Below are 257871 nucleotides of genomic sequence, written 5' to 3' on the forward strand. Positions count from 1 at the left end.
TGGCGACTAGGGGATTTTCACAGTAACTTCTTGCAGTGTTAATGTAAGCCTACTTGTGACACTGATAAATAAATAAAATCTGTGGTGGGAAGCATAAATTCCAATTTAATGTGGTTAAAGTCATTATGAAGGGAGTATTTTTAGATTAGTTGCTGCACTGACTCCTTGCTGAGGTGAGACACCAGCAAGTACCTGTCAGACACCTTCTGGTTGAAGTAACTATTAATAATGTATAGGCCTTCACAATGAGAGTCACTTGTCAACTCAATGCAGAGAGCATCACAATGGAGCCAAAATCCATCCTTACTCCAAATCCACACATTTTCACTGTGGCAAGGGTTATTGGTAAAATGACCTGCACGCAGATGGTTCAGCAATCTCACCACTCCAGCTTGGGACGCGGTGTCAATGGTGGTAGCGCCAATGCTGCACAGAAGAGATCGGCATTCCAGTGCAGAAAGAGGATGAATTATTTCATTCCCGCTGCCAGGAAAAGCCAACCATCTCATCATTCTAAACTCTCACACTCACAAGGCCATCACATATTTACTAGCAGCTCACTCACACACATGCACACATCTCCATCTGGCTTCCTTTCCTCTGGAGGCTACCTCCTCAGCCCTCATCAGCTGGCGGTCACTTGCACAGATCAACATGTGCCACCCACACACACACCCTGGGATACCACTACCCACCCCCACCCCACCTCCCCTCCTTCCCCAGTACAGTCCTCTCTCTGCAGCTTCTCCCCTTTCCCCAATATACTCTGCTGCCGCTGAAAAGCCACCCCCACCTTACCATTGGTCTGCTGAGCTGCACTAGAAGTGATGAGGTGCTGCCTAAGAAGCCTGACACTGATGACTGTAAGTTCAGTCCAAAGTAAGATGGACAAACTAACCTTGAAGTCTCAAGCAAAGTGCAGGTCACGGCACCGATGTACCATTGTGAAACACGTCAGTGTGATGAGCACATGATCCAATGTTGGGGGGATGATTCCGGCAAGCAGGGCTTAGAATGAGATGCTGATGTATTGAAATTAGCTTCCTGACATGTGAAGGGGGCAAACGCAGCCTGTTATTGACAGGTGGAGCGGACAATCGCAAACTGGTTTCATCGCAAAACCAATTTTTGATCTCCTTGCCATATGTTCTGCTCACGCTGCCAAACATGTCCACCGCAAATGGGAATAGAAAGTTTCACCCTTTGAGTCATGTAAGAAGTCTTTACCATTAGGTATGTAATGGCTGATTTTTGCTGAAGGCACTATAGAATCATAGAAACCCTACAGTGCAGGAGGCCATTCAGCCCATCGTGCCTGCACCGACAACAATCCCACCCAGTCCCTAGCCCCTTAACCCCATGTATTTACCCCACTAATTGCCCTAACCTACACATCTTAGGACACTAACGGGCAATGTAGCATCGCCAATCTACCTAATCTGCACATCTTTTGGACTGTGGGAGGAAACCGAAGCACCCGGAGGAAACCCACCCAGACCCGGGGAGGATGTGCAAACTCCACACAGTCACTCAAGGCCGGAATTAAACCTGGTCTCGGGTGCTGTGATGTGCAAGTATTGTGTTGGGGTGTCTCAGTTGTACTTCTGCTTTTCAGCTGTTTTGTAAGATTGTTAAAAAACAACATGGTGTGCCTCATTAATATTGGAAATAATATTGCATAGAATCCACCAGATGATACTTTCATTTCCTTGGCAACCAGTGTTTGCAATATTATTTGGTTTAATAATGATTTTCTTTTGCTCAGTGAGGTGAGGGCTGTTTAGTGCAAGTCGAACACTTGACTCACATTTTCCCCCTAACATTAGCATCAACATATTAGTATTGACTCATTAATGTTAGGAAAACAAAGGTAGTTTTAAGGGACTTGTATTTCTAATGTGTACTAGTTCAAATAAGGTATAGTTTTAAGTGTGTTTAATGTTTCTGTGGAAAGGTTCCTGCTGGACAAAGGCGTTTGTATTGTCGGAGTTGGTTCAGTTCCAACTTTGTGTAGGTGTGAGAGGTTTGGTTAAGTTCCAACTATGATTTAATTGTGCTTAGAGAGGGCTACAGTGTGAAGAGTAAATAGAAGTAGCAATCATTGCTTAGCAAGTTTTTTTAAAATCATTTTTTTATGGGATAGCATTATGAGTGGTTGGTGCTGGATCAAGACTGCTGAAATATATAGCTGTTGGAGAGCACAGTCTTTCAACCTTGGCTGGATTCAAGCTTGACAAGGATGAGACTGTTAAATTATTGTACATCCTGTCCCTTTATGCAAATGCTATTCAGGTTTCTTCTTTTTCTCTCCTTACAGTATCAATTCACACAGGGGGAAGTTTTCACCAGTGCCATTTTCATGTTAACTTGCCCCCAGTGACCACTCGTCATGTGCAAGCCAATATTGTGAGAGTTAGCTGTTTATTCAAGCTTTGCGAGCATTGTGGATACCATTCCTGCCTTGATTCAACAATTCAAACACGAGGCTTTTTCTGCAGGATTCATTAGAATTCTGGTGGAAGCCACTGACTCGTGATTTGTAATGGAGACTTGATTGTTTTTTAAATCCCCAACATATCTAGTTAAGCGTCACAAATATTGTTTGTTTGCTCACTAAGCCAGCAGGAAGCTCAATTTTACCCATTTTGTTTTATCTCCAAGACTATACAAAACAGGTGAAGGTAGACTGACAGCAACCTATTCACTCAACTTCATTTTAAGCTGCTTTTGAAATGTCTTTCCTCTGCTTTATAGGATGACAGTCAGAAGGTTTCACGTGTCAGTCAGAATTACTTATAAAATTTCATCAATCCTTCCAGATACAAAAATGTCATCAAAGCAGGGTGGATATGGAATAATATCTTCAAATCAAGTTTTAGAAAAGTCTGACTAAAACTTACCCAACAAATAATCTGAATCCTAACTGACATGTTTTATGACTAATAAATATGCAACATAATCCCCCGAATCTTCGATTACCATGGAACGTACAGATGGATATACACTAGCTGTTCAGTACAGCTACAACACTGGCATCCACTTGGCAATGTGGAAAATTTCCCAGGTACACAAGAAGCAGAATAAATCCAACCTGCCCAATTACTCTCGATCATCAGTAAAGTGATGGAAGAGTTCATCAACAGTGTTATCAAGCGGCACTTGCTCAGCAATAACCTGCTCACTGATGCTCAGTTTGGGTTCTGCCGGGGCCACTCAGCTTTGGTTTCAACATGGACTAAAGAGCTGAACTCCAGAGGTGAGGTGAGAGCGACTGCCTCGACATTATGGCAGCATTGAACCGAGTATGGCATCAAGGAGCCCAAGCAAAACTTAAGTCAATGGAATCAGAGGGAAAACTCTCCGCTGGTTGGCGTCGTGCCTAGTGCAAAGGAAGGTGCTTGTTGGAGATCAGTCAACTCAATTCCAAGACAGGAGTTCCTCAGGGTAGGCCCAACCATCTCCAACTGCTTCATCAATGACCTTTCTACTATCATAAGATCAGAAGTGGGGATGATTTCTGACGATTGCACAATGTTCAGTACCATTCATGACTCCTCATATATTGAAGCAATCCATGTCCAAATCAGCAGGGCCTGGACAATGTTCAGGCTTGGGCTGACAAGTGGCAAGCAACATTCATACCACCCAAGTGTCAGGCAATGACCATCTCCAACAAGAGAGAACCTAACCATTTCCCCTTGACATTCAATGGCATTACCATCACTGAATCCTATACTATCAATATGCTGGGGATTCTCATGGACCAGAAACCGAACTGGATTAGTCATTGTAAGATGTAGCAAATCCATTATATGGATGAACTCCATAGGATACATGTACATTATATTAAACCTGATACAACATGGCCAATTTCAAGTGGAAAAACGGACATTTTAAAGACAGTATTATTGTAAAGGTTATATTCAAGCAAAATGGCTGCAAACCAGACATCGGAATATACAACACCACCAGACCATCCAAGGAGTGAACAAAGGGGGCCATGAGTCATGGCAAAGCTATCTGACAAGGTTATACAGAAGGGTGTTGTTAGCCCTGACCAACTACAGGAGAGACAATGGAAATGGTAACGAGTTTTATCCCGGCTATATAGAATAATGCTTCCACTAATGGGAAAACATTTAGCAGTTCCAGGAAACCACCTTGGGACACTGAGCAGCCCATTAGATACCTCCTAAAACAGTTTGTGCTGTTTGTCATTGAAACTTGTCTATATCAGTTCCATCCTGTAAGCACTTTGCACCTCATTGTTTTGAAACTGACCGATAGGAGGAGTCAGCCAATTTAATTAAAGGAACTGCCTTTTAAAAAATATTGAACTCTGGCCAAGAAACACACGGTAAGAAGTCTCACAACACCAGGTTAAAGTCCAACAGGTTTATTTGGTAGCAAATACCATTAGCTTTCGGAGCACTGCTCCTTCGTCAGATGGAGTGGAAATGTGCTCTCAAACAGTGCAAACAGACAATATCAAGTTGCAGAATACTGATTAGAATGCGAATCCTACAGCCAGCCAGGTCTTAAAGGTACAGATAATGTGGGTTCAAGAGTCGATCAACAGTTCCGACGCGCCACAGCGAAAAACCGCACCGACCTCCTCAGAAGACAAACACGGGACACGGTGGACAGAGTACCCTTCGTCGTCCAGTACTTCCCCGGAGTGGAGAAGCTACGGCATCTCCTCCGGAGCCTTCAACATGTCATTGATGAAGACGAACATCTCGCCAAGGCCATCCCCACACCTCCACTTCTTGCCTTCAAACAACCGCACAATCTCAAACAGACCATTGTCCGCAGCAAACTACCCAGCCTTCAGGAGAACAGTGACCACGACACCACACAACCCTGCCACAGCAACCTCTGCAAGCCGTGCCGGATCATCGACACGGATGCCATCATCTCACGTGAGAACACCATCTACCAGGTACACGGTACCTACTCTTGCAACTCGGCCAACATTGTCTACCTGATACGCTGCAGGAAAGGATGACCCGAGGCATGGTACATTGGGGAAACCATGCAGACACTACGACAACGGATGAATGAACACCGCTCGACAATCACCAGGCAAGACTGTTCTCTTCCTGTGGGGGAGCACTTCAGCAGTCACGGGCATTCAGCCTTGGATCTTCAGGTAAGCGTTCTCCAAGGCGGCCTTCACGACACACGACAGCGCAGAGTCGCTGAGCAGAAACTGATAGCCAAGTTCCGCACACATGAGGACAGCCTAAACCGGGATGTTGGAGTTATGTCACATTATCAGTAACCCCCACAGCTTGCCTCCTGGGCTTGTAGAATCTCACTAGCTGTTCTGTCTGGAGACAATACACATTTCTTTAACCTGTGTTTAATGTTCCCTCCACCCACATTGTCTGTACCTTTAAGACCTGGCTGGCTGTAGGATTCGCATTCTAATCAGTATTCTGCAACTTGATATTGTCTATTTGCACTGTTTGAGAGCACATTTCCACTCCATCTGACGAAGGAGCAGTGCTCCGAAAGCTTATGGTATTTGCTACCAAATAAATCTGTTGGACTTTAACCTGGTGTTGTGAGACTTCTTACCGTGTTCACCCCAGTCCAACGCCGGCATCTCCACATCAAGAAACACAGACAGAGAGGAGAGGTGGTTGACATTTCAGCAGTTAACTCGGAAAGGAGTTCTGTGAAGAACAATGCAGGAGAGTTGTGTGACGTCGGAAAGGAGTGAATTCAGGTGTCCACGCAGACAACTACTTTGTGGCAGAGAAAGAACAAGGAAGATCCAGCAGCAAGGACCTTTTGTTTTTAAAATGATCCGAGGAGTGGTGAGTATATTCCTTCAGCCTTCAGAAATCCCCAATTAGGTAAAGGTTGAGGGGGGGTCTAGAATTCTTCTTGTTTTTGTGTAAATCATGTAATGCTAAGAATTTACATTGTGCCGTTAGAGTTTCCTTTCCATAGCATAGTATTGTAGTGTCTGTGTTTTATTGACTGAGTTTGGTTGGAGTTATTCTTGAATAAATTATTTTTAAATTAACTTTGACTAATTTCTCTCTCTCACTCTCATTGTTCATCTTGGTGAGTCACTAAAAAGCCAGAACATATTTCCGGGGTACAGAACCGTAAAGGGACCAAGCACTTTGAAACTGCTCACTCAAGGGGGTCTACTGGTCAGGAATAAACAGTGGTCCCTCTCTCTTTCTTGTGAAGCTGTCCCAGTGTGGTACTTCTGGGTTGTATTTGACTACCTACAAGAAAGAGACACACGGTCGTAAGTGGCAGCCAGGGTAACTCGTGTGGCATAAGGGTGAGCTCACTGCTCAGGAATAAACAATGAATCTTTCTCCTTTTCTCTTGCAAAGCTGTCCCAGTGTGACACTTCCGGGTTGTGGTTTGAACACCTGCAGGAGAGACACCCCCACAGTTATCAGTGGCATCCGAGACCCGTCTGTCAGGAGAGTAAAAGGACCTTTACATCATATAAATACTATGGCTATAAGAGCAGGTCAGAGGATAGGAATCCTGTGGCAAGTAACTCAGCTCCTGATTCCCAAAAACCTGTCCACCATTTACAAGGCTCTAGTAATGAATGTAATGGAATATTCTCCACTTGCCTGGAATGAGTGCAGCTCCAACAACACTCAAGAGGCTTGACACCATTCAGCACAAAGCAGCTCAGTTGATTGACTGCCCATGTACACATATTCACTCCTTCCAACATTGACACTAAGTAGCAGAGGTGTGTACCATCTCCAAGATGCACTGCTGTCCTTAGACAGCATCTTCCAAAACCATGACTGCTACCATCGAAAAAGGACAAGGTCAGCAGATACATGGGTACACCACCATCTGGAAGTTCCCCCCAAGCCACACACCATCCTAACTTGGAAATATATCGCCATTCCTTCACTGTCACTGAGTCAAAATCCTGGAACTCCCTCCCTAACAGCACTCCGGAGGAGATGCCGTAGCTTCTCCGCTCTGGGGAAGTACTGGACGACGAAGGGTACTCTGTCCACCGTGTCCCGTGTTTGCCTTCTGAGGAGGTCAGTGTGGTTTTTCACTGTGGCGCGTCGGAACTGTCGATCGATGAGTCGAGCGCCATATCTTGTTCTTATGAGGGCATCTTTCAGCGTCTGGAGGTGTCTGTTGCGATCCTCCTCATCTGAGCAGATCCTGTGTATACGGAGGGCTTGTCCGTAGGGGATGGCTTCTTTAACGTGTTTAGGGTGGAAGCTGGAGAAGTGGAGCATCGTGAGGTTATCCGTGGGCTTGCGGTACAGTGAGGTGCTGAGGTGACCGTCCTTAATGGAAATGCGTGTGTCCAAGAATGCAATCGATTCTGGAGAGTAGTCCATGGTGAGTCTGATGGCTCCTCCATAGCCTTCAACATGTCATTGATGAAGACGAGCATCTCACCAAGGCCATCCCCACACCCCCACTTCTTGCCTTCAAAACAACCGCACAACCTCAAACAGACCACTGTCTGCAGCAAACTACCCAGCCTTCAGGAGTACAGTGACCACGACACCACACAACCCTGCCACAGCAACCTCTGCAAGACGTGCCAGATCATCGACACAGATGCCATCATCTCATGTGAGAACACCATCCACCAGGTACAAGGTACCTACTCTTGCAACTCGGCCAACATTGTTTACCTGATACGCTGCAGGAAAGGATGTCCCGAGGCATGGTACACTGGGGAAACCATGCAGACGCTACGACAACGGATGAATGAACACCGCTCGACAATCACTAGGCAAGACTATTCTCTCGCTGTTGGGAAGCGCTTCAGCGGTCACGGGCGTTCGGCCTCTGATCTTCGTGTAAGCGTTCTCCAAGGCGGCCTTAACAACACACGACAGCGTAGAGTCGCTGGGCAGAAACTGATAGCCAAGTTCCGCACACATGAGCTCGGCCTCAACCGGGATCTTGGGTTCATGTCACACTATCTGTAACCCCCACAGCTTGTCTGGACTTGCAGAATCTCACTGGCTGTCATGTCTGGAGACAATACACATCTCTTTAACCTGTGCTTAATACTCCCTCCATTCACATTGTTTGTACCTTTAAGGCTTGATTATCTGTAAAGATTGCATTCCAATCATTATTCTGTAAATTGAGTTTGTGTTTCTGTATGCCCTGTTTTTGTGAGCATTTCTCCACTCCACCTGACGAAGGGGCAGCGCTCCGAAAGATCATGGCATTTGCTACCAAATAAACCTGTTGGACTTTAACCTGGTGTTGTTAAACTTCTTACTGTGTTTACCCCAGTCCAACGCCGGCATCTCCACATCGTGGTTCAAGAAGGCAGCTCACCACCACCTTCTCAAGTGTAATTAGAGATGGGCAATCAATGCTGGTCTAATCAACAATGCTCACATCTTATGAATAAATTAAAAAGAAACATAAACTCACTGAGGCTTCTACCAATGGGCAGGAAGGGATCAGGCAAGTGTATTTTTGCTGTGCTGTTAAAGTCTTTTGCCAAATCCAAACCAGATGGATACAAAGAGACAGGGAGTAGAATCATGAATTTCTTTGCTGCTGATGAAAGTTTACCAAATGCCCCAGCAGCCTCAATGATAATTGTCTTCATGAGGTAGAAAAGTGTGGAGCTGCGATCTTACAACCTCGTCCCATCTGACTTTCAACAAGGCAAGGTGGTAAAATCAGGCAGGAGACAAAAAATCCAGAAATGCACCTGGTTTTTCCTCCCCCGATCGTACCGGCCCTATTTTGTCGGTGAAATCGGCTTCACAAAAGGGGTGGCCATTGGGGTGGAGGAAACTCTGCATAAGGTGTGGCGATCGGGGTGGGAGGGAGGGAAGGGAACACTGCCGGGGTGGCGATCAGCAGGGGAGATGTCCCGAATTCCGTGGGGCAGATGGGGGGGGGGGGGGGGGGTGGCAGGAGATCTCCCACTACACTAGGATATTGGGATTCCTGCGCAATGGCACCCCTAGAACTCAGCAGCTGGCTTCCCTGCTGGTGAGAATTGCATCCTGGCACTTTTATTGCACTCAGTGCCATAAGATTGCATTTTCAAACTCTCCCAGAAAACGAGTCTGAAACTCCCCCATTTTCTCGGTCGCTCAGCACTTAGAATTTTTTCGTAAGGTTGCCCCGCTAAGACTGTTCGGTTTAAATTAGAGAATTCTTCTGTCAAAAAAACATCGAAACACACAATCCTACTGTACAGAAGGAAGCCATTCGGCCCATCAAGTCTGCACCAGCTCTCTGAAAGAGCATCTTACACAGGCCAACTACCCTATCCCCATAACCCGGCGTATTTACCATGGCTAACCCACCCAACCTACACACCATTGGACACTGTCTTGTCCAAAATCAGATAAATGTCCTGACTCATACTCACAGTTCAATCGAGCAAACACATACCCAGTGAAAGATAACATTATATTTTAAAAATGACTATTCTTACCTGGGACCAACCTTTCCACAATAGGGGCTCAGTTAGGCAGTCTCAGGTATTTGATTAAGATATACTGACCCTTCTAAAAAAGAGTTTTGCAAGTCATTGGAAAAAATAGGAGTTAGAAGGGACCACCGCATCCATCACAGCTAAGACGGCAGAACTATTAATGAACCATCTATCGGTCTATCCATTGTGCCATCCACCATACTTTCAGCACAATAAAAGTTTCACCTGCATTATTATTTAAACGGGTTTGGAACAGGACTAAATATAAATTCACACTTAGTTCAGACCCAAGTAAGGAGCGTCAGTAATGGTGTCCTTCTTTCAGTCTTTATTTCCCTTTCCTAATTCCTTTTAGCAATCGGTAGTTTTGTTTTTTAGATGGCATTGCATCCCGGATTCCCTTTGTCCCTCCCTGTTGTTAGAAATCTGGCTCTCCCTCCCTTCTACCTTGCTCTTTTTTTTGTCCCCCACAATAGGTTTTGTTTCATGGCTCCTCCATGAGTCTTTGTTCTGTTTCTCTCCGTCCTCTCCTGACTGCACAGTCCTCTTGCGTTTGTCGATCGCTGAGCTCTTCCACTCTCTCATTTTCACAGCCCACATTTCCACCCACTCCTTGACGTCAAGCGCCTTCCAGCCCCATTCTCCTCCAGCGCTGCTGTGTAATTGGATTCCTTATCCAAGCAGCTTCTGGGCGGATCCCAATCATTCAAACCATTTCCACTCCACAGCCTATAAGCCAGAGTGCCTGTGTGTGTGTGTGTTTTCCCAGCCCGGCTCAACAGCTGCTCAAATGAAGTGAGAGAGAAGCTGAGAGCTGTAGAGAGGGTGTGAGTACTTACCTCCCCCCCTCCCCCCCCATACACACACACACCTGGCTGTGACCTCGGCCAAAGCCAGCCCTCCCTCCCTCACCTGGACAGCAGACCATCACTTACTGCACAGAGAGAGAGAGAGACACTGGTGCTTAGTATCTTCCAACTCCTACGATCTTCCTTTCTCCAGCTACGCGCACACCATGGACGCACTGAAGGGTCAAGGCTCAAAGGCGGAATCCTCAGTTTAGGATTAGAAGCAAAGAGACCAAGCTGTAACCTGATTACAAACCAAGAAGCATTGTTTAAACAATTGAAAGCGAACCTCCAGCAAAAATGAACTACCTTCCCATCCGCTTGATCGCATTGTTATTGGGTGAGTTCTTTTTTTTTGTTTAAACATTAGTAACTCTCCGGCTCAGTATGAATTGTATTCCTAATAAGCGGCAGTGGCGCTGACATCAAAAAGTGCATTTCTAACAGGTTTTCGGTTCAACTGTAATTTCTGGATCGTAAATTTAAAATGCTCACTGTTACCCAAGCTGATGTACTTGTGGCATTATATACAAGCTCTGGATTGCACAAATCCTTTTCTTCAGACAATCTCGCACATGCAGTCTCTGGTGGAAATGTATTTCAGAAGTGCAAAGAGAAAATCAGCGATGCTCCAAATGTCAGTTCAGAGTTGTTTTGACCAGTATAAAGTCACATTTTTATTTGGAACTGGTAAGAACGATGAAACCCATTAACAGACCTTTACTCTCTTTGACCAACATCGCCTTTTTTTTCAGTTGGTTTAATGGCACCCTAGCAGAAGCTGGTGAGGTTCCGGATCAATCGGAAAGCCCCTGTTTGCTTACATGATCGATCCGGATTGACTTCTGATCGTTTTGATCAATCTCGAGTTGGAATTGGCCACATGCCCTGTGCAGTAGAAGAGAACTGAATTGTCATCACCATTCTGATGGTTTTAAATTTCTCGGTGCTAATGTACAACTTGTGATGATGGTGCCACAGGCATATGGTTATTTGAATATCACTCCACATATAAAATTAGAATTGAGGGAACACAGTAATTCCAGCCAGTCGCATTTAGCCATTTTACATATGTTGATCTGAATTTAATTTGCCAATTTTGAATTGTGTACAGCTTATATATGTTGTTAGAAATGAAATTGCTTCTGTGCCATGTTTTGCTATTGGTTTCAGTCTGAAGTCAAGAGCAGCCAGCACTCCCATGCTCAAATTCAATATGTGAGAACATTAACATGAGTTGCGTTTCAAGGTGCAACATTTCTGGAAGAGTAAACTGCATTAATTCAGAATGTTAATTTCAAACATTTCCACGTTTCATCTCAAAGTGAGAAACTTCTGTTGGGGACTGGGACACTTTTTTTCTCTAGTTTGGCACCCAGTAGTTACATCAAGAATCCCTAAGTCGGGTATATCATGCACTGGCTGGTGGCAGAGCGGCACAGTGGTTAGTGCTGCTGCCTCAAAATGCCAGGGATCCGGGTTCAATTCCGACCTCGTGTGACTGACGGTGTGGAGTTTGCACGTTTTCACCATGTCTGCATGGGCTTCCTCCGGGTGTTCCAGTTTCTCCCCACAGTCAAAAGATATGCGTGTTAGGTTGACTGGTCATGCTAAATTGCCCCTCAGTGTCGGGGGGGGGGGGGGATTAGCAGGGTAAATATGTGGGATTATGGGGATAGGGCCTGGTGGGATTGTTGTCAGTGCAGACTCGATGGGCTGAATGGCCTCTTCCTGCACTGTAGGGAGTCTATGATTCTTTGGACATAAAGTGAAGTAAACTTCCTTCCAAACCATATGTCTTCATACCAAATTTTAGATAAACAAAGCCTACTTCAGCAATATGAATTTTCATGTCTCGCAGCACTCGCAACGCTGAATTGAATTATTAATTGGTACGTACATACTAAAGAAGGACCGCAGCAGGATGTAAAACCTGTACAATCTAGTCAAGGCACACCCCTGTACACCCTATTGTCATTCATTCCATCTCCAGGAAGGGGCAACAAAAGGAAAACAAATCTGTGATTGACTGAGTAAAAACTTTTTCGAATTCCTTAAATCAGTTCCTGGAGATCAATACTAGCTCATGTACATCATAATAACAATTAACTAATAATATTCACCCCATTACTGGAAATCGACTCTCTCAGTAACGTGTGAAATACCCAGTTAAAGAACTCTAACGACTCCCTATTGCATTTTGTATCTGTCTTCACAGTAGAAAACACAAAAAATTCATCCTAAGAATAGGGGCGGCACGTGGCACAGTGGTTAGCACTGCTGTCTCACAGCCATGATGTGGAGATGCCGGCGTTGGACTGGGCTGGGCACAGTAAGAAGTCTCACAAAACCAGGGTTAAAGTCCACCAGGTTTATTTGATAGCACAAGCTTTCAGAGTGTTACTCCTTCTTCAGATGAGTGATGAGTTGTGCCTCAAAGCGCCAGGGACCTGGGTTCAATTCTGGCCTCGGGTGACTGTCTGTGTGGAATTTGCATGTTCTCCCCATGTCTGCGTGGGTTTTCTCCGGGTGCCCCGGTTTCCTCCTACAGTCCAAAGATGTGCAGGTTAAGTTGATTGGCCACACTAAATTGCCCCTTAGTGTCAAGAAGATTAGAAGGGTAAATATATGGGGTTACGGGAATAGGACCTGGGTGGGATTGTTGTTGGTGCAGCCTCAATGGACCCAATGGTCTCCTACTGCACTGTAGATTCTATGATTCTGTAATAGTAGAAAAGTCGATCACAAAAGGAAAAGAGGGATTTAAAACAATCACAATCAAGTACTAGGAAAACAAATGGGTCCAAGGGCTGACAAGTCCTCTGTACCTAATGGCTTTGAAAAAGTGGCTGCAGAGATAGTGGGTGCATTTGGTTATAACCTTCCAAACGGAAAAGGTCCTAGTAGAAAGCTACAAGTACAACATCACCATTCACGGAAGGAGGGGACAGGAAGCAGCAACTACCAGCCAGTTACTCTTAAACCTGTCATTAAGAAAATACTAGAATCCATTGTTAAGGAGTTAAGCAGGGCATTTAGAAAATCATAACACAATCAGACAGAGGCAACATGGTTTTGTGAGAGGGAAATTGTGTTGACGAACTTATTAGAGTTATTTGAGGATGTAACATGCAGGACGGATAAAGGGGAACCAGTAAATGTAGTGTATTTGGATTAGAAATCATAGAAACCCTACAGTACAGAAAGAGACCATTTGGCCCATCGAGTTTGCACCGACCACAATCCCACCCAGGCCTACCCCCATATCCCTGAATATTTTACCCACTAATCCCTCTAACCTACACATCTCAGGACACTAAGGGGCAATTTAGCATGGCCAATCAACCTAACCCGCACATCTTTGGAATGTGGGAGGAAACCGGAGCACCCAGCAGAAACCCACGCAGACACGAGGAAAATGTGCAAACTCCACACAGACAGTGACCTAAGCCGGGAATCGAACCCAGGTCCCTGGAGCTGTGAAGCACTGTGCTACCATGCTGCCCAAAAGGCATTTGATATGGTGACACATAAAAGGTTACTGTACAAGGTAAGAGCTTTTGGTGTTTGGGGGGGGGGGGGGGGGGGGGGGGTGATTTTCTTTAGTGTGGATAGATGATTGTCTTATTAACAGGAAACAATGAGTCGGTATAAATGTGTCATTTTCAGTTGCAATGCCGGGAGATCAGCACCAGGGCCACTAGAATTCTGGCGGGTGGGGGGCGCGGACCAACTGCAGGATTCTCCAGCCACGCTCGCCTGAATACCAGAGATTCCCGCCCAACCTCAGTGCACTTTTACATGGTCCACCCCACCCCCTGCCAGAATTCCAGTGGCGGGCGGAATGGGAGAATTCCGGCCCATGTAAATGTCCATTGAGGTAGAGTGGGAATCTCCAGTTTTCAGGCGAGCGCGGCCAGAGAATCCCACTTGCTGTGTCATTAAATATATTCAACGTTGAGCTGGACTGATTTTTGATTGGCAAGGGAGTTAAGGGGGACACAACAGGAAGGTGGTTAAGGTCTCAGTCAGATCAGGCACGATCTTACCAAATGGCACAGCAGGTTCGATGGGCCAAATGGCCTACTCTTGCTTCAATTTCTTATGTTTTTATGCATGTTACTGCATTCCATTCCAGAGAGTGATGACGATGCTGATCATTTATCTTTGAGTGTGCAAGGCACGTTCTTCTATTTCACCTTAAGTAACCTGTCTACCTGGACTGTAACCCTCTGCACCTTCATTTTAAAGATCTCTTCCATATCCTTTCCAATTTCGTCAAACTATGGGTGGAATTTTCCATTCTCTGCACAAGGCGCTGGCTGAGGCGAAAAAACTGGGGTGCAGCTCGCCGGTTGCACGGCTGACTTTTCTCTCCAGATATTCCAGCACGCTGTGTAGAAAAGATCTGCAGGCATGGCCCATGTCATCATGCTGGCGGGTCAGCGCTGGAAAAAGCCGGCAGCTGGGAATTCCAAGATTTGGAAAAAAAGAGAGCTCCGATCTCTGTTAAGCAACACCGCCTCCCCCCATAGACACAACACAGGGAACCACCCCCATCACCAGAGGGGTCTCCTGGCACTTGTCCCCAGGGGACAATGCCAATGTACTGCCCAGGCATGTGCCTCTACCCCTGGAGGGGCTATACTTATTTACCTGTGTGCCCTCGGCCGGTTCCCTTCGCCCGGTTACCATTTTTGAAAAGCAGTTGTAAATCTCGCTGACATGATGTGATATCGACGAGGGAGGAATTCCTAATGTGGTGGGATGATATGGTGGGGAAGCCCACTAATTGTATTTAACAGTACTGAAATGAGGTACCCGACCTTCTTGAGTGGGAACTTCATTGCATCACCAGCAAGGGTGGGGAGAATCGGAAAACAAGATCTCATCAGTGAAATTCTCCTTTTCTGCATTGCGTGGTATTTTCCACCCACATCGCCATTTGCACTCATGGTGAATATCGGTGCAAAATTTCAGTCAGATAGAAATTTGCCGCACTATTTTGCGGCATGGTGGCACAGTGGTTAGTACTGCTGCCTCACAGCGCCAGGGATCCAGGTTCAATTCTGGTCTCGGGTCACTGTCTGTGTGGAGTTTGCACATCCTTCCCGTGTCTGCGTGGGTTTCCTCCCACTGTCCAAAGATGTGCAGGTTAGGTTGATTTGACATGCTAAATTAGTGTCGGGGGAACTAGCAGGGTAAATATGTAGGGTTACAAGGATAGGGCCTGGGTAGGATTGTTGTCGGTGGGCTGAATGGCCTCCTTCTGCACTCCTGTTGGCAGGAGTTTTTTTCCTAGTCACTGGAAGGATATAATTTTGATCTTTCTGAGTCTAGTGCTCCCTCAGCACAGACAGGCTGGTTGTGGCCTTTCCAATGTATTATCTGAATGATTCCACAGATTTGCCTCCAAAAGCCTCTGCAGCAGTATCCTGTCCTTGTAGATATCAAAAAACTGAAGATAATAAATAATCACACAAAGAAGAGTTCTTGACGTGTAGGGATTCTATCACAGCATAAGTAACCCTAATTCTTGGAGCTCCATTTTTGTTTCAACTAAGTACTTGAAAGGTATGTAGCATTCTGGTCATCTATCTCTGCATCTCCTCCCTCTTGGGTTTCATATCCTTCACCATGTGCAAAGGCCAAAACTGAACACATTGCTTTATAACAGAGCCTTGTATAGCCCAAGTATGGCACCAAAATAAAAGCAAAATATCACACAGCTGATGAATAGTCACACAGACTCCAAATATTAACTCGTGTTTCTCTCTCCAGAGATATCACCAGACCTGCAGAGTTCTTCCAGCATTTTCTGTTTTTATCCAAATATGGTACTCTTTGTTTTGTATGCTGTGGTCCTTACAATACAATCTAAATCCTATTTGCTTTTCCAATGCCCACCTCACACTACCTGCACAGTTTATTGAGTGTTTATCATGCAAACCATTTTTATCCAGCAGTGGAAGGAAGCAGTCAGCAGTTCAGAGGTCTAGAAATTCATTTCGGACTGTGGTGTAAAACAGGTAGTAAATGGGTTGACTAGCCAGTGTATGCGATGTTCGATACTCGGTTCAATTGACTGTATGTCGATCCACCACCACCTGAGAGAAATTCCTATCCTAAGGACATTCAAAGCTGAACACGAAAATGAACTGAGAGCAACATTTATAAACGAAAGTAGTCAGAACTGTCTCTTTTAGTACAGCTGATGTCACGTATGCCAGTTGAATATGCACAATGTCATATTTAACGTTCCGTTATAAAATCTGCCAGTACAAGGGCAAAATGTGCATTTTGAATGAATACACCATGCTCAGTTTGCTAAGCTCGGAGTGCACTCCTGTGCAGAGTGACTGGCCCTCTGTATGTGTGCATTTGTTTTCCCAGTAATTGCTACCTTGTGGAAATCAGATTATTTAATTCTTTACACACTACAGATTTCTAGTGGTCTTGTGGTGGGTTGCCTGTCAATCTATGCCTGTATTTAGGAGAAGGGCTGTTGGCAGGAGTTTTTTTCCTAGTCACTGGAAGGATATAATTTTGATCTTTCTGAGTCTAGTTTTCCCTCAGCACAGACAGGCTGGTTGTGGCCTTTCCATTGTATTATCTGAATGATTCTACAGACTTGCCTCCAAAAGCCTCTGCAGCAGTATCCTGTCCTTGTAGATATCAAAAAACTGAAGATAATAAATAATCACACAAAGAAGAGTTCTTGACGTGTCTATTCTTCGTGTGGCACGGTGGCACAGTGGTTAGCATTGCTGCATCACAGCACCAGGGGCCTGGGTTCGCTTCCCGGCTTGGGTCACTGTCTATGTGGAGTTTGCACATTCTCTCTGTGTCTGCGTGGGTTTCCTCTGCGTGCTCCGGATTCCTCCCACAGTCCAAAGATGTGCGGCTTAGGTGGATTGGCCATGCTAAATTGACCCTTAGTATCAGGGGGACTAGCTAGGGTAAATGCATGGGGTTATAGGGATAGGGCCTGGGTGGGATTGTGGTCGGTGCAGACTTGAAGGGCCGAATGGCCTCTTTCTGCACTGTATGAGTCTATGATTTTGTGTTTTTTAAAATTCAAATGTGAGACCTATACTAAAGACTTCAGAACATCTTTCACATCCCCTAGGATTGTCCAAAATGCTTCACAGCCAGCGGCACAGTGGCACTGCTCCCTCACAGAGCCAGGGACCCAAGTTTGATTCCCATCTTGGGTCGCTGTCTGTGCAGAGTCTGCATGCTCTCCCCGTGCCTGTGTGGGTTTCCTCCGGTTTCCTCCCAAAGCCTGAAAGACATGCTGGTTAGGTGCATTGGCCATGCTAAATTCTCCCTCAGTGTACCCGAGCAGGTGCTGGAGTGTAGGGATTAGGGGATTTTCACAGTTACTTCGTTGCAGTGTTAATGTAAGCTGACTTGTGACACTAATAAACTTTTTTCTTGATGTACATTTGAAGTATACTCACTTGTTATGCAGCATATTTGAAAATTTACATATTTTTATGTTTACAGGTGAAAACTTAATGAACATTACAAAGGAGTTTATTGGTTAAAATTCGATAAATGATGATAAATCTGGGAGCCCGTGCTTGTGTGACACTGATATACGGCCTCCATTTAAAGCTATAGAAATTCTTGCCGCCACTTGACTTGAGCTATATAACATTTGTAAACAACTTCATGCAGTATTATTCCGTGAACAAATCAACAGCTTAGACTTTCCTTCACTCCTCTTCTTTGCTATGTTATTGTGCTCAAGAGAGGGAAATTAGGGAATTCTGTCGCCTCCGCTCATACTTCTGGGATTTTCCAGCAGAAGTGATATTTACATGGATGCAAATAAATCTGATGTTACTGAATAAAATAAATGTTTTTCATTGTGCCTGAGCAATTGTTCCATTCCAGGATTCAAAGTTGCTAAGGAGACAGATAATTTAAAAATCCTAAGCCGAGCAACGCATTGCACTTTTAAAATATTCTTTCACGGGATGTGAGCATGGCTGGTGAGGGGACATCTGTTGCTCATCCCTAATTGTCCTTGAGAAGGCGGTGCTGAGCTGCCTTCTTGAGCCGCTGCACTCCATCTGGTGTCAGTACTAATACGCTAAATTGAAAATATTTTAAAACTTGTCCACCTTCTTCAGTCACCTAGAGGTAGCTGTCGATAGAAATAGCCAAGACCTGTGATTGTAACGTCGTTGTCTTCCCCCACTCCCAGGCTGATGGCTAGAAATCAGCCAGAAATCACACCACAACTCCACCCAACAGTACTTCAATTGACTGCACAGGATAATCCACCCAGGTCAGCAGCGGGGGCCACAGGGGAGTGCAAAGTTCACCCTGTACTATTTCTGGCCAAACTATTCCCAGGGAGCAAGCCCAGCAGGTTGAGTAAATTATTTTTCTAATGCATTCCTGACAACAGTGAAAAGAAATGGCTCTTCAGATTAACTTTTACTTTTATTTGTATGGAAGATCTCCTGCAGAAAGAGTGAGAACCCTTCACCCTCCCCTTGCAGTTGGAAGACTTGAATAAAATCTTTGATCCATGTTTAAGACAGGTGTCATAGAAATCATAGAAACCCTACAGTACAGAAAGAGGCCATTCGGCCCATCGAGTCTGCACCGACCACAATCCCACCCAGGCCCTACCCCCATATCCCTACATATTTTACCCACTAATCCTTCTAACCTATGCATCTCAGGACACTAAGGGGCAATTTTTAACATGGCCAATCAACCTAACCCGCACATCTTTGGACTGTGGGAGGAAACCGGAGCACCCGGAGGAAACCCACGCAGACACGAGGAGAATGTGCAAACTCCACACAGACAGTGACCCAAGCCGGGAATCGAACCCAGGTCCCTGGAGCTGTGAAGCAGCAGTGCTAACCACTGTGCTACCGTGCCGCCCTACAACACTACAACTTTGTAATTTTTACCCTCTCAGTGACTGAAGTAGCCCTAGTTCCCAACAGGAAGACATTCTGATATCCGGGGCGATCTTACCATCGTGCTCCGCCGACCGATGGGTGGGGCGGGCCTGTAAGATCGCATGAGAGCCAAGAAATCAGGTTTATGCCCGATTTCCCGCCTCTCGCAATCTTACTGGATATCCGGCGAAGTCAGCCTCACACCCATATCCGGTGCGAGGCTGAATAAATTGTTCATATTTAATTTGCATATCTTTGTCATGTGTTTAGCAAGCCCGGGACTCAGTCGTCCGGGCTCACTTGCCTGCGTGGCCTCGCCAGACGAAAATCATGGCTGGTCCCCAGCAATAGGGGTCAGTCGTGATAGCCTCGCCGGTAGAACTGGAGGCCATTGAGCCCCTCCTCCCAGGAGGTGGAGGGCAAGAGGGGGTTGCCCCTTTGTGCAATGCCAGCCTGGCACCCTGGCACTGCTCAATGGGCACTGAGCATTGCCAAGGGGGTGGGAGCTGAGGGGCGGGGCCTACTGGGGGCGAGGCCAGACCTGGGTGGCCAGTTGGTGGGGGAGGGGGGGTGACCCACTGCCACTTTGCATTCGGGATCGGTGGGGCAGGGAAGGGGGTGGGGGTGGGTAGGGCTGGCAGTGGGGGAGGGGATAGGTCTAGAGACCTGAACTTGCGCAATTGCGCCCGCTGCTGCTCTCAGCCAGCGTTTGGGCAATTTCAGCCTCAGCCACTACAGGTGAGAAACCATTTTAAAGGATTTTTTTGGTCGAAGCAGATAAGATAGCAGATTTGGACTCACCTAAAAAGTGGAACAGAACTCTCCCATTTTCATGCTCGTCCTGAATTTAGAATTTTCTTCCTAAGACCCCCGCCCACCCTGTGTATTTTGGGAAACGAGCACATCTGTCACAATAGCTCATTTGAATGCAGGAAATTTGATCTTAAGTTGCAATGTGACTGTTCCACACACTCTACAAAAGCCATGGATGTAGATGAAAGGCTGCACAAAAATAAGAATTGGCAAAAGGAAAATGGGAGACTGGATACTTAAGGATGGGAGTGGGTGGCACTGCAGAACGGAGACCGGGAGGCAAACTAGTTCTGAAGAGTCAACAACACCGAGTCAACCCAGAGTGAACTGTGTCGATGGCAATGAATGGCTGATATGACCAATTCCCCAGATTGTCAACTCGCAGACGGTGGTTTTAAGTTAAAATAAAAGCAAAACATTACAGTTGCAATCTGAAATAAGGAAACAGAAAACGTTGGTAATACCAGCAGGTCAGGCAGCATCTGTGGAGGGAGAAAGAGAGTTAACATAGATGAACTTTCATCACTTTCATCATGACTTTAGATTCCTCTCTTATGTGCATATGTGACACAATGCAAAGTATTAGATCTGGATTTTTGGATTGCAATCCCACATTCTCACTGTAGGTTGATCTGACAGATGTTAAATTCCGATGTAAATAAAACATTTCTCTGTTAATTTTTAGAATGCAAAAGAAAAGATAAAACCATCATGACATTTCACAAAGATGTGAGATGGGTTTTTAGTTGCCAACTATTCCTGGAACAGGGTGTGATGTACTGCCTTGCAAAGTGTTGTGATTAGATTTCTCTGCGCAATCTTGCTATAGGTACTGTGCAACCAGCATTAACCAGATAAGAGTCTGCTAGTGTTTCATCTACTTTGCTCTTGCTTTTTGCCAAATAAGGAAGCCAGTAAGAAATTAATATTATCTAACCAGCCGGCCAACAGCAGTCCACCTAAAGCATGATGAACACCAATGGGCTAGAACTGTGATATGTTGTTGCGTTTCAGTAGGCCAACATGAATTTATTTATTTCTCAGAGCACCTATATTGGTGGTTCGTTGAATCCGATTGTCAATGTGTGCTTGTTTATGGATAATTATGTGGTGTTGATTCATGCCAATGAGCATCAGGGGTGATATTGGGTCAACTATTTCATAGAGAATCTTTATGACCAGCAGGGTCAGGAGACTTGCATTGTATCATTCTAACCTAGACTGAATTTGAACTCTAGGTTGTGCCAGTTATCTGCATTTTTGTTGCATGGGTAGCATATGAAAAAGTTACAGAAGCTAACTACTGGCAGATTACTGGAGAACTGTCCATTGCTGAATCCCCAAGAGATCAGGTGGTATGATTGTCATGATGGGGAAACTTATCAGTGATCGCCACCATTATTCCTCTGGAACTGACAGCACATTCTGGCGTCCGCAGTTGTGCAATTAAATGTAGAATCCTGCAGCTGCGGGCAATGATTCTAAGCTACACCATAGAATGCATTGAAGTCCCATTGACTGAAATCAAGTAGAAATCATTGAAATGACTTAAACTTGCATTTTTATGCTATAAGTCACCATGTAAAAACCCTTCATGGAGTTATAGCTGGTTGGATGTGGTGTGGCTGGTATTTTAACAACATACTTGCTGTACAACAACCTCACTGTCCTGGAAAAACTAATGATATATTTGTGCATTGTTAAATTTCTTCACCATGACAAGTTAACATTTTTGCATATTATTAATGTTTATTTATCATACTTCAGCTTGCACTTTGATCCTATGTGTATGTTCCAGTCATTTAACTGGCTTTCTATAAAATTTAAATTAAAAGTGGAAAATTCAGTCCATTTTACCCCCCGGTTTGCCATCTCTGGGGAGGCAATGGCCAAGTGGTATTATTGCTAGACTGTTAATCCAGAAACTCAGCTAATGTACTGGGGACCTGGGTTCAAATCCCACCACATCAGATGGTGAAATTTGAATTCAATAGAAAATATCTGGAATGAAGAATATACTGATGACCATGAAACCATTGTCGATTGTCGTAAAAACCCATCTGTTTCACTAATGTCCATTAGGGAAGAAATCTGCCATCTTTACCTGGTCTACATGTGACTTCAGAGCTACAGCAATGTGGTTGACTCTCCAAGGCAATTAGGGATGGACAATAAATGCTGGGCAGCTAACGACACCCAAGTCCCCTGAATTAGTAAAAAAATACTTCAGTATGTTTGGTTGCTTATCCTACTTGATGACATTGCTGTTGTTGTTTGCTTGGTGATCCACTTGAATTGGTACCAGATGCAAGATGACATCAGCAAAATAAAAACCTATCCCACAGGGATTGTTAAATCTTTGGGAGCAGTTTTTTAAAAAATGTGGTTAGTGGTTAGAACCATCACTTCACTGCTGAACACAACATGGGGTCTATCTGAGGTAGCCTCTTTAACTTTCCCTCAGTGGTTCTACTTTAGTGAGCCTGGGTTAAAGTGCTGAGCCTCCATGTAAGCAAATAAATAGAGTTGGTACGATAGCTTTTCAAGGTGAGTAGTAAGGAGCTACTCCAGGGGAGACGGTGGTACACTACTAATATCCCTGGACTAGTGATCCACAGGTTAATGTTTTGGGGACACCAGTGGCAGCTGTTGGAGCTTAAATTCAATTAATTAATAAATCTGGAATTTAAAGCTAGTCTCAGTAACGGTGACCTAACAGTCATCGATTTGTCGTAAGAACCCATCTGGGTCACGAAGATCTTTCAGGAAAGGAAATTGGGCTTATATGTGACTCCAGGCCCACTGCAATGTGGTTGGCTCCTAATTACATTCTAAAATGGCCCCACAAGCTGCTTCAGTTGTGCCAAGGGGCTACAGAAAAGTCAATGGACTGCATTGGTTCAAGAAGGCAACTCACCACCACCTTCTCGAGTGCAATTCAAAATGGAAAATAAATGTTGGCCTAGCCAATGACCCCACCTCCCATGAAAGAATTTTTAAAAACACTGTTTGGGAAGGGAATAACGTACAGCCTGCTAGTTCTGCTGAATTTGCTTTATAGTTCTATAGTGATGGTACTGTTGGTAAGGATAAGACCAGGCAAGGGTGTGTTTGTCTCTATCCTGATATATTAAGAAGTCTCAGAAATCAGGTTAAAGTCCAATAGGTCCAAAAGCTGGTGATTCCAAATAAACCTGTTAGACTTTAACCTGGTGTTGTGAGACTTCTTACTGTGCCCACCCCAGTCTAACGCCGGCATCTCCACATCATGGCTATCCTGATATGGTCTTGCCCCCTTTGAAGTTGATCAGCTGCCACTTTGATCTTAGCAGCATCAACTTAACAAACACTTTGTACAGCGTGTACTGACAGGAAAGAGGTGCATTTGACAGATATTTCAGCATAAATAAGAAGAGCTGTCAGATTTTGGGATCAGGATGACATTTTAATGATTGTATCGTTCTTTGCTGCAGATGTCTCCTGTTAGTCATTGTCAACCCTTTCTGCGGCTGCTGCCACTTGTCCTGCAGACTGCTGGTCACTGCTTAACTTGCACAGACTACTGTCAATTAGTTTTATAAGAAACCCAGTTAGATTTAATTTTCTTGTACTTTTTAATGTTTCGTCCTGCCTGCAAAGCCTTGTTACAAGTACTGTTTGGTATTGCTATCAGATAGGTGGTAGCATAGTGGTATTGTCACTGGACTGATAGCGCAGTGACACAGGAGGCTCTGTGAACCTGGGTTCGAATCCCACCCACAGCAGAATTGAAAGGCCAATGATGACCATGAAACCGTTATCAATTGTTGTAAAAAAAAAACCCCATCTGATTCACTAATGTTCTTCTGCCATCTGGTCTGGGCTATATGCGAGCAATGTGGTTGACTCCTAAATGTCTTCTGAAATCCACGAAGGACAATAAATGCTGGCCAAGCAATGCCCACATCGAATGAATAATAAAAATAAATTGCTGCTATCATGCCCTCTTTGTAGGGGACCAGTCACCATTTATAAAAACTCTATATTATCACATGCCTGTTCTGTGTGTGTGTGTGCGACCAATCATTGTTTTTCCTGCACCATATGCTCTACCATATGCTGATCTGTGTATCTGGATTAGTCACCGTGTTTTTGTACCATATTCTTTATGGGCTGTTTGCTCGTCTTAGCTTTAAAAAAAGTCAGCATGAGTACAAAGTGGCGAAGCCAAATTTGTTCTAGTGCTGCTTGTTTTCTAATGGAACCAGGAAAAAGAAAATACACCCATAGGCGGTATAACAGGAGGAGGCAGCCAGCAGCAACTATAGGAAGAACAGATGGCTCATAATATTAATTCTCGTAGGTGTTGTGAGTACAAAAACATTTGCAAAGTTGTTCTCTGCTATTTATATGTGTTTTGAAATACAATGCAAGAGTTACTTAGAGACTCCCAGTCCTCCAGGGAGACCACCAGAAAGAGAGATAGTCAGGAGACGTCTTGTTTGATGCAGAGTATTGAGATGCAGTCCCACTTGAACTCCTGACGGAAATATGGAGGGCTGGTTTAGTCACTGGTCATGGGGTGTCAATCCAGCCATAATCTTACGGCAGACTGTGAGTGGAAACTTGTGCCCTCTCCTGTGGCACATTTGGTGGCAGGAGGGCATTTAACCAGGAGGAAGGGTGGCAGGTACGCACTCGGTCACTTTCTCGCCTCCATCACAATTAAGTCTGGTGTAGGAAAGCCTGTGGTGGCCAGACCTCTGCCCCATGGGATCCTTGAAGCAGCTGGCCTTTCTGAAAAGAGGCGGGGAGGCCCTGTGTCTCTTACAGGCTCTCTCGCCAGCAACCAAGATCCCCCTCCCTCGCCTCTGTAAGATTCCTAGGGGTCCAGCCACATTTTTTCAATGTTATAGGAAGTGACCCACTAAATAGTAGGTAGTTAATTTCATCAAGCCCACTACAACGTGCTTAGAAAATCATAGTATATTCAGTCAACATGGTTTTACAAAGAGAAATCATGGATGACAATTTTATTACATATGTTTTGAGGATGTAACAAGTAGGATAGATAAAGGGGAACTAATAGGTGTAGTATATCTGGATTTCCAAAAAGTATTCAATAAGGTGCCATACAAAAGGTTAATATGCAAAATAAGGGCTCATTGGAATTGAGGGTAATATATTAGCATGGATTGCTAATGGACAGGAGGCAGAGTGAGCATTTCAAGTTGGCCGACTGTGAATGATAGAGTGCTGCAAGGATCAATGCTGGGGCTTCAGCTAGTTACAATCAGTATCAATGACTTAGATGACGAGATGAAGAGACAAAGAGTATGTGTATACATTTGCTGATGATACAAAGTTAAGTGAAAAGATAAGCTGTGGGAGAGACAGCCATAGGGTCCAACAAGATATAGACAGGTTAAGATGGCATATATTGTGTGCAAGTTATTCACTTTGATTATAAGAATAGGAAAGCAGAATGTTTTTAAAGGTGAGAAATTTGTAAATGTTGATTTTCGAGAGACTTTGGTGTGCTGATACAAGGAATACAAAGTTAGCATGCAGGTACAGCAAGCAATTAGGAATGCAAATGATGTTGGGCTTTATTGCACGAGTGTTGGGAGTACTGGGATAAAAAAAATCTTTATTTGATCATACTGGGCTTTGGAGAGATCACATGTGGATCATTATGTGCATTTTGTGTTCTTTATTTATGGAAGGCTAGAGTTGCCTTGGAATCAATTCAGCGGAAATTCACTGAATTGGCATGAGGGGGTTGTCCCATGATGAGAAACGGAGTAAATTGGTCATATATTCTCTAGAGCGTAGAAACATAAGAGATGATCTCATTGAAACGTAAAGGAATTTGAAAGGGCTTTAGAGGATGAATACTACGAGATTATTTCCTCTGGTTGGGAATCTAAAACACGGAGGCACAATCTCAGGATGAGAGGTCAATCTTCAAATGAGGATAAATGACCTCACTCAATGTGATGTGAATCTTCGGAATTCTCTATTCCTGAGTGTTGTTGATGTTCCAAAGTTGAATACATTTAAAACTGGGATAGACAGAGTTCGGGTCTCCCAGGGAATTAAATGATGTAGGGAGCAGGTAGGAAAGTGAGTTCAATCTCAAGGTCAGCACGATTGTATTCATATAATCTCTACAGTACAGCAGATGGTCATTCGGCCCATTGATTTGATTTATTATTGTCACCTGTGTTAACATACAGTGAAAAGTATTGTTTCTTGTACACTATACAGACAAAGCATACCGTTCATAGAGGAAAGGGGAGAGTGCAGAATGTAGTGTTACAGTCATAGCTAGGGTGTAGAGAAAGATCAACTTAATGCAAGGTAGGTCCATTCAAAAGCCTGATGGCATCAGGGAAGAAGCTGTTCTTGAGTCGATCGGTACATGACCTCAGACTTTTGTATCTTTTTCCCAACGGAAGAAGGAAGAAGAGAGCATGTCCGGGCTGCATGGGGTCCTTGATTATGCTGGCTGCTTTTCCGAGGCATCGAGAAGTGTAGACAGTGTAAACCCTTTGTAATTTCTTGCGGTCTTGGACAAGCAGGAGCCATCACAAGCTGTGATACAACCAGAAGGAATGCTTTCTATGGTGCATCTGTAAAAGTTGGTGAGAGTTGTAGTGGACGTGCCACATTTTCTTAGCATCCTGAGAAAGTAGAAGCTTGGTGGCCTTCCTTAATTATAGCATCGGCGTGGAGGGACCAGGACAGGTTGTTGGTGATCTGGACACCTAGAAACTTGAAGCTCTTGATCATTTCCACTTCATCACTGTCCATGTAGACAGGGACATGTCCTCCACTACGCTTCCTGATGTTGATAACTGTCTCCTTCGTTTTACTGACATTGAGGGAGAGATTATTATTGTCGCACCAGTTCACCAGATTCTCTATCTCTTTCCTGTACTCTGTCTCATCATTGTTTGAGATCTGACCCACTACAGTGGTGTCATCAGCAAACTTGAAAATTGGGTTGGAGGGGAATTTGGCCACACAGTCAAAGGTGTATAAGGAGTATAGTGAAGGGCTGAGGACAGAGTCTGGTGGGGCACCGGTGTTGAGGATAATCATGGAGGAGGTGTTGTTGCCTATCCTTACTGATGCGGTCTGTGGGTTAGGAAGTCTAGGATCCAGTCGCAGAGGGATGAGCTGAGTTCTAAGCCACGGAGTTCGGAAATGAATTTTGTAGGAATACGGTGTTGAAAGCTGAGCTGTAGTCAATAAATAGGAGTCCGCACTGACTCTCTGACAGAGCATCTTAGCCAGGCCCTATCCCTGGAACTTAACATATTTACCCCGCTAATCCCCCTAACCTACACATATTGCAACACTAAGGCTAATTTACTACGGCCAGTCCTCCTAACCTGCATACTTTTGGACTGTGAGAGGAAACCAGAGCACCCACAGGAGACATGGAGTGAACGTGCAAACTCCACAGTCGCCCAAGTCTGGAATCGGACCCGGGTCCCTGGCACTGTGAGGCAGCGGTGCTGACCACTGAAAGGTATTGAATAGCGGAGCAGACTGGCCCATGTAGTCGTATGCTCCTATTTTCTTGTGTTCCTATCAGAGTTGCAGTATCTCAAATGGAAGAGGACAATGAAGATCACAAGTTGTCAAATTATGTTTGCTGTTTGACTTGTTCTTTGAATGGGAGCAATCACTTTTTTGCTATATATGTTATCGTAGTTTGTCTTGTGTGTCTTGGCTAATCAACGGTTTGCTTATTCTATTTATACCAGTCACTGCTTTCCTTGTACATTATACCATCAAGACGTCCCCTCTGTCTGTGGAACAGTCATTGCTGTTTCCTGTACATAATGCAGTTAGGATTTATGTGAAGGAGTCACTGCTTGTGTAGCACTCAAATGATTTACTCTATCCAGATTCTGTTTTTAATTGAAAGCAAATGAATAAACACAAAGTTTAACTGAATTTACTCTGTCAGGAACAAAGGTGACCTCTTATGTTGCCTGTAAACACAATAGTAGCAAAACTAGACTTGCAAAGCTTTGATGAATGAACAAAAGAATTCTTAAGGCTCGCCTTATCTCCTTTGTTTTCATTGAAAACAAACCCAATCACATTGCAATATTCTTTCAGACAGGGCGTTTGTTTTATTGCTTGTGGTTGTTTACATAAAAGCTTGCTCTCACTTGACAACAGAACTTGATCTTGCCCAGCACTGAATGCAGGTGAATTTTGGAGCCCCAGGGGCCTTGGCGCTCACTGCCTTCAATTTTACTTTTCGGATTTTGGAACATAACAAGACAAGGTGTTGCACGAGTGGAGCTAAAAATCAGAACATCCATGTAGAAGGAAGCTTTTTTTTTAATTGGGGAAAGTGAGGAGATCACGCTCCACAGTGCAGGATCTCACAGATGTTGTTAAAGGGAGAGGAAGATCATGCGCATTGAGAAGCAGTGCCCAAGCAACAGCAAGTTTTAGTAGGAGGTTGGGAAGACTGAGGGAAATAAGACCCAGGCAGGGGTGATTGGTTTAGGATAGAAACCAATATAATGAGCCCTGTTCACAGCTCAGTGAGATAGGCAGGTGGAAGAAGAATACAAAGCACTATTTGTGGTTTAGGATAAGAAGGTTCATAAACGTATTGACCACAATGAAGTAGCATTTACGATACAATTAAAAGTGGAGAGAGAGAGAGGTGGGGAGAATGGCAGGGAAATGCTACGAGAGCTTTATTTATCAAATAAACTTCTGTGTTTATCCTGTCCAGGAAAATGAGAGCAGTGTTAGCATGGCAAATTATCTTTTGGGTTACCTTGTTGCAGGCTGGAATCAAACCCAGGTACCTGGTACTCTGAGGCAACAGTGCTAACCACTGTGCCACTGTGTAGGCAAGGCAGGCCCCAAGAACTGTTTCACTGAAAATCTGTGCTTTTATGAAGCTCACTTTTAACAGTCGGAGGTGACTATGATAAGTCTCAAGGGAGACTAGAATGTAGTCTGCAAATCCAGGAGAGTTACAATCTTCTCAAGGGCAATTAAGAATGGGCAATAAATGCTGGCCGAGCCAGCAACATCCATATCTAAAGAATAAATTTTAAGAAGTACATCTTTGCCTGGGCAATCACAGAGCTTAATCAGAATATTTCTGTGTACCATGAGGATTAGAGAGGTTTTTAAGAATACAGGTTGCAATGAAGACCCCATTGATTTGAATTTCATCAAATCCTGTCACAATGTAAGAAATCAAACTGTTACAGTGGTGCATTTAGGCACAGAATTTTATAGTTGATGATTTCATTGGAACGTGTCCATCTAACATAGTTTCCACCCATGAGTGATTAATCTGGTGTTACACTTTCTCAAAATCTCTGTGTAATAATCTGACCAAGACCAGTCTCCCGTCACCAATCACCCTTTATTTACAGTGAATTCAGGATGCCGCTTGGCAGCTACAGAGTGCAGGTCAGTCCCGAGTCTTTCGACGGCCGGCCTGAGTGGAGCTAGCTGGTCCCTCGTGGACTTCATAATCAGGCCCGGGGATTACCAGGCCCGGGGATTACCAGGCCCGGGGATTACCAGGCCTCCTCCTGAGATGGTCCAGGTGTTTCCTGACAATTTTGTCCTGCACTTGGACCTGATAAGACAAAGGCTCCATTTTCTCCTTTTCTTTCTGGGATCCCGGAGATCCGACTGAGGCTATCCCCGAAGTTTCTCACATGGACGGGGTGACAGGTTTTAATGTTTTTTCTGTCTTAGCAGAATCATAGTTCTTCTTCTGGTCCTCTTGCTGGACTCCAGCCATCTCACTTTGTTTGGGAACAGTAAGCTTAATTGTATCTGAAGCCTCTGTCACATTAACAATTCCGCTGGGGTGATTCCTGTCACTGTGTGGGGGGGTTTGTCCTGTAGTCAAATAAAAATTGTGGCAGTTTGGTCTCAATGGACTCTGCAAGTTGCTTTTTCATGCTGAGCTTAAAGGCCTGCACTGCTCGTTCAGCCAACCCATTCGATGATGGGTGTTAGGGTGCTGTCCTATTGTGTTTGATTCCATTGGAAAACATGAAGGTCTGAAACTTGCTGCCTATAAAGGCAGTGCCATTGTCAGAGACCAGGGCTTCAGGTATCCTGTGCGTGCAATGATTTTGTTGTAGTTGTTCACTGGTAATGTGGGAAGTAGTGAAGCTCAAGCTTGTATCTCCAACTATTTGGAGTGCGCATCAACTATAATTAAGAACATGGGGCTCAAAAAAGGCCCGGAGAAGTCCACATGCACTCACACCCAGGACCTACCAGGACACTCCCATGGATGTACAGAGGCTGAGGGGGGGGGGTCTTTGATTCTCTAGGCACAACTCACACTGTCTGACCAAGTCAATAATGTCTGCATCAAGGCCGGGCCATCATACGTAGCTTCCGGCTAGCATTCTATCTATGAAATCTGAGGACGTGTATGGTGTAACTCCATGAGTATCAGATGTCAGCCTGGGAGAGGGACAACAATGTGGGAACCCCAGAGGATAACACTGAGCTCATCTTTCTTTGTCCAGTAATGTTTCATTTAATCTCCGGGCTATCCTCTGAATCCCCCATATAGTATTGTATGATTTAATTTAAATAGGACTGAGTCCTTTTGCGTCCAGGCCTTGATTTATCTTGCAGGCACTGGCAAAGTGTCCAAAAAAATTCAATCCCTTCCACAGCTGGCAATGAAGCCAGGCTTATGGGCAATGGCAGACGATTCAGTGTGTCGGCGTGAACTATCCGGGTCCTGGGGCGATACTCTAGGAGGTATTCGTAAGCTGCCAGTAACAAGTCCCAATGCTGTATCTGGGCAGAGGCAATGTGAGGGGATATTGTCTTGTCTTCTTTAAAAAGTCCCAGCGATGGTTTATAATCAGTTACTATGATGAAGTATTTACTGTAGACGTACTGATGGAATTTTTCAACACCAGAGGCAACTACCAATCCCTGTTTCTCGATCTGGGAAAACCTCCGCTCAACATCCGAGAGGGTCCGAGGCGCATACGCAATAGGCTTCTCTGTTCCGTCTCTCTCGCAATGTGCCAGTACCGCTCCCAACCCTGTAGTGGGAGGCATCACATGTCAAGATCAGGTTCTTTTTTGGGGTCAATATGGCCAGTAAATTAGAGGGCAAAAGTTGTTGAAAAGTTCCAGCTGTGATCAAGGCATCAGTTGCTACCTGAGGTAGCACTTGGAGGATGTCCTCCATCACCTGTTGAAAAATGAAACATACAAACAAGACCCCAAAGAGCAGGTGAGTGTACTCATAGAGGTCTTTGTGCATATTAATTGTTACGTACTTTCGGGAAGGCTGGTCCAATTTAGGTTGGAATTGCACATGGCTCATGTCCAACTTTGAAAACATTTGGCCCCCAGTTAACCTGGTGTGTAGGTCTTCAATCTGGGGCATGGGGTGTCTATCAAGTTTAGAAACCCTGTTGACAATATGCTTACAAGGCGGAGTTTTACCAGTCCACCCCGCCCATCGGTGGGCGGAGCGAGCTGGTAAAATTGTGTGAGAGCCAAGAAATCAGGATCACGCCCGATTTCTCGGCTCTTGCGATCTCACGAGCGCAGGATTTCTGGCACGCTCAGCCTCTCACTGGAAATGGGCAAGAGGCTGAATAGATTATTTAATTATATTTTAATGAGGTTTACATGGCATTAGTGAGCCTGTCACTGAATTGTCCAGGCACGCTTGCCTTTATGGCCTCTCCAGGAGAGGTTCTCTCTGGTGAGGGAAAGCACCTGCTCCCCAAGAACAGGGATCAGTCATATTGCCCTCGCTGGTAGAAGCGGAGGCCCTTGAGGCCCTCCCCCGGGGAAGTGAGGGATGGGCAATGCCAGCCTGGCACCTTGGCACTGCCAGCCTGGCACCTCTAATGCCCACCTTGCACTTTGGCTCTGCCCACCGGGTGGGGCCAATGAGGATAGGCCTATGGGGGCAATGCTTTGGGCTGCCCTTTCAGGCCCCACCCCAAATCAGGGAGGGGGAGCCCGCTGCCACTCTGCAGGTACAATCGGTATGAGGGAGGGGGTGTCCGCTGCGCACTCCACCTGCGATCAGTGGGGGTGAGGGGGTTGCGATCAGTCGAGGCAGTGGGGGCTGCATTTCCAGGTGGTGTGGGGCTCACGATCGGTTGCGGGTCCACGCGATTTGGTGGGGGGGGTGCTGTGTTCATGCTGCCTGCAGCAGCAGGGGCCTGGCAGCACTCTCTCTGTCAGACCTCTGCTGTTGGAATTGCGCATGTGCAGAATCAGAGATCTGGGTGGCCCAAATTCACAGTGCTCTGACAATTTTCGCAACCTGGTCAGAAATTCAGTGACAGATTCTCCAGGTGTTCATCCTGCCATGTTAAAGCAGTATTGCTGGAGTATAATGGAAGGATTTGGAACACGTTAGCCTTTAACCACGTCTGCCAATTCATTAAAGGTCTTGGAGTCAGGGGTCTAGGTAGGTCAGACTTTTTCTTACACTGAGGGTCAGGACCCTGCATGTTGTCAACAGGATCACTTTCTGCTTCTCGTCTGCTCAATATTGTTCGCCCGAAAAAAGTAATGCGTGCACTCTGCGTATTGGGCCCTGGCTTATATGCTTGCATCGTAAGCTTCAAGTTTCTCGAAAGAGGCATTTTTCTTACTGAGGATTACTTATCTTGACAGTAAAGATGGTCCGGAGGGAAGATAAAAACTTGCTTTACACCTTGTTGCCAGTCTTCAGTCACCAGTCACCCTATATTTACAGAGCATTCAGGATGCCATTTGACGGCTACAGAGGTCTTTCAACTGCTGGCCTGAGTGGAACCAGCTGATTTGAAACCCCCCTGCTGCTCCTTCCCTATAGGATGAACCTCCACTCGCCTAATAGGGAAGCTCATACTCTACGCGGTCCATGAGGAAATCTATTGGCAGTTCCTGGGGGCCATCATAACACTCTGGTAACCCCGGTTAACAAGTCATTGGATGGGATTCTCCAGTCTCCTCCGTGGCGGGACTTTTTGCAAGCGAGAGCGGAAAATTTGGAGTTTCAGCCAAAGCTCCATTAACTGTCGGTGGCAGAGGAAAATCCCAGCCGCAAATGAGGATGGAAGATTCCAGCCATAGTTTCAGCATTTTGGTAAAGCAAATATTGATGTTTGGAATATTTAATGCAGCCTTTATTTATTTAGGGTGTGTTTTGAGTGACAAAACCAGCTTCACAGATAATCCTAAGATAACAAACATTGCTTCTATATTTAGCAAACACATTTGTTTAGTGAATGAAGCAAGAATTACTTGTAGATAGTCACAAATCCAATGTCCATACTTGTACTTGCAGCATATCACAATGAAGAGGATCTATACTTAGATCAAACTCATATGCCATTTGTTATTGTTATGTAAGTGGGTGAGGTTTTACAGCCACTCCTGTTGGCAGGGTCTTCCAGTCCTGCAGAAGTTGATGGCCTTTTTAATGCCTCACCATAGTTTCCGGCCTCACCCGGACTCCTTCCGGACTCATAGAATTCTGTCCATGAGCTCATATTCTCCCTCTACCATCAATGTGGAAGATGCCGGCGTTGGACTGAGGTGGGCTCATCAAGTGAGCAGCGCTCCAAAAGCTCCTGATTCCAAATAAACCTGTTGGACTTTAACCTGGTGTTGTGAGACTTCTTACTGTGCCCTCTACCCTCATCAGTGAAGACGACACATCAAATCTGAAGAATTTTGGATTGGTTTAGTTCCAATATATATTTGAGTTGTAGCATTTGCACTGAGGCAGAAAGGACATGGTGTATTTATAAGTTGACAAAGCGATTCTGTATTATATTTCATTGCAAATTATGTTTCGATTATTTGCTTGCTCATATTTGTGAAATGAAATCTTGTTCTGAATCAATCTCTCTGGCACCAGTCCAATTGCTTTATATTTCACATAGATTAGAGATATATTATGCAAAAAGAAAGGGGCGGCACGGTGGGACAGTGGTTATCACTGCTGCCTCACAGCGCCAGGGACCCCGGTTCCATTCCCGGCTTGGGTCACTCACTGTCTGTATGGAGTTTGCACGTTCTCCCCATGTCTGCGTGGGTTTCCTCCGGGTGCTCTGGTTTCCTCCCACAGTCCGAAAGGCGTGCTGGTTAGGTGCATTGGCCGTGCTAAATTCTCCCTCAGTGTACCCGAACAGGAGCCGGAGTGGGGGATTTTCACAGTAAACTTCATTACAGTGTTAATGTAAGCCGACTTGTGACTAATAAATAAACTTTAACTATCTAACAGGCTCCTTCATAAAGTCAGCATGTTGAACATCGAGCTCATGTGAAAATCAAAGTGGGGGGTGACAAGTATAATGCACAAAGCAGCTGAAACATCTCGAGGAAAGGTTTGTAACTTGGCCTTGCATTGTTGCCATTGCAGTTGTCTCTGCCGATGACTCAACAGCTGCACCAGCAGCAACTGGATAGAATTCCGCACTGAGATGTAATACAATGTCAGTGCTGTAACCCTGATTAAATTAAGTACTATACGTTTTCCTTATTGGATCATTTATCTTCTTAAATCAAACCGTCCCCTTGTATTTAATTGCTTTCTTGGTTTAACTCCCCTGATGTGCCAAGACCTTTTGCTTTATGCTGGAAACAAACATTTGAGATCGTCACCAGCCAGCTTACTGCATCTTGTTTATGAAGGGCCCTGTTGTGAGCTAGGGAAGACCAGGTAAATCCAATATCTCTGACATATTTAAGCAGCAGGAATCTCGGAACTGGGAATATATATCCAATTGGTTCAAATCCCATATTTGATGTATTATAAATGATCTTGCTGCCCACAGTGCAAGAAAGGAACCATTAAAGCCGAGTTTCCCCTTTACAAGACTGAATTTGCCATGTTGTTCAGCTTAGTGAGCAGCCCTGGTTTTAATCTCAAACATGGAGGCAGACAATCAGCGTAGCTCACTGCATTTCTTAACTGTTTGACTGTCATCTGCACAGTGAGATCCTGAGCGGAAGTGTCAGCGTGCATGTTTGTTTGGAAGCTTACAGAAGCAGAGCGCTGCATTTGAAGGGGAGTCAGCTGGAAGCCAGCTTGCCCTGTGCCTGTCTGCCCCACGGCATCTCCACATCCTGTCTGCCCCACAGCCATAATACACAGCGGGTGGCATTAATTGGCTATCAGTGGGACTTCTGCCCCTCACTGGGCAGCTGTCGGTCAATCCGATTGGCCAGGGGAATGTAGCCATCCTGAAGTGCCAAGAGCTCAGTAGCTGGTACTGCCAGGACAGCAGTCAGTCCCAAGAAGAAGGTCCGATGGATTCTGGAGTGAGGGAAGTCTGGACTGGGAGGGTGTGGTTAACTTGGAGGGTTGGAGGGGGTCACGATAGCGAAAGGGGTTGTGGGTTTTGGAGCATAGCCAGGTAGGAAGGAAGGGGGTTGCTATCTTTTTGGAGATGCCCCAATGTGCAAGTGCCCCCCTCACGGAAGATGGTACCCCCACCCCCTACTTCCTTCTGGCCCTTTAAAAAATGTTTTCAAAATAATGGTGGGTTCACCATATTATGGCATGGGCAGCCATATCAGGGTCACCTGGACCCAAGATGGCAGCCATCATGGTCCTTCATGGGGCAGTGGTTAGCACTGCTGCCTCACAGCGGGTTCGATTCGCAGCTTGGGTCACTGTCTGTGTGGAGTTTGCACGTTCTCCCCGTGTCTGCGTGGGTTTCCTCCGGGTGCTCCGGTTTCCTCCCACATTCTGAAAGACGTGCTGGTTAGGTGCATTGACCCAAACAGGTGCCGGAGTGTGGCGACTAAGGAAATTTCACAGTAACTTCATTGCAGTGTTAATGTAAGCCTTACTTGTAACTAATAAATAAACTTTATCTAAACTTCTGAGCAGCTGCGAGTTAAACTTCTGGCATCGGCCTCTTTCTGCCACATCTTCTCACTGGCGGCAGCAGTATTGCCTGCCAGTTTCCTGCCCCCTGGAGTGGGAGAAGGATCTCCTTCCTCCTGCTCATCGCCTGGACCAGGCCCTCCAATGCTGCGATAGGGAACCTAGGAATTATCTCAGGATGTCATGCAGCCAATTTGCGTTTTACAAAGCTCCCTACTGCCTCCAGTCAGACCACAGCTTCTCTTTAAGAATAGCTGGCTGCAGCTTTGACAAATGATAATGAGTTCCCAGGACGGATTTCACATAGTCCCAGTGCACACATGATTAGGCAAGTCAGCGTGTGATCCCACCTCCTACCCGCCTACTTCCGATTGCAATTCTAGGCCCTACTGCATTTAAATTACCTATAACAGTCTGGCAAATCAAGTCACTACAGATGTGGCACTGGTAAATAGGATCCAATTTCAAAATTTAAAATACAATTTGCATACATTCAAACCCCTTAGATGGAAACCTTTCCTCTAAACAGTTGGAAATCTTACAGTTCGTGTGCAATTTGCTTCTGTGTTTAACAATCCCACATTTCAAAGCAATTTATTGTGTGAAGTGCTTTGAGATATTTCAACATAACATGACACTGTAAAAATGCAAGTTGTTATTATAATTTCAGCTTCTGCATAATTGGGGTTTAGTTGAATAAAATTATTTTAAAGGAATAATGACTGGATGTTCTTTGAATTGGAGATGAGCAAACTTTCTGGTTCATTTTTTGAGAAATTGCAAAATAAATTTTTTTGTGTGTACAGTCATGATTAGTTATATTTTGATCTTGGAAAGACATTTGATACACATTGGGAATGGGGAATCTTTGGACGGAATTATTCCAGCCTCGCTCTACCCGAAACCAGAAAATCCCGCCCGAGGTCTGATGCGCATCAATTGGATACGAGGCACAAAGCTTCGGTAAAAGAAGGCTTTTATTAACTAACAATGGAACTAACAGAACTTTAACACACTATCCCAGACTGAAGAGGTCCCGCCCGAGCAGGGGGTCTTATACCTCTCCCAGGAGGCGGAGCCCGACTGGGATGTGCCACAACAGTAACAACCACAGGTGTATCAATCCCACCCTAGCCCAACAACAACATTAGAACAATCCCACAGTGGGAACCAACGATGGTTCACCACAAGGTCAAAAGACCTTTCCATGGTCTGCCTCTCGCCCGCTCCGATTCCCATGGCGGGTGGGATGTGGTATAAATTTTGTGATAGTTTGATATTTGTCATTTTTGCATTTGTCCTGATGAGCGCAAGATGAAAAGCTTCGGCAATATGCCTCTGTTTGCAGCAAGATTCAGGTTCTGTATTAACCGTTTATAGGGGCATGATCTCCAGTGTCTTAGTCAATATTATTTCTCAGTCAACTTCACGAAAACAAATCATCTGATAATTATCTTATTGTTTGAAGGACCTTGCTGTGAACAAATTGGCTGCTGCATTTTCTACGTTGGCTCTACACTTCAAAAGTATGCTAATTGGTTGTAAAGCATTTTGCGATATTCTGAAGCAGTGAAACGTAGGAATGTAGGAATTAGGAGCAGTAGTCGGCAAATTTAGCCCTTCGAGCCTGCTCCACTACTCAATCAGATCATGGCTGACCTCTCCCTGGTCTCAAGTCCACCTCCCCACTTGTTCCCCATATCCCCCTTTATCCCTTTTTTTAAATTAGAAATATATCTATCTCCTTCTTGAAGCCATTCAAGGATTCAGATTCCACTGCTCTATGGGGCAGTGAATTCCACAAATTCACCACCCTCTGCGAGAAGTCATTTTTCCTCATCTCAGTTTTAAATCTACCGCCTCTCAACCTATACTTGTGACCTCTTGTTCTAGATTGCCCCATAAGAGGTAACATTTGGTCTACATTTACTTTATCAATCCCTTTTAAAATTTTATATACCTCGATCAGATCCCCACTCATTCTTCTAAATTCCAGTGAGAATAAGCCCAAACTGTTTAATCTCTCCTCATATGTCAACCCTTTCATCCCCTGAATTAATCTGGTAAGTTTCCTCTGAACTGCCTCCAATGCCACCACATCTTTCCTCAAATAAGGATACTAAAATTGGACACAATACTCCAGATGTGGTCTCACCAACACCCTCTACAATTGCAACAACACTTCTCTACTTGTATACTCCAATCCCTTTACAATAAATGCCAACATCCCATTTGTCTTTTTTATTACATGCTGCCCCTACATACCGACTTTTGGCAAGTTTATTCTTTTTTTACCTCATTATTTTTGGCCTGTGCCACTCAGTTTCACACAAAGCCACACTAATCCTCTTTTCAGTCAAGGTTCATGACCTCATCTGTACCTGAGGTTGTCTCATACTGAATGGTACTGCTGCAAAATAGTCCTGGTTAACATGTTACTGAATAAGTCATTGCTGTTATGCATTCACATAGCATGTGTGACTATTGCACCACGTGTGTTCCTGTAGTCAGGCACTTATTAATTGAAACAGTAGTATTAGGTATAACCAACAGATTACAAAGTTTTATAAAAGTATAAAGCATCCGTGCAACTTAATAATTGACTACCCATTCATCAGGGAAGTAAATCTGCCTTTGTGCAGAAATGGGGCTAATAATGTCCTGGGAGGCAGGTTGGGGAGGATTTGGGAAGGTCCTCCATCTAAATCCTCTGGCATGCCTGGAGTATACTAGGAAGCTGCACATTCCTGGCCCTGAATTGTTCTATTAATCACTGAAAATCAATGGATGCACAATAAGTTTAAGTTTATTTATTAGTGTCACGAGTAGGCTTACATTAACACTGCAATGAAGTTACCGTGAAAATCCCCCAGTCGCCACACTCCGGCGCCTGTTCGGATACAATAAGGGAGAGTTTAGCATGGCCAATGCACCTAACCAGCTCGTCTTTTGGACTATGGGAGGAAACCAGAGCACCTGGAGGAAACCCACGCAGACACGGGGAGAATGTGCAAACTCGCACAGACAGTGACCCAAGCCAGGAATCGAACCTGGGTCCTTGGCGCTATGAGGCAGCAGTGCTAACCACCGTGCCGCCCCACCGGGATTACCAAAGTAGATAGTTTCCCCCTATTGTTCCAAGGTTTACCTTATTACTCTTTGTGACAGGTCATTGCTGTTGTGGGAAGAATTGATATGCTTCATTATTTCAGAAGGGTGGTGATACTAGCAGCACAGTCTTCACCTAAAGTAATGCATTAGGAAGTCATTTTTTAGAAATGAATTTACAGTCTCCAAAGTGGAGCTGAAAGGGCAATTAAAGAGCTACTGAAATAATTGGCCACGCAGTGTTGTTAATTGAATGAAGGGCATGTGAAATCTTCATCTTGCACTCTCTTGAACTGAAAATAGCCTGTGGCATAGATCTCTAGAGGATATTTGAAATCGTATAGCATTAGGGTAAGCCATTGGTAGGCATGCTGCAAACAACTTAAGTTAATTGGTCACTTCATAGAAGCTGTAAACTGGCATGGCATGAAAGCATATTGAATTACTTGAAAATTTGCTGGTTCCCAAATCAGTAGATAAGACTAATGATAACCTGATCAGGGCAACAAAGAGCATGTATATTGGCTCTCCTGGTAGTTTATCTGAGCTCACCGAACTTCAAAACAAGGGAATTGTACCATGGAGCTTTCTATTTGATGGCTATACCACAGTAATTGGGTTTATGAAAGAAATTGTACGAATCTATAAATATAAACAAGAATTTGGATTTCTATAGAGTTAAAGAGTCCAAGTAACCTTTAAATACGGCAGAACCCTGTCCTGATGAAGCTTCCAAGTACAGAACCACAGTTTATCCTCTGCAACAAGTTGAATTAACAAGTAAAAAAATGAGTAACACGGCAAAAGAGTTTAATAAATGCAAAGCTATACAAAAAGCAAGGACAGATGATGAGTACTTCTCAGCATCTAAGATTATTCAGGGGCCAAGGATTCCATAAATTGAGTTTTTTTTTAGCACTAAAATTACTGCTGCCACCATTCTCTGGATTGAATAAAATACGAAGGTGGCAGCATCAATAAAATCATGTGATTTATGGGAAACAGAGGGGGAGGTACTTCTTTGGAAATGAAGAGATTTTCACACACTACGTGCTGATGTACCATTAACTAAGATGCAGCACAATCCAAGATTGAGGTCCTATTATGAGGAGTATATATTTATATCTTCATTCTAGCATTAGTCAATGTGGAAAGCCATGCAGTTCAGTAGGCATGGTCTGATAAGAATTGGAGACATAAAGGGGAACATTTCAGCCTTGCCTTTCTTGAAGCAGTCAGGTAATGTCAGTGTTGAATCTGGGGCTAGACTGTAACTGTATTCCTGGCCCAATACCTGCCACGCCTACATCTATGACACTTTTTCAAACCCCCTGCCACTAACGCAAACTTCACATCTCTGGCCCTAACCATCTTTGTTTCTCTCTGAGCATACAGTCCTCCACCCCTCATCCAGGACAACCTCCACTACTTCTTTGAACAGCAACCCAGCCAATCTCCACCCAGCCGCACCTCCTTCACTTGGCTGAACCTTTTCTCACTTTGAGGAACTTTTCTGATAAAAGGTGTTGCTCAGGGAGCCTGCATAGTCCTTGAAATGCCTGCTTTCATTGGATATGTTGAACACTCAATGTTCCAGTCCAACTCAGGTTCTACTCCTGACCTTTCTTTTTCATTACAGTGTATTAGAACTTCTCACACTCTGATTTAGAGAAGGGAAATTTGGCATCAAATTTCAATCCCTTCTTTCCCTGTTATGTGGTCCATGATTTTCCCTTTTCTTTCTGGACTCTCCCTCTCGATTTGATTTGATTTGATTTGATTTATTATTGTCACATGTATTAGTACACAGTGAAAGGTATTGTTTCTTGCGCACTATACAGACAAAACATACCATTCATAGAGAAGGAAAGGAGAGAGTGCAGAATGTAGTGTTACAGTCATAGCTAGGGTGTAGAGAAAGATCAACTTAATGCGAGGTAGGTCCATTCAAAAGTCTGATGGCAGCAGGGAAGAAGCTGTTTTTGAGTCGGTTGGTATGTGATCGCAGACTTTTGTATCTTTTCCAAAAGGAAGAAGGTGGAAGAGAGTATGTCCAGGTACGTCTGAGTAATGTCTCTCTCCATCTCTGTCTCTTTCTCTCACATCAGGGGATGGACTTTCCACTTTCCACTCACATTCATATCAAGCTACTGCCTCACACATCTACCTGTGTTACATTTCTTCCTCCCACTCTACTTCCTCCAGAGGCCCGATTTTACCATCGTGTTGTGCCCGTTTTTGGGCGTGAAAACTTGGTAAAGTTGGGCGTGAGACGAGTAACGCAATCTGCGCCCTCCTCTGCATCGGTTCCCCCTTTACCAAGGCCCGAAAATGGCCACGATCGGGACCGCGCCCAAAACAGGCGTGACGGCCATTCAAATGCATTTGCATACATTTAAATTGACTTAATGGGCTGCACGTTCAACTTTACCGGCACTTCCCCCATTACCACTTTTGCGCATCCAGAATCGGCACGAAACAGACATGCTCCATATAAGTCCAATTCAGGCGCTTCAGGGTTAGTGAGGAGCTAAGTGCCGTGCGTCCGACGGCTGGCTCTGTGCTTGAGATTGGTTGGGGGGGGTTGGGAGATGAGTCCAACTTGAGATCGGTGGCTTGGGGGGTGGTGGGGGGCTGGAGATAGGTGGGTCCGACGGCTCTCTGCTTGAGATTGGTTGGGGGTGCGGGAAGGTGGGTCCATTGCCACTCTGCCTGAAATCAGTGGGGGGCAAGGGGGGTCCGCTCTGCTGCTGCTCTGCCTGTGATCAATGGGGGGGGGGGAAGGGGGTTCCACTGCCACCCTGCCTGTGATCAATGGGGGGGAAGTGGGGTCCGCTGCCACTCTGCCTGAGATCAGTGGGGACAAAGGGGGAGGGGCCCACGATCACTCTGGGTAATGGGGGGGTGGGGGGATAAGGGGGTCAGTAATGTTGTGGGGGTGGGGCAAAGACTGTGGGGGCCCGAGGGTGGTAATATTCGGCCCTGGAGGGATGTGGCAGGGGAGCAGCATTCTATCATTTTTTTCCTGCACATGCGCAATTGGAAGCACCGATCGGAGCTGCAGGATTTTGGGTGCGTTAAGCCCCGCCCACAGACTTGTGCAGCACGATTCTGACTCGCTGATATTTTTGCAGGCAGAGTGCGTCAGTTGGTATGTGAACGCAGGGGTGCTTCAGAACGGGTCAAAAAGTCAGATCTGAAACACTCCCAGTTTCAAGTCTGCCCAGCACTTAGAGTCAAAATGGTAAAATAGGGCCCTAGGAATTTATTCCCTTCTACCAGACTCTCTATCTCCATTGCTTTTGCTCTGATGAAACAGAGCTTTAAAGATGTCCTCCTTTCTCCTCAGAGAAGGGTTAACTCACTGATGCAGACAGCACTGCGATTGAGTTTGTCCCATTTCCTGTACGTCTATCTCACACCTTTCCCTACACCAGTGGATTTGGTTTATTTAGACTTTCAGAAGGCTTTTGACAAGGTCTCACATAACAGTCTACTATGTAAAGTTAAAGCACATGGGATTGCAGGGAATGCCTTGAGATGGATAGAAAGCTGGGAAGCAGATAGGAAGCAAAGAGTTGGAATAAATGGGTCTTTTTCTGATTGGCAATCAGAGACTAGTGGCATTCAACAGGTATTTGTGCTCGGGCCCCAACTGTTCACATTAATGATTTGGAAGAGGGAACGGAATGTATTATTTCCAAATTTGCAGATGATACAAAGTTGGGTGGGAGAGTGAGCTGTGAGGAGAATGCAGAAATGCTTCAGCGTGATTTGGACAGGCTGAGTGTTGTGCACGTGCATGGCAGATGCAGTATAATGTGGATCAATGTGAGGTTATCCACTTTGGTAGCAATAATAGGAAGATGGATTATTACTTGAATGGGTGTAAATTGAGAGAAGTGGATACTTAGCGAGGCCTTGGTGTCCCCATGCATCCGTTGCTGAAAGTCAGCACACAGGTACAGCAGGCAATAAAGAAGGCAACTGGTATGTTGGCCTTCATAGTGAGAGGATTTGAGTATAGGGATAGGGATGTTTTACTACAATTGTATAGGGCATTGGTGAGATCACACCTCGAGTATTGTTTGCAGTTTTGGTGTCCTTATCTGAGGAAGGATGTCCTTGCTATAGAGGGAGTACAGCAAAGGTTTACCAGGCTGTTTCCTAGGATGGCAGGTTTGTCATATGAGGAGAAACTAAGTCAGTTAGGATTATATTCACTGGAGTTTAGAAGAGTGAGAGGGGATCTCATAGAAACTTAAAATTCTAACCTGATTAGACAGGGTAAATTCAGAAAGAATGTTCCTGATGGTGGGGAAGTCCAGAACTAGGGGTCATAGTTTGAGTAAGGGGTAAACCTTTTAGAACTGAAGTGAGGAGAAATTTCTTCAACCAGTGGGTGGTGATTGTGTGGAATTCACTGCCACAGAAATTAGTTGAGGCCAAATCATTGTCTGATTTCAAAAAAGAAATTAGATATAGCTTTTGGGGCTACAGGGATCATGGGATATGGGGGGGGAAGGCGGGATCAGGATATTGAATTCGATGATCAGCCATGATCAAAATGAATGGCAGAGCAGGCTCTAAGAGCTGAAAGGCCTACTCCTGCTTCTGGTCCTTATGTTTCTATGGCCAGATTATTATTGTTCAGATCCTCACTCCAACTGCCTTCCCGTCCGATTGTTCAGCTTTCACCATCTCTGTGCCTCCAATGTGATCCAACCATGGAACACATTTCATCTTCATCTTTCCAGTTTCTGAAGCGTTGTCCTCTCCAATACGTTCTAGTTAACTCTTTCATTGACCTTTCACTGCCACTTTTCTACACCTGTACAGGAGATGCAACGAATAGAAACTCATAACAAAGGCAGAAAACTGCAGGGAATACTCAGCAGGGTCCCCGGAGAGAAAAACAGTGGTAATGTTTTCAGTACAATGTGATTTCTTCGTTACAAGTTTAGGGGTTCTGATAAGAGTCATATTCGGCTTAGAACATGAACTCTGTTTCTCTCCCACAATTCCTGCCAGATCTGCTGAGCACTTCCTGAACTTTCTGTTTTCATTTTAAATATTTGGTATCTTCAGTGTTTTGTTTGTGTCCAAACATTCAGTATTCACCACATTACTTACTGTCCCGAACCTTACACATTCCTTTGATTGAGAAAGCAATTTAGTTGTTTCTCTTCCAGCCTATTTATACTATATTAATTGCTCATTATGCAGTCGCCTCTACATTAAGACACTGATGCGCGATTAAATCACTCGGGAGGCTGGATCGTACCCGGGAAATAAAGGCTTTTATTAGTAACAAGAATGGAGCACACTATATAACAATACAATCCCAGACTAAAGGGTCACCAGGCAGTGCAGTGACCTTTATACTCCTACAGGTAGGCGGAGCCAACCGGAGTGTACCACAGAACAATACCAACAGGTAGAACACCCCAACCCTAATCCCAACAGTAACATATGTACAAGTACCCATAGTGCTAACCATCTATGGTTCAGTACCCATAGTGGTAACCATCTGTGGTTCACCACAGACACCTAAACACAGATTAGGTGTGCTAAAAACCTACAGTTCAAGAAGTGCTGTCAATCGGAACGGGTTCTGCCAGAATTTTGAGAATGGGGATAGGAGCAGCTTGCTGTGCTGAATGATTAGCAAGATGGTCTGCATCCTTCATGATGACCAGTTTTTTTTTGTCGATCAGGCTACTGAACTATTGGCATCTGCTCTTGTTATTTCCAGCTTTTCATGATCCCTATCCGTCTATCTCCCACTTCTCCATCCCCCTGCTTTGTATGTCTCATTTACAGATAGATAGATTTGAAGAATTATTTGGGTTACATTCGCTTATCATTTTTCAGCTGCTCCTGCTGGAAGTTTCAAGGGCACAAACATGATTGGGTTCTGCTCCCATGGTCAAACAGACTGCTAACTTACACAGTTCCAGTTCCCATGTGAATTGTTGGATTGGGTACTAAAGGATTGGTGACCTTCACAGTGTGATTTAGCTCCTTCAGGGAGAGGGGGTGAAAATTGCAGAAATGGAATTAAAATAAAGAGCAAATCAGTTACTCCATATCAGCATCACCCTATTTATTTTAAGACCTGACCTGAAAGCTGCCAAGTTAGTTGACTTTGGTAACTGACTCATTTTGTACATTGATGTGAATCACAAAGAACTGAAATGATCCAATATCAGTTGAACACAAGAATTAGAAACAGGAGTCGGCCACCAGGCCCTCAAGTCTGTCCTGCCATTCAATACGATCATGGCTGATCTATGCTAGCATCAACTCCTTTTCTGTGCCATTTCCCCACAGCCCTCTATTTCTTGATCTATCAAAAGTTATCCATCTCCATTCTAAATACTTCTGATGATCCAGCTTCCACTACCCTTTGGGGCAGAGAATTCCAGAGATTCACCACCCTGTACGAGAGGAAGTTTCTACGCACCTCAGTTTTAAATGACTGGCCCTTTATCTTGAAGATATGTCAGCTTGTTCAGGATTCTCCGACTGGTGAAAACATCTCACGATCTACCCTCTCAAGCCCTCTCAGGATCTTGTATGTTTGAATAAGGTCACCCCTTACTCTTCTAAACTCCAAGGAATACAGACCCAGGAATTAGCCTGGTGAATCTCCTTTGGACTGCCTCCAATGTTATTATATCCTTTTTAAGGTAACGGGACCAAAACTGCACACAGTATCCCAGGTGAGGCCTCACAACACGCTGTACAATTGCAACAAAACCTCCCTATTTTTAAACTCCAACCCCTTTGCAATAATGCCAAAATGCCATTTGTCTTCTTAACCATTTGTTGGAACTGCTTGCTAGCTTTTTGTGATTCATGCACGAGAACACCTAGATCCCTCTGTACTTCACTCACCTGCAGTGTCTCTCCATTTAGACAATAATCTGCCTTTTGATTCCTCTTACATGACCTCACACTTCTTCCCCACATTAAACTCCATTTGCCAGGTTTTTGCCCAGTCACACAATCTACCCATATCCTATTGTAAAATGACAATATTCTCCTCGCGATATGCTCTTCCACCTCTCTTCATATCATTGGCAAATTTGGAAGCCTTACATTCTGTTCCTTCCTCCAGGTTATTAATGTAAATAGTGAACAAATGTGGGCCAAGAACTGATCCCTGATGTTCTTCACTAGATACAATTTTCCACTCTGAAAAAGACCATTTATTCCAACTCTCTATTTTCTATCTGACAGCCAGTTTTCAGTTCATTGTTAACACACTTACTCCAATTCAATTTTACTTTATGTACCAGCCTCTTATGCGGTACGGTGGCACAGTGGTTAACAGTGCTGCCTCACAGCGCAGGAACCCGGGTTCGATTCCCGGCTTGGGTGACTGTCTGTGTGGAGTTTGCACATTCTCCCTGTGTCTGCATGGGTTTCCTCCGGGTGCTCCGGTTTCCTCCCACAGTGATGTGCGGGTTAGGTAGATTGGCCATGCTAGATTGCCCCTTAGTGTCGGGGGGACTAGCTAAGGTAAATTCATGGGGTTATGGGGATGGGGCCTGGTGGGATTGTGGCTGCTGCAGCCTCGATGGGCCGAATGTCCTCCTTCTGCACTGTGAGATTCTATGAAATTTCTATGAAAACTTGTCAAATGCCTTTTGGAAATCTAAATCCACTACATCTACAGGTTCCCCTCGATCTATTCTTCTTGTTACATCCTCAAAGAATTTGATCAATTTTGTCAAACATGATTTACCTTTTCATAAAACCATGTTGACTAGGTTTGATTATATTCAGCTTTCCTAAATGATTAGCTATTCCTTCTTTGATTATTGACTCCAGCACCTTGCCAATAATAGATGATAAATTAACTGGCCTATAGTTCCCTGCTGTCTGCCTTTCTCCCTCTTTGGAAAAGGGCATCACATTGGCTGTTTTCCAATCTTATGGTACCCTCCTGGAATTCAGCGAGTTACAAAAAATTTCAACCAATGGTCCACTGCAGCCACTCCCAATAAAACCCTAGCGTGTAGTTCATCGAATCCTGGCAACTTGTCTGCCTTTAGCCCCTTGAGTTTCTCTAATATCTATCCCATATGATTGCGCTTTTTGTATTTTTTACCATGTCATTTGAAATCAACCCATGTGATAACTTAGGGATATGTGTAATGTCTTCCATGGTGAAGACTGATACAAAAGATTTATTTAGCATATCTGCCATTTCTTTGTTTGCTGTTATCAATTCACCCGCCTCATTCATTAGAGGTTCCACAGTTACCTTAGCTGCCCTCTTCCTATTTATATATACATAGAAACTCTTAGCTATTTGTTTTATGCAGTGTGCAAGTTTCCTCTCAAAATTAATTTTCTCCCTTCTTATGAGTTGCTGCTGGATCCTAAAAACTTCCCAAGCCTCTGGTCTATCACTATCCCTTGCCACTTAGTATATCCTGCTTTTTAATTTAATATTATCCTTGATATCTTGTAGATATAGATTTTGCCTCTTTCTCATGGAATTCCTCTTTTTGATTGGGATAAAGCCCTACTGAGAATTTTAGACCAGCTGTTTGAATATCTGCCACTGCTCTGACCTGTATCTTAGCTTGTTTGCCCAGTTCACCTTAAACAACTCCTCCCTCATACCATTATAATTGCCCTCAAACTGTATCTAGAATTCTATCACATTGTGGTCACTACCCCCTGGGGGATCCTTAACCACAAGATCTCTTATTAATCCTTCTTCATTACACAAAATCAAATCTAGAATAACCTGTTCCTGGGTAGGTCCCACAACGTACTGCTCTTAAAAAGCTATCTCTGATGCACTCCACAAATTTTTCTTCTAGGCTACCCATGCTGGTTTGGTTTGCCCAATTAATCTACAGATTAAAATCTCCCATGATAATTGTAGTTCCCTTCAAACATACCCTTGGTATTTCCCATTTCTGCTCTGACTTCTTGAGAGGTCACATTTTGGGGGTCTATAGACTACACCCACCCCTTGTCTTCCTTCCGCTATTTTCATGATTTCAACCCAAACTGATTCTACATCACTATCCATTGCCTTCGTATCATGACTCAGCACTGCTCCAAATCCTTCCTTGATTAACAATGCTACGCCACCTCCTTTCCCCTTTGTTCCCCAATGTTTTTTTGGAACATTGTATACCTTGGAATGTTGAGCACCCAGACTTGGTCACCCTGCAACCATATTTCTGTAATAACTAACACATCATTATCATATGCTGCAATCATCTATCTTGTTGCAAATGATTTGTGCATTCAGAAAAAGTACATTTAGCTTTGTGTTGCACATTTTTGTTTACGTTCCCCACCCTGGCCTGTCACACAATGACAGTCAAGTGTCCCCTTACTATCCTGTACCACCGCTCCCTCATATACCCCTAATTTTTTAAACCCTCCATTCTTGGAACCCTCCCCCACTCCTAGCTAGGACTCTTGTATGAGTTCTTATTGTAATATAGTGTTCATATGATCTATCTCTACCTGTAGTTATCTGTTGATATTCAGACTGATCACTAACCTGCACTCCCACATTTAACTTTGACTTCCCAATTTCCAAGCAACTGAACTCTCACCCCCACTCTAATTTAAAGCCCTCTCTATTTCCCTGGTTACATGGTCCACAAGAACACTGGTCCCAGCATGGTTCAGATGTAGGCCGTCCCAGTGTTACAGCCCCCCTTTCCCCAGTACTGATGACAATGTCCCAAAGTAAAATCTTTTGAGATTGTTCACTTTCTGGTTTTCAATTTCAGTTGGCTATGAATGAGTTCACTAATAACCATGATCTTATTGAATCACAAGGGAAGCTCGAGGGGCTGAGTGGCCTACTCCTGCTCCTAATTCATATGTTCGTTATGTAGTTGGACTGCTGAAACCTTTACACTGATATTGTGATAACTGATTGAGGTAGAATACCCATGACCAGCCCTAAGGTGCTCATTCCCAATTGCCCTTTATATTCAGGTTAAAAATGTGGACCTTAGGACTAGAAATGGCTGCAAAAAAAAGGAATTTGATGTGAAACTGGTGAGAATTGCAGGAAATGTAATGATTACATGGGCTACTTTTGAAGACAAATGTAAGCACAAGTTACTTTAATGCCTTAAAGCATAACAGCACATTTAAATGAGTTTTCTGACTGTTTTGGTTTAAGCTAAAATTAATCGAAGAGCATGACACTCACCCAATGACTGCCTGCTTTACAAGTGGGTCATTTGATGATTTGTGTGGTTGCTTTACAGACATGAATCTGTCGGATTTATAAAGAACTAGATTGTGGGAAAGGAGATTACGCACTGTCCAAATTTCAATGATGTAAATTGAATGATGCAGAAAACCTTTTGTCTGTTATCCATACTGATAATTATCTAAAGTACCCATGACATTTTGAACACTGTAATGTGGTGTACACTGTGAACTGTCATGTCAGGATGTTGGCTCTGCTGTGGTGCAAGAGATGTGATGAGAGCGGAACTGGACAATATTAAGGTTACTTTTCTTCCCGTTTTCTTGAGAGACAACACCATTTTTTTTTTGCATTATGCTTCTGTCTAGTTTAGCAGCAGAGAACTAGCAGAGTCAAAGCAAACAAAATCAGAGTATTTCTGGAAGTGGCTGTATTGGGTTTTGGTTTCATCAGTCAAGTGTTAAGTGATTGTCTTGTTCAACTGCTATAGCCTGGTACAGGTTAGACCTGAATGACTAAAGGGAGGGTCTAACTGGAAGTGTGTTGTTTGAATGCAGATTTCAATGCAAACAAATAATTGCATGCAAATAAAATCTGAAGGGGGAGAAAGAGGATTAAAAGGGAAGCAGCGGGGGTGGGGGTCACAAAAATTCTGAAGGCTTCTGGAAAGTTTGAGAAGCTATCTCAGCCCATTAACATACATTATAGAACATAGAACATTACAGCGCAGTACAGGCCCTTCGGCCCTCGATGTTGCGCCGACCAGTGGTACCAATCTAAAGCCCCTCTAATCTACACTATTCCAATATCATCCATATGTTTATCCAATAACCACTTGAACGCTCTCAACGTTGACGAGTCCACCACTGCTGCAGGCAGGGCATTCCACGCCCTTACTACTCTCTGAGTAAAGAACCTACCTCTAACATCTGTCCTATATCTCTCACCCCTCATTATGGGGAGGCAATGGCCTGGTGGCATCATCACAAGACTATTAATCCAGAAACCCAGGTTCAAAACCCGCCGCGGCAGGTGGTGGAATTGGAATTCAATAAAAAATGCCTGGTATTAAGAATCTACTGACGACCATAGAACTATTGTCGATTGTCTGAAAAACCCATCTAGTTCACTAATGTCCTTTAGGGAAGGAAATCTGCCATCCTTACCTGGCCTGGCCTACATGTGACTCCAGAGCCATAGCAATATGGTTGATTGTCAACTGCCCTCGGGCAACTAGGGATTGGCAATAAATGCTGGCAGTCCAGCGACGCCCATGTCCTATGAATGAATTTTTAAAATTACAACAGTGACTATACTTCAACAAAGCTACAAAAGGTCGTGAATGTAGGCCAATCTAAGATGCAAACCAGCCTCCCATCCATTGACTCTGTCTACACATCCTGAGGCCTCGGCAAAGCAGCCAGCATAATTAAGGACCACACGCACCCCAGACATTCTCTCATCCACCTTCTTCCATCAGGAAATAGATACAAAAGTCTGAGGTCACGTACTAACCAACTCAAGAACAGCTTCTTCCCTGCTGCCATCAGACTTTTGAATGGATCTACCTTGCTATAACTTGATCTTTCTCTACACCCTAGCTATGACTGTAACTCTGCACTCTCTCTTTCCTTCGCTATGAACGTGTGCTTTGTCTGTATAGCGCACAAGAAACAATACTTTTCACTGAATACTAATACATGTGACAATAATAAGTCAAATCAAATCAAAACAACAACTTTCATTTATTCAGTGCTTTTAATGTAGTATAATATTCCAAGACACGTCGTAAGGTTGCTATTGAGGAAAATTAAAAATGACATGTATTTAATTTACTGTAAAGTGCTTTGGAACATCCTGTGGTTATAAAAGGAGATTTATAAATGCAGCTCTTTCTTCTTAATTGTTTGTTAAGGGAAGATGATTAAATAAAAATGGTGGCAAGTGACGGAGTAGCCCTGTATCTAACCCACTGTTAAATGCTTCTGAAGTGGAGGTGGTGCTGCATGTTGTGGTTGTGAGAATAGTGGCCTTCTGTGGAACTCCATGGGTGGGATTTCATGGCCTCGTTCATCCCGAAACCGTAAAATCCCTCCCAAGGTCAATGGACCTACCCATGGTCTGCCCCTTGTCCGTTCTGATCCCCGTGGCGGGCAGGACAGTAAAATTCCGGCTCATAACACTGTTCCCATGGATTGACATTTGCAGTGTGTTTGCATTGATGTGGAGTGAAGTTTTAGGTCACGGCTGACTGCTACTATCACTGGACATGCCAGTGCAGTGATCCCAGCAGCAGATGGCACAGACCTGCTTTTGGCTTTCTGCTGTCCGAATGCTGAGAGGTAGGTTGCCTGCATTCAGTGGCAGCTATGTATGCCAGTATTTTCAGATGTTGATGCCATCCTGGCAGGTGAAGCTAATCAAGGTAAACTGGGTGTTGATTACTCTGGCAAACCTCTCGTACAATGCCACTGCAAGTGGCATATTTAACTGGCGCCCTCTCGTACGGAAGCATCTAACATTACAGTTATTCTGGAATTCATACATCAATGCTGTTATGATCCCCATAGAGACTGATAACTTTTAAAAAGAGTTGAATTCCCAATGACTGGCATAAAGGAATCACACAAGCTTTCAAGTTTTAAGACTTTTACTGCAACAAAGTATTAAAGTATTAATTGCCTACGAAACAATAGAACAAAATATCCCTTATTAGTTTCTTAGCACACCCAATGTTCCCATGTTATGTTTGTACATATGTGCTACACTCTCAGCAGAAGTGTAGTCTTGTTATTGCAGTACCAAATTCCTCTTGGCATATCCACAGACTCCCTTCTCTCTCTTACACAGCTGCAAGTTGTTTACAGTCCCTTCACAAAATCCTCCAGGTAATCAAGTCAACTTCCAACTGCAAGGCATCTGTTTCTTAGGCTTCCACTTTCTGTAAGATCCATCGCTTAAAATGGGGAATTTATTCTTAGTTGTTTTGTGCTCTTAGAGTTAACAATTACATCAGTTCTCTCTGTTTCTCTCTGTCTCCAAGGTCCCTGAATCTGACTGCCTGAGGGTCTACCCATGGCAAGGCTCTGTCCTTTCTGTTCTGTAAGAAGTCTCACAACACCAGGTTAAAGTCCAACAGGTTTATTTGGTATCACGGGTTTTTGCAGCGCTATTCCTTCATCAGGTGAGACTCACCTGATGAAGGGACAGCGCTCCGAAAGCTGAAAGTTTCCAGAAGGAAACTGGAGTACCCGAAGGAAACCCACGCAGACATGGGGAGAACGTGCAGACTCCGTACAGACAATGACCCAAACTCGGAATCGAACCTGGGTCTCAGGCACTGTGAGGCAGCAATGCTAACCACGGTGCCATTGTGTTGCCCAGTAAAAATGGGATTAACAATGAGAGTGTGCATGGACAAAATTGGCCAAATGGATTCATTTCATCCTCATTGTTCATTAATACCCAGCAACGTGCAAATGTCAGAGGTGCCCAATTCTTGGCCACATTTTATTCCCCTATCTGCCCTGCCTTGTGGATCATGAAGTGATGAACCAGGTGATGATAAGCTGTGTGCTGGTGGCCATTAGGCCCCGAATGTGAGAATGAAATTGGGGTGGGTGTGGGAGAAAGGGCTTTACAATCTGCTCTTTTCCCTCCAGTTTTCCTCAAACACCTATCTTGGTAGGCCTAAGTTAACTGCTGCTTTGGAGAGAGGATTCTCTGCCTTTCATGTGCCCTCACATCTCTTTGGGTACTGCAACACCTCCCTGAGCTTCTTGGACTACATTGGTGAGCTCCGATGTGCTGTTGGTACCAGGAGCCCATGTTGTAATATGATTCCCGACCCAGAAAGATGGACTAGGGTCGTGGCGGAGTCAGACTCGTGGGTACTGATTCTACCCAATTCTCTTAAAGGCTGAAAAAGAAAAATCCAGGTATATACTTCAGGATAATTTGTTCACTGAGGAACAAATTGATGGATAAAATAGCAACACGGATCTAGTGTTGTAATGAAATCAAAGTGCTTCAGAATTCTTGGTACTTCAGAGCCGTTAACTGGTAATTGGATTAATGTTACATTAGCACCTGCACCACATAGGATTTGGTTTTGTTACCACACTATAACTCCAGTTCCACTAAATGAGCTAAAAGTATTGTTAATAGCTGCAGAAATCAACATTGTTATCACTCAGAGGGTTGTAGATTTAATTCCCTAGCGTTGTAATCACAACCTCAGCTGATATTTCAGTGCAGCACTCAAGGATTTTGATGGATGTGATGAATCCAATCCACTACATATGTGACCCTTTGACAAAGGATCATCTGGACTCGAAACATCAGCTCTTTTCTCTCCTTACAGATGCTGCCAGACCTGCTGAGATTTTCCAGCATTTTCTCTTTTGGGCACTACATATGCGTAATTCTTTCATACAAAAGCATTGATATGTACAGTATACACAGGGTCTCGAACTCCTTAACAGAAAGAGCAGCCGTGACTTCCATTTTAATAATGTGATTTGATTTGATTTGTTATTGTCACATGTATTGGTATACAGTGAAAAGTATTGTTCTTTGCGCTATACAGACAAAGCATACCGTACATAGAGAAGGAAACGAGAGAGTGCAGAATTGTGGTGTTACAGTGATAGCTAGAGTGCAGAGAAAGATCGACTTAATGCGAGGTAGGTCCATTCAAAAGTCTGATGGCAGCAGGGAAGAAGCTGTTCTTGAGTCAGTTGGTACGTGTCCCCAGACTTTTGTATCTTTTTCCCAACAGAAGAAGGTGGAAGAAAGAATGTCCGGGGCGCGAGGGGTCCTTGACTATGCTGGCTGCTTTTCCGAGACAGCAGGAAGTGTACACAATATCAGTGGGGCCTGGTTACAATTTAAATGAAAAGAGATATTTATTAACATGATGCTGATTGAATCATGAATTCAAATATGATGAGTTTGGGTTTTCTTCAGCATAAAACACAGCCGTCACACAGTGAGGTGAGCTGTTAGTAAATATTTTGAAAGCTGTCCAATAGTTTCCCTCTTATTGTTTCATACTTGTAATGGTTTTGTCTCCAGATTAGATATATCCGTTGCTAATCAGAACTCCCATGAATTTGTTCTCCGGGGAGCTCCATGCCATTTGGGTTGGCTGCGTGCTTTTTTTTATCTGTCCTCTCCTCTTCGCTAATGAGAGAGCCTAATTATAAATTTGATGTTGGATGGATGTCAGCAATGGTTTACTGTAGAGCAGTGTAAGGGAGATACAGTTCAGAGTCATTTTCAGGCAGCAGCTGTCATACAGCTGTTCGAAGCAATATCAAAGGCTCTTTTATCTGTTTCATTTGGAACTCACACACTTCATTAAACAAGACAACTGCCATGAAACCGCAACCTTTTTTAGTCACAGGATGTGAATGAGGTACCATGACCTGCCTTTTGTTAATAATAAGCGTTGTTTTGAGGGGCCGTCATCCAGCAGACGGGCATGTCTGCCACTGGCGTTGTTGACTGACACCTGCCTTAGTCCCATGGCGATCGAGTCTGTTTATCCTTTTCTTTCCACGATAGTGCAACAATGCATAAAACTAGGCTCTGATGTTCAAAAGTAAGCGAATGCTCAGCATGTTGTGAAGTGTAACATATGACTTTATTACACTGAACAGCTCTTTTACATTTTTAAGTCGGGGCGGCACGGTGGCACAATGGTTAGCACTGTTGCCCCACAGCGCCAGGGACCCGGGTTCGATTCCTGGCTTGGGTCACTGCCTGTGTGGAGTTTGCACATTCTCCCCATGAGATCAAAAAGGAAGAGGTATTGGGGTTCTTGAGAAACATTAAGGTAGACAAGTCCCCAGGGCCTGATGGGATATACCCCAGAATATTGAGAGAGGCAAAGGAGGAAATTGCTGGGGTCTTAAGAGAAATCTTTGTATCCTCACTGGCTACAAGGGAGGTCATGATGTGGAGATGCCGGCGTTGGACTGGGGTAAGCACAGTAAGAAGTTTAATAACACCAGGTTAAAGTGTTCCTTTGTCTCGTCTGCTTGGCAGAGTTTCTGTTCCTTTGTCTCGTCTGCTTGGCAGAGTTTGTGTCACAAAGGTTAACCTGGTGTTGTTAAACTTCTTACAAGGGAGGTCCCAGAGGATTGGAGAATAGTGAATGTTGTTCCTTTGTTTAAGAAGGGTAGCAAGAATAATCCAGGTAATTACAGGCCGGTGAGCCTTACATCATTGGTACGGAAGTTATTGGAGAGGATTCTTCGAGACAGGATTTATTCCCACTTGGAAATGAGTGGACATATTAGTGAGAGGCAACATGGTTTTGTGAAGGGGGGGTCATGTCTCACGAACTTGATCGAGTTTTTCGTGGAATTGACGAAGATGATTGATGAGGGTAGGGCAGTGGATCTTGTCTACATGGACTTCAGTAAGGCCTTTGACAAGGTCCTCATAGCAGACTGGTGCAGAAAGTGAAGTCGCATGGGATCAGAGGTGAGCTGGCAAGGTGGATACAAAACTGGCTCGGTCAAAGAAACAGAGGGTAGCAGTGGAAGGGTGCGTTTCTGAATGGAGGGCTGAGACAAGTGGCGTTCCTTAGGGATCAGTGCTGGGACCTTTGCTGTTTGTAATATATATAAAAGATTTGGAGGAAAATGTAACTGGTTCGATTAGTAAGTTTGCAGACGACACAAAGGTTGGTGGATTTGCGGATAGCGATGAGGGCCATCAGAGGATACAGCAGGATGTAGATTGGTTGGAGACTTGGGCAGAGAGATGGCAGATGGAGTTTAATCCAGACAAATGTGAATAATGCATTTTGGAAGGTCTAATACAGATAGGAAATATACAGTAAATGGCAAAACCCTTAGGAGTATTGATAGGCAAAGGGATCTGGGTGTACAGGTACACAGGTCACTGAAAGTGGCAATGCAGGTGGAGAAGGTAGTCAAGAAGGCATATGGCATGCTTGCCTTCATTGGCTGGGGCATTGAATTTAAAAATTGGCAAGTCATGTTGCAGCTTTATAGAACCTTAGTTAGGCTGCACTTGGAATATAGTGTTCAATTCTGGTCGCCACACTACCAGAAGGATGTGGAGACTTTGGAGAGGGTACAGAAAAGATTTACCAGGATGTTGCCTGGTATGGAGGGCATTTGCTATGAGGAGAGGTTGGAGAAACTTAGTTTGTTCTCACTGGAACGGCGGAGGTTGAGGGGCGACCTGATAGAAGTCTACAAGATTATGAGAGGCATGGACAGAGTGGATAGTCAGAAGCTTTTCCCCATGGTGGAAGAGTCAATTCCTAGGGGGCACAGGTTTAAGGTGCGGGGGGCAAGGTTTAAAGGCGATGTATGAGGTAGATTTTTTACACAGAGAGTAGTTGGTGCCTGGAACTCGTTGCCGGGGGAGGTAGTGGAAGCGGATATGGTAGTGACTTTTAAGGGGCGTCTTGACAAATACATGAATAGGATGGGAATAGACGGACATGGTCCCTGGAAGGGTAGGGGGTTTTAGTTCAGTCGGGCAGCATGGTCGGTGCAGGCTTGGAGGGCCGAAGGACCTGTTCCTGTGCTGTAATTTGTTTTGTTCTTTGTTCTTTGTCGGTGTCGGTTTCCTCCGGGTGGTCTGGTTTCCTCTCACCGTTTAAAGATGTGCGGGTTAGGTTGATTGGCCAAGCTAAATTGACCCTAGTTTCGGGGGTATTACAAGGGTAAATATGTGGGGTTACGGGGATAGGGCGGATTTATTGTCGGTGCAGGTTCGATGAGCCGAATGGTCTCTTTCTCTACTATAGGGATTCAATGATTCTATGAATGGCCTCTGAGCTAAGGTGCTGACAACCCTGCTCTAAATTACCCATTACACTATTTCAAGTGAATATAGGTAACTACCTGACACAGTAGTCAAGCTCCGCTTTTAACTGTGGCTGAGAATTGGGGGGGTGCAGAGGCTGAAGTAGGTGATGATCTCTCCAATTCCCATAGCGTGGGAGATCTGGGCAGCTTGTACTCCCAGCTTCATTTATATGACCTCTTCGTTGACTCTCAGCTGAGGCTGGCAGCCTAGTCCGAGTCAGTGTTACAATCCTCACCTTTGAGTTCTTATTTTCGTTTTGTAACTAAATATTCTGCTGATTCAGATAATACAATCCCAGGGAGGTGCGTACTGCTTTCAGGGTCTTGGGAAGGAGCTTCTTGTGAGGATTATGTCACAGATTGTTCTTATTAAATGTTTCAGTATCAGTATCGGCGTGCGATTGAATAACATGTATTACTTTCTTCCTCCCCTCCACCTGAAATGAGAGCCTATTCTAACCGCAGCAAATGATCAGCAAGGAAGATGTAAGATGAGGCCGGCCTCTGAGATCACCAATTTTTGGGACTGGAGTTCAACAACGTTTGCCAAAGCTATTGGTTTTCCTTACTCCCATGTTGTAATGTGTACATTTTATTTGATTTCTCACTATAACGATATTGATTAAAATCAATTATACCTCCCTGGCGTCTGAGTCAGAAGGCTGTGTGTTTAGCACCACTCTCAAAATCTGGGTTAACACTTGCGTGCAATACCAAGGGAGTTCTTCTCTGTCAAAACCATATAACAGGTTAGAGGAACAGGTTATTCACAGACCTAAGAGTTATAGATCCAGGTTTCAGTTGTGTTTGTCAAAAATGTAAGTTGTGACGAGGAACGTAAAGTGAGAGGATGATATCAGAATGTGGACTCTTTTTGACTGAGTATAAGTCTGTGTAGCCTGACTCTCTCGACCAGTCACCCAGTTTTAAGGATGGAAATGTGGCTCAAAAATGTGGGGAGACCAAAGCATTTGAAGGCGAGGTTTTGTGAAACATGTTTAAAGTATTATAGGAATGAAATCCGGATTTGTAAGGCCGCTGGCAGATCCTCAGCCCTACATTACCTTGGAATAAATGTGGCGGCAGCACCAAGTTTCCATGCTGTCTACCTCTACCAGGTGTGCACATTGGCATTCTCACACCTGACACAAGTTTTAGCACAAAGAATTTAGCTCCCGCAGACGCAGCATGCAAAATATCCACTCCACCAGAGAGTTTAGTTATCGGATTCAACAATGCTGAGTGTGGTTAATGTTTCTCCACAAGGATATTCATCATTGACACAAAGGCCATGTTGGTGACAATTTGTGACACACTCCCCTGTAGAGTTTAAAAGTAGTTGAGGCGTTCCCAATGACAACTTGGCCAGTTGCATGTTAACCTGTAAGGCCGGAGATCACATGATTTGTAGCAGCATCTGCTGTTCACTCTTCATGCCAGTGAGTTGATAAAGAAAATGAGTCAAAAATAATTAACGAAAGATTGACCATATTGGCTGCCTGAAAGAGACCCCATGTGGTTGATGGAAAGAGCAACATGAAGTCTGATAGCATTATAGAGGATTAATGTAGTGACCCATCACTGTCTCGTTGCTTATTCCTATAATTGTCATCTCGTTCTGCTTAGGCTCCTCATTTTGATTGTTTTTTCCCCTTTGAACGACTTTGGAAATTCTTATGCATTGCGCCCTTTTTTTTAAGGACCCATCAAGGAACTTTTTCGCAAGAGCAGAGCTAGTGTTGAGTCCATCCCACTTATATTTTTCTTCAGTGATCCTGAGGCAAGCACTGAAAAGTGAGTTACTGTTCCTTTTTAAAATGTCCCAATGGAGCCAGAAGTTTGTGATTCTCATCCTGCATCCCCCAAAACTCCACAGGAGTCACCTGTATCTGCAGCGCATTCCATCCACCCTCCAGGGACTGAGGGCTACTGCTGGAGAGACAGGTGCCCTGACATTGGTGTCTTTGCTTGGGCAAGCAGTCTGTATGGGAGTGACCAGGGCTAGCAGCTCATGCCGAGTACGCCACTGACTTGAGAGGACCCATTTCCATTGATTCAAGTCCTACTTAGTTCAAGCATGCATTATGTGTACAGTGCCAAGTCTGGGCATGAGAACAACCAACATCAAATTCTACCCCCCCCCCCGCCGAATGTGACTGTGACTAAACCTAATTTTTTGTCCTTCCCCCACCCCTCAGTATTTTCCTTTTCAAGCATAGGTGTGCTTCAGTGCCAAGTAATTCACAAAACCGTGATGCAGCTTTTCTTCGTTGCCATAAGAGAAAATGCTGGAAAATCTCAGCAGGTCTGGCAGCATCTTTAAGGAGAAAAAAGAACTGACGTTTCGAGTCCAGATGACCCTTTGTTAAAGATAAAAGGCATAGAAAGTGGGAGATATTTATACTGCAGGGTGAGGAAATGAAAGATGAGTCAGAAAAATGTGGCTATGATTCATCTTTCATTCCCTCACCCTACAGTATAAATAAATCCCACTTTCTATGCCTTTTAGCTTTGACAAAGGGTCATCTGGACTCGAACCGTCAGCTGTTTTCTCTCCTTACAGATGCTGCCAGACCTGCTGAGATTTCACAGCATTTTCTCTTTTGGTTTCAGATTCCAACATCCGCAGTAATTTGCTTTTATCCTGTTTTTTTCCATTGTTGTCCTTTGGCTTCTGACCTAAGTTGATTTTGGGAGTCCTATTCACAATCCTCTGTCTCAGTATTAATAATTTCCATTTACTATTGTCTGATAAGCCAGCTATGCTTCATGTTGATGTATGTTTTGCTCGTCACACTGAATGTACAGAGCACCATTCAAGCTTGGCCCTTGGAAACACTATTCAAATTCAGGCCTTACATGGTGTTGCTCACTGCAAGCCCGGTTGTATATTGTTTTGCAACTGGACCAGTCAATTCCATTTCCAGTAGAGGTATAGATGGGTGAGTTGCTCAGTATGAATGGGAAAGCTGCTCACCGACGGAAACTCAGCCATAGAAACAGCTGATATGCCTGTGGGGAATGTTCATAGTCTAGACGTTGTCTCTCATGTGACCTCACTGCTCCCAAAGTATTTGGCACAAGAAAGGTCATATCTGATCACCTCCTGATGTCACCTTTCATCTCCTTTCCACATCCCAACCTTCCTTCCCTGTCTACCCTGGAAAATCTCTCTCCAATTCATTTACAAGTGCACTTACAAAATCTGATTCTCACCTTGGGGACCATTTATTCAACCATAAGCCTTGGCCAGTAGGTCATTCCATTGTGGGGGAAAAAACAGCTTTTTTGATGGCTATTCGTGTATCCAGGTTGATAGAGTCATAGGCCAGAATTTTACCATTTTATTTCTAAGTGCCAGGTGGGTATGGAACTGGGAGAGTTTCAGACCTGTTTTTTGGGCACGTTTTCAGGCCCCCATATGCACACTGGCTGCAAAATTCTGAGCAAGTCTGTTGCTTGCTGCAGAAGCTTGTGGGCGGGACTTAATGTGCCCGAACCCTGCAGAGGGAGGTGGTGTGCATGTGCAGGCCTCTGATGCTGCACATGCGTATTAACAGTAGCAGGGGTTCTGACAGACAGAGAGAGAGCTGTCTGTCCCCTGCTAGTGCAGGCAGCCTGAAGCAGCTACACTCCCTGCAATTGCAGGGGCCCGCGGCCTGAGATGCAGCTCCCACTGACCCCCCCCCCCCCCCCCCCCCCCCCCCAGCCACCCAGACCAATCATGGACCACCTCCCTCCCCTCACTGATCGTGGCCCGCTGCCCTACCCCCCAGCGATCGCGGTCCTACTGCCCTCCCCCCATGATCGACATTTAGCTGCCCTCCCCCCACCTATTGCTGCAGTGTGGCAGTGGACCCCCTCTCCTTCCCTCCCTCCCTCCCTCCCTCCCTCCCCCCACTGATCACTGCTGAGTGGCAGCAGGCCCCCTCACCCTCCCTCCCTCCCACCACTGATTACTGCTGAGTGGCAGCAGACCCCCTCTCCTTCCCTCCCCCCACCCATCGCTGTAGAGTGGCAATGAGACCCCTCTCCCTCTCCCCGCCGATCGCTGCTGAGTGACAGCGGGCCCCTTCTCCCCATTAGCCCCGCCCCCACTGGCCCCTCCCCCATTGGCCCCATCCCCTGGCACTTGCCCAGTGGGCATTGCCCACGTGCCAGGTGGCATTGCCAAGGTGGTACTGCCAATCTGGCACTGCCCAAGAGGCACCCTCGCATTGACCTCAGCCTCCCTGGGAGGCCAAAATGGCCTCCGGTTCCACTGGCGAGTACAAGACAATTGCACCCCGTTTATGGGGGGCATGTCTATCCCTCGCTGGTGCGAACCTCTCCTGGCGAGGCCATAAAGGCAGGCGAGCCCTGACGATTGGGCGCCAGGCTCGCTAAACACATTCAAAAGATGATTTGCATTGTATTTAAATTAGTTAATCAGCCTCTCGCCCATTTCCAGCGAGATGCTGGCCATGCTGGAAATCCTGCTCTCATAAAATGGCACTGGTCGTGAAAACCGGCACCAAACGCGCTAAGCGCTTTACACCCCACTTTACGACCGTGTCGTGCCCGAAAACGGTCCTGGTTCAAACATTTACTGGAATACGCTGATTTCAAGGGAGATCTTCTGGTGAAATCAAATTTTGGCTTTAAGATGCCCATCTCAATATTTTTTGTTTCAGATATGTTTCACTGTTTCCTCCCTAAAATAATATTTTCTACTAATATATTTATATTCAGAAAATAATATTTTACTTGATGGGCTGAATGGCCTCCTTCTGCACTGTAGGGTTCTATGATATTCCATGATATAAATTCTGTTTGCCAGTAATTTTCTATTCTATTCATTAGCACGAGCTTTGTATAGTTCCAGCTACTCCTTCATGATCTTGCTCATTACCCCCTACCAGGAGAGTTGTTTTAGCAAAGAGCAATTTTGATGAACTATCTCATTACATAGAAACCCTACAGTGCAGAAGGAGGCTATTCATTCCATCAAGTCTACAGCAACAACAATCCCACCCAGGCCCTATCCCCATTACCCCATGTATTTTCCCTGCTAATCCCCCTGACACAAAGGGGCAATTTAGCGTGGCCAATCCACCTAATTGGCACATCTTTGGGCTGTGGGAGGAAACCGGAACACCTGGAGGAAACACACACAGACACGGGGAGAATGTGCAAAATCCACACAGACAGTGACCCAAGCTGGAATTGAACCCAGGTCCCTGGCGTTGTGTGGCAGCAGTGCTAATCACTGGGCCACTGTGCCGCCCATTATTGAGGACTTGAGGAAAACCCTTTCTACCCAGTGGGTGGTGACGGTCTGGAATGCACTGCTTGGGAGAGTGGTGGAGGCGGGATGCCTCACATCCTTTAAAAAGTACCTGGATGAGCACTTGGCACACCATAACATTCGAAACTATGGGCCAAGTGCTGGCAAGTGGGCAGGTCAGGGCCTTTCATGCATCGGTGTGGACTCGATGGGTCATAGGGCCTCTTCTGCACTGTAGTATTCTGTGATTCAGCGATCATTGATGATGGAGAAAATGTTTAAACCAGTCACCCACTCGGTGAGTAAGTCCAGCTAGTTTAATCGGATATAGTCCCATTTTGCCCTGTGCTGAAATGAGCAGAGGAACATCCTGTTCACCCCCTGCTTATGGATAATGTGCTAATTGATAATTAATAAAGGAACATTCTATCAAATCCCCAAGGCTGCTGGATAAACGATGATGTGCAAACTATGTTGCAATCAATTGCGTTAGAGTGGTTGTGGTTTCTGACTTCAGAAATTTTGTGTACGCAAAGATCTATTTCTGTTGTTGATTTTAAGTGCCGTGCCACACAGCGGGACAAGATCTTCTATTAGAACGTCTGGCTGTTCCATGCGCATCCTTGTCTGCAATCCAAATATTCTGCCTTTGTGCTCATTTCCAACCTAGCAGCAGGCCATTTTCTTGGGCATGCGGTGACTGTGTTGTTAGCGCTGTGAAAGATTAGTTAGTGTCGGTATTGGGGACGGAGGGGGAGTGATTATAGCAACACCGTAAGGCAAATGTTAAAAACATCTCGACAACCCCGATTATTTTAAATAACTTTTTTTTTAAAGAAACAGGCCTCCTGCTGTTAACGTGAAAAGAACAGATTATCTTGTTTAAATTTAGATTAAAGTAGTTAAAAAAAACGCAAAATCACCATTAGTGGAATTCTGAAAGAATAACATTACTGGAAATACACAGCACTCCTGTTACATTTTGCAAGAGAACTTGGCTAATGTTTCAAGACCAGGCAGCTGGGATCCTGGTAGGTGTTGTGCAACATGGACTTTGTTCCTATAAATCAAGAAGATCCCAACAGTGTCCAGTGATTTATTACACGCAAGAACTATTTCGTAAAATAAAAATAGAAGATGCTGGATAAACCTGTCTGGCAGTATCTGTGGAGAGGGAAAGAGAGCTAGTGTTTCGAGTCCATCTGACTTCAGAGCTGAAGACCGATAGAAATGAAATGGGTTTTGTACTGTTGTACTATGGAAGGGAGGGGGGTGGAACAGGTGGAGGGGAACAGGGGGGAGTGCAGAAGAGATAACATTTCAGATCTGTATGACTTCTTCATAGCTGAAGTGAGGTAAAAATGCAAAGTTCTGACGAAGCGCCATCCAGACTTGAAACTTTAGCGCTATTCTCTCTCCACAGATGCTGTTAGACCTGTTGAGATTTTCCAGCATTTTCCCTGTTTGTTTAGAATCATAGAATCCCAACAGTACAGAAGGAGGCCATTTGGCCCAATGAGTCTGCACCGACCACAATTCCACCTACTCCCGTAATCCCACGCATTTACCCTGCTAATCTCCCTGACACTAGGGTCAATTTAGCATAGCCAATCAACCTAACCCGCACATCTTTGTTATTTATTATAGAAATGTGATGGGTTTTGTTTTTACTTAAGAATGTTTCATGGTTTGATTCCTGGGGGTGGATACGATTAGTGAAATTTAGACGCCATAGGTTGACAGAAATGGAGCAGTAGCCTCCTCCCCACCCCCTAGAGGTTGAGTACGGTTGACAGTGATCCTTCACACACAAAGAGGGCACAATGGTGTGTGGTGGTGTGGTAGACAGTGAGGAAGGGTGTCGTAGTTTGCAGGAAGACTTAGACAGGTTGCAAAGTTGGGCCGAGAGGTGGCGGATGGAGTTTAATGCGGAGAAGTGTGAGGTAATTCACTTTGGTAGGAATAACAGATGTGTTGAGTATAGGGCTAACGGGAGGACTTTGAGTAGTGTGGAGGAGCAGAGGGATCTAGGTGTATGTGTGCATAGATCCCTGAAGGTTGGGAATCAAGTAGATAGGGTTGTTAAGAAGGCATATGGTGTCTTGGCGTTTATTGGTAGGGGGATTGAATTTAGGAGTCGTGGCGTTATGTTGCAACTGTACACAACTCTGGTGCGGCCGCACTTGGAGTACTGTGTGCAGTTCTGGTCCCCACATTACAGGAAGGATGTGGAGGCTTTGGAGAGGGTGCAGAGGAGGTTTACCAGGATGTTGCCTGGTATGGAGGGGAGATCCTATGAGGAGAGGCTGAGGGATTTGGGATTGTTTTCGCTGGAAAGGCGGCGGCTAAGAGGGGATCTTATTGAAACATATAAGATGATTAGAGGTTTAGATAGGGTGGATAGTGATAGCCTTTTTCCTCTGATGGAGAAATCCAGCACGAGGGGGCATGGCTTTAAATTGAGGGGGGGTAGTTATAGAACCGATGTCAGGGGTAGGTTCTTTACCCAGAGGGTGGTGAGGGATTGGAATGCCCTGCCAGCATCAGTAGTAAATGCGCCTAGTTTGGGGGCGTTTAAGAGATCCGTAGATAGGTTCATGGACGAAAAGAAATTGGTTTAGGTTGGAGGGTCACAGTTTTTTTTTTTATAACTGGTCGGTGCAACATCGTGGGCCGAAGGGCCTGTTCTGCGCTGTAATGTTCTATGTTCTATGTACAACTGCCTGACTCAGCTGGGCAGTCTGGCCACCCCGGTGATTGACATTTCAAAAGTGAGTGTTGCCTACACAATTGGCAGGAATACAATTGCATCCCTTTCAAAACGAGCAGCATTTCAACCCCTCCATCCATGCCACCTGCTCCACCCTCCATTGCATGTCTGAGCTGTACTTTCCAACTCATGCATTTTTTTCCCCATCATCCCACTTCATTCATCCAGCAATTTTAGCCTTGGGGTCCCACTCACTTACACTTGGTCATGACTCCTTTCCACACCACAGGAGATCAACTGATATTTTATTTAAAAGGTTAAAATTGGGCCTAGGTTGCACCACCCTTTCCCAGTATGAGTTCCTATGGTCCATATATATTATGGGAACTGCCAATGTAAGTCTGTTGTATTGTGATGGGAGGTGATGGCGTTAGTGGTATTATTGCTAGACTCAGCCAATGTTCTGGGGAGCTGGGTTCGAATCCTGCTGTGGGAGATGGTGGAATTTGAATTCAATAAAAATATCTGGAATTAAGAATCTACTGATGACCATGACACCATTGGCGAATGTCGGAAAAACATGTCTGGTTCACTCATATCTTTTGGGGAAGGAAATCTGCCATCCTCTGGACCAAATGCGACTCCAGAGTCACAGCAATGTGGTTGACTCTCAACTGCCCTCTAAACAAGGGTAACTAGGGATGGACAGTAAATGCTGGCCAGCCAGTGATGCCCATGTCCCATGAATGAATGACAAAAATGTACTTTCCCACCAATGGTGATGTTGATAGCAGCTTATTTATTTTTGCATTACCCGGCTCCGCAACCAGGTCTGAGAGAAACACAGATGCACCAACCAATTCATCTCCTTCTGTGGGGAGAGAATAGAGCCATCGTTTCAAGTTAGATGACCTTTCATCAAAGCTCTGATGAAGGGTCATCCAGATTCGAAGCGTTGGCTCAATTCTCTCCCCACAGATGCTGTCAGACCTGCTGAGATTTTCCAGCATTTTCTGTTTTTGTTTCAGATTCCAGCATCCACAGTATTTTGCTTTTATCTCCTCCTTCTGTGTTTCTCAAACTCTCATGAAATTTTTATCTTTTTTTTAACAGTGGTGTGTTTTTGTGATGTGTGGGGTGGTTTTGATGGTGTTGGGGAAAGGAGATGTGTTGATGTCTGGAGCTTAAACTCTTCATCAGAAAGTAGTAAAGGCAGGTTCAGTGCTTTTTTTTCTAAAACCCCTTCTTGTCAGGACTGATTGGACCAGTACATTTTGCCAACACTTTCTGTCTAAAATTCAGATCTGCGGCATTTCAGTTTGTCTGCTTATTCTCTGTCTCTTTTCTCTCCCCTATCCCTTTGCCTTGTTTGTTTGCACCACTCGCAAGTCTTTTAACCCTCCCCTATTTACACATTCTTTTGTCCATGTATATGTGGTCTCAATTCTGATCTTTTTAAATCACCTAACAAGCATCCATTTTTTAAAATACTTTTCCAATTCAATCAAATCAAGTCCAATTTAGAGTCTCAACAAGTTGAGACATTTCCGATCCAGGCTGACAAGACAGGACATGCAAGCCTCTATCCTGTCTTGGGCCTGATCTACATGAGCCAAGCTGATTGGAGGAGGCGCAGGTCTTCCTCCTCCAAGGCTTGATCTCATTTGCATCTCAGCCAAAAGGCTGAGATACCGCTTTTAAAAATTGCTTCATATTAAGCATATGAAGCTTAAATGCAACCCAATGGCCACGACCAAGTGCAGCATCGGCACAACCACACCTGATCTTAGCCAAAAGGCCGAGAAGCATCCATTAAGCAATTTGCAGATAATTCCACTGATGTCATGGATGCAAATATAGATTTCTCTCCCTCTTCTGTCTTTGGCTCCTCCTTCTACTCCAGTTTACTAAATTGGAATAAAATTGGCTGTTTATCTTTCTGTTTTCATATCTGGTGAAAGCTTACACATACAAAAAGCATTAATAACTTATCTTCTCTCTTTCCAGATGCCTTGAAAACAGGGTGTCGTCACTTCTTCCTCAACTATTGCCAGATGTATCTTTTTCCCAGTCTTTTCTATTTTTATTTCAGATTTTCCTCACTTGTTTCTGATTTCTTTCCCCGTATATTTTCTAATTGCAGGATATCGTAATGGTTTGAAACAGTAAAAGTGGAAATAAGATAAATCAGAAGGTGACCAATAAGTGTAAATGTTATAAACCTGTCAGAGGGACAATCAGCCCCAGCTCTGCAATCCTGGGAAAGAAAAATGAGCACATATTGGAAGATAAGTGAGCGAGGGCAGCCTGTCATTGCGACCCAATTGTGTTCTATCCTGGCTTGCATTTGTACCAGGGAGGCGTACGTTAAGTCCAGGCAACTGAAAACAGATGGAGCTCTGGAGGAATACAGAGAGAGTAGGAAAGAACTCAAACGGGGAGTTAGAAGGGCAAAAAGAGGTCATGAGATGTTCTTGGCAGGCAGGATTAAGGAGAATCCTAAGGCATTCTATTCATACGTTAGGAACAAAAGACTTGTCAGGGAGAAAATCGGACCTCTCTGGGACAAAGGAGGGGAATTATGCTTAGAACCCAAGGGAATAGGGGAGATCCTAAATGAATACTTTGCATCGGTATTCACCAAGGAGAGGGGCGTGTTAACCAGGAGTGTCTCGGAGGGAGGTGTTGACCCGTTAGAGAAAATCTCCATTACAAGAGAGGAAGTGTTAGGTTTTTTAGGGAACATTAAAACTGACAAAGCCCCAGGGCCTGATGGCATCTATCCTCGACTGCTCAGGGAGACGAGAGATGAAATTGCTGGGCCTCTGACGGAAATCTTTGTCGCTTCTTTGGACACGGGTGAGGTCCCTGAGAATTGGAGGATAGCGAATGTGGTCCCGTTGTTTAAGAAGGGTAGCAGGGATAACCCAGGAATTTATAGGCCGGTGAGCTTGACGTCCGTGGTAGGGAAGTTGTTGGAGAGGATTCTTAGAGACAGGATGTATGTGCATTTAGAACGGAACAATCTCATTAGTGACAGACAGCATGGTTTTGTAAGAGGGAGGTCGTGCCTTACAAATTTGGTGGAGTTTTTTGAGGAAGTGACAAAAACGGTTGATGAAGGAAGGGCCGTGGATGTCGTCTATATGGATTTCAGTAAGGCATTTGACAAAGTCCCACATGGCAGGTTGGTTAAGAAGGTTAAGGCTCATGGGATACAAGGAGAAGTGGCTAGATGGGTGGAGAACTGGCTTGGCCATAGGAGACAGAGGGTAGTGGTCGAAGGGTCTTTTTCCGGCTGGAGGTCTGTGACCAGTGGTGTTCCGCAGGGCTCTGTACTGGGACCTCTGCTATTTGTGATATATATAAATGATTTGGAAGAAGGTGTAACTGGTGTAATCAGCAAGTTTGCGGATGACACGAAGATGGCTGGAATTGCGGATAGCGAAGAGCATTGTCGGGCAATACAGCAGGATATAGATAGGCTGGAAAATTGGGCAGAGAGGTGGCAGATGGAGTTTAATCCGGATAAATGCGAAGTGATGCATTTTGGAAGAAATAATGTAGGGAGGAGTTATACAATAAATGACAGAGTCATCAGGAGTATAGAAACACAGAGGGACCTAGGTGTGCAAGTCCACAAATCCTTGAAGGTGGCAACACAGGTGGAGAAGGTGGTGAAGAAGGCATATGGTATGCTTGCCTTTATAGGACGGGGTATAGAGCATAAAAGCTGGAGTCTGATGGTGCAGCTGTATAGAACGCTGGTTAGGCCACATTTGGAGTACTGCATCCAGTTCTGGTCGCCGCACTACCAGAAGGACGTGGAGGCATTAGAGAGAGTGCAGAGAAGGTTTACCAGGATGTTGCCTGGTATGGAGGGTCTTAGCTATGAGGAGAGATTGGATAGACTGGGGTTGTTCTCCTTGGAAAGACGGAGAATGAGGGGAGATCTAATAGAGGTGTACAAGATTATGAAGGGTATAGATAGGGTGAACAGTGGGAAGCTTTTTCCCAGGTCGGAGGTGACGATCACGAGGGGTCACGGGCTCAAGCTGAGAGGGGCGAAGTATAACTCAGACATCAGAGGGACGTTTTTTACACAGAGGGTGGTGGGGGCCTGGAATGCGCAGCCAAGTAGGGTGGTGGAGGCAGGCACGCTGACATTGTTTAAGACTTACCTGGATAGTCACATGAGCAGCCTGGGAATGGAGGGATACAAACGATTGGTCTAGTTGGACCAATGAGTGGCACAGGCTTGGAGGGCCGAAGGGCCTGTTTCCTGTGCTGTACTGTTCTTTGTTCTTTGGTAGGAGCTTTATGTTTCTAAGAACCATTCTGATGCGAATCGCCTCAACATACAGAGGACTGCCAAATACCAAAGCTGCAATCATAATGCCACCATTCTGTGGTAGTAATCTATTTCATCCTTGCTAACTGATTGGCACTCGCAAACAATCAGCACCGCCTTTCCCTCTTTGACTTCCTGCAGTAGCCGTTTAATAGCAATTGCCTTGAAAACAGGGTGTCCCCACTTCTTCCTTAACTATTGCCAGACCATACCAGCTACTTCATTAAAGGAGAAAGCGCATACACTTGTGAAGTGTCTTTTGTGACCTTATCATTCCCCAAAGCACCTGGGTGCCAATGAAGTATTCTCCAGGTGTAGTGACTTATTATGTGGGAGAAGTGTTGTGAATAATGTGCGCTTTGCAATAACCCACGTGGCAACCGGAATCAGACAATATAAATGACAGCTGAACAATTAAATCAGAGATCAAACACAGCTAGTCAGAAACAGAAGTGATGATAATTGCAGTTAGCCCATCATGACAGCAGCCAGGTACCAGAGCAATGTGTCTTTAATCTGCTGCAGGTCTTACTGAGTTCCTGACTCTGAATGTGCTTCCTCTGGAGAGTGGGTTTGTGCCCGATACGAAGGCACCATGTGAATCAGGCACATGGTCGCTGCACTCAGATTTGACCCCGGAGCAATTGCGTAGGAATGATCTGACTAGAGCTCACATTAGCCACTCTGTTTGTTGCCTGCTTGGACCCAGGCCAGAAAGGAAAATCAGCCCTATGATGTTCTGAGTGAAGCTTCTGTTTTCTTTTTACAGATAAATGTATCAATGAACAGAAGGCTTCCTTATAAAGCTCCTTGTTTTCAAAAGAATATTTGCACTCAGCCTGCTAACAGTTGTCATTTCTGTAGGGGCAGGCTAACTTCTACAAGTTGGATAATCATAGAATCCCTGCAGTGCAGAAGGAGGCCACTCAGCCCATTGAGTCTGCACCAACAACAATCCCATCCATGCCCTATGCCCGTAACCCCACGTATTTACCCTGCTAGTCCCCCTGACACATAAGGGACAGTTTATCATGGCCAATTAACCTAACCCGCACATCTTTGGACTGTGGGGAAAAAACTGGAGTACCCAGAGGAAACCCACGCAGACACGGGGAGTACTTGCAGATTCCGCACAGTCACCCCAGGCCAGAATTGAACCCGGGTCCCTGGCACTGTGAGGCAACGGTGTTGACCAGCGTGCTATCATGCCTCATACTTTAACACCATCCAGAATGTAAAGTTAAACATAAACGTGTTTCAATACAATGTAGAACTTCCCTTGCGTTGTACTGACAGGTATCAGTAGGATACACTTTTCAGTATCCAAGTTGATTATCATGAACCAGTCTGTGAATGTGGAAAAGTATAGACGTGACATGCTGCGTTCAAGAGCATTCTTTCAGATTCCAACTTCAGTATCTATCACCTCGGCAAAGGCAAGGGTGAGTTTCTCTTGAGAAATGACATCTCCAGCACTTTGTGATATATATAAATGATTTGGAAGAAGGTGTAACTGGTGTTATCAGCAAGTTTGCAGATGACACGAAGATAGCTGGACTTGCGGATAGCGATGAACATTGTCGGACAATACAGCAGGATACAGATAGGCTGGAAAATTGGGCGGAGAAATGGCAGATGGAATTTAATCCAGATAAATGCAAAGTGATGCATTTTGGAAGAACTAATGTAGGGGGGAGTTATACAATAAATGGCAGAGCCATCAAGAGTATAGAAACACAGAGGGACCTAGGTGTGCAAGTCCACAATTCCTTGAAGGTGGCAGCACAGGTGGAGAAGGTGGTGAAGAAGGCATATGGTATGCTTCCCTTTATAGGACGGGGTATAGAGTATAAAAGCTGGAGTCTGATGTTGCAGCTGTATAGAACGCTGATTATGCCACATTTGGAGTACTGCGTCCAGTTCTGGTCGCCGCACTACCAGAAGGACATGGAGGCTTTCGAGAGAGTGCAGAGAAGGTTTACCAGGATGTTGCCTGGTATGGAGGGTCTTAGCTATGAGGAGAGATTGGGTAAACTGGGCTTGTTCTCCCTGGAAAGACAGAGAATGAGGGGAGACCTAATAGAGGTGTACAAAATTATGAAGGGTATAGATAGGGTGAACAGTGGGAAGCTTTTTCCCAGGTCGGAGGTGACGATCACGAGGGGTCACGGGCTCAAGGTGAGAGGGGCGAGGTATAACTCAGATATCAGAGGGACATTTTTTACACAGCGAGTGGTGGGGGCCTGGAATGCGCTGCCAAGTAGGGTGGTGGAGACAGACACGCTGGCATCATTTAAGACTTACCTGGATAGTCACATGAGCAGTCCGGGAATGGAGGGATACAAACGAATGGTCCAGTTGGACCAATGAGCGGCACAGGCTTGGAGGGCCGAAGGGCCTGTTTCCTGTGCTGTACTGTTCTTTGCTCTTTTGTTCAGAGTCAGATTAAAGCTATTCATTCATCCAAAAATACCCGATCACTCCTGTTAACCTGCTGCTGTGCACCACTTGGGACGGGGGGAAGTGTGGGGGGTGGGGGGGGCTTCAGCAAAGTATTTAATTGGTTTCTGGCTCACCAAGTCAGGTTTTGAACTGCGTTGGTCATGTCCCCAAACTCTGCCCATCCCGCTCGAGGCTTTGACTAGGTTCACAGGACGACAGTCAGATGCGCCAGTGCTCCAACTTAATTACTCAATTCACACCAACTTCGAGCAGATGGTCTGATTAAAAATAAAATGTGCAAATGAGCCATCTTAATCTAATGAGCTTTTTTGTATTTCGTCAATCCAAAGCAGCCTCCAGAAGTTTATACAAATGTTATTTTGCTCTCAGTTTTTAAACTTTGTAAACCAGTAAAGTTTGTCAGGAGATGGAGTTGGATCCTTTCAAAGATTCAATTCGTGCCTCTTGCACGTTTTGTATAATATTTTAAAATTTGATTTTTAATTTTTAAATGTTGATTGTTAAGGTCTAATAACTTAAATGATATTATTGTTACAGTGTCTCTAAACATAATGGGTGGGATTTTCTGGCCTCATTTGACCCAAGACTGGAAAATCCCACCCGAGATCAACAGACATTTCCATTGTCCGCCCCTCGCCCGCTCCCATTCTGTGGTGGGCGGGTTGGTAAAATTCTGGCGAATATGCACACATCTTCAGCAGTGTCACTATTCTGTGACTGAATCTCCTGATCTTCACTTCCCTCATTCCAAATGCCTCTTATAAGCTCATCGCATTCTGAGCTGAGATTTTCAGGAATCTCCAAGGGCAGGATTTTCCAGCCCCAAAACCGGAAAATCCCAGCCGAGGTCAATGGACCTTTGCATGGTCCACCCCCTCACCCGCTACAATTCTTGCGATGGACGGGACAGGAAAACACCCCCCCAAGACTTTCAAACAAAGACGTATTCCATGTGCCAAAGAAATATTATTGATGTGAATCATTTGCATCTCCTCTCATGTGTATAATTTTAAAGTAAGATTCCATTACATATCATCATAGTTAACCACCTATGCAGTAAAGGCTAGTCACACACAAACACCGGAATTCTCCAATCTTGTACACCCCACCACCAATGCCAATGAGAACGGATAATTTGGCACTCAGCCAAATCTCTATTCACTGCAGCGGGACTGGAGAATCCCAGCCACGGGCGAGGTTGGAAATTCTGGCCACTGTCTCTCACACATATTTGTTCACTCAGGCTGGGCCTGTTTTGGCCCCTACTTGTGCTCTGGCCACTGGACCGCACCTGCTCTGGGTCATGGTCTCACTGCTTCTCCAGGCCCCACTCCCAATGCGGGCAGCCCTCCTCCTCCTTGAAAAGTTCCCACTGCTTGCTGCAAGTCTATTCACAGGCTGGTTTCTCCCTGAATTTGCTCCTGATCTCAGTGGTTTAGGACTTTGAGCAGTGCATTAGCAGGCATTTTTTTTTAGACCCTGTTCCAAATGTCATTAAGGACACCATTATTTTATAATTATCTAAGGACGATAGGTGTTGGAATATCTTTTTATTTTGAACATCATAATGAACTCTTTGGGCAACTCTCAATCACTGGCGAAACATTCCCAATTATCACAATACTGAGTCATCATCAACATTGCGTTTGTGGGGTTTGATTTCATGATTATAACTGCATCTTTGTTGAAACATTTCTAGCTGTTGCATATAATAGATACAGGAAAATACTGGAAATACTCAGCAGGTCAGGGAGCATTTGTGGAGAGAGAAACAGAATTACTGTTTCAGGTCAGTGATCTTTCATCAGATTCCTGTTCTCCTGCTGACTTTGCCTTTTTATAAAGCGGCTGCATTCTGCACCCACACAGGAGATTGTTAAGTATTGCTGCCTCATAAACCTTCAAATTAATGGCAACTTTGATATCACACAGATTACAGTCATGCTTGGATAGTCAGCAAAGCACATGCTTCCTCTTTGTACTCAAGTCTTACATAATCAGATCATAAGCTTCCAGAACTCTTTGACGGTATTCAATCTAGCTTGGCCAGCAGTGTTCAATGGTCTGACACTTGGCTTCGTAACAGTTTGGGCATGGTACTCACAGCATCCAATTGCCATCTGCGCGATTTTTCTCACTGTGCAAAACCACGCCAGTCTGCTAAGTTATAAAAAGTGCCCATTGTGTTGTTTAGAATATAATTCCAACAGTCTGTATTTTCTGTGCATACTTTGGGATTTACTTTTGAGGGAATCAGGACATATGATGGGCTGGTTGGTGCCCAAAGTAGGAAAATTATACATGTTCTGAGTGAGGAACAAGCTTGTTGGACAAAATGTAGTTTCTCATGTTCTCTTATAGGAAACTCATGAGGTTGTGCCCACATTATACCTGTCAAACTGGTATCTAAGTGTTCAATACAATAAGTGGAAGTGCACCAGCCACCATATTCGTAAAGGCTAAGTATAGGTGTTCCAAGTTAAAGGTAGAAATTAGCCTTTTTGCATACCAGCTGGAGTGTCAATGCCCATTACAGGACCCCTTCCTGAAACTGGATTTCACTGTGTTGAACAGGTATTTTGCATTAGCAAGAATATCTATAGAAATTATATTATTAAACTGGAAAGAGTGCAAAAAATATTTACTAAGATGCTACCGGTATTTGATCGTTTGAGTTATAAGGAGAGGCTGGATAGACTGGGACTTTTTTCCCTGGAGCGTCAGAGGCTGAGGGGTGACCTTATAGAGGGCTATGAAATAATGAGGGGCATAGATCAGCTAGATGGTCAACATCTTTTCCCAAAGGTAGAGGAGTCTAAAATTAGAGGTATTAGGTTTAAGGTGAGAGGGGAGAGATACAAAAGAGTTCAGAGGGGCAATTTTTTCACACAGAGGGTGATGAGTGTCTGGAACGAGCTGCCAGAGATAATAGTAGAGGTGGGTACAATTTTGTCTTTTAAAAAGCATCTCGCCAGTTACATGGGTAAAATGGGTATAGAGTGATATGGGCCAAAAAAGGGCAATGGGACTAGCTTAGTGGTTAAAAACAAAAGGGTGGCATGGACAAGTTGGGCAGAAGGGCCTGTTTCCATGCTGTAAACCTCTTTGACTCTATGACTGTATCATGATAACCATGTCTACATGCAACTTAATCAGAAATCTTTAAACAGATGGCTGCTGCCATTGCAAAAAAGGAATCTGAAAAACAGTAGTCGGAATTCTCCGGCAATTCATGCCCTGCCACCGCTGCTGGCAAGAATAGAGAATTTGGTGCTCAGCCAAATCTCCAACTCATAGCAGCGAGACAGGAGAATCCCGGCTGTGAGCGAGATCGGAGAATCCGGTCCTATTACTTTAGCAACATGTGAAGCGGGGAGGAGCAGGAGTTTGAAGAGCACTGACTGCCTTTTAGTCAGCACTCTCCCAAACACCTCCCACCTCTGACAAAGGACCGCCCACCCAGTAAAAGATACTCTTTTGTGGACCTGAAACTTGCTGGTCTTCCAGTGCAGAGTTATCTATGACCGAGTGTTGTGCGCGGACTGGCACATACCAAGGTCCAGGACTATGTGCTGTGGAATACGCTAAAGCTTGTACCACCATCACAAGGGTACAATAAGGATAAGCTGCTGTCTAAAGCTTTTCAGACGTAGTGCACAGAAGTGCTGGAGACTGGATAAAACCTCTTGGGTTGTATCTTTGACATGTTATGAATCTTGTAAATTTTAAATGCAATAGTAAATATAGTGAGTAACATACAGTTGAACGTTGTGTAATGCCAACTTGAAACAGTCATGTCATGTACCTTTATAAATTTTATGAACAATGCATATTTTTCCAAAATAAAAGATGCTCATGGTATGCCCAAAACCCATTGGTCTTCTGTGTAAACAGTTGTTCACGACTGAGTATTGCAGACTGCATATTCCAAGGACCAGCACTAGGTGCTGAGTATTGCACTAAAGCTTGGCACAGCCATCACAATGGGAAAAGGCCCCAATCCAATATCCGCCTGCCATACTACACTGAGATACAGGAAACTTTGCAAAGCACAGTCATGGGATGTATCTTGTAAATATCATGTGTAATTGCAGTTCTGCTGAGGCACCTCAGGATGCCACATGCTGTATGGAAACAGCTTTATTGCACTTTCAGTGAAGTTCAATTCAAATTGGTATGGTATGTAATTTTATAATTTTTTAATGAATGAAGTAGGTTTTTGGGAAAAAGAATTGTTTTGATTGACCTCATCAGCCATTGCACACCAAAGGACTAGAACCCCTATAAAACACCTCAGATCTCACACACCAGAGAATGTTTGAAATGAAATGTCAGCGCAACTTGCAATTGTAAATGTGATGAAGCACCTCAGAGCGCCATGTATCGCGAGAAATTATCCTGCACTGCACTTTATGTAAAGTCATATTTGAACTGTTTTGTGCTGTGCTTCACAACATTTATGAATAAAATATATTTTAAAAGCAAAAAATATTGTTTAAAGGCATTTTACCAGCAGTTACCTCAGGAAACAGAGCAGGTATCTGTAGTTCACTCGTCCAATTTGAGTGCCTTGGGCCTACCCATTCTGGCACAGGACTCATTTCCTATGCCCATTCACGCTGGTAATATCCATGATATTATCCAATTGTAACTCCATTGTGTTCTCAAGCAAGCCAAAAGAACAGCAAACTTTATTTTTAAAGAGAATTTAACACAGAAAATGTTCCTTAGTGCATAAAGAGGAACAAGAGAACAATGCGATTGACCCAGGGTGGGAACTTCCAGTCCCGCCAGCTGTGGGAATTGTTACAGGTGGAACGGAAAAGTTGACAGACCCGCAAAAGGTTCTTTGACTTTGGGTGGAAGTTTCTGGTCTCATGGTGGGAAAATTCTAGTGAATTAGCTGATGGCATGGTGGCACAATGGTTAGCACTGCTGCCTCACAGTGCCAAGGACCTGGCTTCGATTCTGTGTGGAATCTACACTTTCTCCCCGTGTCTACATGGGTTTCCTCCAGGTGCTCCGGTTTCCTCCCGCAGTCCGAAAGACGTGCTGGTTAGGTGCATTGGCCATGCTAAATTCTCCCTCTGTGTACCTAAACAGGCGCCCAAGTGTGGCAACTAGGGGATTTTCACAGTAACCTATTTGCAGTGTTAACGTAAGCCTACTTTTCACTAATAAATAAACATTTAAAAAAATCTTAGCAGGGGCGGAGGAGTGGGGGGGCGTGGGGGGTGCGCAATGGAAATCCTAGTCGGGGATGGGGCACGGCTCATTTCCAACCTCGTGAAGAATCATGATTGAAGCACTCTTGGTTACAATGCACTACTGTTGTAATGTGCAGGACCGCATCAGGCTCCACTTTGATGTCCATAATCTCTGTTGTCCAAAGAATCTTCACATGTGTGCGACACTGCAGTCCTGTGAATAACTTGGAACTAGATCTCTCCCATTGCATGAAACAAGGGGGAGACAAGTTCAGGAAAAATCAATATCAATTGGAAGGAAACTTTTTGCTAATCGAGAGAGCTCAGTAGGTGAGAACCATTTTGCTCAATATTTTAACTCTTGGGGGGCACAAACCAGGAATATTTAATTCTTGCTGGCTGAGTTATCTGTTTATTTCAACAGTAATTTCAAACAGTGAGCTTGATATGTTTCTCAGATCACTCTGAAAAAAGATTGTTTTGTTCTGTCTTGCTTGTGAAATTGTCGGATGAATCATGATTTCAGTGTTTATTAAAGCAATAACAAGTCAGCAAGGATTGACTCCAGATGCCAATAAATGTTTACATGCAGTGAAAGGATTCTCCATGCATTCTTCGGTATTGTGCTTTGTTATGGTCAAGCAGCAGCTTAGAAAAAGAGGGAATCAACAGAGTGATACATCAGTGAGCTGTATGGAAATATATGGGTTTCTGACAATCTTTTCATTTAAGATTTCTGCATGTAGTTCTTGTAGAATAAAATGTGAATTTGATCACAATTAATTCTTTCATGCAAGCATATATATGTACAAAGAACAAAAATAGGCCATTCGGCCCCTCAAGTCTGTTCTGCCATTTCATAAGATCATAACTGATTTGATATTGATCTCATATCCGAACCTACCTCCCCCCCCCCCCCCCGATAACCTCTCACCCTCTTGTTTGCCAAGAATCTATCTGCCTCTGCCTTATTGGATCAATGTCAAATCAATGATGATCTTATGAAATGGCAGAACAGACTTGAGGGGCCGAATGGCCTATTTTTGTTCTTTGTTCATATATATGCTTGTATGAAAGACTTAATTGTAACCAAATGCACATTTTATTCTACAAGGACTACATGCAGAAATCGTAAATGAAAAAATTGTCAGAAACCCATGTATTTCCATGCCCATGCAGGTCATTCTCCGGTCTCGCTGCTGTTAATGGAGATTTGGCTGAGCATCAAATTCCCCACCCTCGCTGGCAGCGGTAGCAGGGCAAACGAGACCAGAGAATTATAGCCAGAGTCTTTGAATATTTTTAAGGTGGGATTCCAGCTGGAAGGGTCAGTGCAATTCAATTTGTAATGCACCCACACTTGGAAATCCTTTTCGAGCCTGGGGAGATTCTCATTGAATTCTCCCACACTTAGAATTTTTTTTTGGAACGGGGACCTAAAGGTGACCATTAACAACCCAGCACAGTGGTTAGCACTGCTGCCTCACAGCGCCAGGGACCCGGGTTCAATTCTGGCCTCGAGTGACTGTGGGGGGTTTGCACGATCTCCCCATGTCTGCATGGTTTTCCTCCAGGTTTCCTCCTACAGTCCGAAGATGTGCGGGTTAGGTTGATTGGCCATGGTAAATTGCCCCATAGTGTTGGGGGAATAGCAGGGTATATACGTGGAGTTAAGGGGATAGGGCCTGGGTGGGATTGTGGTCAGTGCAGACTTGATGGGCCGAATGGCCCCCTTCTATACTGCAGGGATTCTATGGTTCTATGCCAGCAAGGGCGGCTGGATCTCCAAAAACCCTATATCCCAACCTCCCCATCAATCACAAGCTAAGACCAACCCCTCTCTCCACCTCCTAACAGTGGGCAGTTTCAGGGCTCTACCTAGCCATTTCCCCAAAATCCCGAGACCGTCAATGGCAGAATGTATTTAAATGAGATGTGAACCAGATTATGTCGGGATGCAGGGGTGAGGAGAGTCTTAAAGGTGATGCTCCCCAGCACTAAATATGCTTTGCTGTCACCCCATGATTCTCTGGCCCCACCCATGCTGCCCAGTGCATGAGCACAGATATCTGAGTGCCGGAGAATTGCAGTGCGGATCACGCCGAAGAGACTGGCACGGATCACTCTATTATTCCTCTTTTTGGGAAAATTCCGCCCATTTTCTCCCCCTACAGATGCTGCCGGACCTGCTGAGTTTTTTCAGCGTCCTGCTCATTTTCAGATTCAAGCATCCGCAGTATTTTGCTTATGATATATTTTTGTGACCTCCTTGTGTCCATTCTACAACTTACTTTCCTACCTATCTTTGCGCCATCAGCAAATTTGGCAACCACCCCATCCATCCTTCATCCAAGACAATAATATCAATTGTGAACAGTTGAGGTTCCAGTTAAGGTTTCCTTTTGAAATCCATATACAGAAAATGACCAAAATCTCTGACAAAAATTTAACCTAGAAATGTGAGTGTACATAGTGTGTTCGAACTGACCCTGACTGATTCACATCAGCTCAGTGCCAGACTGTTCGAACTGATTCTGACTGATTCACATCAGTTCGGTGCCAGACTGTTCGAACTGATTCTGACTGATTCACATCAGCTGAACAATTTTTATTTTTCATTTTACTCTGTTTCTATGGGATCTCCACATGGTCCATGTTATCAACAGGGAATCAGTGAGCTCTCAGGAATTGTAAACAACTGGAATTTCAATGTTATGTAAAAGGAATGTTAAATTTATATTCCGAGAATGAGTGTTGAGATGAGTGGTTCTCTTTATTCCTCTAACTTTGTAAGTTTGAGCTGTACTAATGTTATCTTCTAATATTTAAGTATCCAATGTATAAAGTTGTTTCTGTTTACATCTGAACAATTGCAGGGCGATTTCTAGCAGTTATTTCTATCTCATGCACACACGCAGTTTCTGAAATCACTCTTTAATTGCTATCTGTTCATAGTCCCTGTCCTTTGGAAAAATCCAGTCGTGAATTTGATAGTGACTGAGAAAGTGGGCAGTGTCAGACATTTATGATGCTATCAGACATTCCTCCACTAAGCTCCTGCGTTTGCTCAGCGAGTTTGACCAAGAATAGCAGGCCAATTTTCTCCTCATCTGAACTCATTTATGTTGCATTTATACCACATGTTTTCTCATTGGCACGAAGTCTCTGCAGTGTAAATTAGTTTGCAAGGCCCAAATTGCAATTTCCTTCTGCAGAGTCTCAATCTGCTCAGCCCTGACTCTGGATTCAACCTACATTCTTAAATACAATGCCACGGAATTCAGACCGTGGCAGTGTTAACGCATCCGTGGACTTTCTCAACCATGGTTGGTGTTAGGATGTCGCAACTGGGTCTAACACCCCTTGTTTTCAAATGGGAGGTCAGCAATTGCTTATCTGTAGACCCTTCCTGTGAAATGCGTGCATGTGCTTAGGTGTGCATGAGAGAGAAAAGGGTTGGGTTTGGAAAAATGGAACTTGGCTGCAATCGTGCGCACAGTCAAGTGTCTAGCAATATTCGCAGTGAGGGTTCACAGATTAATAATGACTTACTCATGGGTACCAGCAGCCGGTTCCAAAGTACCAGAACTGTCCTCCAGCAAGGTGTAAACATCTTCAGGGAAAGAGAGACGGGAACACTGGCTGGAGGGAAAAAATGTACTCCTCATAACTTTTAAGTCAACTGCTTGTGAGCAGAATCTGTACACTGCCTACAAAATTTGAATGATCTGTATTTGGCATCTACTTTATTTTTTTAAGAAAAAGCCAGTATCAAACTTCATATTTCTATAGGTTGTATTTCTGTAAGGATTTTCCCAATCATCTGCCATAACTTTGAGAAAGGTGCATGTAAACTCCAAAGGAATGAGCATAATTTCTGCCAGAGATTCGGCAGCATCACAAAGTTGATCCTCATTCTATCAGGTACCCTTCCTTCCCTTAGCAAAATAACTGCCGGTCATGTCCCATCACCACTGCCAGAGAAAGCGGAGAATTTGGCACTCAGTCAAATCTCCATTCACAGCAGCAGGACTGGAGAATTCCAGCCACAGACGAGGTCGGAGAATTCTGGCCAACATGTGCCACAATCCGGTTGCCAGGAAGCTCATATCCATGACACACCGTGCAACAGCAGTAATCAACCAATTGAAATTCTGCCTTTTATAACAGCACTTTGTATATTTCTATTAATTTGTCTGTTGTTGGAATAAAATAGTTTTAATTCCTCAATTAGGGATATGGGGGTAGGGCCTGGATGGGATTGTGGTCGGTGCAGACTCGATGGGCCAGATGGCCTCTTTCTGCACTGTAGGGTTTCTATGATTTCTATGAATTATGCCAGCTGACTTCCAGTTATGATCTATCTCGTGTGCTTGTTAAAAATCATAATTCCATCTCTTTACTGGCTTGATAGTAAGTGTACTCTGGCTAAGGCATCAAGCTGTTAAGTGCAAAACATCCCATGTTTTTGGCCTGTGCAGTTAGATGACTTCAGCCAGGACACCGTACAGAGCATGACAGTTTGTGTTATGCCTGTGCGATGAAGAAAAAAATTGAACCAGTATTCTCACTCCTAATTGCTGCATAGTGACTGCTGGAAACCAGGATCTGGCTGTGCGGTAATAGCCCCTCATGGTTGAAAATTGCATGAACACTTGCTACCGCAACTGACATATGAAGAATGCTGCGTTGGATGAGATCTTTGATTGCGGTTGTTGCTAATGGAATCTCTTCCCAATGAGAGTTTGTGCAATCAGGAGAGAAAATTGGGGAAGGCAGAAGTGGGAAGAGGGAGGGAGTGTTCTTCATGTGTAGATCTTTTAAGGAATATCCTAACTTCTAACCCTATACATATATCAATTTATCTTTCAGGCATGTGTGCTGCCCAAAGACATGTCCAGGTACAGGACGGCCCCCTGGTCAGAGCAGAAGGATACCATATAACCATTTGGTGTAATGTGTCCGGATACTCAGGTTCCACACAGCAGAACTTTGAGTGGTCCATCTATCTGCCTTCTGCACCTGAAAGACAAATCCAGATAGTCAGCACGAATGATCCCGACTACCCTTATGCTGTGTATGGAAGCAGAGTACGGAATAAGGAGGTCTACGTTGAGAGGATTGATGGAGACTCAGCGCTGTTACACATTACCAACCTGCAACTGGCAGATACAGGGGAATATGAATGCCACACTCCTAACACAGAGTCAACCTACTGGGGATCCTACAACGCCAAGGGGAATCTGACCGGTAAGTAAGTGTTCCTTGCCTATGCACCGATTGTCTTTGCTAATGTGGATGTTTAGCAGGTAATAACAGAGCAACATCAAATGTGCAACATCCCTTTGAAGAAGCAGCAGGATTTTAATAACATTGTGAGGCTGTAATTATTTTGCAGAAGTTTCAGGTTTATATAGATGCATGTTGCTTATGATGACGATAGTTTAAAATGGTACTTGGTAGACTAGCAACCTTGAAATATAAAGTGACTGTGAATGTTTTCATTCGGTCTATGGTTACAGTTTTCTCGAAGTTCTCATTAATGGAATTTTAACTGAATATTAAAGTAAGTTTCTTTTTATTTACGGTGTCTATAATCAAGCTTCACTAAAATATAAATTATGGGCAGGTCTTCCTTTAAAATTGATCCCAGGTGTCTTGCATTATTTAAAACAGTTGGCTACAGTAGTATTTCACATGCCAAAGCTCTGAATAATGTGTTTCATCTGGGAGCATTTTCACAGGAGAAGGTGTCTCTAATGTGAAAAACATGTCAAAATGCAAGAAAGATGCCACCACTTTCAGTGAAGAAAATGTAATATTCAAAAAATATGCATCAGTATCACACACATGCACATGCGAGAACCCTCCATTTGCGCAATATTAGCAAAGAGTTTAATTTAGTATGAATAATGTTAGATTGCTTCTGGGTTGAATGCATTTCCATTTCCATTCTACGCCAGTTGGTTTCTTTCTAGTTTGAGAGTTTGGTGCTTCACATATTTGGATAATTCTATTCCCTTTATCCCTCGAGTTCAGGTTTCACCCTGGGAGGGAAATCTGGTTTTAGAAATATGGGAAATTTTCAGGCACAGAAGGAAACTATTCAGCCCATTATGGCCATGTCTATCTTGGATCAGGCTTCATAGAATCACAGAAATCCTACAGTGCAGAAGGAGGCCATTCGGCCCATTCAGTCTGCACCAATAACAATCTCACCCAGGCCCTATCCTTGTAATCCCACATATTTACCCCTCCTAATCCCTCCAGACTACTCATCCCGGGACACTAAGGGGCAATTTAGCATGGCCAATGCAGCTAACCCGCACATCTTTGGATTGTGGGAGGAAATCCACACAGACACGGGGAGAACGTGCATACACCACACAGACAGTGACCCAAGCCGAGAATCGAACCCAGGTCCCTGGAGCTGTGAGGCAGCAATGCTAACCACTGTGCCACCGTGCCTCTTCCCTAAGGTACCAAGAACTATGATGCCTAAGCAGCTGCAAATGCCTTTGCAATTCCAGCTGGTATGGTGGAACCAGGGGGAGAACCAAATGAACTGTGACTTTGGGGCCTGCCATTCCAGCAAAACCTCATGATAAAGGAAGAATTTCAGGAGGCCTAGGACTTTATACGCTTGTAGGATTAGTGCAAGCGGACTTATTCCCAACTTTGCTATTCCATCTCCTCGCATGTACACACTAAAACAAGATGGCGATTCCTGTGTGGTCTGCACAGCAAGGCATCACCCATAGATATCTGAATTTTGTATTTGGTATTGGACAATTGGCATAGTACTCTGGTTTATGAGGAACTTTAACATCCATTACAAGTGAATGCTCTGGATTACTAAATCTCTCCTGAGCCACTGTGATGTTCAGCATGATTCGAGAAATGGTGGAGATGTAAAGATCACATCTGGTTGTTCAACAAACCTGTCCAAACAGTTATGATGTCTTGTATATTACCATGTAAACACTTCTCACTCCACCCGAGAGGCATGCAATCCCCTGTGAGAGAGACCACAATGTGGAGATGCCGGCGTTGGACTGGGGTGAACACAGTAAGAGTTTTAACAACACCAGGTTAAAGTCCAACAGGTTTATTTGGTAGCAAATACCATTAGCTTTCGGACCGCTGCTCCTTTGTCAGATGGAGTGGAAATGTGCACTCAAACAGGGCACAGAGACACAAAAATCAAGTTACAGAATACTGATTAGAATGCGAATCCCTACAGCCAGCCAGATCTTAAAGATACAGACAATGTGGGTGAAGGGAGCATTAAGCACAGGTTAAAAAGATGTGTATTGTCTCCAGACAGGACAGCCTGCAAGTCCAGGAGGCAAGCTGTGCGGGTTACTGATAATGTGACATAAATCCAACATCCCGGTTTAGGCCGTCCTCATGTGTGCGGAACTTGGCTATCAGTTTCGGCTCAGCAACTCTGTGCTGTTGTGTGTCGTGAAGGCCGCCTTGGAGAACACTTACCTGAAGATCAGAGGCTGAATGCCCGTGACTGCTGAAGTGCTCCCCCACAGGAAGAGAACAGTCTTGCCTGGTGATTGTCGAGCGGTGTTTATTCATCCGTTGTCATAGCGTCTGCATGGTTTCCCCAATGTACCATGCCTCGGGACATACTTTCCTGCAGCGTATCAGGTAGACAACGTTGGCCGAGTTGCAAGAGTAGGTACCGTGTACCTGGTAGATGGTGTTCTCACGTGAGATGATGGCATCCATGTCGATGATCCAGCACGTCTTGCAGAGGTTGCTGTGGCAGGGTTATGTGGTGTCGTGGTCACTGTTCTCCTGAAGGCTGGGTAGTTTGCTGCGGACAATGGTCTGTTTGAGGTTGCGCGGTTGTTTGAAGGCAAGAAGTGGGGGTGTGGCGATGGCCTTGGCGAGATGTTCGTCTTCATCAATGACATGTTGAAGGCTCCGGAGGAGATGCCGTAGCTTCTCCACTCCGGGGAAGTACTGGACGACGAAGGGTACTCTGTCCACCGTGTCCCGTGTTTGTCTTCTGAGGAGGTCGGTGCGGTTTTTCGCTGTGGTGCGTCGGAACTGCTGATCGATGAGTCGAGCGCCATATCCTGTTCTTATGAGGGCATCTTTCAGCGTCTGGAGGTGTCTGTTGCGATCCTCCTCATCCGAGCAGATCCTGTGTATTTGGAGGGCTTGTCCGTAGGGGATGGCTTCTTTAACATGTTTAGGGTGGAAGCTGGAGAAGTGGAGCATCATGAGGTTATCCGTAGGCTTGCGGTACAGTGAGGTGCTGAGGTGACCGTCCTTAATGGAGACGCGTGTGTCCAAGAATGCAACCGATTCTGGAGAGTAGTCTATGGTGAGTCTGATGGTGGGATGGAACTTGTTGATGTCATCATAGAGTTGTTTCAGTGATTGTTCACCATGAGTCCAAAGGAAGAAAATATCATCGATGTATCTAGTGTATAGCATCGGTTGAAGGTCCTGTGCGGTGAAGAAGTCTTGTTCGAACAAGACTTCTTCACCGCACAGGACCTTCAACCAATGCTATACACTAGATACATCGATGATATTTTCTTCCTTTGGACTCATGGTGAACAATCACTGAAACAACTATATGATGACATCAACAAGTTCCATCCCACCATCAGACTCACCATGGACGACTCTCCGGAATCGGTTGCATTCTTGGACACACGCATCTCCATTAAGGACGGTCACCTCAGCACCTCACTGTACCGCAAGCCCACGGATAACCTCACGATGCTCCACTTCTCCAGCTTCCACCTTAAATACGTTAAAGAAGCCATCCCCTACGGACAAGCCCTCCGAATACACAGGATCTGCTCGGATGAGGAGGATCACAACAGACACCTCCAGACGCTGAAAGATGCCCTCATAAGAACAGGATATGGCGCTCGACTCATCGATCAACAGTTCCGACGCGCCACAGCGAAAAACCGCACCGACCTCCTCAGAAGACAAACACGGGACACGGTGGACAGAGTACCCTTCGTCGTCCAGTACTTCCCCGGAGCGGAGAAGCTACGGCATCTCCTCTGGAGCCTTCAACATGTCATTGATGAAGACGAACATCTCGCCAAGGCCATTCCCACACCCCCACTTCTTGCCTTCAAACAACCGCGCAACCTCAAACAGACCATTGTCCGCAGCAAACTACCCAGCCTTCAGGAGAACAGTGACCACGACACCACATAACCCTGCTACAGCAACCTCTGCAAGACGTGCCGGATCATCGACACGGATGTCATCATCTCACGTGAGAACACCATCTACCAGGTACCTACTCTTGCAACTCGGCCAATGTTGTCTACCTGATACGCTGCAGGAAAGGATGTCCCGAGGCATGGTACACTGGGGAAACCATGCAGACGCTACGACAACGGATGAATGAACACCGCTCGACAATCACCAGGCAAGACTGTTCTCTTCCTGTGGGGGAGCACTTCAGCAGTCACGGGCATTCAGCCTCTGATCTTCAGGTAAGGTTTCTCCAAGGCGGCCTTCACGACACACGACAGCGCAAAGTCGCTGAGCAGAAACTGATAGCCAAGTTCCGCACACAACAAGTGTCACGTGAGGACGGCCTAAACCGGGATGTTGGATTTATGTCACATTATCAGTAACCCCCACAGCTTGCCTCCTGGACTTGCAGGCTGTCCTGTCTGGAGACAATACACATCTCTTTAACCTGTGCTTAATGCTCCCTCCACCCACATTGTCTGTATCTTTAAGATCTGGCTGGTTGTAGGGATTCTCATTCCAATCAGTATTCTGTAACTTGATTTTTGTGTCTCTGTGCCCTGTTTGAGAGCACATTTCCACTCCATCTGACAAAGGAGCAGCGCTCCGAAAGCTAATGGTATTTGCTACCAAATAAACCTGTTGGTCTTTAACCTGGTGTTGTTAAAACTCTTAGAGAGACCATAAGACATAGGAGCAGAATTAGGCCACTCGGACCATTGAGTCTGCTCTGCCATTCAATCATGGCTGATATTTTTCTCATCCCCATTCTCCTGCCTTTTCCCCATAACCCCTGATCCCCTTATTAATCAAGAACCTATCTATCTCTGTCTTAAAGACACTCAATGACCTGGCCTCCACAGCCTTCTAAAGCTAGGTTTTTAAAAATCAGGTGAGTCAAAAGAATAAAATATTGAAGATACCTCTCCACCCCCCCCTCCTTCCCCACTTCGAGCAGATCAAAACTAGTCTGGCAGAGAACTCTGGCCAGATTATCGTGATAAAGTACCTCCTCCCTGTCATTTCCACCCCAGCCATAAACAGACCCACCTCTTGCTGCAAGGAAGTTAGTGAATCAGCATTCACTGCACTAGCTGTTAGCCTGTTTCAGAGGTTATTATTCTCTGAGGAAAGAATCACCTTCTGACATTTAACATAGTTTGAGCCTCACTTAACTTGAAACTGCAATTCTTTTTTGGTCCTTCCTAACCTATTTAGTTGAAACATACTGTCAATGCAAACGCAGTCTAGTTCTTTTATTGTCAAATAACCTTCAATTAGATCACCCCTCAGTCTGTGTCTCTCTCGAGTGTCGAGAAATCAAGCTTTTTCCAGCTTACTTCGGTAGCTAAGATACTTTAAAGTGGGAATTAATCACGTGACCTTCTTCTGCACCTTGTTTACAGCCTTATCATCACTCACCCTTTGAGGAGATCAATGGAGACCTAATCACTAGTATTTTAATGGAAACTTAATTAAAGTCTCACATAAGGATAAAATAGTATGTTTTGCAGCGTACTGTCCTGTAAATATACCATAGCATCCTGTTCTCCCCAGTTATTTCTTCATGGTTGCGTTCAAGAAACTTCAGTGATTTTTAAAATTTGTTTATGGGAATGGGCATCGCTGTCTGGGCAAGCATTTATTGCCCATCCCAGAGGGCATTTTAAGAGTCAACCACATTGCACTGGATCTGGAGTCGCATGCAAGTCAAACCAGGTAAGGATGGCACAGTAGACAATGTCCTTGCACCCAAAAGAACAGCCTCTAATGAAATAATGGAGGTAATTTTCCGACCTCACCGTGCCTGGTGCAGATCTGGAAAATAGTGTGCAGGCCTAAAACACGGCTTTGTGTCCGGTGCCAAACAGTTTGCAATTGTCCCAGTCCCTTTCTAATGGCACAAACCGCAAAATAGCAATTAAACATGCAAAGCCCGTTCGACTCCGGATTCCCCCAGCTCCCAGGATCTTCCAACCTGCAGGCAAGATCAGTGAGAACCACTACCAGTCTCCATTAGCAGAGACCAGGCATGAAGGACATGCTGGGGGGCTCAGAGGCCACTGAAGCCCTCGGGTGGTTGGGGACATGGCTGGGAAGTGCTCACCTGGCACCCTGGCAGTGCCAGTTAAGCACTGTCTATGTGATGATGTGGAGATGCCGGCGTTGGACTGGGGTGAACACAGTAAGAAGTTTAACAACACCAGGTTAAAGTCCAACAGGTTTATTTGGTAGCAAAAGCCACACAAGCTTTCGGAGCTCTAAGCCCCTTCTTCAGGTGAGACTGTAGAAGGGGCTTAGAGCTCCGAAAGCTTGTGTGGCTTTTGCTACCAAATAAACCTGTTGGACTTTAACCTGGTGTTGTTAAACTTCTTACTGTCTATGTGCCCAGGGCTGTGCCAAGGGGGTGGGGCCTGAATCGGGGTGGAGCCTGAGTGGGGGCTATGATGGAGGGGAGGGCTGTGATGTGGGGGGGTGGGGATGTGATTGGGGGGGGGGGGTGTGCAGGGAGGAGTCTGTGCAGAGAAGGGACTATGACAGGAGTCTGTGCAGAGGGGTGTTCCGTTTGGGGGGGGGGTCTGTGTGGGGGTGGGGGAGTGGGCTTTGTGCAAGGGGGATCGTGCAGGGTTGCAGCCTGAAGGGGGACATCCCAGGAGTCATGATGGGGGCATGTGTCCCGGGTCATGAGAGGGAACCCAATGGGGAAAAATGCCGCTTATGAGGGGGGGGTCCCCGATATCTGTGGAGGGACGGAGGAGTTCTTCCAGTGCACTGTGAGATCAGGGTGCCCTTCCAAAGTGGCACCTGACCACTCTGCAGCCAGGTTCACCGGCATGTTTAGCACCCCCAACTCCCCCCAAACTCAGTGCTCTCCCAAAAAATGTCTTGAGTGTGGAACGATTGTGGTCCAAACCGCGCCCAATATCTTTCCTTAAATAAGGAACCAAAACTGCTCTCAGTACTCCAGAAGTAGTCTCACCAGTACCTTGTACAATTGCAGCAAGGCTTCCCTACTCTTATACTCCAACCTTCTTGAAATAACATTCCATTAGCTTTCCTAATTACCTTTGTGCTAGTTTTCTGTGCTGTGTGCACAAGTGCCCCTAAGTCCCTTTGTGTTACAACTTTCTGCACTTTTTCTCCATTTAAATAACACTCTTCTTTTATTCTCCCTTCCAGAATGAACAACTTCACATTTTCCCACATTATACTCCATTTACCAACTTTTTGCCCACTTACTTAACCTATCAATATCTCTTTGTGAACAGTTTGTATCCTTCTCGCAATTTGTCTTTCCAGCTATTTTTGTGTTATCTGCAAATTTGGCTCCAATACATTCGCTTCCTTCCTCCAAGTCATTCATATATATTGTAAACAGTTGTGGTCCCACTGCTGATCCCTGTGGAAGCCACCGGTTACAGGTCACCAACTTACAAAAGAACCCCTTATCTCCACTCGTTTCCTGCCCATTGGTCAATTCTCTATCCATGCCAATATGCGACCTCCAACACCATGGACTCTTATTGACTTAATCTTTTTTGAGGTATTTTGTTGAATGCCTTCTTGAATTCCAAATACATCACATCTACTTGTTCCCCTCTATCCACGCTGGTTGAGTCTTCCTCTAAAAATTCTAATGAATTAATCAGACACAATTTCCCTTTCATGGAGCCATGCTGACTCTGTCATTTGCATTAACTGACCCAAAATTGATATAAGGAAAGTCCAAAGATGTGCAGGTTAGGTGCATTGGCCAAGCTAAATTGCCCCTTAGTTTCTCAGGATGTGTAGGTTAGAGGGATTAGCAGGGCAAATATGTGGGGTTACGGGGATAAGGCCTGGGTGAGATTGTTGTTGGTGCAGACTCGATGGGCCGAATGGCCTCCTTCTGCACTGTAGGGATTCTATGATTCTATGAATGTATAGCACTTCTTTTAAGTTACACTTTGTTTGTGGGCAGATAGCTTATCTTTCTGATTAGAAGTTATTCCCTAGTGTTGTTTCTGATAAAGGGGGGGCTATCCTCCTTTTGTGTTCCAACGGAAATTAAGTGTTTTTAATTGTACAAGCACCAGAAGTCATATTAGTGCTGTGTTTTGACTGGTGCCCGAGGCAGCCTGGCTTTACTTGCAGTGATGTGATATAAATGAAGCAACTCAAACACTTCAAGCAAGAAGGAGATGTTTTTTCCCCCTGTGTATTGCTGTCGGAAAGCACTCCCCGTCAACACCCAATGGTGCCACGGGCTGCAATTTTCTTCTGCTTCCACTCAGCCTCTCATGGAGGCCATTAGTGTGCTCTTGTTTTAAATTGCTAGCCTGGGGAAGATGCGTCACCAGCAAAGTTAAAGACATGGCCCAAAATTAGTCAAGACAGCTCAAAATATCGAATCCTTTCAAAAGGTTGGAGAAATTGAAGTGCAAATTCCACCTAGCATTATACTCAGGTCTAGATGAGAAAAAAGTGCTTGAAACCGGCCCAGATTGAATTAATTATGACTGGGAGTTTCGACTAATTGCCCCCATTTGCAGGGCTTTGAAGATGTTCTTTAAAATGAAGCTGGTTCTTTTGGGTGCAAGAACATTGACTACTGTACAATATAACTGGAAATTGGTACCATATTGTGATTGCAAATTCATTTTCAGTTGTTTAGAATCAAGTTCCTCGTGGGCAGTGGGCTCAACACATTGAAAAAAAAATGGTTTCTTATTTCAACAGTATTAATTTATCAGTGTGCTCAAACACATCAAGGAACGTTTTTCAGTGCAATTCTTTTCTTCTAATATTATGTTCCAAATCACTACTTGATTGCATGGGTTCATGGCAGCTGTACACTCGGGAAGTGGATTAATCAGAAAGGAAAATGGAGGAGGAACAAAAGGACACTTCTCAAAACTGGCGCATTTTTTGCATGTGTCGTTTTCCCATTACCTTTTGATGCACTGAAATGTACTCCACTGTGTAATTGTGATGTATTTCAACGCATTAGCAGAGTCGACATATTGCACAACCACTTCTGTGATATAAGTGGAGAGGGAAGACTAACAGTACAGATTGACGTTGTTGCCTTTTTATAAAGGAGGTCTATAAAACGACAGACTAATCATTTCCTGCAGATTGCACTCGGAGACAGTGGTCTGCTCTCTGTTGTCTGTGCAATCGCACGCGCTGTAGTGATGAGTTTTTTTTTATTAGATTGGTGCCTTGACTGTCAGTAGAAGCCTGTTGTATTGTTCATAAAAGATCATACTCCTCCACCTTTTGCAAGATTAAAATGAAAAATGTAGTCACAGAGAATTCTATCTAATTTTAACAATTTGTCAGCGAAATCTGCCAAACGCTGCCCAAGGCAGGCTACATCCCACACAGTATAACAAGTATCAAATGTTAGCTGTAGAGCATACTTTGTGTTTGTGTAATCACTAACAAGAATCTATGCCAGGGTGTGCAGTGCTAACACTGTAGAATCCTGCCAGCTCTATTATCTGTAATGTGAATCCTACAACCCATTCTATTAGGAACTTATTTTCTCAATTTTCTCCTCGTCTGTCCTATTTGATTCTTACCACAGGTTTAAAGGCAATGGGGGGGTGATTCGCCCAAAATTAATTCTAAGTGCCGAATTCGCGTGAAAACTGGAGTAACTCCCATTGGTTTTTTTTAGCATGAATTGCAGATTGAATCCCTCACACTCTGAGCATTGCAGAGTGAGATTCATGTTGAAAATCAATGGGCAGGGCCTATTCCCGCTGGAGAGGCCGGCAGCATCGCGTTGTGCTGGCCACTGAGCATGTGCCGATCTGTCAGAGCGGAGATTGGTGCAGGCGCAGTAGCCCTGTCAGAGCGGAGATCGGTATATACATAGTAGCCCCGCACTGCCGGCTTCCCGATCGCTGGCCAGCCCCGCTACCCCCCATCGCTGTCCTCTCCGGGCCAGTCCTGATGACTCCCTACACCCCCATCCCCCCCCCACAGTGGGCAGTGCCAAGATGTCCCTTCGCCATTGGAAGTTTGCCCCTTGAGCACTGCCAGGGGGCCAAGCTGGCACTGTTTGGGGGTAACCAACCTCCTGGGGGGGCCTCCATGGTCTCTCTTCGCTCCAGCGGTGTTGGGCGGTCTTTTCCGCGTTAGTGAAGAGTAGTTGTAAACCCCGCTGGAGTGAACCACTCCTGGTGGGGAGAGACGCTAGCGGGCCTGGAGACTTCTGGGCCTGTGAATGAAATTTAAATTAAAATATTTAAATCAGCTCCACACCAATTTCCGGTGCAGAGCTGATTACTCCAAAAAATGCGGAGCAGGTTGACACACGGAGACTGTGGCGCCCAGCGGGGAGCCCACTAAACGGCCTCTTCTGATGTCTCCCAAGCTCAGAGCAGCGGGCTGAGAGAGTCATCCCCAATATGGCAATTCTGCATGAAGTGGAGTGTCAGTAGGCTAGTCAACTGCAGTTGACATCACAACTAAGCTCAGTCTTGTTCTTAGCTAATTCAACATACACAGACTTTTCAGCAGTAGAATTTGCATGGAAATTGGGAGGAAAATTCCCATTTTAAAATGATTCCCCTCCTCACCGTAGACAGGCGAGATCATACCTCTATGCATCGGAACAGGTTCTGATCAACTAACAGTTCACAGCAGAGTTAGAACCCGAGCCCAAAGGCCCTCGATGGCTGGGTGGGTTTTCACTGTGATAAACTGAGTCACAAAGAGCAGGAGAAATGTGTGTTTGATCTCCAGTTTGTGCTGAGCTGGATTTGTTTGATGGGGCAGCAGCCAGTGTGCCTTTGTGACCCTGAGCTATAGAGGAGCCTGGGTACCTGACTGTGCGCTAGTGATACCTGCGGGGGTGCATGTTTATCAATATCATATGAGGACAGAATCAAGCTCAGCTGTGATACCTTCAAATCTAATCGCCTGTTGACTTTCATTATCAAGTATCATCCATGAAGTATAAAAAAGCAACCAACAGTTTTTTAACTGGCCCATAACTGGCCTTATGAAGCGAAGCATTAACAGAGAAGGAAGATCTGAAACTTTCTTGTCTATTTACCCACAGAGGCATCGGATTCATGGCTCCGACAGTAATAACACAATCTTTTCGAATAGTCAAAGTATCTGCCCATCAATCAATGTAAACAGCTCTGTCTGGAAGACCGCATTCCTCTCTTTCCTAGTCCCTCTTTCTCCTTTTTTAACTGTTATGTTGGCCGTTCAAAGGTCATTCCTCCGCCAGTACAACAAACTGCAGGGGCAGCACGTTTAAATCAACATTTCAACCTCTGTATGGCGGCAAACAATTCTGCAAATAAATCTCTGCTTGGTGCTGCAAATTTCTGAATTTTACCATTGGAGCCGACACGGAATTGAAGTCAAATCTTGCCCTTGGGAGTGGAAGCAGAGTACAGCAGGGAAATCCAATCCTTATGACTGGAATTGAAAGCTGGGCTCAGTTTTAATTCAAACCCCATCTGTCCTTAAAGGCAGCAGAGGTCTAACATTTCCAGTTAGATTATTTCAATACCAGCAGTGCTCCATTTAAAATAAATGGGGAATCAGTTCCAATGAAGGAAACACACTGGAGATATTAACTTGTCCCTCTGCCGACTGAGGGCTATGCATTTCCAGGGATTCCTGGTTTTATCTCAGATTTGCAGTTTTTCTTCTTTTTATCTAAAATAATTCAAATCTTGGAATTGTCTCAATTTCAGTGCATCTTCAGCGATAAAACCTGATCATCCTTTTGTTTTTCTTTATCTTCCTATTGATCTTAAAGCAAAGACTTTAGCCTGATTGTGTGAGGGAGCAGTGCGAATATGTACAGTTCAACAGATCTGATCCCTAAAGCACCCTAGATATGGGAATGCAGGAAAAGGAGTAGGCCATTCGGCCCCTCAAACCCCGGGAGCCATTCTGTTAGATCTTGGCCGTTGTGTACTTCAACACCATTTACTTGTCTTTGAACCATCCAGGCGGGACTTTCCAAATGATAACATAATAAGAAATAGGAGCAGGAGTTGGCCATCTAGCCCCTTAAGCCTGCTCCGCCATTCAATAAGATCATGGCTGATCTGATAGGGGGTTCAGTTCCACTTACCCGCCCGCTCCCCATAACCCTTAATTCCCTTAATGGTTAAAAATCTATCTATCTGTGACTTAAACACATTTAACGAGGTAGCCTCTACTGCTTCATTGGGCAGAGAATTCCAAAGATTCACTACCCTCTGGGAGAAGAAGTTCCTCCTCAACTCTGTTCTAAATTGACTCCCCCGTATTTTGAGGCTATGCCCCCTAGTTCTTGTTTCCATTGTAAGTGGAAATAACCTCGCTGCTTCTACCCTGTCTAGCCCCTTCGTTATCTTATATGTCTCTATAAGATCTCCCCTCAACCTTCTAAACTCCAATGAGTACAGGCCCAGTCTACTCAATCTCTCCTCATAAGTTAACCCCCTCATCTCCGGAATCAACCTGGTGAACCTTCTCTGTACCCTCTCCAAAGCTAATATATCCTTTCTTAAATAAGGGGACCAAAATTGTACACAGTACTCTAGGTGCGGCTTCACCAGTACCCTGTACAGTTGCAGCATGACCTCCCTGCTTTTATACTCCATCCCTCTCGTGATAAAGGCCAACATTCCATTTGCCTTCTTGATTACCTGCTGCACCTGCAAACTGAGTTTTTGTGATTCATGCACAAGGACCCCCAGGTCCCTCTGCACAGTAGCATGTTGTAATTTTTCACTGTTTAAATAATAGTCCATTTTACTATTATTCCTTCCAAAGTGGATAACCTCACACTTACCAACGTTATACTCCATCTGCCAGATCCTTGCACACTCACTTAGCCTATCCAAATCTCTCTGCAGACTCTGTGTCCTCCACGCAATTTGCTTTCCCACTCATCTTTGTGTCATCCGCAAACTTTGTTACCCTACACTCGGTCCCCTCCTCCAGATCGTCTGTGTATATGGTAAATAGTTGAGGCCCCAGCACTGATCCCTGCAGCACACCACTAGTCACTGATTGCCAACCGGAAAAGCACCCATTTATTCCGACTCTCTGCTTTCTGTTAGATAGCCAATCCTCAATCCACGCTAACACTTTACCCCTAACTCCGTGTACCTTTATCTTATGCAGCAACCATTTGTGAGGCACCTTATCGAATGCCTTCTGGAAATCTATATATACCACATCCACCGATTCCCCTCTGTCAACCGCACTCGTTATATCCTCAAAAAATTCCAGTAAATTAATCAAACATGACTTTCCCTTCATGAATCCATGCTGCGTCTGCTTGATTGAACCATTCTTTTCAAGGTGTCCTGCTATTTCTTCCTTAATGATAGATTCCAGCATTTTCCCAACTACGGATGTTAAGCTAACCGGCCTGTAGTTCCTGCCTTTTGTCTATCTCCTTTTTTAAACAGTGGCATTACATTAGCTGTTTTCCAATCAGCTGGCACCTCCCCAGAGTCCAGTGAATTTTGATAAATTACAACTAATGCATTTGCTATTACTTCTGCCGTTCCTTTTAGTACCCTGGGATGCATTCCATCCGGACCAGGGGGCATGTCTACCTTTAGTCCCATTAGCCTACCCAGCACTACCTCTTTAGTAATAGTGATCGTTTTGAGGTCCTCACCCCCTACAGTCCCATGACTGTCACTTATTGATAAGCTATTTGTGTCCTCCACTGTGAAGGCCGACACAAAAAACTTGTTTAAGGCCTCGGCCATTTCCTCGTTTCCTATTATTAAATCCCCCTTCTCGTCTCCTAAGGGACCAACATTTACTTTAGCCAGTCTTTTCCGTTTTATATATTTGTAAAAACTTTTACTATCAGTTTTTATATTTTGTGCTAGTTTACATTCATAATCTATCTTTCCTTTCTTTATTGCTTCCTTAGTAGTTCTTTGTTTTTTAAAGCCTTCCCAATCTTCTAGTTCCCCACTAATTTTGGCCATTAGTATGCATTGGTTTTTAATTTGATACTCTCCTTTATTTCCTTAGTTATCCATGGCTGGTTATCCCTTTTCTTACATTCCTTCTTTTTCACTGGAATATATTTTTGCTGAGTACTGAGAAAAATCTCCTTAAAAATCCTCCACTGTTCCTCAACTGTCCCACCAATTAGTCTGTGTTCCCAGTCTACATTAGCCAACTCCGCCCTCATCCTATTGTAATCCCCCTTGTTCAAGCAGAGGACACTGGTTTGGGACCCTACTTTCTCACCCTCCATCTGTATTAGAAATTCAACCATATTGTGATCACTGATTCCAGAGGATCCGTCACAAGGAGATCATTAATTTTACCTATCTCATTACATAGGACCAGATCCAAGATAGCTTGCTCCCTCGTAGGTTCTGTAACATACTGTTCGAGGAAACTATCGCGACAGCATTCTAAGAACTCTTCCTCAAGTCCACCGTGTCCGACTTGAGTTGACCAATCAATATGCAGGTTAAAATCCCCCATGATTATTGCTGTTCCATTTTTACATGCATCTGTTATTTGTTTGTTTATAGCCCGCCCCACCTTGAAGTTATTATTTGGGGGGCTATAGACTACGACCACCAGTGACTTTTTCCCCATAATATTCCTTATCTCCACCCACATTGATTCCACATTTTACTCCTTCGAGCCTATATCGTCTCTCACTACCACCCTGATGTTATCCTTAATTAACAGAGCTACCCCACCTCCTTTTCCTTCCTATCTATCCTTCCGAATTGTCTAATACCCCATGATATTTAGTTCCCAGTCCTGGTCACCCTTCAACCACGTTTCTGTAATGGCCTGCTAGATCATACCCATTTGTTCTGATTTGTGCCGTCAACTCATTCACTTTGTTTCGAATGCTACGTGCATTCAGGTAAAGTGTCTTTATGTTAGTCTTTCTTACCTGGACCCGATTTGTTAGTGCATTCCTTTGTTTGCATGCTCTGTCCCTTCCTGTCACAGACCAGTTATTCTTCCCCAGACCATCTCCTTGCACTGTGTTGACCACCTCCCTTCTCATGCTTGTCACCTTTTTTGCTCTGCCTGAGGTTAGATTCCTGCCACCTTCTATACTCTCTTCTATTATGTGGTCTGGAAACTTTACTAACCTCTCCTGAGCCCTCAGCTCCTTTAACTAGTTGAAAGTCCTCATCATTAACCTGCACTCCTACCCTCTCCTTTACCTTTGATTTTCTAATTCTCCATACGACTGAACCCTCCCCCCCACTATTTAGTTTAAAGCCCTATCTACAGCCCTGGTTATACGATTCGCCAGGGCTCTGGTCCCAGCACGATTCAGATGAAGACCATCCCATCGGAACAGGTCCCCTCTTCCCCAATACTGGTGCCAATGTCCCATGAATTCAAGTAAAATGTTCCTACGTCTGTAAAATAAGTTATTGTAACTGCCGGAGCTGATTTCCTTGGCAAATATTTTGAAACATAGAAACAAAGGAAATAGAAGCAGGAGTAGGACATTTGGCCCTTCAAGCCTGCTCCACCATTCATTTTGATCATGGCTGATCATCAAATTCAATATCCTGACCCCCCCCTCCCCCGCCACATATCCCTTAACCCTTAGTCCCAAGAACTGTATCTAATTTCTTCTTAAAATCAACATATTTCTGAATTTGCCTCAGGGAAATACGAGGTGTATTAATCACCTGAAGTGTTTGCTGGATATCACTGACTGTTAGGGATATGTGGGACTGTGGAAAAGTTCAGAAAAGAGGTCAAAGTTTATCTCCCCAACGTCCATGGTTTCAAATTTAAAACATGCCTCTGGAAAAGCCATTGAGGCGTTATCTCAGCAATGTGAAAACCCCATTTATCTCCAGTTGCTAATTGACTTTGTTCAGACGATTCTATCACGTCTGAAAAACTGCTAATGATGAAATTATAAGGCCAGTGAGCATGCAGCATTTATTTTCTCTGTAGGGTCAGCATGCAGTATTGTAGAGAAGAGGTGGGGAGACTGTTATTGCTGAACAGGATCTATGTTCTTGTAGCACTCTCAATTCTATTATGCACTTTCAAACTCTGGCTGGATGGAAAGTTTCATGACACTATTTCAAGAAGAGCAGGGCACTTTCCTAGTGCCTTGGCCAACAAATTTCTGTAATCAAAATGTTTAATTCGATACTCACTCATTTGATGAACTTACAGGCCATGCAGTTACATCCTCTGGTACCTCACCCAATTAATTGTTTCTTATCGATGACCCTGGGCAGTAAGACTTTGAAATTTACATGGAGGTGGAAGGGTGCATATGAACCCAATAAAAGTCATAGAACCTGGCAAGGCCATGGAGACCTCGCTGATCCTTGCAGCTGTTCTTCATTCATTAAAGATGTACAGATCCCTGCCTCCGGATACTATCACGTGGGTTTGGGGATGCGTACATGGAGAATCCACTTGGCATGTTGGATGGGGAGAGGTAAGGAAGGAATGGAGAGGAAGGTTCAGAGTATGATGTTTGTGAGGGTGGGGGTGCAGAATGTCCAGACACCACTGACTAATGATCAGGACTAGAAAGGACAAAGGCTTTCTTGTCAGGGCTGGAAGAGACCATTCCTGCTTCTCCTGGCTTACAAGAAGTTAAAAATAGGCAATGTTATAAAAATTAACTGGGTCTCTTCTCGTTGGTTCCTCCAGCCATGACTCTGCTGCCAGGCAACAGACAGTGCCAGACCTCCCCTCTGGTAAGCTTAAAATGTATTGAGGATCAGATCTTGACCTTAGAGTCCTAGTAAACCCTATCTACTTTGGTTCAGGGCCTGAATTGGTGCCATAAATAACACGGTGGGTTAGGCTTTGGGGGAGTTGAGGCTTAGGTCATTAATTGGGAGAGACTGTTATTGCTGAACGGGTTCCGATTCTTGTAGCATGCGTAATTCTATTGGGCACTTTTACATTCAGGGTGCATGTAAAGTTTCATGACACTATTTGAAGAAGAGTAGGGCACTTTCCTAGAGCCTAAGCCAACAAGCTTCTTAAATCAAAATGTCCATTTCAATACTCACTCAGTTGATGAACTTCTGCCTGAGAGATCCATTCCTGGTGGCATCACAACCCTTCACACTGCGTCAGCTGAAGCTGTTGGATGGATTGTGTCAGCCTCAACATCAAACTATAACTACTTCGCCACCCAAAAACAATTCTCATTTACTCTTTGTGGGACCTTATTTTGTATAATATTCGTTGCTGTGCTTACATATGTGACAGTGCATCCACTTAGAATCATAGAAACCCTACAGTGCAGAAACAGCCCATTTGGCCCATCGAGTCTGCACCGACCACAATCCCACTCAGGCCCCAGCCCCATATCCCTACACATTTACCCGCTAATCCCACTAATTTACGCATCTCAGGACTCTAAGGGACAATTTTTAGCATGGCCAATCAACCTAACCCGCACATCTTTGGACTGTGGGAGGAAACCGGAACACCCGGAGGAAACCCACGCAGACACGAGGAGAATGTGCAAACTCCACACAGTGACCTAAGCCGGGAATCGAACCCAGGTCCCTGGAGCTGTGAAGCAGCAGTGCTAACCACTGCTACCGTGCCGTCTCAAAAAATTACTCATTGATTGTGACTACATTAATGAAAGTCCCTTCTCTTTTCACATGAGGACATTTGCTTACAAGTTAAAATGTACACCTCCCACCCACCCACACAACACACCCAACACCCCCGACTCTCACACGTGGTAAAAGCACCTGTTTGTGTGGAAATGAATTGTATCAAGTTTCGGTTCTGATCCTTGTCCTGTCTTGAGCTAGCTGATCTCGGTTGATAGGATGTGTACTTAGTCCCAGTGCCCACTTACAATAAGCTATGCTTCTCAATTCGGTGAGCCTGACTTGATAGTGGGCAACAAAGTACAAGGGCATGTACAGGCTAGGATTTAGAGTCATAGAGATATACAGCACCGAGACAGGCCCTTTGGCCCAACTCATCCATGCCAACCAAGTTTCCTAAACTGAACGAGTCCCATTTGCCTGCATTTGGCCCATATCCCTTGAAACCTTTCCTATCCATGTACCTGTCCAAATATCTTTTAAATGTTGTAATTGTTCCCGCCCCTACCACCAGCTCTGGCAGCTCATTCCATATACACACCACCCTCTGTGTGAAAACGTTGCCCTTCAGTTCCCTTTTAAATCTTTCCCCTCTCACCTTAAACCTATGCTCTCTAGTTTTGGACTCCCCTACACTGAGGAAAAGACCTTGGCTCTTCACTTTATCTATGCCCCCCATGATTTTATAAACTTCATCCTCCTGAGCTCCAGAGAAAAAAAGTCCCAGCCTAACCAGCCTGTCCTTATAATTCAAGAACAAAGAAAATTACAGTGCAGGAACAGGCCCCTCGGCCCTCCAAGCCTGCACCGACCATGCTACCTGACTTAACGAAAACCCCCTACCTTTCTGCGGACCATATCCCTCTATTCCCATCCTATTCATGTATTTGTTAAGACGCCCCTTAAAAGTCACTATTATATCTGCTTCCACTACCTCCCCCGGTAACGAGTTCCAGGCACCCACCACTCTCTGTGTAAAAGATCTGCCTCGTACATCTCCTTTAAACCTTGTCCCTCGCACCTTAAACCTGTGCCCCCTAGTAATTGACTCTTCCACCCTGGGAAAAAGCTTCTGACTATCCACTCTGTCTATGCCTCTCATAATCTTGTAGACTTCTATCAGATCACCCCTCAACATCCGTCGCTCCAGAGAGAACAAACCAAGTTTCTCCAACCTCTCCTCATAGCTAATGTCCTCCATACCAGGCAACATCCTGGTAAATCTTTTCTGTACCCTCTCTAAAGCCTCCACATCCTTCTGGTAGTGTGGCGACCAGAATTGAACACTATATTCCAAGTGCGGCCTCACTAAGGTTCTATAAATCTGCAACATGACTTGCCAATTTTTAAACTCAATGCCCCGGCCGATGAAGGCAAGCATGCCGTATGCCTTCTTGGCTACCTTCTCCACCAGCGTTGCCACTTTCAGTGACCTGTGTACCTATACCCCCAGATCGCTTTGCTTATCAATACTCTTAAGGGTTCTACCATTTACGGTATATTTCCTATTTGTATTAGACCTTCCAAAATGCGTTACTCACATTTGTCCGGATTAAACTCCATCTGCCATCTCTCCACCCAAATCTCCAACCGATCTATGTCCTGCTGCATCCTCTGATGGCCCTCATCGCGATCCGCAAATCCACCAACCTTTGTGTCGTCCCCAAATTTACTAATCAAGCCAGTTACATTTTCCTCCAAATCATTTATGTATATTACAAACAGCAAAGGTCCCAGCACTGATCTCTGAGGAACGCCACTTGTCACAGCCATCAATTCAGAAACGCACCTTTCTATTGCTACCCTCTGTCTTCTTTGACCAAGTTGGTTTTGTATCCAGAGCTCACCTCTGATCCCATGCGACTTCACCTTCTGCATTAGTCTGCCATGAGGGTCCTTGTCAAAGGCCTTACTGAAGTCCATGTAGACAACATCCACTGCCCTACCCTCATCAATCATCTTCGTCACTTCCTCAAAAAACTTGATCAAGTTAATGAGACACGACCTCCCCTTCACAAAACCATGTTGCCTCTCATTAATATGTCCACCCATTTTCAAGTGGGAATAAATCCTGTCTCGAAGAATCCTCTCCAATAATTTCCCTATCACTGATGTAATTCAAACCTTTCAGTCCCATTTAGTCAAACAGCCAGCATTCATACTTGATAAGAGAGTGTGACATGCAGGGTAGTAGGTGCAGGTAGATCCTTTACTCCCACATGAAGTTCATGGGGAGGGGGAGCATTACTAGATTAGTGCAGAGAGGAAAGATCTCAGGAACTGGGATAAAGACTTTGTGGTTGCTTATCAACATCACCTCGACAGATACACAGATGGATTGCACATTTTAGAGCCGTATGAAACCGCTGTTTATCTCCACTTGACTAAATTGATTTGAAAATCCACTGAAATTTGTAACCAGCTGGAATGTATACAACAGAATAAAGCCTCTGTAGACACTTTACAATTATTTTGAAATCCTGTTTTTTCTAAGCTTATTAAAGCTGTTTTCAGGTTTGAACTCGAACTAGACATCAGCCCAATGTTGTTTCACAGGATGATCTGAAACCTTTTTAATTTATCAGTTGTTGGGATTGCTAAGTATATAGGTCAAGGAATCAGTGCCATTGTCAGTGTATGCAGAGATTAACAGTAATGTATGAGAATTTGTTTAATATGATCAACCCAGTTGGTAACATTTCCTGTGGTGATTTGTACAATACCTGATGAGGACAGGAAAGACTCTGCTGCCTGAGTGCCAATTCTAATCTCACTGCATGAGATAAAACATTGAAATATAGAGATAAACAGAGTTAATGTTACGAAAGTGAAAATAAATAGTAAAGAGGTATTAGAGGCGCATGTTCTTTGTAGCCTTATCTTCAAACCCCTCCAATTCTACCCCACCACAGGAATTGAAATTGCCTTTATCAAAGACACGTTACATCCAATGTAGACCCTTTCTCCTGATTTTTCTCCAACTTTCTGCAGCCTTTTACTAGGCTGTCAAACCATCCTCCTTTGTTGATTGCACAGTGTTTGGTACCATTTGTAACTCCTCAGATACTGAAACAGTCTGTGCCAGCATGCAGCAAGACCTGCGCAACATTCAGGCTTGGACTGATAATTGGCAAGCAACATCTGTGCTACAAGTGCCAGGCAATGACCATCTCCAACAAGAGAGAATCTAATCATCTCTCCTTCACGTTGAATGACTTCAATTTTGCATGTCGCCCTTTGACATTCAGCAGCATTACAATCACTGAATGCCCCACTAACTGTATCCTGGGGAATTGATCAGATACTTAACTGGACCAGCCACATTAATAGTGTGACTACAAGAGCAGGTCAGAGGCTCGGAATTCTAAAGAGAAAAACTCACATCCTGACCTCCCAAAGCTCTTCCCCCATCTACAAGTCATGATTGTGCTGAAATAGTCCCCACTTTCCAGAATGAGTGCAGCTCTAACAAGGAAACTTGACATCAGCCAGGCCAAAGCAGCCCACTTGATCAGAAACTCCATCCACCATCTTAAATATTCATTCCGTCCATCACTGATGCATTGGCCGCCTTGTCATCTGCCTGTCCTTTTGTCTGCCTCAGACCTGTTATGGCAGGCAGCAACCTGACTCCAGCCCATTCCCGTTGGGTAGCCACGAAAATAGCGTGAGTGATCACTGCCGGCCAGGAGGTGGATTGCAATATCAGGAAACCTTCCTGACTCCCAATTTCCCCTCCCAAGATAAAATTCGGCTCTTGGTTTTTTTAAATTACAAATATGACTTGATTCTTTGCTGGGCTCTTGATGCACATTCTCCAAATTAGTTACTTAATTCATTTACGGAAATCATGCTGTCAAAAGTATTCTCGCGATTGGGTGTTTTGAATGGAACAACCTGAAGGCCAATTTCATTATGATCTACATTCTTTACAGTTGCAGGGTACAATTTAGAATGAGGAGCAATAATGCATTGTGCCGAGTGCAGGTTGTCTCAGTCTGGCAGATCCAGGATCTGGCATTCACACTTGGGAATCATCCAAGATGTGAAGCTTCTGGACTTGAGCCCATCGGAAGCAGCAGTGTAATGTGACTGATGGGGTAAATCAGCAGGAATTCTATCTTGATTTGTTCCATAGCACCCCCTTGTGTCTGTTCACACAGTGATCACAAGGATGCATGATCCTTGCCTTGGTGATAATGCATACTTCAAACATTTGACCATTTGGAAGTGAGCTGGAAGGGCATTCCAATTGCAGCACACACATTGTGTTGTCGCCACTTCCAGGTTCACACAAGTGGATGTAAAAACAGGAGATGATGTAGATGAATGCCTGGCTGGAAAGGTGGTGCAGGGAGTGAGGGGTTTAAATTCCTGGGGCTCTGGGGGAGATGGGCCCTACAAAGGTCGACAGGTCAGGTGGGTGGCACCTAAACAGATTTCCTTGCTGGGCATTTTGTTAGTCCTATTGAGGAGAGGATTTAAGCTAACTTGACCAGGATGTGACCCCAGAGAGGATTACCAATGTGCACAGATTACTGGGAGAGACAGATAGCATTAGAGCAGGAAATCATAAGTTCAGAGTAAGGGAGAATGTGATACACCCTAAATTAAGGCTGGCTCGGTTGTTTCAGAGGGCCACTGAGAGTCAATCACATTGCTGAGGATCTGGAGTCACCTGTAGGCCAGACCAAGCAGATAGCAGATTTCCTTCCCAAAAGAGCATTAGTGAACCAGATGGGTTTTTGCAACAATGGTTATGGAAACCACACCTACCCCCCCTCCCCCTGCCCCAATAGAAACCACTTGGCAGTGCCCGGGCATTGATCCATGGCAATAGGTCATGACCCTCTTCCCTCTTTGGGCTGTACTTACCTGTGCACCCTTAGCAGGGATCATTCGCCAGGTTCCTGTTTCACAAAACCTGTCACAAACCCTGTCAACGTGACGTCATGCCAGCGGTGGAAGGAGAGTTTGCGGGAGATCCCTACACGGGGGATTGATACACTGTATATTGTAATGTATGCTAATGAGGTTCCCGACCTTTCATGTACTTGTAATACAATGGCATGCCGTGAATGCTCATTAGTGTAAAATATTATTTTAACACAGTCTTACCTTCAGTTAACAGTGCATGAGAATCTCATTGACCTGGTTCACATGTGTTCAGAAGTGGCATGCAGCATTCTCGAAATCTGCAGCAGAAGTGGGGGGAGAAGGAGAATAGCAGCTTGCATGGAGCTTTAGGACCGACAAGGGGGAGTCATGCTGAGAAAGGTTGTGAAGTGGGGTCAGGGGCACGGAGGTGAGAATGAGGGATTGGGGGAGGGCAGAGGTTGAGATTGGGGACATAGAGTGAGAAGAGCCTGGCATCCTGGGTGTGGTGGGGTGCGAAAGTCAGCTAACGTGAGAAAATGAGGGATCTCAAAGATGGTGTCAGTGCTGTCCATCTTGGGGTTGGCTGCCAGCGCCCTTTCGGTTCCGGTTACGACTTCAGGAACAACACACCATTAACAAAGTCCTGGCCATGACATTGTGGCTTTAACAGAAACTTGACTGGGTATTAAATATTCCTGGGTACAAGGAGTTCAGGAAAGGGGAGGGGCGGTAGTCTTGATTAAGAACAACCTTGCCCTTCCGGCCGAGAGAGGAGGTCCATTTTGCCATTTAAGATGTGGTACATTTCTCATTGTAGTCTGTAGGCCCCCAACCAGTGGGAAGGATGTAGAGGAACAAATTTGCAAGGAAATTACAGATGGGTGCAAGCATTATATAGTAGATATAATGGTGGATTTTGAATATCCAAATATAGACTGGGTTAGTAGTACTGTGAAGGGCAGTGAGGGATAGGATTTATTAGAGTGTGTTCAGGAAAATTTCCTGCGGCAGTATGTTTTCAGTCCATCGAGAAAGAAGCTTGACTGGGTTCTTGGGAATGAGGTGAACCAAGTGGATCAAGTAAATGTCAGCGGAGGAACATTTGGGGGACAATGATCGTTGCATCATAAGGTTTAGATTGGTTATGGGCAAGGAACAATGCAGAGTACAAACAATCAACTGGGGGAAAGCCAATTTCAAAGGTTAAGAATGGATCTTACCGGATACGTTGGAAACAAAGGACAGCAGGCAAAACCCGAACTGAATAATGAGCTACCTTTAAAGAGACGGTTCAGGTACAATCAAGGTGTATTCCCATGAAGGGGAAAGGTAGGGCAAACAAATCCACAGCCCTCGGATGATGAAAGAGATAGAGATTAAGATGACGCAGAGGAAGTGCGTTTATGATGGAGGTCAGGTGCATAATACAACCGAGAACCAGGCTGGATGTAAAAGGTGATGCGCGATTAAATCACTCGGGAGGCTGGATCGTACCCGGGAAATAAAGGCTTTTATTAGTAACAAGAATGGAGCATACTATATAACAATACAATCCCAGACTAAAGGGTCACCAGGCAGTGCAGTGACCTTTATACTCCTACAGGTAGGCGGAGCCAACCGGAGTGTACCACAGAACAATACCAACAGGTAGACCACCCCAACCCTAACCCCAACAGTGACAACAGTAACATATGTACAAGTACCCATAGTGCTAACCATCTATGGTTCAGTACCCATAGTGGTAACCATCTATGGTTCACCACATTCACCCCTCCTTTAAAAACAAAGGCCAGTGGGGCAAAAAAACAGTACGAACTGTCCATATATTCACAAGTTCAGTCGTATCGGAGGGCCGCACCGTCTCTGCGACCTCCTCAACACTGGCGGTAGCGCCGGTTCTGGTGACCGTGATGACCCTCTCTCCAAGGCGGTGTCCAGTGACTCCTCCAGTTCCTCACGGACAGGTGGACCACGAGGTGGCGACAATCTCCTGGACTCGAGCACGCCCCGAGGTGGCGACAATCTCCTGGACTCAGGCAAGCTGTACATGGGAGTAAGAAGATTAAGTGGTGGTCCCGATACTGCCCGCGCCGTGTCAGGAGGAGAGATAAAGGTCAAGGGGTCCCTAACCAGGGGTGCGGGAGCGACAGGGGTTTCCAAGTCCCCTGCAGGCGCCAGATCTCGAATAGAGACCGTGTCCTCTGGCCCGTCAGGATATGCCACATAGGCATATTGAGGGTTGACGTGGAGGAGATGGACCTGTTCAACCAAAGGGTCGGACTTGCGGGTCCTAACATGCCGCCGCAGGAGGACAGGTCCTGAGTACATCAACCAAGACGGCAGTGAGGTCCCAGAGGAAGACTTCCTAGGGAAGGTAAACATCCGCTCATGTGGGGTAGCGTTGGTTGCCGTACACAGGAGGGACCGGATTGAATGGAGCGCATCAGAAAGTACCTCTAGCCAACGGGAGACTGGAAGACCCTTAGACCTCAACGCCAGTAAGACAGCCTTCCAGACTGTAGCATTTTCTCTTTCAACCTGCCCGTTACCCCTGGGGTTGTAACTCGTAGCTCTACTTGAGGCAATCCCTTTTGAGAGCAGGTATTGCCTCAAGTCGTCACTCATAAACGATGAGCCCCTATCACTGTGGATATAGCTGGGGTAACCAAACAGGGTGAAAAGATCCCGCAATGCTTTGATAACCGTGGCAGTAGTCATGTCTGAACAGGGAATGGCAAAAGGGAATCGGGAGTACTCGTCAATCATGTTGAGGAAGTACACATCCCGATCTGTCGAAGGAAGGGGGCCCTTGAAATCCACACTGTCTTTCAAAAGGGCGAGTGGCCTTAATGAGGTGTGCCCTGTCATTTCGGTAGAAGTGCGGCTTGCATTCAGCACATACTGGCAGCTTCGGGTTATTGACCTGACATCCTCTACTGCGTAGGGTAGATTCCGGGCCTTTACAAAATGGAAGAGCCGAGTGATCCCCGGATGGCAGAGATCATGGCAGAGATCATCAGAGGGCCTATAACCGATCCTCCTGCACCCTGGCACATGTTCCATGCGACAGGGCGTCTGAGGGCTCATTGAGCTTCCCCGGACGGTACATGATATCATAGTTGTAGGTGGAGAGTTCGATTCTCCACCTCAAGATTTTATCATTTTTGATCTTACCCCGTAACGTGTTGTTGAACATGAACGCCACGGACCGCTGGTCCGTGAGCAGGGTGAATCGTTTTACAGCCAAGTAATGGCGCCAATGCCGGACAGCCTCCACAATGGCCTGAGCCTCTTTTTCCACCGCGGAGTGCCGAATTTCAGGGCCTTGGAGGGTGCAAGAGAAAAAGGCGTCGGGCCTGCCCACCTGGTTAAGTGTGGCGGCCAGGGCAAAATCAGATGCATCACTCTCCACCTGAAAGGGGATGGACTCATCGACAGCGTGCATCGTGGCTTTCGCGATGTCAGCTTTTATCCCTTCAAAGGCTAAGCGAGCCTCTGCTGCCAGGGGAAAAGAGGTAGACTTTATGAGCGGACGGGCTTTGTCCGCATAATTGGGAACCCACTGTGCGTAATACGAAAAGAAGCCTAAGCATCTTCTCAGTGCTTTGATGCTAGTGGGTAGGGGAAGTTGAAGGAGGGGACGCATACGGTCTGGATCAGGGCCAAGGACCCCGTTTTCCACCACGTATCCGAGAATTGCTAGGCGGCGCTTGCTAAATACATACTTCTCCCTGTTATAGGTCAGATTCAGGCGAGACGCAGTGCGTAAAAACTTTAGGAGGTTGGCATCGTGGTCCTGCTGGTCATGGCCGCAGATAGTGACGTTGTCCAGGTACGGGAAGGTAGCCCGTAGCCCGTTTTGGTCCACCATTCGGTCCATTGCACGCTGGAAGACCGAGACCCCATTCGTGACGCTAAAGGGGACCCTTAAGAAGTGGTAGAGACGACCATCCGCCTCAAAGGCCATATATTTTCGGTCCTCTGGGCGAATGGGGAGCTGGTGGTAAGCTGACTTCAAGTCAATGGTGGAGAACACCCGGTACTGCGCAATCTGGTTGACCATGTCAGATATGCGTGGGAGAGGATACGCGTCCAGCTGCGTGTATCTATTAATGGTCTGACTATAGTCTATGACCATCCGGGGTTTGTCTCCAGTTTTAACCACCACGACTTGTGCTCTCCATGGGCTAGTGCTAGGTTGAATGATCCCTTCCCTGAGGAGCCGCTGAACCTCAGATCGAATAAAGATCCGATCCTCAGCGCTGTAACGCCTGCTCTTAGTTGCAATGGGCTTGCAGCCTGGCACGAGATTCTCGAATAAAGATGGCGGGGTGATTCTGAGTGTCGAGAGACTGCACGTGGAGCGCGGTGGGCAATTTGGAGGCTGCTGTTCTCCCACTGAAAGTGGAGGGAGTGGCCCATCGTACTGCAGGGTCACACTCCTCAGGTGGACCATAAAGTCTAGTCCCAGGAGTAGCGGAGCACAAAGGTGCGGTAACACGAGGAGCCTGAAGTTCTCATAAACTGTGCCCCGCACCGTTAGGTTGACCACGCAGCTCCCAAGAACGGTAACAGATCGAGACCTCGACGCCATAGAAATTGTCTGTCTGACAGTCTGTACTCGGAGACCGCACCGTTTCACAGTGTCAGGATGAATGAAACTCTCTGTGCTCCCGCTGTCAAACAGACAATGTATTAGGTGTCCATTTACCTCTATGCCCATCATGGACTTGTCGAATCTGTGAGGCTTGGCCTGGTCCAGGATGATTGATGCCACCGTTGGGTCTCGAGTGCAACTGCAGGCAGCTGAGATGGTTGATGATGATGACCCCTGCTGGTCGTCTGCGGTCGGTGCCGACCAAAATGGCTGCACCCATGGATCGCACGTGGTCGGTGGCGCTGAAAGTGGTGGCACCCGCAGGTCGCACGTGTCTTGCGTCGTCGTCGTCAGGAATGGCGGTGCTCATGAATCGCACGTGGTGGAAGACCTCGATGAAGCTGGAGACAAGGTGACAGATTCTGGAGAATCACACGCCGCACTGCGAGGCTTCGAGGGTGGTTTAGCTCTGCACACTTTGGCATAGTGCCCTTTCTTCCCACACACGGAGCAAAATCCCGTTCTGGCTGGACATCGCTGCCGAGGGTGTTTCGCCAATCCACAGAAATAGCACCGCGGGCCTCCTGGAGCTGCCGCCGTCGTCAGGTCCGAGGTTGAAAGCACGATCGCGCAGTTTCTCGGAGCCGCTGGGTAGAGTTGAGTCGGTGGCTGTACTTGCCACGATGTTCCCACGTGGTCGGTGGGGTAAGTTTCCAGACTTCTGGAGGCCGTTTCCATCGTGTCAGCCAATTCCACCGTCTTAGCTAGGTCTAAGTTACCTTGCTCTAGCAGCCGCAGGCGAATATAGGATGAGCCGATTCCCGCCACGAACGCATCTCGAATCAAATCGTTAGTATACTGGGTCGCCGACACTGGCTTGCAATTGCAGGCTCTGGCTAGCTGCTGAAGTTCGCGCAGGTACTGTCCCGTCGTTTCACCAGGCTGCCGCCGTCGAGTGGCTAGAAGGTGTCGAGCATGAATCTCGTTTGGCGGTTTGTTGTACAGTTTCTTAAGTAGTTCGATGGCCCCTTTGTAGTCTTGGGCATCATGGATTGATGAATATACAGTGTCGCTTACCCTTGCGTGGAGGACCCGCAGTCTATCGGCATCATTTTGAATGGCTGTTGAGGCATCGATATAGTCTTGAAAACACTTCAACCAATGGTCGAAAGTGTTCGACGCTCCAGCTGCACGCGGATCTAAGGTAAGCCGATCGGGTTTTAACATTTGCTCCATGGTTTTTTTTTAACCAAAATTGTTACTAATAAAATTGATGCGCGATTAAATCACTCGGGAGGCTGGATCGTACCCGGGAAATAAAGGCTTTTATTAGTAACAAGAATGGAGCATACTATATAACAATACAATCCCAGACTAAAGGGTCACCAGGCAGTGCAGTGACCTTTATACTCCTACAGGTAGGCAGAGCCAACCGGAGTGTACCACAGAACAATACCAACAGGTAGAACACCCCAACCCTAACCCCAACAGTAACAACAGTAACATATGTACAAGTACCCATAGTGCTAACCATCTATGGTTCAGTACCCATAGTGGTAACCATCTATGGTTCAGTACCCATAGTGGTAACCATCTATGGTTCACCACAAAAGGTTTGGAGGGAAAGTGAAAAAGCCAATAAGATGAGACTGGCAGCCAACATAAATTGAAATCCAAGTCATCTCAAGGCATATCGATAGTAAAATGGTGGGAAAGGAGGAATGGGGTCAATTAAAGACCAAAAAGGGAATTGACAAATGGAGGCAGGGGCATAGCTGAGGTATTAAATGAATACTTAGCATCTCTCTTTGCCAAGAAAGAAGCTGCTGCAAAGCTCATGGTGAAAGAGGAGGTAACTCAGCCCCTGGAAGGGTTTAAATGGATAAAGAGGAATAGATAGGCTGTCTGTACTTTGATTGTTGATGAGGCACCAGGACTGGTTGAAATGCATCCAAGGATAATGAGGGAAGTAAGAGTGGAAATTGCCATAATCTTTCAACTTTAGTTCAACTCCAGTGTGGTGCCAAATGACTGGCGAATTGTCGATGTTACATTCTTGTTCAAACAAGGGTTTAAAGATAAGCCCAGCAACTACAGGCCAGTGAGTTTCACTGCCAATCAGTGGGGAAGCTTCTAGAAATGATAATTTGAGATAAAATTAATAACCACATAGATGTATGCAGGTTAATTAAAGAAAGCCAACATGGATTTGTTCATGGCAAATCATGTTGAACAAACTTGCTGGAGTTTTTGATGAGGTAAGAGAGAGGATTGATGAGGGTGATGCTGTTAATGTGATGTACTGGGACTTCCAAAAGGTATTTGATAAGGTCCCACACAACAGATTTTTGAGCAAAGTTATAACTCGTGAGATAAAGAATCAAATAGTGACGTGGACACAGAATTGTTGAGAGACTAGAGTTAGTGGATACTTTTCAGACTGGAGGAAAGTTTGTAGTGAAATTCCAGCGGTCAGAGTTAGGATCCTTGCTCTTCCTGATATATAATAATGACCTAGACCTCGATGTATAGGGTACAATTTCAAAGTTTGTGGATGATATGAAACTTGAAAGCATTGTGAGCTATGAATGTAGAACTTCAAAAGGACATGGACAAATTGATGGAATGGGCAGACAAGTAGCAGATAAAATTTAATGCAGAGAACTGTAAAGTGATTCAGTTTGGTAAGAAGAATAGAGAGATAATACAAAGTAAAGGGTCCGATTCTAAAGGGAGTACAGGAGCAGAGGGATCTGGCTGTTTATGTGCCTAAATTATTGAAGGTAGCAGGACATGTCAAGAGCCCTGTTAGTAAATCACATGGCATCCTCAGCTTTATCAATAGAGGAATAGAGAACAAAAGCAGGGACGTTATCTTAAACTTGTACACAACATTGGTTCAGCCTCAACTGAAGTATTGTGTCTAGTTCTGGATGCCAGACTTTAAGAGAAGTGAAGGTTTTAGAGACAGTACAGAAAAGATTCACAAAATAACCATTCTAGGGATGAGGAACTTCAATTATGAAGATAGAGTGGAAAGGTTGAGACTGTTTGACACTGCTTCCTTGGAGAGGCGAAGATTGAGAGGAGATTATATAGCGGTATTCAAAATCATGGGTGGTCTGGACAGAGTGGATAGGGAAAGAATGTTCCCCTTGATGGAAGGATCAAGAAGATGAGGGTACAGACTTGAGGCAAGTGAAGCAACAGAGACATGAGGAGAAACTTTTTCACACAGCGAGTAATTAAGATCTGGAATACACTGCCTGAGAGTATAGTGGTGGCATGTTCAGTTTTAAAGTTTATTTATTAGTATCACAAGTAGGTTTACATTAACACTGCAATGAAGTTACTGTGAAAATCCCCTAGTCGCCACACTCTGGCGCCTGTTTGGGTGCACTGAGGGAGAATTTAGCATGGGCAATGCACCTAACCAGCACGTCTTTCGGATTGTGGGAGGAAACCGGAGCACCCGGAGGAAACCCATGCAGACATGGAGAGAACGTGCAGACTCTGCACAGACAGTGACCCAAGCTGGGAATCAAACCCGGATCCCTGGCGCTGTGAGGCAGCAGTGCTAACCACCGTACCACCACGTGGGAATTGGATTGTTATCTGGAAAGGAAGAATGTGCAGGGCTACGGGAAGAAGGCCAGGAAGTGGCACTAGGTAATTAGATCCTTCAGAGAGCCAGAGCAGACACGATGGGCCAAATGGCCTCCTTCTGGGCAGTAACCATTGTGCAATTCTGTGACACAGTTTGTGCAGAAATAGCACGATTATGATGAGAGATTTTCTGCATCAGATAGTGTGAATCTATCTCTCCTGGGATCTAACATTGGTTTGTCGAGGGTACAGTATGCCTCCTTTCATCATCATAAGCATTAAAAATACTATCAGTTCTTTGTTAAATGTTGACGTCTTTGGCAAAAATTGTAAATTCTTAGAAAAAATAGAAATTTTAAGTTGAATTACACTTTCGATTAATTAACCTTTTGATTATTAAATCATACCTTCTGATATAAAAATGCCAAAAATTGTGTGTGAATCCACTTTTAAATTATTTGGCTCTCTCACAGGAAATGACTTTCCACAGTTTCATCTCACAGCTCCCCCCCCCCCCCCGCCCCCTCCCCAACACACACTTAAAGCAGTTCCAGTCATCAGCCATGTAATTGACAGTTAATTATTCATCTCTCTTGCTGGTCTGAAGCAAACACTCACACACACACACCCTGGGGCTCATGAAACAGACACAAATCACAACTCCCACAAAGCCAGCTCCCAAGTAAAAGATTCACAATGAGACTAATCCTTAAATTGTGCTGAAAATGTAAAGGTTGGGTAGATTCCTACCCAACCTTCCCCCATTCGAGACACGGCTGTGTGGTTACAGGAGTAAAAATATTTTTTAATAAACCACAGCAAACAATATTTAATTAATGACTGAATTGCCGTCTTCTCAACTGGACTGTTTTCCAAAGGTATTCAAATTTTATGCAGAGATTGTGCTAATCTGCAGCTCAGGGTCTGAAGATTCGTGCCTTATTATTTAACGAGAGGAAGCATTGATTCTACCAGCACAGCGTCCTTTGAAGTAAGACCGCCCCAGTTTACTTCAGAGAAATCGTCCTGTGAGTTCTCAACCATGCAGACTGTTGGAATGCTCAAGGTGGTGATGCTTGAGAATTTGGGACAGGGGTTTCAAAACTCTTGTAAATTTACAACTACCGACAAACCTTGTTGTGAAAGGTTTGATATGCAGGAACAAGCCCAAACAAAGAGCAGGAACGAAAAATACAACACAGGGCCAATTTGCTACATTTATTGCTGGGATAAAAGTAGGCTTTTCCACGTCATAGCCTCAAGTTATACATGTAAGCAGCACAGATGCTTGTTTTCAGTAAAATGTCTTTTCCAGGAAAAGAAAAGCTGAAAGGGATCTGATTGATAAACCGTTTGTCTTTTAGTCCTGCTGTTTTACCAATTTCAAGGAATGTTCTATGACCGAGCTCCAAAGTGGGATTACCAGACATTTGTTTCACAGTCATAATACTTTGGGGAAAGAGAACATCTTTGGCAGGAGGGGCGAAGGGGGGGTTGATTTTATGTAGCCTGTAAGAGTGGGAAATGTGGTGTGCAGGGTGATTTAATTAAGCAGGATGAGATTTCTTGATTTCCCAATGAGGGGGTAAGAAATATAGACAGTGTTGTTTTGGCAGCGCATTGAGCCTCATGCTGGTCTGTGGTGGTCTTGTACTTGAATATTCATTGCATGCAAATATATTACATCAGCAGAAGACATTTTTAAAAAGTTATGCTGTACCTTCAAGATAAAGTCAGTGATCACGAGGACCTCACGGCACGCAGTTGACGCTGGTTTAAAGTTGGGTGTGCGCCACATGGTTTAGTGCAGTTATATGGTCAGCGGCTTTCTTTGTTTATCCTGAGGGTACAAGAGAGGGGAGCAGGAAAATGGCAGCTTGCAATGGGGCTCAGAACTGGCAAGCGTGAGTCAGCAGTGGTGGTGGAGAGGGTGTGGAGTGGGGTTGGGAGCATGGAGGAGTCGAAGAGGGATACAGGAGAGGACAGAGGGTAGAGTCACTGAGGATTGATGTGGGAAGGGCCTGGCATTCTGGATGTGGTGGGGGAAACAATCTGTCTACGTTTAACAAGCGATGAGTGTAAAGTACTGTCAACCTGCGGGTCCATCTCGAGTTATTAGCCTGACAGGGCTTGGAGTTCATGTTTTAATTAACCGATGACAGTGCTTTTGGACAATGTCCTTTACAATGCAGGGAAGGGAGGACCAGCTGATCCTGCAAGTTGGGCCGTGTCCCACAGAGTGCCAAGTGCAACATTGAACACTGACATGAACAGTCAATAAAGAATGAACAAAAACACACAGGATTGGCCTAAATATTCCATTCCTCTGGCTGCCCCGGGAATTGTCACTGGAGGGACGGATAATTTGACGGACCAGCGACAGATCCGCTGACTTTGTTCGGGAATTTCTGGTCTGATAGTGGGCGGGACTGGACAACCCCACCCATTGCTTCTTGCACAATGATGGAAATTTCCCTAACTGCCCTGTAAGCATCAATGTGTGCCAACAATGAGGTGGGCCAATACATTTAGATCTTTGCCTCAGCCAGTCTCAACAAGTAGCAATGGTACACATGTGAAACCAATATAGTATAAAATATTTACGAGTGAAATTTAATTTTGAAAAATCTGTCTCCCCTGCATGCCTCCAGAAGTTTAAATTTTAATTGTACTTGTGTGGAAAGTGGGAAAAATCAATAGAGTTGTTACATCATTCGAATGGCTCGCTGTTGACATAATCCCCCAGCAGCCTCCTGTTTGATTGTTTGGGTATGAAGAGGAAATTCTGGTCATCAAAATTCATTGGAAATCATTGCTTTATAATTCAATAATTTCCTCCACAGTTGAGTCTCTCCTTATCATAACATTCTGGAAAATATCTGTTGTTATTTCCATCGAGGTTATTTCCCTCAAATTTAACCCAAATGTTCTTTCCTTACTGTGGATGTTTGAGGGCCCTAGTCTGGGTATGCAAAGTGCTTCAAACAGCTACTTTTGAAAAGATGAGTGGTTTTATTATGATGACAATATGCCCTGAGTGAGGTAAATCATTCCGTTACCTTCAACAGCTTCCAACTAATGGCTTCAATTAATCTCTCTGAATATCAGGAAAGTGATGCTTTTAAAAAAAATTCATTTATGGAATGTGGGCATCACTGGCCAGGCCAGCATTTATTGCTCATCCCTAACTGTCCTTGAGAAGGTGGTGGTGAGCTGCCTTCTTGAACTGCTGCAGTCCCTGGGGTGTAGGTACATCCACAGTGCTGATAGGGAGTGAGTTCCAGGATTTTGACACAGTGTCAGTGAAGGAACAGCGATTTATTTCCAAGTCAGGATGGTGACTGACTTGGAGGGGAAACTCCAGGTGGTAGTATCCATGTATCTGCTGATCTTGTCCTTCTAGACTAGAGGTCTCCAAACTACGTCCCGCGGGCCACATCCGGCGCGCAGCGGGCCACATCCGGCCCGCAGTTTGGAGACCGCTCCAACATCTTTTGTTAAACAACAGTAATCGTTAGTGCAGATTGTTACTTGTCTCTATCCGTGTTGGTCATTTACGTTAGCTATATGTATCCCAACAAAGTATTCCTGCTCAGTGAGAATCCCGGCATCTTTATGATAAATGTCGTCCAACAGTAATTGTGGGTTGGAATTCAGAACACGGTAAACGTAATTCAGCAGTCTCCAAACTGCAGGCCGGATGTGGCCCGCAGGCCGTAGTTTGGGGACCCCTGTTCTGGATGGTAGTGGCTGTGGGTTTGGAAGGAACCATGGTGAGTTCCTGCAGTACATTATGTAGATGGTATACACACGACTGCCACAGTGGAGGGATTGAATGTTTGTGGAAGGGATAACAGTCAGGTGGGCCGCTTTTTCCTGGATGGTGTCAAGCTTCTCAAGTGTTGTTGGAGCTGCACTCATCCAGGCAAATGGAGAGTATTCCACTACACTCCTGAATTGTCCCTTATGATGGTGAACAGGCTTTGGGAAGTCACGAGTTGAGTTACTCACTATAGGATTCCTAGTCTTTGACCTGCACTTGTCGCCACAGTATTTATATGGCTCATCCAGTTTAGTTTCTGGTCAATGTTAACACCCAGGCTGTTGATAGTGGGGGACTCAGTGATGATAATGCCATTGAATGTCAAGGGGTGATGGTTAGATCCTCTCTTGTTGGAGGTAGTCATTACCGGATATTTGTGTGGCATGAATATTACTTGTCAGCCCAAGCCTGGATATTGTCCATGTCTTGCTGCATTTGTACATGAGTGGCTTCAGTATCTGAGGAGTCTCGAATAATATTGAACATTATGGAATCATCAGCGAACATCTCACAATCTGACCTTATGAAGGAAGGAAGGTCATTGATGGAGCAACGGAAGATGGTTGGGCCTAGGACACCCACCCTGAGGAGCTCCTACAATGATGTCCTAGAACTGAGATGGTTGACCTCCGATCACCACAACCATCTTCCTTTGTGCCCTCCAACCAGCGGAGGGTTCCCCCCTGAATCCCATTGACTCCACTTTTGCTAAGGCTCCTTAATGCCATATTCAGTCAAATGCTGCCTAAATGCCAAGGGAAGCCACTCTCACCTCACTCTGGCATTCTTTTCTTTTGTCCATGTTTAAACCAAGGCTGTAATGAGGCCGGTAGCTGAGTGCCCATGGCAGAACCAAAACTGAGCGTCCACGCGGAAGTTATTGCTGAGTAAATGCCACTTGAAAGCACTGTTGAGGACCCTTTCCATCACTTTACTGGTGATCAAGACTGGACTGATGAGGGGTAATTGACTGGGTTGGATTTGTCCTGCTTCTTATGTACAGGACATACCTGGACAATTTTCCACATTTACTGGGCAGATGCCAGTGTTGTAGCTGCACTAGAATAGTTTTGCTTGGGCGCAGCAAATTCTGGAGCACACATCTTCAGGACTAGTGCTGTCAGGGCCCATTGTCTTTGCAGTATCCATTGCCTTCAGTCATTTCTTGATATCACATGGAGTGAATTGAATTGGTCAAAGAAAAACATCTGTGATGCTAGGAACGTCCAGAGGAGGCTGAGATGGATCATCCAATCAACACTTGTGGCTGAAGATTGTTGCTTCAACCTTATCTTTTGCTCTGATGTGCGGGGCTCCTCTATCGTTGAGGATGGGACTGGAAAACCTTCACGAGCCGATGGAGCCTCCTCCTCCAGTGTTCTTTAATTGGCCATCACCATTCACAACTGGATGTGGCAGGACTGCAGAGGTTAGATTAGACCCGATGGTTGTGGGATCGCTTAGCTCTGTCTATTACTTGCTGCTTATGCTGTTTGGCACACAAGTAATCCTGTGTTGTAGCTTCATTCGGTTGACACCTCATTTTTAGGTATGTCTGGTGCTGCATGTTCTCCTGCACTCTTCATTAAACCAGGGTTGATCCCCTGGCTGGTGGTAATGGTAGAGTGGTGACATGCCAGGCCATGAGGTTACAGATTGTAGTCGAGTACAATCCTGCTGCTGCTGATGGCCCACAGAGCACCATGGAAACCCGGTTTTGAGTTGTTAGATCTGTTCAAAATCTATTCCATTTAGCATGATGGTAGTGCCACACAACACAACAGTACTTCATCTCCACAAGGATTGAGGTGTGGTGGTCACTCCTACCTTATATTCTCATGGACAGATGCATCTGCAACTGACAGGTCAGTGAGGATGAGATCAAGTATGTTTTTCCCTCTTGGATCCTTCACCATTCTCGCAGCTATGTCTTTTCGGACCCGGCCAGCTTGATCTATGGTGGTACTACCGAGCCACTCTTGGTGATGGACATTGAAGACCTCCACTCAGAGTACATTCTGTGTCCTTGCCACTCTCAGTGCTTCCTCCAAGTGGTGTACATCATGAAGGAGTAATGATTCATTAACTGAGAAGGGACGGTATGTGGTTATCAGCAGGAGCTTTTCTTGCCCCTGTTTGACCTGGTGCCACGAGACTTCATGGGGTTCAGGATCAAAGTTCAGAACTCTCAGGCCAACTCCCTCATGACTGCATACCACTGTGCCACCACCTCTGCTGGGTCTGTCCTGCCAATGACATAAAACATATCCAGGAATGGTGATGGTGATGTCTGGGACATTATCTGTTAGGTATGATTCTGTGAGTATGACTATGTCAGACTGTTGCTTGACTAGTGTCAAAAAACAAAGAACAAAGAAAATTACAGAACAGGCCCTTCGGCCCTCCAAGCCTGCACCGACCATGCTGCCCAACTTAACTAAAACCCCCTACCCTTCTGGGGACCATTTCCCTCTATTCCCATCCTATTCATGTACTTGTCAAGACGCCCCTTAAAAGTCATTACCTCCCCTGGCAACGAATTCCAGGCACCCACTACTCTCTGTGTAAAAAATCTGCCTCGTACATCTCCTTTAAACCTTGCCCCTCGCACCTTAAACCTATGCCCCCTAGTAATTGACTCTTCCATCCTGGGAAAAAGCTTCTGACTATCCACTCTGTCCATGCCTCTCATAATCTTGTAGACTTCTATCAGGTCTCCCCTCAACCTCCATCGCTCCAGTGAGAACAAACCAAGTTTCTCCAACCTCTCTTCATAGCTAATGCCCTCCATACCAGGCAACATCTTGGTAAATCTTTTTTGTACCCTCTCCAAAACCTCCACATCCTTCTGGTAGTGTGGCGACCAGAATTGAACACTATATTCCAAGTGCCTGAAACAGTTCTCCCAATTTTGGTACAAGCCCCCAGACGTTGCTAAGGAGGACATTGCAGGATTGACAGGGCTGGGTTTGCCATTGTCATTTCTGGTGCCTAGGTCAATGACGAGTGGTCTGTCCAGCTTGATTCCTTTTTGTTCCATTTGTATTTCTATGTCATTTTATTATCTGTGCATCGCGAGATCTGGCCGCTCGGAGAGATTTGGCAAGTTTGCAATAAGAGCGGTATCCAAGAAAGTTTGCAGGAATATGTGCAAAGTTACCAACAATTAACAATTACACAGACACACATTTTTAAAAATCTTCTACGGAATATATAAATGGAATCTGCAGTGTTGAAAGGGATGTAGAGAGGCTGAGTGTCTCTACTCTACTCATGGATATGCCCAGAGGCCAATATAGTAATCTGTACATGCTCTGAAGCTTTATAACAACACAAGAAATAGACATTGCTACTGGCAAAAGACTCAGGGGCCTTTTTGGTTAAGACATCCAGATATTCGCCAATATAAATTGCACCATTTAGTCTTGGTGTGTGGCCTTGGTCTTGGTTTTCATTGAAGTGAAATAGAAGGCATGTGAAATGTTTTATTGTATATCCTTTACATTGCAAAAAACCTCCAGAAATACAGTTATAAATTTTTTTCCTTTTCGAAATTGGTTGTGTCCCAAGAGAGTACCTTGAACTATATAACATCAGAGTGAAGTAGTGATGATTACAGTATTACACTGGAAACATTGGCACAATTGTAAATTGTATTGGCTTGAAAGCAATCTTCATATAGGGTATCAATATCACAATGTTAAATTAATCTACTGACAAGACTGGTATGACAACTCCAGAGGAGTTAACCCTTTGTCTGAGCTTGTAAGGAATGTTGTGGTAGATAATCCCTTTGGAGAGCAGGATGTCTCTAGTTTCTGCTTACAGTAGTCTGAAAAAAGGACCCTACAGTAAAGGTCCCTACATTTTAAAAAAAGTCTCTTGCACTAATTCAAAGAGCTATCAATTGAAGTATTTGGTTCAGTGCCAATATTTGTCTGATTACACTCCCGGGAAGCACGTTTGGGACCTTTTGCTATGTTAAAAGTTTTGGACGGGATTTTCCACCCCACTTCACAGTGTGTTTCGCGGCAGTGGAGGTGGCCTGCCATTGGCTTGTGAGGGTTTTCCAGTCCCGCTGCTGTCAATGGGGTTTCCCGTTGTTCGGCTCCTTTGCCACCAGGGAACCTGTGGCAAGGGCGGGGGAGGGGGGGGGGGTGGTCACCGTTGACAGGACCGGAAGATCCTGCGGGCTAGAATGGCAGGAAAATCTCACCCACTACATCATTGCAAGCTGTTGTTGTAACATTTATAATCTAGACTGTGTTTATCTATAAATTCATAATTATATTGCAACCCTGTCATTTACTTCATGTAAATAAGATCTTTGGTCAACTTAATACCATGTAATTATTGACACTTAAACGTATAAGTAATTGTAAAAATATATTTACATATATAATTGCATGGATTTATATATAATTACATACATGTCATCTGACTTAATGTTAGCAAAGGCACTGAAAATCCATTAGTATTGATAAAGTTGATTGATAGATCTCCTAACATGTGGATGGGAAGTCTGGCTTGCTTCCACCTATGCTGCTCACCACTATGCAGAATGAAGACAAGCCACTGGAGAAATAAGGCAGAACTTTCATACACTCAGATAAATCAACAAAACTGAAATAACTCCTCAGAGGCCGGTGTCCCTTCACCAGATTCCCTTTGTTTACAATCTTATCTCCACTCCTCAGAGTGCTTCAGGTACAAAGTCAGAATCCAAAGTGTCAAAAGACCTGACACTCTTCAATATATGTACAAATGGGACTCCCTGACTGAGGTAATGATTCCCTGCCCAATCAGAGAGCTCAGAGGCCAACCTCATGAGCCTCATTGAGGTCCTTACAGAAACATTATGATGATTGGATTTTTCTTAGTTACAACAGAGATTCATACATTACGTTGTTGACTAGAATTTACAAGGTACAGCATTGTAGGGAGGTTTCCCTGGCTTGTGAATGGGCCTAGGGATTCACACTTGGGAGCACTGTCACTGTTTGATTACAATTCCACATTTCTGTGCAGAGTCAACACACATTGGAATGTGATTGTGACACCAAGGCTGGAATTCTCCGGTCATGCACGCCCCATCACCACTGCCAGCGAGAATGGAGAATTTGGCACTCAGCCAAATCTCCATTCACTGCAGCAGGGCCGGAGAATCCTAGCTGAGGGTGAGATTGGAGAATTCCGACCCAAAGCTTTATAAGGTAGGCTAGTCAGGTAGGATAAGGTATGTCTTCCTACATGGTGCCAATATTATGTGAGGAATAATGTTAACCATGTTGACTAATTGTTGGCAGTCGGCTAGAAATGTGGGCCAGATTTTTTTAAAATTCAACTGATTTTCCAAGACCAGACTGATTTCCATAATGCATTAAACTGTGTTGACTGCATGGGGATCGGATACGCGTGATGTTACTTCCATGCCTTGCACTGGCTGATACAGAAAGTTTCTTTGATTTAAATCAGCCCCTTTGAAATGGTACACGTTACAAATGGTTCGTGCCATGGGAATTAGAATCAGTTAAATGTTCACTGCATGAGATCGATTTTTACTGGCTGTTCTGATGTGCAACATCTGGCTGTAACTGTGAAGCAGACCAGAGATTCATGGGAATATGAGGGGGTGGGGTAGGGACAGGGCAGGGGGACATTGGTAAATGGGGTGGCAGGAGGGTTTGTACCATTCTAGGCAGGCAGCGTGTTGGCTCTGATTTAGCTTTGTACCTGATGATCTTTTTGACGTTTTGCAGCCTCTTTCAGCCAGGAGTTTTGAACGTGGCCATAAAATACGAGAAGGTTGGAGTTCTCCACCCTACTGTCAAACATTCCTGCATTCCCCTGGGCTCAATTTTAAAAGGCAGAAATGTCACTTTCACAAGTGCTGGCTCACTCCAAGTATTGTTAACATCAGAATGTTAGGTAGTTTCTCTTGCCATTAGACTTAATTAAACTTTTTTTTTTGAGGGGGGTCCTCTGATTAAGTCAGAAAACTTAATGGTTAAATTACTGTTGTGCTGGGACGATATTATTTTAGCTATTTTCCATCTTCACGTTTCTCGTATCACATAGTTGTCAATATAATTAGAGAGATCTGTGACTCCAGCAAGTACAGAAATCAAGTTTAAATTTATCAGCTTGGGTAGATAAGGTTGAGCAAGGTTTCTCCCTTGCCACATATTTTAAAATCCGCCTTGCACTAGAAGTTGGAAGTAAGATATATGAGTTTAATAAAAAAAACAATATAAGAATCTTTCACTTTATTGACAATGAACCATATGAAGCATATCTGGACTTAATCACTAACAGAAAAAAAACTGATTAGTGTTATTAATCTTGCCAAAGACTGCAGTTCTGTGCTGAAATAATTATTTGTATACAGTATGCATTGTTTTTCTATTCCTTTTCTCTTGGTCCCCTGCTATGGGAAAGTGTTACTAACAGTGTCGGGAAATATTGTATGTCTAGTTATTGTATACAGTCCTCCTTCCTCACGAGCCATCATTTAAATTGTGCCAGTAATTCCTAGTTTCTCAGTGTGACATATTGATCTTCAACTAAAGAAAGCAAGAAGAATTTATGGAACTACCCAATTAAAGATTAATGCTGTACTAAACCGTCTAGTAAAAGTCTTTCACTCACACTATGGATATTAGAATAGCTCTTATTTCCAAATAGATTTTTGGAAGGGAATACACATCTGCAAATTCCAAAGTCAGATGGATATTGAAGGAAAAAAATAGAGGGAAAAAGAGAATAGGGCAGATCCAGAGGAAAATTAAGACTATAATGTAATGTCATACTGCACTAAAGGACACTGTGTTGTCTCCTGTAAGTAGATGCAGTTCACTGCCTGTCAGAGGAATCCTGAACCATAAGGGAATCAACACTTGTCCCAAGTCATCGACCAAAGCAAAGCTGCCATTCAAACTGAGATCAGGAGGCATGCTGACTGCATCACTCAAGGGGTCGTGGGAGTGCACAAGCCTCACCATCAGGCCAATCACGGCAATCCACAAGATGACCTAGAGATTTGAATATTGGAGAGTAGCAGCTATACAAAGCCCTGGTTAGAGTACACACCTCTAGTGATATCATGCTACTATCCTTGAAGGCTTTTACAACATTCAACTTCCTTTTTAATGGTTCTACCGCCACCCCCCCACCGCACCCCATCATCTACTTCCAAAGATGTACAACAATTTACAACACATGTTCACATTTAGTTATCATTACATAAGTGGACAGAATTGATGAAGCCACGAGTCTCTAAACTGTAGAGATAATCTGCTCAAATGCCCAGATCTTGTAGTAATAATCTTGTCTGGAGGTTTCTTTGATTGCTCAGAGTGATCCGTGGGATTGTCATTCTTGGATGTTGTTCCTGGTTGCATTTAGTAGGTTACCTTGGATGCAATAGAATCATAGAATCTCTACAGTGCAGAAGGAGGCCATTTGGCCCATCGGGCCTGCACCGACAACAATCCCACCCAAGCCCTATTCCAGTAACCCCATGTATTTACACTACTAGTCCCCTAAGAGACAATTTAGAATGGCCAATCAACCTAACCCGTACATATTTGGAGTGTGGGAGGAAACCAGAGTACACGGAGGAAACTCGCGCAGATACGGGGAGAATGTGCAAACACCACACAGACAATGACCCGAGGCAGGAATTGAACCTGGATCACTGACTCTGTGAGGCAGCAGTGCTAACTGCTGTGCCACCGTGTTTCCTACATGGTGGTTAAGGAGCTGGACTGGATCTGATTTGTTATGCCTCACCATTGTACCTTTGTGTGTAATGACTTCATAGGACCTTGGTTCCAAACAAATCCTTGTCACCTCAGCTGGTTGCTTCATGTCTTCTGTGGAATCCTGGTTGGGAACTTACTGTCCCAACTCTAAACTTGGCAGTTCTGTGCCTAGATCTTTGTCGTGCATGTTGGTCATCTTCTCTCTAGTTTATGAGAGGGTAGAATGGGTAAGAGCACTGGTATGTCAAACATGAGCTCTGTCATGATGGAATTGTTGCAGTTAAAGGTATCGCTCTCAGATGTAATAATGTAATGCATGGGTCTTTCTTGATATTTCTACATTTGAGAATTGGGGAGTGAACCCTGTGAATGTTTGTTCAGCTAGGCTTCTGGATTTAGAGTCATGAGAAGTAGTCTGATTGATATTCCACTTCTTACACACATCCTGAAAGGACGTACCAATAAATCGCAGACCGTTATTTTTGGTGATCTCTCTCGACACATCAAATAAACTGGAACTAGCACCTGTGCATGCCAGTTGTGCTTGATGTATCGTGCAAGTGTTGAATGATGGATTACTTGGTAAAGCAGTCAGCAGCGACGCTGCAGTCAGTGCCGTGGACATGAAAGAGATGTAATTTTGGACCAAGGATGTGGAGGAACGTAATGTGGAATTAGTGATTCTTTGTGCTTTGAGCTCTTGACATGCCTTGCAGTTCTTGACAAGGACTTCAATGACATTGTTCATACCCAGTCACTGTCCCTTTTCTGATCCATGTGAGTGATCCATGTGAGTGATCCATGTGAGTGTGAGTGATGAAGTTGTTGAAGGGCATCAGGTTACAAAGATTCCATTATGATGACCTCCCTGCCTTTAAAAAATAACTCCTTGGGAGATGGCTAGCTTGTCCTAATCAGGTCAAAATGGTCTCATGTGTTTGTGGACGTCCTGAATTGAATCAGGCATTCCTTCAATTTCCACAGTTTTTATGGCATAGAATCTTTTGCTGTTTCTTCTTGTAGCTGCTGGCATTTGCATTGTGCTAAATGTACCAGATCAGTTGATGGACTTGCATTCTCCTGCAAGCATAGTGTTGTAACTCCCTTGAAACTGCCAATTTCAGAGAAACATTCTGGGTATTTTGATCTTAGGTCATGAACTGACATGGAAGGAGTAGCTTTTGAGGTTGATCTGTCTTTCAACATCCGTCTAATTCTATGAATTGTTTCTAGTGTGAGGTCACAATGTGCCGGTAGACCATGATCGCTGGGCCTTTAGTTTCAATGATGTAGAATACTTGTGACACCCAGGAAGATTGATTGTACTTGCACTCCAGGGCTAGGAAACCTGAATATGGAATCAGTGATCCAATGTAAGCTGAAAATGTCACAGTGGGAGCTTTCACCATGGCACTCCATGTCTGTAGACACATACATGTCTTTTAGAATTCATTGAGGTAGTATGTTGACAGTGTAGCCTGATGGGTATTCATAAATACCCCAGCAAAGTCTGACGGTTAAAAGGGCTAACTCTGTATCAGGCTAAGGACAGTGGGAGCAGCAAAGAACAGGATGTGCAGCTATGGCACAAATATGGGAATTGATTGGACAGTGGCTTTTGCTATGCCTTGAAGAGACAGTGTGTGGCATGTTCCTGAGAGAATTACAACCCTCTGACAGAGGCACAACTCTCTGTATTCAAGACCAAAATGACAGTGACTGATTAGTGCCTGTCCTTGGCTATGTGACTAGAAGCATGACCAGTATCAGCAGGATCACTTTAAGAAGGACAGACAAGGAGACATCGACAGCGGTAACCCGAGATCAACCACTGTAGAAGCAAAGCCCCCGAGTCTGAGATTCGGAGATATCAAAGCAAAACCCATCTGCGGGGAATCTGAGCAGTTCACCTCAACATGGGTATGTCTTTAAGTCGTGAGTTTGGATATTTTGTGATGTTTTGATATCTTTTGAATACTACTGTGTAGAACGGAGTAGGTCAAAGGTTAGTTACTTTGTGTGTAACAAAGTCAGTCAGAGGTTAAATACTTTGTGTATGACGAAGTTTGTTGACTGGTGTAATTGTGGTAACGTGGTACAGTACAATAAAGACCATAAGACCATAAGACCATAAGACATAGGAGCGGAAGTAAGGCCATTCGGCCCATCGAGTCCACTCCACCATTCAATCATGGTTGATTTCAACTCCATTTACCCGCTCTCTCCCCATAGCCCTTAATTCCTCGAGAAATCAAGAATTTATCAATTTCTGTCTTGAAGACGCTCAACGTCTCGGCCTCCACAGCCCTCTGTGGCAATGAATTCCACAGACCCACCACTCTCTGGCTGAAGAAATTTCTCCTCATCTCTGTTCTAAAGTGACTCCCTTTTATTCTAAGGCTGTGCCCCCGCGTCCTAGTCTCCCCTGTTAATGGAAACAACTTCCCTACGTCCATCCTATCTAAGCCGTTCATTATCTTGTAAGTTTCTATCAGATCTCCCCTCAACCTCCTAAGCTCCAATGAATATAATCCCACGATCCTCAGACGTTCATCGTATGTCAGGCCTACCATTCCTGGGATCATCCGTGTGAATCTCCGCTGGACCCGCTCCAGTGCCAGTATGTCCTTCCTGAGGTGTGGGGCCCAAAATTGCTCACAGTACTCCAAATGGGGCCTAACCAGTGCTTTATAAAGCCTCAGAAGTACATCCCTGCTTTTGTATTCCAAGCCTCTTGAGATAAATGACAACATTACATTTGCTTTAAAGGAGATTTGTTGCACAAGAATTCAAGAGTTGAGCCTTTGTCCAGTTAACCCGAGTTTGAGAGCAACACACTTGCCCTTGTGTCAATCTTAGCCAATAACAAACAGTTAACAACTTTCTAGTAACATATAATTTGAATCTTGGCAAACAGTTCAGAAGATGAGATGGCATCTACTTTCCACAAGATTAACCATGTGAAACACATGTCCACTGTCCTTTATCTCATTGTGCATATTATTGTCACTTTCTGATTTGTCACTCATCTCGAGTATATATATATCTAACAGGAAACCAGATGGCCATTCTTATTGCTTGAAGGTACCCGTTGTTTACAGTCTGTCTGGATCAGTGGATGGCTCTTTGTAGCTGCATTAGCCATTGCTCTAGTGCACTGCATCTGCCAATGTCCCTTTCTCCTGCATGCTTTGTATTTGCAGAATTCATAGAATCATAGAATCCCTCCAGTGCAGAAGGAGGCCATTTGGTCCATTGAGCCTGCACCGACCACAGTCCCATCCAGGTCCTATCCCTGTAACCCTATTTGCCCTGCTTGTCCCCCTAAGGGCCCGATTTTACCATTGTGTCGTGCCCGTTTTCAAGCGCGAAAACGTGGTAAAGTCAAGCGTGAGGCCATTAACGCGATCTGCGCCCTTGTCTGCGCAGATGGCCACTTTACCGAGGCCCGGGAATGGCCACGATCCGATTTGCACCCAAAACGGGCGCAACGGCGATTTAAATGCATTTGCATGCATTTAAATTGAATTAATGAACTGCCCACCCAACTTTATCAGCATGTCCCCTTTACCATCGCGTTCGCCAATCCGGGATCGTGCCGAAATGGACATGCTAAATAAAAGTCTGTTTTGGGCGCTCCAGCTGCTGAAGAGGTGAGTTCAGTACTTCCAGTGGCTCTCTGACTCAGATTGGTGGTGGGGGGAGGCGGGTCAGATCATTCTCTGGTGAGTGGGGTGAGGGAGGAGGGAGGCCAGATCGTTATCTGGTTGGGGGGGCAGGTCAGATGTATCTCTGGGGGGGGGGGGGGAGGGGAGGGAGGCCAGGTCATTTTCTGGGGGGGAGGGAGGCCAGATTATTCTCTGGGGAATGGGGGGGAGTGAGGCCAGATCGTTCTCTGGGGGAGAGGGGAGGGGGGGGGGAGTGAGGCCAGATCATTCTCTGGGGTTCGTGGGGGGGTGAGGGAGGCGGGTAAGATGTATCTCTGGTGGGGGGGGGGGAACAGGGGGGTCCGCTGCCACTCTGCGGGTGATTGGTGGAGGGGAAGGAGGCAGGGGGTCGCGATCGATCTGAGTAGCTGGGGTGTGAGTGGATAAGGGGGACAGTTATGCCTGTGGGAGCCATCGCTCTTGCTTTTCGCTCCCAGGCCGCTTTTTCCGCTTTCTGCGGCCCAGGAGCGACCTGACACGGGTGTGCTTTTTCAAAATTTTTTCTAACTGCGCATGCACAATTCAGAACCCTGATCATTTCGGGCATGCTAAGCCCCGCCCACAGCGCGATTCAGACCCGTGATTTTTTTTTTTCAAGCTAAGTGCTAATGGGGGCGCCTGAACGCAGATTTTCAAGTCAGATCTGAATTGCGCCGAGATTCAGCACTTAGAATGAAAATGGTAAAATCAGGCCCTAAGGGTCAATTTAGCATGGCCAATCAATCTAATGTGCACATCTTTGGACTGTGGGAGGAAACCAGAGCACCCAGAGGAAACCCACGCAGACACGGGGAGAATGTGCAAACTCCACACAGACAGTGACCCGAGCCGGGAATTGAGCCCGGGTCCCTGGCACTGCGAGGCAGCAATGCTAACCATTGTGCCACCATGCCTCCCCATGCCTCCCATTGACTAAAAGCTGGACGTTTCCTCAGTGCATGCAAAACATTAGACCATTCTCATGTCTTGTTAGGTTTGGGTGTCCTACTGAGTGCACCAACAATTGTGGTCATTCTTCAGACCTGTAAGTTTGGTCGACATGCAAGGATTATTTCATACTTAGCCCATACTTAAGTAGCTCTTCGGTGCTATACGTCTTGGCTTGTTAAGCGGATTTTGCTGCAACCTTTCCATGGGAGTGGATGTGATCGCCAACTCAACAATTCTGCCTGCCGCCTCTGCATTTGGAAAAATCACAGTACCTACCCTTTTCTCTGCAGCAGCTGGAAAAGTAATCTATGGATTCTTTAGGCTGTTGCTCAACTAACATGAATTCTAATCGATGAATACGGAAGTTCAACTTGATATTGAGCCAGTCTTCCAATGTAGTCCGTATCTTTTGGAGATACTTCAACTCTTCTGCTGTTAATCGTAATGTGTTCAGCTTGTATAGGCCCTAATCCTCAATTGCTCGATGAATTTTTATGACTTGCTTGTCTGCTTTAGACAGACCTGAATCAAGAAACCACACCTTTGTACGCTATTTAAACATTTTGAATTCAGATAGCAGGACAGTTGCACCTCATTTCAAAGCGGGGAATTTGTGGACATTCTGACAATATCCCTTTGACCTTCCTTCTCCTGTAATATCTGGGATGAATGTCTCCGAAGCCACTTTCATTTGCTTTTCTGAACGTCTGCCCATTATTATTGCAACCTTCTCCGGCCCTGCTTCTATTACTTTGTTTTTGTTGAACTCTTCCTTGCTTGCAATCAATTCAGCCCAAACCCTGGTCACTCACCTTCCCTGACTGTGCTAATATGGTGCTGGTCATCTCCCCTCCATGCTGCCCACTGACAGGCTATCTGCTGCAATTGAGCCACAATGGATCCATCTGCTTACCAGCTCCCTTTATCTGAGCATTACCCAGCACTGTCTTCAAAGATTTTCTGCCCAGTCACCATGCTGCAATTTCAACACTCTCTGACACCGCAATGTCGTAGCAGTCTGACCAGAATGTTGAGAGGCTTTTCATGCTATGTAGCATGATCTAAGGCTGTTCACCATGCCAGATCTGTACTTAATCTTGTTGCCAGACTGTTTGACCACCACTGAACACGATATTGTGTTGTGATACTGGTATAACATCAGTCACTCAAAAGCATTGTGTAAACATGATATGGATTCATTTATTTGGGGTGGCACAATGGTTAGCGCCAGGGACCCGGGTTCAGTTCCCGCCTCGGGTGATTGTCTGTGTAGAGTTTGCATGCTCTCCCCGGTTTCCTCCGGGTGCTCTGGTTTCCTCCCAAAGTCTAAAGATGTGTGGGTTAGGCTGATTGGCCATGCCAAATTGGCCCTTAATGTCAGGGGGATTAGCAGGGTAAATACATGGAGTTATGGGGATAGTGATTGTTGCCAGTGCAGGCTTGATAGGCCGAATGGCCTCCTTCTGCATTGTTGGGATGCTATGATTCTAGAATAGGCACATGAGAATATTTATGCATAGGTAGAAAGCTTGTAGCAACAGAGATTTGTGTGTGTGTGCTGTGTTCAAAGACAAAAAGTAAAACCAAGACTGGATCACATGACACACTTCCTTTCTAATGATGTCATGTTGTTATTCCTTAAAGGTGTACTGTGTGCAGTTAGAAGTGTAGGAACATAGGACTTCGGAGTAGGAGTCAGCCATTTGGTTCTTCGAGCCTGCTGAACCATTCAATGATGTGATGGCTGATCTGTTTGTGGCCTCAAATCCACTTTGCCACCCATCCCCCATAACCCTTGACTTCCTTGTCTATCAAAAATCTGTCAAGAGAAAAGATAAATTGGCCTTGATATGAGTGCAGTGTAGGTTTACCAGAATGATACATGGACTCCGTAGGTTAAATTGCTTGGGGAAATTACACAAACTTAAGGTAATATTCCTTGGAATTTAGAAGGTTAAGAAGTGATTTGATTGAAATTTCAAGATATTAAGGAAAACAGAGTTTTTTTTTTATTCTTTCAGAACACTTGGCTATCTCTGGCAAGACCAGCATTTATTGCCCATCCATAATTCCTGTTGAGAAGGTGGTGTGGAGTTGCTTCATTGAATCGCTGCAGTCAGTCCCTGTATTGTCGGTACACCCACAGTACTGTTATGGAGGCAATCAGCCGGGGCAGCAATTGGAGGGGGGATGGCAATCATCTGGGGGGCATGATGGGGGGGCGTGGGGAGAGCGATGTTCAGGGGGGTTGTCAGTGGGGGAGGGCGATGTGCGAGGGGTTGAAGGGGTTGAGTGACAGTGCACTATGTACAGACTGTACGCAGTGCACTAGGAGGTCGGGGCGCCTGTGCAAAAGCGCCTCTCAAGCTCAGCTGCCGGCTTCCTGGCGTGACATTGCTCCGCCCACTCCTCCTGCTGTCAAGAATCATATTTGGGCTCTTTTTTTAAGTGCCATATGATTGAGTCTGGGCGCTTGCCGCAAAAATGGGCGCGATTTTCTCCTGTTTTCACGCTCATTCAGTGCTTACAATTGTTTTGGTAAGATCACCCCTTAAACCTTTGATCATGTTTTTGGCATTTTGCCCTAATATATGTCTAATTTTGCTTTATAATGCTGCTATGATGCACCTTGAGGTTTTTTATTATGTTAGAAGTGCGAAATAAATGTAAGTTGATGTTGTAAGTGAGCATGTTAGGCTTCATTGTTCTGTCAATTGCTTTTCTGAAATGACATTGACCAAATAACACAAAATCAGCAGAATAAAGGTCTTAATGTTGTATTCCATATGTTGAAATGTACATTGCTGTTTAAAAAGCTAAGAGTTGACCTTGAGTGTGACATTTTTGTGATTGGATCAATAGCCTAAAATGATGTAATTTTTGGAAGTTGACTGAGAACATGAAAGGTTTTTGTAAAAATGAAATGCTGCTGACAGGTGATGACCTTGCTCAAAGCCAGCAGTGTGCAGCCTTTAGCTGCATATACAATACATTATATAACCACATTGTCCTCAATAGAATAAATGTTTTCCCTAAAGGACCTCTGAGGCCATAAAGTTGTTGAAGTTCTAGAGGCCTTCATGCGGTTTGATTCATTTCTTGAAAGCCATTTGTTTAAAGGATTTTTTTTGCAAAAAATATACTTTTTATTCATATATAGTCTGAAAGACACATTACAAAACATTTCAAACTGTTATAACAGCAAAGTGCAATGATATTCACATTTCCTCCATTGATCAAGATGCATTCAGACGTGCTTCAGTTCAATATTAAAAACATTACAAACATTTCAATATTTTCATTACAGAAGTTAAAATTCTTTGCAAACTATCTACATTGGTTATGTTGCACTCATGAGGTGCTTCAACACAATTACAGTTAGGATTAAGCACACAGTCCAAGGGTTTTTATCCGGTTACTAACCCTTCGGCTGAAAGGCCTTATATTGTGGCCTTTCCCCATTGTGCCTTGCTGGCGGCTGCCTCAAGCTTGAGTGCGTCCCTCAGTACGTAGTCCTGGACCTTGGAATGTGCCAGTCTGCAACACCCGGTTGAGAACAATTCTTCAAACTGGAAGATCAACGGGTTTCGGGAAGACCAAAGAGCGTCTTGATTGGTGATGCTCCAGAGCAGTTGATATTTGTCTCGGTGTGTGACCCTGGGAACAGCCATTGAGCCCAGAGTTCAGAGGTATGGCCTTCCTAAAAGCATTAAGCTCTCCAGTACCAGAGTCCATTCTTAGTGTTGTGAAGGTGTCCATGGCAACTTCCCACCCCAAAATTGTGTTGACTGTTTTATGGACATTGTTATACTGTCCGAATACACAGTATAATTGTGTAAGAATCTGGATACAATTTGCTGAACTCTAGTGAGACTCCCGAGAAAGTGCTTGCTTCTGTTGGGTGAGCAGAATTATTCATGTCATTGTGTGAAATGGGACATTTTGATGAATGATATCATAACTAATGTGTCACAACATGTATATTGCTCCCATTTCATTTGTTTTTCGCTGTGGTTCGCCTTTGCCCAGATACAAAGGCCAGCTCATTGTGGCAACCTTCATCCTACATGAATCTTACGGTATTTACAAGTAAAGCATCAAGGAATTCTGAATTATGATTTTCATTATGCCCCACTGTCTAATATTCTGTTATGTACAATAACAACTCTGATACACAATGTTTATGACTTCTTGATTAAAAGAAAGGTCATGCTCTTCTGTACACCTCTTAAAAAACTTCTACATTGAATCTAACTCAACTTGGATCTTACAGGTCTTTGAGTTTACTTTTTTTAAACTGGCTTCCTTATCCTACCAACAAAATGATAAGTCTGCTTTTTGCGGGGGGCCAGAGAAAGGTAATAATTAGAATACGTTATACGTTATATCAGAGTAAACAAGGGGAATGCCAGTCGGGGAGGCCATGCATGAATATCAGTTTCCCTTAAACCAACCCTGCAACTAAATGGCTATGGGGTTACACTGTGCAGCAACACTAGGTCAGGCAAGAGCATCCTGACAGGCTACACAGCCCCCTGGAGTGTGCACAAGAAACTTATGGGAAATGGAGACCAGCTCTGGTTACAGGCTGCAACTTGCTCACCAGAATCATGGAACTGAGTCTGGTCGGTGAAGATTTTGTCCGACCCAGCCCGTTTCCCATGGGTGTGACAAGGCTGCGAAGCGTAGGATCTGGATCTTTACCTTCAACTTCAGCTCTTCAAATCTTCAACTTCATCAATTAAATATTCTCTGCCTTTTAATTTCCCTCCCACATTCTCCAATGTTCTTCTGCAACTGCTTCTTAGGAGGTTGTGAATGTGATGTGGGTTAACTCTCGAATTATCCACCTTCTCTCTCCCTCTGAGTAAAAGCCTCACCCTCTACGTGTTGCAACTCTCCCAGTGATGAGGTCTGAAGCCACATCCGAGTGCTTCATGTTGCAGCATGTGCGTGCAACAGGGTGATGCTGCATTTGGACACTTGCTGTTACATCTCTTTCCCAACAATGAGTTTTACTCTAGTTATTACCAGCTTGTTCTAATGTGTTGGTGTCTGTTGAGGAAAGTAATCATTCTATTTTATTTAATAATGAATTGAGATCTGTGTAGGTATGGCACATGCCATTGTAAGTTCAGATATTTTCAAAACTCTTTTGATTTGCAGTGGCATTGCTCACGGCCTGTTTGGCCCCGACAGCGCTGTACTTTCTTTCCCTTTAATTCTTCTCTGGTTCGACAGTTTTGTCTTGGAGCGAAAATGTTGTGGGTTCAAGCCTCTCACTTCATGTAGCACTCCCAAAGAACTGTACTAGTCAGAGCTGCAGTTAACTTTAGCTGTGTCGTGAGAAAGAGAGGCGGTTGAATAAGCCGTTGATTTTACACAGCAGCAAATGTTACGTTCCATGGATTTTGGGCAAGGTGTAATTATGAGTGGTCGACCTGACCACGTGGGTTGGGTTCAAATGATCGCTGCTTTCTTTCGTACGAGAGTTTAAATTAAGGCACAGAGTTTAAAACAAGGCACATTCTGCCTGTTCTGGTAGGCGTTTTAAGAAATCCAATGACGTGATTTGAAAAAAAAATTGAGTGGCCTGACTAACGTTCCTCCTTGAACGGATGCCATGGAAACAAGTTAACTAGTCATTCATCTCCCTTTCTTTGGAATTTTGCTATGAGTAAGATGACTTCCTCCTTTTATCTACATAAAAGCAATGACTGCACTTCGAGCCAAGGGCACATCGCAGAGTGAACTTGTTTTTGACAGGGTTTCACAAACCTTTCCAACCACACAACACTTTTGACCTCCCAAGTGTACTGTCGGAACCCATGAGAAACATTCTAATTGTGTTGAAGAGTTAAAGCACAAAAAATGGGTTGTTTTTGTGCGATGAGTACCAACATACGAAAAAGACAAATTTATATATCAAAGTATATTCTATTTCTTATATGTGTCTATTTATTATAATTGAAAAGTTCCCTTATTCAACAAAGTACTTGATGCGTGACAATCAAGCACGAGGTACAAGGCTTCAGCGATTGAAGGCTTTTATTGACAAACAATGGAACTATCTAAACACGAGTACACCAATCCAGACTGGAGGGGTCCCGCCTGAGCAGAGGGTCTTATACCTCTCCCAGGAGGCGGGGCCTGACCGGAATGTGCCATAACAGCATCCACCACAGGTATATTAATCCCACAGTGTAAACACCCTAGCCCAACAACAACATTATAACAACCCCACAGTGTCAACACCCTAACCCAACAGCAACATTGGAATAACCCCACAGTGGTAACCAACGATGGTTCACCACATTCACCCCTCCTTTGAAAACAAAGGCCGGCGGGGTGCGAAAACAGACTACATATATACAAAAATCTACAAGTCCAGACGGTCTGGAGGACCGCACCGTCGCTGTGACCTCCTCAACACCGGTTGTGACACCGGAGCAGGTGCTTGCGGTGGCGTTCTCTCCAAAACAACGTCCGGCTGTCCCCTCGAGGACTCACGGGCCGGTTGACCCTGGTGAAGTGGTGGTGCAGGGGATCCCGGTACCTTCTGTGGTGGCGCCGATCTCCGAGTCTCAGGCAAGCTGTACATGGGAGTATAACTGTTATGCACTGGTCCCGGTGCTGACCGCGCCACGTCCGGGGAAGAAATAAGTGATAGGGGATTCGTGACAGGGGGTATGGGAGCGACAGGAGTTGCTACGTCCCCTGCGGGCGCCAGGTCTCGGATCGAGACTGTGTCCTCTCGCCCGTCAGGATATGCCACATAGGCATACTGAGGGTTGGCGTGGAGGAGGTGGACCGGTTCGACCAAGGGGTCGGACTTGCGGGCCCTTACATGTCGCCGCAGAAGGACGGGTCCTGGGTACGTCAACCAGGCTGGTAAAGATATCCCCGAGGACGACTTCCGAGGGAATGAGAACATCCTCTCGTGGGGAGTAGCATTGGTTGCCGTACACAGGAGGGAGCGAATGGAGTGGAGCGCATTTGGAAGGACCTCCTGCCAATGGGAGACTGGAAGGCCTTTGGACTTCAGCGCCAGTAGGACAGCCTTCCAGACTGTAGCATTCTCTCTCTCCACCTGTCCGTTGCCCCTAGGGTTGTAACTCGTGGTTCTACTAGAGGCAATCCCGTATGAGAGCAGGAATTGCCTCAAGTCGTTACTCATGAACGACGAGCCCCTGTCGCTATGTATATAGCAGGGATACCCGAACAGGGTAAAAAGATCACGGAATGCCTTGATCACCGTGGCAGTCGACGTGTCCGCACAGGGGACAACAAACGGGAACCGGGAGTACTCATCTATGATGTTAAGAAAGTACACGTTCCGGTCTGTTGAGGGAAGGGGGCCCTTAAAATCCACACTCAGCCTCTCGAAGGGGCGAGTGGCCTTGACCAATTGTGCCCGGTCAGGTCGGTAAAAGTGCGGTTTGCATTCCGCGCAAATCCGACAGCTTCTTGTTACTGACCTGACATCCTCCACCGAGTAGGGCAGGTTGCGGGCTTTGATGAAGTGGTAGAGCCGAGTGACCCCTGGATGGCACAGATCATTATGGAGGGCGTTCAAGCGGTCCTCCTGCATGGTAGCGCATGTTCCGCGCGAGAGGGCATCCGAGGGCTCATTGAGTTTCCCTGGACGATACATAATATCGTAATTATAGGTGGAGAGCTCAATTCTCCACCGCAAGATCTTGTCATTCTTGATCTTGCCCCTCTGCGTATTATTGAACATAAACGCCACGGATCGCTGATCCGTGATCAGGGTGAACCGCTTTCCCACCAGGTAATGGCGCCAGTGTCTGACGGCCTCCACAATGGCCTGGGCCTCCTTCTCCACCGCTGAATGCCGAATTTCGGGACCTTGAAGGGTGCAGGAAAAAAACGCGACGGGCCTGCTTGCCTGGTTCAGTGTGGCGGCCAGGGCGAAATCAGATGCATCACTTTCCACCTGAAAAGGGATGGATTCATCCACCGCGTGCATCGTGGCTTTCGCAATGTCGCTTTTCAAAGCCTTGAAGGCCAATTGGGCCTCTGGCGTGAGCGGAAAAGTTGTGGACTTGATGAGCGGACGGGCTTTGTCCGCGTAGTTGGGGACCCACTGCGCATAATAAGAGAAGAAGCCGAGGCATCTCCTTAGTGCTTTTGCGCTAGCGGGCAAGGGAAGTTCAGTAAGGGGGCGCATACGGTCTGGATCAGGGCCAATGACCCCGTTTTCCACCACGTATTCCAGGATAGCTAACCTGCGCGTACGGAATACACACTTCTCCCTGTTATAGGTCAGATTCAGGCGAGACGCAGTGCGCAAAAGGTTCTGGAGGTTTGTGTCATGGTCCTGCTGGTCATGGCCGCAGATGGTGACATTATCCAGGTACGGGAAGGTAGCCCGCAACCCGTTCTGGTCCACCATTCGGTCCATAGCACGCTGGAAGACCGAGACCCCATTGGTGACACCAAATGGAACCCTAAGAAACTGATACAGACGACCATCCGCCTCAAAAGCCGTGTATTGTCGGTCCTCTGGGCGGATGGGGAGTTGGTGGTAGGCGGACTTAAGGTCTATGGTGGAGAACACCCGGTACTGCGCAATCTGATTGACCATATCAGATATGCGCGGGAGAGGATACGCATCCAGCTGCGTATAACGATTAATGGTCTGACTGTAGTCGATGACCATCCGGGGTTTGTTCCCGCTTTTAACCACCACGACCTGTGCTCTCCACGGACTAACGCTGGACTGTATGATCCCTTCTTTGAGGAGCCGCTGAACCTCAGATCTGATGAAGATCCGGTCTTCAGCCCTGTAACGCCTACTTTTAGTAGCGATGGGCTTGCAGCCTGGTACCAGATTCTTAAATAGAGAGGGTGTGGTGATCTTTAGTGTGGAAAGATTGCATGCGGGGCGCTTTGGACGATTTGGAGGCTGCGGCTGATTCCCTACTGCCAGCGAAGGGAGTGGCCCACCGTACTGTAGGATCACACTCTTCATGTGGACCATAAAGTTTAGTCCGAGGAGAATTGGCGCGCAAAGATGCGGCAACACAAGGAGCCTGTATCGCTCGTAAATTGTGCCCTGCACCTCCAGAGTTACCACACAATGTCCTTGGATCGGTACAGACCGGGACCGTGATGCCATAGAAATTGTCTGTTTGGCAGGTAGAACCCGGAGTCCACACCTCTTTGCAGTGTCAGGGTGAATAAAACTCTCGGTGCTCCCACTGTCAAACAGACAATACACAGTACGACCATTTACCTTGATGGTCATCATTGAACAGTCAAGTCTGTGATGCTTAGCCTGGTCCAGGGTGATCGACGCCACCGTTGGCCCTTGGACGTCACTGCAGGCAGCCGAGGTTGATGCTGAGGACCCCTGCTGGTCGCTCCTGGTCGTCGTCGACCAAGATGGCCGCCCCCATGAATCGCACGTGGGTGAGGGCGCCAAGCGTAGCGACTCCTGGTGGTCATCCTCCTCCTCCGCCAGCCACAATGGCGTCGTCCTGGGCTCGCACGTGGTCGGACCTCGTGGGTACTGCAACGCCGATGGAGATTGTCTCCGTTCTGGAGGGTCACAGGCTGCACTGCCGTTCTTGGGCTTCGATCTGCAGACTTTCGCGTAGTGCCCCTTTTTACCGCACTGACTGCAGATCACCGTTTTAGCTGGACACTGTTGCCGTGGATGCTTGGCTCCTCCGCAAAAATAGCACCGCGGGCCGCCTGGGGCTGCCGCCGTCGTCGGGTCGATATGGGAGCGCGAGCCCGTGGGGCGAGGAGGGATTTGTGACTGCTCCTGCCACGTTGTCTCCACGTGGTCTTCTGGATACAGGGCCAAGCTTTTCGACGCCGCCTCCAGCATCTCAGCCATCTCCATCGCTTGGGTCAGGTTGAGATTCCCCTTCTCCAACAGCTTAAGCCGGATGTACGAAGACCCGACCCCTGCTACAAACGCATCTCGGGCGAGGTCGTACATGTACTGCTCAGCCGACACAGCTTTGCAGTCGCAGCCCCTGGCAAGCTGCAAGAGCTCATTGGCGTAGTCCTCCATGGTTTCGCCCGACTGCCGACGTCGTGTAGCGAGGAGGTAACGAGCGTGGATCTCGTTGGGTGGTCTCGTGTATCGCTTTTTCAAGAGCTTGAGGGCCCTCAGGTAAGTGGTGGCCGCACGAATCGCGAGGTAGACAGTGTCGCTTACCCTCGCATGGAGGACCTGGAGTCTGTCGTTATCCGTAGTAACTGCTGCAGAGGCTGCCAGGTAGTCCTCGAAACACTTCAGCCAGTGGTCGAAGGTGTTAGAGGCGCCGACCGCACGTGGGTCAAGCGTCAGACGCTCTGGTTTCAGCATTTGCTCCATACTCTCTTTACTGTCGAGAGTTTCGTGTTTGTCAATAAAATTGATGCGCGACAATCAAGCACGAAGTACAAGGCTTCAGCGATTGAAGGCTTTTATTGACAAACAATGGAACTATTTAAACACGAGTACACCATTCCAGACTGGAGGGGTCCCGCCTGAGCAGAGGGTCTTATACCTCTCCCAGGAGGCGGGGCCCGACCGGGATGTGCCATAACAGCATCCACCACAGGTATATTAATCCCACAGTGTAAACACCCTAGCCCAACAACAACATTATAACAACCCCACAGTGTCAAAACCCTAACCCAACAGCAACATTGGAATAACCCCACAGTGGTAACCAACGATGGTTCACCACAGTACTTAAGTCATTTTCATTGGGAGGAGTGATGCTGTTGCTTTTGTTCACACGTTTGTTCAATATTAGGAGTGCTGCTGGAGAGCTGGGTTCTCATATCAGTCACACACACATTCACTCTCTCTCACACACTATCTCTCAGACACACTCACTATGGGTGATTCTCCCAGCCCGCTGCGCTGCTCAAGCAGCAGACCCGGGACTGAAGTCTCCGAGTCTGCTAGCCTTCCCCGCCCCCTGCCCCCTGCCAGAAGTGGTTCACTCCAGCGGGGTTTACAACAGCTCCCCACGAATGGGGAGCTGGCAACCCGATCCCGCTGGAGTGAAGGGAGGCCATGGAGACCACACGCCCCCCCCTCCCCAGGAGGTCAGGGGTAAGGGGGTGGTGCCCCCTGGGTAATGCCAACCTGCATGGGGAGTCCCACTGTCATTCTGCACTTGGGATCGGTGGCAATAGGGAGGGCAGGGGCTGATCGGGACTGGGCATCAGTGGGGGGTGGGGGGAGGGTTCGGGGAGAGGGGGTGGGGGGTTGGGGGGGAGATCAGGCTAGCCCGGACAGGTCCGGGAACCCAGCAATCGGGAGATGGGGGGGGGGTCGCATGGCCAGTGATGGAGGGTTGCTGTGCTGGCCAGCGATCGAGCTGGCCAGCAACCGGGAAGCCAGCATTGTGGGGCTACTGCACATGCGCCGATCTCAGCACTGACAGATTGGCGTATGTGCACTGGCCCGCTCAGCGCTATGCTGCTGCCCTCTCCAGTGGGAATAGGCCCCTCCCACTGTTGTTCAACATGAATCTCCCTGAGACACTCTGCAGTGCACAGACTGCGAGATTCATTTTGAAAATCCAGCCTACAAAAAACAGCAGGAGATGCTCCAGTTTTAACGCAAATTCGGCACTTAGATATTTTTGGGAGAATCCCGGCCACTCTCTCTCTCTCTCTCTCCCACACACACACACACTCCCTTGCACACACTCTCTCTCTCTCTCTCTCTCATAGAATCATAGAATCCCTACACTGCTGAAAGAGGGCATTCAGCTCATCGAGTCTGCACCGACCACAATCCCATCCAGGCCCTATCGCTGTAACCCCACGTATTTACCCCTGATAGTCTGCCTGACACTTAATGAGCAATTCAACATGGCCAATCCACCTAACCCACACATCTTTGGACTGTGGAAGGAAACCGGAGCATCTGGAGGAAACCCACACAGACACAGGGAGAATGTGCAAACTCCACACAGACAGTGACCCAAGCCAGAAATTGAACCCGGGTCCCTGGCGCTTTGAGGCAGCAGTGCTAACACTGAGACACTGATTATACTTTGTCCAGTCAGAAGCTAGCTTCTCATTGTATTGGCGGTTGATAGGCTCACTAGTCAACGGGGTTTCCTGTTGAATGCACCCCTCAGTGTTAGGAAACCCGCAGCGGAGGTGGGCCGATGGCAGGACTGGAAGATCCTGCCAGTGTGAATAGCCAGGAAGATGTGGCCACAGTGTAAAAGTAACAGGTCTCCCGTTTAAGATGGAGATGAGGAGAACATTTTATTCTGAGAGTCAGGTGGAATTCTCTTCCACAGAGAACAGTGGAGTCAGGATCGCTGTATATTTTTAAGGCTGAGTTAAATAGATCATTGACTAATAAGGGAGCCAAAGGTTGTAATGGGTAGACAGGAAAGCAAGTTTGAGGCCAAAATCAGATCAGCCATGATCTTATCAAATGACAAAATCTGAACTTATCTCAGCAGGGTGTACTGAATTCAGTTCGATTGACAGCTTAAAAGAACATTGAAGACTTTTGAACTGAAGTTTGTTTTTATGAGAGATTAACCACTTGAGATTTCAAAAATTCATGAATTGGAGCCAAGTCTGTATAGTGGGAGCAATATTAGATTTTTAGAAGTTTACTTTTTTTTATCTCCACAAGTAAGTAGTCTCACAACACCAGGTTAAAGTCCAACAGGTTTATTTGGTAGCATGCGCTTTCGGAGCACTGCTCCTTCATCAGCTGAGTGCAGGATTTGTTTCACAAAGCGGGCATATATAGACACAAACACAATTACAAGATAATGGTTGGAATGCGAGTCTTTACAAGTAATCAAGTCTTTACAGGTGCAGACAATGCAAGTGGAAAGAGGGTTAAACACAGGTTAAAGAGGAGTGTATAGTCTCAAGCCAGGACAGTTAGTGAGATTTTGCAAGCCCAGGCCAGTCGTGGGGGTTACAGATAGTGTGACATGAACTCAAGATCCCGGTTGAGGCCGTCCTCATGTGAGCGGAACTTGGCTATCAGTCTCTGCTCAGCGACTCTGCGATTCTACTTACTGTGCCTACCCCAGTACAATGCCAGCATCTCCACATCATCATCTCCACAAGGCTCCTGAGGACTGTCCATGGTGAATATTGGGTGAGTTGGCATGAAAGATTTGAGGATCCATGGGGTGAGGGAATGAGGGCTACAGGGCCTTCAATCTTCTAAAATAACTGGGACCAAATCCTAGGGAAGTGAGGCAGGCCTTCTAACCAGCCTACCTCTGTATCTGCCCGCCACCATATCCTCCTTTGGTTCCAGGGTCAATGGGACTGACTTCATCCTGTCCCTGCCCACTGCAGAATGAAAATGCCACAAAACCAAGGAGGATTTTGAGGTGAGCTACCTGGCTGGTTAGCCAAATTCCTGCCCTAAGACTGAATCTGATCCAGATGGAAATGTCTATTTCTAACTGTCCAGTATGTCAACCAATGACCATGGCTTGAAAGGCATAGAGGGTCTCGGCCGATGACTTTTGGTTTACATTTAGAATACGCAAATAGATCTCTTGGTGCTTTGTTTGTGTGTTTGTTCAGTCAATAGCTGTGCCACACAGGCCAGATCTTGTAGTACATGCAAAGTTTCAGAGTGGTTCTGTATGTGCTGTTAGGAGGACTCCACCTGCAGTGTCCTGTCTGGCATTGATATAAGTGTCGGCATCAATGTTTGAAACTTTAGAAATAAAGGACTTGACTGCAGCTGATTCAAAACCCACCCACTTGCACAATGTGTTTTTAACAGCTAGATTCTCAAAATCTCTTCACTCAAGACACAATACTACCTGACCTTCCTTCTGTCAATGTTGTCTTTCTAGTTCCACCAGTTGTGTCTCCTGCTCAGTTGCATTCGTTCTGCGTACCTCCACACTCCCTCTGGAGTTCTTTAGCTCCCTTGATGTAAACCCTCACTGCGTTTAGATGGTTGGTGCTCAGAAGTGCTGCCAAAGCTGGATGTGTTGGAACTTGCTTGCTCGTTCTCAGCAACATTAAGAAATAAAAAAGAAACAATGAGGCTTAAATGGTTTTGTCGCGAATAAAGTTCACATAGTCATAGAGGTTTACAGCATGGAAACAGGCCCTTCGGCTAAACCTGCCCGTGCCGCCCAGTTTTTACCACTAAGCTAGTCGCAATTGCCCACGTTTGGCCCATATCCCTCTATACCAATCTTACCCAAATGCCATCTAACGTACAATAGTGGGAATTGCCTGAGGCTCTCATGATGTGGTTTGCTGACAGTTAAAGTGGGCCACAATAGGATGAGAATGAAAAGAAGCAGGTTTTTATTCTGAACCCACAGCTGCCACGTCCCCTTTTAATTCCCAGTCTCTGAAACCCAGTATGGGCTCCCTTGTAATGAATTGCTGCACTTTTAGCATATCAAATATGATAGTGCAGGGTTGCCATCTGTTGCAGTTCACTGTAGCATTATGTGTAGACTGCATCTTTAAAAAGAATGGAAAAGGTTCTAATTCTCCTTTATTATTATAATATGCAGTGAAACACAGGTCTTGTAATTTGAAGATAGGTGCACACAAGCAATAGCATTTCATTCAGGTGTTTGCAGAGTGCATGTGATTGAGTTAAAGAGAAATTGTTGGTTATGGTTGGGGCTGTCATGTACTGCTTCACCTCGTGGACATTTATAGGTTATGAAAACGGTTTTTAGAGTGAGGTGGAGAAATCATTGTGAGTGATGGTCATGCATATTACAATACATTCTTGGAAGATCTTAGAGCCTTCTTTTATTTGGTCAATGGACTAAAGCTATCAACCTCAGAAAAGACTTGGTTGACTGGCATGTTGTAGAGTTGATATTCATTGCTTTTCCAATCTCCAACCATTTCTTGAGCGAAACTATCCTGGGAACCTGCAGCACTCAACATCAAAATGTTATTGCCTACCTATGTCTTATTTTATGTAACAGCATTTCTACTTTCCCATTTTATATGACGGGTATAATTGCCATGCTAACCAAATCCCAAAAGGAAACTTGGACATGTTACCATGACGATTTTCAATTCATATTTTACTATGAGAGGATACGTGTGCTGAAGTCAGGAATTGCAAATTCCAATTCCACTTTTGGAGGTTTTAAATAGTAAATGAAAACATTTATTAACAAAAGAAAAGACTATTTAAATTCACGATTACATTTACACAGCTAACATTAACCTTGCAAAATCTATATCCAAAAAGATTTTTACTTGGTTAGACTCACAAGTAAACACCCCTTCAGGCAACAATCCCTATGGATATTTAATCTATACAAATTCCAGTTATATTACCAAAATGCATCCAGTGCTGCCAAAGGGAAGATGCATCACAGAGCTTCTCTCTCTCGCACTCTCTCCCACTCTATGCTAGGGAGAATTCCGAAAGCTTTAGAACAAAACCCTGCTTTCTGGAGACAAAATGCACTCTTGTGAGTGGCTGAAGACTGCTTCATTTCACAGTTCTGACCCAGTACAGAACAGCGTCCAGCATTAAATGGCCATTCCCCTCAACAGAGCTCTGAGTTGTGTTTAAATGTTTTTCATCTTTAAAACCATTGTTCACAACATCTCTCTGAATTTAACTGTCTTCAAAATGTAAAAACCTTTCATATTCTCTACTGCCCCCACTCTTGGGTAAATTTTAAAACTTAATAACCTTCCCCAATTTTACTTATGACCTTTCCTTATGTTGTAAGCTCCGCCTTCTTCCTTTTGAAATTCAACTGCTAAAAATCCAAACTCTCACTTATCTCCTAATGCAAATTTCTACCCTTATTGTGTTTACTTGTAGGACAACCACCTTGGTCCTTTTCACTTCAGAGGTCTGCTTTTCATACTTCGCCCCTTTGATGGTCTCAATTCCGCAGACACTCAAATCCACAGCTTAATTTAGTTATTCACACACACACAGGGCAACACAATATCATCAAAAATATTTAAATAATAATATTTTCGTTTCACCCAACAAAGGACAACAAGGCTCTTTACCCTCCTGAAAATCTGGCCATCTTTCTGTAAGATCATACATTTAACTGAACAGATGAAGTAATGATGGTCCCTATCCCTTTAAGTTGCAGTATACATCTAAATCCTAGAGCTTTGCTATTGCTTGCCCTGAACTGGACGGAATCGCAGAAAAAGGTTTATCTGACGCTGACCATTTCTGAGACTAACTTTGGAAATGATAGCAATGTTGGCACTCATCACCTTGGTCAGATGGACTGTCAGCCCGCTCTCCTTCTAGTTGGGCACAGACCCAATCAGAAAATCCAAGCGGAAAGGCCTGTTACAGAGAAATGTCTCACAGCTCTTTAAACCCTGTTCAATCAACCATGCAGCTTCGAAATTTGGAAAGCAGGCTTGATTTGGGCATTTGCTTCATTTATATTTTTCTTTAGCAAATTACTCAGCTGCGCTTGAAGTTAATGGAATGTCACCCAAGATCACTGCCGGATGTGCGTGACTTTCTGTAACAGTGATTTCTTGGAGAAAGAAATTCAGGATCGCAGCTGTGCATAACTCACTTCATTCCCAACTGCAGTGTTTTCACTGTAGTTCAGCATCAGGATTAACATCAGCAATTGAATACGCTCTCAATTATTTATACAGTCTAATTTGTGAGGCATTCTGGAGTGCTATTTGTGGACAAGGTGTTGATGTTGTACATAGAATATGTATTAAAGAGTTACTGATCATTAATTTGCATTATTAGGTAATTTGTTCTATTTTAATCACTCAACAGTGTTTTATTGAAAACAAGGTTTTGTAGCATTAATGGAGGGGGGAGGGGGGCGAAAAGGAACAAATAAATGGAGGTAATGAACATTAGATAGAATCTAAAATGGACCATTTAATTTACTGCCACTAAATATCTGTCATTTCAAATGCCTTCATATGTGCAACTGCTTCACTTCCTTCTCATCCTGTTATACTCTATTTATTATGATGACTTCAGATTTTGCTTTGAGTAAAACAACAGCTCTAATTTATTCTGTGAAGGCAGTGTTTTTATTTGGATGATTTCTTGAAGACAAATTCTGCCCATGGCTTTCCATGGCTCTTGATGCCACTCCTGAGAAGACCCAGTGCAACCAAGGAGAAACGTAATGAAGCTCACATGAGTACAGGAGTTCCTGGGGTGCAATTCTAGGGATGCTGAAAGAAGGGTTCTCTGGATAACTCACAGGGGTCCCTCAAGTATGCTCCACATGTGATATCACAGATTTTGATAGCCTGTTGCATCTTGCAACACTCTGCAATACAAAAGGACATACAATTTGTCGTGCCGGAGAAGACTGCTGACCCCCATGGAGAATGAATATCAGGCTAAGCAAAAGCAAATGAACCAAAACAACTGGAGAGATGTGACTGCTTTATTCAGGACTCATTCACTGAAGTATAAAAGCACTGCTTATCAACACACACTTACAAAGAGAATCTTTGTGCTGCACAACAAACCTTTATATGAATTCCATTCAAAACTCTTTAAGAATGGGAGTTAGTAAAGTGCTCAAAGTCACTATATTAGTAACTACAAAGTATAACATCATATTTACTATTTCCTTAAGGCAGAAAACAGCATGAATCATTCCCCAAACAAAAGAAGCCATTTACTGTGTGTTTTTTATAATGACGCTTCACTGTATTCTGGTGAACTTCCCATTTTTTTGAAGACCTGTATCAAACGTTCTATTTAAGTGCAACCTGAGGAACCGGGACTGTGGGTGCGGCTGGCACCTCAGGAAAATCGAGAACCTTGTGGGATGAAGGTGTCCATGAATGCTGAGGTCTGCAGTAGACTGCAATGGGCTGTGTACTGAACATCAGCTCAGCCAAAGGCTGGCTCTGCTTGGACCATTTCACTTGTGAAGAATTCTTGGGGGAGTCGGGGGCGGGGGGGGGGGGGGGGGGGGGGGTTGAGGGTTGAGGAGGTGGTTGTAGGACAGTCAATAGCTAAATGTCTGAGAAGCTGTCAAAATCTTGAGATCATCGGCTACTTGCTTAACAGCAACAATACTTTGAACTCCGCTCAGTAATATCAGGCCCTACTGTCAAAAGTTTAAACCTCTGGATTCTTTGTGCTCTGTGACTAACTTTTTAAAAATTTATTCATTCATGGGATGTGGGAATCGCTGCCTGGGCCAGCAGTTATTACCCATCCCTGACAGCATTTAAGAGTCAACCACATTGCTGTGGCTCTGGAGTCACATGTAGGCTAGACCAATTAAGGACAGCAGATTTCCTTCCCTAAAGGAGATTAATAAACCAGATTGTTTTTACCATATTTAGCAATGGTTTCATGGTCATCATAAGACTTTTAATTCCAAATTTTTATTGAATTCATATTTCACCATTGGCTGTGGTGGGAACATTTCACCATCTATATTACATTGCTGATTGCCAGTCACTTTATCTGGACAGGTGAGGGTGTAAGTAATGGGATGGGTGAAAGTCTAAGGCCACTGTCAGCCACTGCCTCACTTCTTGGCTCTTGGCTTCCTAATTCGGAAAAAACAAAAGGAAAGCTTTCGTTATCAGTTTTCTGCTGCCACTCATTGCTATCTTTATCATCTTTTAGTCATAGTTCTGTCATGCGTGTCTCTGTTTCCATAACTACAGTCTCCATTAGAAGAATTCTGCATCACAAATTGATTTTGTGCCTCAAAGCCTCCAGGTTTTCCAGCTCCCGAGGAGTTTACTCTTTGGATGGGCTTGGCATTTTCCTCTAACTGGGTCACTTGCTTGGCTCACAAGCAGCTTCCACCTGTGACCTGCTGCTCTCTGACAACTCTCTGTGCCAACCTCTAATGGAAGAAGAATTCATGAATGTTAAATAGCAGCAGCACTCTTTGATGTTTATCACATTTGACTGTCAGTGTGTAGTGAAATAGAAGGATGTAACATTGGAGATGAGCTTCAAAGGGCTAGCATGTATTGCAAGATGTGAGGGAATGTTAAACAGAAGGGACTATGACAGACAAGCTGACTCATAGAGAGAACAATATGTATTCTTTGTAATCCCAACGATGTTGAATCTCAACTTTGAGCACAGACAGTGTTGCATCTTCTCCGAGGGCATCAGCAAGTTGGCAGTGTATTTAATTGGCAGGTCACATTCCCTTGCTGTCACAGTGAGGTTGTTAAATTTCTTCCTACATATTCGGGGGTGGAGGGGTGATGGTTCTTGTTATTATGAAGGTGCTGTTACTTGCCTTTCCAGCTCCTTCCACGTGACATGGCGAGACTCCATCCCTCCTTTTAGTAAGCACCACTTCCACAGTGTAGTCTACAATGTTTGAAACTCTCATATTCTTTTGTAAGGAGCCACCTTCCTCTCCCCTTCATGAACCATATGCAGATAATGGCCTGGTGGTATTATTGCTAGACTATTAATCCAGAAACTCAGCGAATGTTCTGGGGACCTGGGTTCAAATTTCGCCACAGTAGGTGGTGGAATTTGAATTCCAATTTTAAAAAACTGGAATTAAGAATCTAATGATGACCATAAAACTATTGTCGATTGTCAGGAAAACCCATCTGGTCACTAATGTTTTAGGGAAGGAAATCTGCCATCCTTACCTGTTCTGGTCTACATGTGACTCCAGAGCCACAGCAATGTGGTTGACTCTCAACTGCCTTCGGGCAATAAATGCTGGCCAGCCAGGAATGATCATGTCCCATGAATGAATAAAAATAATTCCTGCTCTGAGTCTGCTTGTGACCTTCCTTCAGCATCCCTGCACCTACCCACTCCTCCCTCCACTCCTATCCTTGGGTTTTAAGGCCTTCTGGTTACTGTCCTGGTTGGACAAGACTCTCATTCTATTCCAACACAGTTACTTAAATGAACTAACCTCAGGACATTGACAAGATCAACCCCCTGTTGTACCAGGAATTCAAAGTCCTGCCCATCACACCTCTACCTCTGAAACAGAGCAAGGCTCATTTCAGGCCCTGTATCTTTAATTCAGTATAGATTAGCCATTTGGGCCATGACAACATTCCGGCAATAGTACTTAAGAACTAGCTCCAGAACTAGCTGCACTTCTAGCCAAGCTGCTCCAGTACACTGGCACCTACCCGTCAATGTGGAGAATTGTCCAGGTATGTCTTGTCGATAAAAAACAGGACAATCTAACTCGGCCAGTTGCCACTCATCAGTTTACTCTCAATCAACAGCAAAGTAATGGATGGTGTCATCGACAGTGCTATCAAGTGGCACTTACTTAGCAACAACCTGCTCAGTTTGGGATCCACCAGGGCCACTCAGATCCCAACCTCATTACAGCCTTGATCCAAACATGGACAAAAGAGCTGAACACCAGAGGTGAGATGAGAGTGACTGCCATGACATCAAGGCAGCATTTGGCCAAATGTAACATCAAGGAGCCCTAGCAAACCTGAGGTCAATGGAAATTGAGGGCGGGGGGGGGGGGGGCTGGGGAGGAGAGAGAAACTCTCCATTTGTTGGAGTCATACCTAGCGCAAAGGGTGGCACGGTGGCACAGTGGTTTGGGGCAGCACGGTGGCACAGTGGTTAGCACTGCTACCTCACAGCACCAGAGACCCAGGTTCGATTCCCAGCCTGGGTCACGGTGTGGAGTTTGCACATTCTCCCCATGTCTGCCTGGGTTTCCTCCGGGTACTCCGGTTTCCTCCCACACACCAAAGTAGTGCGGGTTAGGTTGATTGGCCATGCTAAATTGAACCTAGTGTCAGGGAATTAGCAGGGTAAATTTGTGGGGTTACGGGAAAAGAGCCTGGGTGGGATTGTGGTCGGTGCAGACTCGATGGGCCGAATGGCCTACTACTTCTGTACTGTAGGGATTGTATGATTCTATTATTCAAAGCAAGATGGTTGTGGTTGTTGGAGGTCAGTCCTCTCAGTCCTGGAACATTGATGCAGGAGTTCCTCAGGTTAGTGTCCTGGGCCTTTTCAGCATTTTCAGCTGCTTCATCAATGACCTTCCTTCCATCATAAGGTCAAAAGTCCGCAAATGACTGCACAATGTTCAGCACCATTCAAGACTCCTCAGACACTGAATCATTCATGTCCATATGCTGATAAGTGGCAGTCACATCACAGAAGCGCCAGGCAATGGCCATCTCCAACAAGAGAGTCTAACCATCTCTCTTTGAAATTGGCATTACCATTGCCGAATCCTCCACTATCAACATTTTGTGGTTACCATTGACCAGCATCCGAGCTTGATCAGCCAAATAAATACTGTGGCTATCAGAGCAGTGCAGAGGTAAGGAATTATGCAGCGAATAACTTACCTCCTGACTCCCCAAAGCTTTCCCATCATCTACAAAACACAAATCAGGAGTGTAATGGAATACTCTCAATATGCCTGGATGAGTGCAGTTCCATCAACAATCAAGAAACTTGGCACAATCCAGCACAAAAAAACAATACTACTTGATTGGCACCCCACGACATCCACTCCATATCCTTGAAGCTCAGAGGAACAGATGAATCTTGGGGTACTTATTCACAGATCCCCAAAGGTGGCAGAGCAGTTGAATATAGTAGTTAAGAAGGCAAATGGGACACTTGCTTTTATCAGTTGTAACATAGAAAATAAGAGAAAGGAGGTTATGTTGGAGCTGTATAGAATGTTGGTTAGGCCACCGCTGGAAAACTGTGTGCAGTTCTGGTCACCTCACGACAGGAAGGATGTGAAAGCACTAGACGGGGTACAGAGAGTCACCAGGATGTTGCCTGGAATGGAGCATTTGAGCTATAAGGAGAGACTAGGTGGGCTTGGATTGTTTTCTTTAGAGCAGAGAAGGCTGAGGGGGACACGATTGAGGTGTATAAGATTGAGGGGTTTGGACAGGGTGAATAGGAAGCAACTACGCCCCTTGGATGAGGGGTCAATCATGAGGGGACATTGTTTTAGGGTGAGGGGCAAGAGATTCAAAGGATTTGAGAAAAAAAACAGTCAGAGGGCGGTGATAATCTGGAATGCGTTGCCTGGGAAGGTAATGGAGGCTGGAAGCCTTACAACCTTTAAAAAGTATCACCCCAAGACCGGAAAATCCCGCCCAAGGTCAACCCACCTTTGTATGGTCTGTCCCCCGCCCACTACGATTCCTGTGGCGGGCAGGACAGGAAAATTCCACCCGATGACTCTATGACCATGACTCCCTCCACCACCGATGCACAGTGGTCGTAGTGTGCACTATCTACAAGATGCACTGGAGCAACACATCAAGTCTCTATCCACAGCACCTTCCAAGCTCGTGACAACCACTACTCAGAAAGAGAGGGACAGCAGACACATAGAACATAGAACATAGAAAGCCACAGCACAAACAGGCCCTTCGGCCCACAAGTTGCGCCGATCACATCCCCGCCTCTAGTCCTATCTATAGCCCTCAATCCCATTAAATCCCATGTACTCATCCAGAAGTCTCTTAAAAGACCCCAACGAGTTTGCCTCCACCACCACCGACGTCAGCCGATTCCACTCACCCACCACCCTCTGAGTGAAAAACTTACCCCTGACATCTCCTCTGTACCTACCCCCCAGCACCTTAAACCTGTGTCCTCTCGTAGCAACCATTTCAGCCCTTGGAAATAGCCTCTGAGAGTCTGCCCTATCCAGACCTCTCAACATCTTGTAAACCTCTATCAGGTCACCTCTCATCCTGCGTCTCTCCAGGAAGAAGAGACCAAGCTCCCTCAACCTATCCTCATAAGGCATGCCCCCCAATCCAGGCAACATCCTTGTAAATCTCCTCTGCACCCTTTCAATGGCTTCAACATCTTTCCTGTAATGAGGTGACCAGAACTGTGCGCAGTACTCCAAGTGGGGTCTAACCAGGGTCCTATAAAGCTGCAGCATTATCTCCCGACTCCTAAACTCAATCCCTCGATTAATGAAGGCTAGTACGCCGTACGCCTTCTTGACCGCATCCTCCACCTGCGAGGCAGATTTAAGAGTCCTATGGACCCGGACCCCAAGGTCCTTCTGATCCTCTACACTGCTAAGAATGGTACCCTTCATATTATACTGCTGCTTCATCCCATTGGATCTGCCAAAATGGATCACCACACACTTATCCGGGTTGAAGTCCATCTGCCACTTCTCCGCCCAGTCTTGCATTCTATCTATGTCTCGCTGCAACTTCTGACATCCCTCCAAACTATCCACAACACCACCTACCTTGGTGTCGTCAGCAAACTTACCAACCCATCCCTCCACTTCCTCATCCAGGTCATTTATGAAAATGACAAACAGCAAGGGTCCCAGAACAGATCCCTGGGGCACTCCACTGGTCACTGACCTCCATGCAGAGAAAGACCCCTCCACAGCCACTCTCTGCCTTCTGCAGGCAAGCCAGTTCTGGATCCACAAGGCAACAGCCCCTTGGATCCCATGCCCTCTCACTTTCTCAAGAAGTCTTGCATGGGGGACCTTATCGAACGCCTTGCTGAAGTCCATATAGACCACATCCACCGCTCTTCCTTCGTCAATGTGTTTGGTCACATTTTCAAAGAACTCAACCAGGCTCGTAAGGCACGACCTGCCCTTGACAAAACCGTGCTAACTACTTTTGATCATACTAAACTTCTCTAGATGATCATAAATCCTGTCTCTCAGGATCCTCTCCATCAACTTACCAACCACTGAGGTTAGACTCACCGGTCGGTAATTTCCCGGGCTGTCCCTGTTCCCTTTCTTGAATATAGGGACCACATCTGCAATCCTCCAATCCTCCGGAACCTCTCCCGTCTTCATCGACGATGCAAAGATCATCGCCAAAGGCTCCGCAATCTCCTCCCTCGCCTCCCACAGTAACCTGGGGTACATCCCATCCGGTCCCGGCGACTTACCAACCTTGATGCCATTCAATAGTTCCAACACATCCTCTTTCTTTATGTCCACATGCTCGATCCTTTCTGTCCACCGCAAACCAGCAGTACAACCACCCAGATCCCTTTCCACCGTGAATACCGAGGTAAAGTATTCATTAAGCAGCTCCGCCATTTCTAACGGTTCCGCACAAACTTTTCCCCCTTCACCTTTTAAGGGTCCTATGCCTTCACATCTCATCCTTTTACTCTTGACATATTTGTAGAAAGCCTTGGGATTCTCCTTAATCTTACCCGCCAAGGCCTTCTCATGACCCCTTCTCGCTCTCCTAATTTCCTTCTTAAGCTCCTTCCTACATCCCGTATACTCCTCTAAATCCTTAACACCTCCTAGCTCTCTGAACCTTCTGTACGCCTCTCTTTTCTTATTCACCAGGTTCATCACAACCTTCGTGCACCACGGTTCCCGTACCCTACCAACACCCCCCTGTCTCATCGGAACGTTGTCATGCAGAGCTCCAGACAAACATTCCTTGAAAATCCTCCACTTTCCTTCGGTACTTTTCCCCAAGAATGCCTCCTTCCAATTTACCCGTCTAATTTCCTCCCTGATGACACTGTATTTCCCTTTACTCCAGAGAAACACTTTCCTAGCCTGCCTGATCCTATCTCTTTCCAATGCTATCGTGAAGGAGATAGAATTATGATCGCTATCCCCAAGATGCTCACCCACCGAGAGATCCTCCACCTGTCCAGGTTCATTAGCCAGCACCAGATCAAGTACAGCCTCTCCTCTAGTAGGCTTATCCATATACTGTGTCAGGAAACTCTCCTGGACACACCTAACAAACTCCTCTCCATCCAAACCCCTAGCCCTAGGGATATTCCAATCTATGTTTGGGAAATTAAAATCTCCCATCACGACAACTCTGTTATTCCTACATCTCTCCAGGATCTGTTTCCCCATCTGCTCCTCAACATCTCTGTTACTATTGGGCGGCCTATAGAAAACACCCAGCAACGTTACCGACCCCTTCCTGTTCCTAACCTCCACCCACAGAGACTCCGTAGTCAATCCCTCCACGGCGTCCACCTTCTCTACAGCCGTGACACTATCCCTGATCAACAGTGCCACTCCCCCCCCCTCTCTTGCCTCCCTCCCTGTCCTTCCTGAAACATCTAAAACCCGGCACCTGAAGCACCCAGTCCTGTCCCTGAGACATCCAAGTCTCCGTAATGGCCACCACATCACAATTCGAAGCAGCAATCCACGCTCTAAGCTCATCCACTTTATTCACTACACTCCTGGCATTAAAATAGACACATCTCAGACCTTCAGCCTGAGCACTTCCCTTCTCCATCACTCGTCTAACCTCCCTCTTACCCTGTTTACATTCCTTATCTATTTGCGAGCTAACCTCCTCGCTCTCAGTCCCCTCATTTCGATTCCCTCCCCCCAATCTTTCTAGTTTAAAGTCTCTCCAGTAGCCTTAGCCAACCTTCCCGCCAGGATATTGGTCCCCCTGGGATTCAAGTGCCACCCGTCTTTTTTAAACAGGTCACACCTGCCCCTAAAGAGGTCCCAATGATCCAAGTACCCAAATCCTTGTCCCTTGCTCCAGTCCCTCAGCCACGCATTCATTCTCCACCGATTCCTGTTCTCACTCTCCCGCGGCACAGGCAGCAATCCCGAGATTACTACCTTTGCATTCCTCTTTCTCAGCTGTCTACCTAACTCCCTATATTCTCTTTTCATGACCCCTTCCCTCTTCCTACCTATGTCAGCAGTACCTATATGCATCACGACCTTCGGCTCCTCTCCCTCCCCCTTCAGGATTTCTGGGACTCGACCAGAGACATCCCGGACCCCTGCACCAGGGAGGCAAACCACCATCCGAGAGTCCCGTCTGTGTCCGCAAAAACGCCTATCTGACCCCCTCACCGTAGAGTCCCCAATTAGCACTACCCTCCTTTCCTTACCCTTTTGCACTACTGGGCCAGGCTCAGCTCCAGAGACACTGCCACCGCTGCTTCCCCCAGGTGGGCTGTCCACCCCAGTAGTACTCAGACAGGAGTACTTATTATTAAGGGGCACATCCACCGGGGTGCTCACCATCAACCGAGCTTTCTCCTTCCTCACTGTTACCCAGTTACCCTCCTCCCGTGGTCCCGGTGTGACCACCTGCCGATAGCTCCTGTCAATGACCTCCTCACTATCCCTAACCCGGCGAAGGTCCTCGAGCTGCAATTCCAGTTCCCTAACATGGTCCCTTAGGAACCGCAGCTCAACACACCCAGCACAGATATGGTCGTCCGGGAGGCTAGGAGCCTCCAGGACCTCCCACATCCTACATTGGGAACAACATACTGGCCTCACACTCATAATTGCCCCTTTAAACACACAGGGAAAAAAAAAAGTGAATGAAAATTTTAAACTTACCTTTCCTCCTCCTGTTTTCTCCAAAGCCCTGCTCTCACTGGGTCTTTTTTTTTAGGTTAGAGGAGGAGGGAGGGTGGGATACTCTACAAGTGTAGAGTATCGGGATTCCTCTCTGTTCCAATTTATTGGGAAAAAAAAATCTCTCTCTCCCAGACCTCCCTGCGCGACCACTTCCGGGTTTAGATATTTTTTAAGAAAAAACCCGCGAAAAAGTAAGTTAAAAAATAACAGCGCTTACCCGCAGCACTCCTCTCGCGAATCTCTCCCTCTCTGCTGCACTTCCAAGAAGCAATGAGGCCGATTCACTGAGGTGAGTAACTTTTTTTAAAAAAAATCTCTCTCTCCCAGACCTCCCTGCGCGACCACTTCCGGGTTTAGATATTTTTAAAGAAAAAACCCGTGAAAAAGTAAGTTAAAAAATAACAGCGCTTACCCGCAGCACTCTCGCGAATCTCTCCCTCTCTGCTGCACTTCCAAGAAGCAAACATGGGAAAACCACCTTCAAGCTCTCCTCAAAGCCATACACCATCCTCACTTGGTACTATATCTCCATTACTGCAGCTCAGCTGGATCAAAATTCTTGAACTCCCTTCCTAATAGCACTGTGGGTGAATTACACTAAATGGACTGCAGCACATGGTTGAAGAAATCAACTCACCACCACTTTCTCAGTGACAATTAGGGATAGATAATAAATGTTGGCCTAGTCAGCGATGCCCACATCCCATGAATAATTTTTCTATTTTAATTTGCATGTCAAGAGTAAAAAATTTATAATTACAAATTACTGATGGTGTAAATTGTTGGAATAATTTGAGGTAATGAATTTAGTATCAAGCAAAAAGAACACAACTGAAGCCTTTTGCCTTAAATACAATATTTCTTGTAACATGTTCATAACAAGAAATTAAATAATCCCAGTGACCACAATGGCATTCTAGTTTTCTGATATACCTATCCTAGAGTTTAATGACCATTTTAAAAATTCAATCAGTTTTTTTGGTACATTCAAGATGATGCCAGAGCGTGGCAACTTCTTGCAAGCTGTTCCCAGCAAACAGTCTAATCCTATCTTTTACTCTTGTTCTATGCTTTTAAAACTGCACTCCATCTCTTTTAAACTCTCTAATAATGTTCTCTAAACCCTAGCTATGACTGTAACACCATATTCTGCACCCTCTCCTTTCCTTCTCCCCTATGTACTCTATGAACGGTATGCTTTGTCTGTGTAGCGTGTAAGATACAATACTTTTCACTTTATCCCACTACATGACAAAAATACATCAAATCAAAGATGGAAACAGTGGCCCCAAATTTCCTCAGGGATGGGTAATGTCAGCAAATTACAGCGTTGTCTCTCAGTTGTGCCATTTTTTGTTAAATAGTAGATCCCATGTTTCCGGCTCAGCAGGAACCGGGTGGATTCTGGGCGGACGGTACACTGAGTAAGATGAGGTGCACTGAATCCCAGGTGGCACAAGTGAACTTGTTCTGTGGGGGAGGAGCATCCATGCTCGTAGAGCAGCCTGGATCTCTGAAGCAAGGGTGAGGTTTTTTTAAAAGATTGGACAAAGGGTCAAGTTGAGTCCTGGGGGATGGTGGGAAGGGATGGAGATTGCCTCCAGGCAACCATAACCTCACACCCAGTGGAGAGTAAGAACCTGATCTCCCAGCTGCACGGAAGAAGCAGGTACCAAAGGTGTGCCTATGGACATTTTCAATCAAATTTGCAAACTCCGGTTAGCCCTGGATGGCAATGGAACACTTACATGACATTGCTGAAACTAATGCCTATTCCTTTCAGCAGAGCATCTGATTAGACCTGGGACCTAGCGGTTTTAAAATCTTGCTGGGCCTCAGTGATCCATAACACACGGACATTAGATAGCAAAATGTCCTGGAAAGCTGCCGTGACCATGTGGAACTTAATGCTTTTTACTTAGAGTCGTGTATTGGAATTACAGCATGAGATAAAAATACACAAATACTTAATGCATTTGTCTGAAATCTCTCTCTCTCTCTCATTTTAGAAAATGTATTAATATCTATTGATAGTTTCAGTGCATGCATGTGTTAACATCAATGATGTCATTCTTAGAAAATGAAAGAATATGAATATGGGTGGCGCGGTGGTTAGCACTGCTGCCTCGCAGTGCCGGGGACCTGGGTTCGATTCCCGGCTTGGGTCACTGTCTGTGTGGAGTTTGCACATTTTCCCCGTGTCTGTGTGGGTTTCCTCCCACAGACCAAAGATGTGCGGGTTAGGTTGATTGCCCCTTAGTGTCAGGAGGACTAGCTAGGGTAAATACATGGGTTTATGGGGATAGGGCCTGGGTGGGATTGTGGTCGGTGCAGAGTCGATGGGCTGAATGGCCTCCTCGTGGACTGTAGGATTCTATGATTCTATGAACCTAATACCACTGTTAAAACAAGTCCATTGGTTGATTTCACCCTCCCTCCCAGTCCCCACCACCCCGTGAATAATGCAAACCTCCATCTCTTCCCTAGTTTCTCACTCAATGTATTTTTCTCACTCAACCTTCATATCCCAGCTATAACATTCCTTAACCATAAAGAAGAGTATTCACCTGTGAGCACTTCCATGGTGAGGATCAATGGTCCTATAATCAATCTCCAGGGGGTTTAGAATTCAGTACATTTCAGAGTTGTGAGACAGGCTGTTCCTGTTTTACTTCCGCGAGCCTGCAAAGTGTACTAGCATTGCTCATCTGAGAAATTAAACAAACCTTATTCTCAAATTATTAGGAATCGAACTCTCAGGTACTCCGGCACTAACTTCACTTTTTTCCATTGATGTTGGAGATGTGTGCACCCCATTGTTCATTTTTGTCTCTTTCTCTTCCAGTCATTCCAGACACGCTGAGTGCAGTATCGGTACCACAGACCCTGAGTAAAGTAGAAGGTGACTCCCTGGAACTGGTCTGTGAAGTATCCAAGCAAACATTCCAGCACACGCACGTGGCTGTCGCATGGTACCTACAGAAGGGAGATCAGAATCTCAAGGTCATCTCTCTAACTCGAGATTTCATCCTACGTTCTGGAGAGTCATTTAAGCAGAGACAGGCATCGGGAGATGTACGACTGGATAAGATTGGAGTGACTTCATTCAAACTCACCATCTACCAACTGCAAGCATCTGATCAGGGAGAGTTCTATTGTGAGGCTAGAGAGTGGATCCAAGACCCGGACAGGTCTTGGTACACCATAGCTACCAAACGCACTGACAAAACAATGGTGAATATAAAAGCTACTGGTAAGTAGTTACCACTCAAAGGCAGTGACCAGTATAGCTATTAAGTTAATGTATCGAGAATAGTGGGTAAAATTTTATCCTTCTCCACCAGCATGTGGTCTGCCTGCCTACCTGGCTGGCCTTGATCTGAGGCCCTTAAGTGGCAGCTTTAGCTGCGCTGGCTGGTGTCGGGCAAGGAGGGAGGGGTTTTACCTCCTTTTGGAGTCCCTTGTACCCATCGAAGGCAATCGCTTTCACACTTTCTCCTCCCTGCCAACCCAGGTTGTCAAGCACAGCCTCCCATTCCACTTATTCCTCTATCTGGGCCTCACCAATATGCCAAATATATCTTCAGCCAGGCCTTCTGTTAGCTCCTCTTTTTCAGGGACTGGCTGTAGTCCCACCCGTGGCCACCACTCGTACCCAACATTGCTGGGACTACAGAGGGACTATTCCCTAAGGTGACACTTCTCCTCTCAGATGGAGACAGAAACCTTGACCTTAGCCAATTAGTGCCCCACTGAATGTTTAAATGGCTGCAGTATTGACACTTTAGCTGGCAGGGCAGGACACCCTACCATCCAAAAACTCCTGTCCAGTGTGTTCTTAGCATATAATATAAGTTGTGAAAAGGGCAAAGCTAGCAGGTCAAAGTAAGGGTTCCAGAGCAGCAAAGGATGGTTATCTCCTGATTGTTGTGTGTTCTGAAATTCAGACCATGTTGGCCATTGATGCCAAGCAGAGGCTAAGCAAGGGACTGGAGAAGAAATATTGGACGATGAATCCAGTTCAGTTACTTGAACAAATGCTTGGTTTAGATGGTAGCGCACTTGCCAATTTGGGTCACTTTTAGTTGTACTCAACTATTGAGAGACACTGCCATTCAACAGCTCAGGGAAGGGTCTCTGTTCCTCATTGCTGTTTCAGTGACACTGGCTGGTTGGTGTGTATGTAAGTGGATGAATTGACTTCCTGTTGCTTTAGGAGGCTAAATGGATGCAGCCTCCCAGGGGGTGAAGGGGGAGAGTAGGTGGGAGTGCTGGGTCGCTTTGTTAAAGCAGAAGAGGCGGGGGTCTCAAGCAGGATAGGCAGTTCCTGCAGTCCCATCAATCTTCCTGGAGCACTCAGTACTGTCTTTTTAAAAATATATTTGTGCCTATCTCATGTAGGTTGCAAGGCCCCTGGCTTCATCAATCATGTCCATATTTCCTGGTGCCACTGCAGAAGGCTGGCAGCTTTTGATCTGTAGCCATGAATTGGCTGCCACCTGTGATGTTCAGAGGGCAGTCCCACTAACCACCCATGTGTACAGGCACCATGCAGTTCCTGCCTACATCAGGCCATCTGCGTAATCGGAAAAGCTCAGGCCTGTTAGTTCACACTTGCTGTTTGGCTGATTCAACCGGAATGGCCATTCCAATAGCAATGCAAATGGGATCTTGTACTTCATAAAAATAGAGGTGTTGCAGAGAAGACATGCTGAACCTTCATAAAGCTTTTGTTAGGTCACAACTGGAGTATTGCGTCCGTTTCTGGTCATCCCACTTTAGAAAGGAGGCGATTTACCAGCATGATTCGGCAGGGGCGGCATGGTAGCACAGTGGTTAGCACTGCTGCTTCACAGCTCCAGGGACCTGGGTTCGATTCCTGGCTTGGATCAATGTCTGTGTGGAGTTTGCACATTCTCCTCGTGTCTGCGTGGGTTTCCTCCGGCTGCTCCGGTTTCCTCCCACAGTCCAAAGATGTGCGGGTTAGGTTGATTGGCCATGCTAAAATTGCCCCTTAGTGTACTGAGATGTGTAGGTTCGAGGGATTAGTGGGTTAATATGTAGGGGCATGGGGGTAGGGTCTGGGTGGGATTGTGGTCGGTGCAGACTTGATAGGCCAAATGGCCTCTTTCTGCACAGTAGGGTTTCTATGATGATTCCTGGGATGTTAGCGACAAGGTCAGGTGGGAAAAGCTGGGATTGTTCTCCTTGGAGCAAAGGAAATTGGGGGGACATTTGATAGAGGTGTAGAAGATTATGACAGGTTTGGATAAGACAACAAAACCTGTTCCGACTAGCTGATGGTACAAGGACAAGTGGACACCGATGTAAGGTTTTGTGCAAGAGATACGGTGGCTGGGGGGGAAGGGCGGGGGTGTGATGTGAGGAGGAACTTTCTTATGGAGCGAGTGTAATTATTTGGAACTCGATGCCTACGAGGCTGGTGGAAGCAGAGACCGTCAATGACATCACAAGGAAATTGGGTAGACATTTGAAGGATGGGACTGAGCGGATTGCTCTATTGGAGAGCTGACATGGACTCAATGGACTGAATGGCCTCCTTCTGTGCCATAATGTCTATGACTCTATGGCAGTGCTACACTGGAGAGCAGGTGTAATATCCCAGCAAGAGTCAGAACCTTTTGAAGGGAGGCAGAGAGGCTTTGAAGTTTGGGAGGACAAACTGCAGTCTGCAGATATGGGGAACAATCTGAGACAGTCTGGGGAGTGACAAACCAGCTTTTGGTTGCAATTCTTCACTGCTGAATTCCCATGCTCTAATGTTATCTGCATGTCCACATTCTGTTACAGATAAGAGCTTCAATGTTCAGCTGGAGAATGAAAGGAGAGTTTTCACAGCTGGAGATACCATGGAATTAAGATGCGTCATTGAGGCTCAAAACATACAGGACCGATATTTCTCTGTGCTGTGGATTTTTAATGGCACGCCGATTGCCAACATTGGCCGTAACGCTGTACCGACAGTCAAGGTTGAATACACAGCCAGAGATCATCTGGGATACGTGAGGTTTGCAAAGGAGACAGATACAACCTACCTGCTGAAAATCTACCATGCGCAACTGGAGGACAGCGGCAAATACCATTGTCGAGCCACTGAGCATGAGAAAACGGTTACAGGAGAGTTCATTGCCAGGCACACCAACAAATCTACTAAAGTTTTAATCAATGTCCAGCCTGTCAGTAAGTGACTGTCCAAAAATTGCTTCTGTCCCTTGAAGAATTGACAGTATGTGATCTTTTGGTAGCTTGGAATAACTGCAGAGCAATTCCAGCATTCTTTTGTGTACATTTTCAGTCGGACAAAGAAGTTGATTTGAGGCAGCAGTGCCTCCAGTCGGGGTGCTTTTCGTCACAAGCGGTCTTTCTCTGCAACTAATGTTGTCTCATATTTTAAACTGAAAGTATCTAATCAGAGTTAAGTTGCGGTTATCACACTGTCAAGGCTGCTTCAGGCTGTGTGGAAATACTGTTGCTTAGTGATGCAGCTCTTATCAGTACAGAAAGAAACTGTTAAAAAAACTTTCCCATGGTTACATAAGGGTCTGCTTGTTTCTAACAACTCTTCGCAAAGGAATCTGGGTTTAGTATGGCCCAGTTATCAGATCCAGAACATATTTGAAAAACAAATGTATAATTAAAGGAAGGGGGTAATTTGGACCTTTTTAGAGAGAGGAATGAAACACAACCAATGTCACAGGGGCTAAAAGCTCACCCAATCATTTTTATTACTAGAGTTTTGCTGTTATGCAGCAACCTTATTACAAAGCATGTGTTTATAAGAACTCTGGTCACCACACTACCAGAAGGATGTGGAGGCTTTGGAGAGGGTACAGAAAAGATTTACCAGGATGTTGCCTGGTATGGAGGGCATTAGCTATGAGGGGAGGTTGGAGAAACTTGGTTTGTTCTCACTGGAACGACAGAGGTTGAGGGGTGACCTGATAGAAGTCCACAAGATTATGAGGGGCATGGACAGAGTGGATAGTCAGAAGCTTTTTCCCAGGGCGGAAGAGTCAATTATTAGGGGGCACGGGTTTAAGGTGCGAGGGGCAAGGTTTAAAGGAGATGTACAAGGCAAGTTTTTTACACAGAGAGTGGTGGGTGCCTGGAACCCGCTGCCGGGGGAGGTAATGGAAGCGGATACGATAGTGACTTTTAAGGGGCGTCTTGACAAATACATGAATAGGATGGGAATAGAGGGATGTGGTCCCCGGAAGGGTAGGGGGTTTTAGTTTAGACGGGCCTGTTCCTCTGCTGTAATTTGTTTTGTTCTTTGTTCTTTTGTTTCTGAGTGACTGGGGCAGGGATTTAGTGACCACCCTCGTCATGGCCGCCAAATCTCGCAAGAGGCCAAAAATGGGATTTGTGCCAGCGAGCTTGCGATCACGATCTTCCCAGGCCCTCTCCGATGACGTGATCAATTTCACACTCAGGAAGGGTGCGAACCTGATTTGCATGAATTTGAATCTATTACCATGTGTTTAGCATGGTTAATCTCGCATCTTCAGCCCTCGTGGAATCTTCACGCCAGTGCAAATTGCTACTGCTTTTTAAAAATGGAAACCAGGCGCCATAACCCCTGAGAGGGAGGAAGGAGTTATAAATACGGGCTGTGGAGGGGCACAAACCCTGGAGGAACTGTCCTGGAGTCTTAAGTATAGAGGCAATGACAGCAATGAGATCTTGGAATGATGCCGCCTGGGTGAGAAGGGTGCCATTAGATTGTGCCCTCTAACATCCCTGAGACTCATGTTCATCAAACTCATTGGCCATCCTTAACAATATCAGCTGTCTACAGCCTCAAAGCCAAGGAAGAGGATGAGTACTCATGATTCAGGGTTCAACACTTGGTTGCACAGCATCAAGAGGCTTCTATGTCAGACCCCTATGCCTGCCATTCAGGAACCATTATTCCCAATGGGGTCATCACCGTCCAGTTTACCCTGCCCATTGGCGATGTGTGAGCATCTCACCCCCTGTCAAAACCACCAGTGTTAGAGAGCATAAGGTAGGGCAAAACTAGATGGGAGGCTCAGGGCGAGTCTAAGTGGGCAAGGGCATAGGCCAAAGCCAATCCTGTCCTGGAGATGGGACAGCAATGGTCCCAAGGACTGACCAATGTTTCCGAGTTCTCCCATCATTGATCTGACCTCTTGCCCCAGGATTTCCACTGTGGACGCTACCATTGCACTGCTGGCCTGGGTGCCATGTAGTGCCAGCAAATTCTCCTGTGATAGAAGGCTTTGGGACGCATCCCACAGCAATCACAGGAATGTAGCTGACAGTCCCTTCTGCTTTTTCTGGCTCTGCCTTTGCATCTGCAGCTGCTGAGAGACAAACATGTTCGGTGACACAGCACCTGGCTGGGGCACAGCTGTGTCCTGCGATCCAGCAGACCTCCGACTGTCTGATCCCTAGGATGTTCCTGCTTCCACCTGATGTGCATCAGAAGCTGCGTGGTGCTCACCAGATAGTGACCCAGAAGCCTGCCTGCTAAGGTCACTGACCGAGGTGTGAGTCACTGCATGGTGGATGGTGCAGGTGATGGCTGTGACGCTTTATCTGTGTCCTCCTTTGAGGTTGTGTCGAGGGTAGATGGTGGGATACCATTGGTGGATGGGCCAGGCTCTTCAGGTGATGTTCCTGCATGGCAAAGGACGTGGTTTTAGTACATGGCCAGGGCAGCAGTCTGGGATACACAGAACCCACTTGAGTTTGGCCATCTGGATGAAGGTGCAAGGGCTCCTCACTTTTGTCCCACAGGCACACCTCGGTCACAGTACAGGCCCACTCCTGCTCCTTCCCAGTAAACTCCAGGGCTCTCTCCTCAAAAGGAGGCAGCATTGCCCGCTCGGGGATCCCACCGCCCATCTTCTCTCACTTGCAGCAGTTGTGGGCAAGCTTCTCCTGCAGGAACACAAATGGGGATAATGTGAACTGGATGCCTGGTGGGTCAGAGTTTGATGAAACCTGCTCATAGGCAGGGAGGGGTCTGTGGAGGAGTGCCAGGGGTTGGGGGAGGGTTATTCATTTGTGGGACAAATCCTGTTTTTGGCCCCTTGCAAGATTTGACGTCCATGACGAGGGCGTCGCTATCTGGCCAGCATTTATTGCCCATCTCTAGTTGTCCTTGGAGGGTAGTTGAGAATGAACCATATTGCTGTGGCTCTGGAGTCACATGTAGGCCAAACCAGGTAAGGATGGCAGATTTCCTTCCCTAAAGGACATTAGTGAACCAGATGGGTTTTCCTGACAATCGACAATGGTTTCATGGTCGTCAATAGATTCTTAATTCCAGATATTGTTTATTGAATTCAATTTCCACCATCTGCCACAGCAGGATTCGAACCTGGGTCTCCAGAACATTAGTGGAGTTTCTGGATTAATGGTCTAGCGATAATGCGACTAGGCCATCGCTCTCTTGGATGCTTGTGGGAGGTTGGGTGCTGGGGCACTGCAAGGTGGCAGCAATGGGATCAAGGTGACAATGAGGGAAGTGATGGAAGGGTGGAGTACAGAGAGGAGACAGGGAGAACTTACTCTGGCTGATCGGAGTAGGTCATTCACCTTTTTTTCTGAATTGCAAACCCGTCTCCTTGTGCAGACCATTGGCAGTGGCCAGTGTTGTGCCCGACCATGTCCCAGGTGCGACTCAGTACCTTGCTAGAGGGCCACCTGCCAGCCCAATGGTATATTGTAGCCCGCCTCTCCTCTAGGGCATACAGCATACTGGTGAGGGCCTTCTCCGTAAACCGAGGAGTTGGTTTCCTCCTGGATTCAATGAGAGCAAACGCTGTGGAGCCGCTTAAATATCAATACCCCCTTCATTGATGTGCTCAGATGACCCTCGGGGTGGGTGAATCAGATGCTTCATGTCTCAAGCGTGGCACTTTTCACGTGAGAAAAAAAATCTTCTAAGTGCCTGAAAATTGTGGCCTGGATTGCCCAGCCAGGGCCAGCGGGGAATTGCAGCGATTTTCTCGCCAAAAATGACACCTTGTCATTTTTTTGTTGGGAAAATTACACCCATAGTTTTTTGCTCATCAAATAGTCGCTGTAGTGACAACCCAGTGTACAAGGTCTCGCTGATCCACCTGCAGCCTCTGATGTCAGTTTATTACTCATACAGACGCAAACAAAATCTGACCAGAATGGTTGACTGGAAATCATTAGTCAGTGTTGTTATTGAGAACATTTCCCTTTGATGTTTTTGCCTTTCATCTTTCCCCCCCCCCCCCCCCCCCCCCCCCCACTAAAAGTGATAGAAGCTTTACTTTCACAAAAGCAGCAAAACATTACGGTATTAATGTCAGATTTTTAATTTCTTTTGCATGAAAGTATGTGCTGCTTCTGTGAAGTAATGAAAAGGATCATGAAAGTATTTCACACTGACGTGCTTTCACTGGAAGTGCTCTGACTTCAGGTTTTCGAAACGATTAGATGGATAATTTAGACAGCAACATTAAAGCAATGTGCTGAGAATGAAGGGGAGGAATAAAGAGAGCTCCTGACCTCTTCCCCATCAGAACTTCTATCTGTCCCTCTTCAGTTGCTGATCATTTGAAATTCAGTTTCCAGGTTTATCATTTATGCTATAATTGCAGTTCAAAATCAAAACCAAATCTCAGTGAAGTCCAATTATTATATTTTAAAGAGCTAACTTCACAAATTCACCATTTAAAAGTCAGAAATGATGTGGCAGCAACTGCATTTATGATCATTTTTACTCTTAATTGCTTGCGCCAAGCTTTTATGCCATCCACAACATGCCCCCTTTTTGTGAGTTGATCTCTTCCTTTAAAATAGAATTTGGCATGAACATATTACAGTAACATTGCGCACATTAGCTTCCAGGCTTGTCCCTTCTCTTTGGTTAAATGTAAGAATTGCAAAGGAACTGTCCCTGTGAAGCACAAAGCCCAATCAAAACAGTTTACTCGAGTGTAACGTAAATATATTCTTTGCAACAGTTGTTATTTATGGTCAATACAGCAGTCAGCATCTATATGTAACTGGATATTCTTTCTGATTTGAAGTTTCACTTTACCGAGGAAAATAATTTGGATGGTGTTGTCAAGAGCAGCAAAATGGTTAGCACTGCTGCCTCACAGTGTCAGGGAACCAGGTTCGATTCCCGGCTTGGGTCACTGTCTGTGCGGAGTCTGCACGTTCACCCGGTGTCTACGTGGGTTTCCTCCAGCTGCTCCCACAGTGCTGGTTAGGTACATTGGCCATGCTAAATTCTCCCCCAGTATACCCGAACAGGTGCCAGATAGTGGCGACTAGGGGATTTTCACAGTAACTTCATTGCAGTGTTAATGTAAGCCTACTTGTGACACTAATCAATAAACTTTAAAATACTTGAAGTAAACTTTAAAGTGGTGAACTAGTAACTTTTCCATTGTTGGGGTGCACATTGGAGATAAGTTTGCCCACCATTATGTGATCTCTATAAACCAATGAAACGCACAATATTATCAGACTATGTCATTCAGGCTAAAAAGTTAGAACAATTTTTTCTGGAATAAGATTATACCGAACCATAATTGAATTCGCAATTTTTGTTGAAAAATAACATTATTTTCCTGAAAACAGCAAACTCTTATGTAGTATATTTAACTTAAATGCAAAGAGTAGCATATACAGTGTTCTGCCTCAATGCAACCATTACGATGAACTTCACATAAGAACTTAGAAAACCACATTGTATTTGTGCCCAGATTTAGGCAGCTTCTGGCTAAACCAGAATAAAAAGAGTTGGTTTGTATACCATGTTGACTTAGCAGTAACTACTCTTTAAACAGAAAAAGCTCACTCCAATGCAATGTGAACAGCAACAAGTATGCATATATATATAAAATATATATATATATATATAGTACCTTTAATGTAATGAAATGTCCCGAGAAGTTTCACACAGGCCTTATAAAACAAAGTATGGCACTGACCCACATCAGGAGATATTAGGTCAAATGGCCAGGAGCTTGGTCAAAGAGGTAAATTTTAAGGAGTGTCTTAAAGGAGGAAAGCAAGATAGAGAGGTGCAGGGAGGAAATTCCAGAGCTGGGGCTTAAGCAACTGAAGGCACAGCCACCAATTGTGGAACGATTCATTGAATCATATAATCCCTATAGTGCCGAAGGAGGCCATTCAGCCCATCGAGCCTGCACCGACAACAATCCCACCCAGGCCCTATCCCCGTAACCCCGTGTATTTACCCTGCTAATCCCCCTGACACTAAGGTTCGATTGAGCATGGCCAATCCACCTAACCTGCGCATTAGAGTGTGGGAGGAAACCAGAGCATCCAGAAGAAACCCAACGCAGACACGGGGAGAATGTGCAAACTGCACACAGACAATCACCCAAGGCGAATCAAACCCTGGTCCCTGATGCTGTGAGACAGCAGTTGCTAACCACTGTGCCACCGTGCCGTGGGAATTCACAAGAAACCAGAATTAAAGGAACGCAGATATTCCAGACGGTTGTGGGCTGGAGGAGATTGCAGATAGGGAAGTGCAAGACCATTCAAGGATTTAAAAACAAGGATGAGTATTTTCAAATCAAGAACTTGCTTGACAGAAGCCCATGTAAGTCAATAAGCATAGGAATGATAGGGGAATGGGTCATAACGGCTGGGTTTTGGATGATCTCAAGTTTTGGAGGGTAGAATGTGGGAGACCAGACAAGAATACAATAGAATAGCTGAGTCTAGAGGTGATGAAGGCAAGAATGAGGGTTCCAGCAACAGATGAGCTGAGACGGGCAAAGTCAGACAAAGTTATGGAGGTGGAAATTGGCAGTGTGTGATGGATACAAATATAAGGTTGGGAAGCTCATCTTGGAATCAAATATGGCACCAAGGTTGCCAACACACTGACTTAATTTCAAATTGTTGTCAGGGCAAAAGATGGAGTCAGTAGCTGGGAAACAGTGTTTGAAGTAGATAGCTTTTGAAAAAATGAAACCTTATTTTGGTGGTTTCCATTCAGGAAAATAATAGTGTTTCTTCTCACAATAGCACTATAATATATGTTACTCGTGGCATCTGGCCAACCAATCTAGACCCAATCATAGATAACCCATAGAACATAGAACATTACAGCGCAGTACAGGCCCTTTGGCCCTCGATGTTACGCCGACCTGTGAAACCAATCTAAAGCCCATCTAACCTACACTATTCCAATATCATCCATATGTTTATCCAATGACCATTTGAATGCCCTTAATGTTGGCAAGTCCACTACTGTTGCAGGCAGGGCATTCCACGCCCTTACTACTCTCTGAGTAAAGAACCTACATCTGTCCAATATCTATCACCCCTCAATTTAAAGCTATGTACCCTCATGCTAGCCATCACCATCCGAGAAAAAAGGCTCTCACTATCCATCCTCTGATCATCTTGAATGCCTCTATTAAGTCACCACTTAACCTTCTTCTCTCTAACGAAAACAGCCTCAAGTCCCTCAGCCTTTCCTCATAAGACCTTCCTACCATACCAGGCAACATCCTGGTAAATCTCCTCTGCACCCTTTCCAATGCTTCCACATCCTTCCTATAATGCGGTGACCAGAACTGTACGCAATACTCCAAGTGCGGCCGCACCAGAGTTTTGTACAGCTGCAACATGACCTCATGGCTCCGAAACTCAATCCCTCTACCAATAAAAGCTAACACTCCGTACACCTACTTAACAACCCTATCAACCTGGGTGCCAACTTTCAGGGATCTATGCACATGGATACCGAGATCTCTCTGCTCATCCACACTACCAAATATCTTACCATTAGCCTAGTACTCTGTATTCCTGTTACTCCTTTCAAAGTGAATCACCTCACACTTTTCCGCATTAAACTCCATTTGCCACCTCTCAGCCCAACTCTGCAGTTTATCTATGTCCCTCTGTAACCTGCAACATCCTTCCGCACTGTCCACAACTCCACCGACTTTAGTGTCATCCGCAAATTTACTAACCCATCCTTCTACGCCCTCATCCAGGTCATTTATAAAAATGACAAACAGCAGTGGCCCCAAAACAGATCCTTGCAGTACACCACTAGTAACTGAACTCCAGGATGAACATTTCCCATCAACCACCACCCTCTGTCTTCTTACAGCTAGCCACATTCTGATCCAAACCGCTAAATCACCCTCAATCCCATGCCTCCGTATCTTCTGCAATAGCTAACCGTGGGGAACCTTATCAAACGCTTTACTGAAATCCATATACACCACATCAACTGCTTTACCCTTATCCACCTCTTTGGTCACCTTCTCAAAGAACTCAATAAAGTTTGTGAGGCATGACCTACCCTTCACAAAACCATGTTGACTACCCCTCATCAAATTATTCCTTTCCAGATGATTATAAATCCTATCTCTTATAATCCTTTCCAAAACTTTGCCCACAACAGAAGTAAGGCTCACTGGTCTATAATTACCAGGGTTGTCTCTACTCCCCTTCTTGAACAAGGGGACAACATTTGCTGTCCTTCAGTCTTCTGGCACCATTCCTGTAGACAATGATGACAGAAAGATCAAAGCCAAAGGCTCTGCAATCTCCTCCCTAGCCTACCAGAGAATCCTAGGATAAATCCCATCCAGCCCAGGGGACTTATCTACTTTCACACTTTCCAGAACTGCTAACACCTCCTCCTTATGAACCTCAATCCCGTCGAGTCTAATAGCCTGTATCTCATTATTCTCCTCGACAACATTGTCTTTTTCCTGTGTGAATACTGATGAAAAATATTCATTTAGCGCCTCTCCTATCTCTTCAGACTCCACGCACAACTTCCCACTACTGTCCTTGACTGGCCCTAATCTTACCCTAGTCATTCTTTTATTCCTGACAAAGCTATAGAAAGCTTTAGGGTTTTCCTTGATCCTACCTGCCAAAGACTTCTCATGTCCCCTCCTGGCTCTTCTTAGATCTCTGTGTCCTTCCTGGCTAACTTTTAACTCTCAAGCGCCCTAACTGAGCCTTCACGTCTCATCTTTACATAAGTCTCCTTCTTCCTCTTCACAAGAGATTCAACTTCTTTGGTAAACCACGGTTCCCTTGCTCAACCACTTCCTCCCTGCCTGACAGGTACATACTTATCAAGGACATGCAGTAACTGGTCCTTGAACAAGCTCCACATTTCAATTGTGCCCATCCCTTGCAGTTTCCTTCCACATCCTATGCATCCTAAATCTTGCCTAATCGCATCATAATTTCCTTTTCCCCAGTTATAACTCTTGCCCTGCGGTATATACGTATCCCTTTCCATCGCTAAAGTAAATGTAACCGAATTGTGGTCACTATCACCAAAGTGTTCACCTCCCTCCAAATCTAACACCTGGCCTGGTTCATCACCCAGTACCAAATCCAATGTGGCCTCGCCTCTTGTTGGCCTATCTACATACTGTGTCAGAAAACCCTCCTGCACACATTGGACAAAAACGGACCCATCTAAAGTACTCTAACTATAGCTTTTCCAGTCAATATTTGTAAAGTTAAAGTCCTCCATAACAACTACGCTGTTACTTTCGCTCCTATCCAGAATCATCTTTGCAATCCTTTCCTCTACATCTCTGGAACTTTTTGGAGGCCTATAGAAAACTCCCAACGGGGTGATCTCTCCTTTCCTGTTTCTAACCTCAGCCCATACTACCTCAGTAGACAAGTCCTCATCAAACATCGTTTCTGCCACCGTAATACTGTCCTTGACTAACAATGCCACACCTTCCCCCTCTTTTGCCAACTTCCCTGATCTTACTGAAACATCTACACCCTGGAACCTGCAACAACCATTCCTGTCCCTGCTGTATCCATGTCTCCGAAATGGCCACAACATCGAAGTCCCAGGTACCAACCCATGCTGCAAGTTCACCCACCTTATTCCGGATGCTCCTGGCGTTGAAGTAGACACACTTCAAACCACCTTCCTGCCTGCCAGTACACTCCTGCGACCTTGAAATCTTATTCATGACCTCACTACTCTCAACCTCCTGTACACTGGAGCTACAATTCAGGTTCCCATGCCCCTGCTGAATTAGTTTAAACCTTCCCGAAGAGCATTGGCAAATTTCTCCCCCAGGATATTGGTACCCCTCTGGTTCAGGTGTAGACCATCCCGTTTGTAGAGGTCCCACCTACCCCAGAATGAGCCTCAATTATCCAGGTACCTGAATCCCTCCCTCCTGCACCATCCCTGTAGCCACGTGTTCAACTGCTCTCTCTCTCTATTCCTCTCCTCGCTAGCACATGGCACGGGTAACAAACCAGAGATAACAACTCTGTTTGTTCTAGCTCTAAGCTTCCACCCTAACTCCCTGAATTTCTGCCTTATATCCCCATCCCTTTTCCTAGCTATGTCTTTGGTGCCTATGTGGACCACGACTTGGGGCAGGTCCCCCTCCCCCTTGAGGATCCCAAAAACACGATCTGCGACATCACGGAGCCAGGCACCTGGGAGGCAACACACCAGCCGCGAGTCTCTCTCGTTCCCCTATAGATAAAGACAAAACAAATCAGTTGACTACCATTCTGTCCCCATCCTCTGCCACACTTGTATGTTAATCCCAAGCAGTTTACCCTAGATTTATAGCAATAAAAATAATTAGATTACTGTCAGTATGAAAATAACATTGATCAAATAATCTATGCTATTACTTCTTCTGTCTGTTTCAAAGAGAATTACAATCTTATCCAGAAAACATTCACAAAAGCTATTTGTAAAAGGTTTACTCATTGGCATTGCTACAAATTCTTACGAAACAAAAAATATAATGATTCTTATCATCCGAAAGAGGATAGATCCTTGGCTCTGGTATAATTGTCATTCCACAGAACTACCAATTTCACCTAAATGTATTTTGTTTCCTGCAGAAAGTAGCCTGAGTACAACAGTTACCAGTAACACTACCAAGGTTTTGGAGGGCAACTCGCTCCAGTTCAACTGTGAGGTTCGTTCGGCCGTCAGAAGCCACAGTCGTCTTTCTGTCACTTGGCAGTTGATCAACAAACAGAAACAGGTCACTGATATCATCAGCTTGGAACAGGACGGCACTCAGGTCATTGGTACACTGTACCGTAAGCGTGTCGCTAACGGAGATGTCAGGCTGACCAAACCACGGCCAGATTCTTTTGTGCTGCAGCTGCATAACTCGGCGATGTTGGACGATGGCGAATACGTTTGTACAGTGGCTGAATGGATCATGAACGTGGGTGGAGATTGGCAACGAATAGGAGAGAAGTCTGCTCATATTGTAGCGATGGTAACACCTCTGGGTAAGTACTTGCATCAGAAAAGCCTGAGGTTTGTAAATTGTTCCCGTGTGCTAGTCTACTGCCTGCCTGATTATCTAAAAGGAGCATTTTCTTGTGGACTAGATTAACACTGGATATGTTGTGGTAGTTGAGGTATTGATGAAAGAAAGTTATAATGCTGGAATCGCAACTTATGAAGTATGTAATGGGGAGGAGGATACTGGGGAGTTAAAAATGAATGCAGCATGATATTTTCAATGTGAGGAGCTCATTGGATTGGATTCAGCAGATTGAGTTGTGGAGGGACCAGCAAGCATCTTCTGAAACCCTGCACCTCCAACTGGTGGAAACTGGCTGTTGGGATATATTGTAATAAGGAGAACAATGCTAGCTCACTCACATACAGGGGGCGATTCTCCCAAAAGCACTGAATTGGCGAGAAAACTGGTCTTAATCCCGACTGTTTTCTCAGTTCAACTTCAGAACCGAATCTCCCACACTCTGTGCAATGCAGAGATCACAATCATGAATCTCATTAAAAATCCAGGGGAGGGGCGGGGCCTATTTGCGCCAGAGTCTGACAGTTCCGGAACTCTGCGTGTGCGCAGTGACCCCGATCTGTCAGTCTCCCTGTTTGCTGGCCAGACCCGCACTGTTGCCGCTCCAGACCACCACCCCCCCCACCCCACCATGGCCCGATCACTGCCTCCCCCAAGCATTCCTGGGACAGCCCCAGCCCACCCCCTCCATCCCGAAGTGCCCTGCTGACCCTCCCCTCGGCAGACCCCCCCTCCCCAGTCCACCCTGATCACTGGCCTCCCTCCAGCCCCGACCGATTCCAATCCAGAGTGGCAGCGGGAATCCCCACCCCCACCGTTTGCCCTCAGGCCCGCCCCCTGGCCACACCCCTTGGCAGTGCCCTATGCCTGGTGGGCAGTGGCAAGATGCCCCCTGGGCATGGTGGCACAGGCTGGCACTGCCTTAGGTATCCATGCCCAGAGGGCACCACCCCTTCCCCCACCACCTGACCCCTTGTGGGACCCCAATTGTGCCTTCCTTCACTCCAGTGGGATCTCCTGCTAGGTCCCCGAACATGGGGAGCTACTCTAAGCCCTGCCAGAGTGAAATACTCGTGGCGGGGTGGGGGATGCTATCGGGCTCGGCAAATTCCGTGCCGGGCCCGATAATCATATTTAAAATAGATTTAAAATACATTAAAAGTATCCTTAAATCATTTACCTCTCATCCCGCCGGTTTCTGGCGCCGTCCCGACTGTGACTGTTCTCCAGCTCTGGGAGACGCGCATGCATCGGCAACGCGTGTGTGAATCCCGCGAAATGGGGGGACGCATGCACAAACCCACGAAATGGCCGGCATGCGCAGCTCCCGACTCGACCCGCCAGAAAATTTGTGGGTTGCAATGGGAGAATCGCCCCCATATTGTTTGCTAAGTTGAGTTACTCACTGTCATTCCTTAGGTTTTCCTGGTACAAATGTGGTCTAGTCCATGCTTGATAGCTGTTACATGACTAACTGAAGGCTATGGACCAAGTGTTGGAAATGGGATTCGAATAGATTGGTGCTTGGACTCGATCATCCATGAGGTTGTGGGGGGAATCTGGGTGCGGTGGTGTTTGTTGGTGGGCCAGATGTAAATATAATCTTTCAGAGGTGCTTCCAAGGTGATGTGGAATTCCTGGAGATGGAATATTGTAACCAAATCAACAGATTGTATATAATTTGATAATCCAAAATCTAACTTGGCTAAACTAAGATGTTCCCATGGTCAAATAAGATCCACTGGCTGAGTTTACATACAAAGATTGGTCACACAGCTAAGATGTTACAGGGTGGGCAACATCTCTGAAACAATACCCCAGTATGAGTGGGTGCCTTCAGGAAGGGGAAGGTTGAGCAAGAAAAGATCCTGGAAACCTTCTGTGATGTAACAACTTTTGGGAAGTTTTGTTTAGATAATCTAAATTGAGACTAAGTTTTTTTTGGATTACTTCACAGAAACAGGCTTCAGTGTTACTGCAATAACACGAACACCATCCGTGATCTACAACAATGCATTTGAGCTCCAGTGTTTCATCAGACCCATCTATCCTTCCCGCGTGTCAGTCGCTGTAACGTGGAAATTCCAGCCAGCTGGATCGAGGAACAACTATGACATTGTCACCTTTGCACATGACACATCCATTTCTTGGGGGGACAAGGCGACAGATTTCGCAAATAAAACAATGATAATAAAGGCAATGTCCAATATTGTCCGTCTGGTCATCTCCAAAGCCAGTGACTTGGAGGCAGGGAAGTACCAGTGCATCGCTGAACTGTGGCACCAAAACCAGATGCACCAATGGGTGAAGAAAACCAATAAATCTTCAAATATTCTGGAGGTGAAGGTTAAACCCCCCGGTAAGTGAAGGCTCACTTGGTCAACACAAGTAAATATAGCTGTCAGCCAGGTTAGCCAAACAAATGTCTCTGTTCAATACATCAGTATGTCTGTCGATCTGTAATCTCATCCTTTAGTTGCCCTTTTCAATTCTTTGAGGTTGAACAAGCTACTTAAGTTCCGAAGCAATTTGCCTAATGCCTTATTAGCTTACAGCCCAGAATATTTTGGTTTACAGTATTTGGATAGACTAATATGAGTTGCAAGAATTCTTATTAAATTTTAAGCAGCAATCTCCTTGTGATTACTGAGGAACACAGTGCTCTAATCTTTCAATTGTGAGAAATTCAGCAGTATGAATTCGCTGTTTTTCACCTACACACACATTTATTGAACTGACGCATTGGTTGGCAATATGCATTTTAAGTATGCATCATTTACTTATGCCAGATCTTTCTCCTCCTCTTTCTTGAAGGCATCCATTCCTTGCTGAAGTAGTTTGACTGGTGCTGGATTGCACTCTGGTATCTTGCCCAGAGAGGCCGTTAAGCATGTGTGAACCTTGACAGTGAGCCTTTGCAGGTTGTTGTATGGGATTCCAAGGCTGGTCCCATGTTTACCCAACATGTGGATGAAAACATAAAAAACATAGAAAATAGAAGCAGCAGTAGGCCATTCTTCCATTTGAGCCTGCTCTGCCATTATTATGATCATGGCTGATCATCAAATTCAATAGCCTGATCCCGCCTTCCCCCCCCCCCCCCACCCGCCGCCCCCCCCCCCCCCCCCCCCCATATCCTTTGATCCCTTTAGTCCCAAGAGCTATATCTAATTCCTAAATGAACTCACATGTTTTAGCCTCAACTACTTTCTGTTATAGTGAATTTCACAAATTCACCACTCTCTGCGTGAAGAAATTTCTCCTCATCTCAATCCTATGACCATTAGTTCTGGACTCCCCACCATTGTTTTAAAGTTTATTTATTAGTGTCACAAGTCGGCTTACATTAACACGGTAACAATGAAGTTACTGTGAAAATCCCATAGTCGTCACAATCCAGCGCCTGTTCAGGAACACTGAGGGAGAATTTAGCATGTCACGTCTTTCGGACTGTGGGAGGAAACTGGAGCACCCGGAGGAAACCCATGCAGACACAGGGAGAATGTGCAGATGCTGCACAGACAGAGACCCAAGCCAGGAATCAAACCTGGGTCCCTGGTGCTGTGAGGTAACAGTGCTAACCACAGTCCCACTATGTCACCCCCAAATGTTGGGAAGATTCTTTCTGAATCTATCTTGTTCAATTCTGTTAGAAGTTTCTATGAGATTCCCTCTCACTCTTCTAAACTCCAATGAATATAATCCTAACCAACTTAGTCTCTCCTCATATGACAATCCTACCATCCGAGGAATCAGCCTTGTCAACCTTCGCTGTATTCCCTCTGTAGCATGAACATCCTTCTTCAGATAAGGACACCAAAACTGCACACAATACTCCAGGTGCAGCCTCACCAATTCCCTATACAATTGCAGTGAAACATCCCTATCCTTATACACAAATCCTCTCGCTAAGGAGGCCAACATACCATTTGCCTTCTTTACTGCCTGTTGTACCTGCGCACTTACTTTCAGTGACTGATGTACGAGGACACGAGGTCTTGTTGAGTATCCACCTCTCTCAATTTATACCCAATCAAATAATAATCTGCCTTCCTATTTTCTGCTACTAAAGTGGATAACTTCACATTTATCCACATTATTTTGCTTCTGCCATTCATATGCCCACTCACTCAGCCTGTCCAAATCATGCTGAAGCATCTCTGTATCCTTCTCACAGCTTACCTTCCTACACAACTTTGTATCATCTGCAAATTAGGAGATAATACATTTAGTTTCCTCATCCAAATCTTCAATATATGGAATGTGAACATTTGGGGCCCTAGCATAGGTTCCTGCGATGCCCCACTAATCACTGCCTGCCAATTGGAAAAATACCCATTTATGCAAACTCTTTGCTTCCTATCTGTTAACCGGCTTTCTATCCATCTTAAGGTACTACCAGCAATCCCAGACGCTTTAACTTTACATGGTAATCTGTTATGTGAGACCTTGTCGAAAGCCTTCTCAAAGTTTAAATAAACCGGTTCTCCCTGGCCAACTCTACTAGTTACATCCTCAGAGAATTCCAGTAGATTTGTCAAGCATTATTTTCCTTTGGTAAATCCATGTTGACTTTGTCTGATTACGCCACTGCTTTCCAAATGCTGAGCTATGAAATCCTGGATAATGGATTCTAGCAACTTCCCCAGTACTGACATTAGGCTCACTGATCTATATTTCCCTGTTTTCTCTCTACCTCCCTTTTTGAATAGCAGGCTGAGCTACCCTAAATCTGTAGGAACCATTCACAAGTCCAAAAAATTTTAGAAAATGATCACCAATGGGCCACTTCCTTAAGTACTCTGGGATGAAGATGGTCAGGCCCTAGAGATTCATCTGCTTTCAATCCCCATTAATTACTCCAAAATCATTTCTCTACTAATATTGATTTCCTTCAGCTCCTCACTAAAACTTGTGTTTCTTAGAACTTCTGTTACATTATTCATGTCTTCCTTTGTGAAGTAAGAAGTCTCACAACACCAGGTTAAAGTCCAGCAGGTTTATTTGGTAGCACAAGCCACAAGCCTTCGGAGCGCTGCCCCTTCATCAGGTGAGTGGGAGTTCTGTTCACAAACAGGGCATATAAAGACAAACTCAATTTACAAAATAATGGTTGGAATGTGAGTCTTTACAGGTAATCAAGTCTTAAATGTATCATAGAAGAATCATAGAAACCTTACAGTACAGGAGGAGGCCATTCGGCCCAACAAGTCTGCACCGACAATAATCCCACCCCAGGCCCTATCCACACAAATTTACCCCACTAATCCCACTAAACTACACATCTCGGGATACTAAGGGGCAATTTAGCATGACCAATCAACCTAACCTGCACATCTTTGGACTGTGGGAGGAAACCATAGCACCGGGAGGAAACCCACGCAGGCATGGGGAGAGCGTGCAAACTCCACACAGACATTGACCCAAGCTGGGAATTGAACCCAGACCTCTGGTACAGACATGTGAGTGGACTTTAACCTGGTGTTGTGAGACTTCTTACTGTGCTTACCCCAGTCCAACGCTGGCATCTCCACATCATTCCTCTGTGAAGACGGAAGCAAAGTATGAATTTAGTTCCTCAGCCATTTCTTTGTTCCCCGTTATGAATTCCCCCTTTTCTGACTGTAAGGGGTCTACTTTCATTTTTGTCAATCTTTTTCTCCTTACATACCCAAAAAAACTTTTATAGCCAGTTTTATGTTTCCCGCACGCTTACTTTCAGACTCTATTTTCCCCTATACATACATACTTGCAGCATAGTTTAAATAACGATAGGCAAAAGAACTTCTGTTATTTTCCCCTCTGTAACACAGGGACACGAAGACCACGTATAAAGAAAGTCTTGCATTTATATAGCACCTTTCACAACCTTCTCCTTTACAGCCAGTACTTTTGAAATCCAACTGTTGTTGTAATATAAGAAAAGCAGCAGCCAATTTCTGCACAGCAAGCTCTCCCAGACAACACTGATTATTTTTCCCAGTGGTATTGATTGAAGAATAAATATCATACAGGCCATCATGGAGATTTTTTATATTCAGCTGAGAGAGCATAGACGAGGCCTTGTTTTAACATCTCATCCAAAGAAAGGAACCTTCAACAGTGCAGCACTCCCGCAGTGTCACAAGAGAGTGTCAGCCTAGGACCTGAACCCACAACTCTCTTACTCAGAAGCAAGAGCACTACAAACTGACCCATGGCTGACACACACAGCTCCTACCTCCACACTACTGAAGTCAGCTTACGCAGCACAACTGGAGGTCATATCTCAGCCTTCTGTGGCTCAATTACTTTGTAGGTAAATGTGCTGAGCTATCAGAAAGCCCATACACTTTGTGGGGGCGATTCTCCCAAAAAAATTCTAAGTGGGTCTGCATGGGTTTCCTCCGGGTGCTCCGGTTTCCTCCCACAGTCCAAAGATGGGCGGGTTAGGTTGATTGGCCATGCTAAAATTGTCTCTTAGTGTCCTGGGATGCGTAGATTAGAGGGATTAGTGGGTAAAATATGTAGGGATATGGGGGTAGGGCCTGGGTGGGATTGTGGTCGGTGCAGACTCAATGGGCTGAATGGTCTCTTTTCCGTACTGTAGGATTTCTATGATTTCTAAGAAGTGCTAAATTCGCGGGAAAAGTGGTGTAAATCACGATTGTTTTTTCAGTGCAACTTCAGACTCAAATCTCCCACAATCTGTGCAATGCAGAGGTCACAATCAGAAATATAATTAAAAGCTTGGGGGACGGGGCCTATTCACGCCAGAGTCTGACAGTTCTGGAACTCTGCACATGCGCAGTGGCCCCGATCTGTCAGCCTCTGGTTTGCTGGCCAGCTTGATCGCTGGCCAGCCCAGACCCCTGCAGTGCAGCCCTCCCCGCGCCCCCCCCCCCGCCCCGCCCCCCCCCCCCCTCCACCGCCACGGCCCGATCGTGGTCCCCACAAGCATTCCCGGGCCATCCCCGACCCGGAGCACCCCGATTTCCAGCCCCGCCACCCCAGCAGAAAATCCTCCCTCCCCGATCACTGGCTTCCCTCCAGCCCTGACCAGATCCCAATGCAGAGTGGCAGCAGGACCCCCCACCGATCGCCCCCTAGGCCCCGCCCCTTGGCACTATCTGATGCCCAGTGGGCAGTGCCAAGGTGCCCCTGGACATTGACACTTTGCCACTTGAGCAGTGCCAGGAGCACAGGCTGGCACTGCCAGGGTGCCCATGCCCAGGGGGCACCAACTCCCCGCCACCCAACCCCCGGGAGCCCTGATTGCCCCCCCCTTCACTCCAGCGGGGACCCCCCCTAGTTCCCCGAAAGAGGGGAGCTAATCTGAACCTTGTTGGAGTGAAATACTCCTGGCGGGGTGGGAGATGCTAGCGGGCCTGGAGAATTCAGTCCTAGGCCCGATAATGACATTTAAATAACATAAAAAATGGATTAAAATGACTAACCTGGTCTTCCCGCCAGTTTCCAGTGTGGCCCCGACCACGCCGATTTCCGCCGGTGGGAGATGCGTGAATCCCATGAATCGGCGTACGTGCGCATCTCCCGACCCGATCCGCAAAAAAATTAGCGGGTCAGAATGGGAGAATTTCCCCCTGTTTCTTTGTTTATTGAATACGCCTGCATTTTTTTCCAACGTAGACTTTTAGAGATTTACAGCATGGAAACAGGCCCTTCAGCCCTACTTGTCCATGCTGCCTTTTTTTTAACCACTAAGCTAGTCTCAATTGCCCGCATTTGGCCCATGTCCCTCTATACCCATGTAACTGTCTAAATGTTTTTTAAAAGACAAAATTGTACCCGCCTCTACTACTACCTCTGGCAGCTCGTTCCAGACACTCACCACCTTCTGTTATCTTCATAAAAAGACAATTTGTTTCAGAAGATTACTACTTCACACAGATGACATTGGTTCATTTGCACTGCATCAGTAAATGCCATTCAGTTATCTTCCCTTTACTGCTATAAAAAAAGCTTATTTAAAAATAACATCAAACCTTAATTTTTATGAGTTGGTTAGACTCTGTCTTTCCCTACACTCTGTAGCTTAGACTTCATCTCTCTCTTTCCATTCATTCCCATTTCCATCATCTACTTCAGTGTCAACCATAGCTGTCCCTTGAGGTCCTTGAGTCATCTTTGTGCCAAAGCTCATTTCCTGCAAGTGGGATTGAATGGAGCCGATGGCCATTAATGTTCTTGCTGTTCTTTCACAGCACTAATTAGAGTCAGTGCGCTGTAGTAGCAATGAGTGTTCTTCCCCGAGTCACTCACCAGAATCACTTGGAATGGTGGATTTGTCTTTTAACTCTTAAGATCTTCAATCGTTCTCGTTAGATATTCTGAGGCATGCCTCAAATATTTTCAAATCATCTTTAACATAACGTATGTTTATTCATGATGCTGAATGGGTCTTATTTTGATCTGAAGACATTTTCCTCCAAAGTAATGCACAGGCTCAGCATATTAGAAACACACTGCAGAGAAGAAAGGGGCTGAGAAACATCACAGTTTCCAATACACTGATGGGCTCAGAAATCTGATGAAATGGCAGCATTTACAGATGTAAAGTTGACACCAAAGCATCCTCTAAAGCAGGCAGTTGTTACTGATATATTAAAAAAAAGCTATCCAGTTCCTACACCAGAAGCCCATGTTTACCCTTGGCACATGTAACTAAGCAGCAAGACGCCTATTTGGTGTACTTTTAACGGATTAGTTGCCTTGAACACAGCTGGTGCTGGGCTAACTATATTCAGGAAAACCAGGTCTCCATTCTGGCAATCAGTGGATCTTTAAAGGAACCAATTTCCAGCCGCAGCCAAAAAGTGCATTTCTAAAAAGAAAATGGTGACCTCAACTTGGAACCAGAAGGTACAAGGGTGCTTCTCCCAGCTCTGTAACAAAGCCAGGGGCCACGACCAACCTCCAATAGCCACCAGCCCTATCCCAGCCACTGTCTCAACCTCCATGTCCTCTTCCTATCACTATCTCAAATCCCCATCATCCCCATCACTGTCTCAAATCCTCACCATCCACATCACTGCCTCAAATTCCCATCATCCGCATCACTGCCTCAACCCACTCCCATCCCCCATCCCCCGCCCCTTCACTGTTTCAAACCCCACCATGTACCCTATCCCATCACTGTCTCAAACTCCCTATCCCCCATCACTGTCTCAAACCCCTCCATCCCCATCATTATCTCAAATCCCCACCGTCCCCATCACTGCATCAAGCCCCCACCACCCCCCATCCCCTGCTACCTCAAACCTATCCAATTGCTACCTTGAGTTGCCCATCCTTCACCCTTTAGCACTGCTCTCTCACAGCACCAGGGATCCAAGTTCAAATCCCGGTTGGGTTATTGTCTGTGTGAAGTCTGCACATTCTCCCCGTGTCCGCATGGGTTTCCTCCAGGTGCTCCAGTTTCCTCCCACAGTCCAATTTAGGTGTATTGGCCATGGTAAATTCTCCCTCAGTGTACCCGAACAGGTGCCGGAGTGTGGCAACTAGGGGATCTTCACAGTGAATTCATTGCAGTGTTAATGTAAGCCTACTTGTGACACTAATAAATAAACTTTAAAACTTTATCTCGACCCGTCAATCCCCCATCCCGAACATTACATTGACATCCCATTCCAATTGCTGCCACTGTCCCTACATCCCTATAAAGCAAGGTGGTTTTTAAAAATTAACAAGGAGCAGAAAATATCTTACCAGCTTTACATTTCTTTTTAATTTAACTTTTTAATTTAGAATTTTTTTACCAGAAGATAACATAATTCAGTACAACTGAAGCTTTTGTGGGGGAATAAAGGAACACAAATCTATAGGAAGCCCCAAGAACCACATTTCAGAATTTGTGTCTTTGAAAATTTTTTTTGAGGTGAACATTTTTAAAAGCTGACCTGGAGTCAGTTTAGCATTTGCAATAAAAGGTAGGACAGAAGCTGGAAACATTACAAAAGTTACAGGAATTCCCTGTGCAATAGGAACTAGTCCTTTCTAGTTCCCTTCTCTTGTTGTGGGGACTGGTAATCTTTTTTGTTCTCACTCAATGTTCTATTAATTGCCATTAAACCTACACAGTGAATGCCAGCAGACATGGATTATCTTATGATTCGGCATTACCCTGTATTTCACAGGGAACAACTAACTCAAATGCATGTTTATCAGTGGGAATCATGGGATTATAATCAGGAACTCGAACTGGATTTCCCCTCTCCCAACTTGTTATGATGGCTACGGCGGATCGTCAATAGATCTCCCCCTGGGCCTCGTAGAGTACGAGCTCCCCTACTAAGCGAGTGGAGGCTCGCCCAATAGGGAAAGAGCAGCGATGAACAACGTTCTACTGTCTTCACTTGGAAGAAGCAAACATTTGTTATGCTCCATTTTTGTAAATAAAATTTGACTGTCATTTGTGCTCAGAAAAAACCAAGCTGGGTTCTACTCAGGCTGGCAGTCGAAGAACTCTGGGACTCGATCTGTACACTGTAACCGCAGAAGCGGTACTCTATACATGTTATAAGTAAAGAGTGTGGTGATGGAAGACTGGCCTTGACAAGATTATTACACAACTCATTATCATTGAGTTCAATTTTGATACCACAATTGTGCCAGTTAAATTGGCACAAACTCAGAATGAAATTTAAGGTCTTTTGTTTTATATGGTGAGCTATCACAAGCCATGGAAGGGACTGGATGATCCTGGTCATTATGCAATAGCCTTCCTTGCTCACAAATATGACTCTTCTGTGATGAAAAGGTAAAAATCATAGAGTGATACAGCGAAGGTGGAGGCCATTCATCCTTTTATTCCTGTGCTGGCTCATTGCAAGGACTATCTAATTATTCCCACTCCCCTGAAATTTCCTCAAAATAATAAAGCTCTTGCTTGAGAGACATGGATGTAGCTTTTCTTCTTTGCTGTGTGTGGCGAGGAGGGGAAATTGGGCAAGAAGCCCTTTTATATCTGGTCTTTCCTCTGATAGCATCAACTTGGGATTGCCTGGAATCCCCTCACTAAGCAAAACTGGACCAGAATCTGCTTTAGCCATAAGCCTAAATGAGGCAGAAGAATATGTTCCTACCAGAGATCTATTACAGATAAGGAGCATTTCAAAGGGAACAAAGCAAAGGAAAGCTGAAAGAATTAAAAATGTAAGCACACAAGCACAGGAAAAGAAATGAAATAGCTTGTGAATTGCTCAAGTAGAGAACAGGGAATAAAGAAATAAGAGGCACATCAGGTATAGTGAATATATGAGTTGCTAAAGGGGTGAGGTTAGACTGCTGAAAAGAACAGCATAAAAAACTGGCAAAGTGAAAAAGTTGCAGCAGCCATGAGCCTGATAGAAGAATGGAAATGGAAATGGGGCAGCAGCTCTAATAGGCAGATGCTTCATTCCACAGGTTTAGTGTTACTCTTTAGTGTTAACCTGCTTCTTTTTTCTGTCAGGCCCCTGGGTCATTGCTGCCTTTCCAGCATGCTCACCGTACCCTTTCTGCTAGCCACGCACTATTTGTTGTCTTCTTCCAATTTACAATGGGTCACCACAATGCTGGTTCTTCGCCCTTCTCCACATCTCTCACCACTGCATCCTTCCATCTGGCCTTGGACTTTCCTCTTCTCCTCCTCCCTGGCACTCCCATCTCCGTCACTCACCTTATCACATTTCCTCTCTCTATCTCCTGCGGCAGTGACCACACCATTTCAACCTTTTCTCTGTTACTTTCTTCGACGCTCCCATGGCCATCACTAACCCCCTGATGTGCTGATTCCTGATTTTGTCCTTTCGCGTTACTTCACACCTCCTTCTCAGCACTCACATCCCAGAAGTATTCAGTTATTGTTCCTCTTTTCTTGATGTTGCCCGAGTTTCTGCATTAAAAAACAAGGCCGGTCTCATAACTGTCTTGTAGATTCTTTTTTTCAGTTTCAGCAATACTTTTCTATCGCGTAACACTCACAATGTTTGTGTCTTGTATACAGAGAAACATAGAAAATAGGAGCAGGAGGAGGCCACTTGGCCCTTCGAATCTGCTCCGCCTTTCATCGCAATCATGGCTGATTGTCCAACTCAATAGCCTAATCCTGCTTTTTCCCCATAACCTTTGATCCCATTCGCCCCAAGTGCTATATCCAGCTGTCTCCTGAATATGTTCAATGTTTTGGCATCAACTAGTTCCTGTGGTAATGAATTCCACAGGCTCACCACTCTTTTGCGTGAAGAAATGTCTCCTCATCTCTGTCCTAAATGGTCTACCCCGAATCCTCAAACTGGTTCTGGGCACACCCACCATCGGGAACATCCTCCCTGCATCTACTCTGTCTGTCCTGTTAGAATTTTATAAGTCTTTATGCAATCCCCCACCTCATTTGTCTGAACTCCAGTGAAAACAATCCGAACCTAGTCAATCTCTCCTCATCATCATTCCTGCCATCAGCCTGGTAAACTTTCGTTGCACTCCCTCGAGAGCAAGAACACACAACTCTCATGCTTATGTTACTTCTATTTTATTCTTGCAGTTTTCAACTTCAGTGCTTTCCAAGTTATACAGTTTCATTTCCCACTTGTGTGGTCTCACCATGGTTTTATTATTTAATTTTTCCCTTATTTTGATTATTTTTATTGTTGTAATGGGAGTCAGTTAGCTCGCTTGGCTACATTGCCCATGTGTAGTTTAGATTAATGGTAACAGTGTGGGTTCAATTCCCATTCCAGCTGAGGCGGACCTGGGGCCTGCCTCCTCGCCCTGACCCTGAGAGTGGAAAGCATTGTCAAAACACCACTGGCAAAAACTGCCATATAAACGACCCAGGATGAAGCACCAGCAGACAATGAGCCACGAACCTGCCTTCAGGCAGTACATACTGTTTTGTCCTGTGTTCAGGGTCTAGATGGGGTTCTTTGGGGTTGGCCTATTTTCCCTAAGTAAGCTACGCACGACTGTAGTTTATCAAAACAATTATTATTTATTTTCAGCTCTCTGTACATCTTAGGAACTCTGCATGAATTTGGACTTCTCCTCCCTCCAGATCGGGGTGGCACAGTGGTTAGCACTGATTCCCCACAGCGCTAGGGACCCAGGTTCAATTCCGGCCTCGGGTGACTGTCCATGTGGAGTTTGCACATTCTCCCTGTGTCTGCGTCTGTTTCCTCCGGGTGCACCGGATTCCTCCCACTGTCTAAAGATGTGCGGGTTAGTAGGATTGGTCATGCTAAATTGACCCTTAGCGTCAGGAAGACTAGCGGGGTAAATACGGGGCGTTACGGGGATAAGGCCTGGGTGGGATTGTTGTCGGTGCAGATTGGGTGGGCTGAATGGCCATCTGCACTGCAGAGATTCCATGATCTCTGTTTTAGGATTATGTCATTGCTTCATAGTTACATCAGCATCCTGTGCTTCTGAAGTTAACCCTTTACTCTAAACACACATGAGATGATGACATAACTGTTGTAATTTAGGAAACGCAGAAGCCAATTTGCATATAAAAAGTTCCCACTAACCGAAATAAGATAACGACCATAGTATCTATTTTGGGCAGAGGGTGAGGGATAAATATTGACCAGGTCATTGGGAGAAGTCTCCTGTTCCTCTGTGAATGGCTCTTGCTACCAAATAAACCTGTTGGACTTTAACCTGGTGTTGTGAGACTTCTTACTCTGTGAATGGTGCCATAGAATCTATTCTATCCACTTGAGACGGTAGACAGAGTCGCAGTTTAACATCTCAGCTAAAAGATGGCATCTCGGATGCTCCAGCACTCCCTCAAATTGAGCTGAAGTGTCAACTTAGATTACATGTTTAACCTTCAGGAGTGGACTTGAACCCACAACCATCTGACACAAAAGGCGAGAGTGCTGCCTATGTTGTTTATCTGTAATAGCTTCCAGTTCTCATGATGGATTTGTACCTGAAGTACTAACTTGTCTGCTCTCTCCACAGCGGCAGCCTCTCCTGCTGGGAGTTACTCACACTTTCTGTTCTAAATTAAAATAGAATTTGAATTGAACATTTAATTAAAAATATTTTTTTCATATCTTATAAATTATTTATAAACTATTAAATATTGAATTTGCAATTTCCATACAGATCATCATTCTACCCAAGATCAGGTTACCTGACACTTATTAACACATATCATTTTCCCCAGTTATGTTCAGCAGAACAATGGACGCAGTACTTTGTTTAATTCCTCCCTCACTCAGGGGCAAGATCTTGCTTTAGTCTTGACAATACAAGTCATTAGTGTTTCCAGTATAACTCTGTTGAGTTTTAGTTCTGATCCCTAAAGGGACTACAGAAAGGCATTCAAACTGAACACTAATGGAGTCAGAGCATAGTGTGCAAATAGCAGGAAATGGTGGCAAGTTATTATTTCAACTTTTACAATCCCTTATGTATATATGGATTAACTTAATATCACTTCCCAAGGGGAAATGGTGGTGCACTGCTTTTCACTTCAATTGGATAATCATCTCTTTCAAGAAGTAGAGTTGAAAGTTACTGTGAAATACTTTTATTTATACATTTCTAATCAATTATAATCAGTTTTACACATTGAAACCGCTTCAGTCTCAGTGACATAATAGTGTGGCAAGTTCAAAGAGCTCATCGACTTCATTAAACCTGAGAACATCTGATCCGCTGCCTTTACCATCTTCCTTCCACTAGCCTACCCGGCCAAACTTCCTCTAAAGATCCCCCTCTGCACTAGCCCTGAGCTCACATCTTGCTCTAGTTTCTCTCCTATCCGAGCTCATCTGGTCCACAAGATTTCACCTTCCTCAACCCTATTTGCATGAAACTGCTAACATCCAAATTCCCTTCCTGCTCTTTATGTTAGTTGCTTTAGAGGTGCTCACTCTTCAGGTACAGTCCCACTTACCTTCGAATCTGCCATCAATAACTCTCTCCTTAAAAAAGGATCCTTGACTTCGCTACCATTCTTGCAAACTACCCCCCATCTCCAACCTCTCTTTGCTCCCCAAGTCCTTGAACATGTTGCGCCTCCCAAATCCATGCTCATCTTTCCCTCAACTCTGTGTTTCATTCCCTCCAATTAGGTTTCTGCCCCTGCCTCTGTACCAAAATGGCTCACATCAAATTAACAAATTACATCTTATGGGCGAACTTAGTGTCCTCCTCAATGGCGAGTTTGGTGGCAGGGAGTGCATTTAATCAGGAGTGAGGGTGGCGAATAGGGACATTGCCACCATCTCAACTTTGCCCCAATTAAGGCCATGGACAGTCTCCTGCCAGCCACCAAATGAGATCCTTCATGCTCATTTAAGGGCCTCAACCCACCACCACTGGTATTCACCCAGCCACAGGCAGGGGACTCGCTTTGTGGGGAGCAAAGCAAACACTGTTATGAGCTCCTAGGGAGGTCCCTCCTTCAAAGACACTCAGTGCCTGATTGAGGGACTAATTTCAGAAGGATTTGGTGATGGTGGTGGTTGAGTGGGAGTGGTCACTGTGGGCCACATACTGCCCTTGCTGTCCAATTCCTGCTCAGCTGTCCCCTCATAAGTGATAGAAATCACAATAATAGCTCTGGGTGGTGCAGTTTTCCAGTTAATATGGAAATTCATGTGTTTACCACATTCTCAACAGAAGTGCATAAATCGAATTCCAAAAAATGACACTTTTTTTCTCTTCCTTTTAAAATGACTTGCTAATGTTCTCACTGTGAGCATTAACTATTTCTTGCAATACAGTTTCAAAGACAACCTTCAGTAACATGTCCATTAGTCATGTTTGAGCTTTGATAGTGAATATTGATGACTGTTTGACTTTAGAGGCATCACGGTCATGACCGTTGTCTAGCTAGTTTTACTTCGAAAGATATTAAGGCTAATTTACTGCCAACTACTAATTGGGGATTAACTAAGGATTCAGCCGAGGGTCTTTCTGTTGTGTATGGCACAGCTACTCCTTGGGAAAGTTCATTGAATCGCTAAGGATGGACATCAATCTGTATTTCTGCAACCTTCAAATTGACATGTAAATGATCCTAGAATCAGAGAGTGATTACAGTAACAGAAGGAAGCCATTCAGCCCATCTTTCTGCTAGCTCACCTGGTCCTAGTCTCCTGCTTTTTCCCTTTGGCCCTGAACGTCTTTTCTCTTCAAATAATTGTTTAACTCTCTTTTGAAAATCATGATTGAATCTGCCTCCACCACAATCCCAGGCAGTGCATTCCAAATCCTAACAACTTGCTACCTAAAAATGGTTTTCTTTATGTTGTCATTACTTCATTTGACAATAACCTTAAATTGGCGTCTTCTATTTCTGGATCCTGCTGCCAAGGGAAGCAATTTCTCCCTATCGACTGTGGCATGACCCCTCATGATTTTGAACACCTCTATCAAATCTCCTCTTAAACTTATCTTCTCCAAGGAGACAGACCTCCAGTTTCGCCAATCTATCCACATAACTCATACTCCTTGTCCCTATAACCGTTCTCATCTCCCCATGCATGTTTGCTTTAAGAGGAGGCAGGATGGAGGGCAAGGCGATACATAGCCGAGGTTGAGCTGAAGGTGGTGACGTGCACTTAAGGTAGAATGAATTTTCGCCTTAGACTGTGTGGACGTTTTGTTGCTCTGGTACTCAGAGCCATTCCCTCGACTGGTACTGGTACATCCACAGATTGATGCAAAACATGTGAGTGAGAGGCAAACGGGCAAGCTGTGACCTCAGAGAGTGGAAGCTGGGATTCATGTCCCGGGAATCTTGGAGAAACCATTAACGTTAGGAGGGAGACCGGGTCTGGACACAGATCTGGAAAGGAGCTTGTACTGTTATTTGTGAAATAAATATTGAGGAAAACTGTTAAAAGTAACATCAGCTGGAAACAGGCACTAATATATCCCCATGAAGAAATAGGAGTTCGTATGCAAACTTAAATTTTGTAAAATGTATATTAAAATAAAACATTTACTTATTTTTATGGGATCATTTTTATGGGATCATTTTCCTTTCTTTCCGTGGTTAACAATATTTTATTGATGAGACAGGAAGTGGCCTGTCAGTTTGGTGTGGACTGTGAAAGAGTGGGCAGGGAGATGAACACTGGTAGTCAAGGGACCAGGGTGGAAATAACCTGGAAAGGAGAGTGTTTGGGTTTGGAGACTGAAGCACAAACTGGCCAGAGAATGGTCTGGAGCACCGTGCAACACTATTGGGATGGTCACTGAGACCCAATACATAACTTCTCGCATTGTTGAAAGGTCCCTGGCAACCATCAGAGTGATCATACATAGACAATGAAAACAGAAAATGCTGGGTAAACTCAGTAGGTCTGGTATTTGTCAGGGACATTTTTATTTCAGATGTTCAGCATCCGCAGCACTTTGTGATCATTCGTTTCGTTTTCAGCTGTTTCCCAAAGACCAAAGTGAATTCTAGAGAGGGAATAAGATAAATCTGTTGGTTATTAATTGATCTTCCATGGTGGGCTGGGGGGGGGGGGGGGGGGGGGGGAGGGATGAACTGAGGCACTGTTGCACTCTTGACTCCTGACTAATCTCAGGATGTGCTTCCTCCTAGTCTGATTTAATGACCAATATTACATGGGTCTACATTTAATTCCAGTTTCAGTTTCTGCAGGGTCTGGCCTTCTTACAGGTGCCTCACAACACCAGGTTAAAGTCCAACAGGTTTATTTGGCAGCACTAGCTTTCGGAGTCTCAAGCTCCTTCATCAGGTGAGTGAGGACTTGTGTTCACAAACAGGGCATATAAAGACACAAACTCAATTTACAAGATAATGGTTGGAATGCGAGTCAAGAGGCGAGTTACAGGCGAGTCAAGAGTTACAAGAAGATATCTTGTAAATTGAGTTTGTGTCTTTATATGCCCTGTTTGTGAACACAAGTCTTCACTCACCTGATGAAGGAGCTTGAGACTCCGAAAGCTAATGCTGCCAAATAAACCTGTTGGACTTTAACCTGGTGTTGTGAGACTTCTTACTGTGGGGTACCCAGTCCAACGCCGGCATCTCCACATCTTCTTTCAGATGGCCATGTGGCTTCTCTTCTGCTAAACTTTCAGTTGCAATATAAACTCTTAAATCTAAATTATTAATTTAACGAAGCTAACATTTCCAGTCACAGCTTTTAAGTACTTAACGTTACTTCAAATTCCTCAATTTCCTGTTGCCACTGGATTGTTGCGTTTTTTCTGCTAGAAGTTGGTTAGCAAGCAAGTGCAGGGGAAGTCAGCAGATAATCCTACACTAAACATCTTGTCAGGAATGGAGATTGATGGATAAATAGATGCATACCTGACCTGAGCTGCTACAGGATTACTACATTGGCATGCAGGAACTCTGAGCAGTTCACCATTGGGAAATCAAACACATTTCTACTAATTCTAGTATTTTATTGCAGATCAGTTCTGCAACTGATAGGTAGTCCTATTTGGACTACCTGCCCCAAGTTAATAAAAGTTTAAGGGAAAGGGCAGTGTTGTGTGGATAAAAGAATGAATTCATTTCAATGCGGCTTGGAAGACCGCATTAGGATTTATCAGTTCTGTGTAAAAACTGAGCAACATTAATTGTCATATTGATTTTACTGTTTGACTGTCCTGGATCCCTAGAAGCAGTTCAAAGCAGTTCATATGATTGACAAACATCATCTCAATAAAAACCTCACGCTTCTGATTTTACTTTTCCCTCGGATATTTATTTTCTTATACTGGGCTTGCGCTTGGTGCATCCCATTACTGACAACCTGACTTAATCATTTAAAAAATATTTCTAGCATGTCTTAAAGGGCCATACTTTGCTGTCAAAATAATGGTGAGGATAGCAGTTTTCACTATTATGTGCAAAGATTATACCAGCTTCAGAAAATGTCAGATGTTGATTGTTTTTTTTATTGTCACATGTATTGGGGTACAGTGAAAAGTATTGTTTCTTGCACACTATACAGTCAAAATATTACATCCATAGAGTACATAGGGGAGAAGGAAAGGATAGGGTGCAGGATATTGTGTTGCAGTTGCAAGTAGAATGAAGAGAAAGGTCAGCTTAATATATGATAGGACCATTCAAAAGTCTGATGACAGCAGGGAAGAAGTCTGTTGGAACATGTTTTCAGACTCTTGTATCTTTTTCCCAATGGAAAAAGGTGGAAGAAAGTATGTCCAGGGTGCGTGGGGTACTTGATTATGCTGGCTGCTTTCCTGAGGCAGCAGGAAGTGTAGACAGAGTCAATGGATGGGAAGCTGGTTTGCGTGATGAACTGGGCATTGTTCACAACCCTTTCTAGTTTCTGGCGGTCTTGGTCAGAGCAGGAGTCATACCAAGCTGCGATACATCTGAATAGGATGTTTTCTATAATGCATCTGTAAAAATTGAGTCGTAGTGGACATGCCAAATTTCCTTTGGCTTCTGAGAAAGTAGAGGCGTTGGTAGGCTTTCTTAACCATAGTGTCTGCGTAGAGGGATCAGGACAGATTGTTGGTGATCTGAAAACCTAGAAACTTGAAGCTCTCGACTATCTCCACTTCATCACCAATGATGTAGACAAGGGCATGTCCACCACTACGCTTCTTGAACTCGATGACTATCTCCTTCATTTTACTGACATTGAAGGAGAGATTATTCTCATTTCACCAGTTCATCTGATTCTCTATCTCTTTCCTGTATTCCGTCTAGTCATTGTTTGAGATCTGACCCACTACAGTGGTATATCATCAGCAAACTTGAAAATTAAGTTGGAGTGGAGTTGGAGTTTGAAGCAGAAATCCAAAAGTTATTGCCTCAGTTGTATCTTTCCAGTTAGTTTCATTAAAAAAAACAACATCTGTCGGTCCCACTATTCAAATGCAATGAATGACCTGAAATTGTTATGCATGTACAGTAGATGCAAACTAAAGAAAGTTAAATCTTGTCATTGTCAGTTTAAGGATTTTTTAACAAAGTGATATGTCTTAATTACAGCTGAACAACTTATCTGGCACTGAAAATTGAACTATTACAAGCATAAAGTCTCATTCTTTCAGGTTTTAATTGATTGGGATTTTTAAGATGCAACATTGTAAATCAAACATGTTCTTGCTTTTTCCTTGTCACTTTTTCAAGCTTTCTTTTAATCCAGTCTTTCTTTCCCTCTCGTTTAGTTCTCTTTCTGTACCTGATTTGGGATTGAATTTATCCAATGTTAATTTGCACTGCTCTTCATAACCCTGCAATCAGATGGGATAAGGAGATGTGCAGTTATTTACCCAATTCACCCAGGTTCCAGACATTGTCAGCTCATAGGTCCCCTAACTAGCAATGCAAAATGCCATTGCTGTTAAACACAACGGGTGGGATTTTGTGGCCTCGCTCGGTCAATGGAGATTTCTGTTGTCGGTGGTAGACTTCTGGCCTATAAGCCTAACTAATGGTGAATGCCATTCGCTGCTCTGCGATAGCAAATTGTGGCTCATTCTTTTAAGATTTAGTCGGTTCAGGCACGAAGGGCTAACCGGTCTTATTCTGTGCTGCATCATAGAATCCCTACAGTGCAGAAGGAGGCCATTCGGCCCATCAAGTCTACACCGACAACAATCCCACCCAGGCCCTATCTCCCTAACCCCGCGTATTTACCCTGCTAGTCCCCCTGACACTAAGGGCCAATGTAGCATGGCTAATCATACTGTAATCAAGCTTTAGTTTACAGTAAACTGAAGTAAATTAGAACTCCTGTAAAACTGTTACCTTTAGGGGAGCAAAGCAATGAGATTTAGGAAAATCACCTCAGGAATAAGTGGATCCTTCCAGTCCATTTGGAGTTTAGACAATTAAATATTGTGGGTGTACTGAAGGGGGAATCTCATAGAAACCTATAAAATTATAACAGGGCTGGACAGGGTAGATGCAAGAAGGATGTTCCTGATGGTGGTGGTGTCCAGAAACGGGTCACAGTCTGAGGATACAGGGTAGACAGTTTAGGACGGAGATGAGGAGAGATTTCTTCACCCAGAGAGTGCTCAGCCTGTGGAAATTGCTACCACAGAAAGTTGTTGAGGCCAAAACATTGAATATTTTCAAGAAGGAGTTAGATATAGCTCTTGGGGCTAAAGGATTCAAAGAATCTGGGGGGGAAGGCAGGATCAGGCTCTTGAGCTATGATCATAATAAATGGCGGAACAGGTTCGAAGAACCGAATGGCATCCTCCTGCTCCTATTTTCTATGTTTCTATGTTACATGCTTGATATTTCAAATCCTGATGTGGAGATGCCGGCGTTGGACTGGGGTAAACACAGTAAGAAGTTTAACAACACCAGGTTAAAGTCCAACAGGTTTATTTGGTAGCAAAAGCCACACAAGCTTTCGAGGCTCTGAGCCCCTTCTTCAGGTGAGTGGGAATTCTGTTCACAAACAGAACTTATAAGACACAGACTCAATTTACATGAATAATGGTTGGAATGCGAATACTTACAACTAATCCAGTCTTTAAGAAACAAAACAATGGGAGTGGAGAGAGCATCAAGACAGGCTAAAAAGATGTGTATTGTCTCCAGCCAGTGAAACTCTGCAGGTCCACGCAACTGTGGGAGTTACAAATAGTGTGACATAAATTCTGATTCTAGGATCGCATGATAAAGACTCAGGAGGAAAAAAGCAGAAATATTTATGTGAAATAGTGTGACATAAACCCAATATCCCGGTTCAAATCTATTTAGTTCAAATCCAAGCAGGAATGGAGTTCATTGAGTACTCCTGGCCTGTTGTACCACCTGCCTCATTGTGCAATCCTATCCCATTGTGCTACCTGCTGTCAATGTGATGCACATTGCCCTGGGGATCTAGCCTGGGAGTGCAAAGTGGGTACAGCAAATACTCCATGAACCTGAGCAGGTAACCCTGAGCAAACAAGATTTTGCACCTTTGGTCCTCATTTGAGTGAGACCAGTGAGATGTGCACAAAGGCTGGGCATCCGGAAGCAGTCCAAACAGTGAAGAAACATTGTGTTTAGGGCTGCAAGAAGAAAGTATACTAAGTGACATGGGAATATTCATCAGTTTGCAGTGGTCGTAGTATTTTTTGGGTCTGCTGCCTGGTCATTTCCCTTTGTAACAGCCTAGTCCACTCCTCCATCGCCCCCAACACTTCATCCACTTCCCATGGCACTTCCCTATGCTATCACAGAAGGTGCAACACCTGCCCCTTTCCCTCCTCCCTCCTCACTGTTCCAGGGCCCAAACACTCCTTTCAGGTGAAGCAGCAATTCACTTGCACTTCCTCCAATTTGGACTCTGGGGAGTTTATTTTCTCTTATTTGGTTCCTCTGGCTTCTCCCAACACAACCCTACACCCTCCCCCACATAGCCACTGTTCCTTGTTGTTCAGTATTACTCCCACTGAGCATTTACTTTTGTTCTCCTTTTAACACATTCTGCTATCCTACCTTAGTCACTATTAACACTCTTCAGTCCCTACTGGCACCATTAACAACCTGGCACAGTGGTTAGCACTGCTGCCTCACAGCGGCAGGGACCAGAGTTCAATTCCCAGATTGGGCCACTGTCTGTGTGGAGTTTGCACATTCTCCCTGTGTCTGCATGGATTTCCTCCGGGTGCCCCGGTTTCCTCCTGCACTCCAAAGATGTGTGAGTTAGGTGGATTGGCCGGGGTAAATTGCCTTTAATGTCAGGGAGATTAGCAGGTTAAATACTTGGAGTTACAGTGATAGGGCCTGGGTGGAATTGTTGTGCAGGTTTGATGGGCCGAATGGCCTCTTTCTGCACGGTAGGGATTCTATGATTTTGATTCTATAATTTTGTCTCATTTCCATGACATCTTTGAAAATCTCTCCTCATCTCTGACCCATCACTGACTTTCCTGTCTTCCCCACCTCCTCTCTAAGTGTTCCTGCTGCTGTCAGACTTTTGAATGGTCCTATCCCACATTAAGCTGATCTTTCTCTTCACCCTATTGGTAACTGCAATACTATATTCTGCACCCTACCTTTCTTTCTCCCCTATGTACTCTATGAATGGTATGTTTTTTCTGTAATAGCTCGCAAGAAACAATCCTTTTCACTGTAACCCTATACACGTGACAATAATAAATCAATCAATAATTCTTCACATTTCTATCCCTTTTTAGTTCTGCACAAGAATCCTATGGACTCGGAATATTAATTGTGTTTCTCTCTCCACAGATGCTTCCAGGCCTGTTGCGTTTAACCAGCATTTTCTGTTTTTATTTCAGATTTCCAGCATCTGCAGTATTTTGCTGTTATTTGCGTGTTCGTATATAGTCTAGTGTGAACGTGGAACTGGGCAAAGATAGAGCAACAAGACCATTTGAGTTTCTGGGAGGGCTTTTAAACTAATTTAAATAAAACAATCCGTACAAAACTACCTGTAATAGGAAAGTCATGATGTGGAGGTTGGAGCAACTAAAATGAAAATGCCTTCAGTTGCCCACTGTCAAGCAGACACTGAGGGTCCTATTTTACCATTTTGATTTTAAGTGCTGGGCGGACTTGAAACTGGGAGTGCTTCAGATCCGACTTTTAGACCCGTTCTCAGGCGCCCCCATACACACTCTGCCTGAAAAAATATCAGCGATTCCAAATAGTGCTGCAGAAGCCCGTGGGCAGGGCTTAACACACCCGAAACCCTGCAGCTCCGATCGGCGCCTCCAACTGCGCATGTGCAGAAGAAAAATAATAGAATGCTGCTCCCCTGCCACATCGCTCCCAGGCCGGATAATGTTCCCTCCTGGCCCCCAATGACATTGCCCCACCCCTCTCAACATTACTGACCCCCTATCCCCCCACCGCCACCCAGACCAATCGTGGGCCCCTTCCCCTCTTCCCCCCCAACTGATCTCAGGCAGAGTGGCAGCGGACCCCTCCTTCCCCACCACTGATCTCAGGAAGAATGACAGTGGACCCCCTTTCCCCGCACTGATCTCAAGCAGAGAGCTGTCCAATGCTCGGCACTTATCTCCTCACTAACTGGAGCGCCCGAATCAGACTTTTGTGGAGCATGTCTGTTTTGCGCCGATTCGGGATTGGTGAACGCGGTGGTAAAGGGGGAAGTGGCAGTAAGGTTGGGCCTGCAGCCCACTAAGTCAATTTAAATGCATGCAAATTCATTTAAATGGTCATCGCGCCCGTTTTGGGCGTGGTCTCGATCACGGCCATTTTTGAGCTTTGGTAAAGGGGGAACCGGCGTGGAGGCGGGCGCAGATCGCGCTACTCACCTCATGCCCGACTTCATCAAGTTTTCACGCCCGAAAGCGGACACAACTTGATGGTGAAATCGGGCCCTGCATGTCACCTGGGCATGAACTGCAGCTTAAATAATAGACAAGTAGTTAGGGGAAACCTGACCAGTGTTTTGATGTATTCTGGGCTGCAGGTGGCTGACTTGGCTGGGCCCAGGTGGTTTCAGTTCCAGATTATCCAGCTAGAAAATCAGAATTAGAACCAGTGTGAACTGAAATTGCTCTGAAGCACTGACATTCAACATATTAATTGCCTCAAGTTGTACTGTTTAAGACGTTAGATTTTGGTCTATTATAACTTGCAACAGCCATAACAAACAAGCACCACCTTTTCAGGTTAAATACAGATTGTTTATTGGTCTTCAGTAAGACAAACTGATAGGCGGAGGCCATGTTCTCAAAATAAGAAACTCTAATCAATCTCCCCTGTTACTGTGAATAGTAATGACCCAGGAGTGGTGTTTAGCTTCCAGACGATGTAACAATGCAGCCTACGGTGAATTTCACATGATATTGACAATCCTCTCATCACCTTCATGAGCACAGTTCTGAGAAACTTCGAATAATTGTACAGCATCCACACACTACTGGGCTAGGGCTCTCGTCATATCCGACCAGAGTCTTCAGGGAGTAATTCTCCTATCTCATTCCCAGCGAGTAGCAGTGTAGGCACCATCTCCATTTCGCAAAGGAGGTGCTCACTGAAATCTGCCATGTTTTTGCAAGAAGATCTTGTGGCCTCAGAGCAGGTCGTAAATGACATTGTCGGTGTGAAGGTGACTGTGGCCATAAACTTAGTGGCTTTCAGTTTGCAGCAAGCAACATCTCACACATCTTGCAGTTCAATATCCACTCTTTTCTATAAGGGAGGTCACTGACTATCTGCATGTAAAAAGAGGGGAAACAATGCAGAAAGCGAGCACATGCCTTGCCAGAACAACTGGCTTCCCCATGCTTCAGGGAGCTGTTGACTGCACATACATCGCTTTGCAGGCACCACATGTAAATTCAGAAATGTACTAAATTGGAGTGTACCGTACCCTCAATGTGCAGCTGGTGTGTGCAGCCCATGCCAGTCAATGCATGGCATCCTGACAGCAGTCATCATGCCTTTATTCTGCACCAGTTTGTTATGCCATCAGCATTTGAGTCACCCACGGAGACCAGAAGGTCGTTGTTGGATGTCAAAGATTATCCACTGATAACCTGGCAACCTGCACACACAGCATTCATAAAACCGGAACCACACTGCCACATGAAAAATCATCAAAAAGACCATTGGATATTTCAGCAATTCACCTACTGCTTGGACTGCTATGGAGTAATCCCGCATACTCTCACATTATAAGTTGTCAAAATACATTGCACGCACTCTCTGATACATTTCCCTCTCTCTTACAAGACAAGCTGATGCGCAACCGAAGGGGAAGTGGGATGTGAGGAGAATTAGGCATGTATGTAATATTTAGTTTCAGTCATGGCCTTTCCAAAGATGGTGAACACAATCTCCTTCATTGGGATGAGGTAGCCGTGTCTGTCCCCCGCTGGTTAGGTGCTGCTGCCTGTGATTCTGCATCACCGTGTCCTGTAAGAGAAAGGGAAATGTATTATTGAGTGCGGTGCAATGTATTTTGGTGATATGACCATCATGGTTGAATAGCTTGCAGCAGTATGTGAGGGTGAGGTGAAGCAATGAATGTGAGGTAAGAATAAAGGTGAATAGAGCTGGTTAGTAGTCGAGTGAAGAGGATGGTGGTGATTGGCGCAGTGTGTGAGGCTGGTGGTTCATTTGTGGGGATTTGGTATTTGAAGATGCATTCACTGACCTTGACCACTCAGGTGAGGACATTGAACTTCATGTGGAACTGCACCTGGAGTTACATTGCCTCAAAAGGTATCGGCTCCCATTACCTTTGCAGTATCGGTTTGGAGGGTCTTCTGATCTCCAGTGGGTAGGGGACCTCCCTCCTTCTCTCCATCTTCTGTATCACGGCCCCCATGCAGCACTATCCTGCTGTACCATCTTTTCCAGCCACTTTCAGCACCTGCTACAGCAGGAACACAGTTGCCTTTTAAGTGGTGCAGACTGCCTTGAACTTGTGCAGGCAGTCTTTAAGCAGTGCTAGTTTTGCATGAATTTGCATACCCTACTCAGCCTGCAGCCCCTGAGCAATATGCTCGGCGCTGGCTGTACTACAATGATGGATAATGAACGAGCAGCACAAAGTTTGTTTGCTGCCTGCATCGGAGGCAAAGGGCAGAGGTTAATCGCACAACCCCCAATTTGTTTAGGGACCAAATTGAATTTCGTGGCCTGGGTTTTTGTAAAATTGAACCATTTTCCTTATTAAAACATGCGTTCAGCTTCTCTATGCAAATAAGCTGCCTTTGTCACCTCAAATCAGCCCCGAGTCACTTACTATATATTTCTTATTAATTGTCCAGAATACCACATGTCGGCTTTGATGATTGCCCAGCTGAAATGCTGTAAAGAAGAAAATAAGATTTCAGTTCTTTTCCTGTTCCTAAACTGGTTCCTAACAGAATTCTGTTGAGTAGGATTTGAATGATAGCATCTAATAATGTGTTCTACCCAGCTCAGATTGTCTTTCTTGAACTGAAAAAAAACCCTTCTATTTAGTTTTCCCTTGATGGTCTAATTGGTGTATTTAATCTATTGCTATGTTGCCAGCCAACAGGGTGTCGCAATTAGGAATACAGATTGGCCTATTAATAGTCCATTCTCAAAGATCATTAACCCTTTTACTTGCTGGTTCGGATGATTCAGGAGCTCTGGAAATGTCACCAGCTTCTGGTTTTCAAAATCATTACTCAACGTTTCTTGTTGTCTCTTAAAAAAGTGAAAACACTCTGACTAATTCCATCGGTTTAATTCACAAAATGACAAACAATTGGGATGCTATAAATGTTGAAACAAAAATGTTAAAGTAGCAATGGAAACAAATCTAGGGTAATGCTTTCCCAGGTACGTTTTGTTCAAAGCTAAAGAAATGGATAGAAAATAGGAAAGTGGGGGATCATAGAATTCCTACAGTGCAGAAGGAGGCCATTCGGCCCATTGAGTCTGTATCAACCACAATCCCACTCAAGCCCTATCCCCATAGCCCCCCACATTTATCCTGCTAATCCCCCTGACACTGGGTCAATTTAGCATGGCCAATCCACCTAACCCGCACATCTTTGGACTGTGGGGGGAAACCGGAGCACCCGGAGGAAACCCACGCAGACACAAGGAGAAAGTGCAAACTCCACACAGACAGTGACTGAGGCCGGAATTGAACTTGGGTCCTTGGCACTGTGGGACAGCAGTGCTAACCACTGTGCCACCATGCCGCCCCAAGCATTTGGGAATGTTTCTGCCCAGACCCGAACCGAGGACCTTTCACGTGTGAGGCAAACATGATAACCACTACACTACAGAAACACCGTGATAAAAAGAAGCAAGTAAATAATAATAAGGTAGTTAGGTAAAATACAAAGAAGTCTATTCATTTTATAAATGCTTCTATATTTCCATGTTTCCATGTAATTCTGTCTATATCTATGTGTCTGTCTATGACTTCTTTTGACATGTTTGCATACCTATCTGTACTTGCGTGTTTGCTTATGTTACTTTATGGACTGATTTGTACCATGGTCACTATGGCACTACCATCTCCCCCAACAGATTGTGGTCTGCCTACAATCCTGACAGCAACAATGTAAATGTTAATTGCTTTGAGGAGAGACTTCTGCCCCTTAGGAGGAGGTCCTGCCTTAGAGTCAAGCTGCCTTAGAGCCAATCAATCAGCTGACTGGCAACTCTGTAGTCTCAACAGTGCCACCCAGAGTGATGGCTGCTACTGGGACTACAGGCAGTCCTATCATGACAAGGAGCCCAGGTAGTCCAGAGTCAGGAGTCTCACCAATTCTTGCCAACCTGTCCTAGTGAGAGCGGCTGAGGGTACAAGGATGTTGGGTTCAAGAGGCCAGTGGGAGGGTTAAAATGTGGGATGACCTTGGCGGGTGCCGCTGCTGGGCCCAAGGGAACTGCAAAGGAGGCTCCATATCTCTTCATCCCATGCCTGACACCAGCCCAATTTCAGACTAATTGGGGTTGGATAGGTAGGCAGCAGGAAGGCCACTCACTAGATTTTACATGCTACCCTACCTTCAAACCAGCAAGCAATGGAGCACAAACTCCTGACCTGTGTATGTGTGCACTTGTGTGTGTATGTGCCTATGTGTATGTTCTGGCGTGTGCCACAAGTCTGTATGTGTGCGTGTGCTCCTATTTGTGTGTATGCGCCTGTGTGTATATTCCTGTGTGTGTGTGTCGCATGTCTGTACATGTGCATGCACCCGTGTATGTGTGTGTTTGTGTGTGTGTGCTTGTGTGTATGTTCCTGTGTACGTGTATGTATGTGCCTGTGTGTGCTGCATGTCTGTATGAGTGCGTGCACCTGTGTGTATGTCTGTGTATCTGTATGTGTCTATGCCAGTCTTTGTGTGCTCCTGTGTGTTATTATCTTTGTCTGTCTGTATCTGCTTCTGGTATCTGAGTCAATCCACATGATTGCATGTGTGAAGATAAATTCTATCGTAATTTAAAAACATTTTAAAAACTGGTGGTAATGATACCTCCAAATATTTTCCTCCCTTTCTGTCAATGGCTCCATAACAAAAGCTCTTCCACATTTGCACCTATTATTTTTGATGCGCAGTGATAGGAATAACAAAGCAATGTTTTCTTCCTACTTCTTCATTCCCTTTCTTACTTAATTTTTTAGTTAATCATCTGTAATTCCAAACAAGCTATTAATTTATCTATATCTATTCATCATGACAATGTTAGCTTTTGTCTCAGAAATGAGGCATAAAATTAAATGTCCTAAGTAGAGAATGTGTGGCAAATTGGACTGGCACTTTCGAGGGCTGTGGTCTGTTCCAGATATTAATAATGATACACTGCTAGAAACTGCAAATAGAAATGATGTCAAAGTGAGAAGATTAAAAGCATTGCTTAAAAATTGGAAGTAATTGATCCATTTTATTTTTCAAAATCATCAGCCCTTGGAATGGAAACATTTGCTAGCTGAACAGCCCTGACATTTATTAGGCGAACATCAGTGTAGGACGGTTACATATTATACATTAATGTGTGCCTGATCCACTCAGCTCCATTAATCAATATATAGTAGATTTATTGTGCTTCTCCAAAGCCTCCAAAGAGCTCACTAAATCCTTTTGTCTGTGAGCTGCCGTCTATGCAGTTTTAGTCTCCTTGCCTTGGCTGCCAGCTCATGTCAAACATAGGGGAATATAGTCGGCACTCAGCTAGTCTAAAGTGGATGACATGTTGGTGGCATATCAGTCATGTAATGTCCGTTTTTCAATCGTGTTAAATCATCATTTGTTTTTCAGTTGTTGCTTAGAGAAACTATTTTTGGGGGTTTTTTTCACATACCAAGCCCATGCTGGTTAGCTCAGTTGGCTGGATGGCTGCTTTGTGATGCAGAGTGACCCTGACAGCGTGGGTTCACTTCCTTTACCAGCTGAGATTATTCATGGCCTTCTCAACCGTGCCTGAGGTGTGCTGATCCTCGGGTCAAATCACCACCAGTCTGCACACTCTCACAAAGGGGAGAGCAACCTATGGTCATCCAGGACTAAGGCGACTATTTTACCATGTTGATGTCTTTCGAAGCATCATGAGTCCAAAAGTCCTTGGCTTAACAGTCCAGCGATAGTGCCGTGATTTACCCGTCTATGACCTCTGGTATTGATCCCACCAAAGTTCAAGGGATTTGAGGTCAAGTTAAGTTATTATGTAAGGCAGTCTTGCTAATGAGGACAAATCTCAGATGTTGCTGTAGTGTCAGGGAAGATCCTACAAACCGCAGTTTTGGGGTGTCTAGGTCCACACGGAAATCCATCTTACCTGGGTCCATTGATAGGAAACAATTAAAATTACTTAGAATTCTTCAGAAGACCAGACCATAACATAGGCCTGGGAAATTAAGTGGGCCTCAATTCTGAGATTGGGTTGAAATGCCTGCTCCCAGATAAATGTACCAATTATCCAATGTTCCCTTGAGACTAGGATAGCATGAACTCTTGTATGGAAGCCCCTTTCCAAAATCTAATCCTACACCACAAGCATTGGGGTTGTGAATCTGGTCTTAACAAGGACGTGTAAAAATGGTCATTTCTGGGCCCTGGTCCTCACTGCAGAGGTTTCTTAAGTATCCTGCTTATGATACAGTGGAGAGTACCGGAACACCTCTGGAATTTTGGTGCCAAGTGTCAGCAAAAAGTTCCTCGACCGACAGCCATTATTTCTGTTGTGCAGTTTTCCATATTCAGAATATATTCTGAAAAGAAATTATTGTTGTTTTTTTACACAGTACTTTATTCTAATACTCCCTACTGCATACAGTGATTTGTTTCCCAGGAACCAGTTTGCAAGCGAGAATGATTTCATTACACAGTTACTTCTTATGTTACGATGCAATCTGAGGGACTTGCAATCCGCAGGTTATTTTTAAATTACCAGCAGGAGTAACATTACAATTGGCATGTTAATATACGAGTGCTTTGATTAAATATTAATGCTGCGCAGATCTGCACAAAAAGGATGCAAACATGGCAGTTTTTTTGGATATAATACCTGTTGTACATCACATTGATGGCCTCAATGAATATTGAAGAGCTGAAACAGCATCAATGCCAAATTATTCCAGTGAAAAGTAAAAGCAGGAACAGGAGGAAATCTTTTTCTGTTTCTCAGCCAGGTTTCGTAGCTGTCTTAGTTATATTTTGCTTTTATTCGTAGCTATCTTTGTTCTTGGCCAGATGGAGTCACACTAAACCTCGGTATATTTGAAATTATCCTGCTCATCACTGACTAATCTCCTTGCATTTTCCATGGCAAAACAGTTACTCAAATGACTCACAGTCCTCTCAATTAGTTAATTGACTCGGGGGAAAAAAATGAACAATACAATCCTTGAAGTGGTTTGCTTAAGTTGTCTGTTTTGTAGACCTGAGATTGTGAGTTTGAGTCACATGTTGTCAGATGGACCAATGCAACCACAATTATGAAGAGTGTTATTTGATGTTGACTAGTTTGTTATGTGGGTTAAAGTTTTAAAGTTAAAAAATTTATTTATTAGTGTCATAAGTACGCTTACATTAACACTGCAATGAAGTTACTGTGAAAATCCCCCAGTCTTCACACTCCGGCGCCTGTTCGGGTACACTGAGGGAGAATTTAGCATGACCAATGCGTCTAACCAGCACATCTTTCTGATTGTAGGAGGAAACCGGAGCATCCGGAGGAAACCACGCAGACACAGGGAGAACATGCAGACACCCTACAGACAGTGACCCAAGCTGGGAATCAAACCCGGGTCCCTAGCACTGTGAGCCGGGTTCGAGTCACTGTCTGTGTTGAGTCTGCACGTTCTGGTGTCCTACTTAAAAGTAAATTGCACAGCACAAATTATGGAGAAGTGCTTGCTCCGGCAGTAGAGGAAGATGGCTTAGATCTTGCAATAGTAATGATGGCAAAACTGTCAGTATTCACCATCATTATTCCTCTGAAACTTACAGCAACTTCTGGCATCTGCACAGACATAGTTAAATGTAGAAATCTAGAAGTTGCTTTACTTTTGTTCATAAATAGGACATGGGCGTCGCTGGTTGTTCGAGCATTTATTGCACATTCCTAATTATCCTTGAACTGAGTGGCTTGCTAGATCATTTCAGACAACAGTTAAGAGTCAACCACATTGTTGTGGATCAGGAGTCAATAATGAGCCATTTGGAGGCCACACCAGGTAAGGATGGAAGATTTCCTTCCCTAAAGGACATTAGTGAGTGAACTAGATGGGATTTTACGACAATTGACAATGGTTTCATGGATATCAGTAGACTTTTGATTCCAGATTGCTCTTGAATTCAAATTTCACTATCTGTCATTGCAATCAGTAATTCTTTGCTGGACCAAAACGTGTGCTGTTGAAAACTGCAAATAACTAGAAGTAACAGAATAACAAAAACATGCCCTTTTACACAATTAGATTTGCTGTAGAAATCCTTGGAAAAGTTGCATCTTTTTGAACACGGTGTGTAACTGGGTTCATTTTTACTGCTGAACTACCTATCTGGCCCTGATAAACCAATGTTATATTTGTAGAATGCCAGATTTCTCCATTATGTTATTTTATAAATCCAGATTTTTAAATTTCTAAAAGCTTGTTTATGATAGTTCAGCTTCTACTGTGATTCCATATAAGTATCAATGATTTATTTCGCTCTCTGTAAAATGATATTAGAAAGTAAAAAACAATCAGTGCATTTTACTTCCTGGTCTGCTGGCTGCGTTGTCTATTTCTGAGTGCTTGGCTGATTACACGGTTTGATAGGCTCGCTGCTCCTGGACACCTAGAGATTCCCTTTGACTTGGTGCGCAATTCAAACTAATATCAAGAAAGGGGAAATCTGCACCTCTGAGATTGCTCAACCTTTATGGTGGCACAGTACTTAGCACTGCTGCCTTACAGCGCCATGGACCTGGGTTCGATTCCCACCTTGGGTCACTGTCTGTGCAGAGTTTGCACATTCTCCCCGTGTCTGCATGGGTTTCCTCCGGGTGCTCCGGTTTCCTCTCTCAGTCCGAAAGACTTGCTGGTTAAGTACATTGGCCATGCTAAATTCTCCCTCAGTTGTACCCTACTTGACGGAGTGTGGCGACTAGGGGATTTTCACAGCAACTTCATTGCAGTGTTAAACGTACGCCTACTTGTGACGCTAACAAATAAATTTTAAACTTTAAAACTCTTTACCGGGAGCTTTCTTGGAGGTCAGTAGCACGTCTCCTCATTTTACCATTCACTGCAAAATCTGAGCTATTATGGTTGCTAGAATATGAAAGAGAAAAAAATAAGGAAAATGGTAACAAAATGTATTGTATGTTCACCATTGTGACCCAATTTTATTTTTCTTCACAGATTGTAGATTAAAGGTCAAGCAAATGAAGAGGAACATTGTAGTAAAAGAAAATGACAACATTCATTTCGACTGTGTCATCACAAATCAAACAAGACCAGACTCGCAGTTCTCTGTACAATGGTACATTCAGAGATCACTGGAGAAAGATGACAAACTCATCCTGATATCAAACCGTGATGGTGTGGTCGAGTATAAGGACTGGTTAAGAAGAGACAAGAAAAAGGAGCGACTGCAGGCCGCAAAACCATTAAGCGGGCATTACACTTTGGTCTTACTAAAAGCTGATATTGTCGATAGTGGGAAATACTATTGTCACGTGGAGGAATGGCTACTCAACCCCAACAACATCTGGTATAAAGTCGGAGAGAATGTGTCCGGACTGACCTCCGTCACTGTCCAGCGTCCAGGTACTGAACCTATGTTTAATCATAGAATCCCTACAGTGCAGTAGGAGGCCATTCGGCCCATCAAATCTGCACTGACAACAATCCCACCGAGGACCCATCCCCGTAACCCCGTGTATTTACCCTGTTAATCCTCCTGACGCTAACGGCAAATTTAGCATAGCCAATTCACCTAACCTGCACATCTTCAGAGTGTGGGAGGAAACCGGAGCACCCGGAGGAAACCCACGCAGACATGGGGAGAATATGCAGACTTCACACAGTCTTTCAAGTATAGAATGAACCTTTACTCCTTGCATGCTTACAAAGAGCATTTTGTGCAGTAGTGGCTTCCTGTCAGGACAGGAGGATAAATCCAAACACAAACTGTATATCTCTCTTGATAACTGTATTGGAGGAGTCCTCTTCTTGGCCAAGGGGTGGTACTGAAATTAAAAAGAGGTGGTAAAGCGGGCAGAGTGGGGTCTGAATGTATGTCTAATTACTTTGCGATGTGTGTTGACCAGTGTCAGCCACCTGAACATCTTTTATAGCTCAGGATCAAGAGAGAGTGATATTTTACTGATTATCTTCCCTGGCAGAACTAATCTACCTAATTATAGTTTAAAGTCTGATTTATTGACATTCTCCAAAGGATTTCATGTCAGTGTTATTTGCAGCACAAGTGCATTTGCGATATGCAACAAATTCTGTATTTGAACCCTCGTGTTGGCTGCCATTTTCATGGTTATAAACTAGGAGGTGGAACTGATGTAAGCACTTGCCACTTTTGATTTGTCTGACATTTTGCTGACTGGCTCCATTGAATGATTCAGTGCCCAAGGTAAGTGCACTATCATCTTTATTTTATATGTGTTTCTTAACTACTTCCTCTCCAAAAGGCAACAAACCAATAGCTAAAGCATAATGTGTGACATTAGTGTTACGGAGAAGGTCAAGAACCAAGTATACACAGAGAAAGCAAAGCTGCTGAGCTCTTTACTAACAAATCTTCCAGTCTCAGCACAAGCTCCCCAAAGGTCCATCTGTTAGTGAAAGATAATTATCTGGTCTGCAATTATTACAACAATCACGATTTCCTGTCTCCAGCTGTGCCATAATCAAAATCAATTTGGATGTTTCACCGAATTGAAAATGTTGAACATCAACTCTCTCTGGTGCTTTATTGGCTTTGACATCTTCTGTTCAGAACAAGTGCCATTCTCACTCTGTGGCCTTGCCTTGCTAGTTGACAGAAGCCACCGTGTGGCCAGATGGCTTAACGGCCTGACTCGTAGGCCCAATGGACAATGGAAATTCTAAATTAAACTGCTGCAGCAAACAGCTCCTACAGCAAGGATCGTTGGGAACCCAGACAGGACAAGGCCAAAACCAATCCAGGTCAGGGCTGCCCCAGCGGCAGAGATTGAAAGGACTCGACCCTGACTATATTTGGGAGAAAGTTTGTGTACTCCCTGGTTTCAGTTGGACTCTCCGGTTCCTCGGGTTCCTGCCACGACCTTATTTGGAAAGGGGCTACATGGAATATGCATACCTTGGCGATGGTTGCTTGGGGTGCATCTAGCATCCTCTAAGTAAGCGATTTGAAACCTCATTGGGTGCCATGATCTCCACCCAGTACCCCATTGACTGGAAGGACGCAGAGGAAGGGGATAAGAGGAGACCCTTGAAGGACACTAGGCGCGAAGACTCGGCATGACCCGCAGTGAAGAAGACTACAGATAAGACTCGGCGGCAACCCAGAGATGACAGAAGAGGGTAGACGAGAATCATCTTCAAAGACGTGAACCCTGAGATGGCAAAGGCTCAGAGAATTGGACCCACGGGCTTGGTCAAGTTCATCAGCATGGGTAGTATTCGAGTCTTAGGCAAACAAGGTTAAGATAATTTGGGAAGAGTAACCGTGTGTTAATAGTTATTGAAATTGTTAATAAAATTGGGTTGAGCCGAGAATTGAGTCTTGTCCTTTTGTTCATCTCATAAATAAGAGCACCTGGGTAAAGTGTTTGAGATGTACAAACTTGTCGAAGCATCTGTTCACCTTTCAACAGGATGCAGGAAATTCTAGAACAAGAAATACAAACAACATTCTTCCAGAGTCCATTACTCAGAAAAGACCTACTTCTTTAGAGGAAGGGTTTCATTGTCACTATCCTGTCCTCTCGATAAGGGTTTTTTTCATTATGTTACTGCAATATCAAGGAAGCACAGATAAACTGATTAAAGAGTTATGCCTCAGCACTTCTAATTCATTCTGAAACATTTCATTCTCAATCACAAATAAGAAGTTTTCAGTGAATCCAGAAATCACTTAACATGGAGTGTTCAACAAATTAGCATCTACATAGGTGACAAAGGGATTCAATAGTCTAATTTTCAAATGTGAATGTTTGTGTTTGAACTGCAGGTTTACATTCTAAAGTGAAAATGCACTTTGTTATAATGTATTTAATCAAGCAAGATTTCAGAGAAATTAATAGAAGATAATTATCAAGGATTCTGCAAACTGGCCACATACATTTTGTTGCTAAGAATAATAGTTTCATATTCTTACTCATACACATGTGGGAGTATTCTTTGAAAAGAGGATCACAATGTAACGGCTCAGTAGGTAAAGACAAGTCTTAACTAGACCATGAAGGTTCCTGTTTTAATCCTTCATCTCTCCTGTGCTAAATAAAAATATACAAAAATAACAAGGAAAAAAATAATGGTTTGTCAAATCTGGCCTCTATAGCTCTGAGTTGGCACAAACACTCCCTACCTGCTTGGAGCCAGGTCATCACCAGAATAAAAACCTAGAACAATAGAGGGAAATATCTGAAAAATTCCTCTCCAAACCTCTTTAGGCAATTGAAACTATTTCAGGAGATTTCATTGGTTCGGATTTATATTATAGGGCGGCTCCCTCTTTCACGTTGTGATTTTTCGTCCTGACTGGTAGCAGATCCTGCTCTCTCTTGAAGAAATAAGGAATCAGTGTTCACCACACAATCTAGTCTCTTCAATATTTCATGAACTTCAATCAAATCACCCAAGTATAGATTTATATGCACAATCACCATTCCTTCACAGTCGCTGGGTCAAAGTTCTGGAATTCCCTCTCTAACAGCATTGTGGGTCAACCACAATGCAGCGACTGCAGCAATGCAAGAAGGAAGCTCACTACCACCTTCTCAAGGGCAACTAGGAATGGGCAATAAATGCCTGCCAGCCAGCCATGCCGATGTCCCACAAATGAATAAAAAGAAATATATATATGCCCAATTACTTAAGTTTTTATCTGGTTAACTGAGGTGTTTTAAACTGGGAATCAAATCAATTGACCCAAGTAAGAGTAACAGTTTTGTGCTGTGATTTGCCGTGCGAATGTCAGGTAAGGATGTGATGAGTTTCATCTATGACACCTTCAAAGATAAATTATTCCATATTTAAGTTTACATGAGTGGCAAGACCACTTGGGCAAGATACAGGAAGTGGTTGATGTCCACAAAACAGTCCCAAAGAAGAAGTAAGTACTGTACCATCAGGAAACTAGGGAAGAAATTGACTGCAATAATGTTATCATCCATCTTATGTTACGTTGCCTACTCCTTTGCTTTCTTATTTCAGAGTTTTTGTTTCAATAATCATCCCAATGACCTAATATCTGAAAACTACCTGGCAAGAGTAACCACCATGTCTGACCTGAACTATCACACACAGTCCAAATGGCAACATCACCAAAGTGTCTTGAATTGTTAAACTCATCTCAAAAAACATTAATTCAGCTGTAAGGTTCAGTAAATCCCACAGCCAAATCCCTCAATGATATTATATCTGCATCAATAGAATTTAAACTAAGATATGCAAAAAAGGTAAACTGAATCAGCATAAAAAACAATTTCAACTATTCTGCTTAAAATGGAAATGGACATTTGTTCAGCATCGTCTATCGTTACAATTATCATAAGGATACAAATTGCCTTTGCCAAACTGTATGGGATGAGCAGAAAACTATTGTTAACACACTTTTAAAGCTGACAATTCGGGATGCTGTCTTAAAAAAGGAAATAAGTGAAGGGGAATACTTTCAATAAAGTCTCATTTGAAAATCTCGGCTGGGATTCTCCCAAAACAAAATCGGGAAATGGGAGTAATTCCCACCTGCTTTTTTAGTGTGCTTACAGGATCAAATCTCTGACATTCTAAGCACTGCAGAGTGCCTCAGCAGTATTCACTCTGGTAAGTAGGGGGCAGGGCCTATTCCTGCCCGAGAGGCCGGCGGCATTGTGCTGAGTGGGCCACTGCGCATGTGCTGATCTGTCAGAGCGGAGATCGGCACATGTCTACATCAATGGGGACGAAGTAGAAATGGTCAAGAGCTTCAAGTTTTTAGGTGTCCAGATCACCAACAACCTGTCCTGGTCCCCCCATACCGACACTATCGTTAAGAAAGCCCACCAATTTCCTCTACTTTCTCAGAAAACTAAGGAAATTTGGCATGTCCACTACGACTCTCATCAACTTTTACAGACGCACCATAGAAAGCATTCTTTCTGGTTGTATCACAGCTTGGTATGGCTCCTGCTCTGTCCAAGACCACAAGAAACTGCAAAGGATCATGAATGAAGCCCAGTCCATCACTCAAACCAACCTTCCACCCATTGACACTGCCTACACCTCCTGCTGCCCCACAAAAGCAGCCAGCACCCCGGACATTCTCTCTTCCACCTTCTACTGTCGGGAAAAAGATACAAAAGTCTGAGGGCATGTACCAACTGACTCAAGAACAGCTTCTTCCCTGCTGCCATCAGACTTTTGAATGGACCTACCTCGCATTAAGTTGATCTTTCTCTACACCCTAGCTATGACTGCAACATTACATTCTGCACTCTCTCCTTTCCTTCTCTATGTATGTTATGTTTTGTCTGTATAGCGCGCAAGAAACAATACTTTACACTGTCTACTAATACATGTGACAATTACTCAAATCAAAATCAGCAGCATGAATAATAAAGAACCTAATGACTCCTAACAAAGAATGAGGGATGGGAGTCTCCCAGGGTAACATTGCCCAAGGGGCACCCCCCCCCCGCCCCCCCCCCCCCCCCCCCACTGCTTACCCCAGAGCTCAATGGCCTCTATTGCCTGCAGAAGGGTCAGGCGCAGCAGGTTGGGGGACACCAGTGGAGGTCGTTTCACGGGATTCATGTTGGGCCCAGGCCTCGTGCGTCTCCCAAGCTACTCTTTTTAGCATCATCAGCAACAGAGATCTCCGTAAGAGGACAAAGGCTCCAACACTGTCGTCACCATCCTTCTATATGACAGGGAGACTTTGGTCAGATTCCAAGGCTCTGGAGAATTTCCATCAGCGGTGTCTCTACAGGAGACTCCTACGTGAACAAACTCCGGCATTCTCACCAAGACCAATTCGTCCAGCATTGCAACCATGATCGTGTGAAATCAGCTCTGTTGATCCAGACTCTGGCTCCATGCCAATTAATTGGCTTCCAAAACAAATCCCCCTTTCACAACTTATGACACCCAATCTCAAAGAGGACACAGAAAACATTTTAAGGACAGTCGGAAGGCCTTATTAAAAAGGAGACAAATTGACATGGGTGTGTGGGTTGAGCTTGTCGTTAATCAGGCCATGTGGCGGTGCCTCATCCAACTAACTGCAACACGGCCGGAAACTGACTGCACAAACTCTACTGTGGAGGAGCGATGGAAGAGGAAAGACGGACAGCAGAGCCCTGGCTCAAGGAAACCGCCTTATTCAGAGCAACTCTTGTCCCCTCTGCACAAAGAGCTGAAGTTCCGGTGTTAACCTGCTGAATCACCTGAAGATACACAAATCCTGAAGCCCAGCAAACGTCATCCCAATTTCGAGTGACTAAGGACAACAGCAATGGTAATTTGCATGGAGTCATTTGACTGTTGCTATGGAGCTGACTCACAATGTGCATCAAATGGCACCCACATTACACACAAGTTCCTGCACTAAGAGAAGCCAATTTTGAACTCTAAGGAGGTCATCAATGTTTCATAATAAGTGGCCTCTTGGAAATTACCTTTCCTAACAACCAATTAAGAAATTTGAGGCTGTATTTGTCTGGCACTGCTGAACCTGAGGCCTATTGAACAATGTCTAGTAGAGGAGCTCACGTTGATTTCTGTGGTTGCTTTCCCAAGGAGCAAAGTGTTATCATTATTTGAGTAGTTCATTGAAGAAGGTAGACACTCAGGGGTTGTATATATTCTCATGGTGGAGAATGTGTAGTTTACATTCCTTTTGCAAAATAAGTTTTTTTTTGAGAAACTCCCCTAAATTGTGCAAGAATACAATGAGAAATTGACCCCTCCACACACAAACATCCTTTTCTTTGTGCATTAACTGTTGTTGGGACTGGTGATCAGTGCACTCGGTACAGTTAGATTGTATCAGCATCTAATATTACTGTTCATTATCCTGCCATGTTCTTTGCTTGCCTCCTGCAACTTTTCCAGACAGTAATCTGAATAATAAACTCCATAATAAACTGAATTGATTCCAGTAATCTGAATAATAAGCTCCATATGGTACTTTCAAACCATAGTGAACCTCAGTAATTCGCTTAAGTTATTTTATTTGAGACCATCTAATTTCTTGTCCTCATTGTTCATTTTTGACAAACGTCAGTCACATGCTAAAGAATGCTGTTTGAAATAATTTCTCACTTTGACTGATCAGTATGTATTCAACTTAGGTAGTCTTCCATAGACAGATAAACAGTAAAAAGGTGGTAAAAAGATGAGCAGCATTGATCAGGGACCAAAAATTAGATTTATACATGGAGGCACAGGCATGACTGAGATACTAAATGACTACTTTGTATCCATCTTTACCAGGGAAGAAATGAAAGAAGAAGTAGTTAAAATTGATACAGAGGAGGTTTTAGAGAGGTTGACTGTACTTAAAGTTGGCACTCAAGGAGAGATGGTGACGAGGGTCAAAACTCTAGTAATGCTCTGGGAGAAACTTGTTGATTTTCTCACCGGAAACAACACTGCCATTGTTTTGGTAAGATTTTGCCCATTGTGTCTAACTTTGGGCAAGAACGTGAAGGCAATGAAAAGGGTGCAGAAAATATTTTGGAGAATGGACAACCGTAACGTGGATAGATTGGAGAAGCTGGGGATGTTTGCATTAAAGAAGAGAAGGTTAAGAGAAGATTTGATAGAAGTGTTCAAAGTCTTGAGGGGCCTGGATGCAGTAGATAGGCAGAAACTGTCCCTGTTGGTGGAAGGGTGAGAACCAGACAACACTGATTTAAGATCACTTGCAAAAGAAACAGAGGCAACATGAGGAAAAACCTTTATGTAGCAAATGGTTTGGATCTAGAATGCACTGCCTGAGAGTGTGATAGAGGCAGATTCAGCCACGGATTTTAAAAGGAAGTTACATCTTGTAATCATTTAAAGAGGAAAAACATTGCAGGGTTATGGGGAAAAGGCCGGAGAGCGGAATTAGTTGAGTAATTCTCATATAGAGAGCTAACAGAAACATAGTGGGCCAAATGGCCTCCTTTTGTGCTCTAACCATTTTGTAATTCTTTGATTTCCAAAAGCTCAAAGTATTTTCCAATGTGTTTACATGAACCGCTTTTTTTTAACGCGTCAAGTTGATCCATTTGAATAGAATATTTGATAATATATCGGCTGGGGAGTTATGAAACTAGTCTTCCATGAGATGTAAATTCTTTGGCTTTCAACTTCCCTTTTAATGAAGTGAGAATCTTTTGTACCCACAGAAAGCAATTTGCAAACTGTCAAAACTGAGAAGAGTATTACAGTGCTCGAGGACAAACCGATTCAGCTGGAATGCAAGATCAGCAATCGGACCAAGCTGGATTCCCAACTGTCGGTGGTTTGGTATGCCCAGGGAACTCTGGAGCAAGTCAGACATCCCATTCTCAGCCTGAATCGCAATTCTGTTTTTGAGTATGGCAGCTCAGAGAATAACAGTGCAAGCTTGAGGGATAGGCTGCAGTTTGAAAAAATGACCAACGAACTCTACAGTCTGATACTGCAGCAAGCAACTCCAGCTGACACTGGCACTTACTTCTGTTATGTGGAAGAATGGCTCCTTGACCCAAATGACGTATGGTATAAACTGGGAGAGGATCAGTCTGGACTGACTACTGTCACTGTGCAACAACCAGGTGCAGTATAGCTATTAATTTCAGTTTAGGAGAAATGCTTTATTGAAGGGTGATTTACAAAAGCTATTCCTGTAATTGGCATCATGAGATCATCTTGTTGGGAATTTTAAGACGTAGCTTAAAGGAATGAGGAATGAAGTTATACAGAAAATCAGCTGAAATCTGGACTGCGATTCTCCCAAAAGTGCTGAAATGGCGGGAAAACTGTTCTAAATCCCGACTGTTTTTGTCACTTCAGCTTCTCACCCGAATCTCCGCACTCTGTGCACTGGAGAGGTCCCAGTTGTGAATCTCATTAAAAACCCAGGAGGGCGGGGCCATTTGCACCAGAGTCTTGACAGCTCTGGAACTCTGCACATGCGCAGAGTTGTGATCTGTCCTGATCAGTCAGACTCCCCGTTTGCAGGCCAGCTCGATCACTGGCCAGCCCGGGATTCCCGCAGTGCTGCCCCTCCAGCCCCTCTCGACGGCCCAATCGTGGCCCCCACAACAATTCCCAGGCCAGCCCTGACCCCTCCCCCGTGCCCCCCCCCCCCCCCCCCCCCCCGCCATTCTGGAATGCCCCGATGCACAGCCCACCACCCTCCCCCCCCCCCCCCCCCCCCCCGCCCAGCAGGGATGATCCCCCACACCCTGGCAGACGCCCCCCCACTGACCCCTCCCCGGGTCAGACCCCCCCGGAGGCAGGTACCCCCGCCCCCCGGCCAGCCCTCCCCAATCGCTGGCCTCCCTCCATCCCAGACCGATCCTGTCTGCAAAGTGGCAGCGGGACCCCCCCACCCCCACCGATCGCCCCTAGGCCCTGTCCACAATAGGCCATGCCCGTTTGGCACTGCCCAATGCCTGGTGGGCAGTGCCAAGGCGCCCCCTGGGCATGGGCACTTTGCCCCTTGGGCAGTGCCAGGAGGCACAGGCTGGCACTGCCAGGGCGCCAATGCTCAGGAAGCACCACCTCCCTGCCGCCCAACCCCCTGGGGGGTCCCGATTGCCACCCCCTTCATTCCAGCAGGGTCTCCCACTAGTTCCCCAAATGTGGGGAGCTAGTCTGAACCCCGCCAGAATGAAGTACTCCTGGCGGGGTGGGAGATTCGATCGGGACCTGAAAGGTCCCGATAATGAACTAATAAACGTATTTAATACATTAAAAAAAGATTCAAATGACTTACCTGCCGTCCTGCCGGTTTCCAGCGTGGTCTGACTGCTGACTATTCGCTGGCTCTGGGAGATGCGCATGCATTCCCGGCGCACGTGCAAATCCCTGTTCAAGGTCGGCAACGTGCATCTCCCACCACAACCTGACAGAAAAATTGCAGTCGCGATGGGAGAATCGTGGCCCTTGTTTCTGAAATGCAATATCTTCCAGCTGTCTGATGTGTGCTGAGTTAGCATCAGTTTTAAATTACAATGTTGTTTGCATTGCAAATATAGCACAAATGCGTTGCCTGTTTTGGCACCAAATCCACAGCATAACAATGCAAATATTATCATTGCCATGCTTAAACCGCACATACAACTCCCAAATGAGCTATGTTGTCTAGCCTCCAAAACTATTGCCAAAATACAGTGCTCATCCTAGTGCCACAGTACGCATCGTACAAAGACCTTCCTCGCTGTGTGAGTTACCCCCACTCCCACATACAGGTAATGTGGGACTGGTAAGATTTAAGTGTGTGCTCTGGTTTCCTGAAAGCTTGTGAGTGCCACCATTCTGTGCACTTCTGTGTCTCAAAGGAGTTGTTTCAGTGTCATGGGATTAACACAATCCTGTCAGTTGGAAGATGCGATATTATTAATGTTAAGGTTGAATTTAGCAAGGGCACCAGATTGCCCAGTGAAATTCAGCACACTCCATTTTACTCACCTGTGACAAAATTCACCTTATTCTGCCTGTTATATTTACAGGAATCTCTCTTTTTGGTATTCCATGTTAAACAAAAGTTGCTTTTAAAATTCATGTACAACATGCATTGTAAAGTTTAACAGATTCTGTGAGCTCTTCCCGGCCAGTAACTGAACAGTGTTAATCCTGTGAGCAGCGTTGCCCTGATCAACAATATACGACTTCTCGGCCTTTTGGCTAAGATCAAGTGTAGTATGGATTGGATGCTGCACTTGGTTGAGGTCATTAGGTTACATTGAAGCTTCATATGTTTCATATGAAGCAATTTTTAAAAGCGGTATCTCGGCCTTTTGGCTAAGATGCAAATGAGATCAAGTCTTGGAGGAGGAATTGCTTTCCCTCCTCCAATCAGCTTGGCCCATGTAGATCAGGCCCAGGACAGGGTAAATGGTCGCTTGCCCTGTCTTGCCAGCCTGGATCAGAAATGTCTCAACTTGTTGAGACTCTGAATTGGACTTGATTTGATTGAATTGGAAAAGTATTTAAAAAAGATTTTTTTTAATACGACACTTTCACAGACCAAAAGCAACGGTGTGTATTCCTCATGTTTATGCAATGGGGCAGGGGAGGAAAGCATATTTGGTGGTCACAGGGCTGTCCTTAAAGGGCCAGGAATGAGAGCTGATCTCCCATTTAAGATATTTAAGGCATCTCCCATTTCAGATAGAAATGAGGAGGATTATTTTCTCTAAGGATTGTTAATCTTTGGAAATCTCTACTCCAGAGATCAATGGAGGTTGGATCATTTATAGCAGCAAAGTGATGGAAGAGGTCATCAACTGTGCTTTCAAGCATCACTTACTCAGCAATAACCTGACCCCAAATGTTCAGTTTGGGTTCCGTCAGGGCCACTCAGCTCCTGATCTCATACAGCATTGGTCAAACAGGGACTAAAAAGCTGAATGCCAAAGGTGAGGTGAGGGTGACAGCCCTTGACATCAAGGCAGCATTTGATCGTGTGTGCATCAAGGAGCCCTAGCAAAACTGGAGTCAATGGGAAGGCGGGGGGGATTCTCTTCAGTGGTTGGAGTCATACTTGGCCTAAAGGAAAATGGTTGTGGTGATTGGAGGTCAAACATCTCAGCTGCAGGTTTCCTCAGAGTAATGCCCCAGGCCCAACCACTTTCAGCTACTTCATCACTGGCCTTCCTTCCATCATAAGGTCAGAAATGGGAATGTTTGCAGATGACTGCACAATGTTCAGCACCATTCGCAACTCCTCAGATACTGAAGCAGTTCATGTACAAATTCATAAACTGAATGGGACTAGCCATATAAATAGGAATATTGCAGAGAGTACTCACCTCCTGATCCCCAAAAGCCTGTCCACCATTTACAAGGCACAAGTCAGGAGTGTGATGGAATACTCTCCACTTGCCTGGATGAGTGCAACTCCAACGACACTCAAGAAGCTCAACATCATCCAGCCTGCTTGATTGCTACTCCTTCTACAAACATTCACTCCCTCCACCACAGATGAACAGTGGCAGCAATGTGTACCATCTACAAGATGCACTGCAGAAATGCATCAAGATTCCTTAGATAGCACCTTCCAAACCCATGACCATTCCCATCTAGAAGGACAAGAACAGCAGATACCTGGGAATGCCACCACCTGGAGGTTCCCTTCCAAGTCACCCACCATCCTGACTTGGAAAAATATCGCCAGTGTTTCAATGTCACTGGGTCAAAATACTGAAATTACCTCCGTAACAGTACTGTGGTTGTGTACCTATACCTCAGGGACTGCAGTGGTTCAAGAAGGCAGCTCACCACTATCTTCTGAAGGGTAACTAGGGATGGACTATAAGTGCTGGCCTAGCCAGTGACGCCCACATCCCATAATGTGAATTTTAAAAATTAAGGCTGAGTCAGAGAGATTTTAATCTACAAGGGAGTCCAGGTTTATAGGGACAGACAGGAATGTGGAGTTAAGGCCATGATTAGATTAGCCATGATCAGATCAGCCATGATCTTATTAAATGTCAAAGCAGGCTTGAGAGGCCAAATGGCCAACTCCTGATTCTTGTGTTCTTCTGTTCGGAAGTGTAATGAGGCATTTATACTCAAATTTCTCCAGATTATAATTGCGACATTGGTTACATGTGAACCTTTAGCAAGGCACAGATGTTATTAAATGAAAAAAAATGAAACATAGCCAAGCACAATCTAGCAATATAGTTATAGCTTGCCTGAGGCAATCTCTTTAAATCTCATTAGCGCTGCTGGTGTTAATATTGACTTAAACACAGTCTGACTTACTTGCAAAAAAAATCTTTTGAATTGAAATAGCACCTAGACATTCATCTTTGCCTCATTTACTCACTAAATTGGTGTCCAGCTTTGGTGGCAGAAAAGGTGTGAGACATGATCAGATGTGATGGCGTGACAAATGATGCTGTCGAGATAAGAATTTATTCGAGTATGCTGAGGAGCTTGGTCCTCCTGGAATAACCTAGCAAAAATTTAAATTTCTGAGAGCTGTGATACAAAGTCCATTATAGCTGCACTGAAGCTAATAAACAGCCCACTATGGATTGGGACTTTTTGGAATGAGCTCCATATGACAGCCCACATTGTACTGGGATTAAATGTGAGCCTCCAGCACTGGCTCTGTCGGTGCAGTTTTGTTACAGGGTTATCTTACTCCTAGTGTTAAACTGAAAGTTTCTGCAATCTATAATTGATGTCTCTAGGCACAGGCGATGTTTGGGTTATTTCCGAGTCCTGAAGTCATGCATTTCACATGCATCTGATGGCCTCATTTTGCAGGATGCGGCCAATTAACAGGCTGCCTCCGCATTTGTTGTTCAATTAGTTGTGGTGGGCATTTCCCCAGGCTGGGCAACCGGACCTCCACAGTGCTGGCTGGCAGCTTCCAACTCTTTTGAGTTAAACTAATTAAACGAAATGAAACAAACTTAGGGACGAAATATAAGAATTAGCTTCTTAAAGGGGAACCGCCCAAAACAAAGGCAAACCACAAATGAAATGTAAAACGTTAAACCAAAAGGTGATTAAGAGGGTCGATAAGACACCCCAGACCCTACGGTGCCCAATGGGCATGGAAGGCAGCTGGCAGCTTCCACCATGAGAGGCAGACTCTGGAGCAACAGGGAGGGGCACTGCATCTGTCATTTGTGCCCATGGAGTGATTTGAAAGTAATATGCATCTGGCTATCAGAGACACCCATATCCATCCATTCAGAACTCAGGCCTACACTGCGATATGGGCTCTCAGCAGCCTTGCCATTGCTGCCACATCACCAACCTTAGCAGTTCCGATGTTCTGACATCCCGCTGTGAAACCATCTCCTTTCACCTGCCAGGGAGCGGACACAGTGGGGGGCTCGTGCCCTGCTCGCTGAATTTATACTCTGTCGACTAATGGAGCTTAATTGCCCTTTTAATTGCATTTTAATTGGCGACCAGCCACTGCCATGCAGGGAGCTTCAGCCACTAGGGGCGGGTCTGGAGATAAAGTGCTTGGAGGTGGGAAGATACCATGGAACAAACATATTGTGTGTCACAATTGCAGAAAGATAACTATTGGAGGACATACTTCATTCTAGTGCTGTTGTAGAAAAGTATGATATGAAGGTGCAATAGTGTTCAGAATGTATCAACTTCTTTGCTTTGATTTGATCTGCATCTTTTTTCTGCTTCTAATTCTTTTCCTTTTGCCTTTGCTAAAGTGGCTCTCTCATGTAGCCCTTCAGCAACACAGAGGATTGTTATTTATTCTAACCTGTGGTCCTGGACAGCTAGGAGTCGGCAAGATGTTCAACTGTGAGAAACTATCACAGCTGAGCCCAACTCTGGCATCATCTTGAGGTCACATCTACTGCATGAATTAAAAGTCCCATCTGACTTTCTCAAGTAGTCCTCTCTGGCAATCACTCGCTAATGAGTATGATTGTCCACTGAGGAAACTCATGTTACTGGTCATGGGTTCTGTGGATCCTTGTGTGGCTGATCCTAGATCTGCATCTCCAATCATACACTTGGCAGATGTTTCCAGTCAGTGGGATTGGCCATTGGACTTCAGATTGCTGGCAAACCTTTATCAGGCTCCTTTTCCATCAGGCTCCTTTTGCCATTAAGTGTCCTCTAAGAATTGTCCCTACAATCATAAGGTTCCTCCAGGTATGTTTCTTCTGAGCAAGGGTCTCCCAGGCATTGATGTCTATGTTGCATTTCTTGATGTAAGCCTTCAAGGTGTCTTTAAAGTGTTTCCTTTGTCCTCCTCTTGTTCGGGAGCCTTTAGCTGGGCGAAGAAGATTTGCTTTGGCAGCCAGGACTCTGACATCTTAAGCACGTGGCCAGTCCTGCCAAGTTGATTTTGGATGATCATGGCCTTGATGTTTGTGCTCTTGGCTCCTTCAACGATGCTGATATTAGTACGCCTGTCCTTCCAGCTGTATATAAATTAGATTATAGATATATAAATGAAAAGACCCATCTGAGTTTCTCAAGTACAATAAATTACACACAGGAGGGTCTGCAGGAACGGTCTGCTTAGAATTAGTCCCTTTCTGCATCATTCAATTTTTCCCCCTGTTGGGTTGACCTAGGCAGAGATGTCTGAAAGTGGGCTTGTTCTAGCCCTTGGCTGAGGGAAATAGTGTGAATATAAGAGTAAATTCATTGATCCTGGCCTCCCAGTAGGATGCAATGCTCAGACGAGTTGTGGACTGGAGATAGGACTGCAACACTCTAACTGTGATTCTCTGAGCTACACTGCCTTCCAGTTCTGGGACCCTCAGATAAATGAGTTTCTTTGACGGAGAGACAAATGTGTGTATTCTCAGGTCTTCACAAATTAAAACATTATAACCTGTTATTTCCTTGTTTTCAATTTCACAAACAGAATTTAAAATGCAAGTGGATAAAACTGAACTGAACATCAGCGTACCGGAGAAGGACCTGTTTCAGCTCGGCTGCAATGTAACCCACCGGACACAAGACAACTCCCAGTTCGCCGTATCCTGGTTCGCATGGAAGGTCAAAGAAGGTGCTGACCAAAGGGAGTCAATTTTAAAAATTGATCACAATTCAGTGTTTGGGTTCGATGTCTCACTGGATGGCGCTGAGGGAATGAAGGAGAGGCTGCAGTTAGAGAGACCGTCCAATGGATTCTACAGTTTGACGGTTCAGAACTCTGCCAGCAGTGACACGGGGTACTACTACTGTCACGTGGAGGAGTGGATTCAAAATGCCAACAATATCTGGTATAAACTTGGCGAAGATGAGTCTGGGCTGGTCATGATCACAGTACAAGATAGAGGTAACTTATTGACAAAATGGTGATCTTTCCTAAATCACATGCCATCACTTAAATTAAATAATTAAATAAAATAATTTAAGTGCATTCCCACAGCTTAGCACGTGATGCGTCAGGAATCATAGAATCCTAGAATCCCTACACTGCAGGAGGAGGCCATTTGGCCTATCGAGTCTGCACCGATCACAATCCCACCCAGGCCCTATTCCCGTAACCCCACATATTTACCTTGCTAATCCCCCTGACACTAAGGGTCAATTTAGCATGGCCAATCAATCTAAACCGCACATCTTTTGTCTGTGGGAGGAAACCGGAGCACCCGGAGGAAACTCACGCAGACACGGAGAGAATGTGCAAACTCCACACAGACAATGACCCGAGGCCAGAATTGGACCCGGATCCCTGGCACTGTGAGGGAGCAGAGCTAACCACTGTGCCGCTTCATGAATACTTCATGAAGGTGGCCAGATTTTGACCGGATAATAGCAAGTTACTGCAAATGCCGGAATCTGAAACAAAAACAGAAAATATTGGAAAATCTCAGCAGGTCTGACTGCATCTGTGGGGAGAGAACAGAGCCAATGTTTCGAGTCTAGATGACCCTTCGTCACACCAGCTCTGATGAAGGGTCGTCCAGACTCGAAATGTCAACTCTATTCTCTCTCCACAGATGCAGTCAGATCTGCTGAGATTTTCCAGCATTTTCAGATTTTGACCAGCCTTGAAGGTTGATGGGAAAAATTAAAGGATTGCAGACACTTAAAAGGCCATTGAATACCTGTTCGGTCCACGTGTGAGCAGTGCATTAGCTGAGGTGCTGGCTGCAAATGAGCTACAAACATAACATCAATCTCTCAGAGCTGCACTGAAGTGTCAGCTTATATTTGTGTTCTCTCTGTGGACAGCTATTAGCAGCCTTTTCCCCTGGTTTCTGTGGCTATGACTCATCTTTCATTCCCTCCCCTGCAGTATAAATATCTCCCACTTTCTATGCCTTTTAGCTTTGACAAAGGGTCATCTGGACTCAAAACGTCAACTCTTTTCTCACCTTACAGGTGCTGCCAGACCTGCTGAGATTTTCCAGCATTTTCCCTTTTGGTAACACAATGACAGCTTTGCCTCATGACAAGTATCATTTGAATCCTGCTCTGTGTACCCCAAGGTATCTGGGGAATACTGTATTTAAAATCATTGCTGGGAATACTGGGGTGGGTCTTGAACCCAAAACCTTCTAGCTCAGAAGCAATAGCACAATCAGTGAGCCAACTCTAACATGTCTAAAGTCATATACCAGGTTTACCTTCACTGCCCTGTTCAAAGAACAAAGAACAGTACAGCACAGGAAACAGGCCCTTCGGCCTCCAAGCCTGTGCCGCTCCTTGGTCCAACTAGACCAATCGTTTGTATCCCTCCATTCCCAGGCTGCTCATGTGACTATCCAGGTACTGGATAGTCACATGACTATCCAGTACCTGTCATGTGACTATCCAGGTACTGTGTTACACATCTCTGAGGTAAAATACATCAAACAATGCCTATGTTTTTCTTAGATTGAAAGCAATATTAAAGTATGTTAAGTTAATATTGCATCTACTGTGCTGCCTGATGCTGGATAGGTTCTCTCGCTTCCATATTCCTTGAACACTTTGAAAATCCATGGGGATTTGATATTAAAAATCCACAATGTGTCATAAAGATTTTCCATGCAGAAGTTATATTGCAACAAGCTCAAAACATTACCAGAAAGAAAAGATGCATAGGTGGATAACTTATCTAAACATTTCAACACAAAATATCTAGAGTATTCCCAGCAATGATTTTAAATACAGTATAGATCTACCACAGTATTTCCCAGATATCTTGGGGTACACAGAGCAGGATTCAAATGATACTTGTCATGAGGCAATGCTGTCATTGTGTTACCAAAAGGGAAAATGCTGGAAAATCTCAGCAGGTCTGGCAGCATCTGTGAGGAGAGAAAAGAACTGACGTTTCGAGTCCAGATGACCCTTTGTCAAAGCTAAAAGGCATAGAAAGTGGGAGATATTTATACTGCAGGGGAGGGAATGAAAGATGAGTTATAGCCACAGAAACCAGGGGAAAAGGCTGCTAATGGCTGCCACAGAGAGAATAAAGGGCCCAATAGCAGGGAAGCTAAAATGAGAGGGTAAGCTGTGACAGTTGAAGATGTGGGGGGGAGGGGGGGGGATGGATGGGACAGGGGAAAAATTTAGAAAAGGAGAAGCAAAAGGGGAGAAAAGGTAAGGGAAGGGGGATAAAGTAGGGGGAAAGAGTGGGGGGGGGAAGAAAAATGAAGAAAGACAATAAAGAAATAAAAAGTAGAGAACTGAAAAAAATAAAATAGAATAGGTCATTGTGTTTCTCTTTGAATCAGATTCAATATGGTAACAGTGTGTGGTTGAGAATATGTGGTGGTGGGGATAGACAGATGGTGGTTGATGTGAGGTTGAAGTTGGACTAGTTCTACTTACGGAATATTTTAATTTTCCTGAATATCTGGGATGAAAGGGAATCTTGTGACATGTGTCCATGTTGGAGGGCTGCTGTATGTAGACAACCCCAAATAGCTTGGCGAATCCCTTGAAAAGCTGCCCTAATGTCTTTCCATGCTTTTGCTACTCTCACATGTTTCTCTCTTCCTTTGTCTTCGTCAGCCTTACTGATTTTCTTTGTGCATCTCTCTGTCTCTTTCACCTTTGTATTTTAGCTCCATCTCTGCTTTCAACCGTTGTATGAAGATCTTGCTTCTCTATGGGTGGCACGGTGGTACAGTGGTTAGTACAGCTGCCTCACAGTGCCAGGGATCCAGGTTCAATACCCAGCTTGGGTCACTGTCTGTGTGGAGTTTGCACATTCTCCTCATGTCTGTGTGGGTTTCCTCCGGGTGCTCCGGTTTCCTCCCACAGTCGAAAGATGTGTGGGTTAGGTGGATTGGCCATGCTCAATTGCCCCTTAGTGTCAGGGCACTAGCTAGCGTAAATGCATGGGGTTATGAGGATAGGCCCTGGGTGGGATTATGGTCGGTGCAGACTCGATGGGCCGAAAGGCCTCCTTCTGCACTGTAGGGATTCTATCATTCTGTGATGATGCCAAGTTTGGATTGTTTCTCCTCTTGTTGCCCAGCCAAGTCTCAGCCCCCAACTACTGGCCAGCCAGGCTTTGGTTCAGATGTCCATCGAGCTGGGCCTTGGCTCATTTCTCTCAGGAAGACCCAGGACTCTGACCTCCAGTCAGCTAGCTAATCTATAGGCTGCAGACCTCTCTAACCAATGCTGACCCCAAACATTTCTTGACCGCTGTCAAGCTTCGCACTCACACCAACCACCTTGAAAATGGAGATCTACAACCATCAGTAGACTCTAAGTTGTCTCCCTGGCTCTATCTGGACCGTCTCAACCAGTAACTGTTCGGAATCCATTTAATCAGCAGTAAAGTTTATTCTGTTTGACACGCATGATAACCTCACCCACAGACTGATGAAATTACGCCTACATCACCAAGGATGTTTATGTATCTCATAACCATCTTTCTTTTCTCCACTGCATACATATTTTGACTGTTATCAGGACCTCAACGCATTTGTTTTTCTTATTAACATATTTTTCATATCTGTTTTGATCCTCCAACATCCCTCCGGGCAATGTCTTTAGTCACCTAATCCCTCCCTCACTGTTGCATAGTGTCCACTTTACAAGCAGCTCGTGTTATTTTAGGGCAATGCTACTACAACATGTAAATTAATATTCTGCCATCTCTATTAATCTCTTCCTGTAACCCTCACTATCTCTGTTTATCTCTATTAATCTGTCATTGTATCTCCTATTCTCTGTTGATCTCTGTTAATCTATTCCTGTGTCTGTTACTTTTCCTCGATTTCTTGTTTTTTTTTCTCTTTATTATTTCTGGGAACAGTGAGAGGCTGCAGAGGAAGTGAGCAGGGAATGCCTGGAGCAGTAAGTGACAGGATGTAGAGTGGCCACAGATGAAACTAGAGTGGGATTGGGTCAAGGGCAAAGGCAGGGTTTGGGTCTACCAAGTTGGAGGTATTGAGGAAGCAGCTGACTGAATAGAAAATGCAATGGATATAGAATCATATAATCCCTATAGTGCAGAAGGAGACCATTCGGCCCATTGAGTCTGCACCGACTCTCTCTCAAAGCATCCCACCCAGGCCCTATTCCCGTAACCCCATGTATTTACCCTGCTAATTACCTTAACCTACCCAACTTGCGACACTAAGGGGAAATCTAGCATGGCCAATCCATTAACCTGTTCATCTTTGGGCTGTGGGAGGAAACTGGAGCACCTGGAGAAAACACACGCAGACGCAGGGAGAATGTGTAAACTCCACACAGTCACCCAAGGCTGGAATTGAACCTGGGTCCCTGGAACTGTGAGGCAGCAGTGGTAACCACTGTGCCACCGTGCTGCCCCAAATATGTTTGTGATTTTCCTGGTCAATGTATTTTAATGTGTTTACTTTGTAATAAAATTTATTTTAATGGTGCATGTTTGGATGGGAGAGGAACTGACTTACATCATTACAGCTATACATCAGAGAAGTTCTTTTTTGATAGAATATGATTGGACATTTTTGATAAGAACGATGATTAGAGCGATTATTTTGGAGTCTGTTTAGCCTCCAGTGATGCAGTCCTCGAGTTAAAGCCCTGCCCCTGGACAGACAGGGTAGGGTTATGGGCTCAGGGACTTAAAATTTCACAATCAGGCAACCTGACCCCATTCTCAGCCTTTAAATGACAAAGTTCCAGAAATTAGTTCATGGCCGAGTCCCCTGCAAAAGGCCAAGGGGCCTAATGAACTTACCGAAAGCACAGCCTGCTGACATCAGCAGCGTCGTGACTTCAATGTAATACTATGTGAAAGAGAGACTTGAGATTCTCTGCAGTTGATCCGAGGCTGAAGCTGTCAGCTTCCTAAATGAAGTGATTCTTTCACATTTCTTGTGGACCAGGAGGAACAGGAGTGCTCAGCCTTGGCTTCTCAAGGAAGCTTTCAGCCTCCCCACAGCTTTCCAAACCATCAGCATCTCCACTCCCTCCTGATCAATAAGAAGGATAAGGTAAATTTCTTTGGATCCTGTCATTAGAAAAGTACAGTAAGAAGTCTCACAACACCAGGTTAAAGTCCAACAGGTTTATTTGGTAGCAAATACCATAAGCTTTCGGAGCGCTGCCCCTTCGTCGAAGGTCAGAATGGACTGGGCAAACCCAAATCCATTCCTTGCTTGCTCCAAAAAACAAATTCAAAATCCAATTGAATCCAATTCATGGTCCCCACAAGAGACACAAACAAGATTCAGGCTGACAAGATAAGGCATTGCAGCCCATCTTGATCTTGATCTGACGCTTGATCTTAGCCAAAAAGGTATAGTACTTTATGGTAGAAAAATATTGCACAGCTCTTCACAAAGGTGTGTAATTTAAGGGTTTAATTTGATGTCACAGTCCTGTTAATACTAATCCAAATAAATCTGCGTTCTAGTGAAATATGACATCAGTACTACAGGAATCAATGGTTCCCACTGTTAACTCCCTCTCAGGCATTTTTACAGTAACACAATCAGTACACTCCCTCAACCACCCAGGAAGAGAAGATTTCAAAGTAATTTCTCTATATGTGTGATAGGTGACCCACAGCCTGGGTGGGAAAGGCCTTGAATGTTAATCAACTGTGCCTCAAGTTATGCATAAGTGTGCAAAATGTACTCAGACTAAGCTTGTGAACATGATCTATCCACAAATTCTGGTGAAAAGATTTCTTATAAGCAGACTTACAAAGAAACCTCAGATGCTGAAATAAAACAGAAAATACTGAAAATAAGCAGAATGTTCTGTCAGCGTCTGCAAAGAGAATTTTCTGATGTGACAAAAAAGAAAGTAAGTTTCTGATCTTTCGCTATTTCTTTCCTGCAGGTTCTTCTCTTCAGGAAGCCATTTGTTCGAATGATGCCCTCTTCTACTTTATATTTTTCTACCCCTTTCCAATTTTTGGAATCCTGCTGATTGCAATTTTACTGACGCGCTATAAAACCCTAAATTCGCAGAAGAAATCTGACGGCAAAAATGGCGTCCCATTGCTCTGGATTAAAGAGCCCGCAGTGACTTATTCTCCGACAAGCCTTGAGCCACCGGATTTCAGAATAGGGCCAGGAAGCCTCGGTTAAGAGAGAGAAAGAAGGAAAGGGATTTTGGAAAAAAAAAAGAGATATTCAACCTACGGGGTCAAAGTTATAATGAATTAAAGATGAATATTTACCCCCAAAATAATCAAGTTTGGAAGCAATATCCTCCACCTCTTACATTAAGAATGTACATTCTGAGGGTCATGGCAGTGAGATATGGGGGAGAGAGGGTACATTTATTCCAAGATGTTTGCCTTAATTGGCATCCTCCCCATTACTCCCAACACAATTAGTTGATATAGTTGGAATGTTTAATTTTACACTAATGTAGATGTATAGTCTTCTGCCAACTGTTTTTACTGCATGAGAGTTCTGCTTGTCACATTAGTCCACCATGTGTAATAGGTATGATCTCATTCAAATGCCAGATGATCTCCTGAATGTTAAGATTATTGTTGCTCCTGAGGAACACAGAACTGTAGCAAATGCAGTCCCATGGAGAGAAATATTGAGCTGTAATGATGTAAAATTGAGGGCCTTTTTTTTAAGCTTCATGACATTTACCTGCCCCCTGTGCTTAGTCAATAAGTCTAAGAAGAGTCAACTCTAAATCAGAGAAGTCATGGCTTGAGGGATGGACCCTACACCCAGACCTTCTGTTCAATTACTGCATAGAATAAGTGACCAACAAAAACGATCAAAAGGGAGTGGAAAGCTCATGGGAGCTGAGAAGAAGCTGTAGCACTGAAGACACAGAGACATTGTGTCAGGCAAATTCAATGCTTGACAAGTGTCAAATGACTATGACTTGTGCAATAGAAAAGCCAGGAAGGACACCCTGTGCGGGCAATGAACATCATCAGTGTTAAGACTGCATTCTGACAGGATTACAATGAAGACAATGTCACCCGAATGCAGGATATGGGACAATGAAATTCCATCCCTTCACAGCGAATATAGATAAGGATCAAGTTGATTATTTCGTAAGAACAGCCAATGCTTCTCATTTATGAAATTTTTTGATACAGAAACCCGATTAAGCTGCAACTGTGTAGAACGGATAGTTTTTTTTTATACATTGTTTTTGCACTTTTTGAAACAACTTTTTATTCTGTGTTTGAACAAGAATCATTATAGTTGCCTGTTTTGTTTTGAAAATGTTCTTTGAAAGAGTCTAACTTGCTCAATAAGAAATCGCAGGCCTGAACAGATCCAGTGCCCAAGCAAGTTCAAAGTGCATCACTACAAGCTCAGTTAGACTTGTCTCAGCTTGAATACCTTCAGAGAATTTTCAAACATTAATTCATATTCTGTTTTAAAACAACTCCATTTGTATTTACTAAACCACTCCCGGAATTTTTAATTATCCCTGACATGTTGCTGTACACAGTGAAGTTAAGGTGTGGGTGGGGATTGAATTATCCACCCTGAAAATGTTTTGCACTGAAACAAAAATGACTATTTCATTGGATAAAACTCTCAAAGATCATAAATTCCACTGCATGAGAAAAAAGTACAATACTTGTGTGAGGAAAGAAAAGTGGGATTGGGAAGGGGAATGCCAGAGATCCAAATAATCTTCTCAAGACAGTATCGTATCATGGGGATGGAGTTTGATACAAGATAGAGTAGGAAGATTCTATAATTGGAAATTTTTTATCCCAGCACTGACTGATTAACCAACCTGTCTGGATTGCTCTGCATAGTTATCTCAGTTATCATGTTGAATTGATATAATTTCATGCAATTCAAATTTTGAATTAGTTGGTTATTAATTGATTAATTTGATCTGACAGGAGTGTTCCCTGACTTGTTCACATAAATCCCACAACCTGAGCAGAATAGAATTAACTATTTTCTAGATAAAGTTGCTCTACTCTCTTCTGGAATATGTTCCTGTATTATCACCCACAATGCATGTATAATGAACCATGCACCACCTGGGAATACAGGGCTCATACATATCGGTCCATTGTGAGCCACTGCACCCTTAATCCAGTGGTTCTAATTTACATGCTATCATTACGGTTTTGCTGTAAGTGCACAACAGCTACCAGTTTGGGTACGATTCTGACAATACCTTTATCTTCCTTCAATGATGTTACTTGTCAGATGACCAATGATGGCTTCAGGATGTATTTGGTATTTGTGAGCCTGGGTGCATTGTTACATCTGCTGTCTTCTTGCAATGAAAGCACAGATGAATTATAACAACAGCAGCTTAACAGTCTGGTCTGGGGTTCCTCTGAAATATGTAGTTGTATCTTGTTTGCCAGTTGGACTTGTTGTATGGTGTAGCACAGTATCTCGCCCTGAATGCAATCACAGGATTTTTCATCAGACCAAGTATTTAGCCCAATGATCCTTTATTTGATCGGGTGACCAGTGTCATACAATGTGCACACTAGGCAGAGCAGGAACAAGAACAAGCCTTTGGTAGATAACACTGATACACTCATATTTGTGTGCATCTGTGTACATCCATGAGTAGAGACTATAAGTGAGTCATGGTGTTGAAGTTAAGGTCAATTGAACACTCACTTGGACTTTTTTGCAGAGCCCCACACATCCCATGTGCTCCATCACTACCAAAGAAGCGATGGATTGAAACTCTAAACCTGCAAGACTATCAGATGCTCATAGCCCTGATTAGGTTCTTACCTCCCCCAATCTCACAACTTCACGTTGTTGTTACATAGCCTCTGCACTGTGCACAGTACTTCCATTATAAGATGAAAATTGATCAAAAGGTTTTGATTTCCTTTGCTTATAAAATTTGCCCGAACAGAAACTGCCTCTGAATTTACTCTTTTTGATCCTGGACCAGTCGAACTGGTTTGAAATAATCACTTCCTCAAGCTTGATGTTGGAGAGTGCAGCACTTGTTTACAAGACTCTAGTACTTGAGTTCAATAACTGTTAATCGTTCAAGAAAAAGTTATGGTATGCAATAAAAATGCATTTTAGATGGAGCTAGTAAACCAGTGCAATTTAATTCAGCAAAGATTCTCAGATGTGGGAGGGAGAATCACTATGTCCTCTCAGTTGTAAAATAGGTTCTTGGAGTAAAGCTTAAGCAGTTTATTCATTATAAAAATGCAATGGAGTATAGCAATCTCTACAAAGGCATAGAACTTAAATTAGTAATCAAATATGTTAAAGTTTGATTGTCAATACAGGTTAAAGAATGTCCCTTAGCTTCTTCTGTAATAGGAGGACTTAGTTATTATTTTTTTTGGAGTACAAAGAAAAAGGCTGAGACCCATGACAAATCTGCAAACAGGAGCAATGTAGCTTCAATCTGTTCATTAAAAACAGTGCAAAGTTTGATCCAGAAATGGATGGATTGTTTTGGGAACAATGTTATATCAGGTAACAAGGATAGGGAAGGATATGGAAGGCACCAATTTAGCCAATGAGAAAACTTGTGCATATCAGACCCACTGAAACATTTGGCAGTAGCAAGAAAATGTGTAGTATAACTGGGTTCAAAACTATGGGATTATTGTGTGATTTTCATTCTGGAATATATCTATCATAGGTTCGGCTTTGGATAAATACTGGTTCTATATATTTCACCAGTATCTCCTGTATATCTATGAATAAAAGTCACCAAAGTCCCAGAGGAACAGAGGGTGCTCTCCCCCTTTTTGAGAGAGAGAGAGAGAGAGCTGACTGGCGGTGATTTAACCTGAGGATCACCACACCTCAGGCGAGGGGCAAGATTGAGAAGGTTATCCTTCTTGGATAACCTCAGAGGGGACGAGAATTGAACCTGTGCTGTTGGCGTCACTCTGCATCACAAACCAGCCGTGCAGCCAACTGAGCTAACCAACCCCCGCTCCCCCCCAGGCTATTTATGAAATGCAGCAACTGGCACCACTGAAGCCATATAAAGTCATAATATTGGTATAAAGCACTTAAACCTTGGCTGAGTAAAAAACAACTGGTTCTGAGCTGGGCTTCACAAATTTAAAGATTATTCTGCAGCTTCAAAAAGCAAACTGCAATTGGGTTTTATTCAGAGCCTCAACAAATGCACATTCTTCTATGCAGTATGGATCAAATAATTGAACAGAAATGTAAAAGGGACAATTTTATAAAGTTGGTGCTTAGGGCTTCATTGCACACTTCAGGGAAATCCTATATTCAGCAATATTCTCGCAATACAAGTCACGCAAGCGTACTCTTTAATTAATATTTAAATGAAGGTGTGATGACATGAATGATGTACACTATTCATCACCATAACCTGCAGGGAAACTGATAATGGATCACAATTTGCAGATGCTGCAAGTTTCCAAGAGTTGGAAAAATCGGTATATTTTGTATATTTTCACTATCTGGTGCAAAGAGGGATTGTTTTTCAGTGAAAATGGAAACAGGGAGTTGTGGACTGTTGAGAAAAGGTGCTGTCAATAGAAAACAAATGGTAAAATTTTGGTTTGGATGTTGAATCTGGCAAACAAGCAGTAGGGCTAGATAAAAAGGTAATTCAAATACAGTATGTGATAGAAAAGTTGCCAACACTGTAGGAATCCAAGATTGTTTTGCTCACAATCCCAAAAAATATATATTTTTAAATCCCCAATAAGGAAACAGCTCAAATTCTTACCATACTTCTCCCCTTAAACATGAATTTAAATTGGTGTGTCGGTTATAATCTCTGTAGAACTGAATTACAATGCCTCTGTATCAGTGAACAGACATTGATGAGCCAAAGGCATTTCACACTTGAGTCAGTCTAAAGATATATAGTTCTTCTATTTTTCTCTGCTTGTTAGTTATCTACATTTCTCCCATCTCACCAGAAGATGCTGAATCTTGCTGGAGTACAGCTCCATGAACAGACCCCCTGTACTCCTATCCAAGTGGCCAGTCATCCCATATAAATAGTCTTTGGGCAGGATTCTTCAATCCCACTGCAATGAATGGAGATTTGGCTGAGCACCAAATTCGACATTGGAGAATTCCAGCTTCTTAAGTCTGACCTAAGATAATTTTCTGTAGGCTGCCTGATTATGAGTGGCGGAAGAACTGTGTCTGAATCTGTTCTCAGTGAAATTTCATGCACATTTTCTGACCTGAGTCACCCTGGCTATTTTTCCCCCCTTTGATTCAGGCTCTCTGGTTACTATTGTCATACCCAAGTGATCAACGAATTAGGTACACTCCATTAATTGAACCTGGGCCTTTTTTTTGTCTTGTTCATTTCATTTGAGGAGTAGTTCATTTGCCACCTCAGGGGAATTGTTTTCACAGAATCACGAAGGTGGCCATCATGCCTTTGACAGTTCTTTCAGAGAGGTAACCAATTCGCCCCACTACCTTATCCTTTCCCCTATCCCTGCACATTGTTCCTTTTCTAGTATCGTTCCAATTTATTTTTTGAAATCTGCTACTGAATCTACTTCCACCACCCTTTTAGGCAATGCTTTCCATTTAATAAGAACTGTATTAAGAGCTTGCCTCATTTCCCCTTTGGTTCTTTTGCCAATTATCTCAGATCTGTGCTTTTTATGTCAGCCTTCTGTCCTTATTTTATCAACAACCTTCATGTTTAAGGTTACATACGGGTGTGTGTGAAGGGAGAATAGGCATGTGAAATGAACTGGATGGGAGACTTTAGGTATTTGCTATAGTTCCAATCAGATCTTTCAAGTTCGTGTGATTCCACAGGGTGTCCAAATTCCTTTCAATGCAAAATCTAGTGTGCTTGCAAGACAGATTGGAAAAGAGCCATTCAAATGGTATTTGTACCTCTGAGTCCATTTTATTATAAGATATTTTCAACTAATGTCTCAGTCTCCCAGTTCTCACATCATCCATCATTCTGGGGGATTAGCCCGAGTCTTTTCGACTGGGGAAATGCAGCAAATCGCACGTCAATCCTCTCCCTTCATCTGTTTTTTTTTTATTTTGCAAATTTCAATTTCAAAGAGGAAATGTTTCAACCCATGCTAAATAATAATCAACTGCACCGTATTAAAGATGGTCAAATTCAAATTAAACATGACAGGTATTGGGAGCAGACACCTCAAAAATTAATGCTTGTGTTAATCATGGTAGTAAATACATTATTTTATATTTAAATAAGTCTCAATCTTTTATCCATTCTAGTGCAGTTAAAGTTTAATAAAACAATATTTTGTGGTTTAGGTATTTCTGGTAAAAATTAAGTACCACATAAGTGAATATGAGTTGTTATGGCATTATAGTATAAATTATAGCAGCCTAGAGATTTCTCCCATTAGCAGTGTAATTACTAAAATTGAACACTAACTGGAAAGGGTCAGGCCTGATGTCAACCAGCCTGAGTTATCTTTATCATTTGTCATCAGACCTGGGGGTAAAGGTGGATGTTGAGACAAAAAGAAATACATAAGATTTCTTCTGAGTTTAAAATAATTTCAGTTTTCAACTTGAAAATTTCTAAATATTCATCAATTTGTTTAGTGAGCTGGCAGGAATTGACAGCAAGGTACCAATACAGGTTCAAGTGCAATAAGCATGCTTCTAACGATTGATTTGACCATTGTATCTGGCTGATTGCTATATCTGAGACTGTCTTATTCTTCCCTGCTTGCAAATGTTACCAAAATACTTTTGTGGGATTGTATCAGCATGTAACTACTGATGAATAGGGCCGATTGTTAAGTATAATGTCAGCTAGTTATTGCACTTTCAAAGAACTCATTCGCGTTTTGAACCTGTTCCAGTTTAAAATTGGAGTTTAAATGTTTAAAATGCTATTGAGCAGAGCCTGTGATTAACGTAATTGGTTATGGCACATGAAGCAATGTGTTTCACTCAGCAAATAGCAAAGCAACCTTTGCAAATTTCCTCAGTGCTCAGGTAGATAATCACACAGCAGAGGGTATATTCTCAGCTTCACCACATGGGCAGTAATCTTTGGAAGGGAATGCACCCTTTTCCCCACCACCCCACCCCCTTATCCACAGCCTCATCACCGCTCTGTTATAGAACCCATCAATGGAATAAAATTCAGGCGGGTTGAATGTTTGACGGTGACACATTCCACCAGTTTATTGCCATTGTGAACGCAATGAATGTGAAAAGTTTCCTGATAGGTTTCGGCATGGGGAAAAGTAGGAGATTCTGAATGTCCTTAGAAATACATTCATCTCATCGACACAATGCAACTACATTGACTAATTTAAATGTAGCCACATGGATACATATGAGTTGTGGATTTGCAAAGACAAAACATGAATTACAGCTAAATTACAAGAACGATCATTTGTCGCTAAAACTGAATGCACTGTGTTTCAGTTGGTTATATTGGTCCTCTAGCTTCTCCAATGGAGTGTCTTGTAACTTCTGGCTTGTGATGTAACTGAAAACGCTTCCTTGCAATACATTATTGTGCATCAATTCCGATTCATTCTACTTTATTCAAACTGTCTGAAAGCTTTACAGTCAATCAGAAGTGTCAACCTTGCGCACAACCATGTCGAACCATTTGATTAATTTGGTAAATTTGTATTGTTTTCACCCAATGAGATTGTTACACTTTGTAACTATAGTACTCATATTTTCTAAATGATTTATAGAGGGTCCCTGCACTGCCTGCTGGTAGAAATGTTACACAGGATGAGATCCTTCTGATTTACAGTCTTACTTCTAACTGGGGAAAATGGTTGTGAGGTGAACGTATATAACATGCTTCACCATATTAAAGGAATAAAAATCTCGCACAACCAGTCAGATGTATGAGCTTCCTGTGAATAGGCATCTCTTCCAGCATATCCTGCTATACAGTTGATCTGATTTCAAATTTGATATTGAGAAGTGGGAACCTTTACTCCAAGCCATGATCAAAGTAAACAATTCTATACTGAAGTGTTGGGATATTCCCAGTTTCTCATTGTTTGGACGGATGTCTTGTTTTAGGTATTTTCAATGTATCAGTAATGCATGATACCGTGGAACTTCATTTGTGATGTAAGTATTTTAATGGAAAATTTCAAATGTGATGTGCTTTGATTGAAACCTTTTGTCATTTTGTTGTTAATAAAATAATGGGTCTTGAAAAGATTTTTGTCTTTTAGCTGGTGCTTGATCCCCATTTATGCTTAAGAACCTATCAATTTTTTTTTTCTTCAGATTCACTTGGGATAGTTTATGGAAATGGGAAACGCTCTTCCCTCCCCCCGAAGGTCATTTTCCCTTGCACACAACAACTGTCCACAAATAGTATTGAGTTAAATGACAAAATCATCCATTTTCATGGTGAGGTATAAAAGTTGGCCAGGGCATTGAGAGAATCCCTGCTCTTTTCAAATTGTCCCAACAAGATCTTTTATGTCCACGTGATTTGATTCGATTTATTGTCACGTGTATTGGAATACAGTGGAAAGTATTGTTTCTTGTGCTATACAGACAAAACATACCGCTCATGAACTACATAGGGGAAAAGGATAGGGTGCAGAATATTGTGTTGCAGCTATAAGTAGGGTGAAGAGAAGGATCAGCTTAATATATGGTGAGTCCATTCAAAAGTCTGATGGCAGCAGGGAAGAAGCTGTTCTTGAGTCGGTTGGTATGTGACCTCAGACTTTTGTATCTTTTTCCCCAATGGAAGAAGGTGGAACAGAGTATTTCTGGGGCGCGTGGGGTCCTTGATTATACTGGCTGCTTTTCCGAGACAGCGGGAAGTGTAGATGAGTCACATGAGAGAGCAGATAAGGCCTCAGTTTAACGTCTCATCTAAAGGATGACACACCTGGGGTGCAGCAATTCTTCAGTCCTGCACTGAAGGCCAGAATTTTCCAGTCCCTCTTGCCGGCAGGATCATCTGGTCAGTGATCATTTGAATGGTTAACTGCATCCCCTGCGGGGGAATGCACCACAGCGTAGCCAGCCAATTCCAGCCAAACTGTTAGGTCTAGATTTCTGTCCTGAAATCTCTTAAATGAGGTATGAATCACTAACTTTTTAACATCCGCTGTGTTTCTGCTGGGTAGTAGAAGTAAATTAATAGCTTTAGGCAGAAGGCCTCGCTCACCTACCCATGCAGAATTCCCTTCCTGCATTTCTAATTATCTTGAATCCCGTTTGTTGACAAGAACTTGCCTACTTGTTTCTTAAAAAGCCATTAAGTGGTATTTTAATTAATTGACAGCTTACAGGTACTGCTTACATTTACTGTACATCCCTAGATTCCCATGAGATGGTGGCGGTCGGCATTCTTAAACTGCTGCAGCCATTGTGGTCAAGATATTCCTACAAAGCTCCATAGGATTTTCCAGGATTTTGATCCAGCAATGACATTGGATTGATGATTTATGTCTGAGTCGGAATTGTGTGTGACTTGGAGGTGATGGTGTTCCTATGCACAAGGCGAGTGCAATTTTGTCTTTTTAAAAGCATTAAGACAGTTACTTGTGTAAAATGGGTATAGGGGGATATGGGCCAAATGCAGGCAATTGGGACTAGCTTAATGGTAAAAACTGGGCAGCATGGACAAGTTGGGCCGAAGGACCTGTTTCCATGCTGTAAACCTCTATGACTCTGTGACACCTGCTGTCCTTGTCTATCTAGGTGGTGGAAATCACGGGTTTGTCTGTTGCCGCCAGAGAGGTCTTGATGGTTTGCAGTAGTGCATCCTGTCCATATTCAGGAATGATACTCTGCTGATGCGGAATGGGATAGATGTTTAAGTTGACCATCAGGGTGGGGTGCTGATGGAAAATTCTATAAACCACCAGGAATGGTGACTTTGGGTCTTGCTAGGACTAATGCTTATGGCATAAATTTATGCCCATTCCGAACTGACATGAATTCAGAAAATTCTGATCATCTACAAAGAGGCAGAGTTATGTTAATGAACGAAGTTGAGTTTTTATAGCGGGAGCTCAGGAGAAATGCAAATGAAGAAACTCATGTGCAGTGGGTAAATTGGTGTAAAACTGGAGTAAATCAGCCATGTGCAGATTTCCTTGGGGGAAATAAGGATGCAACTCAACTCCCATGGGTTGCAGTTATGTTGAAAACTTCAGAAAATTCCAGCACATGTACTGGGACTGCAAATGTCAGGACATATAAAAATCACTTGTAAATCTTCTGTTCAGTTTGGATCGTGGTAATAATTTTCATTGCATAAACCTGCTCATTTTGCTCTATGTTGGTCATTTGGAATGCAGACGTTCACATCAGAACAGCAGAATAGTATCAAAAGAATTAACTCAAAGAGTGACTCTTGTTAGTGCTTAAAACCTATTTAAAGCAGCCCCGGCACCCAAGCTCCTTTCTAAGTTTTTCCAATGATCGCATGTTTTATAATTGCATAAAAATACAGGACAGACACAGGTTTGATGAAAATTAAAGTATATCAATTGCTCCTCCTGTGCAATAACTTGTATAATTTAAATTATCAGCTCTCCTTTCCTTCAAAATTGTTATGAGAAAACCACTGTGATTTAATATATCCAGTGTTTAGTATGGAAGAAAGGGGATAACAATGCACTCTCTGCATGCGTCACTGAATGTAAGCAGTAGCTTTAAGCTGCTTTAATCCATTTTTCTGGCTGCTAGCTCAAGAAGGGCAGCAGCGGGGACCTAGGAGTGAGTTGAGTCGGAAACGTAATCGCTGCTCCAGAAATAAGGCACAGACTATTTTAACTCCCCAGTCTTGTTTAAATCCTATCGGCTGATTGGTTAGACAGAAACCAAAGCTCATGGACACCTACAATTCTTAAAACTAAATTAATATCCATTCATAAGTATTGAAGGGATAGTCAATCTTCTACAAGGGCAAAGTTAGTTGTGATTGAATCTGATTATTTTGATAAATTAAACCTCAAAAGCAAGATCCCTCCTAAGTCTCCACAGCCAACATGTCTGTGTTCAGAGATGAAAAATGTTCTGCTCACGCTTATTAACACCCTTATCTTGTCGGGAGGAAATTGACTGTTTCCAGGCCACAGATTGAATTGCGGGGCACTGCACCAATAAAATTCCATGGGCGGCCTTCCCCAGCCATATGTGAAGTGGAGGGGCAGGGCAGGGCAGGTGAGATCAAGCCTCTCCCCTCACTCCAGTTGAGGGCTTAAGGGGATTCCCACCCTGGACTCAATTTTGAAGCTGGCAAAAGGAGGTCAAAGACAGGCGAGAAAGCCCAACAGGATTCCTTGTGTAAGCTTTAAGGGAGGGAAAGGGTAGGTGCCTCCCTCATGGGTCTCCTTTCCTTATCAGACCTCCACACCCCCCCCCCACCCCCACCCCACCCCATGGTCCTCTGCCCTCCTCCCCCATTGAGGTGCCCCCACTCCTCTGATTTTTCCACCTGACCACCACCCCCTTTCCTAAAAAACATCCTCCAGTTATTGTCTTGAAACCTCTGTACCTAGTCCTGCAGTTCCCAGCACATATAGGGCGGCACAGTGGTTAACACTGCTTCCTCACGGTGCCAGGGACCCGGGTTCGATTCTCAGCTTGGATTACTGCCTGTGTGGAGTCTGCACGTTTTCCCCATGTCTGCGTGGATTTCCTCTCGGTGCTCCAGTTTCCTCCCACAGTCTGAAAGACGTGCTGGTTAGGTGGATTGGCCATGTTAAATTTTCCCTCAGCGTACCCAAACAGGCGCCAGCTTGTGGCAACTGGGAGATTTTCACAGTAGCTTCATTGCAGTGCTAATGTAAGCCTACTTGTGACACTCATAAATAAACTTTAAAAACTTTAAACATATAATCCAGGGACTAGGTATAGTTCTGGCAGAGGCCACCCATCCCATTGCATCAGTGGGACTACAGACTGTTGGACAATCAGATTGGCCGGCAGCTCTCTGAGTGAGGGGCTGAAGGACCCCTCTGGCTGATTCTCACTCCACTGACTGTTAAATGGCTGCGCTGCTGGTGACGGCATTGAGGATGCATTCACCTGCCAACTGTTTTGGTGACGGAGCAGCACCATTTGAAAAACCCTGCCCACTGTCTCTGCCAATGAGTTAGAGGCTTATGGAAGGGCCTGCAGCAAACAAAAGCAATTTACAGAGTCTATTTGATGAGTCTTTACAAACTACAGCAAACTGAGTTCAGCAACGTCTCCTCATAAAAGCAGGGCAATTTTTCTGGCAAAATACACTGAGTGGAGGATGGTTAAAATCCCGTCTAGTCACTTACAAAAGAAAGTCTCCGTGCGTGAAAGGTGCGAGTGACAATTGTCCAATTGTTCTCATTCTGTCTGACATAATAGTGTTTAAAAGGCTGACTGGTTGGGATGTTCCGGCCACACTCGCCCCGAAACCAGAAAATCCCACCCGAGGTCAATGGACCTTTAACCCCCCCCCCCCTCCCAACTTGCTCCTATTCCTGTGGTGGGTGGGACGGGAAAATTCCACCCTATGTGGCCGTGGATGTTGACTGTGATATGCTATTTTAAGCCGTAAAAAACACAAGTTAACCATTACATACAGATTAAAATGTACAATTTGTTATACTAATCCTGGCTGCTGGTTTTTATCAAATCCAGAATTTCAGTCCCACAAGACCCAAATGTGGGGCCAGCACCATTCAAACAGGCTCCATGTTTAAAACAGCTGAAGACTCTGCCAAATCCAGACTACTCCCGACCACCCCTATTGCTACATCCTCCAAAAACACTACAACAGTCTGTGTCATTGATGTATTAAATAAATTAACACCCAGATTTAAAAAATATATTTACCAGTAACTTAATCATTAATCATTTTCTGAACAACCCCAAATCTTGCATGCTATCCTTTTTTCTCCCCGTACATATCTTTCTTGGCAAATATTTCAATACAATAAAAGCCCCGAAGGGAAGTAAGATGCCCTACTCTACAACAGCGAGCGTTCATGGGTTTGCGCAGTATGCGATGATACTCATCACTAAAATTACTTTGAGTTTAAGAATAATCCTTGTAATTACTGAGCGTGGATGAAAAGGAAGTGGCAAAAGTGAGGGGATCTTGATAAGAGAAAGTGTCAAAGTGAACGGTATAAAGGGCTGTTTCACTGCAGGAATCTGTGAGAATAAGATCAAATGCAAACCTCTGCCTGTGAAACTCAAGGCAGGCTGCTGTTTCTGTAATCTCTATCTCAGCCAGAGCATTGTTAAACATTATAGTCAGGATAATGATACAGGATAAAAAAGATACAAGCTGCTTATACTAAACACAAAGGCCATGTAGTTAACCATTTCGGTCCCTACTTCAAAAAACACCCTTTGGGCTGGATTTTCTCAGTCCCCTGCAGATACAGTTGGAGGCCGGGGATAGGAAAGTAGCAGGGAGCCGTATTGCCCTGGCATTCAGGACGCCAGGGAAATTTCCCACAGGTGGTTTGATTTGATTTATTATTGTCACATGTATTGAGATGCAATGAAAAGCATTGTTTCTTGCGCGCTATACAGACAAAGCATACCGTACTTAGGGAAGGAAAGGAGAGAGTGCAGAATGTGATGTTAAAGTCATAGCTAGGGTGGAGAGAAAGATCAACCTTGTGCGAGGTAGGTCCATTCAAAAGTCTGATGGCAGCAGGGAAGAAGCTGTTGTTGAGTCGGTTTGGGAGGAGGATGAGCTGGTCGCATTATGACAATGGGCAGTCAGATCAGATGATTGACACTCCAGTGGGAACCAATTTTTCAGCCTCGTCGATGTATTGCTGCTGGTAAAATGCCAACCATCCACAGCCCGCCATGGAGGCAGGCTGGGCAATGGGGTGAAGGAGGGTTATTGCTGCCAGAGGCTCCAGACTCCAGTCATGGGGCCTTCTGCAATAGCAGCTGCAATTTCAACCGATCCATCTTTCAACGGTGTTTTCCCATCCATCCCTATGGACCTGCAGCCTTGAACTTGTTCTTCTTTCTGCTGTGCAGGCGAGAGAGGGCATCTCATGCTGGGTTGGAGTGCCTTCCAATGAATTCAAATTTCAACGTCTGCTTTGGTGGGATTCAAACTCAAGTTCCTAGAGTATTACCCTGGCTCTCTGCGTTACTAGTCAGTGACAATACCATGGTGCCACCATCTCCCCATGGAGTGCCTTCATATTGCTGCACCCTTTGTGGTCTCCAACCTTCCTCAGGAAAACCCACCTCTCCAATGCTGCTGATTCTTTGATTGGGCCAACACCATTGAGGATCCATCCATCCCGTCCTTATTCAGAAGGTCAGTTCAGAGGTAGCCAGTTAGGAAGCTGCCTCCAGAAAGATTGCTGAGCTGGACTTGCTGTTGGTAAATGGGTACTTGGGCACCCCAATTAGTGTCAGGTCAGGAGCCTGAAGGCCACAGGAAGATCCAGCTCTTTGTGACTACTAGGTTAATGGTCTTAATCATAAAATATGATTTTTTTTAAATCAAACACTCCAATTGCAAAAAGTCACATAAGTATTGATGAATGGGGACCCTCCAGGTGTGATGTCTGGTCTGTACAGTGTGAGCTAATTTTAGTCAGAAAAGAAAATAGAACACTAATTCTCCTCAAGTTGAGAAGACAATCTGATGATATTCCGTCTCTGAATTGGCTGTGCAATAACTCCGGTGTGTGTATGTTGACAAATGACAAGACTGGATTTCCTGCTGATGGTTTAAGCTTAAATAGTTGGTGGATGAGATATTGAAGGGATTGTGTTTCTCATGGAGCTAGGTACTTTCAAGAGAAACATGACAATTTCTCATTTCTCAAAACAAAAGAGTGGCAATACTGTATAAATCTTAGTCGCCGCTCCTTGCCCCTTCTCTGGCTTTCTTCATTCCTAGATCTTCTCCAGATTCCAATCCCTCTACCTTCCTGTGTTCAAAATTCTTAATGCTCCCTGATGCCAGAAGCACCTTATTGATGATGGAGCCTAAAGCCTCTGTATACCAGAATCACTCTCCCTGTCTTCACACAATCTCCCCTTCCAGTCTGGACCCTCGTCCTTCACAATATGTTGGACATTCTGTTCCAGTGCTTCCAGGCCCTACACTGCACCACTCTACCCCAGCCTTCTGCAGCACTCCCAGATTTACCCAATGCTAACTTGCCAGGGTAAGTCAGGCAGTACTCGTGCAAAGAAACAGAGTTAATGTTCCAGGTCCTTAACACTTGTTTCTCCACCCTGCCTGACCCGCAGAGTAGAATTTTCTGTTTTTATTTCAGATTTCCAGCATAACCAATGTTGTGCTTTAGTTCTAAAAAGTCTTGGATCCTGATGATACGAATTAACAAACATTCAAAATCCCTGATTTACTGTAAGCAAGTAGAAAACCACAGTAGAAAACAGTACCACTGCAGGGAAGTCCATTGTCAACTTCTTACTGTGTTTACCCCAGTCCAACGCCGGCATCTCCACATCATTGCTGTAAGCAACACAGCGTAACATTGAATAAGAAGTGCTCATGATGCAAGATCCAATGTACCTGTTTAAAAATTGGGAAATGATGCCACCCAGTGGACAATATCTGCATTCTTTAATGCCTGATTAATACAAACTGATATTGATCTGAGCATAGTTTCCTTCGGCGTTCCTTTGCTCCAATTATGAGAAATCCGCGCTTCAGGCAATACACGTAAAAGTCTCAGTATGATCCCGTTATTGATATTGATTCTTCCCTATATTAATTTTCAGCATGCCAAGAAGAAGTAGATGTGTTAATCTTATGACCCAATCACACAGGGTTGCAGTTAAGCAGACAAATTAATTTTCATTCAGACTAGGAGGCAAATTCAAACTATACTGCACAAGATAAATAAATTGGGCAGGATTAAATGGAGATTACTACCGGTTATGCATGCCTGGTATGAGCTGTAGACCACTCAGCCCCTTGAGACTGCTCCGCCGTTCAGTAAGATCATGGCTGATCAGATTGTTATCTCAACTCCATACTCTTACCTACCCCGATCAAGAATCTTTCTACCTCTGCCTTAAAAATATTCAAAGGCTGGAATCTTACCACCGTTCATGCCAGTGGGATTTTCCCATCCCGCCGCCATGAATGGAGATTTGGCAAGCCGCCAAATTCTCTGACCTCGCTGCAGCGGGAGTGCCACATGAACGGCAGGTAAGATCGTTCCCATCAACTCTGCTTCTATTGCCTTATGAGAGAGTTCCATGGCCCTCTGAAATAAAAATGTTTTCCCTCATCTTTAAGTTTAATTATTAGTGTCACAAGTAGGCTTACATTAACACCACAATGAAGTTACTGTGAAAATCCCCTAGTCACCACACTCTGGCACCTGTTTGGGTACACTGAGGGAGAATTTAGCATGGCCAATGCACCTAACCAGCTTTCAGACTGTGGGAGGAAATCCACACGGACATGGGGAGAACGTGCAGACTCCGTACAGACAGTGATCCAGGCCGGGAATCGAACCCAGGTCCCTGGCGCTGTGAGGCAGCAGTGCTAGCCACCGTGCCACCGTGCCGCCCATCTCTGTCCCAAATGAGCAACACCTTATTTTTGAACAGTGACCCCCTTGTTTCTAGATTATCCCACAAAAAGGAAACATCAGCCGGAATTCTCCAGTTTTGCACGCCCCGCTACCGCTGCCAGCAAGAATGGAGAATTTGGTGCTCAGCCAAATCTCCCATTCACTACAACGGGACCGGAGAATCCCAGCCACGGGCGAGGTCGGAGAATTCTAACCATCCTCTCCACATCCACTCTGTCAAAACTTCTCAGGATCTTATATGTTTCAATCAAGTCGCCTCTTACTCTTCGAACATTTGAGACACGTGCTTGTTAGGTCGAGGGAGTTCTCTTGGTTCCCCACCATAATTTTGTCAATTTTCAGGAATTTCTACACACCTTCCACCGAAATTACCACTTTCAATTGGGAAAACCTCCACGGAAATTTGGCCCCCGGCTCTTGTTTTAGTGATTCTTTTAATTCTAGTTTAAGAAACCTGTAAGATGTTAAATAGAACATACAGGGACTGATTTATGGCTCATATTTATTTGTATACATTTCTTACCATAAGATTCTGAATTATGCTGATTGATATGTTGTGTATTTCAGTCGTTCAGTGGTCCTCTTTAATTTAATTTTTCCAGGACTTGCCAATTTTTGTTTACTTTGTGATGCCCAATTCTCCAGTATATTTGATATTTTGAGAGTTGTTAGTTATGTTACAGCACAGGAACAGGCCATTCAGCCCATCTGGTTTATGATGGTCTTTAGTCTCCATATGAGCACCCTCCCATCCTGACTTCATCTAATCCTGTTAGCATATCCTCCTCTGTTCATGTACTTAGCTTCAATTTAAAAGCATCTGTGACGTTCACCACAACCACTCCAGACTTCTAAATTCTACCCACTCTATGGACAAACAAGTTTCTTCTGTATTATTTGTTTGATTCATTAATGACTACCTTATACTTATGACCCCTAGTTTTAGATTACCCTGTGAGTGGAAACATCTTCTCTGCTCCATCACTCTATTAAGTTCTTCTCTTTTCTAGGTAGCAATTGTCAGAACGTCGATATGTTTTTACTTTACTGTTTCATCTGTGATAGAAATAAAATGCAGAAAGAATTGGGATGAATGGTGTTCTCAAAAAGCCTGTCCTTTCCCTTCACTGATACTGATAACATTATAGAAGGATCAATTTCAGGAGTAAGGATGTTGTAGTGTACTATAAAGGCAGCACATATAAATAAAGCAGGTGGAGAAATATAGAGTTTAAAGAAGTATCAAGATTGAAAGATGAAAGCTTTTGGAATACAGTCTTTTCATCACAGCAGGATAAGAGCATCAAAGGTTGCTTCCAACAAAGCTATAGCTTGAGGATCGGAAGTAACAGTACTGTATGGAAAGCCGCAGAGACTCTCATCTCTGTTTAGCAATCAATTCAACAAACAGAGTGATCATAAAATATTGGTTACTTTCAGCAGGAAGAGAACCATAAAAGAAAATGGTATAAAGAAACCACACGTTTTTATTTATTTTGAAATAAAGAAGCTATAGCTGCTTTTCACACTTGGTGGTGTGGAGAAGACACTTTTACAGGTCCCCATTAAATTGACACAGTTTGTTTGGGGCACAGGGCTAATCTGTGGCTGTTTAAGGTTAATGTTGTATCAATAATAAATGAAGTGTTTTATTAAACATATTGCTGTCTCCAGATTTATGAATATCTTTAATGTTTAAAGGACTTATCTAAAGACTGACAAGCCAGGCAAGAGCTAAGTTTAGTAGTAGCATGAACATTGAATTGGGGACTCCCCAGCACAGAGGAGACAAGACCCATATGGTGGTACAAATGATCCAAGATGTTCCTCTCAGATGTTTGAACAATGAAAAAATGAGAGGTGCATGTAGCCCGGTACCAAATGGGGCATTATGGTGGACATCATCTTGGTAACAGACTTAATTGGAGAAAATACTGAAGAAGAGTTTTTTGAGTGACCCCAAACAGAGACAGCCTTAAATCTGAGAGTGAAAGGAATCACTGTGAATATGGGATTTGCAGGAGTGAGACCTGCAGTTCTAATGATTCAGCAGTTGAGAACTTACTGCGACTTTCAATGAATTTCTCAGTGTCTGCTTCCTTCTCTATTCAATGCAATTACATTTTTTAAAATATTATTTGTTCAGGGGATGTGGGCATCACTGGCTGGGCCAGCATTTGTTGCCAATCTCTAATTGCCCTTGAACTGAGTGGCTTATTAGGCCACTTCAGAGTCATTCAATGTCAACCGCATTGCTGTGGCTCTGGAGTCACACGTAGGCCAGACCTGGGAAGGACAGCAGATTTCCTTCCCTAAAGGACAATAGTGAACCAGATGGGTTTTTATGACAATCCACAATGGTTTCATGGTCATCAGAAGTTTCTTAATTCCAGATTTTTATTGAATTCAAATTTCACCATCTGCCGTGGTGGGATTCAAACCCAGGTCCCCAGAGCATTACCCTGGGTCTCTGGATTACTAAAACCAGTGGCAATACCATTGTGTCACTGCCTCCCTGGAACATACCTACCTTTGTTCAACAAAGAGGAAAGTAAAACATGCAGGAGGTTGAGGAGTTTGTATTTGCCCTTTCACAATGTTGTTAAGCAGCCAAGTAAAAATTAATTGCTGGATGTACAAAGAGTAAGCATAGGTCAGAATTCTCCGGCCATTCAGACCCTGCCATTGCTGCCAGAGAGGCAGGAGAATTTGGCGCTCAGCCAAATCCCCGTTCACTGCAGCGGGACCTGAGAATCCCACTGGCGTGAACAGCCGGAGAATCCAGCCCACGGAAGATAAATAAATTGAAAACTGCAGCACATATCAGAGATTAATTTTGTTGTGTGAAAATAGGATTGAAGTAAAAGAATAATAGATTTTCTTTGGTGTTTCATGCACTGTCTCTTTAAATATGTGTGCTTTCTGTTGCTTCATGGTACAGTGCCTCACAGAATGAAGAGCAGTTTAAGCTTCTGTAATTTCTGTCAGTGTCATTCGGAGCAACATAAGCATTTTGCTCATTGCCTCTTCTATGAGTCTGTGCTGTTTTGCATTTGTTAATTATTTTATTTACATCTATACTGGCATGTGTTATTTTTATGATATTGAGTTCCTCTGGGGAGATTTTGGGTTTGAAATTTACCGACCGTGTATCTGACCAAAAGATCAAATTATGGATACCGCATTGTTACTCACAAATGCTTCAGAAAACTGCTTCTGTAAATTGTATGAACGAACTCACCTTGGAATTAATATATAGAATTTGGCACATTTGAGTGAATCAATATATAAGAAACTATATTTTAAGGTGAATGCAGGAAAATCAGGCTTGAATGATTGAGGCTAATTAAGATATCGGAGGCTATGAATTCAATTAAGCTGGCGCTTGATCAAGTTGAGGAATGTAAGCAGTGTGCTGCCTGTTCATTTCAATGACTGTGGCGTGTAGCTCAGTGCAAAACGTGCTACTGAGAGAGGTTGCAAGAGGAGTCCCAGAATTAAACATGACTACCCCAACACACAGCTAGCCTGAAGGCATAGCCAGGTCACAGCAGCTATGACGCCGGATCAGAAAGTGTTTGATGGAAGGAAGGAGATTACAAATGGAGAAATAGGTCAGAGAGAGAGAGAATTTCCAGGTTCCCTGATGCAGCACTGGAGGACTTAATCCAGGAAGTCAAAGAAGTAGAGAGGTGATGTTTCCACACGGCACCAAGAAGCCCTCAAGGCATACAGAATGAAAGGAATGGGAGACAGTCAATTCCCAGAGTTTAGCCTCCAGGATCTGGTTACAGTGCTGGAAAAGTTCAAAGATCTCACATGGCTCATCAGTGAATGCATCATTCACCAAACTCTCACACTGTCCAATCCATCGCTCATCCATCCGCAATTAAAACTCATGTTGAGTGTTTAGATGCCCCTCACCCTTCCACAGTTACCAATGCTGCCAGCCACACATCCACCTCTCCCAGCTTCCTCATATCTCCAGTTATTCGGCAATGCAGGCAAATCACCCACGCTGCAAGGCACTCACTGACAAGGTCACTCATTACTACAGAGAACCGGTGGTGGGGCACAGGCATGCCTGTATCACCTGAGTCCTTTGGAGGTAGTGGTGCTCTTTCTTCTAAGGCCAGCAGTGACTGAAGTCACTGCATCCAGCATTGCTGAGAACATTCAGGATGAGGTTATCCATTTTGGCTGAAGGAATAAAAAGGCAAACTTATTATCTAAATGGTGATAAACTTCAAAATGTTTTGGTGCAGAGGGATCTGGGTGTTCTTGTGCACGAATCGCAGAAAGTTATTGTGCAGGTACAGCAGGTAATGAGGAAGGCAAATGGAATTTTGGCATTCATTGCTAATGGAATAGAGTAGAAAAACAGGCAAGTGCTGTTGCAACTGTAGAGGGCATTGGTGAGACCGCATCTGGTGTACTGAGCACAGTTTTGGTCCACTTACTTGAAGGAGGACATAAATGCATTCGAGGTGGTTCAGAGAAGTTTCACTAGATTGATTCCATAGATGAAGGACTTGTCTTAAGATGAGAGATTGAGCAATTTAGGCTTATACGCACTGAAATTTAGAAGAATGAGAAGACATCTAATTGAGGTTTATAAGATGCTACAGGAGATTGACAGAGTGAGTGGATGTTTCCCTTGTTGGACATTCTAAAATGAGAGGCCATAGTTTAAGGCTAAGGGGTGGCAGATTTAAAACAGAAATGAGGAGGAATTCACTCAGTGTTACAAACCTGTGGAATTCTCTACCCCAGAGTGCAGTGAACACCGGAGCACTAAACAAGTTTCAAGAGAAGATAGATAAGTTTTTAATTAGTATTTGTTTTATATATATAATTGATATAGATGATAAAGTAGGGAGAATGATAAGCAAGTTTGCACATAACACCAAGATTGGTAGGGTGGTTAATAGTGAAGAAGGTCATAGGTTACAAAGAGACATAGATGGGTTGGTCAGATGGGCAGAGCAGTGCCATGTGGTATTTAATCCTGATAAGTGTAAAATGATGCACTTTGGAAGAGTTTAAGTTTAAAGTTTATTAAGTTTATTTAATAGTGTCACAAGTATGCTTACATTAACACTGCAGTGAAGTTACTGTGAAAATCCCCTAGTCGCCACACCTCGGCGCCTGTTTGGATACACAGTGAGGGAGAATTAAACATGGCCAATGCACCTAACCAGCACGTCTTTCGGACTGCGGAGTGAAACCAGAGCACTCAGAGGAAACCCACGCAGACACGGGGAGAACGTGCAGACTCCGCACAGACAGTGACCCAAGACCAGAATCGAACCTGGGTTCCTGGCTCTCTAAGGCAGCAGTGCTAACCACTGTGCAACCAACGAGACAAAGGAGTATTTAAGGAATGGCAGGGCACTAGGAAGCTCAGAGGAACAGATGGACATTGGGGTATTTATTCACAGACCCTGAAGGCGGCAGAGCAGGTGAATAGGATAAGTAAAAAGGCATATGGGACACTTGCTTTTATCAGTTGTAGCATAAATTATAAGAGCAAGGAGGAAATGTTGGAGTTGTACAGAGCCTTGGTTAGAACACAGCTGGAGTACTGTATGCAGTTCTGGTCACCTCACTATAGGAAGGATGTGATTGTACTAGAGGGGCTGCAGAGATTCATCAGGATGTTGCACGGGATGGAGCATTTGAGCTCTTAAGAGAGAGCTGATAGGCTTGGATTGTTTTCTCTAGAGCAGAGAAGGCTGTGGGGGACATGATTGAGGCTTATAAGATTATGAAGGATATGGACAAGGTGAATAGAAAGCAGCTGTTCCCCTTGGTTGAGGGATCAATCATGAGGGGGCATAGTTTTAGGATAAGGGACAGGAGATTCAGAGGGGATTTGCAAGAAAAAATAATCACTCAAAGGGTGGTGGGAACCTGGAATGCGCTGCCTGGTAAGGTAGTGGATGCCGGAAACCTTACAATCTTTAAAAGGTATTTGGATGAGCACTTGACACATCATAACATTCAAGGATATGGGACAAGTGCTGGAAAATGAGATGAGCGTGACTTTAGTGGTGTTATTGTTGGTGCAGACTCGATGGGCAAAAGGGCCTTTTCTGCGCCGTATGACTCTGTGGCTCCAAGTGGTGCTATGGAGTCTAAATTTGCAGAACTGGAGTTGAAAGTGGTTGTTAAAAGTCTGTTAATTTAATATTACAATTGTGTCCTCAAAAATGTGAGATTTGAGAAAAACCTTTGTACTTTTATGCAAGGTGTTTTGACTTTATACCTTTTGCAAAGATAGGTGGTGTGGATTAATTTTGACTGTAATATACATTATAGCACCCTAAAGTGCACAAGAGATTTTTCTTGCAAAAGGTAAAGATATCTTTGAAGAATTACAAAGTCACAGTTTGACCTTTTTCAAAGTACTGCCTTAATTCACTTAGCAGCTCATCTGGAAGTGCTATTGTGCTGGCTGACTGCTCCCCAAACCCCAAAGGATTTCTCAAAGTGAGCAAGTCATTAATCTCTTATTCTATTTGCTCTATTAGTTTCTTTTAAGTAGCAGTTTGAAGCGATGCCATCATACTGCCTACTGCAACCGTTCTTGTGGAATAGATGCCTTCAAAGTGAAGGGTTCAAGGTAATGGATAGTGATAGTGGAGGCTGATTTGTGCACCAAGGAAAGGAAAGAAATGTACATTGTTAGGAATAGAACAGAAATAAATTTCCATAGCATCTGCAAGTGTCAGACTTGATGGAATGAACAAATAGAATGGTTAAAATTTAAAATGGTTAAAGGAAGTACTCAGTGAGACTGTGATATTAAACTACCCTTGATTATGATGGTAATGGGGGAATTGTCTTTAAAACAACTGAACTAATATTTTTGAAGCCGTGACCAATAATGAAAATGCATCTTCAAAACATTTCCATGTTCCCCCAAAAACTGATATATTCAAGCAAATTGTTGACATTAAATCCTTTCGGGGCCACTGATCATTAAAAAGCGTTTCCCCTTTCAGTTCATAATTTGTTTACTTGCTGATAATTTCTAACTTCCATTTGAAATGAAAAGGATTCCTTACTGCTCAGAGAAAAGAAATACTTTTCTTACTCACGACCAAGCAGCTTGTCCGCAGGAGGCGCCACGTTGGCACAGTGGTTAGTGGGGCGGTACAGTGCTAAGCAGTGGTTAGCACTGCTGCCTCAGAGCGCCAGGGACCTGGGTTCAATTCCCGGCTTGGGACACTGTCTGTACAGAGTCTGCACATTCTCCCTGTGTCTGCGTGGGTTTCCTCCGGGTGCTCCGGTTTCCTCCCACAGTCCGAGAGACATGCTGGTTAGGTGCACTGGCCATGCTAAATCCTCCCCCAGTTTACCCGAACAGCACCGGAGTGTGGCGACTAGTGGATTTTCACAGTAACTTCATTGCAGTGTGAATGTAAGCCTACTTGTGACACTAATAAATAAACTTTAAACTGATACAAACTTTAAACAATATGTGGATAGGCCGACAAGAGGTGAGGCCACATTGGATTTGGTACTGGGAAATGAACCGGGCCAAGTGTTAGATTTGGTTGTGGGAGAGCACTTTGGAGATAGTGACCACAATTCGGTGTCTTTTGTTATTGCAATGGAGAGGGATAGGGCCGTACGGCAGGGCAAGGTTTACAAGTGGGGGAGAGGTAATTATGATGCGATTAGGCAAGAATTAGGGGGCATAAGATGGGAACAGAAACTGTCAGGGAAAGGCACTAATGAAAAGTGGAACTTTTTCAAGGAACAAATACTGGGTGTCCTTGATAGGTATGTCCCTGTCAGGCAGGGAGGAAATGGCCGAGTGAGGGAAACATGGTTCACGAAAGAGGTGGAATGTCTTGTGAAAAGGAAGAGGGAAGCTTATGTAGGGATGAGGAAATAAGGTTCAGATGGCTCGATTGAGGGTTACAAGTTAGCAAGGAATGAGCTGAAAAAGGGCCTTAGGAGAGCTAGTAGGGGACATGAGAAGTCCTTGGCGGGTCGGATCAAGGAAAACCCCAAGGCTTTTTACTCTTATCTGAGGAATAAAAGAATGACCAGGGTGAGGTTAGGGCCAGTCAAGGACAGTAGTGGGAACTTGTGTATGGAGTCAGTAGAGATAGGTGAGGTGATGAATGAATACTTTTCTTCAGTGTTCACCAAGGAGAGGGGCCATGTTTTTGAGGAAGAGAAGGTGTTACAGGCTAATAGGCTGGAGGAAATAGATGTTCGGAGGGAGGATGTACTGGCAGTTTTGAATAAACTGAAGGTCGATAAGTCCCCTGGGCCTGATGAAATATATCCTAGGATTCTTTGGGAGGCAAGGGATGAGATTGCGGAGCCTTTGGCTTTGATCTTTGGGTCCTCACTGTCCACGGGGATGGTGCCAGAGGACTGGAGAGTGGCGAATGTTGTTCCTCTGTTTAAGAAAGGGAATAGAAATGACCCTGGTAATTATAGACCGGGGGTTAGTCTTACTTCGGTGGTTGGTAAATTGATGGAAAAGGTCCTTAGGGATGGGATTTACGACCATTTAGAAAGATGCGGATTAATCCGGTAAAGTCAGCACGGATTCGTGAAGGGTAAGTCGTGCCTCACAAATTTGATTGAAGTTTTTGAGGAGGTAACTAAGTGTGTTGATGAAGGTAGGGCAGTTGACGTCATATACATGGATTTTAGTAAGGCGTTTGATAAGGTCCCCCATGGTCGGCTTATGATGAAAGTAAGGAGGTGTGGGATAGAGGAAAAGTTGGCCGATTGGATAGGTAACTGGCTATCTGATCGAAGACAGAGGGTGGTGGTGGATGGAAAATTTTCGGACTGGAGGCAGGTTGCTAGCGGAGTGCCACAGGGATCAGTGCTTGGTCCTCTGCTCTTTGTGATTTTTATTAATGACTTAGAGGAGGGGGCTGAAGGGTGAATCAGTAAATTTGCTGATGACACCAAGATTGGTGGAGTAGTGGATGAGGTGGAGGGCTGTTGTAGGCTGCAAAGAGACATAGATAGGATGCAAAGCTGGGCTGAAAAATGGCAAATGGAGTTTAACCCTTATAAATGTGAGGTGATTCATTTTGGTAGGACTAATTTAAATGTGGATTACAGGGTCAAAGGTAGGGTTCTGAAGACTGTGGAGGAACAGAGAGATCTTGGGGTCCATATCCACAGATCTCTAAAGGTTGCCACTCAAGTGGATAGAGCTGTGAAGAAGGCCTATAGTGTGTTAGCTTTTATTAACAGGGGGTTGGAGTTTAAGAGCCGTGGGGTTATGCAATTGTGTGCAGTTCTGGTCACCTCACTATAAGAAGGATGTGGAAGCGCTGGAAAGAGTGCAGAGGAGATTTACCAGGATGCTGCCTGGTTTGGAGGGTAGGTCTTATGAGGAAAGGTTGCGGGAGCTAGGGCTGTTCTCTCTGGAGCGGAGGAGGCTGAGGGGAGACTTAATAGAGGTTTATAAAATGATGAAGGGGATAGATAGAGTGAACGTTCAAAGACTATTTCCTCGGGTGGATGGAGCTATTACAAGGGGGCATAACTATAGGGTTCATGGTGGGAGATATAGAACATAGAACATAGAACATAGAAAGCCACAGCACAAACAGGCCCTTCGGCCCACAAGTTGCGCCGATCACATCCCCACCTCTAGGCCTATCTATAGCCCTCAATCCCATTAAATCCCATGTACTCATCCAGAAGTCTCTTAAAAGACCCCAACGAGTTTGCCTCCACCACCACCGACGTCAGCCGATTCCACTCACCCACCACCCTCTGAGTGAAAAACTTACCCCTGACATCTCCTTTGTACCTACCCCCCAGCACCTTAAACCTGTGTCCTCTCGTAGCAACCATTTCAGCCCTTGGAAATAGCCTCTGAGAGTCTACCCTATCCAGACCTCTCAACATCTTGTAAACCTCTATCAGGTCACCTCTCATCCTTCGTCTCTCCAGGGAGAAGAGACCAAGCTCCCTCAACCTATCCTCATAAGGCATGCCCCCCAATCCAGGCAACATCCTTGTAAATCTCCTCTGCACCCTTTCAATGGCTTCAACATCTTTCCTGTAATGAGGTGACCAGAACTGTGCGCAGTACTCCAAGTGGGGTCTAACCAGGGTCCTATAAAGCTGCAGCATTATCTCCCGACTCCTAAACTCAATCCCTCGATTAATGAAGGCTAGTACGCCGTACGCCTTCTTGACCGCATCCTCCACCTGCGAGGCAGATTTAAGAGTCCTATGGACCCGGACCCCAAGGTCCTTCTGATCCTCTACACTGCTAAGAATGGTACCCTTCATATTATACTGCTGCTTCATCCCATTGGATCTGCCAAAATGGATCACTACACACTTATCCGGGTTGAAGTCCATCTGCCACTTCTCCGCCCAGTCTTGCATTCTATCTATGTCTCGCTGCAACTTCTGACATCCCTCCAAACTATCCACAACACCACCTACCTTGGTGTCGTCAGCAAACTTACCAACCCATCCCTCCACTTCCTCATCCAGGTCATTTATGAAAATGACAAACAGCAAGGGTCCCAGAACAGATCCCTGGGGCACTCCACTGGTCACTGACCTCCATGCAGAGAAAGACCCCTCCACAGCCACTCTCTGCCTTCTGCAGGCAAGCCAGTTCTGGATCCACAAGGCAACAGCCCCTTGGATCCCATGCCCTCTCACTTTCTCAAGAAGTCTTGCATGGGGGACCTTATCGAACGCCTTGCTGAAGTCCATATAGACCACATCCACCGCTCTTCCTTCGTCAATGTGTTTGGTCACATTTTCAAAGAACTCAACCAGGCTCGTAAGGCACGACCTGCCCTTGACAAAGCCGTGCTGACTACTTTTGATCATACTAAACTTCTCTAGATGATCATAAATCCTGTCTCTCAGGATCCTCTCCATCAACTTACCAACCACTGAGGTTAGACTCACCGGTCGGTAATTTCCCGGGCTGTCCCTGTTCCCTTTCTTGAATATAAGGACCACATCTGCAATCCTCCAATCCTCCGGAACCTCTCCCGTCTCCATCGACGATGCAAAGATCATCGCCAAAGGCTCCGCAATCTCCTCCCTCGCCTCCCACAGTAACCTGGGGTACATCCCATCCGGTCCCGGCGACTTACCAACCTTGATGCCATTCAATAGTTCCAACACATCCTCTTTCTTTATGTCCACATGCTCGATCCTTTCTGTCCACCGCAAACCAGCAGTACAACCACCCAGATCCCTTTCCACCGTGAATACCGAGGTAAAGTATTCATTAAGCAGCTCCGCCATTTCTAACGGTTCCGCACAAACTTTTCCCCCTTCACCTTTTAAGGGTCCTATGCCTTCACATCTCATCCTTTTACTCTTGACATATTTGTAGAAAGCCTTGGGATTCTCCTTAATCTTACCCGCCAAGGCCTTCTCATGACCCCTTCTCGCTCTCCTAATTTCCTTCTTAAGCTCCTTCCTACATCCCGTATACTCCTCTAAATCCTTAACACCTCCTAGCTCTCTGAACCTTCTGTACGCCTCTCTTTTCTTATTCACCAGGTTCATCACAACCTTCGTGCACCACGGTTCCCGTACCCTACCAACACCCCCCTGTCTCATCGGAACGTTGTCATGCAGAGCTCCAGACAAACATTCCTTGAAAATCCTCCACTTTCCTTCGGTACTTTTCCCCAAGAATGCCTCCTTCCAATTTACCCGTCTAATTTCCTCCCTGATGACACTGTATTTCCCTTTACTCCAGAGAAACACTTTCCTAGCCTGCCTGATCCTATCTCTTTCCAATGCTATCGTGGGTATAGCATTGGAAAATATAGGAAGGATATCAGAGGTAGGTTCTTTACGCAGAGAGTGGTTGGGGTGTGGAATGGACTGCCTGCAGTGATAGTGGAGTCAGACACTTTAGGAACATTTAAGCGGTTATTGGATAGGCACATGGAGCACACCAGGATGATAGGGAGTGGGATCGCTTGATCTTGGTTTCAGATAAAGCTCGGCACAACATTGTGGGCCGAAGGGCCTGTTCTGTGCTGTACTGTTCTATGTTCTATGATATTTCTCTGACGTTATGATGCGCCCAGAACTTTAAACTTTAACATTTCTGGGAAAAAAATGAAAGCGAATAATTTAGGATTCAACAATTGTTGTAATTAGCTGGACTGCAGACTCATGTTAAAGAATAAAGGAACATATCCCTTGTTAACAAAACAAAAAATAGATAAAGTTGAATCAGTGTAGTGCCTGAGACAAAGAAAAGGACAAAATAATGGATGGATAATGATTTGCAATTTGGACATTTTCCTCTTTAAGTCTTCCTTTTGCAACTTTGCCTTTGTTTTATGTGATAGTGAGTTACAATTTTACCCTGTGCTGCTGAAAAAAATGGCATGGTTTCACTAAATGCAATTTGGCACTAAATCAGGTGAAGTGACATAAAGAAATTTTGGGAGCATGGTAAGACAATGAACATATTATAAAGGGATGGTTTACAGGAACGATTAGACGGATGGAATTTTAGGCCAGAACAGTAAAAGCTAAGAACAACTGATCTCCATTAATTACATTACATTAGCATGTATGGAACATGTTCCTACTTAAATCAAACCCAAAAAGGGGTTCAACAAAATAGAAAATAATTGGATACCAAATTTTATATTGGTCAAACAAATGAAAAACTGAAATCCAAGGGGAGTATAGTTTGGTATAAAGTGTGAGAATTCAGATTGATGTGATATCGCAAGAAGCCTGCAAATGAAGTGACTTTATTTCAGATTGCTTCTTGTGGTGACACCAATATGGTTACCATCTGTCAATGTAAGACCAATGAAAGTATTCACATTTCAATACATTTGTTCTGTCAGCCATGGCTCAGTTGGTAAAACTCTTATCTTTCAGTCAGAAAGTTGTGGATCCATCCAGGATGAACACAAAAACCACAGCTGACATTAATTCAGCAGGGGGGGGGGGGGGGGGGGGAGTGCGGCAATGTTGGAGGAGCTGCCATTCAGGTGAGATGTAATCTAGTCAATATTTATCTGCTGTTTATCACATTGTTGTTTGTGGGAGATTTGTGTGCAAATTGGCTGTTGCATTTAGTACATTACAACAGTGACTACTTTGTTAATTGTAAAACACCTTGGGATGTTTGGAGGTCACAACAGATACTATATAAATTCTTTCTTGTTGGAGATGATGTACACAAGAAATTTGTAAAGTAGAGGTAAAGAGGGAGCTACAATAGCCCAAGATGCTTATTGATAATCCAGGAAAATTGGTTCCTGTCTCATGGCTATGATATACTATAGAGCTCATTCTCAGAGTCATTTAACTTGAGAATACAGTTAATAAATACAACTCAATCAATCAATGACTGTGTCCTCAGCCCCTTACTATACTCCTTATACAA

General features: G+C 44.6%; 1 protein-coding gene and 1 pseudogene across 1 annotated transcript; both read left to right on the forward strand.

Moving 5' to 3' along the window:
- Positions 1–10217: 10217 nt before the first annotated feature.
- LOC144506482 (immunoglobulin superfamily member 3-like) lies at positions 10218–236100 on the forward strand. The gene is made up of 10 exons (XM_078232661.1): positions 10218–10633; positions 81957–82334; positions 158369–158776; positions 161335–161724; positions 172417–172818; positions 174814–175215; positions 206114–206521; positions 214294–214704; positions 221475–221891; positions 227846–236100. Exons 1-10 carry the CDS (start codon positions 10594–10596, stop codon positions 228094–228096), a joined length of 3507 nt encoding a protein of 1168 aa, XP_078088787.1. The 5' UTR covers positions 10218–10593; the 3' UTR covers positions 228097–236100.
- Positions 216762–216965, forward strand: LOC144506701 (U2 spliceosomal RNA; annotated as a pseudogene).
- Positions 236101–257871: the final 21771 nt, after the last annotated feature.

The sequence above is a fragment of the Mustelus asterias genome, chromosome 17 (genome assembly GCF_964213995.1).
Source record: "Mustelus asterias chromosome 17, sMusAst1.hap1.1, whole genome shotgun sequence".
NCBI lineage: Eukaryota > Metazoa > Chordata > Chondrichthyes > Carcharhiniformes > Triakidae > Mustelus > Mustelus asterias.

Coding starts and splice junctions, on each gene's coding strand:
- LOC144506482 (XM_078232661.1), top strand. CDS start 10,594: ATGAACTACCTTCCCATCCGCTTGATCGCATTGTTATTGG. Junction 10,634..81,956: donor CTTGATCGCATTGTTATTGG/GTGAGTTCTTTT, acceptor TTTATCTTTCAG/GCATGTGTGCTGCCCAAAGA. Junction 172,819..174,813: donor AGCGATGGTAACACCTCTGG/GTAAGTACTTGC, acceptor ATTACTTCACAG/AAACAGGCTTCAGTGTTACT.